We start from the raw sequence: 209,322 nt of genomic DNA on the forward strand, positions 1-209,322 counted from the left end.
GACTACTCAAGACTACCTTTCTGATCATGCATGATTTGTCAAGTGTTGGATTATCGAATATAGATGAAAATGCGCGCTTGAGTCTAGTTATTGACTAGAGAGTCTAAGCCAATCAAGAGATCTAAGTATGATAGTAAATTCCTTTATGAACACAGTTTATGTGTTAATTTTTTTTATTTTTAACTCAACTTTTCATTAGCCAATTAAGTGTTCTCTATAGGCATATCAGCCTCTACAAAATCCTTAAGCCACCTAGGTGTTACAGAATATAACTTAGGAACATGATTCTCAAAAGAAAGAGCCTCCTCTGCTATTCTGTCAGCCACCGAAACCCCTTCTCTATGATAAAACGCCACTTTGAACCCTGAATTTGCCTTCAACACATGGTCTATATCCTATAGAATCGGTTTGAGAATCGGCCAAGTATCCTCCACTCCATTAATCATTCTACTCAGAACTAGGGAGTCTGTCTCCACCACCACATTTCGATACCCAAAACCAGACATAGTTCTCACAGCCCAACGGATTGCTTCAGCTTCAGTTTCAATGGCTGAGCCTCGTCCTGGGCATATAAACCGGAACCGAAGAACCGAACCGGAACCGATCCGAAATCTCCGGTTTGGTTCGGTTTCGGTATCAGCTGAAATACCTATTGGATCATTAATCTAGGGTCCATGGGTAATGGTTCGGTTCTGGTTTTTACCCGAAAACCAAATACCCGACCCGAATACCCGATTCTCCTAAGCTACTCTAATAAATCCCTAACTACTAACTAGACTACTAAAGACTAAAGTACTACGCGTGACTTGTGTCGGGGCGATTCCACTTCTCTACCTCCTTGATTTTTCTTTCGAGACTCGAGGGAGACAGGCTCTTCGATCCTCGATACTTCTTCTTCTATATATTTTCTTCTAGCATAACTGAAATCGCAAACCTGGAATCTCACTCCCACCATAGCCGCCGTCGAGTGTCTTCGCCGGCTCCATCCGCTGCATCAAGGATTCAATCAGAGGTATGTTTATTCTCCATGGATCTTCCAAGATTAATCTATGATTTGATTTTTGGTTTCTTTTTGGTTGTAAAACCTGTAAATGAACGTATGATTCGATTTAATATTTTTTGTTGTGGTAATTTGTGAGCTTGAAATTTATTTAGGGGTTTTCTATTGTTAATTAAGAACACAATAGGGATTTGTAGTTTTGTACTCAGTTTTTCTAGAATGGTTAAGAACATATATGGTTTGCTATCATTTCTGAATCAATCGTATTGCTATACATTTTTCTGCAGATGGCTTCTACTCAGGATCCAGTTAACATACCAGAAGATGGAGAAGACATTGATGCTGAAGATATAATTGAGGAGACAGTTGATGAAGTAGAGAGTTTAGAGACTAGTCCGGCTCCTGATACAACTGCTGCTAAAGGGAAAGGGAAAGGGAAAATGAAAGCTGCAAAGAAGATCACGAAGAAAACAAGATCATTCGTTTGGGAGCACTATACAAGATTGAAGAATAATCATAACAAGTGCTGCTGTAATTATTGTGGGAAGAAGATGTCTTGTGCATCATCATCAGGGACATCAAATCTGAGGAAGCATATCCTGGCTTGCAAAAAGTATTTGGCGTGGAAGGCTACTACGAGTGCTAGCCAACATGTTCTAAACGAAGAAGCTGATGGTCTCCATTTAGGGAAGGTTTCTGAAAGTGTCTTCAGAGAAGCTGCAAATGAAATGCTAGTTATTGGTGAGCTTCCCTTGTCTTTTATAGACAGTTTGGCGTTCAGGCATTTCTGCAACAAATGTAAGCTTCAGAAGCCTCATTCTCGAAGAACAGCAACGAGGGACATCGTGGAGATGTATGTCAGAAGGAAAACACTTATGAAGAAGATTCTTGGTGGGAAGAGGCAGAGGTTATCACTTACGACTGACATTTGGGTAGCTCCCAATACTGGAGCAAGCTACATGGTGATAACTGCACACTTCGTTGACACTAATTGGCAGTTGAAGAAACTGATTATTGGATTCAAGAATGTCAGTGATCACAAAGGTGTGACTATAGCGGCTGTTCTTAAGGAATGCTTGGAGGAGTGGGACATCAAAAGGGTCTTCTGCATCACAGTAGATAATGCAACCGCAAACAGCAATGCCATGGAAATCTTTAAAGCAGATTTCATTGAAGTTAATGGAGAAGAATCAGTGGTGCTTAATGGGGATTATCTACATGTAAGGTGTGCAACTCACATTATAAATCTAATTGTGAGAAATGGATTGCAAGAAGTTGACAAGAGTGTTGCCGCTATTCGGAATGGGATTCAGTTTGTGAGGTCTTCTACGCCAAGGCTAAAGTCATTCCAGCTTCGTGTTGACATAGGGAAGATAACAAGAGGAAGCCTACCCCTGGATTGCAAAACAAGGTGGAATTCAACATTTCTTATGTTGAATAGAGCTATGGACTTCAAGCTGGCGTTTGATAAGATGATGGCTGAGGACAAGCCGTATAATGACTACTTCCAAGAGAGAGTTGATGGAAAGAAAAGGCACGGACCACCTGCCAAAGATGACTGGGAAGTAATAGACAGGTAACAGACTCGTCAGTTTTGTTTATTAACTTCATTGTCACATTCTTAATACTCTCTTGCTAAATTTATTTACTATACTTGTTTCAGGTTTATTAACTTCCTTGTCATATTCTACCAGTCAACTCTTGTTCTATCAGCTACCAATTCAAGTTGCTCATACAAGTGTTACAATGAGATAGTCAGCATTCAGTCAGCCCTCATTGCAATGACGTGCCAAGGACATGATGAAGAGTTGAAGAAGAAAGCCACAGCGATGATGACCAAGTTAGGAAAGTATTGGGATCCTTTTGGTGAAGGAACTGAGATGAATAGGATGGTGATAGTGGCTAGTGTGTTCGATCCGAGGAACAAGATGAAGTTTGCTCAGCTTTGTTTTGATCAGTTATATGGAAAAGATAGTTTCAAGGCTAAGCAGATGCATGATTCAATCATGAGCATTCTGAAGAAGTTGTTTGATCAATACAACACTAGGCTTACAAGTTCTCTAAACAGATCAGCTACTGCATCGTCGAGTACTTCTCAGTCACATGAAGTTGGATCATCCTCTTCCTCTCAGTCTCAGCCACAACCTCGACACTCATGTAGAATGGACTTCTCTGCTCGTTTATGCTTTCAAAAAATGGATGCAGTCTACAAAGAGATGGTACAAGAAACAGGATTTCAAGAATCAGCAACAGAGCTAGAGCTATACTTGGCAGAAAATGTGGAGAGTCCGAAAGTTTTTTCAGGCACAGAGTATGATGTTCTGTCATGGTGGAAGGTTAATGCTCAGAAATATCCTGTTCTTTCACAAGTAGCGAAGGATGTGCTAGCAATGCAAATTTCAAGTGTTGCGTCCGAGTCTGCATTCAGCACAAGTGGTCGCATTTTGGATTCAACTCGGAGTTGTTTAACACATTACACTATTGAAGTGTTAATGTGTACAGAGCAATGGTTGAAGTGTGAGATACGAATGAATAACCGAGGATCAATTACCATTGAACAACTTCTCGAAGACATTGAAGACCAAGATGAACTCGAAAGAGGTAACTCTAACTTCTAACTATCTTTGAGTTTTTGTTTACGTCTGTTAATATGTTTGAGTTCATGTTTATAATTTAAAACTTCTAATCATTTAACTGCAGAATTTGGAGAAATCAATTTGGAAGAAGAATGAGTCTGCAACTCTGCATTATTGGTATTTGGTAACATGTAAGTTGATACTTACCTTGTTTAAGTTCTATTTCAATTTCCCATTTCTGAGCTGTGACTTGTGAAATTGTGATATACGCATGATAAGTTTTTGAATTAGTTTCTATCTTTGTTGCAGTTTTTGAAGTATTTCATCGGATCACAAGTCATCAAGAACTTGTTTTAGTGTCTTTGATTGTGTTATGTAATCGGATTAGACTTTAAGCGTTAAGATTGTGTTGTTTTTTTTATTTCGGGTAACTTTTTTTTGAAACTTTTGCATTTCGGATAATTAATGGTTTTTTAATTATGTATCCAAACCGAACCGGAACCGACAAGAACCGAACCGGAACCAAACCAAAAAAATTAAAAGACCTATTGGATCCTAAATTTTAGAACCGAAATATCCGGAACCGATCGGTTCTTACCCGGAACCGAACCGAATACCCGAATGCCCAGGACGAGCTGAGCCTATGTGTTGAATCGCTTTTGCTCCTGTCCACAATAGCCAACCAGTTTGATCCCTACTCACCTAGTCAACTCCACTCAGATCCCTGTCTTTATACCAGGATCCGTCAGTGTTGCATTTAATCGATGTAGCTAGTGGAGGTTTCCATCTGTGACAATTACTGATATTAGCTTGATTATTGACCTCTTTTTTCTCACCCTCATTCCCCCTCCTCCATTCCTTTGCATCTTCTTTCGCTTTGTTGAGTGTACTTATAGCATCATAGTCTCTTCCTTTGAATTGGAAATTTTCTTCCAGATTCTCCAAATAATCCATGGCACCAGCTCTATTGACACTTCATCTTTCGGGTAGGACTTATGAGCATTCAGTACATGATAGAGATTAGAGAAAAGAGATCTCCAGTAATACCTTCAGGAGGAGCAGGGATTGGAGACATAGCCCATATCAATCTCGCATAGGGGCACTGGAAAAAACATGATTGACTGTTTCAGCCCCAGACGCACAGCACAAACAACTAGCATCCTTAGAGAGATGGTGATGTGTTAGATTATGGGCCACCGGGATGGAGTTGTTGATACATCTCCAAAGAAAGTGCCTGATTTTGGGGCTTGTTTCCAGCTTCCAAATGGTCTGATACAGGGGATCCAAGCTTGGCTGTAAGACTTGATCCCTTGAGCTATCAGCTTTTAACACATTGCTCTGCACCCAATAATCAGATTTGACGGTGTAATGTCCAGATTTTGTGTAGTCTGATATACCATGGATTTGACCCATTTTCACCCATGGTATATAAGTATTTTACTATCTATATACTATATATTCTATCCTATTAGGTATGTTTTCAGGTTCAGAAGTATCTTGGAGTAAAGTGATGATTATGGAGCATTTAGGAGCTTAAATGAGTATTCATCTGAGCTGACCATTAGAGATCGATACGAAGAAGACACAATCGATCGATGCACATCCAGTGTCGTGATCGATACAGAAGAGAAACCTCGACGATTGAAGATTAAGATCGATCGATGTACATCATGTACCATCGCTCGATGTCGAGACACAGAAGCACGACTTGGTTCCAACCGGCTTTAAACCCAAGACTTCACCAAATTACAAGATTACCCCTGACGAGTTTTTAACCTAATAGATATATACTTGCCTAAATGTTAGGAGGCAAGAGAGCTTTAAGCCACCTTTCAGCAGAGAGTTTTAGGAGAGAAGATCATAGAGAGATTTGTGATTGGAACTCCATTGATTCATCTATTCTATTATATGCAGTTTTTATTTACATTTTGTGTCATGAATTGCTTAGCTATGTCTGAGTAGTTTACTTGTTAGATTCATGGTTCAAATAGGTTAGAGGGATTAGCCCCAACTATAGATTGCTAAGTTGTGGTATTCATTGATTGATTGATCTTAATGCTTGTTCTAGATTAGCTACCTAGAATATTGAATCTAGGAATCTGCATGAGTCAAGCATCCTTGACCATCCAGTCCTGAACTTAATCTGTCATACTAGACAAATGGAAAAAGGCTACCGCTGAACTAGAAAGCTAGTGAGCATTATGAACTTACGCCTAAGACTTAACTAGAAGCATCGATCGATATTGTCTTCTGACAATCGATCGATATTTGTGAAAGGTGTATCGATCGATATCCCTATAGGACCATCGATCGACACTTTCTTGTGATCAATATACGATAGTTTAGACCCAAAATCTAGTTAGTTAACCAGTGAAACATTGCCATCGCTGATCATTGTGTCTAAGGGATTGAGCTCTAATATATCATGCATGCAACTGATAGGCATCTATAGGATTGTAATCTCCAACACCTGAATAGAAACCCTGCATCTAATACCTTTCCGATAAGTTACACCCCCAAACCATCTTGTTAGTCGAACAATAGACTTGCTCAATTAGGATTGCTATGTACTTTAAAACCATAAAACAACAAACACTTAGAATTAATAAATTACTAGGTTTAATAGGTTCCCTAACTCCTTGTGGATTCGATCCCTAAGTACTACAATTGAACCTCTTATTTGAAAGAATAATTCACTCCTTAAGGTAATTTAAGTGGTATCATAGTCCCAGATATAAAGGTCTTCACTCTGATCTCCACAGGGCCTTTGATGTTGTATCCATCAGCATACTTCTTCAGGGAACATGTTGCGTAGACTCTGCAGATTCCACTCACGACCATTGTTTTGCAGCAGATCACACACCCTCAGTTCAGAGGATAAGACCAATGGATCAAGAAGAAGCCAACACAAAACGTGAACGTCACCAACCTGATGCCACAAGGAAGCAGGTTTGTGTGTTAATTTAATTGTTCATTAGGAACTTCTAGTGCCAGTAAAATATAGGAAATTAGGATTTCCATGGATTAATAGCTAATTCATGAGAGTAAGTAGATAAAACCTTATATGTGATAGGAACACCTAAGTTCCTTAATAAGTTTATTTACATATAGACAATCAAGGTCTTATCTGTAGATAGATGAAGAACTTTTTCCATAGAATTTGAAAACAGATTTTCCTCTCTGTCCTCATTATGTTTAATGTCATAACTTAGTTTAGGTATATCTTGCGTTCTCAATCTCTAATTAATACTTAAGCTCATTTATACATAGTTGTATTGTAGCTATTGGGTTAGCTTATTTTAACAGATCGGTCGCTAAATACTACTGTGACATAGCCATGCACGCCATATTGAGCCCCCTCCACTTAACCGAGACAAATTTTAGTGCGTAAAGTTTGCTTTGCATAAGAATAATGACAAGGGCGGTTAAACTTTTTTTTTGTTTTCCCATTTTTTAAATAGTCAGCTTTCTTAAAAAAGAACAAAAAGTTAATGGTGAAAATTTTAAAATCTAACAAAGATGACATGAAAGTTCTTTACCTCTAAAGTGAATATAATCCTCCTGATTAGGGAGTAATACATTTCTGTGGAATTCGATTTCACTCTACTAGCATATGGAACTTTTATGAATGAAATAAATAGATGAAAAAAATATTCCATATAGGTCCAAGATTAACCAAATGCAGACAATATTTGTAGGAACAACATCCATGTTCTCGTCGACTTATACTTTCCCGGCAAGCTCTTTGAGAACCGGCTGTTTCACCATTCGTTTCCTTATTTGTAACCGACAAACATCTTTCTAATAAAACGCCTTCGATATTAATCCACTGACGAGTTTCGTCTCTCTCACTTATTTCTGACCAAACTCGGTTCAAACAGCCTACTACTGATCTAAGGACACAAATGACTCTGATACCACTGAATTCACCTCTACGATAATTGATTCACCGTTCATAAAACAATGAAACGTAGCTCAAGTATAAAGAATCTATTACTGAAGAAAGATTCTGAAACAACATTAACAAATCTCCAAGCAATTTCAATGGAAAAAAGCGTACACACAATCTAGAGGAAGAAGATGATCTAACACTGTCAATATTTTTCTTGATGAATGAAGAAGTTATACCCTAACAAACTTCTTCTTCCAATCACACAGACAAATGGCTGTTTTACCAATCATTATCTTCATCCTATCTGCTACTGCCACGTACACAAGACTCTATTTTATCTGTAACATCCACTCGGATTAGTGTTTCTAATCCTCTATAATCATGCAATGGAAAGAGAAAAATTCCATAGTTATAAGTTTGGTGAGATGATGAGTTTCAAAATGCAAAATCTTATATTATATGTTTGAGAAAGTGATGACTATGTTAAGTAATTTTTATTTATCTAAAGTTTAAAATTTTCATAAAAAGACAAACATTGAAATATATTAAGAGATGTAACCAACTTAAATCATCAATATATGTTAATCTCAATAATTTTCAGTTTAAATTTTTAAATTATTATAGCATAAATATTTAACTTAGACTTGATAAAAATGTCTTTTTACATACTGGACAAGTGTATTTTCAAAAACACATTAAATCAATGTAGTTTTCAAATCCGAAAACATAAATAGAGTATTTTTCCAAACATCCCTTTTTAAATCTATTTTTCTAGTAAATAACTTAAAACTGTGGGATATTTTCTGTTAATTTTGTCTATAAGATAAAAAGCACACGGTAAGTAATTTGATAAATAATAATATTATTATTATTAATAATAATACTAAATAATTAAATCAATCAATTTATATTAAAATAAAATCTTAAATAATATAATTAATTAAACTAATAACTTATCCTAAAAACATGGAGAATATAACAATTAAACAAATTTACTTGTTAAATAATAGTATATATCCAGACTACCTCAAGATTGAGTAATAGAATAGTCTTTCGTTGTAAAAAAAAATAGTATATATATATATATATATATATAGCAAACAAGAGAGAGCAAGAACCCTAAATAATCAAACTAGGAAACTCTCTTTCTTTCCAAAGTTTTCTTTCGTCGGAATGACAACGGAGACTGAGAGTTCGCACTTGACACAGTCATCATCACCTTTACCTCCACAACCTCAAAATCCAGTCGATCATCTGAGATGCAACGATTCATCAACAGAAGGTCTTCAAAACGGTAGGATTCCATTCAAAACCTCCACGATCCATAGTTTACCATGCTTGTGATTTTTCCTTTTTTCTTATTTTCTTGCTTTACAAGTTTCCTTAGATTTTCAAGTAAAATAGAAATACAATTTCTATAAACCTAATCTTTTTTTTTGGTTGAATGTTACGTACAGATGGAATGAATAATACAGGATTGCAGATTCTGCCTTCTGATGACTTTTACAGTTGCATTGTTTTCAACATAACTCAACTTAAGGTATGCCTATTTGTTAATACGTATCAGTTTCATCATAATTGATACTTCTCGGTCTCTATTTTTATGTAGACCATTGATTTTTGCAGAATATACTACTTAGCTGCTTCAACCCACACGAGCCCGACAATATAGCAAGAGAAGCCAACGAAGAGCTCAGCAAACCACAAGCTATTGCAGAGTCTAGCCATGTTTACCAATCTATCCCTTCTGGTGAACACATTCAAAAAGACGTTGCCTCCGAGCTGGTGTTTGGTACTCAAAGTTTATCTTCCGCTTTTCCACCTCGACAGGTAATATATATCATCTTTCTCTCTTAATAACATAATGTCACTTTACGTTTAAAAAAAATATCGTAGTTGTTTGTTCTGTATACCTTACGCACCACGCAAAACCAATTTTACTTGTCTTTTTTTTATTAGACTGATGGAGGATTCGAGGCATTGAGTAAGAACTTCAAGCAGTGCGAGATATGGAATGGTCCTCAAGGAAACAACAATCAAGAAGATCAAATTGTTAATACTATTGAAGGATATGCTTACATGATCCCCCGCAAGCCCTTTGATTCTATCGGAAGACCTTTCAATCCGTTTGGCCCTATCGAGCGACCCATCCCACGTTTGCCCTCTAGTTTTGAACTAGCAGATTTGGGATTTGCGTAAAATACAAGTTTCAAGAACATATCACTGACAAGTTCATGTGTTTTCTTTCTCTCATGACCTTATATTTTGTTTCTAGGGTTTTCTACAGAATGCTGTTTCTATTTTTGCCATCTATAGAAAATACTAACAATTATTCAAGAATATTTACAAGCTTTTAAAATTTTCTACTTCCACGTTTTTTTTATTATTCCCTTTTGGAAAGATTGAACACAAAAAAAAAAAAATCAAGCCCTTCAATTTAAATTATACTTTTATGTTTTGTAATACTATCTACTTGCGCTGTAGAAGGCTGGGCGTGATTACTAGGCTGAACAATCTACTGTTAGAGATTAACTTATAGAGAACAAAGTTGCAGTTACTAAAATAATGTGCGTGAGAATATACCCAAAAATTAAATAAATGCCTACAATATTAATTTGTAGGAACAACATCCATGTAATGGCTTAACATTTATCATATTGTTTAAATTTTGTTTATTTTGTATTTTTAGTTTAGATAATAGATTATTTACATTTTATTTAGATAGTAGATTATTTACATTTATCATCATTTATTGTTTTATGGTTTTCCAACGATTGATGTGAGAGTATATTCATATCGTATAAACCAACAACAATGTTGTCATCTTAGGCTATACAGTTAAGGAAAAAAAAGTGTGGTTAGACGAGAATTCCTACAAACGAATAGATATATGGACAAACATCTGTACATATATCTATCTATATATACTATTATTTATGAAATTGTTTTGCTTATTTGTCATATTCTCCATGAATTTAAGTAATTTTGCTTACTTCTCATGTTTCATAATTTTAGGATATTTTGCTGATTTGTCATTTTGTTGAGGATTTTAATTAGCTAATTTGTTTACTTGTCATCTTTTCTATAATTCTAGGATATGTCATTAGTTTAAATAGATATTAACAATATCTAGCAATAATCTGTTACAAAAAAAAAATATCTAGTAATAATATCATCATTACTTTTATCTTATTTTAATGACTAATATTATAGCTAGTTTCTCTGATTTTTATTAAAATTATTGATCAAATACAGAATATTAAAAAAATTATATATAAGTATACTAATATATCTGAATTAATCGGTTTCATTGGTTTATTCTGTTTGATTGCTTAATATATTGAACCATATTCATATACTGCACTTTCTTAAAATATTATCCATTTTGTTTATTCAGTACTACCAAATCAACTATTTTCTTTATTTCGGTTTGGTTTAGTTTTAAATAGTTTGGTTTTTACCAGATTGAATACTTATAAACTATTTTTATTTTGTTAATGTTTTATATTTGTGATTTTTATCATCCTTTCAGTACCACATGATTTATTTTCAGTCAAAATACAATATATTTTAGTTTCAATACAAATTTCGTAATTTAATTATTACTATAGAAAAGATTTTGATCTAAAATCTACATCTTATTAATAAAAATATGAAACAAAAAATCATAATTTAATACATTGATTACCAATATAAATACTAAAATTTTATATTTTTTAATAATTTAATTTTTTTATCTAATTGAATTATTATTATTTTAGAAAAATAAAAGTTAGAATTAAAAAGAGAAAAAGACTAGGATAGCACCAAACCAAGTTTTTGTTCCCAAAGTAGCACTCAAAGTTCAAAGTCACAAAAATAGGTTTCATTAAAGAGGTAAATATACACTTATACCCCTTGGGTTAATTAATCCAAACCTTAGGGTTTAGAGTTAAGGGGTGGGGTTTTGGAATTAGGGTTTCAAATTTTATAAAAAATAAATACTAAAATAAAAAATAAAAATTTAAAAAACAGTTTCAAAAAGTATTTTTAAATTATAAAAAGAAAATTTGAAAAAAAAAATAAAAAAAAATTCAAAAAAAATTCAATAAAAAAGTTATAAAAATTTCGAATCTGAAAACATATAATCTGAAACTATATAAAAAAAAATTTATTTATTTTTATTTTTATTTTATTTATTTTTATTTATTTATTTAATTTTAAACCAAGGGTATTAAGGATATTTTATCCTTTAACGAATGTCATTTTTGTGACTTTCTCCTTCTAGTGCTATTTTTGAGACATAAACTTCAAAATGTGCTATTATTGACAATTGCCCAAGAAATTCTTAAATATATTAATCCGCACAACTAGTAATCATATAAAATATTTTCGATGATGCCTATCCAAGGCCCAACGTCGGGTTGACTGCTTTTTTTTTCCTGAACCAACAAGAACAAGGTTTGATCTATTTTTACTATATAAATACCAGCTTAGAACGAAAACTTTAGCAATATTGACAATATAGCAAACAAGAGAAGTAGATATTGAGCAAAAACCCTAAATAACCAAACTAAGAAACTCTCTTAATTTCTTTCCAAAGTTTTCTCTCGTCCGAATGACAACGGAGACTGAGAGTTCGCACTTGACACAGTCGTCGTCGTCATCATCATCATCATCATCATCATCTTTACCTCCTCCGCAAACTCAAAATCCAGTCGATCATCTGAAATCCAACGATTCATCAACACAAGGTCTTCAAAACGGTATGGATTCTATTCAAAACCTCCATGGTCCCTAGTTTACCTCGTTTGTGAATTTTCCTTTTTTTTTTTTTTTCTTGCTTTACAAGTTTCCTTGAATTTTCAAGTAGAATAGAATTTACAAAGTTCTATAAACCTAATCTTTCTCTTTCGGTTGAATATTACAGAGGGAATGAATGATAAAGGATTTCAGATTTCGCTTTCTGATGACTTTTACAGTTGCGTTGTTTTCAACATAACTAAACTTAAGGTATGTCTGTTTGTTAGTACGTATCAATTTCATCATAATTGATGCTTCGCTCTGTGTTTTTTACGTACAATTGTTTTTTGCAGAAAATACTACTCAGCTGCTTTAACCTATACGAACCCGATAATATAGCAAGAGAAGCCAACGAAGAGCTGAGCAAACCACAAGCCACGATAGAGCCTAACCATGTTTACCAATCTATCCCTTGTGGTGAACAAATTCAAAGTTTATCTTCCACTTTTCCGCCTCAGCACGTAATTAATATATCATCTTTCTCTCTTAATAACATAATGTCACTTTAGGTTTAAAAAAACATTGTAGTTGTTTGTTTTTGTATTGTATACCTTACGCCCCACGCAAAACCAATTTTACTTGTTGTTTTTTTATTAGACTGATGGAGGATTCGAGGCATTGAGTAAGAACTTCAAGCAGTGCGAGATATGGAATGGTCCTCAAGGAAACAACAATCAAGAAGATCAAATTGTTAATACTATTGAAGGATCTGCTTACGTGATCCCCCGCAAGCCCTTTGATCCTATCGGAAGACCTTTCAATCCGTTTGGCCCTATCGAGCGACCCATCCCACGTTTGCCCTCTAGTTCTGAACTAGCAGATTTGGGATTTGCGTAAAATACAAGTTTCAAGAACATATCACTGACAAGTTCATGTGTTTTCTTTCTCTCATGACCTTATATTTTGTTTCTAGGGTTTTCTACAGAATGCTGTTTCTATTTTTGCCATCTATAGAAAATACTAAAAATTATTCAAGAATATTTACAAGCTTTTAAAATTTTCTACTTCCACGTTTTTTTTACTATTCCCTTTTGGAAAGATTGCACACACAAAATATATCTAGCCCTTCAATTTAAATTATACTTTTATGGTTTGTAATAAGTGATCTACTTGCGTTGTAAAAGGTCTTGGCGTGATTAGATGGCTGAACAATCTACTGTTAGAGATTAACTTATAGAAAAGAACGTCGCAATCACCAAAATAATGTGTGTGAGATGAAATCAAAAGAAAGTTTTATATTTGATCGCTAAATTTTGTAGGATATCTCATGCGATTTACTCTATTTTATTATCCTTTTGGGAGAAGAAATCGAAACAAAGTTTACAAAGTTTCCATGATAAAATGACAAAGTTTCCATGATAAAATGACAAAGTTAGATGCTAAAAAATAAAATAAAAATCAGATGTTGTCTGTTCATGAAATCTATCATGGACAATGTGTTATAAATTTACTGTTTTTAATTTAGATAAGAAAAAGCATCTACCGTTCTTTCGGTTTACATGTAATGGAGAAAAGCCTGCTTCTTTAAAACTAACTGAGGTTCGTGTTGGAGACTTGAGCTACAAGTATTTCAGAGTAGATGAGGATCAGTGGTGTAAGCAGATTTTTAGGGGCTTGAATTTTTTTATAGGAATGTGACTTTTCATATAGTCTTAAATATAATTTAGCTTTAAATTATAAATAGTTGAAACAGAAAAACCTATGAAAATATTTATGAACACTGTGTAAGAGTTTGAATAATTTACCTATCATATCTGTAAAATTCTTCTCAAAAAATATATTTTATAGTTTAAGAAACAATATAAACCAGTTTGGAAAAAAAAAACAATATAATAGTTTAACGCAAGGTGGTCTTTCAGTCAGTTCTCCACAACACTTGGCTCCAAAGGAACAACGTGATTCACAAATGCTATTATAAATTTGGAAAACGAATAATTGAATGTAGATGTTGTATTTACAATATAAACTACAAAAACGAACACATTTAAATGTAACGTCCAAATATAGTATTGAAATGTATAGATGTTGTAACCAAATACAAAAATGAACATGGCCTAATTAATTAAGCAAAAAAAAAAGGCTTAATTAAAGAATTTTAAACATATTTCATAGATCATATTAGCCAAGTGAATTAACATACTGAAGTTAAAGCTGCGCAGAGACATGAGTATTTATCTACTTATCTTAAAAATTGGGTATAATGTTTGAATCTAATAGTGTCAAGCATGAATTCGGTTCCAGAACATTATGCAACACTGGCTGATTTAGATTGGCCATGACAGCTGCTTGCTTAACTGCTTAACTTAATGCTTTCTTGTTTTTACTTTTTTTGCCAAGAAATCATTTGTATAGGATGCATAACTTGTAACCTTTTCCACTTTCATTCATGAAATATTAACATTCCTAGCAAAAAAAAAAGTGTCAAGCATGAATACACTTATTTATGGCCCAACGAGGAAGCAATTGCCAACGGCACACAATTTGTCTGTCCTTTTTTGATCAAGGTTTGTCTTTCATCAAAATTTTAAATATTGAAAATTAAAAAATTTTAGAATTTTAAAATTAAAACTTAACTAAATTGAAATTAAATTATTTAAAACTAAAAATACATAAATTCTTGATATAGCTATAATTTTTATTAAATAAAATTTTGTAAACAGAAATAATTCCACCTTCAAAATCACAGATCAAGATCAAGTATTATTTAGATGATAAATGTCAAATGTGGAAGACACAAAAGTAGTCGGCGTCACATGTACAGATAACGCTCACGTGGATAAATTGTTGAACCACGTAAGAGTGGTAATAGCAATCCGTAATTTTCATTATTAAAAAGGCAAAAAATCTAATTCATATCTCCATAGTCAACAGTCAATAGTGTGAAAGTAAAGACATTCTTTTATAAGAAATATATGTGAGTACATGAGTAGTTTATTATCTTTATTCATTACTCTACAAATGAGGCTAAAGTTGTCTTTCTTTGATAGGATCCTAGAACAACAAAGCTCTCTTTGCCTCATTTCGCCGTTACAAACCAGAATTTTTTCTTCTCTCTCTTCGTATTCTTTTTCTTTTCGTTTTCTAACAGTAAGTCTTAGTTTTCTCCTTCAAGATAATATGATAAGGGTCACCGTGTAGCTCGGATTCGCTTGATGCAGGCCGGGAACCAATTGTCTAGCACATCCACGAAGTTTTACTTGCTGGTTTGTGAGAAAGGATTGGATCCCGCCTTGCATCAATTAAATCGGAGCCCTGATGGTGAAATGAACAAAAACCAAGAATTCAATCAGATCTTGGAAGTATATATGCACTCTTTTCTCCTTCTACTTCTCCTCCATATTCATTTTTTTCTTATTATTTTGATATTTAATTTTGTTTTCTTTGAATCTTAAATCTTTTTGTTTTCAAAATTTCCTTTGATTTAACACTAAAAGGGTCTTTGATTTTGTTTGGTTTAAGCTATAAGGTTTCCCCAAATCAAGATGCTGGTATCACCGTTGTACACTAGAGATTGTTGGTTTAATTACCTCTCGATTCAATTATTACATGCCCGATAGAGATAAAGATAAAGAGATTTGTTCTTGAGAATGTCTAGGGTTTATGATTTGGTTTTAGTTTAAATAGGTTGCAATGATAAAGATTCAAGATGACCTGTTTAATTCGTAAAAGAAAAATAGATAAATAGTTAAAGTTAGTTTACTAAATTATGTTTGGTTTTGTTGAGATAAATCTTTTGGCGATTTTGTTTCTTAACACCTGAGAAGTGAAGAAGCACAGTTACAAACACATTTATTTTTGTTATATACACTGTGTATTAATTATTGAGGAAATTAATTTGATAATCCATGTATGTCCGTACATATATGGGAAGCAACGAAGTGAGTTTTTATTGCAGACATGTGTAACGAAGAACAATTTATTTTGAATATATGTATAATTTTGAATTTCGAGTTGTGATTTTTATTATTGCTAGAGTTGTAAATTTCAGCTGAAGTAACAGAATCAATACAATTAGTACCGTTCGTGCGGAATAAAGCAGTTAGTATATTATGATAGTGGAAAACAAACTTAACCGAAACAAAAAATGGATTTAAATATGACTTGTAACTTTTGTTGGTTGCTTTGATCATGCATTTAATAGCTAAACTGGTTAGTTGTTTGACGATGCATTTCATCTGCAGAATCATACTATTTATCTTATATATCTTCTGGTTTCTTTATAAATTTTTTAGTTAGATCTATGTTACAATGTGTACAACCTCGCTAATGGTAACTGGATTTGAGCAATTTGGTCAAAAGTTCTCCTTTTTTTTGTCAATGGACAGGTTTCTTATTTTCAGCTGCCACTCCTTAGTTGTAAAATGTATTTTAAACGTTACTTAATAATAATAAATGTAAATCAATTTTGGAAGATCTTATTATTGACTGATGGCAGAAGATTCTCCTCCTTTTAAAAGTGATATTTATTTATAGTGAGTAGTGTTGGAATTTTAGTTTTTACATTAGTGATCAATTATCATAGAAGTGTTGGGATTTTTGCAAACAAAAGAAAAACAAAGAAAGCATCATGTGATTCAAGCGTTTTCTTGTTAGGCCATCAAGTTTCACTTTCAAGCTCAACCTAAACCTTATATTCTCTTAGAAACATACGGTCTTACATTTTTACAGCCCAATATAGTTTATTTTATTTTATTTGAACTGATCCCAGTATAGTTTATTCCGTTGGAAGTTTTAAGAGACATTCTCAACTTAGAATTGTTCCAGTATGACTTGTAGATGATTAATTAGGTCTATGTTGCATGGAAACTCGGTTGAAGGTACGTTTCACATTTCAGAAACGTTTCGGAATCTCTCGGAAACTCGCGGAAACGCATTGAAAACTCGTTTCTTAATAATTTCAGTTTGGAAACTTAGTGAAAACTTGCGTTTCTATTTTGGAAACTCGTGTTTCTGTTCTGGAAACGTTAGAACTTTCCAATTGGTTATAATTTGCGGTTATGATATTTATTTTAGTTAAACTATTTAATATTTAAGTACTGGCTTTTTATTATTTTGAATTTTTTATATGATTTTGATGTTTAGTGATGACTTATTTTTTTGTATGATTAAATAGAATGGTTATTTGTTTATTTATATTCTAAAATATACTAAACATAAGATGACAAAAAAAAAGATACACTAAACATAATAAAAATGTATGGAAATATTAATCAGTTACATATATATAGACGTTTCTAAAACGTTTCCAAAGCAAAAAAAAAAAAAAAATCACGTTTTCACGTTTCGAAACGTTTCGTTTCCACGTATCCGTTTCTGTTTCCATGCAACCTAGATTTAGGTATTTAGGATTTATATTTCCTTTAATACCAGTATACACTTAAATTAGCCTAATTCTTAATATTTTGTAATTTATTTAAGTTTTCATAAAAAAAAAAGAAAAAAAGACAGAAAGTAAAAAACAAAAGAGAAATCTTGAAAGAGGTAAAACAAAGTGGCGCTTTTTACCATAATTTCGGATTTCACTTTAATCCTTTTCTCCACCAAACCTTCAACCAATATCAATGGCGATTTAGGGTGAGTGGAGAATCCTTGTATATATTAATCAACATTGTATATATTTCAAATTAACTTTTTCGCTTTATTTCCTAATATTAAAACTGAAATATAAATTTATACACATGTAATAAAATTTAAAATGATTTTTTTCTAAATTACTTTCATCAAAATTTTAAATATTTAAAATTTAAAATTTATAGAATATTGAGTACAGATGGTTTTTAAAATTAAACTTAACTAAATTGAAATTAAATTATTTAAAACTAAAAATACATAAATTCTTGATATAGTTATAATTTTTATTAAATAAAATTTTGTAAACAGAAATAATTCCACCTTTGAAATCACAGATCAAGATCAAGTATTATTTAGATGATAAAAGTCAAATGTGGAAGACACATAAGTAGTCGGTGTCACATGTACAGATAACGCTCACATAGATTAATTGTTGAACCACGTAAGAGTGGTGATAGCATTCCGTAATTTTCATTATTAAAAAGGTAAAAATTCTAATTCATATCTCCATAGTCAACAGTCAATGGTGTAAAAGTAAAAATATTCTATTATAAGAAACATGTGTCAGTACATGAGTGGTTTATTATCTTTATTAAATACCCTACAAATGAGGCTAAGGTTGTCTCTCTTTGATAGGGTCTTAAAACAAAAAAGCTCTATTTGACTCATTTCGCCGTTACAAACCAAAACTTTTTCTTCTCTCTCTTTGTATTATTTTTCTTTTCGTTTTCTATAATAGTCAGTCTTAGTTTTCTCCTTCGAGATAATATGATAAGGGTCACCGTCTTGCTCGGATTCGCTTGGTGCAGGTCGGGAACCAATTGTCTGACACATCCACGAAGTTTTACTTGCTGGTTTGTGAGCAGGGATTGGATCCCGCCTTGCATCAAATGAATCGGAGTCCTGATGGTGAAATGAATAAAAACCAAGAATTCAATCAGATCTTGGACATATATATGCACTCTTTTCTCCTTCTCCTTCTTCCTCCATATTCTTTTTTTTCTTATTATTTTGATATTTAATTTTGTTTTCTTTGAATCTTAAATCTTTTTGTTTGCAAAATTTCCTTTGATTTAACACTAAAAGGGTCTTTGATTTTGTTTGGTTTAAGCTATAAGGTTTCCCCAAATCAAGATGCTTTTTTCCGAAATCAAGATGCTGATATCACCGTTGTACACTAGAGATTGTTGGTGTAATTACCTCTCGATTCAATTATTACATGCCCGATAGAGATAAAGATAAAGAGATTTGTTCTTGAGAATGTCTAGGGTTCATAATTTGGTTTTAGTTTGAATAGGGTGCGACGATAAAGATTCAAGATGACATGTTTAATTCGTAAAAGCTAAATAGTAAAAGTTAGTTTACTAAATTATGTTAGGTTTTGTTGAGATAAATCTTTTGGCGACTTTGTTCCTTAACACCTGAGAAGTGAAGAAGCACCGTTACAAACACATTTATTTTTGTTATATACACTGTGTATTGATTATTGAGGAAATTGATTTGATATTCCACGTATATGTGTAAATATATGGGAAGCGACGAAGTGAGTTTTTGTTGCAGACATGTGTAACGAAGAACAATTTATTTTAGATTTATGTATAAATTCAAATTTAGAGTTGTGATTTTTTTTATTGTTTCTAGAGTTGTAAATTTCAGCTGAAGTAACAGAATAAATACAATTATTACCGTTCGTGCATAATAAAAGCAGTTAGTAAATCATGTTAGTGGAAAACAAACTTAACAGAAACAAAAAAAAATGGATTTAAATATGACTTGTAAACTTTGTTGGTTGCTTTGATCATGCATTTAGTAGCTAAACTGGTTAGTTGTTTGACGATGCATTTCATTTGCAGATTCATACTATTTATCTTATATATCTTCTGGTTTATTTATAAACTTTTTAGTTAGATCTATGTTACAATGTGTACAGAATATCTTCTGTTAGAAACATACGGTATTACATTTTTTATGTTACAATGGACATGCTTCTTATTTTATAAAAGAGAACATTTTACAAATTGCTCAAATCAACCTAAACTTCTATATTCTGTTAGAAGCATACGGTATTACATTTTTACAGCCCAATATAGTTTAGTTTATTTTATTTGAACTGATCCCGATATAGTTTATTCCCTTGGATTTTTTTAAGAGACATTCTCAACTTAGATTTGTTCAAGTTGGACTTGTAGATGATTATTTAGGTATCTAGGATTTATATTTCCTTAAATACCATTATAGCCTTAACTTAACCTAATTAATCTTAATATTTTTTAATTTATTTAAGTTTTCATAAAAAAAGAAAAAATAAACAGAAAGTAAAAAACAAAAGAGAAATCATGAAAGAGGTAGAACAATTGCGCCCAAACCAATCTCCTCCAAGCCCTCAAATGCGCCCCATGGATAGTACAATTTATGAAGAATTGAGGAGTGGTTCTTTTGTGGCTTTTGGTTTTTATTATGTTTGTTTTTCAATAAGCTCTGTGAGCGTTTCTTTGAGTTTTTATCTGGTTATTGTTTTGCTCGTAATATGGTTAAGTGGAGGCTGTTTCCTAGTTGTTTTATTTGATTATGAGTATGGTTTATGGAATAATATTGGTCCTTTTGGTGGTTATGTTTTTGTCTGGATTTATTCTTGGGATGGGATTAATGCTGATGTTAATTATAAGATTGGTATGGCTATTAACATAAGGACAATACGTTTTGAGAGGGATTTTCTGGTGCTGTGGCATGTATGTTGGTGTAAGGAGGATCGTGGTTCAGTGGAGATACAGTGGATAATCGGGAGATTAATAAGGCACAATGTATCGCGTGGACGTCAAGTATGCTCTTTGGTCTCATTAAACCAAAGACAGAAGCTACATTATATATACAAGATTGGTGTTAGTAATCAGGAACGTAGTAATTCGATGGCTACGTTATGGATTGCACCTTGGTCTCAGGGAAAGATTTTCGGTATATGGGATAAGTGGATGAAAAGTCCACGGGCTACAAGGTTTTTATTTTTTCCTTATCGAAGGATCAGTCCGAGGATTTGGTGGAGAGTATCAACATACGAGAGGGAGAGTATTAAGGTTTCAAAGGAGCTGGTATCGAATTTTTGTTTGGTTTCTACGGAATGGGGGATGAGATTTCCGGGTATCATTAAACCCAACTTCAATAGCTCTAGAGAGCCTTTCTTTACATTTTTAAAATGAGAGTACTTAGCTGGAATTGTCGAGGAATGGGAAGTAAATGGACTACAGCTTATTTAAGGGAGATATGGCATAAATATAAGCCGGATTTTTTATTTTTATCGGAAACAAAACAGGAGTTTGATTTCGTTCAAAAATATCAATCACATTTTGGATTTGATAATTTAGTCACAGTTGATCCTGTAGGGCGGAGTGGTGGTTTGGCACTTTACTATAATAATAACTATCAGGTTAATGTTTTATACTCAAGCAATCGGATGATAGATGTGGAAGCAGTGATTCTAGGAAAATCGGTTTATTTGACTTTTGTATATGGAGATCCCGTCAAAGAGTTGAGGGAACAAGTATGGGAACGTTTAACTAGATATGGACTTTCAAGATCGGAACCGTGGTTCATTATTGGCGACTTGAATGAAATTACAGGAAATCATGAAAAAGAGGGTGGAGCTCTTAGGAGTGCAGATTCATTTGTTCCTTTTAATAATATGATTAGAAATAGTGGATTGCTGGAATTTCCAGCTAAAGGAAACAAATTATCATGGCAAGGGAGAAGAGGTAAAGGAAAAGGGGCAGTAATGGTGAGATGTCGCTTAGACCGTGCCCTAGCTAATGAGGAATGGCACACGCTATTTCCATGTTCTCATACTGAATATTTAGGAATGGTGGCATCTGACCACCGACCTTTGGTGGCTTTCCTTGATGATAAAGTTCTAAGGAGAAAAGGTCAATTTAGATTTGATAAGAGATGGGTTGGTCAAGAGGGCTTAATGGATTCAATTACAATGGGATGGTCGGAATATAAGGAAGGAAGTGAGAATGGTATAGTGGAAAAGATTAGTAATTGTCGTCGCCAAATTGGAAAATGGCGTAAAAATAATCCCCCTTTTGGAAAGGATAAAATTGCGGAGTTGCAGAAGGCTCTAGAGGAGGTACAAACTGATGATACTAAGTCTCAGGAGGATATATTGGAGGTGTCCAGGAAGCTACAAGAGGCATATAAAGATGAAGAGGAGTATTGGCACCAAAAAAGTAGGAATATATGGTATTCATCTCGGGATCTTAATACAAAATTTTACCACGCTTTGACTAAGCAACGAAGAGTACGTAATAGGATTGTTGGATTACATGATGTAGCTGGAAATTGGATTACAAAGGATAATGGAGTTGAAAAAGTAGCGGTAGACTATTTTGAAGAACTTTTTAGTACCACTTCTCCATCTGAGTTTGATGATTTTCTGTCGGAAATAACACCAGGAATCACTCCTCAGATAAACCGATGGTTATTGAGAATGGCAACTGAAGTCGAGGTTAGAGAGGCTCTATTTATGATGCATCCTGAAAAGACACCAGGACCGGATGGCATGACTGCTCTTTTCTTTCAACATTCATGGCATATTATTAAAAATGATTTGGTAGAGATGGTGAATAATTTTTTGGTTTCGGGGGAAATGGATCCAAGGTTAAACATTACTAATATTTGTATGATTCCAAAGACAGAACGGCCTACAAGGATGACGGAGTTGCGACCAATCAGTTTATGTAATTTGGGGTATAAAATAATATCGAAGGTTTTGTGTCAACGGTTGAAGGTCTATTTACCCTCTCTCGTTTCGGAGACTCAATCGGCGTTTGTGGTAGGGCGTTTGATTTCTGATAATATTCTTATAGCTCAGGAAATGTTCCATGGTTTAAGGACAAATAAGGCGTGTCAAGGGAAGTATATGGCAGTTAAAACGGATATGAGTAAAGCGTACGATAGGATAGAATGGTCTTTTATTAAAGCATTATTGGAGAAGATGGGTTTCCATCAGCACTGGATTAAATTAATGATGGAGTGCATCTCCTCAGTTCAATATAGGATTCTGCTAAATGGACAACCACGGGGACTCATTGTACCACACAGAGGTTTACGACAAGGAGATCCGTTGTCCCCTTATTTATTTATTTTGAGTACTGAGGCATTGATTGCAAATATTAAGAAGGCGGAGAGAGGGAAACAATTAACAGGGATTAAGGTAGCCAGAGCTTGTCCATCGATTTCACATTTGTTTTTTGCGGATGATAGCTTATTTTTCTGCAAGGCTCAAAAGGAAGAATGTCACACTATTCTAAGGATCTTAAAAGAGTATGAGGTGGTTTCTGGACAGTTGATAAATTTTGAAAAGTCGTCGATTCAATTTGGACACAAAATTGAGGAATCGGTCAGGCAGGAGCTAAGAGATATTCTGGGAATTCAGAATTTGGGGGGAATGGGATCTTATCTAGGTTTACCGGAAAATATTGGGGGCTCCAAGATTCAAGTTTTTGGCTTTGTGCAGGATCGTCTAAACAGCAGGGTCAATGGTTGGACTTTTAAGTTTTTCACGAAAGGAGGAAAGGAAGTGATTATTAAATCAGTGATTACGGCATTGCCGAATCATACGATGTCGTGTTACCGTTTACCTAAGGCAACCACAAAAAAACTGACGAGTGCGGTGGCACAATTTTGGTGGAGTCCTGGGGGTAGTTCAAGAGGTATGCATTGGAAATCATGGGATAAAGTTTCCGTCAGTAAGGAAGAAGGGGGTTTAGGTTTTAAGGATATAACAGACTTCAATACCGCAATGCTTGGTAAGCAGTTATGGAGGCTGATAGAAAAGCCAAACACTTTATTCTCTAGAGTTTTCAAGGGGAGGTATTTTCGGCATGTCTCACCTCTTGAACCGATCCGTTCATACTCTCCGTCCTATGGTTGGAGGAGTATTGTATCTGCTAGATCTCTGGTAAGCAAAGGACTAATCAAACGGGTGGGAACAGGATCTTCTATATCAGTATAGAACGATCCTTGGCTCCCAACCACTCGCCCGAGACCAGCCAATAAAAATCAACATCATTTGTATCCCGATCTCACAGTGGCTTCACTTATTGATCCCACTTCGCGACAATGGAATTCGCAGGTCCTACGGGATTTGGTAGATCCTCAGGATGTGAAAATCATAGAAAGTATACCACTGAGCAGACATCAGATGGTCGATAGAGACGGATGGCATTTCACACACAATGGAAAATTCACGGTTAAATCAGGATACCAGGTGGAGCGAATTTATCCGGACAGAGAACGACCACCATTATTGATGGGACCAACAGTTGACGTTCTGAAGGCTTTTTGTTGGAAAATCAGGTGTCCACCAAAAATAAAACATTTTCTTTGGCAATTGGTTTCAGGGTGTGTGGCAGTTAAGAAGAATCTGAAGGCGCGAGGAATGCAAGGTGAGATAGGTTGTGCAAGATGTGGAGCGGAGGAGGAATCGATTAATCATGTATTTTTTGAATGTCCTCCAGCACGTCAGGTTTGGGCTCTTTCCAAGATTCCAACAAATCGAGCCGTCTTCCCAACGAGTTCTCTTTTTACGAACATGGATCATCTTTTTTGGCGGATTGTCCCGCAGATGGAAGATCATCAGTTTGCTTGGATACTATGGTATATTTGGAAAGGAAGAAATAATAAGGTCTTTAGTAATTTGGATATGGATCCTAAGGATACTCTTAAGTTGGCAGAAACGGAATCGACATTCTGGGCAGATGCACAACTTTTGAATGAACAGAGAACGGGAACACAGGTACAGGTTACGTCTCATCCATCAATTCCCGGACGATGGTGTTTTACAGATGGCTCGTGGAAAGAGGGTGATACTTTCTCTGGTCAAGGTTGGTTTAGTTCTTTAGAAGGCTTTGAGGGACTGATGGGCGCAAGGAACGTCCGAGCTACTTTAACCCCCTTGCATGCAGAGATGGAGGCGCTATTATGGGCTATGGAATGTATGCGAAATTTAAGACAATTTCAGGTTACATTTGCAACGGATTGTTCTCAATTGGTGAAGATGGTTTCGGAACCAGAAGAATGGCCAGCTTTTGCAAGTTATTTGGTAGATATTCAGAACCTGAAGGAGAGTTTTATACGATCAGAGATCATTCATGTACCAAGAACGCAAAATACGAAGGCGGATAGTCTAGCACGCAGTGCCAGGATTCAGCCGTCTTTCGTCGTTCACATGGATCAACATCTCCCAATTTGGTTTTCAGGGTCAATATGAGTCTGTAATGTTGTCGACAAAAAAAAAAAAAAAAAAAAGGAAGAGGTAGAACAAAGTGGCGCTTTTTACCCTAATTTCTGGTTTCATTTTAATCCTTTTCTCCACCAAACCTTCAACCAATATCAATGGCGATTTAGGGTGAGTGGAGAATCCTTGTTTCTTCATCCGAAATTATAGATGTTTTCGACTCTACTTGTTTTTTTTTTTTTTTGCCCTGATACCAACTACTTGTTTATGGGAAATTACGTTTATCGTGGTTATTATTGTGTTGATACTGTTACGGTACGAGGATTATATGTGAAGACGTCTACTTCTTTTTTTAATCAACATTGTATATATTTCAAATTAACTTTTTCGCTTTATTTCCTAATATTAAAACTGAAATATAAATTTATACACATGTAATAAAATTAAAAAATGAAAATTTTCTAAATTACTTTCATCAAAATTTTAAATATTTTAAATTAAAAATTTATAGAATATTGAATATGGATTTTTTTTTAAATTAAACTTAACTAAATTGAAATTAAATTATTTAAAACTAAAAATACATAAATTCTTGATATAATTATAATTTTTATTAAATAAAATTTTGTAAACAGAAATAATTCCACCTTTGAAATCACAGATCAAGATCAAGTATTATTTAGATGATAAAAGTCAAATGTGGAAGACACAAAAGTAGTCGGTGTCACATGTACAGATAACGCTCACGTAGATTAATTGTTGAACCACGTAAGAGTGGTGATAGCATTCCGTAATTTTCATTATTAAAAAGGTAAAAAATCTAATTCATATTTCCATAGTCAACAGTCAATGGTGTAAAAGTAAAGATATTCTTTTATAATTAACATGTGTCAGTACATGAGTGGTTTATTATCTTTATTAAATACCCTACAAATGAGGCTAAGGTTATCTCTCTTTGATAGGGTCTTAAAACAAAAAAGCTCTCTTTACCTCATTTCGCCGTTACAAACCAAAACTTTTTCTTCTCTCTCTTTGTATTCTTTTTCTTTTCGTTTTCTATAATAGTCAGTCTTAGTTTTCTCCTTCGAGATAATATGATAAGGGTCACCGTCTTGCTCGGATTCGCTTGGTGCAGGTCGGGAACCAATTGTCTGACACATCCACGAAGTTTTACTTGCTGGTTTGTGAGCAGGGATTGGATCCCGCCTTGCATCAAATGAATCGGAGTCCTGATGGTGAAATGAATAAAAACCAAGAATTCAATCAGATCTTGGACGTATATATGCACTCTTTTCTCCTTCTCCTTCTCCTCCATATTCTTTTTTTTTCTTATTATTTTGATATTTAATTTTGTTTTCTTTGAATCTTAAATCTTTTTGTTTGCAAAATTTCCTTTGATTTAACACTAAAAGGGTCTTTGATTTTGTTTGGTTTAAGCTATAAGGTTTCCCCAAATCAAGATGCTTTTTTCCGAAATCAAGATGCTGATATCACCGTTGTACACTAGAGATTGTTGGTGTAATTACCTCTCGATTCAATTATTACATGCCCGATAGAGATAAAGATAAAGAGATTTGTTCTTGAGAATGTCTAGGGTTCATAATTTGGTTTTAGTGTGAATAGGGTGCGACGATAAAGATTCAAGATGACATGTTTAATTAGTAAAAGCCAAATAGTTAAAGTTAGTTTACTAAATTATGTTAGGTTTTGTTGAGATTAATCTTTTGGCGACTTTGTTCCTTAACACCTGAGAAGTGAAGAAGCACCGTTACAAACACATTTATTTTTGTTATATACACTGTGTATTGATTATTGAGGAAATTGATTTGATATTCCACGTATATCCGTAAATATATGGGAAGCGACGAAGTGAGTTTTTGTTGCAGACATGTGTAATGAAGAACAATTTATTTTGGATTTATGTATAAATTTAAATTTAGAGTTGTGATTTTTTTTATTGTTTCTAGAGTTGTAAATTTCAGCTGAAGTAACAGAATCAATACAATTATTACCGTTCGTGCAGAATAAAAGCAGTTAGTAAATCATGTTAGTGGAAAACAAACTTAACAGAAACAAAAAATGGATTTAAATATGACTTGTAAACTTTGTTGGTTGCTTTGATCATGCATTTAATAGCTAAACTGGTTAGTTGTTTGACGATGCATTTCATTTGCAGATTCATACTATTTATCTTATATATCTTCTGGTTTATTTATAAACTTTTTAGTTAGATCTATGTTACAATGTGTACAGAATATATTCTGTTAGAAACATACGGTATTACATTTTTTATGTTACAATGGACATGGTTCTTATTTAAAAAAAGAGAACATTTTACAAATTGCTCAAATCAACCTAAACTTCTATATTCTGTTAGAAACATACGGTATTACATTTTTACAGCCCAATATAGTTTAGTTTTTTTTATTTGAACTGATCCCGATATAGTTTATTCCCTTGGATTTTTTTAAGAGACATTCTCAACTTAGATTTGTTCAAGTTGGACTTGTAGATGATTATTTAGGTATCTAGGATTTATATTTCCTTAAATACCATTATAGCCTTAACTTAACCTAATTAATCTTAACATTTTTTAATTGATTTAAGTTTTCATAAAAAAAGAAAAAATAAACAGAAAGTAAAAAGCAAAAGAGAAATCATGAAAGAGGTAAAACAAAGTGGCGCTTTTTACCCTAATTTCTGGTTTCACTTTAATCCTTTTCTCCACCAAACCTTCAACCAATATCAATGGCGATTTAGGGTGAGTGGAGAATCCTTGTTTCTTTATCCGAAATTATAGATGTTTTCGACTCTACTTGTTTTCTTTTTTTTTGCCCTGATACCAACTACTTGTTTATGGGAGATTACGTTTATCGTGGTTATTATTGTGTTGGTACTGTTACGGTACAAGGATTATATGTGAAGATTCTTCTTCCCCCCCCCCCCATTTAAGAGAAATATGTTGATACTGTTTCTCTTTTTTGTCCTCTTTTTAGATGTTAGTCGCCTTAAAGATGCATTATCCTCTGCAAATCACCATTCTTAGAGGAAACCATGAAATTTGTCAGGTAAATTGCTTTATCATCTGATTGCTCTGTTTCCACTTCAACATTCACCTTCTGAGGTTAAGTACTATACAACATCGTCTCTCCTTGCCATTTTCCATCGTTTAGATCTTGGCTCATTGGTTGGCACAAGGTTTTTCTTAACAAATTTTGTTCTTTGCTACAACATACATTTTTTGCGCATTTGGTTAATACTTTCTGTCATCTTACTTTTATATCTGACGCATGGTTTCCTTCTTTTTATTTTGTCTGGCAGATCACTCAGGTCTATGGATTTTACGATGAATGTCTGCGAAAGTGAATCTTCTGAAAAAGATCTCTATTTTGTAGATACTGGTAACTTCGTGCAAGTAATTTGTATCATCATTAGAATTACTCTTCTCCTTATTTTTCCGGTTGCTACATGTGTGCCAGTGTGGTAATATGTCAAAATTGTCTTATATTTTCTTTTCCTTCATGTCCTTGCTGTGCCTATTAATCCTTCAAGCTTATGATTACTTGCTTGTAACATTGTTCTTATATTGTATTATCTGACACATCTGAGTTTGAAGCTTATTAACCTCTACATAGATATGCATTTAATTATTCAACTCATCCGTTATCTGTTCCTTACGAGGCTTAAGATTATTTTCTCACTATTATACTTTATATAGGAGCAAAAAGTGGTGACTATTTTCAGTGCACCAAACTATTGTTACTGTTTTGGGAACATGGCTTTGATTCTTGAGGTTGATGACTGCAGGAACCACACCTTCACTCAGATCTTTCCTTAAAGCTTGTATGCCTTCTCTGACAACGAAATTAGTGTAGAGAAAAAAAATTAACTAAAGTAAAAAAACTGTGAGTGCAGTTTGAACTAGTGTTATGCAGTGCCGGTGAGTATGATGTTGTTTTGACCGTTTATTATAATCTGTGAGCTTTCTTTTTTGGCTTCTAAAAGGGCACCACTTTGACACTTGGGTTTGTGTCATGGTCTTTAGTAGTCATGATATGGTACTAGTTCAGTACTTCTTTAGGTGCCATCTCTTTTATTAGGAGTTACTTATGGTCAAGGCTTTTATAATCAATATTGATGACATGACATCCGGTTTCCGTTTTATAATGATACATTAGCGACTTGCTTGAAGATATTTTCATGGATAAACTAATAGATTCTTTAATTTGCATATGTTAAAGTGATAAAAGAGATTGATGTTGGTTTTTCCACAGGTTCTTCTGTCGATATGTTCATTGCTGACAGATCCAAACCCTGGTGATCCTCTGGTTCCAGAAGTAGCTCACACCTACAAGACAGACCGTAGCAAGTACGAGAGCACTGCCCGATCCTGAACCTAGAAGTATGCAATGGGATGATGATGATTGGCAATAATTATCGCACCAGTACATTGCGCATTGTTTAAGAATATGAGAAATAAGATTGAAAAAAACTGAGTGTGGTGTTTGCTTGGTTGCTTTATTGGTTCTATCATCTTAATACATGTGTTGGTTGGTGTACATGAGCTTTATATTGAGACATTTTGAGAGCTTGCAATGCTTTAAAGCCAATAATTGGCTATTATGATTATGTTGAGTCTCTCTCTCTCTCTCTCTCTCTCTCTCTCTCTCTCTCTCTCTCTCTCTCTCCTCTCTCTCTCTCTCTCTCTCTCTCTCTCTCTCTCTCTCTCTCTCTCTCTCGCTCTCTGATATGAATGAAGAATATAAGTGAGCTGCTTATTTGTCCTTTTCCAAACTGAAAGAAGGAAGGATGGAAACAAAAAACATTGACTGAAAGAAGGAAAGATGGAAACAGAAAACATTGAGTTTGGTATTAAGCCACGAGCGAGTTCTAGAACTTCTAACCACAAAAAAATCTTAATAATTTACTTCTACTTGTCGTTCATTGATGATAATAATGGAAGGATTTCCTCTTTGATTCACCATCTCATGACTGAACTCGGCATTAACGAGCATATGGTCGACTCTATAATCCTCACACACCATGATCTTGAGCTGCTCCAACATAGCAGTAGTTTCTAATATTACCATCCGACCACACCTTTCTTTGTCTGCCAAGAAACTCCAGTGATCACTGCAACTTGACATCCATACACCAGATTTAACAGATTAGAACCATGTTGTATTGATATATAGAAGAGATGGTTACGTCAATGAAGAAGAGAGAGATACAAAGAACGAACGAGAGAAAGATTGTGGGAAGAGAAAATCATGGGAGAGAAGATACTATGAGAGATTTAGGATAGATTTAATGTAGATTTAAGAAAAATATATTTACGAAAAATATGAAAGTTTCTATATTTTCGTGATTTGCCTATAATATGTATTCTAAGTATAGCAGAGCACTGAAGAGAGGAAGGGAGGTTTATTCTTCGGTACACGTATGATAAGGTAAAAGGCATAACAAGTTATGACACGTAAAAACGAAAAGATATTTCATAGAGCCGTGGTTATAAGTCGTAATAAAACTACATCTATACTAAAGACATCTTGCTATAATATTACCTGACGAAATCTAGCTAAGATCGAATATAGAAGAAAGTTTTGTTTGTACTCTATATCCAAGATAGATCTATGTATAATATTTAGAATCCGATTTCTAGAGTAAGTAGATGGCTAGAATGAGTATTCTATCCATAGCTAGAACATAAAATAAAATATTTTTCCACTATTTTTAAAAAAAAAATATTTAAACATATAAATAGTTATAGTAATGTATCCAATGGTTTTTATATTTTTATATTTTTAAAACTTATTTTACTATTTTTTCACTAAAGAAGGGTAAAACATGTCTAAAATGTCTAAAAGTATCAAAAATCTTACGTGGACAGATAAAAATTAAAAGTGTCTCTTTTTTCCAATTCTCCCATTTTTCTGATATGAAATAGTTTCTGAGATTTTTACTTTTTGTACATAAAAGAACCTGCGCCATTCTCACTCAGCGACAAGAAGAAGATAGATATCTTGTTACTTGAGCCGATCATATTGCTCTGTTTTTTCTTCATTTTGCTATTTAATGTTCTGTAGCTAGCTTCTCCTGGAAGGTTCATCTATGTTTTGATTTAGGTTCTTAGTGAAATACAACTTGTAACAGGTAGCTTGATCAGTTTCAGAGATTACAAAGCAACAACTCTTATAATTCTTCCAGGCCTGGAACTGAATTAAACGAACACATGCTGAGATGAGTTGTTCACCAAAACGGATAAGTTGTAGACTTTTCACATTAAACTTCATTAATACAGGAAATAATAATCTTAAAATGAATGTAGAAATATACTTTTTTATTCAGTTTTAATGCAGTTGTATTAACCACCTCTTACTCCTCATCAGTGGTAATTTTTCTTATTAAAATAAAAAATGAACACTTTTGCCATATGGTTTGAGAACTATTCGTCAGTCGAGATTGCAGGACAAGTAGGGTTGCAAATCGGCGACGGGCAGTCTATCTTCTGGAATGCACTCCGGCCATAAAACCAGTTTCCCACTGCTTGTGAAATTTTCTGCAGAAAAAGAAAATACTAAAATAAGCCCATTATCAAAAAAAAAATTTAAAATACGAAATTAAAATGATACGTAAGATTAGAACAAAAACGGTTACAAGTACTATTAATTATGTTTTATTACCGAATTGGCGACTTGGGGACCTTTGGCACCGGACCAAGAGGCGGCGCTTCCGCCTTGGCAATGAGCATGACACGAGTCCAAGAACAGTCCTCTTGACGGGGTAGAGTGAACCGGAGACAATGCACGCATCATCTGATCCCTAAACCCTGAGATGCTTAAACCAACCCGGTTTAGTCTTGTTATTAACTACCAAGCCAAATCAACTTGTTTCAAACTGAACCGAAGCTTTTGAACCTAAACCATACCATATCGGTTCAAACTAGATTCGGTTTATAACAATGAACTATTTTTGTAAAGCAACTTAACTGAAACCAAGCTAAAATCTGGATTAAACAAATGTACTTGTTCACCCATTACAAACTCGAAAATGAATAATTCGTTTTGGTTGTGGAAATTACCTTGGACGGTTTTGAGCTGAGCGGCCGTACATTTCTTAAGATCAAGCTTACAGTTCTTCCACTCCTTACGCTTATCAACAGCAGTTGGCGCCAAAACATTCTTGATCTGAAATATTTACCATACTAATTAAGGAATATATGTTTTGATCTTTATATGTGCTTATTATTTAATGTAATGTACCAGACCTGCCAGGAATCGAAGGCGGCATTAATGACAAAGAGTGGTGTTCGCATGGAAGGAACAACGTTTTGCGGGAAGAAACACTGCAAACACGATAAAAAAAAGAACTCATTAACGTATGTTGTTCCATGGATGTATGCAAAAGATAATGCCTGCCCGGTCAATGATGATAATTTAGTATACGTACGAGTTCTGGTTTCATTTTTGATGTGCATGAAACAGGAAGACTCTTTGCAGATCCCTACAAAATGGTTTTAAGCAAGACAGACTTTATGATATCTCCTCATAATTTATTAATTTATGAGGATTTACAAGTGTGAGATACTAAAAGATAAGAGAGAAATTGTACGTGGAGTGCGACGACTTTACTGTAATACGTTTGGATGTATGATCCTCCTGAGATATCCGTACTGTTTCATAAAATCAAATTAGATGATCCATAGTTCCATTAGTTGATGTCGATTAGATTATGATTTTAGGCTCTACGTGTAGAAGATGAGCTATCCGGTTTGCAGTTTGGCTTTGGTTCGGTTTGTTTGTATTTTACGGTTTTTGTGGCGGTCCTTAAACCTTAACCATATAATGTAAGTTCACCTACCCGTGGATAAAGTAACCGGCGTCAGAAACACATTTGACTCTAGCAGTTGGGGGAAGTATGGCTCGGAAAGTGTCACAGTGTAGAATTGCGGCCAATGCTCCGGCTGAACAACCGGAGAGTATCGCCTGAAAAGTTTTATCAAACTCACTAAATTAATAAGATCTTTAATTTGATTTAAAAGAAAAGGATATGTCAAAATATATAATACATTTTGAGCGTTTTTCATTCCTTTAGCCATAAGATCATCAATCACTGCACGCCAAACTCGTGCACCTCGAAAGAATAGCTTATTCGCCTGATCAATATTGAATGTTGAATATGAAATTGATTATGACAATGAAAATTTAAAGTATTAAAAGATAAATTAAACAAACAAAATAATCTTTATAGATATCTTAATTTAGTTGCTAAATTACCGGATTAACGGCTTCTACATTGCCGGTGAAAGATGATCCATCGCAATAACGTACTTTGATTCTATTCCAATTGTAAAAATCTGAAGAAATAAAAATGAAGTACAGTTTTCAACACCATAGATTCATCAACTCTCTGAAAAAAATAATCGTTTCAAAATTGAATTGTTTTAAAAAAAAGAAACTAATTTAGACCTGGATTAGTGTTTTGTTTGCCGCCCAAGATACCGGAGAAGCCAAAGTCTTTGTTCATGAATTTCGATGAACCCTTCATTGTATTCTTACGCGCACTACATGAAGCTACGTCCGTACACCATCCGCCTCCCTATCGCATAACAACATTTACACACACCTAATTTTAATCGATTCAATTTAAATTAATTTATCTATATATTTTGAAAATTCCCACTTGCAGTGAAATAAATTAATAAGCATTGGATCTGATTAGTAACGATCTCGCAGCAATTCAGAACTACGACATAATTCAATCATTTAACTAGCCAGACATTATTAGTACAATACAAATAGTAATGATTCTTACTACTAATCGAAACCTATTCTTGGTTACCTCCATATGAACAATCCAGTTGTTAACCCCCGAACCAAACCCTTTGTCGAAATGATAAGCCGGAGCACTCCCATCCAAACACACTACAAAAACATCGGAAAAACAACAACTATATATTCTCAAAAACATGATTCATCAATTATCCAAGGCAATTCAATGAAATTTATAAGAATGAATACTTAACTCGTTATTAAAAAAACATAGTACCTGCTCCCTTGGCGACGGCGCTTTGAAGATAAGTGATGGGAACGGCTCCGGTTCCAATCACCACCACTGCCAAGACTAACAGACTCGACCAACATTGCTTAAGCTTCTCCATTCTATAATAATATTTTTAAAATATATAGACAACCTTGCAATTCAGTTAGAATTCTTATAACAATTTGTATTTTATTCTTTTATATGAATTTAGCCGAGTTAATAGTGGATTTCTGAAGAATTTCAGAGAGACAGAAGATTTATTAGATTTCTGTAAATGGTCTAAAACAAAATAGAGTACTACTTTATGATAGAAACAAGCTCATCTACTTCCCAAAGCTGTCACAATCGACATAACGTACAATAAATAGGATCCCCAATCATTCCAAGTATTGGTAAATTAAAATATTACCTAAAATATGTATCGATCATATACATTTGGATTGATATAATCAATAAATTTGCATCAACCATAAATATTTCCATCGGAATATTATAGTTATTATCTTCACATTCATACACAAAAAAAAAAAGATTATGGTTATAATATGGTATAAATTTGGATTGATCCACATAAAACATGAACCTCCTCGTCCAAGAACAACTCTGATCAGGATCATCGACAAAGAAGTAAGGCACAAACTCAGTGCAATCAGAAAAAAAAAAAAAGAGATTATAGCTATGATCTTGTGCTCGCTCACAGAATGGTTTGCCACTAGACTGTTAGCTAGCAGCTTAAACCAAAAAGAGAAGTTCAATCGCTGTTTTATATTTATTTGATTCAATTATTAGCTACTAGCTGTACAGAAAAAGATTTTTTTGGGTTTGAATTAATTTTACATTCTATTCAAAAAAACATTTGGATTTATCCCTTATATACTAAAGCGCAAGTCGCACGTCCAATCCTAACATGACAAGTGGAAAACTTAAAAAAAAAAATGAAAAATACAAAAAGCAAAACACGTTATTGTTTGCAAAATTTGGAAGTCCTCTATATACTAAAGCACAAGTCACTCAACCAATCTTATTGTGACACATGGAAAATATTTTTTTTAATTCAATAAAAACTAATTAATCATCAACATAATAATTAAAATTTAAATCCATTACAAAATCAAATAACTGTATAAAATAACTATCTCTGTAAAGAATTCTACGTTCCCTATTTTCATGGCATGATTTCAAACTAATTATTCTCAGAAAAAAATCAAATAAGTAACTTTCTTTCTTTTTCTATCTTCTCCGAATTTCTCTGTTTTCATCCTCTTTTGTTATCTTTCTTAATCTCCAATTGTTTCGTTTTTTTTTTGGTTGAGTGTAGCATCAAGACTCGACATAACTTTATGCTTTCTTTTTTCAGTCAAAGTTATCTTTCTCTACTTCTCAGAGTAATACTGCTATTATTTTTGTATGATTGTGTTTGGTTTAGTCGTTAAAAAAAGGGTTTGGTTTTGTTTGAAGTGTTTCTTATGGATTATTTAAAAGAAGAGGAATGAGCAACAACACTGCACAAATATATCTAAAAATCAGACTACGGAATACTAAAGGTAAATATTTAACACATCTCTTTTTGTTTATGTGGAAAGTTCTAATCTCATTGTTAATTTTTTTAATGTTATTAAGTTGGGTGAACTTTTCAGTTTATCATAGATATATGACAAAGTAAAACTAACTGACCTTGCCATTAATAAACGTGAAGATGGCATATTGTGATGTTGTGTGTGACGAGATTAAAGGTAATATGGTAAATAGAGGTAGTTTAGCTTATTATTGCTGTTAGTTTTTCGTAGATTTACTACCCACAATTTCTAGAACTATTTCCCCGTACGTAGTACGGGGTCAAACACTAGTATAATCAATAAATTTGTATGGATCATATGTATTATGTGGTAATGCGATATGTGTTCAATTATTCTACTATTCTACAATCTAGATGGAAATAAACTACATTGTCATTTACCAGAGAAAATAAAATTCTGTTTGAAAAAACCAATAATATATCCCACTTGTTTTAATATTCCACTAATCCACACTTTTATACATCCAACATTCATGTGCATATTTTATTAAATAGATGTTCTGCTTTTTTCTCAGAAAAACTTTATAGTAGTTATCGGTAATTATTATCTTTGATCAGAGTTTAATCCATTATTTCAAATTTTATTCTAGAGACTATACATAAACCATTGGTGACCATTGTATTGCTTTAGTCCCTTTTGTTAACAACATTTCCGTTGCTAGTATTAGCCTATTACGTGTTGTCATTTTGAGATTTCACACCATATTGTCTCTCACTGCGGAAGATAATTAAACATTAGTGAACCTCGATCACATCAATTACCAAAATAACTTCCGATCACATCAAGTGATAAGAAACTTTGTTTAATTTGCAGGCTTCTTGATGCATAAATGGGTTATGTGATAACTAACAAGACTAGAACCAAATATATCAACTTAATTATATTTATAACACCGTAATTAATTCCATGAAATGATAATGGTCTGTGAACAGATCAAATTGCAGAACTATAAAACCAAAGAAGGATAAAATAAATTCAAATAAAAAAGGAATCCACAAATATGAAGCTTTACCTTATGAAATGGAGTCCTTCAACTTCTTCTTTGATTAGAGAGAGTTTTTTTTCATAAAAAAGCTCTTTGGTTTATGAATGGATACAGAGGAAGATGAAAGAGATAGATTTAAAAGTCCATGGAAGCCAGCCATTGTTGTCGTTTTCATTATATAAGTAGATCCACATGTTACAACTTTTTAATTTGCTTTTGTTTATACTTTTGCTTTAATTTGCTTAAAGGTTTTTCTTTGTATGATACACTTGTGAATGGCATAGCTTGCGTGTCAGTAGATTCGCCAGGTTAGTCCAGCGTCAAGAAACTACCTTGTTTATTAAATTAATAGCTAATCATCTTTTACTATTATTATTTTGATATTATCAGAATTGATACATCAGTGTAATTTCTAAGTAAATTCAGAGAATATGTGAAGATTCACTTACATAACTTGTTAAGTTTTATTGTATCTGGAATAGTTTTTTTATTACAACTATATTTTGTAGAAAATTTGGTTTGTTCTAAATTCGATACAATAACAAACTAACAAGGAAAAGGAGACAGTTCTCGATTTTATTTCTTGTTAGACCTTGAAATACTTATTATGCATACATATTTAGAAGTGTTTCAAAAAAAAAAAAGCATACATATTTAGATATTCAGCTATCTAAGGTATCAATTTTAAATATAAAAATGTATATTATCAATTGTATTGTTGGGTAAAAGTTATGTAAGGTAATTATTGTATGCGTCTTTTTCACCTAAACTTTTCATATTTAGTTACAAATATTTTAACTTTGTAGGTTATATATCGCTGAACACAATTAAATTAGATAGAAAATATGGTTTGGCACGAGTACTATTACTAAAACTGTCGGTGCACCGAGCTAGTAGCTGCGCAACAGCCAAAATACTTTAGAGCTTTTTTGGTAAAGTAACAAAATTTAAAAGTCAGACCTTTCTCTATTATATACGAGTATCATATGTAAAGTAACGAGTGTAGTGAAGATAAGTATAAGAATTAATCTTTTTATAGATTAACTTTGAACTCATGTGTTATTAATCAAATTGTTATTATTTAGAGTATCTCCAATCCAAAACCTTATTTTAAGAGAGAGTAAGACTTCAAAATGATGATATGAAGATTGGTTACTCGAACCATGAATCCTAAAAAAATCCTTAAAAGTTTAATTATTTTGCATTATAATATTTGATATTAACATAAGTTACTAATATTTATAAAGAAAATAACTATAAGGACCAAAAATAAAATTCAAGATGGTTTTAAAATTGTGAACAGTGAAACTTAAAATTTGAGGTTTCACTATTTTAAAGAGAGTAAGACTTTAAAATTTGAGGTTTCACTACTCATACTCTCAAAATACTATTTACTTTTCAATTTAGTCCTTATAAATTTGTAATTCACATATATTTGTATTAGTATTGACTTTTCTTATCACTTTAGTCCTTATAACTATATTTTACTTAAATTTTATGAACATATATTAAGATGTATTAACTAAAATAAGATTAATAAAGTAATATTACATAAAATATATTTATTATTTCATATAACAATTTTATCATATTGAACATTATATTACAAATTAAAGATCAGAATTACAAGATTAAAGATCAAAATTTGCTATCCAGGGGGGGGGGATCATCACGTTATTGGAAAAAAAGAAGTATTTTGCATGATATAATGACAGCATGCTTGCAGTGCATAATACGATAATTGAAGATGAACGTGATATCATCGCACCTGTTAGAGATGCAAGACCAGGACGAGACGCAACTGTTGAAATGGTGATAAATGAAAATGCTAGATTCCAACAATTTTTAACTCGTAATCTTCAGATAAAAAATCAAGAGGCTCATTTCTTATTTCGAAATGCGCTGATTGATGATATATGAGAATACTATGGAAATGACAATAATGAGTAATTTGTATTTTTATATATTTTATGAATTAATGTGTGTTTTATTATTATTTTATGTAACTTTGTATTATAATAAATTGTATTTATAAATATTGTGTTTAATAATTTCAATGTGTATGTACTATCTATCTTTGAAAAATATAATTATGATTGTTAACTTATATTAAAGTTGAAGACTGAAATGAAAATTGCATAAAATTTTAAAGATAAATTTGAAGATCCTTGTTGGAGTAATCCACTCTCAAGCTCTTATTTTGAGAGTCACTGGCCCTTAAAATGAAGTTTTTTATTGGAGATGCTTTTAGGTGGCAACACTAGAATTATTCTCACATCCTTTAATTAAAAATCTTCTTTTCAGTAGACTAATTATACACGTTGTCATTATTCATTACAATAATATGTTAAAATCGTTGATATCAACCTCACATGTATAAGATAATTATAGGGTATAGTTTATTCCCTATATATATATAATAAATACTAGAGTCATGGTTCTGACGTTGTGAGATAATATACCTTTAGTGGATAATATAAACAATTCATAATTATGTTCTTCTATAAAACTTTGATACATGACATTTATTTTGATTAATATTTTTTCTTATATTTTATGAGATAAGCGACATTTATTTTGGGACTGGAAAATATAAATTGTTTTATATTGTAAACTCAAAATGCCCTATATAAAAAAATTATGAGCATTCTTGAAAAATTATAAAATACATTCAAAAAGGAAAACCATATCAAATTTCTTGCAATTCCTTAATTTTTGAAACAAGGATTTTTGATTACGAAATTATCATAAATGGTGACATGCATAAAATTTGAAAATTTATATAACTCTTTCCGATTAAGTTTAAAGATAATATCATTTTTAATGTTTAAAGAAAATTTATATAATTCTTTCCAATTATCTGGAAATCTATGAATATATAGAGATTTGCAACATTGATCTGTGGCAAAATCTAAATATTTCAGGTGATGAAAAGATATATCAAATCCAACAACGGAACCATAGTCTCTTATCTTGTGTTTCTTAGAGACTTTTTAGTAAATACACGCTTTTTAAAATAAAAAATAAATTAAAAGAGTTCTTTATTTATTTTGAGTCATAATAGATATTAAGGTTCCATAATGAGCCTCTTTTATAATTTCAAATTTTAATCAGCCCACTAAATTTGAAAAGTCATATTATTTACTTCATTTTTTTTTTTTTCAAACTAATATTACTTACTTCAATTCATGAATTATATGTACTCCAGAACCATTATAAATTTAATAAAATATAACTATAAACTCTTCGATAATAAGAAATTACTATTTTTTTACCATAATAATATTATCGTTATCCGGATATTCCAGTAAACTGTTTTTTTGATTAAAAACTTCAGTAAATTTCCAATTCCAAACTGGTTTTATTTGCATTAATCTATATATCAAACGTTGCTGATAATCTATAACATTATAATATGTGACTTTTTATTTTTTCAATATCTATAGATTAAAATTTATAATTTCCAGCGCGAGTCATCACCTAATAGTTTTTAATTAACCTACCTAAGATCTCTGTTGAACTCTTCGTTATCGAGTACTTCTCTTCTGTTTTTGGGAAAATGATCGAACGATACCGTGTGCAAAGTGCAAACAAACAGTATATTGGCATTTGGGTTTCGCATGAAGCACAAACAACACAAGACTGAAATTCGTAGCAATAAAAAAAAATTATACATTTACCGATCATTTTGAGATAGGATTGCAAAAAGAAGCAAGAAAATTTGTCAAGAACATAATAAGTTGGAGCATGTGCAAACTGAGAGAAATCTTGGACGATTTTACTTTTTGGTGTTTAGTGTAACATGTCATGGCAACAGTTCAAAAAAAAAATACATGCTTAATAAACAAACATATTATAAAGGGAAAGTTTGTAAAATCACCAAGTTGTCAATAAACACTAAAACCTTTTTACATAATTAAATCTATGACATTTTGGGCAGATTCTTTTGGTGTTACCTTTTGCGCTAACAAATTGCCGGTGAAAGAAGAGATAGAGATGACGTCGATGGTGAAACACATATAGACAGGATATAAGTGGGACTGTTGATAGCCAAATCAGTAACATAATTAATACCAATTTTTGATAAATTTTAGACTTTTTTCTCCTACCGCTTCTTCTACAAACAACGGATATTCAGGTTTTTACCTCGCTGAAATATAAAAATAGATTGTTGGAATAAGTGTAGTAGTTCATTGGCTATATATGTGTTGGTCTAGTAATGTTTATGGAGGCGTCTTTTACGAGGAAGCTGAAATGCAGACACAATTCACAGAAAAGAAAGATGAGGAACAATAAAAACACTATTGATGATGTTGTTTTCCATGTACAAGACAATAGCAGAGACCTTTTATAAATAATAGAAAATAATGGGTCCATTATATTTACATACACAAATTAATAAAGGTGAGCATTAGATGAAAAATAATATGAAACTGATAACGAATTGATAAACAAATAGTATAAAAATTTAATAATTTAGAACATTATTATGATAGAATGATGTTATTTCATTTCATTTCAATAAATAAATATGTAATGAACTTTGTCTAACATACAAAGGGAACGAAGACTATATTACAAGCGAGCACACAAATCTGGTCCGAAAAGTATAAGAATATTAATGTTTAACTTTCTTTCATTTTATAATTTTAAACATGAAAAAATTATTAGTTTATAAGAAAATTACAAACTATAGTATATACTAATGAACACTGCGAAAAAAGAGAAGTATTAAATTTCAAAACACAACATATTGTTCCATTTAAGGGAAATAGTATAGAGAAAGATGATATATATCTTAAATAGTATATATTAATTTTACACAAATAGCTACATTAATTAACATATACTATGCTATAAATTTGTTTTACTGGATATAATATAGTCAGTGAGTTATCGTTCACATCTCTTATTTTGACCTCACATGGCGACACACATTCATTGGCCCACTGTCGTTAATCCTCACCACCATATCTACTGAAAAGCCTCTATTAGATTCTGATCGTCAATTCCGTAGTTGAACAGAACAACACTTCTTACCTCGACGTCGTTGTCAGGTTTCTTCTCCTATATATTGTACCATTGATGTCAATTTGTGTCTCCTTCCTTTGGGAGTCTGAAATTTCATGGTTCGTTTTGCCTTCTTTGTCTTCCTCGTACTTTTTTGATGTTGATTCTTCACTCCCTTGTTCTTTAAACTAAAACATACGCTTTTCTCACTCTCAGCTTCAATCCTCTCTAAGATTTAAGAAGAAATTGATTGCCCTTTACTATGTGATGGGCAATCCACGTTTGATTCGGCCATGTCGGTTTTTCTTAAGGAACAATCGCCATTTTATTTATATACTAGGAGTTAGCCCGCCCTACGGGCGGGTGAGTTATAATAAAATTATTTTATATTAAAATATATTTTAATTTTATAAAACATTTGAAAATTATTTTAAATTTAATTTTAATAAATTAAAAATGAGGTTTTTACTATAGATTAGTTTGTGATGTTTTTTTTCTTGTTGCTATTTTGCTATGATGACTTAATCTATTTTATTTTAATAGTATTGTCCTATGGTTTTTGATTTATTGTTATGTGCATGTGAATTTTTCCGATGGTAGATGCTAAATTGTTTAATATTATGGATTATACTTGCATGTTGATTATTATTGTCATGCAAATCAGTAAGTGGATGTCGGTAATATGTTAAAAGAAATTGAATCCCTTAAAAAAATCATTATTTTAAAATGGAGAGAGTGAAGCTACTATTTACCCAATAAAAACATATAATCTGTAAATTTTAATAGAACACAATTTCTCATTCATCTGTAATAGTAATATAAATAGGGTCGGGTTGGAGCTCATTGTTTTAAAACATTTGAATGAAATCCAACATATAAAGGGCTCCCAATTGTTTTTTAAAAATATTTCTATATATTAATCCATATATAAAATACATAAAAAGGTTTTTTATAAGGTAAACAAATTTTTGATAAAATGAAATAGAGATTTTTTTTTTATTATTCATTTAGATAATTATTTTTGTATAATTTTCATATAGCTTAGAATATTATAATAAACTTTTTTAAAAAAAATTGGAATGCGACATCGTTTACTCAGGTTCGGTTTTGAATTGTCGATTTCACTGTTTTCAGTGTTCCAAAGTAAACACGGACGTTGTTCGACACATATATCATGGAAGGATATTTTGATGTGTTATTCTAGCTATTGTATCGGACCTTGGTATGTTTTAATTATTGTTGCTTTGCAATTGCCGCTATTCTAGTTTGTCTACTTTCATAACATCAAAATGCCATCGACGTAAAAGGCATTTAGATATGAATCTTTAGAAACCAAGTGAAGAGACGAAATCAGTGTTGTTTGATGGAAATATTCTTGTATGTTTTTGACATTGTAAGTTTATGTGTTACCGGCGTTAAGGAATCTAATCACTATTAGATCCATGTATCTGGTTAGTGAGTTGAGAGGATGATCCGAAAAACTGAGAATTTTCATATTTTTTGTAAACCAGATTGTCTTAAGCGGCCTTAGCTAACACAAATCGAATGATATTTTGGATGGTGGCCCCTGATGTTTAACATGCTCGTGAAATGATTTTAGTATGAATATCTTGTAGCTTTTAAGACTTAAGAAGGGATATTTTTCGAGTCATTTTTTGTATTGTTTTTCAAGTGATGTGATTGTGGTTACTGATGGATGGATGGGTTGGATCTTTAAACATTGCAGAGTATAGTAGTATCATTTAGGCGATTGTTGTTCCGATTGTTGTTATCATTGTTCTTTTTTTTCTTGTCCATTCCATTCACTCTTCACCACCAAGTCTAAGAGTAGTAGCGTCTTGTATGGTGTATACAAAAATCAGAGCATTCTTTTTTTTCTCTTAATTTGATTCTTCCTCTGGCTTACTTGCTAATCTCCCACAGCCTTGTAGTATCTTACCATGATAATTCTTTTCTCTATTAAAAAACTATAAACAACACAAAGATCAATTAAAAGATCAACTTCAGAGAGATTAAGAGCTCTAGAAGGAGAAGACTATTGATAGTTGTTCAGCTTCATTAGTAGCAAGTGTGTCCTTCATTTATGTCGCTTATATTGATACGTCCCATGTAATCTGCAGCATCAGGGACCATCATACTGAAGAGGTCGTGGGTTTCTGCACATGAATAACAAAGTGGCGAATGTGCACCTGAAGAGGTCGTGGGTTTCTATGTGTTCTGTCTCAAAGCCTGTTACAAACTATTTAAACATTACTAACAACTGAGAAGGATAAAAAGCAACATTATTAAGCATGCATCTTTTTGATGTTTTTGTAAACAAAACAGAAACTGCTTACTCGGATGAATTGTACGTCTGCCAATTTTAGTAGGTACAGCACCAGATTTCCACTTGTTTACATGACTTTTAGAGTTGGTCATTGTTTCCATGTCACCATTTAAACCTGCAGCGAGGATGTGGAATTAGTGTTGTGGTCAGAGTGGCAGTGACTTACATATGCATAATAACAATTGAATTTCAGTGTGAGAGATCCGCAAGCTTGGTAACCAAGGAAGTGACATATAGCATTGAATTTATTGCCCTTGCACGTGCCTTCTTTCTCTTAAGTTTCAAAGATTTCATTTATTAGGCAAGAGTGTTTGTAGATTATGCAAACAATCTTGAGTATTCGGATATCAGTATTGGAAATGAACATAAATCATTTAGAAAACATGGAGACTTACCAAGCGCTTGTTCATTTCAGTAAGTAATATAGATCAAAAGCTTTCCCGTCTGAATCTGGAGAAGGAAGGAAAAAAACATCTAAGATTCCAAATTTCTTTTTGCAACATATTATCTCCAACATTTATTTGTTTCTTCTTCTTATTCTTTTTCTTACCTGGGATAGCTAAGCAGAATCATCAGAGTCAGGATGGAGAAGCAGCTGGAACCACAAAAATAAGTATCTTGTAAGATTCCATACTTATTTGCTTTGGTGTAAAACTAAGAGAAGTCTCATGTCAAGAATTCAAACCTGTTTGTGAATGGAGGAAGAAATTCAATAAAGCAGATGACCAAAGTGAGAACTGAGTAGAAATCTTAACAACAGCTACACCGTGCCTAAGTAGCCCTTGAATTTCCTGCATAACAAAAAGATAATAGACATGAGATATAATACTAAAACGAACATCTTATTATTCGAGAAAGACGAAAGATAGCTAACAGTTGTAAAACATATGTTTACAATATCAAATCATTACCTTGAAGATAGCGTATAATTCTCCATATTGTTTCTTGTCTGCTGCCAATAAAAAGTATACATGACTACATAACCTTTCATATAAGTTTTCGTTAATAAGAGCTTGTCCTGCGTCACATATCTGGTTACTACCTTCTCCTAGTATCACCTGAGAGAACACATCACATGCAAATCAAGTAAGTTTATTGGCTGCTTCAATCACGCGATGATTCTCCTACATAACTCAGCTAAAGCTCCACTGATTCTGGGCTGTGGATCGATTGATGAATTCAAAATCAGAGACAACCAAAGAACTGGTTATGAGAGAAAAAGAAGATCTTACCGATGACTTCAGGCTTGCCTTCCATACCTAAGCTCAGATTTTCAAAGCTACGTTCTCTTTGACATACTGACTCACGCAACTACACATCAGCCTTCTCAATCCTCAATTTGCTGTTTGCTGCTTAGGCTTCTGAGATTATGAACGAAGCAAAGACCCGATGTATATTTAATCAACGTGAGATTGTAGAAGATAGACGAAGAAGAAAGAGTAACTGATGTTCTGATGCAATCATGACGAGCTGATTTAAAGGTAAAACGTAACCGTGAGCTGAAAGGTGATTTAGTTCCAGAGAACTTACGGCTACCAAACTAATAAGAAGGTAAAAGGCCAGAAGAATAGAAAACCTAATTTGTATGGGGTTAAGATTATTCATAAAGCCCAAACAAAATGTAGCAAACACACAAACGAAATTAAAATACAATTGTAGAGCCCATAACGTAAAAACAACACAAACCGGAGAGAGCAATCTATTTGTTTTTTAGATGCCACGTGGTGTCTAAAGCCCCTACTTCTTTGCTGAGCTGGATAGCCTAAGGAGAGAGAATACTCTACTTTATTATATAAGATATAAACCTGGTGTATCTTAGCTATTTGGATAAATTCGATCAATGTTAAATTATTAATTTTTTGATTGGTATACCGTCCAATTTCCTATTATTTAAAAGTTGAAAAGAATATGTACATATTGAGTGGATATAAAAATACATAAAATGGCGTCAAACTTGAGTTAAGAAAAGAGCTATACTTTATTTTATTAAAATAAAAAAGTAACAATTTCCCATTTTACATAAGAATGGAAGAGAAACAGAGAAACTCAACCAGCACACAAAACAGGTGCTGAACATAGCTTTTTTCTTTTTTGAACATTTGTGCTGAATAAAGCTTATCCTCAACCTTCAAGAATCACTCACATTCTTTTTTTTTCTCTCTCTTCTATAGCTAAACCGTAAGAATATCTTACTATATGTGTGATAAATGAATAATTTATAAGATGTTTCTTTGAAAAAAAATAACAAATCTATAGCAGAATCTCTTAAATCGGAGGAGCATCTTGAGGAGTGAAAACCCTGTGGTGGCAAGTAGGGTTACAAGGGTAAGGACAATCTATCTTCTGAAACAAGTTTCTATCATAAACCCAATCTCCAACAGCTTTTGCTATTGTCTGCTCCCATAAACAAAATTAAGAGGAAAAGTGAGCAGACAACACAAATGTATACTGATCTTTTTAATATGACCTTTTGTTTCACAAAAAATTGGACAAGAGTTTACCGTTCGGTTTAGAATTGGAGAATCTTGCCAGAACCAAGAAGTTTGTGTCTCGGTTTGGCAGTGAGTGTAGCATGAGTCTATAAACATCCCTCTTGATGCAGATCTTCCTAAACCTATCACTGCGCTCAAGAACTCTAACCTGAAATCTAAAGAACATACAACCCGGTTTATGCAAATGATGTTAAGAAAAGACCAACAGCAAATCATATTCTTGAATGGCTTTTGGTTGTGAGGCTAACCTTGCATAACTTTGAGCTGGCTTCGTTGGCAATTCTTGATGTCAAGCTGACAACTCTGCCACTTTCCTTCAGGATCAGCAGCACGAGGAGCCAAAATGTTCTTAATCTGAGAAAGAAATGTGATATTTAAAGATCCATTTTTAAAAGAAATAGTATAAAGAGATAACGTACCTGCCAAGAGTCGTAGGCAGCATTAAGAACGAAAACAGGAGTTCTAATCTGGCGAGCCACGTATTGTGGAAAGAAACACTGCAATTTTTCAAAAATGATTATATGAGTAAAGCTGAAGAAAAACCAAAAGGGATACATGAATGCTAATTCACCATTGCAGGGTTCAATCTTGATGTGCATGACCTCGGTAAATTCTTTGCTGATCCCTGCAAAAGCATTTCACTTATTAACTTCCAATAACAAGAATGAGAAACTCTATCTACTGTCACTAGAGAGGAGGAAGCAAATAAAACAACGCTTACATGTAGTGTAACCACATCGTTGAAGTATGATTTAATGTATTGAGCTCCTGAAACATCTCTTCTGAAAAACATGCGGACGAAAATATCGTTTTTGTTAGACCGTATAGAATATTACTTACAGGTAAAACGTATAATTTAAAATGTTCATAATGGAGCAAATGTCTTACGTGTTGAGAAAGAAACCAGCATCTGAAAGACATTTTACATTGGTACCCATTGGTAATAGAGCTCGGAAACTGTCACAATGCATCAGTGAAGCTAACCCACCAGCAGAACACCCAGACAAAACAGCCTGCCATAGTTTCATCAACGCTTTTAGACCACTTTTAAGGATCTAAATTTGCAAGAGTTTAGTTTAATGGAGGAAAAAAATAAGCTAACATTCTCGGCGTTTCTCATGCCTTTAGCTAGCAGCTCCTGCATAACGGCTAGCCAAACTCGAGCACCTCTGAAGTGAAGATTAGTAGCCTGATCAAATCACCGTTAAAATCATTGATAACACTAAGATAAAACTCATTTTTTCTTTTTAATACTCACAGGGTTCACTGTTTTCACATCTCCTGTGAATGATGAACCATCACAATATCTAACTTTCACTCTGTTCCAATTGTAAAAATCTGCCATTTCCAAGAAAAACCACACAAAAAACCCATAAGGAAACCAAACTTATGTTTGATCAACAGTCAGTAAAAATGGTAATTGCATCCATACCAGGATTACGTTGTTCCTTGTTGCTAAGAATAGCTGAGAAAGCAAGATTCTCCACCATTTTCTTCGATGAACCTAATTTAGTATGCATCCGACTAATGCAGTTTGTTACATTATGACACCATCCTCCTCCCTAGAATCGAGCATTTCCGAAAACAACCAGTTGACTTTCACAAAATTTTCATTTAAAATCACCTCCCAAGTTTTCAATAGATCATATAGTAACCAATAAATGCGGTAAACTATTTGTTGATTTTGAAAGTGCTTAAATCTCGGTGCACTAGTAAAATGATACAGGCTGGAATATTGTTTCTAGGATTAAAAACCCACTTTTAGCAAATAAAGGTAGTTTCCTAAAAGAAAAAATGAATTCGGTTTTAAGGTTGTACAAATACAAGTGCAATTGGTTGTAAATTATTTATTCACACAATCAGTATACAAATACTCTAAAATGGATATTTGCTTCGATTGAGTTTCACTTTCTAGTATTCTTACATTTTTGAGTTTGATTTAGCATTTGTTCACAACATTATTCCATATGAGCAGAACCAGGAATAAACAGAACATAAGAGAGGGAGAAAAGCAAAACAAAACCTCAAGCTGTATCAACCAGCTATTGATTCCAGTTCCCGAACCTCTGTCTATATGATAAGCTGGTGGACTACCATCCAAACATACTGCAGTAAAAATCTCAAATAGAAAAAGCATGAATTTTTTTTTTGAAACATTCATTTAGAAAAGGAAAAGCCAATCTGGCCCATTAGATAGTTGGGAAGAAAAATATTCGCAAAAATCATAACACACATGAAAGAAACAATCTTTGACCAAATGAGAGATTATATAAAATATAAACTCACCGGCTCCTTTTGCGACGGCGTTTCGAACAAATGTAATATTGACGAGCAATCCTTCTGCTTTCAAGATTGCTAATGAGCATACCACAAGAACCAACCATTGCTTGAAGTTGAACATTCTGGCGAAAGAAAACAAGAAATCAAAAAAAAAATATATAAATTCAAGAGTATATAAATAGAAGTAACATGTAAAAAGTGACTAGCTAAGAAAAAGTGGTATTATAGTACCGCTAAAAGAAAAAAAAACAATACGTAAGTAGACAAAACTCATAGTTTAGATCCGAACTATCTATTTACATTATTTCCTATCTAAAGAATGTTTTCCAGTTTGTTAAATAAGAAATTAGGCTGTATAACCTTCAAACAAATTATAATTCATTACATAACTAAAACCCCTAACTTTCATCTACATTTCAAGATAAGCTACGTTCCAAAGACGTAGAATGGGATTGCGGATTCGTTAGCTAGGAATGCACGTTCTTTTCATAGATCCTTATGTTTTATTGGTTGTTCTATTTCGGTATGGCTTTCCAGACCACCTCAAGTTTGAGTAATGGAATAGCCGTTTGCTGTCAAAAAAAAAAAAAAAAAACCTGCTAGAGAATTATTTATTAAAAGAAATATTAAATAAATAATTTAATAAATTGTGGTTATCATTGTTCCACATCTCTTTTTCTTCTTCTTCCTCTTCTCCTCCAATCTCTGTTTTTTTTTTCACACATACGAACACAAACCACAAGACTAGTAAAGAATATGGATTTTGGGCTTGTGAAATTGAGTTTGGAGAAGAAAATAGCACCGTAGAGAACGACGAGGTGACATCACGATTTCTTTTTTTTTGAGTTTTTTTAATATTGTTCATCTTGATTTTTTTCGTTGTTATTTAAATTGTTATAGTATGCTGTATTGATATGGTATGATGAAGAATAATTACTCTGGACTAGTGAATGTGTGTATCACCATGTCTGTAAAAAGAGGAAGATGTAAAGAAGATGAACTCGTCGACTATACTATATGTAGTGAAAAATAATTATAGTATAGTACGATTCTTATATTTTTATACAATTCGCAAGTACCAAACTAAATAGTATGCTACAGTTGTTGTATTATTGTACCATTGACTGTTTGATAAATTCATTATTTATCAATTTCTAGTTTACAACTATATGTACTATACTATATATTTTGTTCTATACTATTTGGGTTTAGAGTTTATACTTGGGTTTAGGTTTAATGATTAAGATTTAGGGTTTAGTATTTAGAAGGTGGGAGTTGATGTTTGGGTTTAGTGACCGTATTATGTATGTTCCATTTGACGATTAAAAAATAGTGTTTTTTTCTGCTCACCAATTTGTACTATACTATGTATTTTGTTCCATTCTATTTGGGTTTATAGTCTATACTTGGGTTTAGGGTTTAGTGATTAAGATTTAGGGTTTAGTATTTGGAAGGTGGGAGTTTAGGTTTGGGTTTAGTGATAGCATTTTTGGGTTTAGTATTCAAAAGTTAGGTCTGAATTTAGTATTGAGGAGTTTTGCTTGGATTTAGTTTAATATTACATAATATTATATATTATTTTCAGATTTTGATAATTGGGTTTAAGGTTTATATTTGGGTTTAGGGTTCAGTAATTAAGGTTTAGGGTTTAGTATTTAGATGGAAGGGTGATGTTTAAATTTTAGGGCTTATTATTTAGGAGTTGAGGTTTGGATTAAAGTTTAGTATTTACTAGGTGTAAGTGGATTTTGAATCCTATTATTTTTAGTGATATGGTATAGAAAAATTAGATGCATATTTATGTGTTAAACAAATGTGTGGTGTTGGTTGTATTACATGTGATAATTAATTGTGGGGTGTCAAATTGTTGATGTCATCAGTTTCTATCTCTATTACTGACAACTTGAACAAAGAAAATGTATTACCAGATAGAAGTTGACATAATTGTTATGTACTTTATTATGTCAAAATCAATGTTCTGCACCTAATTTCCTTTTCAAATTTGGTCATTGGGCAAATTTACCCTTGTTAAATCTAAGGAAAAAAATTCCCCGGAAATTTTTCCGATGATATTTTTCCAGACAAGAAGTGAAGAAGAGAAAAATTCGAAGTCTTTTCCTCTACGTAGAAGAAACCAACGAAGAATTAGTTTTTGCATACCGGGAAAAGAACCAGACTTTCTTGGAAAGAAAGTTTTTGACACAGACATACTTACTTGGAAACGCGGTTTCTTTCACTTCGATTAGTCTAAACCACCAAGTTTCACTTCGTTTTTTTTTTCAAAAAAAAAAAGTTTCACTTCGTTTACTCGGACGTTGACTCAGTTTCAGCACATTGCCCGAAGAAGAGTTTCCAAGCAAATGGCGGGAGGAGGAGGAGTCACGGAGTAGTAAAGCTTTGTAAAACGCGCGTTTTGGATCCAACGTATAACCGAACCGTTTTTGGGTGTGTATTCAGGTCTGTACCTTTTTGGTTTTAGAACCAAGAGCCGACACTGATTCGTTCCTTTTTGGTTTTAGATAAAACAGAGTATAATAAAACAAAGAATTGGTGGTGTGTACGAGAAGATCATGTGCTTATATACATATTATGTTTTCAGATTATACCCTGAATTATTACTTCATTACAAACTTAACCTTTGTTTATTTTCTCTTATTACTCACATATATATATATATAATCTCTACTATGTTGGACATTCTGGATCCTATTCGATTTCAGATCGATTATTTTCAGATGTGCTTCATTAAGTATCATAAGCAAATAATTAATTCAGTTCATATCAAATATATTTAATTTGGTTTTGTATGGATATTAAACAAGAAGAACGGCTAGAATGTGTTCGCTTTTACGGACAGTCTTTGTAAACAGTTCATCATATGTGTGGATCTTCGTACTATTATTGGAAATCAGATATAAAATATATTTATGATATGAGGTTAAGGTGTGGGAGAATTATTGTATCCCGACAACACCAGCTAGACTAACACGGCCTTTGACCCCAGCGCTGCATCCGAACAAGAGAACCAGTGATTTCATTAACCAGGATATGAAAGAATAAGATGTTGGGCAACTGGAGAACTATGTTGACCTAGCTGATATACCCTACATAAGGAGTGAGGCTATAAGCACCACTCATCGCCATGATACATTCTGCTGGAACTATACTAAAAAATGACATTACACAGTCAAATCAGGATATTGGGTAACTCGGAACTTATTACAGGCTGATGAAGAGAAGGAGGTTCTGGAACCTAGTATAACAAAGCTTCAAGTCTTTGCTTAGAAGATAAAAGCTCCACAAAAGATTTGTCATCTTATATGGCAACGATAACTGGTTATGTGGCAGTGATGAAGAATCGGGTATGGCGTAACATGAAATGTGATAACTACTGTCCACGATGTGGAGAGCCAGAAGAATTTGTAACTCATTCAATTTTTGAATGTCCACCAGTTTTACAAGCTTGGTCTCTCTCAGCGACACCAACGAGTCAAGATGTCTTCCCTCTTCCCATCTATGCTAATATGAATTATCTCTTCTGGAAAAAGAACAACATTGTTGAACCAGAATTAGACAGGGATCTATATCCCTAGATAATTTGGTAATTTTGGAAGGCCGTAAATGATAAACTGTTTAGGGGAATATACATGGATCCTTTGGAGCTAATTCGCTATGCGGAGAGTGAGTGTCAAGCCTAGTTTAACGTAGATGAGATAATACCAACAACTCCACAAGATCTTAATATTGAAAAACCTCAAGTCTTAAGCTTGGGGAATATTTACATGATAGATGGGTCATGGACGAACACCTACTGCACAGTTTAGTGGATATGGATGGGTGTGGGTAGATAGCTTGGGGGAAGGTTCAACTTATGGGGATACGTAATCATATTCGAAGAGAGTTTACCTTACATTTAGAGATGGAAGCACTGAGATGAGCGATGGAGAATATGCTCCAGCATTTGACTTGTCAAAGCTTTGGAACAGACTTACAAGGATTTGATTGCAATGATCAACGAGCCGCATGCTTGGCCGAGCTTTGCAACATAATTGGAGAGTATAGAAACTCTGAAGATAAGCTTCCTGGATTTCAAGATTACTTATATTCCATGAGCGCAGAGTCAGATTTCAGATTTCTCAACTAGGACTACGATGTCTTTCCATAGAGTCTTTATTTCATTGGTTGTTCTATTCCAATTTGGTTACTCAGACAACTTCAATTTTGAATAATAAAATAGTCTTTCGATAAAAAAAAACTGTTCAACTGGAACAAAAGTTTTTGTCTCCAGTGACAATGTAAAAAATTGTATATCAAAATAACTTTATGAAAATTTTCATGATTTTTTTTGTTTTCATAGGATTTTCAAACTGTAACACACACGTGGTAACTGTGAAAAATATTTTACATTAAACAATAATAGCAATAATAATTTATGAAGTGCAATTTTTGAATACATTTATAGAATTTAAAATTTTATGTTTCTTATATAGATTTTTTAATTTAGTTTTTTTTTTTTAAAAGTAACTTTTTGTTAGAGACATAATACGCTTTCCAATGAATTTAAAATAATTAATATAAGGTTCCTAAATATATATAAATACATTATTCTTGTATACATATATTATGAATTTAACTTATTACTCAAATTGGCAAATTTACATCCTGACAGATTATGACATCTGGTTTTATTGATACTTGGTCAAAATGGCTTTGATGATTGTGTGGTATTTTTTGTCTTCGAACAATGATGATTGTGGGGTTAACTCAGATAAACTAAGGTTTCTAATGTTTACAACCGTCCCGTCCCGCCCCACAGTTAACAGTAACAAAAATCTCTACATATACCATATATTTATACGTTTTTATAACTGTTAAAACTGCACCGTAGTTGAACCGCTTATCCCGCACCGCTCAAACCGCAGTTACCATTCGGAACCTAAATATAAGGGGTTGTTTATCAGAGCTTGTCACAAAATGGGGTCTTGAGTTGAGCTTTGAAGAAGACTTCACTTTGAAAATGCTATAGCCAATTAGCCAGCCAAGGGCAAAGCTATGTATATGACAATGGATACAAACAAGTGTATCCAATTTTTTTTTTTTTTTTTGAAATGAAGTGTACCCAAAACTTTTCATAAGAAGTTTCGTTTATATATATATATATATAATTTTCAAAGTTTCAGCCAAAACATACGTGCAACCACTGATTTTTTAAACATGCCCCTTAATTTCATAAATTAATATTGTAGTCTGTATTATTTTATATTTGTTAAAATATGTCTCCATATGTTTTACATATGCCCCTATAACTACTGGGTTCATGACACCAAAGAATTATTTTTTGCTAAACCGGTAATGGTGTTGTTGAAATGTAACGAATCTTATTAGCTTCCAAATTATTTGTTCCGAAAAAGTTCCGCAGCCAACCAACGGTTGACTATTTGTTCCGAAAAAGTTTTATACCCTAAAAATAAAATGAATAAAAAACAAATCAAGAAAAGATAATGGGAAAAAGAAAGAAGAAGAATCTCGTTTGGTTCGAAAATGTTATTCGAAAAAATAATTTACAATGAATGATTAGTAAAAGGTGGACTTTAAGAAAACACAGCTGTTTGAAATGATCAATCATGAAATAGAACAATTTAATGTTTGAAATGAACAATCATGAAATAGAATTGTTTGAAATGATCAATAATGAAACATAATTACACTTCTAACTATAGTTACTTTCATAAAGACGCTTAAGGTTAAAGTTAAACTAGAGCTTGACCCACCAGACCGGGCGGGTGTTTTTTTTGTTTACGTAATATAACTAAATATTTTTACACCATTATATAATCTATAAAAATTATAATAAAATGGTGACAAAAATACATCATATAATACATATATTTCTGTTACATAATTGTACTAATAATAAAAGTAAAATGATTTACATAACTGTAAATGTAAATATCACGCGAATATTTATTTTTATTTAACTGATATCATTTTATTTACCCGATATCGAGTTGGCTAGTGGTAAAAAAAATGCTAGTAACCTTTCATTGGTCGGGGTTTGATACGCGTTGGAAATAATTATTTACAACATTTGGGTTCCCAGTAAAAAAGAGAAACCATTTTTTTCATTTTTTAGGAATATACTTTTGTTTTCTATAAATAATATAATATACATTTAATTTTTCACGTATTATGTATTTTTTATTATGACATTACGCATAATAATTAAAATATATATTTTTAGTTTAATTTTAGTTTATGTGTGTATTTTCCATAAACTAACATATATATGCGAAAATAATATTTGAGAAGTTCTGATAGGTTTTTGGTCATAAATGATAACTATATTTAAATTTCCAACCCATTATATAAGTAGTCTTAATTTTTAATTTTTCAACCCGATATATAAATATTCGTCATGCAGTTTTAATAAAATATTTATATTATATTTATTAAAATGAGTAATTTGTTAGAATGAGTAATTGCATTTCTTGTATTTATATTATTATCAAATTAATTTTATTTTAACTTATTGACTTTAACATTTTATTATATGTAGGATTTTTATTTTATTTGAACTTTTTTTATTTTTTTAGAACATTGTTATCTTGTCTAAATGTTTTTCTTTACATACAAAATTTGAAGAATATGCTTTTGAAACTTTCCATATTACAATTTTCTCATAAGAAAAATCTTAGGGGTTTTAAATTTATTTAATACTAATACTTAAATGTACATGTTATTACCAAATCTAATATTTCAAATCCTTGCTAAAGAAAAATAATTTAAGGTAAAATTCAATTGAACATATGTAATATCAGACATAATTTAAAAATAATTTTCTAATAGCATTTTAGTTATATATATCTGAAACAATATCGTCAATTAAATAGATTAGTCAAATTGGTTATTTGAAAATTTTAATTAGGTACAAATTTAGAATTATCAAGTAAAATGAATCTTTTTAAATATGTTCTCATTATTAAGTTTTTATTCCCAAATACTGCATATCTCATAAATTTTTTAAATATTGTTAATTGATTTCATTAACAATAAAATTTTGAAAAATGTGATATTTATATTATTAGCTGAGAATTTCATATTTATTTAGTAATATGTAAAGTCATTCTATAATATATAGATGTATAAAAATATAGTATTTGTATATTAAATTTATATTGGTCTAGTTACTCATTTTGTGGGTATATTGTTACATATATTCTGTCAAATTATAGTATAACTATTTTTAATCTAATTCAATCAAATAGTATTAACTATATTCATTGTATTAGTTTGGTTCTTCATTATAGATGTGTAAATATATTTTTAATTTTTCATTAATTTGGTATATGTTAATTGTCAAAAATATATATAGTTATTTAGAATTTTTAAAATATTTTAATTATTGTAAATATTGATATGTGTACATGAGATTTCAAAAATATATCAGCTACTTAAGCATGTAACTTCATATTGATCATTCTTTATTTTCTAATATTTGTTTTTAAAAAACATCAACATATAGTTTGGTTCTTCATTATAGATGTGCAAATATATTTTTAATTTTGCATTAATTTGGTATATGTTAATTTTCAAAAATAAAATTACAAAAATAAAGTAATGATATGTACAAAGTTGCATAAAAATATAACCGATATATTTAAAAAAAAAAATTATTTCTTTACTTTAATATCAAATCTATTTTTCTAAGCTTTCCTTTTTTATGAAATCACATCATATATATAATATTTTCGTTTTAAAATTTATAAATATTTATATTATTTGAAAAATATAAAAGGAAACTTAAATAAAATAAATAAATTTTATTCATTAAAGATATCTTAGTTTATGTTATTTAAATTATATTGTAATAATTTGAAAATAGATTGATTTAAATAAAATGCTTAATACCTTTAAAATATATATTATGTTGTCTAAGATTATCTTTTAAGAGGGAAGATTATGTCTTTACTTTAAAATCTAGATTATTTTGTTAACTTTCCTTTTTATGAATTACACTATGTATAAAAGATATTTTCGTTTTTAAAATTTCTAATTTTTCTTTATTACACAGGTTATTTGAGAAAAAAGGAAAACTAAATAAAAAGGGAAAAAAATTAATAATGATAATCAGATATATTTAATTCATTAAGAGTATCATCGTAATCAACTACCGTGAAAATTAACATGAGCGCGACACATAGGATATTGACTTCTTAAATAATATTATAGAGATTCTATGAGGATTGTTCCAAGAAACACCGTCAACTAAATTATTATGTAAAGCCAGTTAAGCTAATCAGATGATTATTACATAATTAACCAAACATATACTTTATGATCCAACTGTTACACGAGTTTGATTATTTCCTCGCCACCCCCCCCCCCCCCCCCCCCCCCCGGGGGGGCATTTATTTCAATTATATAGGATTAACGCATAATGATAATTTCGGTGGTTAGAAAAACATATTTTTATTGGTTGCAAAACTGATAAAAAAAAGTTAGAGTTGCATAACGATTATTATGTTCTATTGATCAGCAGTTGAGTTATTCCATAGAGTAAAATCTAATCATAGATAGGTTTGACTTAAAGACAAGTTATACATATTTATATTTTTAATCATGGTGGTGGCACCTATAGGTATTAATCATGTTTAGGGAGGAATATTAGCCATCCGTGTGCAACTTGCAAGTTTATAGGGCTTAGGACTTAAAAGATCAAGCATTATTAGATCATAATATGTAGGGCATTATCCAGTATTAACAATTACTTTGAATTTAAATTACACCTCAAATAATGTACTTTCCTTTTTCCTTTCTCTCTTAAATATGTATGGACATTTCGGGTACTAGCTCAGTTTGGTTTGGGTATCTCGAGTATCAGATAGTTTAGATAAAGAGTTAAAAGATCCATTTACTACATGATTTATTTCTGGTTCGGGTTTGGTTCGGTTCGGATAGTAAAACTAGGAACATAAAAGACCTGGAATTTGTTTTGTTCCCATTTAGGTAATTTGAGTTAAATCGAGTATTTTGGATAATATATCAAATAATTTTGAATACTTTTAATAAAATTTTAAAATTTATATATATATATATATATATTTAGTTATGTTATATGTATATATAATTAATATTTTTATATATTCGGGTATCCATTCGGTTCCGCTAATAACTAATATAGAAATATAAGAACCATTTAGTATGTAAATATATTAGTTTGATTCTAGTTTCAGATATTTCGGTTTTGTTCTGATTGGGATCTTTGGTTCCAGATTTTTTGCAGCCCTACTCTTGAGTTTCCACTCTTTTGATTTATCTGTTAACTTGAACATGGGCTGATGATGAGCCCGGTTTAAAAGTTTGTAAAATACAATTCCAATTGGGTTTCAGGAAAATACTCTTTTCTGTTCTAATAAATTATCTTATTCTTCCCCATTTTCAAGTCCATTAAATGCGTTTACATTAAACAACAACTAGATTTTGACCTGCGCTTAGAAACTGCGGATTTGATTATTTTTTCATTTATTGATCGAAAACTAATTTACAAATTACTATTAAATTTGTTTTGAACCATAACAATTGAGTTTTAAGGTTCTTATCATTTGTTTTTTTTTTCTTTTCAAAATATGATATTTGTTCGAAATATGGTAGTTGTTCTATAATAATGTTTGAGTTATAAGATTGTTTTTCATATCCGACTTAGATTCATGGTTGAACCTATAGACCCGATACATTGTATATAATCCGGTTCAGATTTAATGAAAACTTCATTAATTAAAAATCCCCCTCATTACTTTAATGAAACATGAATATCCGATTTTGCCCTTTTCATTTTCGAAATTATTTTTTATTTAAATTTTAAAAATTTAAAAATTTAAAAATTTCAAAATTTTCAAAATTTCAAATTATACGGTATAGTTTTACTGAGTTATACTTCGTTCTTCTGGGTAATACTGATGTTTAGTTATACTGAATTATACTACTGAGTTATATTGAGTATTACTAAGTAAGTACTACTGAGTGGTACTACTAAGTGTAGTTATACCAAGTTCTACTGAGTTATACTGAGTTCTACTAGTTATACTGTGTTTTACTAAGTATTATTGAGTTTTGCTAAGTACTATTGAGTTTTACTAAGTAATACTGAGTTCTAATAAGTACTACTGAGTTCTACTAAGTATTACTGAGTTAGTTGTACCGAGAGTAATACCAAGTTATACTGAATCCAGATCATAAGATGAAAATAAATTACAAAACACGAAGGAACCCTAAATCATAAAAACCCAGATATATATTTAACAACCCTAAATCGAAAAAAACCAGAACAATAAAAACCCTAAGACAAAGTAGATCTTAAGAATATCCGATCTCTTTCTTTGTTTTTGTCACCTTCTTCGTCGCCACATCAAGCTGAGCCACCGTGGATCTGTTTCCTTTTTCTGGTTTTCAGATCTAATATTAGGTTCAACCACAAGCACTTTATAATCGCTGTACCTTCTCTGCCATCTTTGATTATGTGGTTATTTGATATAAAACGAAGAAAGAAAGAAGAAATCTTCACTATCAGATTTTATATCGAACAAGAAAGGAGAAGAAAAAAAAAAAAAAGAGAAGTTGCAGAGAGGAAGAGAAAAGACGCTGTAGAAGAAGAGAGAAAGAAAAGGAAAAATGAGAGAATTATTAAATAGAAATTGATTCATATATTTAGGGTTAATAATCAGAGACAAAAATGTAATCAACCAGTTTTTCGAATTAAAAATATTTTTTAAAAAATAGTTCTTACCAAAGTCCTTCAGAGATTGTCTTATAAGATAAAGGGGCAATATAGATTGTCTTATCATTGATCCGATAAAACACAAAATATCTAATAATATTTTTCTTTTTAAATGATTAAATTACTCATATTTTCTTAATATTACATAAATTAGTGATTCCTTAGAATTTGATGAAATTTTATTATGTTATCCAAATAAACAATGATAATATAAAAAATCTTATTCATATGACAATATTAGTTTATTTTCGTTATTAATAACCTATTATATGTTTGTGTTTTTTTAAGACTTAAAATTTATTTTAAGATAGTTTTTAAAATATTCTTGAACACTTGTAATTACCATATCAATATTATGTATAAAATGACATTATACATGGAAAAATAATATTCAAATATGTATATGATATATGGTGTAGGATATATGATTTTGGTTTGTATTGAAAAATCTGTATAATATTCAAATGATCTATTTTGAATATTGATACATATAATTAAGAAAATAATATTTTCATGTTTGTTAATTTATTTATAGTTCATAATATATTTATACTTATATTAAATTTAAAGTTAGTATATATTTTAAATATATATATGTAGGCACATTACTTATAGATCCATTTAGGTGTATATGTAGGTCCAAAACTAAAAGATTTAAATGCCGTAAATGAATTTTATTACTTCCTTGTAAAAATAAAGGTATTTTTGAGAAAAATGCAATTTTCAGTAAGGGTATAATTTGAGAATGATCATCTTTTAATGGTATTGATTTTTCAAATCGGTTAATAACTATGTTCGTTTCCTTAAATCTCCACTTTATTGTATTCGGTGGAAGCACCGTATCCTACTGGTTAATGTTTAAAAGTTTCTACACCCAGGTTTGGGATTTGATTCTCAGACCATGCAATTTCTTGTAGATTATATGATGCAAAGCTTATAAAGAGTTCCAGAGTACTGTAGGTAAAGCCGTTCATTGTGGACGTATGTTACGAAGAGAACCTGTCCATCGAGGATTTCATACATGCAGAACCGTCCGTCGATCTAAGTGTTTCATAGAGAGTTTCATCATGGAATCTTTATATGTGGAATTGTTTATCACTATCGCATATGTTGCAAATAATTAATCATCATATGTACTAAAATTAAAAATTATATGATGATGTAATGTTTTACCAAGTATTGAAAAAATATATATATACGTACAAACTTTACTTTAAATGTCAGTTTCTTAATTAAAGTTATAACATAGAAAATTTCAGCATAAATTTGTGAAATCATACATAACTAGCCATAGTATTATTTTTATTTTTAGCCGTAGTAGTTGATTCGGTAATAACAACCAAATATCGTTGTCGTCACGAACAACAACATGACGAAGACTGATCATCATTTTTTAATCGTTATCATCGAATAAAAATTTAACAACATGACCAAGACTCCGACTCATCATCATTTACAGCACCTTATAACAACTATTAGCTAGTAGACTAGTAGCTAAACTCTGGTGAGCAAAAAAAGAGAGATCATATGCTCATTTTCCGACTATCATTATATCAGTTTCTTTGTCACCCATTATCAGTCTATCAACATCATCATTTATCGTTCTAGAAGTATCGAATAAGACCATATATAATTCGCATTGAATGAGACAGGTAAGACTGTAAGAGTCAACATATGTTACCATAAATAACGGTGCAACATCATTTATGACTCGTGCGGAGGACCATATGTAATAATTTGTAATGTGTGGTCCTCATGAAATTTTAAAAATATAGTGACAACGTTCTGCATGTGATGTGATTCTGCATGCATGGACAGTTGTGCTACTATTGATACGTACTATATAAACTAATCCCCTATATATTATTTGAGAAGCATTGCAACATTTTTTGTAGCCACATGTCATCACTAGAATGATTCTTAAAATCATTAGAGAAATATGTTGGTCCATCTAAATATATAATAAGCTTTTTATTAAACCACAATAAATACATTATTAATGTGTTTCATTATTTCCTTAAATAAGATTACGGAATTGCCTAATGTGGCTAAAGTATATATGACAATTAATGATTTTGAATAATAAAGATTTGATAAAAAGAAGTGTGTATTATAATTATATTTGTTTAATTTTAAACTATTAAAATAAATTAAACAATCATAGTAACCATATAATAAAAATTAAAAAAAATTATTTATATATTATATTTTGAATTTTTAAAAACGAGTATAAATTACTAAAACTGTTAAAAGTTTCACATTCAAATTTTGTGATCTATGATTTAAAACTTTTGTTATGACATGATACAAATAATTAAACTATATGCCATATAAAAATACATAAATATCTTAATTTTGAAATTTACTTTGAACATTTTTTTGATAAAAAAATTGAAAAAATATTGACAACTAAATTTTTTGAAATAATATAAATTACTTAAACCACTAATCCCACAGTAAAAATTTTGTTATCAAGACTTTTTGCTATAACAGATACAAACGATAAAAAACAATATGAGCAAAAAGCATCATCTAATAAATATTAATATTAAAATATATCTTATATATGTTACTATCATTTAAATTTAATTATATATCATATCAAATAGAAAAAAAATATTTTTTTTATTTATAAAATTTATTTATATGTTCGCACCAATTTAATTATATAAGTAGTAGATAATAACTTTTTAATTATTCAATATATATTTATTATTTCATAATATGTTATAAACATATAATAATAAAATAATTTATATATATAATGTTCATCCCGTGCAAGGCGCGGGTCTTAACCTAGTACACTATATAAACTAATACACACTCAGTGTACAACATAATTAACTAGCCTCTCTCTTTAGCTTTCAGTATGCAACAGCCAACAGTAATTAACAACTTGCAAGTTGCAACGATAATAGTTACAGAGCTTGGTTTTAAACTCTGATAGTAGAATATACTGGGAAACTTCTATATACAAGGGTCGGTAGTATTTCAGAATTCCATATGTATTTCTCAATGTTTTTGGTCAGTAATCAGATTTAATGTAATGTGGTATGATAAAATACTGTAAATTAGATGATCACAATATATGTTAATATTATAATTCTTTTTTTTTTGCTAATTAGCTCTAGTTTATTCGATATAGTAAAAACTCTATAAATTAATAATTTTGACACTATAAGTTTTTATTAATTTATATAGATATCTATACTATTATTTGAGAAGTAAATTTTTGCAACGGAGTTCTCATGTTAAAAGTTAGAGTGGTTAATATCGTTTATACCCTTAATGAATAAACTATCTAAATTAATCAAAAAATAAAAACAAATTTCAAATCTATCTGAATAAAAAGTGATTAAAATTAATAAATAAATCGTTTATACCCTTAATAAATAAATTATATAAATTAGTCAAAAATAAAAACAAATTATCTGATTAAATAAGACATTAAAATTAATAACAATAAGAATTATCTAAAATATAAATAATTATAAACGAATTTCTATTAATAATATTATATTTACATATTATATTAGATAATTAACTATAAACAAATATAATAAAATTTTTAAAAATAAAAACACGTTTAAAATCATAAGATAATTCTTAGATATATTATGTTGTTATCTGAAAATAATATTAATTTATAGTTAGATATAAACAATTTATAATTAAATGCTAATGATTTTCTAAAATAATTCTAATATGTGAATTTTTTTAAAATATAACACAACAATAACCATTTATATATTTTGATAAAAAGTAATGAATATATATTAATAATATGTTATTTATATGTTATATTAAAAATTGACTATGAGTAAATATAATAAAATTCTCAAAAAAATATATTTTTAAAACATAAGATAATTCCTAAATATGTTTTGTTTTTATCTGAAAATATTTATTTTTATTATAAAATATAAATTTTAGTGTTTGATTTATCTTTTTAAAAACATAATTAATAATTTATTATGTTGGTTTTTATTTAATAGTTATAAATAAATAAATATTTATAAGAACACTATGTCCGCATATGCGGGTAGAACACCTAGTATATATATATATATATATATATATATTTTAAAACGTTTATAGATATCTGTATTTTTATAAAATAAAAAATAGTTGATTTTGTCATATATATATATAAAAATTAAATTTTAGAAACTCGACTCTTATATATTTTTTGTTATACTATTTGGTGTATACAAAATATGTTTCACAGAATTTAATCGTAGTTATAAATATAATTTTACTAAATATTATCAAAATATATTGAAGTGTTCAGAAAAATAGAGATGAACTTCATTGTGAATATAAAAATAATAGTACAATATTTTGTTTGTACTTATATTAACCTTTATATAAATTATTAATCTATCATTTTAATGGGACTATATATACATAGAATTTTCTCAAAAATATATCTTATTATTTTATTGATTTAACGTCTATTCTGAACCGGCACAATTTGGAACCAATATTTTTAATTAATTTAGCGTGTTCATTAATTTATCGAGTATTAATTTATTTAGCTTCTACTGGAAACACAACACTTCGCGGGATTAATCCTCTTTTGGTTAGAAACTATGCGGAATTAATTTAAACTAGATTTTGACCCGCACGTCCGTGCGGGTGTATTTTTTAAAATAATATGATGCTATTTGCTTTTTATGTCACTATTTAGGGTTAGGCAAAAAACTCGAATTCGAAGAATCGAACCAATCCCAATCCGAATAAGTAGTACTAAATCCGAACCCGAATGGATTAAATATCTGAATTATTCAAAAAGTTGGTATTTGAAGAATTGAAACCTAATCCGATCCGAACCGAATTAATTTGGGTATCCAAAATAGATTTATATACTTATATATATATATTAATTATTTTTAGATTTAATATATATAAAAACATCCAAAATATATATGATACTTTTAAGTTCGCATAAATGCTTAAAAAATATATACAAATAATTAAACGTAAATATCTTAAATAGTTAAAAAATACTCAAAACTCCAAAAATACTTAAATAATTATTAATTCTCAATCCAAATATTTAAACCAAACCTATTTAAATTGGTTATCCAAATCAGAACCAAATCCTCAAAGATCTGAACTGAACACGAAATCCCAAAAAGATCCGAAAACGAATTCGAACGCCCATCCCTAATCACTATTATATACTATATGTGTTATCATAGATTACAAAATATGTGTTATCATATAATTAATCGTATTTTATACGTACCATCAAATAAGTTTTCTTATAATTAATAATATTTTATACGTACAATCATATAAATAATCAAATATATTATATTTTAAAATATATTGTGAAATATAAAAACTATAATTTAAGTTGGTGTTTGAAATTGAGCTTTGTATTGTATTTTTATTATATATATTGAAAATATTTTTATAATAGTTATTGGAAAATATGTTAGTAAAAATCAAATTTTAAATATATGTAAATTTTTGAATGAATTTTGATATAAATTAATTTTAAATTATTATTTTGATTTGAATATATATATCAAGTAACATTTAATATGATGTAATGGACTTTCAATTTTTTTAGTAGCATAGACTCATTATTTTTTTAGTAGCATAAGCCCATTATTATTTTTTCTAACTTACTGCTATCCATGTTTCCAAACAATACTATTTTTTTAATTACTATTCATATTGCCAAACAATCCTAATGTGTACTTCAACTTTAATAATATAGATACAACATTAGTTAAATAAATGGACGTTTTTTGAACAATTTTGTTGGAGGATGGGCCTTCGGCCCACTTGGAGTCAGACATGAGAGGAAAAAGCCCAAAACAGATGAACGGCCCAGCCGAATCAATGAACCTTCGGCGCACGTAAGGAGTAGATACCTAAGGACGTAGACTGTACCGACTGCCGATGATAGACGTAAACCTACGCAAGCAATAGTACAATGATGATCGCCGTACCAACTCTCTGACACACAACAACTACGAAACCAGCAAGGCACATCTCCGAGAGTATATATAGAAGAGCATTTAATGAAGAAAAGAGACAAAATCATACCACGAGAGACCAGAGAGAGAAAATATAGAGAGAAATCATTTAGCTAACAAGCTTGTCTGTACGATGACGAGTTCTTTCTTTGCATTTCTGTTCGGTCTTTTACTTACACTTTAATAAATGAAATCTTTGGCCCCTTTAATTTCGTTTAAACACTTGTTTAAGTATTCTAAACCTCCATTTAGGATTCAACAAATTTCTTTTTTTCCAATCACCACTTAAATAAATGGACGTTTCCAAATACACATATGTGGACTTTTAACACATTACAACACAACGAAGCTACTAATCCAACTTAGGGTCTGACTGGTTCAAACGCAGCGGTTGCGGTTGCGGGAGTTTGTGGATACGGACAGTTGCGGTTTCTAGCGGTTTTAAGAAATTTGTACGACTGGTACTGCGGTTAAAAATTGGTGCGTTTGCGGGTGACTTATGACTGGTTAACTATCAAATGCGGTAACAGTCAAATAATAAATTAACAATATTTACATTTAATATAATTATAAAAATATCAAAAATCATAAAATTATAATAAATACAAAGTTTATATTTAAAAAGTTATAATTTTAATTTTTGAAAATTTATTGAAATTATTTTTATTATAAAATTTTATAATATTAATTAAAATATAATAGATGTATTTCAATATTTTCATAATTTCAATTTTAAAATTTTTATTAAATATTTTTACTTTTGTATATAAATTATTTAAAAAAAAAAGAAAAAAAATTTACCCTTCCGCAACCGCAAACGCTAGCTGGAGTCAGTTTTTGAATTTATGAGGTTCAAAGGGGTTTGAAATGGTTTAGAGCGATTTGAGTGATTGTTGCAAACCGCCGACAACTGCTACTAACCGTAAAAGCTCCGTTTGCGGGTGGTAGCGGGAAAACCAGTCGCTCCCTTAATCTCGTAGACTTGGAGATGTTAATTAATTATTGAAAGGTATAACAAGAACCGGAAAATATGGATCGACTACAACCATAGTGTTATTCCCAACATAAGGGCCTGGCTATTCTCTATTTTTCTTATAATACTATATTTGAAAAAATGATTTTAACATTCCATATAACATTGTAAATGTTATAAAAAATTGGCATTACATATATATATATATATATATATATATATATATTTTTTTTTTTTTTTAAATGATACATGCATTTACATGTTACACTCTTTGCTACAGGGTAGCCACAAATTTGTTTGCAGCCATGTCTTTTAAGTGGCCACAAATACCCATAACTAAGTTCGTAACTGTTTTTTATTTTAAGTTTGTAATTAATTTAAATATTTTAAAATTTCATTTCTTCGGATAGCTACGGAAACTGTTGTGGCTAAATTGCCTACACATTATACCGTGGAAAATTGTGGATATTTACTTCCACAATTTATATTGTAGCTAATTGTGGCTATGTGTCTTTAAATAGCTACAAAACATATTTTATAGCTAAATAGTGACAAAAAGCTACATAATAGCCACAAAAATTTGTTGTAGTTATTCTACGGATATTTTGTGGCTATATTTCTCTCGCCATAAAATGTTTGTGGCTGAGTCGTGGCTATAAACAAGTTTTCTTGTAGTAAGAAAGCGGAGATTTTTGCCAAAGGTGGAGGCGTTTGGACAAAACCCAGGGTTCAGGTTTTGGGAGACACGAATGGGCTTGGCGAATAATGGGCCTACGATTGATAAAGCCCATTATAGAGATTGATTCAATAAGATAGAATTGTGTTGTGGCGCACCGTCAAATTTGGGTTGTTTTTCGTTTCAGTCCCTTCCAAACAAAAGCAATAAGAGTGTTCAAACTTCAAAGAAATAATTTGGAGTATAAATATTGGTGTAATATTGATGCACATGAAAAGATGCAAATATTTACACGACAAGTCACAAGAGTAGTTGTCTATCTAAGCTTTGGTTCTTTGCTTAATCCGCTTGCTATGCACTATGGAAGGTCTCTAGTTCGATTTCACTATATCAAAGAGCCGTTTTGGAATTAGAGTCTTTTGTTGTTATGGAGTTTCCATCATCTTCTTCACTTTTGTTGCTAGCTTTTATTTTAGCATTGAATTTAAGCTTCCAAATTATCACGTATTTTGTCTCCAAGTATTATTTTTTATCCGTAGGCTTTGGACTCCGCGGGTTAGTATAACTCGTCGGCTTTGTTGTATGCTCTTATGTAATTTGGTTACAATATGAAATACAATCCTTCAGTGTTATAAAAAAAAGAGAGTGGTTGTCTAATAAAAGAGAGGACATGATGGAGTGTATGATTATACCTTAATTTCTCCTTAATAACATATATAAGACACTGAAATTTAATTTGGAAATGGAATGTATGATGCATTATAACATCTTATTGTGGTTCTCATAATGGATTGTTTCATTCTAATGAATATATTGTTTGTATCAAAAGAGTGGCATGTATTTGTAACACATTAGGAAGTTTCCAAAGATATATAAGAATTCAACACTTTTGATATAAATTTGTTCCATATGCAAATAATTTTTTCCACATGCAAATAATTTGACATGCAGTACTTGAAGTATCCCAACGACATCAAAGATCTATGTTGGTTTATACCAATAGTTTGACTACTTACCCGTTTTAAACCGTTTTAAATTTCATAAGTTTAGTCAATTGTTGTATGAATAATGCTTCTCACAAACCTCACTCACCTATTGCTTCCAATTTTCTATAAAAAAATATCAACAGTTCATAAAAACTACATGTAGAGACCTAATGTGATGGAAACATTATAGAATCACGTACACTTGGCAACAATCCACTCTCATAAAAATAAAATAATAAGAATTGTTCGATGGAAAACTATTTTAAATGTATATGGAAATGTAAAAGGTGCGACATGACATTGTCATCACCGTCTGGAATAATCTTTAGGATATGATTCACGTGAAACCAAAATGATCCAGATATCACGCCAAATTGCGGTACTAACATTCGTACCTGTGTTATGTGTATTTATCATACAATTCCAGTAACATGTTCTTGTCACAATGATATCAGCCTATCACTCTCGATGTACTCTTAGATTTACAAATTCATCGTTCAACCTTTTCTAGTATATATCTTCTCTATTAAAAGAGAAGTACCATTTTTATCTACCATAAAAAGTCATACTAGTTTTATTAGGTTCATTTCATTAATTAGATTTATTTAATTATTTACATTAATCTATTAAATATATAAAGATATTAATAATAAATCAATTTTAACTGTAAATTTAAATTTTATTTTTAGTTATAACAAAATATTGAGAAAAAATCTAACAAGATCTTCCTAAAAATGAAAAATATTTTATTCAAATTAATACTATTGATTAATTTCATAATTAATAATATATACTATTATACATTAATTTAAATAAGATTTTATTATAAAAAAAATTAAATAAAATTGTATGCTATTTTAAAATTTTATAATTATATTATATATCTTCTTTATTAAAAGAAATACCATAAAAAAATCATACTAGGTATATTTCATCAATAACATCTATTTGATTATTTAAGTTAATCTATTTAATATATAACATTTTGAGAAAATATTATAAATTATATAGATAATAATAAATAAATTTTAACTGCAAATTTAAATTTTATTTTTACTTATAACAAAATATGTTGGAAACAGTCTAACAAAATCTTGATAAAATTTTAATTTTTTTTTAAATTAATGCAGCGATTGATTTCATAATTAATAATATAGTATTATTATAATGTATTTACTTATAAAATCCCACAATATACTAAAATAAATAACATAGAAATATAAATTATGCTAAGAAAATATCAGTTCTATAGTATAACTAAATAAAATTTTAAAATATATTGTATTCAATCTGTAAAAATTAGAAAAAAATAAAGGAGATTCTCAATTTATTTATTTCATACTATGAATTCATTTTACCAAACTCCAAAATATATTAATATAAAATGACAATTAATAATAAAGTAAAATGTATAAAACAAATCATTATACATTAATAATATCGAATAAGAAACATAACCAATAACATTATAGATTTACATAATATATAATATTAAAATGTAAATTATATCTTTGAAAGTTTTACGATGGTATATGTTATATATTTATAAAATGAAAATTATCCGTGCGGGTGAAAAATCTAGTTAGTATATATTAATATATTTCCTCACGATTGCATAATAACAAATAAGGAGCATACTCGATGAAAAGCTTACTAAGCTAGATGCAAAGTATCAACGATCAAACAATAAGTAAGCTGCAAATCTCACATGCTGCAAAAAAAAAAAAAAAAAAAAAAAAAAAAAATCTCACATGCTGCACTTTAACTACAGAAAAAAAACTTCACATGTTGCATAGCACCATTATTGTCCAATATTTATTTGTTTTCTTTCTTTTGTCGGCAAACGATTCTATAATGTTATAAAGGAGTACAGTTACAGCAGTTTGATTGCATAGTGGAGATTATACAACATTGATCCAGACACAATAAAATTTTGGGAACTAAAATCTCTTGCGACCTCTGCTAATTAGGTTGGTAGCTTTTCTTTTGATGAACATGAACTTGTGAATATCTGACACCCATGATCCGGCTACCATACTAACACATCAAGATAAGTTTGCTTTGACCAATAATTTCATGGGTTGGTTTTGAAACCGTTTCTTCTCTCTTTCCAAATTTACAATAAGTATTATCATGTGTGATCTTCTCCGGATCTATTAAAAGAAACAGCTTCGGACCAGGCTTAGATATATCACCAGTGCTTTACAGCTAATTTCAATTTGGAATAGACTACCTCTATAATTTCTCTAGTTAATTCCACATGACCTCCATGTCCAATAAAAGGGAACAAATCAATAGGATTTGCCGTAGCTGCTTATATAAAGTAGAAATGCTCAATATTATCAACTGGTGTATTACTGATAAGTTGCTCACTTGGAAGATATTTAGTTGGAAACAACTCCTAAATCTCTCTCGAGAGAGTAAATATTTGGCCTTCTCATTAATTTGTTTATTTGGCCAAAAAAAACACTTTCCCCAAAAATGTAAAACTAAATGGAGGCATTTATTTAAGAGATGAGAGACAATAAATAAACTTTTGTTTTAATCTTTAGTTTTCTCCTTATTTGTTTTATATTCTCTCTATTTTTTAAAGGACGTCAATTTGTCATTTTTTTCTTGTTACAAAAAATATCGTTTTAAAATTGCATTGTTATTTATACTTACTTTCATCTTAAAATTAATTGAAAATATATTAATTTTATAAATAAAATTATTTATCCCAAATTCTATTAGTTGGATAGATGTAATTAATTTCAAATTCAATGCATTCATTTTATAAATAAATTATTTATCTCAAAAATCTCCAAAAACCCATGCCAATTGAATCCAATAAACTTATCAGCAAGAAAGAAAGTAATAAAATTGATATTTTCTACATATATTTTAGTTTATAATAAAGTATTTATATATTGCAATATATTTTGTTTTTAAATTACAAAATGTATGTCAACAATATTGCTATTAAATTACAGTATACCATACGTTCATACTCCATACTCTATATCTTACCGCCATCTCGGGTGATTTTGAGGAGTGTTTTGGTGCGGTGATAAGGCCCCAAGTTTGGCATTTTTTTCTGTTTCAGTGCGATGAAATTTGCTGGAGCATAAAAGAGAACGAGGATTGGCAGGTGTTGGTAGTTAAAAAAAAGGCAAACAGAGGAGCTGTCTTTCATTGCGGATAGTGTTAATTAACTGAGCTTGGTGCAGTCGTATGTCGCCATAGGGCATCCTGCTTGGCTTAGTGATTTGTTCCTTCATGAAAGTAGCTGCCTCTAAACAGCCTTATCTGCTATGTGGAGTGTTGTTTTCTGTATCCTTGTTTTCGAGAAGTTTTTTTTTGTATTTGTGAACGTTGGTGGTTTGAATGAACAAAACAAAAGTTGGAAAAAAAAATATCTTACCGCCATCTCCAGTCTAATCATCTCCGAAAGAAACTGTTTGCCTTTCAAACTTTTAAAAGAATCATAAATCTTATTTTTGAAAAGGTAATATTATTTGCTTTTAAAAGAAGAATAAATAAATGTTGAAAATAATAAAAAAATAAAACGAGTGTCACGTTACATTTTTAAATATTATTTCGTTTTTTTATAATAATCTTTAAACTATAATTATTATTAATATTATTTTATTTTTGTCAACAAAAGAATTGATTTTTTCTATCTGTTATATAGCACACAAAAGCATAAAAGCTCACTCAACACTTAAACGCCTCGAATTCTCTCTACCATATAAAAATCTCGGTGAGGTCGGCGGAGAGACTATGGCGGGACAGTCGCGGAAATGGATGATTCTTGTGGCGACGATATGGATTCAAGCTTTTACGGGGACGAACTTCGATTTCTCAGCTTACTCCTCAGATTTGAAATCGGTTTTGGAGATATCGCAGGTGCAGCTTAACTACCTAGCCGTCGCTTCCGATCTTGGGAAGGTGTTCGGGTGGTCGTCGGGTCTTGCGTTGATGTATTTTCCGCTTTGGACGGTGCTTTTCACGGCGGCGTTCATGGGGTTCGTCGGTTATGGAGTCCAGTGGCTGGTCATAACTAACTTCGTCTCTTTGCCTTATATTATGGTAACTTCACTCATTTTTCTACCTTTTTATTGATGAAATTGCTTCTTATATTTTCTCAAAAAAAAGCTGTTTCTTTAACTCATTTTAAAAATTATTTTATAACAAATAACTTTTTTTAACCTAAGTTGATATATTTGTGTGTTTATCTTCAAAACTAGTTTCAGTCAATGCTTAACGAATACAAACTGGTTCATTCTTTTTAAACGATTGATATAATCTAGCTTTATTTATTTTGCTATCAAGTTTTTTTTTTTTTTTTTTTTTGTAACAGGCTTTCATATTAAAATTCAAAAGTAATACAAGTATGAGATTTTCACTCATAAGTTTGATAAAGTATGCAACAACAAAAAGGGAAACATATCCCTAACAGACGATTCAAAATTTTTTATTTTGCTATCAAGTTATGAACCAATATTTATGTTTCTTTTTTTTCTGGCAAATTTAATCATTTTTTGTCTAATGGTTTTCATGGCAAATTTAATCATATGTGTAGTTAAGAACAAGAATCAAAATTATGATTCAACGCTTTTCTGTTTTCATATTCTAGCTCAAGTAACAACGTATCTTGTAAAATTTTTCGTTTTTCTAATGATATAATAAAATTAATCAGATTGCTAAAAGATAAATTTTCAAATATATGATATAATTTTCTCTAAACTAATTAAAGAAGTATATTTTGGTAGAAAATTTAGTTACGTTTAAGTTTTCTTGTAAATTTGTAATGACTTTTTATGTTAGTGTCAATAATATTTTTTGTCAGACTCAATTAAGATTTTACAAACCGAGTTACTGTCAATATATTAAAGAGTTATTCATATATTTATAAACTAGGATAAGATCCGCGCCTTGCGCGGGATTAAGTTATTATTTTTATTATATTTTGGAGAATAAAACAATAGTTTGGCTTCATTTGGATTAGGGGTGTTCAATCCGGATATCGGGTTGGTTTCGGTTCGGTTCGGTTTTTTTCGGTATTTCGGTTAGTAAAATATAACTACTATTCTAAATCCATATTTACTTTGACTTTAGTCTTTCACATACTTTTGAAAGATTTCAACTGGACGACTAAATTGATCAGCCAATCTTGTTGCTTTAAATCATTATTATTTTTATATATATATATATATATTATTTAGTTTGAATATTTATTAAATAAAAATTCATATGCGTTATATTTTATGATCATTTGTAACTTATTATAACAAAAAAATAATCTATTGATCACAAAATTTTCAGAGTGGGAATATTCAAATTTCTAATAATATATAGACGTTTTGAAAAATTCAAAATATAACATATAAGAAAAAATATAAATGTTTTTATTATATATTTAATGTGATTTTTTAATATCTTTCAATAATATAAAATTAAAAAAAAAAACTAAGATACAAAAATTGTTATCAAATATTTATTATTCATAATAATTAATTTTCATATATACGTTAATCATATTAGGTAATTTCGTATCTTCTAATTAAGGAAAGTGAAAAAAAAATATTTGGTAGATTATTTATCAATTCGATAGTTTAATAAAAAATATAATGTAAGTTAAGATGGACCAACCTATTTTTCTAAGAATAATATATTTTATATAGTCATTTATTAAATGAGAATTTATAATCATACAGTTCTATGAACATTCATATCATTTTATAACTGAATATTTAAATCATCGATAACAAAATTTTCAATGTGAAATCTTTAATAAGTTTATAATTTATAAATGTTTTTGAAAATTCATTGAAAGTTTTAATATTAAAATATTTATGTAATCTTATGGTATATAGTATAATCTATATATATATATATGTTTTATTATTAAATTATATTTTTTACTCATATGGTTTTAAAATCATGTGTATCTTCTTATAATATTAAATAAAAGTTCATATTAATACAATTTTATGATCATTTGTAACTTATTATGACAAAAAAATAATCTATTGATCACAAAATTTTCAGAGTGAGAATCTTCAAATTTCTAATAATTTATAGACGTTTTGAAAAATTCAAAATATAACATATAAGAAAAAATATAAATGTTTTTATTATATATTTAATGTGATTTTAGATATATTTTAATAATATAAAATTAAAAAAAAGAACTAAGATACAAAAATTGTTATCAAATATTTATTATTCATAATAATTACTTTTCACATATACGTTAATCATATTAGGTAATTTCGTAGCTTTTATTTAAGGAAAGTGCAAAACATTTTTTGGTACGTTATTTATCAATTTGATAGTTAGTTTAATAAAAAGTGTAATATAAGTTAAGATGGACCAACCTATTTTTTTTTTAAGAATAGTATATTTTGTATAGTTATTTATTAAATAAGAATTTATAATCATACGGTTCTATGATCATTCATATCGTTTTATAACAAAATATTTAAATCATCGATAACAAAATTTTCAATCTGAAATCTTTAATAAGTTTATAATTTATAAATGTTCTTGAAAATTCATTGAAAGTTTTGATATTAAAATATTTATGTAATCTTATGGTATATAGTGTTTAATCTCTATATATATATTTATTTTATTATTAAATGATATTTTTTACTCATATGGTTTTAAAATCATGTGTATCTTCTTATAATAAAAATTTAAACCATTGATCATTAATTTTTAACATAATAATTTTAATAGTTTTAGTAATTTATTGTCGTTTTTAAAAATTCAAAATATAACATATACGAAAAAATCTAAATTTTATTTTTATAGCTAATTTGATTGTTTAATTTATTTTAATAATATAAAATTAAACAAAAAATGAAGGAGGAGATATAAATTGTTATCAAATCTTTATTATTAAAATCATTAATTGTCATATATATATTAGTCATTTTTGGTAATTCCGTAGGTTTTATTTAAGGAAAGAAAATATCATATCATATCATTATATCATATAGTTTGACCAACTTATGTATCTAACAACATATAAAAATCGAATGTGGACCTACTTATTTTTCAATTGAATGTAATTGACTACCTAATTGAGTGCCACCTATGCATTGGGGCCTCTTTTAATTAATACAAAATTGAGGTTACATCTTTTCAAATGTTCCTCAATTAATATATAAGGGATATAATTTTGTCACAGTTCACAAATGAGACGAAACTGAGATTTTGATACACACATTAGGTGACGACTGATTGGTAGGTCGGTATTTCACTTTTTTTTTATCTGTCGATTTGTCCTTATTTTCCTTGGTATAAGCATTTTTATTAGAATGTCCAAACCTTTTGACTAAAAAGAAATTCCACATTAGTTGCAAAAAAAAAAATTCCACAAAATTGGTTGGTCCAACACGTCTGCTTCTTGGCATGTTCGGTCTCTTGTATGATTACTGTTTCGAAATCTGCAACTATTTACAATATAAAATATGACGTCAGAAAAAATAATATTCAAATATTTCATCTTTTTGGATAATTCATGTAATTATTATTGTCTAAATCATGTAAATAGACTAAAACAGTGACCACCAATTTTTGTTTATCTAGACGTCTTTTTCTGATGAGTTGGATTTTTGTGATTGAGAAAAATTTATGAAGTAGATAAACTAATATTGAATGTGATTTTAAAATGTTTAATGTTGGATTGTTGTCTTCCACCTAATCAAGTCAATTTTATGAACATTTTTAATGAATATTCGATCAAACCACACAAAAAAACTAATTTTTTTTTTGAATTTTATATATATATATATATTTAGAAGATTGTTATCTTTTTTACCTAATCAAGTCCACTTTATAAACGCTTTTTATTAATATGTTATCAAAACACTCAAAATCTACATTTTTCTAATTTGTTATATATATTTTTTCAAGTTTATTATATATATCAAAATCTACATTTTACTAATTTGTTATATATACTTTTCTAATTTATTTTATATATATATATATATATTTTTTTTTTTTTAAACAAACATTTTGTTGTCTATGAAGAAACTTTGTTCAAATGTTGGCTAGCTTCTGTGCAGGTGTTTCTCTGTTGCTTACTTGCTGGTTTAAGCATATGTTGGTTCAACACAGTCTGCTTTGTGCTCTGCATTAGTAACTTCCCTGCAAACAGATCACTTGCTCTTTCCCTCACAGTAAGCTTCAACGGTGTAAGCGCAGCTTTATACACTCTCGCTTACAACGCAATCAACCCAGCCTCTCCAGAGCTATACCTTCTCTTAAACGCTCTTATACCTCTCGTTATCTCTTTCACTGCCATCATTCCTATTCTTCGCCAACCACCTTTTGAGCCACTCCCACCAGATGGAGTTCGCCGTGACTCCCTCATGTTTCTCCTGCTCAACATTCTTGCCGCTTTGAACGGCGTTTACCTCCTCCTCTTTGAGTCAAACTCCTCTGACGTAACCTCTGCTCGTCTCCTCTTTGGTGGAGCTATCATTCTCTTGATCCTCCCTTTATGTATCCCCGGTTTGGTCATCGCCCGTAACTGGTATCTTCCCACGATCCACGCTAGCTTCCGTCTCGAAGGTTCTGGTTTCATTCTTGTTGATCCTGATGAGCTTGAGTTGCATAAAGGGATGCTTGCACATGAAGCTAACCGAGAAAGCTACGAAGATGTTGTGCAAAACCATGTTAAGACTATAGCTTCGGAGGAAGGTGATGCTGATGAGTTGCTTATCACAAGAGGCCAGCTTGAGGTTTTGGGAACTGAACATTCTTTGAAGCAGCTCTTATGCAGAGCTGACTTCTGGTTATACTATATAGCGTACTTCTGCGGTGGAACCATCGGTCTTGTGTACAGCAACAACTTCGGACAGATTGCTCAGTCTTTAGGACAAAGCTCAAACACCACAACTCTTGTCACACTTTACTCCTCCTTCTCGTTCTTTGGAAGGTTGCTGTCTGCAACACCAGACTATATCCGAGCGTAAGTACATCCATCTTCATTACTTAAAGCTTCTATAGTTTGGTTTCGGGTTGTGACTGTTGTAACTTGTGCAGCAAGTTTTATTTTGCAAGAACCGGGTGGTTAGCCATCGCGCTATTACCAACACCAATAGCTCTATTCTTGCTCGCATCATCAGGAACCGCGTCAGCATTACAAGTAGGAACTGCGCTGATTGGTCTAAGCTCAGGATTCATATTCGCAGCAGCTGTTTCCATCACATCAGAGCTTTTTGGACCAAACGGTGTTGGAGTTAACCACAATATCTTGATCACAAACATACCTATAGGATCTTTGATATATGGATTGTTGGCTGCATTGGTCTATGACTCACATGGTTCGACCGGGATCAAATCGATGACTGACTCGGTTGTGTGTATGGGCAGAGGCTGCTATTATTTGACGTTTGTGTGGTGGGGAGGCTTGTCGGTACTTGGGTTAGGTTCTAGTCTTGTGCTATTTATTAGAACTAGAAGAGCTTACCAAAGGTTTGAGCAAGCTCGGATAAGTTCAAATATTGATTCATAGAAGTTTGCATCAATCCCCAGTGACTTGTGTATATCAATCAGGTATATGTAGCCATGTAGGAATGATCTATATTATAAGATAAGTTAATGGTTTTGTATTTATATGAGAAATTATTTGTGTAACTTATTAATTATGTACGTGATTACATGACTAAGGGCCTGACTGGTTCAAACGCAGCGGTTGCGGTTGCGGTTGCGGGAGTTTGTGGATGCGGGCGGTTGCGGTTTCTAGCGGTTTTAAGAGATTTGTACGACTGGTACTGCGGTTAAAAATTGGTGCGTTTGCGGGTGACTTATGACTGGTTAACTACCAAATGCGGTAACAGTCAAATAATAAATTAACAATATTTACATTTAATATAATTATAAAAATATCAAAAATCATAAAATTATAATAAATATAAAATTTATATTTAGAAAGTTATAATTTTAATTTTTGAAAATTTATTGAAATTGTTTTTATTATAAAATTTTATAATATTAATTAAAATAAAATAGATATATTTTAATATTTTCATAATTTCAATTTTAAATTTTTTATTAAATATTTTTTCTTTGTATATATATTGTTTTAAAAAAAAGAAAAAAATTTTACCCTCCCGCAACCGCCCGCAACCGCAAACGCTAGCTGGAGCCAGCTTTTGAATTTATGAGATTCGGAGCGGTTTGAAGCGGTTTAAGGCGATTTGAGTGATTGTTGCAAACCGCCGACAACCGCTACCGACCGCAAAAGCTGCGTTTGCGGGTGGTAGCGGGAAAACCAATCGCCACCTAAAGAGTAAAGACTCACTTTCACATGACTGAGAAATAAATTGAAGTGTTGATAAACTAAAGATAATTGAGTAATTAAAAACACCAAATAAGCTGTAAATTGAAGTGTTGATAAACTAAAGATCATAAAAGTAAATCTTAACTAAACTATAAATATATAAATTCATTTTAAATCGAAGACTATCTATCTATCTGTACTATTAAAATAAGGTTTAGTCTTTCCATAGGGCATTTGTTGCCGCATGGACATCTTTTGACCATTTAAAGTTGTTCTCAAGCTTGAATATATTGAATAAACTTTTATTATTAAATGACAAATTAATTGAGCTTTTAAACTTTTTTATTTTGGCTCATGAGTTGTTAGGTTTTCTCTTTTGTCATGGTTTCTGGTGATCTCATTTAAATTACCAATAGTAAACCAAGGATCATCCCGAGAGATACTAATTCTTGTCATTCTTTCCCAGATGTGGTCGCGTAAATTTTGACATGGTTCCCCGTATATAAAGGATAAAAATATTCGCTTCTCTTTATACTCCGTCTCTACATCAATCATTCGATTACTGGATGAGATAATAGTTACCTTGTAACTGGAATCATAAAAAAGAGCTAATCTTCCACTTCTACCGATAGGGTCCACCGTGTGGAGATGACTATAACCGAAATGAAACTGAAAAGATTGTACAAAGTCGAATTTTTGCTTTGTCTCAGAAAGAAAAATAAAATTTTCATTCGAAGATAACTAATAGTCCCATGACTGCCAAGACCTTGGCAATTCCAACTCAAAATTTTCATTTATACACCAGTTTAAAGAACGCTGAAAACAAATGAAATTGATGATGTAGTGTCATCAGTTCGGCCATACATATCCGTTGAGCAACACCACCTGTTTGACAAACCACAACCATAACCCGAGGCATCACCTACCATCCATACATACAGATGCTACTTATAAGATATAAGTTAAAAGAAAGCCGTACAACGTGAAGTTCATAGACTTTATACAAGTATAGACCATCCAATGAAATAACTGAAAAAAGGACCTTTCTATGAAACAAAACAACGGTGGTACTTTTATCTTCAAAAAAATTTAGCAACCTAAGCCACCATAAAACACGCTTCTCTGAGTTCCTCACACAGATTCTAAACGCACAGGCATACCAACCCTTACTCCTGAGTTGTGTACCAAACCAAACCGTATAGGATGAACCATACATACACTTTTGTCTCCACAAATACCAAAACTCCAGCCAATTCATCAGAAAAAATCTCATTGTATAAATGATTACCATAACCTTAACGCCTTGATTCTTGTACGTGCACCATATAATCTCAGGAAGGTACAAGCCTTGCATATTCCGACAGTAGTGGAACCCAAAGTAATGTTTCAATCAACAATTTTGAATGAGTTATATTAAACGATTCGTAACAAACACAAAGTGGTTTAGATTTCCAAACCAAAATAGAGTATTGCAACAAAGTCACGCTTTACAATTAATACTGAAAATTAGGATTCATTAGTTTTCAGTGACATTCACTTGTAATTATAAAAGTGAATCAGAGGTTAATTTTAAATTGTACTTCAGTTGTAATAGTTTAGATTTAGTTTGGCACAAAAAAACATTATGTACATTCATCTGATGTATTTCCCATTGTATAGTTGCGATAATACTAAGGAGCACGCGAACCGTATTAGGTTTTGCAAGTGGTGCAAAGGTGTCGTTGTAATCTACTCCCTATTTAACTTTGGGTGGGATTCAGTTAGGTCTGATAATTGACTTGAGTTTAGAAACTGTAGTTCATGGTTTTAGTATATTGGTTATCTCGACTACATCGTTAACATTTTTTTATGTCTTTGTTTACTTAGAGTAATTCTATTTCTTTACCCATTTTAAGAACAAGATGGCAGCTTATAGAAGTCGTATTAGTATAATTATGCAATCGTAAATAACTGTGAAATCAGAGAAGGAATTCGTCATTTCCTTTTTTGGACATTATAAAATTTGATAAGGTGGTTGCAGGATACAAAGGTTGACAAATATGAAATTAAACTTTAATGATCCAAATTAAAGTAAACAATAGCACAACTAAAAGACAAGAAATAAAGATAGTTTCGCGACTCGCGTATATGATAATTCCTTAACCGCACACGGTACACAATTAGTGACTAAACAGCATAGTTGGGAGTGCAAGGTTGAGCTCCAGCATTGTAACCTTGATTGGGTTGTGGTGTCGTCGGATAAGCAGTTGGCATTGCGGGTCCACCGACTTTAGTTATCCCTTGATGTCGACCCATGTAGAAGCATCCTGCACAACCACTAATGGCTAGAAACACCATGAATATGAACAATGGTAGCGAGAAATACACAACGACCATCGCTTACAGGACTTTAATTGAAATAGGTAAGCAAAAGAGTAATAGGTGAAGAAGAGGATAGTGCAGAAACAAAGGAAGAGAGTTCTATGTATTTATAAGGGAATGCAAGAGTTAAATTAAATTAAATCCTAAAATTATGTATTCCAAATTTGTGAAGAAATACTCAAGTGTGTCATATAATAACAAGTCAAGTCAAGTCAAGTCAAGTAAAGTCATACTTTAAAAGTTTGTTGAGTTTGGTACCGTTGTATTTCTTTTTGGATTATATTGTATGATTGATTCATATGTTTTGGCTGGCAAAACAGAAATAATTAATTGATTTTAGGATTATTTAGTGTTCAACTATGCCTAGTTGACTTGTTCATGTAAGCTTCGTAGTTTCCACTTTTTGTAAATGTAAATTACATGCATATTTAACCAAGAAAGTAAAGATTTGCGGATGGCCTGGTTACACGTTGGAACAGACGTGAAATCAAACTAGCTTTAGACAAGAAGGCATCAGAACATGTCATTATTTGGTATGAGTGTGAGAGATGAGAGAGTTACAGTCGGGTGTTCAAGTTCAACTTAGCATTGGTAATACCAAGTAGATAAAGAAACTAACAAAGACGAACAACAAGTAGTGTTGGAGATGATGCATATACTAGTCTCCATTTCGTATTTATTTATGTATCAGGTTAAAGCACGATTTAGATGGCAACAAGAGGACTCAAAAGTTGTTTGAACTGAAGGAGATATCATCCACTCTTAGGAGTTGTCAGGACAGGAACTGGTCGAGTTACAGACGAGACTCTGCGAAGCTTGTGAAATTTACTATTTTACCCTTGTCGATTCCTGTATTTTACACAAAAAAAACACCTCCTTTTTTTCAAACCGTTCTAATAGATCCACGCCAGTTGCCTTTCTGTAAGATAACAAAGTAAGTCCTACATTAGAGAATTAGACAAAGAGTGTCTAATATATAAAAAGATGTCCAACTCTAATAATACGAGGTCTTTTGGGATAGAAACCAAAAATAAATCCATGCGGGTCAGCCTGTTAGATCCAAAGTGGACAATATCGTACTAATCGAAGAATATAGAGTTGGACACGGATTTCACAATTCCAACAATTAGTATCAGAGCGATCGATGATAAATCTGCAAAAAGACAGAAATACTCTTCGAGAGATGAATGATATCCTATGAATTAGGAATGAGATATGTGTGGCAGAAATCAAGTCAGGAGATTCTGGAAGTCAGTTATAGGACACGAGATGAATGTGATCCTTAGTTTGAGTGGGAAAATGTGACATAATAAACTAAGTTTCACATTGGAGAATTAGACAAAGAGTATCTAATTTATAAAAAGATGTCTAACTGTAATAGTACGAAACTTTTTAAGATGAAAATCAAAAATAAATCTATACGGACTCGCCTATTAGGCCCAAAGTGGCCAATGACACGGCATTTCACAATTCCAACACTTTGGCCGTCTGACGACACTCTCTCTCTTCTCCATGGCCTCGGTCGCGCTTCTTCGGTCTCTCCGCCGCCGCGAAATCCACGCAGCTTCCATCACCGCGTACAAATTCGTATAAACTTCTCGTTCACTCCGTGGTTATCTTGATTTTTGACGGTGTTTGGGGATTTTGGATTACCAAAAGTCTCACCTTTTCGTGTTTTTGGCAGAGCTCTGCAAGCGCCGGCGGGAGGAAGCCGGAGCTCCGGTTAGACGGAGTCAAAGATATAATCGCCGTTGCGTCTGGTAAAGGCGGAGTTGGAAAGTCTTCCACTGCTGGTAACATCCATCACAGAGTCTTCCTTAAAAAAATTTTGTGTGAGAGGTTTGAACTGTAACTTTACGGTTAATAAATGTAGTTAACTTAGCTGTTGCGTTAGCCAACAAATTTAAACTCAAGATTGGGTTGCTTGATGCTGATGTGTACGGACCATCTGTTCCGATCATGATGAGTATCAATCAAAAGCCTCAAGTTAACCAAGGTAAGATATTAAAAGATGTACATCTAGCATTTCACATCAGTTTGTAATCTCTGTTTTTCTTTTTTTTTGAAGATATGAGGATGATTCCGGTAGAGAACTATGGAGTTAAATGCATGTCAATGGGACTCCTTGTTGAAAAAGATGCACCTATTGTGTGGAGAGGTCCTATGGTCTGTCTTTCCTTTCTAAGATCACTGAGGAAGCCTTAAAACGAACTTTTCATTCAGTAATCAAAGCTTGTGGTTGTTGCTACAGGTAATGAGTGCTCTTGCTAAGATGACGAGAGGAGTTGATTGGGGAGATCTTGATGTTCTTGTTGTTGATATGCCTCCTGGAACCGGTGATGCACAAATTACCATATCTCAAAACCTTAAACTCTCAGGTGTGTGTGTGTATATAATACATATCTGAGTTGTTGTTAAGATTAGACAAGTTGTGTAGTTTAGTTTACTCAGAGTGTGTTTATGTTCACAGGTGCTGTGATTGTGTCCACTCCACAAGATGTAGCGCTTGCTGATGCTAATAGAGGAATCTCCATGTTCGACAAAGTTAGAGTACCTGTACGGTAGCCATCTATATCGTCCCTTACTACTAGTTTTGTCTTCGCTTCTTCTTAACGTTTCTGCACTTTTGTACTTAGATCTTGGGACTTGTGGAGAACATGAGTTGCTTCGTTTGTCCCCACTGTAACGAGGCTTCTTTCATTTTTGGGAAAGAAGGAGCACGCAAGATGGCTGCGAAGAAGGGCTTGAAACTCATCGGTGAGGTAAATGAATCTAAAACATTGGTGTTATAGTGTTGTAGATTCACTTAGTGGCCTTACTAGATATAGTTTGTGTAGATTCCACTGGAAATGAAGATTAGAGAAGGGTCTGATGAAGGTGTTCCTGTGGTTGTTTCTTCCCCTGGTTCTGTAGTATCAAAAGCTTATGAAGGTCTAGCTCAAAACGTGGTGAATGGGCTCAAGGAGCTACGTGATAATCCTGAGAATGAGATTCAGATGAAACTTAACGTTCCACATTCTAGCCACTCATCATAGAACAAGCCTTGAGAAACCAAGTTTTGTCTTGCTGCTTCACCTGCTCGGATTACAGTACCAAATAGAGTGTGAATTAGCAGATCAATGTGAAGGCTTTCATTTATTAGATAGGAAAATAATAAATCTGAATAAGACATGTAGAGATTTTGACAAAAAAAAAACATTCATGTTGTTGAATAAGCCATGTTGAGATAACTTCACAATGTATGATGAGATCACCAAATTATATCTTCATTATCTTCATCTTGATCTTCATATTCAAGATCAGCATCTCCATATCCTCCATTAGCATCTTCATTACTGTAATTCTCGTTCAAAACTGGTTCATCTTCTTCAGAACCCTCAGGTTCCAAAAGGCATTCTTCACTGCTTTCCTGAAAATTTTCCATTTTGTCACCAACAACGACTGGTTCCTCCAACTTAGTCCTCTTTGGAGAGTTCTCCTACACAGATGTGAATACACGTAAAAGACTATACAAAGAAACAAGAGGCTTAATCAGTAAAGAAACATGGGTAAAACTTACATCATCTTCAAATAGCTTATCCAAGACATCCAAATTGATATATGGACTCAGTCTCTGTAGACAAGAAAGACACAATAAATTTAGCTACAGATGAAAAACTAAAGAAGATCCAAAGATATCTCAAACTATAACAGGAAACGAGCTGGAGGAATAGTAGCACTGACCTTTTTCTTTTCACTTTCTGCATTGCTTTGGGTTGTGGTTGCAGAAGTTTTCTTACTAGGAGCAGCAGTAGTCTTACTAATAGGATCTTTCTTTTTCACTGTAGTAGTAGGTTTCCTCTGCGTTCCCTGATAATCAATAGAAAATGTTAAGTATCATTAACAAGAACGTCAACTTAACAGTTAGCAGAAATCAAGAAGATGGGAAGACAGGATGAAAGCAAAAATACATTTTTGTACTCAGGGTTCATCAGCTCCCATGCTATCTTCATCAGGAGTGATTCTTTTGTAGTATTTAGATAACTAGCAACCTGATGAGCAGCAATAAACCATAAAAAGTCAGAACAAAAAGTACATAAAACTAGCTTTCACATACATAAAACCGAACAATAGACACAGCAGAAAGCAGAAGACAAAACACAAGAGAATCAGTTTTGTCTACGTTTATATGGTTGGAACCAACGACGTGATGGGACTTACATGTGTAAAAATAGGCGTGGTTTGCCACATTCCAGGAACCAATTGTTGTGTTTACTTTACAGAGACTAAGAAAACCAATAGATATGATTCAAATTCAGATAAAACTTGCACATAAAACAAACTATACACCCTGCTTAAAAAAGGGTTGAGAGAATGTAACGATTAAACTTATACTATTTATTTACCTCAGCATCATTAAAACGAGATAAGTCATCTGCAAGATCACCAACACCTCTTAGGTTTCTAGCCGCCATTGGTCTAGAAGATGCCAATGTGTCTTCTTTTGAGGATGGTTTTACTGAATTCTCCACCTGAAAACGATTAGAGAAGAATATTCAAATATGTATAGACAATGCTCCACAAAGAAACATATGTTCGAGTTTTGTTTTGTTTTTTTGAATCGTCTGGTGTGTCAAAGTCATCCAGATTCGGATCTAAGCCGTGAAATTGACTCTAGAATCGGATCAGGAAACGAAAAAGGAGGAGAGTGACTTACCATTCTTCACGGGACAAATGTGGCGAGATTGAATCGGCGGAGAGAATTAGGGTTTACAAAATCAGAAATTCTCGTTGAGAAGAAGTGTTTATGATTAACGAGACCGACATCGGAGAGAAGGTGATTTTAAATAATTTTCCTTTTTCTATGTTTTTATTTTGAATGTTTGAAGTCACATGTGTCTTAATATGAGTGGTTGATTATAATGTTTGTCAAGTATCATGTACATACAATTAATTTTTTTGTAATATTGTTTAATAAATCAGTTTTTATGGGTTAATATTACGCTAACATTGATAATTATCAATAAATTAAATTAATTATCTAATGTCATTATTAATATTTTAAAAAATTTATTATTAATTTTTTTTGTTTTATTTTTCTAAAATAACAAAAATTATCTACAAATCTGAAAATCTTTAAGTTGATTTTTCTCAAAAGTAAGATTAGTATACTTGTTTAACTAGTTGATGTCCCACAACTTGTGCAGATTAATATATATACCAAATACATTTTTAGTTCTAATGTTTATTTTTACGAAAAATAATAATTAATTTTGATAGAAATTTTATATTATTATAGATCATAAAACTTCAATACTAATTTTGATAATCAATGCATTAAATTATGTTCTTTTGTTTCATAGTTTTATTTATGTGATGTAGATTTCGGATCAAAATATTTTCTATAGTAATAACTAAATTACAAAATTTGTATTTGAAATTAAACACATATATATTATATTTGGACTGAAAGGAAATCACTGGCACTGAAAGGATTTTATAAATTCACAACTATAAAACATCAACAAAATAATGATAGTGTAGAAGTGTTCAATCCGGTAAAATTGAACCATTTAAAACCAAACCAAATTGAAATAGAGAAAATCATCTGGATTTGGTAGTATCGAATAAATTGAATGGATGTTATTTAAAAAAAATTGCAGTATATAGATATGGTTCAGCATATTAAGCGATCAAATCGAATGAACCAAAAAAATCCGATTAATTCAGATATATTAGTATACTTATATATAAACTTTTTGATAATATGTATTTGATCAATATTTTAAATAAAATCAGAGAAACTGATGACAAGTAAACAAATAACTAAAATCATGGAAAATATGACAAGTAATCAAATTTATTTCCCAAGTAATAGTATAGATAGATAAGAATTAGTTTTAAAATAGTTACTTTATAAATATTGTGCATTTTAAAAATATATAACTATGAATATAATCAATTATACATATATAAATAACAAATTAAACTATTTGTAATATTTAGGGTTTTTACTTACAATTATTTAGAAATAAAATATTTCTTATTTTTAGAATAATTAAAATTCAAAGCTTATGTGGAAGCATGGGGTTCATGATCCTATGGAAGTCCAGTGTTTGACTGACACATGGTGCATGGGACTTGTTCGAGATAGAAGCTGGACAAGTAATGTTAGGAGGCCACCTGGACATTTCAAAGATCACAAGAATAATTGTTGAAAAAATAAATTAGCCAGTTATAATTTGGTTATTTTATAAATATTTATAATATGTATATAAACACGGAATAGTCATCTGATAATAAAAATATTTCTTTATTTGACCGGAAAAATGTATTTATTTTTTTTTCTCTAATGAATATTGAAGATTCGGATGACAACATGCGGGATACCTGCGAAAATTGCGGTGCGATCCTAATAATAACAAAAACATATGTAGATATTTTTGTTTTTAATTAACTGCGGTGCGGGTAAGATGTGTATATAAACATTTGATGCCCGTAAATATGGTAAAATACATAATGTAGTTGGAATAGATTTAACCAATCTTAATCCAAGAGACAACACAATATCCTTGGAGAAGATGGCTTTGATCGGTGACATGAGTTACATTTGATTAATTTTGAGTTAGGCTTGTAACTCAAAAAGTTACCAATCATGCATTAAATTTTATTTTTTAATTTTAGGTTTTATTTAAGATGTGTTGTAATTAAGTTACAACTTTAACTTGGACCTCTTATAAAATTGTTAACTCAAAATTTAAAGCTACATCAACAAAAATCCCATATTTTAGAAATTGAGTTACAAATTTGATTAATTTTCTGTCTACAAAAATGAAAATAGTGCGTTCTACCAATAATATCATAATTTTTATTTAATATCTATATTTATTGTAATATTTGGGATAATTAATTAATAAATTGACATTAACAATAGATATTAACTAATTCTACCAATAATGTCATAATTAAGTTTATCTTATAGTTTATGATTTTAATCGGTTATATTATATCCACGTTCTCTGATTTTTATTTATTTTAGGATAAATAATTAGTTTAAGTAATATTAGTGTTTAAAATTTTATTAAACCTATATATATATCAATATATTATCATCATATTTAGGATAAATAATTAATAAACTGATGTTAACAATAGACATAACCAATATCTATTAGTAATATCATAATTAGGTTTATCTTATATTTAGGTTATGATTTAATCAGTTATATTACAGCCACATTCTCTATTGTTTATTTCAAATATTGATCCAAATCAACATTATTAAAAATTAAAGCTAAGATTAAATTTTATTGAAAATATATGTAATAAAATGTAAGCTAAATATTTTTTATATATTAAATATTAAACAATCATATTTCTAACTGAAATAAATTAATTTGTATTTATACACTATGAAAATCAAATTATTTAATCTTTAAAATCACAAATATTATCAAAATAATAAATTTAAAACCAAAATAATAAATAACATATTAAAGACTAAATATAAATTAACTAAAATATTAAAAATATATGTAAGCATGAAAGATAAAAACATTAAATAACATAAAATAATTTGATAACAATTATACAGATAATAAGTTTTTTGTATAACTTATGTATTAAAGTAGAGCTATTTTTGGTATTGTAAATTTATTATTAAAATGTGTAGTTTTCTTCTTTTTTTTAAGTTTTCCTCTGTCTCTGGCTTTTCCTCTCTAAGTCGCCATCTTTATGTTAAGTTTTCTTCCTTTTTTTTTTGCTTAAATTTTCTATGTTAAGTTGCAAAGGTATGAGTCTGTTTAAGTTGGACATCCAAGCAGGGGCGAAGGTAGGAATTTTTTCTTGTGGGTGCACTAATTATCATAAAAGAAAAGAAGACATATAAAAGATTCGAACCTGAGTTAAGAGGGGGTGCACAATCTTAATTTTACCATCTGCTCTACCAAATTTTTATTGTTTTACCTTACAAAATCGAAAACATAGATATAATTGCGGGTGCATGTGCACCCATAGTGTACAAGGTGGCTTCGCCCCTGCATCCAAGTCGATAGATAATTTTCGTTGACCGACTTCATTGCTGCCTATTTCGTTCTCTCCTCTGTTTTTGTTATAGGTGCGGAAACTTTGAGCGAACAAGATACTAAGAACTGAGCAAAACGACATGGAGTGTGTAATAAGGTTGAAGCGAAAAGGGCAATGGATATTGCCGAGAAGAAAATTTCAGAGAGTGATTACGTAGGAGCCAAGAAATTCGTCAACAAGGCTCAGAATTTGTATCCGAATCTTGATGGACTGAAACAAGTGTCGGTGATGATCACTGGAGGAAGAGAAGCTGATTGCTACAGAGTTCTTGGTGTTGATCCTTTGGCTGATGATGAAACTCTGAAGAAGCAGTACAGTAAGTTAGCTCTTTTGGTTCATCCTGACAGGAACAAGTATAAAGGCGCGGAAGGTGCGTTTAATTTGGTTTTAGAAGCTAGGCGTCTGTTATCTGACAAAGGTTAGTAGAACCGCTTATGATCAAACGCTGGGATGCAGAAACCACCACCATACCAGAAATCTCGGTGAAAAGTGTTTATGATTTACGAGACCGACATCGGAGAAGGTGGTTTTAATTCCTTTTCTATATATTTTTTTTATTTTGAATTTGATTTGTCACGTTTTCTAGTTTGTGTGGTTATAAACACATTGGCTTTTTAATAATACGGTATTTCTGTTGTACCTTTATTGGTGGAAAGCTATGCCTTGATATTTCCTTTTTACTTTTTTTTCTTCTTGATATTTCCTCTTATCAAGTCGGCAAAAGAGTGTACGAAGACTGACGGGATTAGGAGAATAAAATCACAAACCTTATAATATCAGGAGCACGTAGCTTTTTTATTATATAAAGGAGAAGCAATTCATCTATTGATTGAATCATCCGAACAAGAGATAGAGATCAAGCACATAAGAATAGATCTTTAGTTCTTATTTTTGTTATCTAGCTATTCTTTGTTACAAGGTAAAGCTTTGGTGTTTTAAATTCATTCTTAGATATCACAAAACAAAACCCTAATCAAATTCGTCCGTTGAAAATCTGTTTAATTTGCTAGTGATTTTGTTTAATATATGTAAACATTCCCTGATGCTATTTTTTGGTTCGGAAACGTTTCCAGGGAACTAAGTATAAACTCTCAACAACATGGATAAGGATGAAGCGAAAAGGGCATTGGATATTGCTGAGAAGAAACTTTCAGAGAATGATTACGTTGGAGCCAAGAAATTTGTTAACAAGGCTCAGAGTTTATACGCGGATCTTGATGGCTTGAACCAAGTGTTGATGATGATCAATGTTTATACCTCTGCAGAAATCAAGATTAGTGGAGGAATAGAAACTGATTGGTACGGAGTTCTTGGTGTTGATTCTAAGGCTGATGATGAAACAGTGAAGAGGCAGTACAAGAACTTAGCCCTTTTGCTTCATCCGGACAAGAACAGATTTAATGGAGCGGAAGGCGCGTTTAAGCTGGTTTTACATGCTTGGTCTCTGTTATCTGACAGGGATGAGAGATACCTCTATGATGAAAGGAGGGTGAAGAAGAAACCACCACCAAGTGCAAAGGCTAAGGATGCGCCTTCAAATCTGTTTTGGACAATGTGCAGTGAGTGTAAGACACGATGCGAATATTGGAGGGATTCTTATCTTAACAGGACCGTACTATGTCCAACGTGTGGTAAGACTTTCATTGCAACCGAGCAAATTCCACGGGCAGTTAAGAAAACCAGCAAGACCTACAATGTATTGTTTGGATATTGTAGATGAATCTTAACTGTTTGACTTTTTTTAAGAAGTCTAAGATGTCAAATTTTTAACCTAATTTGATTTTTTTTTCTCGTTATATAAATTAAAATTTGCATATTTTCTTTTTAAAACAAGTTAACAGAATTTAAAGTTTTTTTTTTTTTTTGTTAAAGTCTCCAGACTCAACTTGAAGATATCAAACTTAAGATCAATTCTTCAATTTGTTCTCATGTATTTATGATTATTTATATTGTTTATGTTTTTCATATTTTTAGTCTTCTCCCAAAAAGGTAAAATGTGTATTTAGATGTGCTTTTGTGTTTAATATAATTCAAACTGAAAGGTGAATTTTGTTTTTGTTATTATGTTGTTATCTATAAAATTCTAGCTACAAACACAATTTTCATATCTTCAAAATTTTCATATATGAATCTAATGCAACAAATTTCATAAGCAGACTTCCTTCGCAAACTTCTTTTGTAGTTTGGAATGGTGATTTCTAACGAAATGTGCACTCACAAATGCAACAATATTCTTTGTTTCATATCTGAACCGAACTAGAAAGATTTAGTCCTTGACCTAATATATGTTTTCGATAGTATTTTAGCAGAAAATGTTTAGTATCGATTTTTTTTTTTCAGGTTTGAAATTGAAACTATTTGTAATGTTTTGGATATGCATGGTGTTCCTATTTTCAAAATTTTCAGATCAAAACCCGATATAGCATACCTTTTTTTTGATATAGCATACTTCATTCGCATACTTCGTGTTCTTTGTAAAATTGTACGATTGGCAATGGATCGGAATGCTCAAAATAAAAGAAGAAACGTAACACAAACAAAGCTTCTTCTTCGGGGAGAATAATTTGCCATCTGTTGGTGTAAAGGGGAAACTTCATCGGACAGACCCATATTGCATAAACCTAATTTTTTACTGGAAATAGTAAAAAAAAATTACAAATTCAGGAGCCAATATATTATCTCCAAAATTATCAGAAGAACAAAAATGTTTTTTAACTGGAAATATAATATAGTTAAAACAGTGTTCTCACAAGTATTTCTTATTATAAAATGGATGGAATATATATCATTTACTATTTTATTATATTAGTGGGACCATATATTTATAGTTAATTTCCAAAAAATAATTATGATTTTGTTGCTATGTTAAATTGTACTGATTAATCACTTTATTAGTTTATAAAATATAAAATAATTTCTACTGTATATGTGTATTTAAATGTTTTAACAAAATGGAAAACATTATTTTCATAAAAATAATTGTTATTTACTGATTTTTTGGGAAAGTCTTACAAAATGTTCATTATTTTCTTTTTACTATAACTAAGATAGTGTTCATGATTGTTTATATAGTTTTCAGATTTTGGTTTTTGGCTTTTCAATTTTAGATTTTCATTTTTAATTTTTTTTGCATTAGATTTTAGATTTTTGAAAAACACAAATGATAATTTAGATTTGAGGTTTTTATTTTTGATTTGAATTTTCAATTTTTTTTTTTAGATTTTAGCTTTATAAAATTTAATTCATAACTTATTTATATTTAGTATGTCTACTATTTTTTTTAAATGACTTACAAGTTATTATTTAAAAAATTAAATTACTAAAAATATACAAATTTTTTTAATAAAATAAAATTATATTATTAACAAAATATGAAAAGTTTACAATAAATTAAATTTAAACAATTAAGTTAATTTTATTAATAATTTAATTTAAAATTTTATTAGTATAAATTTAAACTAAATTAATTTGATTGGAAAGTATAATTATATGAAAATTAATCGTTGATTTTGTTCTTTTTCACTGAACACAAATAATTGGTGAATTATATGCAAATTAATTTCTATTATATTTTGAATAAATATATAGATATTAATACACAGGTTGGTGAATGTATACACAGTGATACAAAAAAGGTTGTCTGTCAAATATTTCTTACGACTATTAACTCACATGTTTCTACTCTACTAAATTTTACAAAAACCGTAAAAATAATTCTAAAAAATTGATTGATGATTTCCTTTTTACTATCGCCACTACTAATTAATAATTTCCTTTTTTTCCGTAAAATCACATTCTATAAATATTAGACTCTTGCTTCTTCTATTTATAACTCGTATTACAGTGTTCTCGATCTTATCTTCTTCTTCTTCATCTCCCGTTTACTTATTCTGATTAGCAGAGATTCTCTGCAAAGTTTAGACACATAGTAACGCTTTGATTCTGTATACAAGAAACAGAACATCGAGACCTGATTAAAACCCTATTATCTCTCTCGACGAAGACGACATGGAATGTAATAAGGAAGAAGCTACAAAAGCAATTAAAATTGCAGAGAAAAAACTCTCAGAGAACGACTACAACGGAGCGAAGAGATTCGCTGAAAAAGCTAAGACTTTGTATCCAACCCTCGATGGTTTGGAACAGATCTCAACGATGGTCGATGTTTACATCTCTGCGTCGAACAAGACAAACGGAAGTGAATCAGACTGGTATGGGATTCTCGGTGTTGATCCTTTGGCCGATGAAGAAGCCGTCAAAAAACAGTACAAGAAGCTAGCACTTTTGCTTCATCCAGACAAGAACAGGTTTAATGGAGCGGAAGGCGCGTTTAAGCTGGTTTTAGATGCTTGGTCTCTTTTATCTGACAAGGCTAAGAGAGTTGCCTATGATCAGAAGAGGAAAAGGAAAGAAGCTAAAGAGAAAAAGAGTGAACCAAAAAAAACGGAAAAGAGGGCACGGCAGGAGCCAGGTTCTTGTAACGTGGGTGGCAAGGCAAAAGAAGCTTCATCGAAAAAGAAGAAAGTTAGCAGTACGTTTTGGACAATGTGCACTCATTGCTTGACGTACTCCGAACATGTGAGGGCTCATAGTCTAGACAAGACCTCGCATTGTCCATTCTGCCATGGGATTTTCGTGGCGACGGAGAAGTTTCCAGAGATGGTCAATGGGAAGCCATTCATCAGATTCGCTCCTCCTCGCCAACAAGTTACCTTTTGGACAATGTGCACTCATTGCTCGACATACTCTGAGCATGTGAGAGCTGGTCATCTTGACAAGACCTTGCCTTGTCCATTCTGCCGTGGACTTTTCGTGGCTACAGAGAGCTTTCCTGAGATGGTCAACGGGAAGCCATTCATAAGATTTGCTCCTCCTCGCCCCAAGCCTCAAGCAACAAGCGGAAGCACAAGTGATGCTCCAAACTCTACTCATGAGGCAGACATGCATTTCAAGAAGCCGATGGCAACAGGACATCCACACTCTAGATTTGAAGATCTAAACTCTACTCATGAAGCACAGAGGCTTTTTTCAAGAAGCGGACGGACTGGTGTGAGATAAGAAGTAAGAGATCAGAAGTTAAAGAATCCTGATTTTTTTATGTTTTGGCTGAACTAATTTTTGTAATATTTTTGTATTAGATGAAGTTGATTAATCAAAGTTGCTACATTTATCACTAGTTGTCTCACGTGTTCAAGTTGAAACAAGAATGAATAATCTTACTAATACAAACCAATACATCTCTTTCTCCATTCTCTCAATTCTTGATAGCTTTTATTTAATCTTGAAAAGTTGTTTAGAATCTGTATATATGGTTCTGCTAAGAAAGTGGTAGATTTTAGCTAGAGATTAGCAGAGATAATCAATCATTAGTTGTATGTATCTGATAAACCCATATCCTACAGGAATGGATTAAAGTACATTAAAGGGATGATATATGATGTCTCACATGAATTGCCGTTTGTGATCACAGAATGTACTTATTAGAGAACAGCCAGTGGGTAAAGCTTCTCGTGTAATCTCACAGAAGAGGTTACGAGATGGATCCAATAAGAGTAAAGAAAATCTCCAACTTGTAACGTGCAGAGCAGGGATTACATGAGGGGTTTAGGATTAGTTACTACTTACTATGGTGGTTGGTCCACAATTTAATCTGGTATAATAGTACTATAGACATAGCAATACGACTTCTTTACTCTGTTTAACCAAAACAAAGGGTTTATGAAACTGAACCTCCTTGGCTAAACAAAGGCAGGAGCAGCATATCTATTTTCGTGACTGTTGATGGTTGGCTCATCACCTCCCAGTGTGTGTAGTAGTTGTTAACCACATGAAAGGGCCTGCAAAAATTCGTCATTACACAACCAACTTTCCACAGTCTGAAACTCTGAACGAATCACAGTTTAAACAACTCAAAGAAAATGAAAAACAAATAATAACTAGAGCACTTATACATACTTACCTTGGCATTCTCTGAACCAGTCCTTCTCGAAAGTAGTTGTAAACAATGGCCACTTGAATAAGCTTGTCTTTTGTGTACGAATTACTGTGGCTTAGCAACATTAACATAAATGGTAATAGCAATCCTGACAGCATCATCAACAAGGCCAACAACACAATGAGAGAGGGGGAGCTAATAAACACACACAAAATACAGACTTATGATCAGTTTATACCATAACTAAATTATTCATCTTCTAATGTTAATAAGTTTTTTTTTTAAAAGGTTAGAAAAATAGATTTCACTAAATTATAATTATCCTTTTTGTAGAAGGAAAACAAAAGGAAAAACAGAAAATCAATTATATAAAGAGAGAAATAATTCTCGTGTCCCTATTACTCCCCCTCTCTTCTTCACCCTCTCGCAGCTCGTCTCTAGGGTTTTAAGGCTAGTTACTTGGGGATCAACCAAAACGAGATTTAGGGCTAACGATTGCACAGTTCCGTGATCTGTAAGAAACATTGGTAGTATTTGGGATCATCAAGTTACATGGAAAGTAACAAGGACAAAGCTATAAAATCAATAGGTATTGCCGAGAAGAAAATCTCAGAGAACGATTACGTAGGCGCCAAGAAATTCGTCAACAAGGCTGAGAATTTGTATCCAAAGCTCGATGGATTGAAACAAGTGTCGATGATGATCGATGTCTACATCTCTGCATCAGACAAGATCAACAGAAAAGGAGAAGCTGATTGGTATGGAGTTCTTGGTGTTGATCCTTCGGTTACTGATGAAGATTTGAAAAGACAGTACAAGAAGTTAGCTCTTTTGCTTCATCCTGACAAGAACAAGTTTACTGGCGCAACCGAGGCGTTTAAGCTGATCTCAGAAGGTTGGTGTCTGTTGTCTGATAAGGCTCAGAGATTTTCTTATGATCTGAAGAGGAAACCAACAGATATGGAGAGTGGAATGTACCAGAAAGAACCAAAGCGACACAAGACAGACTTTTCATGGAATAAGCCGAAACATGAGTATGATTATGAGTCTGAGTCTGACCCTGAGACTGAGCCTGAGCCTGAGCCTGGTTTTACATGGAATAAGGCCCAATATAAGCGTGAGCCAGATTTTTCATGGAATTATGTGAAAGCCGGTACCTTTTGGACAAAGTGCGATAGATGCAACACATATTGTCAATTTGAAAGTGACAGTGCTTATCTTAATGAGACGGTATCTTGCCCAAATTGCAGACAGGATTTTGTTGTAACCGAGATAGAACTAGAGGAGATCGGAGGGAGGCGAGTCATCAGGTTCAATAAAAGCAGAACTGATACTTCTTCTTCTTCTTCTTCTTCAAGTACTTCAGCATTTGATAGCACAACCCTGCAGAAGAAAGAATGAAAAAAGATGGTTTGAGCCTATGCATGAGCCTGATTCTTCATCTGGACATGATGATTTACAAGTTAATTATCTATCGTTCTTTTGGTTGTTTTCATGCATCTGGACACTTTCTTTAGAGGTATGATTAGCTAATACTCTTTCTCTTTCCTTTAGTATAATAACAGATTAGTCCAATAATAGCTTTTTAATCTTCAATATGTTGTTGTCTTCTCTCTGATCTGTCTTTTGGCATGATTCTTGGTGTTCCAAAGGTTGATGAGAGAATGTGGGATCAAAACACAGAACATTAAGTCGACATAAGATCTGAAAATCTTCAAAAAGTCCAGCTTTCCTATGTTGCAAACCACCAATGATATACTGCAACTGGTATCCAATACCAACTTTATTCTTTCTGCTTTTAGATCTTTGACTAAACTTTATTTTTTATGTTTCTTGAAATGCAGAAGAAAATTGTGATGGTGAAGCTTTCTGATGATAGGAAGTTACTTCCACTTACCATGCGCAGTTGCTAAGGTTCGATAAGATCATATTTGTTTACGTCTTTTTTGTTATGTTCACACAACATTAGGTATTGGCCAGACAAAGACCTAATGAACTAGACTAAAACAACTGAAATTTCCGTAGCACATCAAGTGCTTGACAAATTTGACTATCCGAGTGTTGTGAAATCTACGCATGAAACAAAACCAAGTCAAACAATGCAGCAAGGTTAGAAGACCAATGGGACTGATTAGGAACGCTGTTATGAACCGTTGATTGTTGGAAGAGTTGCTAATCGTTGGGTTGAGTATTGAACCCAAAACGATGTTAACCTGCTTGTACATAAGTTGACTAACCCGTAACCTTGCCGTTGGTTTGATTATAAATGGCACAGCTCGGACTGCCAGAGGAATTGCATACTCTGATTTCAAACTAGAAGAAGGTTTTTAAGAAGCTAAGGACAAATGATTGTACAAAGGTAAATAGTGGAATCAAGGTGTGAAATAAGAAATATGACATTTATGGACTCCTGAATTATATCTTTTATGATTGTTATATACTGTATGAATTATATCTTTTATGATTGTTATATACTGTATACTAGGATAAGACCCGCGCCTTGCGCAGGATTAAGTTATTATTTTTATTATATTTTGGAGAATGAAACAATAGTTTGGCTTCATTTGGATTACGGGTGTTCAATCCGGATATCGGGTTGGTTTCGGTTCGGTTCGGTTTTTTCGGTATTTGGTTAGTAAAATATAACTACTATTCTAAATTCATATTTACTTTGACTTTAGTCTTTCACATACTTTTGAAAGATTTCAACTGGACGACTAAATTGATCAGCCAATCTTGTTGCTTTAAATCATTAGTGTTTATATATATATATTATTTAGTTTGAATATTTATTAAATAAAAATTCATAAATCATTTGTAACTTATTATAACAAAAAAATAATCTATTGATCACAAAATTTTCAGAGTGGGAATATTCAAATTTCTAATAATATATAGACGTTTTGAAAAATTCAAATATAACATATAAGAAAAAATATAAATGTTTTTATTATATATTTAATGTGATTTTTAATATCTTTCAATAATATAAAATTAAAAAAAAAAGAACTAAGATACCAAAATTGTTATCAAATATTTATTATTCATAATAATTAATTTTCATATATACGTTAATCATATTATGTAATTTCGTAGCTTCTAATTAAGGAAAGTGCAAAAAAAAATTTGGTAGATTATTTATCAATTCGATAGTTAGTTTAATAAAAAATATAATGTAAGTCAAGATGGACCAACCTATTTTTCTAAGAATAGTATGTTTTATATAGTCATTTATTAAATGAGAATTTATAATCATACAATTCTATGATTATTCATATCATTTTATAACTGAATATTTAAATCATCGATAACAAAATTTTCAATGTGAAATCTTTAATAAGTTTATAATTTATAAATGTTTTTGAAAATTCATTGAAAGTTTTAATATTAAAATATTTATGTAATCTTATGGTATATAGTATAATCTATATATATATATATGTTTTATTATTAAATGATATTTTTTACTCATATGGTTTTAAAATAATGTGTATCTTCTTATAATATTAAATAAAAGTTCATATTAATACAATTTTATGATCATTTGTAACTTATTATGACAAAAAAAATAATCTATTGATCACAAAATTTTCAGAGTGGGGATCTTCAAATTTCTAATAATTTATAGACGTTTTGAAAAATTCAAAATATAACATATAAGAAAAATTAAAAATGTTTTTATTATATATTTAATGTGCTTTTTAAATATATTTTAATAATATAAAATTAAAAAAAGAACTAAGATACAAAAATTGTTATCAAATATTTATTATTCATTATAATTAATTTTCACATATACGTTAATCATATTAGGTAATTTCGTAGCTTTTATTTAAGGAAAGTGCAAAACATTTTTTGGTACGTTATTTATCAATTCGATAGTTAGTTTAATAAAAAGTGTAATATAAGTTAAGATGGACCAACCTATTTTTCTAGAAATAGTATATTTTGTATAGTTATTTATTAAATAAGAATTTATAATCATACGGTTCTATGATCGTTCATATCGTTTTATAACAAAATATTTAAATCATCGATAACAAAATTTTTAATCTGAAATCTTTAATAAGTTTATAATTTATAAATGTTCTTGAAAATTCATTGAAAGTTTTAATATTAAAATATTTATGTAATCTTATGGTATATAGTGTTTAATATATATATATATATATTTATTATTAAATGATATTTTTTACTCACATGGTTTTAAAATCATGTGTATCTTCTTATAATAAAAATGTTAAACCATTGATCATTAATTTTTAACATAATAATTTTAATAGTTTTAGTCATTTATTGTCGTTTTTAAAAATTTAAAATATAACATATACGAAAAAATCTAAATTTTATTTTTATAGCTAATTTGATTGTTTAATTTATTTTAATAATATAAAATTAAACAAAAAATGATGAAGGAGATATACATTGTTATCAAATCTTTATTATTAAACTCATTAATTGTCATATATATATTAGTCATTTATGGTAATTCCGTAGGTTTTATTTAAGGAAAGAAAATATCATATCATATCATTATATCATATAGTTTGACCAACTTATGTATCTAACAACATATACAAATCGAATGTGGACCTACTTATTTTTCAATTGAATGTAATTGACTACCTAATTGAGTGCCACCTATGCATTGGGGCCTCTTTTAATTAATACAAAATTGAGGTTACATCTTTTCAAATGTTCCTCAATTAATATATAAGGGATAGGAATTTTATGATTGTTATATATATATATAGGAATGTTATGCAGTTAGACTAGGGAAACGTAGAATGTATCAAGGGAAGTTTTTCTCCTCGCGTCCTTCAATGCGAAATGTCCAAACTTTATCTGATTTCATTTGTTAGAAAAATGTGTGTTCAGATTGGAACATTCAAAGGGAAAACTTGGGTTTGTTTAGTCCACGTTTTAGGTTTGTTGTGTGGTTATTTTGATTCTAGTCAGATTATAGTTTATCCGAATTGAGTATTTATCAACCTGAGCCAATTAATCAAAGTGGTCCACGTAAATCACGTTTTCAGTTCCAAAAGAACACAAACATAAAAACTATCTCAGGATAATTTACGATAACAAAATAAGAAAATAATAAATGAAAAAAATCTTACAAAATATCTCATAACAGAAAGAAACGAACTGTAGTGGTCCTAGAGTGGATCTATCTTGCCGGGTTATAAAGTCTGGTTTCGTTAGTTGGAAAGGTGTGCTCTCGGTGTTGTAGAGTTTGATGTTATTGTTCGGTCGTTCGAAGGCGACAACGATAAATCTCGTTCAGAAGCTATTGCAAGCTTAGTGTACTACTATCATGGGGGGTTCGGAATTTTCTTTCGAAGTAATGTATGTGTGTGTTCTTGCTCCTTGATCATATAAACTGTTCTAGTTGCCTGTTCTGTGGGCTTTAGTTTGTAACAATGGTTGTACTCTTCAAGATGAATGAATATTTTCAGATGGAAAAAAAAAAGAAACGAACTGTAGTCTCAAATTGTTTTTCTTTTTAACTGGAAATATATTACTAGCATGAAACCAAGTTTACAAGAAAATGGCCTAAGAAACCGAGCCAAACTAAAACAACAAGACAAAAAGAGGCATAAAGGCCCAAAATCAAAAGAGTCGATGACTCGATCTACAACACGCAACACATGTTAAACACACAACACATGTTGAACACGGAGCGAACGAGAGACACGTGTTGATCGAACCATCGACACCACGACTGGAGAGTCATCGCCGGAACAACTCGCCACTGATCCACCGGACACACCGGAAACATGACGTCGAAGAGAAGACAACGTTGAGATGACTCTGGCAGTAACCAAGCCACAACACCGAGTCTTTTGTCGCAGTAATACCATAAGTCGGTGAGCATCAATCGACGCTAGCCGAGAGCAAACCGTAGCAGTCGAAACACTACAAATGCCAAAAGATCGAGTCAAGAGTTCTCCGTTTCAAAATTAATTTTTAAATCAAAATCAACCGCTTCCAACCAATCGATTTTCCTACATGTAGCTACAGACACCTTTAATGATTGAAGAAAGTCTGAAGATGCAACAACCTTAACCAAAGGAGGAAGAAGCAATCGATTGTGGACATGGAAGTTGATTGGAACAAGAGAACCAAGGAAGCGAAGAAGAAACTGAAGCCGGGAAAGCCCCGAAGAAACGCCGACGTCCTCATCGGAGGAGAAGGTGAGACTCGGAGCCAGAAGTCAACGATTACACCAGAGCTGCTGGTGCGTCGTCGGAGCCAAAAGCTGATCAATCGACTCTGAAGAAGACGCCGTTGTCGGAACTGGTACCCGATCCACGGGAGACCTAAGCCGGTGAACAGAACCGGCGAACAAGTTTCATCTCACCAAATTTCATAAGAATTTGAAAAAATCTCGAGTATTTCAAAAAATAAAGAAAAATTAACTAAGTTATACTTAATAACTACTAACTAGAGATTGACCCGCACGCCCGTGCGGGTGTTAATTTTTACGGTTTTATAAATTATTTGTTATTTTATCATTAGTGTTATATATTTAAGATGTGTCGTCGTATAACTAATTGTATTCAAAATATTTGGATTGAATCGGGTAACAAGATTATTTTTGGTACAAATATACACTCTTTTCAGATACATTGGTTAATTAAATATTTTTATATTTCTACACATCAAAATCAAAATCATTCAGACCCGAGAGGATCCAACTCAAGCATCATACATAAATTTATAATATCCAAGTGGCGCCTAATTTAAAAATCCAAAAAAATTAATCCCGAAAGAAACAACTTGTACCTCAATGAGTATCCGAATGTCCATACTTAACTGATTTTGCAAATAGATTAAAAAGGAAACTCTTTCTATATATTTGGCAAAAATAAGAAAAATAGAAAGAATTTTTTATTTAATAAAATAGTTATATGAAGTGAAATATTAAGTGATAATAAATGTAATACTTTTTAATTATTTTGATTTAAATTATTATCTTGTTCATATAAACTATGCCTTTGAATTATGTGTTTTGCTATGTAATTTTTCACCAATTGGAACTAAGACAAAAGAAAGTTTTAGTAAAACATATTAAACCAAACTATTAACCATATGCAAAACTCGGTTATCTTACATTTTTATTTTTTTTATAATTGCACAAAGTTAATATTGATTAACTAATAAATAAAAATCTACATTATTACTTTTACGGTAAATATAATTAATGATGTGATATATTGTTAAAGTAATATAATTAATGAAATTACTAAAATAAAACTATACTTATATTTTTATACATTAATATTTGTTTTTCATAATTAGTGTTTTATATTTTAGATATGTCGTAATATAACTAATTGTATTCAAAAGGTCCGGATCGAATCAGATAATATGGTTATTTTTGGTACAAATATCCAAACCCGTTTCAAATACATTGGTTATTTAGATATTTTAGGGTCATATACATCAGAACCAAACTCATCCAGACTCAAAAGGATTCAACTCAAAACCTACACATAAATTTATAATATTCAAGGAGTGAGTAATTTTAAAACAAAATAAAACGATACCCGAAAGGAACAACTCGTACCTAAGTGGATATTTAGTGTTCATGCCTAACTGATTTTATAAACTAATATAAATGATATTTTTTTATGTGTTTTGCTAAATTAAGTGAAACTGAAAGAGTTTTTTTATTTAGTAAGCAATTATATTGAGTGAAAAATTAAGTGACAATGAATGTAATTCATTTTTATTATATTGATTTAAGTTATGATTTTATTCACTAAACATGTTTTTGAATTATGTTTTTGGCTACGTAATTTTTCACTAATTGAAAAAAAAATATTATAGTAAAACAAATTAAAACAAACGCTTAACCTTATGCAAAACTCAGTTATTTTACTTTTTTTGATTTTATAATTGACACAAAACTAATATTGATTAACTACTAAATAAAATCTACACTATTATTATTATGGTAATATAATTAATGATGTGAAATATTGTTAAGACAATATAATTAATATGAGTGAAATATGGAAATACAATTAATGTAGTACTGCTATCTTCGTTTCCAAACAATTTTCAGTTATAGTACTATTCATGTTTCCAAACATTACTAAAGTGTACTTCAGTTTTAATAATATAGCTATTTTTGCTGTTTAAGATAAAACTAACTTCCACAAACTAAATATTTTATTTCTTCTGTCATCCCTTAATTCTCAAAAGTTCTCACTGTTTCCCCAAAATGTTTTCCTTAATTCTCAAAACTATATATCATTATCACCCCCCTTCAATATCGGGATATTCGTTAAAAAAAAATCCTTTATTCCTTATTATTTCGACTCTCTAGGGTTACGGCTTGACGAACGCAGCTGCTCATCTTCCCTCTTCAATTCGCGAACCGAAGAGCCGATCAAAACTGGTACGTAAGTATTAACTTCAATTTCTCTTCTTTTGATTACTGTTTTTCTTTTCCATCGGTATTCACGAACGATTGCATCTTTCAGATCCACCGTTCGTTTTTTCTCGATCTAGTTTCGTAATTTAGGGTTTAGGTCGAATTTGAAACTTTACATGGTGAATTGCTCTTCTTCCGATTCCTTAAAGATGTTACCTTTCTTATTCAATTACAAATCTTTCACGCAGAGGTTAAGACCCTCTAAGCTAGTATCACACTTCAATTGCTCAGAAGTTAACTTTGAGAAGGTAAAAATCTCAGCTCATGGATAAGCAATCTCCCTTTTGAGGTCAGATTATGAAAGTGACACGCTTTTTTTTTTGGAATTGGTTTTGATTATGGTAGATTGGGGTTTGAGAAGGATAAGCAATGGCTGGAGTGTTGGGTGGGGAATGTTCATACAATGAGAGTGGCGTTTCCTCCTACTCCAGGAACTCCAATGAAAATCAAGAAGAGGGTTCTCGCTGGTATTTTGGAAGGAAAGAAATAGAAGAAAACTCACCTTCCAGGTTGGATGGTATCGACTTGAAGAAGGAAACGTACCTCCGCAAGTCTTACTGTACCTTTTTGCAGGACTTGGGTATGAGATTGAAAGTGTAAGTATATTGTAGTGATTCCTTTACATGTAGTTTGTGTAGGATCTATGCTCTGAAATTTATAGATTTTTTATTTGGTAGATTTCATTTTAGGACATGATTATTATATAGTCGGAGTTATTGGCAAACAAAAGGTGCATTCGTTGCTTTGCTTTGCAAAATTAGCTTATACTGGTGAAAAATATACTCAAGTGTGGATCGTTTCTTCATGTAGACGTGGTTTCATCTGCACTGTTAGTTTTGACTTTTGGCTCTCTCAGTGAATCCGACTGATATAGTTTTTTTTCTTATAGTCCTCAGATTACAATAGCTACATCAATAATCTTCTGCCATCGGTTCTTCATTCGCCAGTCACATGCTAGGAATGACAGAAGGGTGAGTCTATTTTTACTTTTTGCCCATGCTTAGTGTCTACTCTTGTTGTTTGAGTAGTCTGCTGGAGTTTTGTTGCATGAATTTGGAGCACAGAAATGGTTCCTGGGTCACTGTCTCCATGTCTCTGTCAGTTACCTTTGTGTATATAGAGAGCAAACTAGCTGATGCTATAGGTGAATTTACACTGGTTTTCTTGCAAATATTTCTGTTATGATGCATACTATTAAGCGTTCTCTCTTAGTATACTTGGTAATAATGCATACAGTTATTTCTACTGATGATCCATCTAGAGCAGAACAGTATTATATATTACGATTTAAGATTTTTACTGAGCCCTTTTGTCCATGTTCCACACCCAGACGATTGCTACAGTCTGCATGTTCCTTGCTGGAAAAGTTGAAGAAACTCCAAGGCCGTTAAAAGATGTTATTGTGGTCTCGTATGAGATAATACACAAGAAGGATCCTGCTACTGCACAGAAAATCAAGCAAAAGGTACTACGAAAACCTTCTCATCTCCGTTGCTTCATGCTTAGTCAGTTATAACTTATAAGTGAATGGGCCTTTGTCCTGTATATTCTATTTCCGACGGCATTGATGTTGTAGTAACCTTAAGATTCTACTTTTCGTCGTTTGTGAACAATCCTCTTCTGTCGCTGCCCTTTCGTCAGATCTAGTTGGTCACCTTATCTGTTAAGTCTATTCTGGTGCACTGAACTTCTATTGCACTTTTGCAGGAAGTATATGAGCAACAAAAAGAGCTTATACTAAGCGGAGAAAAGATTGTACTTTCTACATTAGGATTTGACTTCAATGTTTATCATCCTTATAAACCTCTTGTTGAAGCAATAAAGAAATTTAAGGTCGCACAGAATGCTCTGGCCCAAGTTGCATGGAATTTTGTTAATGATGGGTACGTTAATAAGTCTGTTTCCTTCAAAAGCTATCTGCCCTTGTATTTTCGTCTTCATACAATGAAAAGATGCTTGCAGTCTGCGGACGTCACTCTGCCTGCAATTTAAGCCTCACCACATTGCGGCGGGTGCAATTTTTCTTGCTGCCAAGTTCCTTAAAGTGAAATTGCCATCGGATGGAGAGAAGGTTTGGTGGCAAGAATTTGATGTCACACCTCGACAACTGGAGGGTAAGAGTAGTACCACCTCTTTTATTATGATTTCTTTATGGGACTGTTTTCATTTTCTGGATATGATGCTAATTGCTAAGAGCTACTGCCTTTTTGTATGCCTCAGATGTTAGCAACCAAATGCTTGAGCTATATGAGCAAAACCGTGTTCCTGCATCTCAAGGAAGCGAAGTCGAAAGTAGTGTAGGTGGAGGATCAGGTCATCACGTTGGTTCTAAACCAATATCAGCACAACGCCCAAGTCATGAACATTCAAAATCTGATAGTCATGGAGGCTCTTCAAAAGCTACAGAAAACCAGAGGAATGAAAATGGGAGTGGTGAGGCAGGTAGTGTCATTACGGAGCATACAGAAAATCAGCCAGCCGATAAGTCTAGACCGGGAGTTGAGGAACCGGCGAAGGACAAAACAGAGAGAACAGGTGCACATCTTCCAGATGATAGCGCCGCTCACGATAAATCTACAAGTGATGTTCCGGTCAGCCAGTCGCCGAAAGACTTAAAACTGCTTAGAGATAAGGTGAAGGCTAAACTAGAGGCTAAGAAGTTGCAAGGTGAAAGGACGAGGAAAAAGGATCTGATAGATGAGGATGATTTGATCGAGAGAGAACTTGAAGATGTGGAATTAGCTGTTGACGATGACAAAGATAGCCAGAAGAAGAACTCCAAAACCAATCATATGGGTTCAGAACAGGGCGAGCTTCCTGACGGAAACAAGTTGGTAGGCAATGCCGAGGAAGGTGAAATGTTAGATGATGTTTCTTTAACAGTGCCTAGTCGGAAGAGGAAAATGGAAAGCCCTTGTGAAAAGCAGTTAGGAGAAGGAAAGAGGCAACACAACGACAGCAGTGAGAAGCTTGAAGAAGGTGACAAGACAAGCCGAGGAGGAAGCAGTAGTCATAATAGTCATGGTGACTGAGAGCTAAAAAGACACTCCCAAGAGAGGTAAATGATCTTCTTTGTTTTCACCACCTCATGAGTCTCTAAGAGACATTTGGCAAACTTTGATTTCCAGCCATGATGCGAACGTAACTCGGTGTATTTATCAAACTTTTATTTTTGGCACTTGTACTACACAATCCGAAGGTTGAGAAATTAATCCAGGGTTCTATTGATCAGAAACCTCGTGAAGGTTAGGGACTATAGTTTTGACCTCTGTTTTGCATACCATTTTGTATTTTATAGGTAAGAGAAGACGTCTTAATGAATTTTTTTCTGTAGAGCCATTGTCAGTTTTTGTCTTGAGAATGTTTTGATAAAATAGGAAACAGAATGGTCAATTGACTTGTCAATGTAGTGTTTTTTTAGTTAGGTACGAGTCTATATGTGACGTGAAAAGAGAATCGTTTCTGGAAGAAGAACGACTATGCTGGGTCCGAGCAGAAAGCAATAAATATTTGTAACATCAATTATAACGGACAATACATTAAAAATAAAACATTTTTGGTAAATTAAAGAGTGATCGACCTATCTATCAGTCATTAGAAGCCAAGAACACAGGCCACACGCTTAGACATTCAAAAGTTGTTAAAGACGAATTTGATCGACAAACAAAGAAGTCATGTACTCCTTCATTTTTCCTTCGGGGCGAGTGTATCCTTCATATCCATTGTAACAGACGGTGATCGATTGTGCAAGACCCATTACTGTCTTGAGAACCAAACATGACACACCAGTTGTCGTCAAGAGCTCCTCATTTATTATGTTATCGGTATCTGCAACCATTTTATGAAGCTCTCTTAAAGCATCTTGTTTGGTAACTCCATATTGCTTCATATAACAGTTGACTGCATTCGTGATCTGTCCTCTACTCATGTCATCCTAATCAAAGTTTTAGAAATATTGTAAGATAACAAAGCGTGAAGAGACAAATTGTCCAGATTCTTACCTCTAAACCGGTTATATCATTCATAAGACGACCTCTAACAGATAAAGATTTGACCAGTCTTGGTCTAGATTTAAGCCACTCGTAAGCTTCCTTGGTAGCCATCTTTCCCAGACAGATGAAATAACCAGCCAAAACTACATACACTCCGATAACCACCTCAGCTACCTCCATGTACTCTTCAAAGCTAGGTAGGTGAGCGGCGTGTGCCCATTTTGCATGTTCAAAGTTGGCTTTCACATTTGCTTTGAACTGCAAGCTCAAAAGTATAATAAAACCTAGGTCACAGCTACAAAATTCTCGTTATTTTTTTTTTCTTTTGAATATCAATCTTACGAGTCCACTGAATTAAATTTCTAAGGCTGTATGGGAAAATAAATAGTATATATTATCCTTGATTGATTGGTTACCTCTTCTATATTGGCTTCCAAACTGTCAGGTTTTCCTCCCGGGCTAAGTTTTTTTTCAAAATCATCAAAAGTATCGAATACAAAGTATAGTACGGCTTTCAAATATTCAGGTTGTTTATCCATGGCAGGATCGGGTGACCACCTGTACATCATCACCACCACCATCATAATGATTGTTTTTTTCTCGTTTAAGTAATGTTCATTGCTTATATGAAATTTTGATACCTTTCCAAGCTATTGGCGAGGATTTCAGCCTCAGGAAGAGACGCATATCTGTCGAATGTGTCATCTATAATCGTTAAAATAGTGTAATACTGAGTCAACATGATCCTTGCACGTGAGAGTTGTGGAACGGAGAACACCGCTTGTATCAAGAAATGACTTTGGACAATTATGTGTCTGAAGTAAGGTGGCAACTTTGATCCATTGTCAACCTCCTTGTACCAGCTTGAATCCAAACATGTATATATGTTAGAATATTTTCTTTAAGCGATTATAAGCTGGTGGGACGGATACAAATATCTGAAAAATTCATTTTGAAACTATTTTTAGAATAGTTATTTTAAATTTTAAATATTATCTTTTTTTTTTAAATCTAAAACTCCACCTCTCAAATTTAAACTCTATATATGTTTTGATTAGTCTTATGATTACAAATGTATTTATATCTCTTTAATGAAAGATTTTGATCATTTTAAACAATGTGTGCTATATTTATGATAAAAACTTTTAGTGCTATTCTATCAAAAATTTTTTAATGTAAAAATATTAATATATTAAAATAATTGTTAATGAAGTTTAAAATTAATATGTCCGTATTATGATATTCTCACTTTAAAATTAAAATATCCAGATTAAGTTTTTGATTGGTCCTAGATTTTAATATTTGGATCTGGATCCGGCTTCCGCTGGAAATCCGGGTTCTTGGAGCGTCAGATCATATCTAGATCTGGGACAATTCCACCGCTAAAGCCAAGCCATATAAATTTTAGTAATGAGGAGATATGTTACATACTTTGTAAGGATTTTAAGATCTTGAATGTACTGGAGCTGCAGTAACTTGAAACTGATCTTAGCAAACCTGAGTAGCATCTCGTCATGATCTTCTTCTTGTTCGTAGAATGAGATATATTTCACAGCGACTAACATCTCCATGTTCCAACGCTGAGACAGATAGAGAGCATTTTGTATCTGCATTGAAAGATGAGGCTTGCATGTCCCACATGCAACTAATGACTCCAAATGGCTCGATGTGAAGCCCAATGCTTCGTTCAGTATATAATCTTTCGTCGTCCGCAAGTGCGCAGCTTCATATAAGCTCAATATACCCCTGGGATCCTCTTTAAGAGTTTCTTTGAAGTCTCCGTTGCTCTCTTTGAATCTTGTAAAGACATCTAGTTACAAAAACAGATCAACGTATTATATATACATATGAATTAGACACATCAGTATGAACTTCGGTTTCGATGACAAGCCGTGCTAGTGATTCACTTACCAGAAGATAGGCAGTGACCGTATGTCCTGAAAACCCAAAAAATGATGGAAACTGTGTACAAATCTTCCTCGCTATCCATCATCTCCTCTATCTTTGTGAAGCTCACTTTTAAAGTATCATAGATGTCGTCCTCGAAGTGGTATGCAAGACCAAGGCTCACCAGCAAATATATTATAAGGATTCTCTCAGTGCCTTGGGAAGACATGAACATGTTCTTCACTTTAGGCTTTAGTGTCTCAATCTCTCTCTTAAGCGCATCCATTTCCTTAAGAAGTAGAAAAGCACATATGCATTAATTAACCTTATTCACATCTACCTACATAAAACTAAATATGTATATAGACATGTGTGCTAGGAACTCACGGAGACATCGAGGGGAACCGAGTGAAAGTGATCAGTCCATTCAGAGGGTGGCAACTTCTTAAACTTGCGATTAATTAATTGATCATCATCACACGTCGAACTGGTACTAGTAGTGGCCTTCAAACAAACATGCTGTCTAGGCTTATCCGGAAATGATGTCAGGGGAAAGCCGTTGAATTTGATTGTCGGAGGAAGAAATAAATTGTTCCGAGAAGGAAGGGAAAGATTAAATCCAAGTTTTGAACCAAAAACTGCTATAGTTTCCATTTTAGAGTGGGGCATATTAGAGTGCTTTGACTGCTTTCCCACGAATTAATCCCTCCTTTCTTAAATCGTAACAGTTACTTGGCATTGTCATCTCAAACTGACTGACATTTGTCTTACGTATTAGACATCTGTTTCATCTCTGGGCATCTGTTTCATTTTTTTTTTTTTTTTTGACAAAACATCTGTTTCATTTGTTGCTCACGTATTTATAGGAAATGGTAGTTTTCAACTAATATTTTAATTTTTGAGAAACTAATTTCATAATGAAAAAAAAAACTAGGATAACACCAAACTAAGTTTTTGTTCTCAAACTAGCATTCAATGTTCAAAGTCACAAAAATAAGTTTCATTAAAAAGATAAATATACATTTATACCCCTTTAGTTTAATTAATCAAAACCTTAGTGTTTAGAATTAAGGGGTGAAATTTTGGAATTATAGTTTAAAATTTTATAAAATAAAAAGTAAATACTAAAAAATTAAAAATAAAAAGTAAATACTAAAAAATTAAAAATAAAAATTTTAAAAACAGTTTCAAAAAGTATTTTTGAATTCTAAAAATAAAATTTTTAAAAAAAATATTTTTGAAAAAAAAACATTTCAAAAAACAATTATAAAAAATTTCGAATCTGAAAAGATATAATCTGAAACTACAAAAAAAAAATTTCATTTTATTTTAGGGTTTTTGCCAAAACTAACCCAAAACTTGATTTTAACTCCAAACCTATACCCAAACTTGAATCAAATGCAAAGTTAACCTAAAAGTCTTGTGAAATTACAGTTACGCCCCTTGTGACCAAACAAAAAAACAGAAGCTATTTTTACGAATATAACCCTAATAAGTCGTTTGAATCGTCTGAGATGTTGGAAGTCGTTTGGACAACTTCAAAATAAGTCTTCTAGTGTAGTTGATCTTAAAAATAATTTATAAATTTTTTTAAACATATTTTGATAAGCGAAAAATTAAAATCACGTAATTATAAACAGTTTTGACTGCTTTCCCACGAATTAATCCCTTCTTTCTTAAAATCGTATCAATTACTTGGCATTGTCGTCTCAAACTGACTGACATTTGTCTTACGTATTAGACATCTGTTTCATCTCTGGGCATCTGTTTCATTTGTTTTTTTTTCTTAGACAATACATCTGTTTCATTTGTTGCTCACGTATTTATAGGATATGGTAGTTTTCAACTAATATTTTAATTTTTGAGAAACTAATTTTATAATGAGAAAAAAAACTAGGATAACACCAAAAAACTTTTTTGTTCTCAAACTAGCACTCAAAGTTCAAAGTCACAAAAATAAGTTTCATTAAAGAGATAAATATACATTTATACCCTATTAGTTTAATTAATCCAAACTTTTGTGTTTAGAGTTAAGGGGTGGAATTTTGGAATTAGAGTTTAAAATTTTATAAAATAAAAACTAAATACTAAAAAATTAAAAATAAAAATTTTAAAAGCAGTTTCAAAAAGTATTTTTGAATTCTAAAAAGAAAATTTGAAAAAAAAAATTTTTGAAAAAAAACATTTCAAAAAATAATTATAAAAAATTTTGAATCTGAAAAGATATAATCTGAAACTACAAAAAAAAAATCATTTTATTTTAGGGGTTTTTGCCAAAACTAACCCACAACTTGATTTTAACCCCAAACCTATATCCAAACTTGAATCAAATGCAAAGTTAACCTAAAAGCCTTGTGAAATTACAGCTCAGCTCCTTGTGACCAAACAAAAAAACAAAAGCTATTTTTACGAATATAGCCCTAGTAAGTCGTCTGAGATGTTGGAAGTCGTCTGGACAACTTCAAAGTAAGTCTTCTGGTGTAGCTGATCTTAAAAATAATTTATAAATTTTTAAAAAAATATTTTGATAAGCGAAAAATTAAAATCATGTAATTATAAACAGTTTTAAGTGATATAAATTAAAATATAACAAAATTGAATTGTTTTCAACATAGATGAGTGTAGGTAGTGAATCATGGTATTCTTTGGTCTAAGGTTTGGGAACATATGTTATAGTATTGTATGTATTCTTAGGGTTAGATTTTGGTTTTTTTTTTTTAAATTAATTTTTTACCTATACGTGTTTATTTTTGTGTATAGTAAACACTTTTGAAATTAATTTGATTTTATGAAGTGTTTAGTTAGTTAATTAAGTTTAGAGGTTATGTTTAGGGTCTAGACGACTTACATTTCAGTCGTCTAGTGAAGAAATTTACATGTAAGTCGTCCAAATTATACTTTTAACTTAAATGGTTTTCTAATTTTTAAAAGATTAAATGGTTTTCTAATTTTTAAAAGATTAAACTATTAATAGGTTGGAGATAAAACTTTAAAAATAGAAATAACTAATTTAGTTGTTGTTTTGAAATTTTAGATGAACTTTTGTTAATGCAAGAAACAAGAGCTTAATATGTATTTTAAGTGAGTAGCAAATGATTTTGTTCATAATTATACGTATATTAACTAATTTTGAGCAATGTGCATCATTAATATAAATATTTTGATTAAAATGAGAGAACTAAACTAGAGATATAAGGTTAAGTATATGTATGTTTGGTTATCTTCGGATATCCGTTCTCTCTGAATTCAATAACTGTTCGGGTATTTTGCTACTTGGATCTGGATTTTCAGACCGGATTCAGATACGAGTTCGAGTATCAGATAAAATGCCTAGCTCTAATAAATCATATGAATATGAAGTTTCATTAATAAATATTCATATTATATATATATATATATAAATCATTTGAAATAAGTTATATACTATATAAAAATATATAAATATGTTAATTTCAAAATTTGCAGTGAAAAATTATTAAGATCTTAATATTTTAATTTTAAAATTTGTATTAAAAAAACCACATTAAAATTTTTGTGATTAACGATTTAAATTTTTGTTACAGCAAATATACAAATGTTAAAAATCATATGAGTGGGAACTGTCAATAATAAATATTTATATTAAGTATACTATTATATCTATGTCAATATCACTAAATTTTAATTTATACAATATAAAATAAATAAGACGATTTTTTTGATTTATTTACCAAAAATGTGATTGTAAATTAACAAAAGGTATTAGTTTTTATATTTATTCACTGCTTACTCTAATGTATATACTTTTATGTATACAAATTAATTTTTAAATAGGTGGTTTCTAATATCTTATTTTTTGATCTTGAAAATTCTAGATATACACTTCTTCAAATCGAAGTGATTTTTAATATCGGAAGCACTATATATATTATTTCATTCAAATTAAATAATTTAGTCTTGATTTTTATTCCTAAAAAGCTCTTAATGAAATATCATGACAAGATTCCAATCACCTCCTTTTGGGTTTGTTCGAAGAATGAGAGATTTGATCATTCATCTAATATTTGTTTCTCTCTAATACCCTATCTAACTATTATAATTGTAAAAAAGAAGAAAAACTTTGAACTCATTTGTTTACATTCCAAAGAAGAACCATGGCACAAATCTTTTAACGAAAATGCTTTTTTTTTTCTCCATGTACTTTGCTTAGTAGTATTGTGCAAACTCATTGTATGTTCTCAAATATTAAGTTAGGTCTGTGTCTTTAATAGATCCGGATTTAACTTTTTTTTAACAAAAAAAAATATTAAGTTAATGAATGGGAGTATGTTTTAGTTAAATACGTCAAAACAAAGAGTTGTTTTGAGAAAACTGAAACGGTAACCGCACCGACAATTGTAGCGTGGTCTATTGATTATAACCTGTAAGATTCTTCATAAGAACTTTATATTTACATTCGGGAAAAAACTCATTCCTTATTGTCTTTTCTCAAGAGTTTTCATCAGTCCCTTAACTATCTTACCAAACCACATCAAGTTCATGACACTCAATGCAACCGGTACGACAAAAACCAGTAGATAACCGAATGGATGCATCATTGCCACCTGCCAAAAAAATCAAAAATCATCTTTATAATCTATATATATATCTTATTAAAACTCAAGTACAAAATTGGAGTGTTTGGAGACTTGAATAGGACTTTTAAAAATTTGGAGTGTTTGGAAACATGGATTGCAGTCTTTTAAAAAAAAATATTTTTGTTTGAAAACAAGGATAGTAGTATTAAGAAAAAAAAGTAATGGGCTTATGTTTTTTTAAAAAATTGAAAGTTATCTAGGCCACTTTTAAAATATACCAAAATGGGTCAATCTAATTCCCTAAATTTTTTTTTTCTAAACTAACCATAAAACAAAATTTAAACTTTATATACATATTTCAAATCAAAATAATAATTCAAATTTGATTTATATCAAAAATTGATTCAAAAATATACATATATTCAAAAATGGATTTTTACTAAACTATTTTTCAATAACCATTATAAAAAAATATTGTCAATATATATAAGAAAAATATAATACAAAGCCCAATTTGAAATACCAACTCAAATTATGGTTTTCATATTTCATATTAAGTTTTAAAAATATAATATATGTAATTATTTATATGATGGTATGTATAAAATACTATTAATTATATGATTACTTATATGATGGTACATATAAAATACGATTAATTATATGATGATAAAATACGATATATAATAATGACTAGGGATAGGCTTTTGGATACCCATACGGGTTTAGTTCTGATCGGTTTGTATTTTGAGTTTTCGGGGTCAAAGATTTCAGCCTTATTAGAATGTTTCTAAATTTTGGTTTGAGTTCGATTTGGATCTTTGCGGGTTTGGTTTGAGTTTGGATAACTAATTTAAATTATTTTTAAAGTCTTAAATCATTATATATTTTAAATTTCTCAAAATGTATAAATAAAATAATATATTACGTATAAATTTGAATAACATATGTCATAATACTTAAGCTTAACATATCAATTGGCTTGATTTAAAATTTTGGATACGAAATCAATAATTATTTTAAGTATTTTTGGTGATTTGAGTATACTTTAACTATTTCAGATATTTACTTTTGACTATCTATATATATTTTCAAGTATTTAAACCAATTTAAAAGTATCATTTTTGATGTTTTATATACGTTAAATCTAAAAATAATTAATATATATAAGTATATAAATCTATTTTTAGATAAATTCGGATACCCAAATACTTCGGTTCGGATCAGATTCGGTTCTCTAAATAACAAAATTTTGAATAATTAGAATATTTAATCAATTTATGTTTGGGTTTGGTACTATATCTTTGGATCGGTATCGGTTATGTTCCTCGGATTCATTTTTCCAAATCCTAATAATTACATGAAAAACAAATATCAACATATTTTTCAAAATATACACCCGCGCGCCTGCGCGGGTCAAAATCTAGTTAACAATTACAACAACAGTAACAGAGTAATTTCTTCAATTTTTTCATAGAGGCTAGACCGTTTGGTCTATAAACCAGGTTTGGTTACCTGATCATAGTGTACATACACATGGTAAAACATGTAGACGAAGAGAAGGATTCTTGCTGTCTGCAAACAAAAACATGAATTTTCATAAAAAGAGAATTTGAATCCAATTAAGTTCTAAAACATTTTGCATATTCAAAATGAAAGAAAAATGTTTTAATACTCAACAGAAACTCACCAACCAAGCCAAGAAAATAGCAACTCCATTAATAAGATAAGCCTTAGATCGCTTCAAACCAGAAATGTCAAGGTACCACCTAAGATTGATCTCTGGTGTAGTCACCTCAGAGAGTAAAACCATATATGTGTAAAGCGGAGCTTCTCCGGAGAACAGAGAATAAGCTACTGCTACTCCAGATAAGCAGTGATGGAAAATCTAGAAAAGAATACGGTAATTATTAGCCAAATCAAGATTTTGAGGAATTAATTCTTGTACCTACTACTTACATATTATGATCCTCCTAAAGAAGGGTATAAACAAATGATCATTCCAAGATCAGCAAGAAAGTAACCAACTGATACCTATTCAAACACATCAATGATCATAAGGACAGTTTTTATGAAGAAAGATGAGACATGAATAAGATGAAAACTTACCCCTAAACCAAAGCTAGATAGAGGCGAGCTGCGAAACACTATAAGGCCTTGAAGACTTCTTTGGTCAGAAAACAAATCAGAGAATAATACAAAGTAGAGTGCCATCAATGAGATAAAGATCGCATGGAGTGTAGAAATTCCCCTGTCAAAGTTGTATTATAAGCCAAAGTGATAAGAAACAAACCACAACATATGTGTGTGGATACTCACCTGTTGTTCCATTCAGTTCTCTCCACTTTTGTGAGAGCTGAGTATGATTTGATATGAATTGAGCTGAATGACTGGGTAATATCATAGACCTATTATCGGAATAGCATAAGCCACACTGTTTAAAACAGAATGAAAATAGTGGATTTTGCAGTTGCATGTGAACAGAAGCATGATTACCATCTTGCAGAGAAAGATTCCAGCAAGAACAGAAGTGTATGGAAGAAAATGATCTGCTAATAGAAAGTGTTTAACAAAACCCTCTGCATGACTCTTGTAAGACTTGATGTCCATGACTGTCTCTAGGTCTTGATCTTTTGTGGTGAATGGAATTTAGTTCTTCCTCTCAAATTTAACGTCTTTAAAGATTCATATCAATACTAAAATACATAAACAAGAACAGAGAAAGAGAATCAATCAAAGTCATTCTCCCTAACATATTAAATAAAAAATTACAAGAAAATCTAACCTTATAGCAATATAGCTTATAGGAATGGTTTTGTGAGAAATACATCAGAACCAAAAAAAAGATAGAACCAAAAGCAAATAACACGTGAACCGCAAAAAGCTGCAGAAGAAACGCCAAGAAGATGAAGTAGAATTGGCGTTACATAGACGATGCGAAAAAGATGGTCTTTCTTCTGAAACTTCAAGAACTCATCCAAGTAACTGAAACTCACAAGTAGTTCTCTTAAGAATAATCGAGAGAGAAAATAATAATAATAATAAATAGATTTTTTTTTGTCAACATAAATAGATTAATAATCAGAGAGAGAAGATTCGCTTCTCAATTATTTACTCCAATAATTAATTAACAAAGAAAACCAAATGGGTTTTGCTTAAAGAATGGTAGACATGTAATTAGGTAATCATGCTGAAACAAGCAGAAAAGGTTGTATGTATGAACTATAAAACTCAACCTTTTTAGACATTTATATCGAGTTTGCAAGATACTCCATTGGAGAAATAAGTTAATTAAGGAAATAATCTATCTTTTAATATAGAAAAACAAGAAATGATTTCTTTTAGTTTGGTTTTGTCTTTAAAAGGAAAATTAGCTGGATTTTAGGAGGAATGTTTCTCTCTGCAAAAAACTTGGTATTTGGCGAGTAAGTTTTTTCAAGTTTTGTACAGAAAGTAAAGTCACGAGACGCAAAGCATGTATTTAGTGAGTACGATTGAACCAAAATTTATAATCTATATGTGTATATATATAATTATATATATATATGTATATTTGAGTAATGTATATATGATTAAAATATTTAACTAAAATAAGAAAAGTCTAGGATATTTGAAATTCAATATTTATCATTAATTTTAACTAAATAAAAGGTAATCCATGTTAATATATCTATATTAAATTTTAAAAATATAAATATGTTATTTGTTTTCAAGGGATTTTTATTAAGTATATCATATATTCACACAGAGAAAAAAATCTGAAACAATGCAAAATGAAAACTTAAAAAATCAAAAATCAAAAATATATATAAAGCAGGTTTTACAAAGAAAAGCACTACCATTCAACCCTAACAGATGCAAGATAAAAACAAGACTGAAGTGATCTATTTTCTAACATATTGAACTAAAACCACTTGTTGTTCAGTGTTTGGTAGGCTTTTTAGCGTGAAGATGCTAACCTAACATACGAGTTGAAACTAGTATGGACCACTTGAAATTGACCCAAGAAACAAGTTAACTTCAGAAAGACGAACAAAATATTCATGTTGGTGAAGAAACTCACCGTTTCTTGTTGATTTTATCATGTACAGAAATCAAAACAAAAGTTTGAAGTTGTTTTATATTAGTGCAGTTGACTCATAGACTTGAGAATTTGTAACGTTCATTTTAACAACATGATTTTCTGCGATATGCTTTTCATTTTTGTCACGTTAAATCTGACAAGTATACTAAGTTTAGGAGAAATACTTAGGTTCACCCCCTATGGTGAACCTCTAGGTTCACCAACCAATAGTGATTGAGTATTTGAAATTTGATATCTTTTAAAAAAGGAAATAAAATTGAATATCCAAATTAGATTATATCTTTAAAATAAAATAATAAAAATACATAAAAATAGTTACAAAAAATAAATAAATAAATATTGTTAAATCTTCAGCAAAATATTAAACCCTATACCCTAAATCCTAAACCCTAAACATTAAACCTTAAACTTTGGATAAACTCTAAACGTTGGAAAATCTTAAACCCTAAATCATACACTAAAAACTAAATTTTAATAACACTAAACCCTAAATCCTAATCACTAAACCCTAAACCCTTGGGTAAACTATGAACCCTTGGGTAAACTCTGAACCCTTGAATAAATCATAAACTCTAGGGTTTAATTTTAAATATTTTTGATTTAGAGTTTATGATTTATCCAAGGATTCAGGCTTTATCCAAGGGTTTAGGGTTTAGTGATTAGGGTTTAGGGTTTAGTGTTATTAAGATTTAGTTTTGATGTATGATTTAGGGTTTAAAATTTTCCAATGGTTTACGGTTTATCCAAGATTTAAGGTTTATAATTTAGGGTTTGGAGTTTAGAATTTAGGGTATAGGATTTAGTATTTTGCTAACATTTTAACAATATTTATTTATTTATTTTTTGTAACTATATTTATGTATTTTTATTATTTTATTTTAAAAATTTATATCATATTTGGAAATTCAATTTTATTTCTTTTTTTAAAAGATATCAAATATCAAATACTCAACCACTATTGGTTGGTGAACCTCTAGGTTCACCTAGGGGGTGAACCCAAGAATTTCTCTAAGTTTAGTATTCAAAGGGGAAATATCTCATGATTAATGTTTCAAGGCTAGAGTGTTGACTATGCACATATTAGGCAAATTCTAGAAAATCAGTGTATTAAGGTTCTACATTCACAACTTCACAAACCTTACGGTCGCTTCTAGTAAATTACAAAAGCTAGGGGCTTTACTAATATTTTCACCTGAATTCAAAAACATTAGGCATATTCTAGAGTCTAGAGAACTAGGAATCAGGCAGGGAGCTTTGTTTGATTACTTGCATCATACTATAAGCTTTACTTTTACTATGCAGAGCATATAAGCAAGAGTTTTTTTTTTTTTTTTTTTTTTTTTTGACAGCAAGAAAATTTACAGACTCATATAGACTCTGTAAACCTAGCATATAAGCAAGAGTTCTCCGCATTTTATGTCGAATTTGTAGTCCAAGATCGATGATAACCAGAAAGATATCCATAAACAAATTTGAACCATTTTCGAGGTTTTGGGTTTGTGCCAATCTGATTTGGAGCAGTTTTTTCCACAGAGGCTGATGTATTTGAGTGGTGATGGTGTCATGTTTGAATACTTTCATGCTCTTTGCAACTATGTGATCCCTTCGTGCAAGATTGGCCATGTGTAAAGAGACGCAAGAAAGGTTTTCATATACGAATATGGGATGTTGGCAGGGCTTATCAGGATATTCAAAAATAACCAACCGTGATTAGTGATAGACTGATTTATGAAACTTATCCCTCACTTATTAAAATAGGAGCATTATCGGAAACTAACTTTGAGCTCATGTGGTATTAACAAAAATGTCATTTTCTAGGTGGCAACACCATATTCATTCTCACCATTTCTAATTAAATATCTTCTCTTTGCTAAACTTATTACATTATTTACCATTATTCATTAATTGTATTATTCATTAATTGTAGCTTAGCATATGTTTTATTTACATTTACATAACATGTTTGTTGGCGTGTATGCAATGTGATCTATAACTTAGTTTATATTCGGATTGTTTGATTGGTTCAACCAAAACCAATGTATCATGGTTTAGTTGCATGACAAACCACGACTGTCCAATAATAGTCATGACTTTATTTATATTCTTTAAAATGATATTCTATAAGCACAAAATTTATTTGACAGCTTTAATAAAAAAAACATATCTGCTGAAGAACAATTTATAAAAGTTAGCAAATGGAACAAAAATGGTTTTCTTCAGAAACGAAAAATATGTTTTTTATGATATTAGGATCATAAATTCTGTTTTTTACTTTAATATTGAAAAACCATATATGTTAAGAAAAATTTATTTAAATTTATTATATAATGTTTAGAAAAAAAACATTGTGTTTTCTATGATATTTGAATCACATATATGATTTTTTTACTTCAATATTGAAATAACCATATCTGTTAAGAAGATTTTATTCAAATTATGTTTTGCTCAGATGATTTTATTTTAACCATATCTTTCGAAACGAAAATGTGTGTTCGATTTTATTTGAATCACAAATACTATTTTTTACTTTAATATTGAAAAAAACATATATGTTAAGAAGATTTTATTAAAATTTATATGTTTTGCTCAAAAGATTTTATTTAAACTTAATATATAATATTTAGAAACGAAAATGTGTTTTCTATGATATTTGAATCACACACATAGTTTTTAACTTTAATATTGAAATAGCCATATCTGTTAAGAAGATTTTATTCAAATTAATATGTTTTGCACATATGATTTTATTTAAACCATATATTTATAAACGAAAATCTGGTTATATTTATTTAAATCACAAATATTATTTTTTTACTTTAATATTAAAAAACCATATCTGTCAAGAATGTTTATTCAAATTAATATGTTTTGCTCAGAAGTTTTAAACTTAATATATAATATTTACACAGTTAAATATGAAATACTAAATCACACATCTTCAAAAGTTAGAAAGAAAAGGACCCCATATATAATGTGTATGAATCGGAGCAAATTTACATTTTCTTATAGTTCTCATGTTCTAAAATTTGTTATATGCATGTACTTCGAAGTTGTCTACCATACGTCAGGTATTTAAATTACACTAGATATAGTTTCCGGTTATTATATGAATTACAATGTCATGATTTGGACGAACATCGACTACCGTGCTAATCTTGAACTCAACCAACACTGCATTATGATTTTGTTTACATTAAAAGAATATTACCACACTACCAAAAAATACAGTAAAACTAAAGATATATAGAACTTGTGCATAACGCGTATGTATATAGAGTGTGTTTATAAACTTGAATATAGCGCATTACCAAACATGAATATTACTGTATTTTTTGGTAGTGAACATAAAACTTGTGCATAACGCGTATGTATATAGAGTGTGTTTGTAATTAACGTGCCCGGTTATGCACAAGTTTTTCAAATCGGGAACTCGTAAGATTTCTTACCAAAATATATAAGTAAACATGAATATTACTGTATTTGACTATATGTTTTTATTGTCATCCAAATATATTTATATGCCAATATAGAGGATTTGAGAAATTGTAAAATTACTATGTCGACGTTACTTTTCAAGTTATCCACACTCGTTTCCAGTTATACTATTTTAATTTGTTAGAATGTGATATTTTATATTTTAAAAGAAGTGTAGGGTAATTTGTATATGTTTAGTTTTTATTTAAAGGTGATAAATTTTACTATAATAAGCAAGTTAACAAATATAATTGCACCAAAAATTAGTTAACAATTGTATTATTAATCTGATAATTTGTTGTTGTTGTTGCCATGCGTTTAAACTTCTGGTTTAAGAGTTACTAGTATTTTATAGCAGGAGCATTTGTCTTATAACTGCATACATTTGTTTTATAATTTACAATGGAAAATGTTATTTGGAGGGTTATGTAATTTACACTGGAAACAAATGTTATTTATAGTGTTATATTTAATGGAACCATTTACTTAGTGCATAAAGATTAAGAAATTTATATTTTAAAAAATATTTTTAAAGATAAATTTTTTAAATCATTTAACTAATTATAAAAACTGTAAAATTTAATTGATTGAACAGTTTCCAATAAAATTCAAATTAATTTTAAATCTTAGAAATTTCATATAAATTGAAAAAAAAATATTCCTTTTAAAACATCATTTATATTGAAACGAATGGAGTATGACTTACTGAATGACCAGAAGAAAAATCAAAGTTATAAAGAATTACCAACAAGTTTAAACTAGACTGCAGTATATAACCTTTTTGTTATTTAAAAATTAAACTATAGTTCTGATTGTATGGTATATATAGCGTTTTTTACTAAAGTTATTGAGTACGTTCCATATCAAAAAATGTGGGTTTTCTTTATTTATTCGTGTACCATTAAACAAAAGTTGAGTAGTGTATAGAAGAAATGGACAAAATTGATTAGACCTCATACGATGGTCTTCTGTTTATTTTGGCTTTTGAATGTTTATGTTGCTTTGTGACAAAAAAAAAGAATGTTTATGTTGCTTTTGTGGACCAATTCATGTTTTCAAGTAAACTAATAAAAAGTTCAAAAAAGTAAACTAACATTTATTGACCTATCTCGACTTGTTTCCTCGTTCTGTAGCCTTATGCCCAAGCATGCCCCCAGAGAAAATGTTACCCTTCGATTCTTAAGTGTTAACTCTCTTAAACATAACGCATATTCCACAGAACCTATTTATTTTTTAACAATGCTCATAAATGTTCAACTATAGGCATCTTTCCCCATATAAATCATGTGAATCTAGGACTTATTTTTGGAGAACCGAATTTCCTAATTCTAAACTGAAACACAGACTAATCTATGGTTGCCATTAGTGTGAGAATTGCTTATAAATGGTCATGAGAAGAGAGCAGCATATCATAAATTTTTATATATAAATCTCTTACATATTAATTGAGAACCGAGTATCCTAATCCTAAACCAAAACACAAATTAATCTATGGTTGCGATTAGTGTGAACCGAGATTTTTATATATAAATATTATACATAATAAGAGATTTTTATACATAAATCTCTTACATATTTTTTGAGAACCGAGTTTCCTAATCCTAAACCGAAACACAGACTAATCTATGGTTGTCATTAGTGTGAGACTTGCTTATAAATGGTCATGAGAAGAGAGTATATCATACTTTGTATATATTAATTGATTTTTTTTTAAAAGTTATAACATTGAGTACAATTCTTAGGTGTCTCATATCTCATATTAAAAAGACTTAAGTTAATAGAAATATTACAGAACTGTTATCGTATATTATATAGTGGATCATCCATCAATCAAATTTTCAGAAATAAATCTTTTTCATTCTTTCCATAAATAAAAGCTATTGAATTATCTATTGTAATTTATAATAAATATGAAAATTAATGATATCAAATAATAAAGTATTTCAATTTGTATATCCTCTGTCATTTTTGTTTTTTTTTTATTAAAATAGAAATTTATGTTTTTCTATATGTTGTATTTTGAATTTTTAAAAATTATTATAAATTATTAAAAATGTTAAAAGTCTCATATTCTGTTTGTAGTCAATGATTTAAAAATTTTGTTATAAAAAGATACAAATGGTTATAAAATAATTAAATAATAAATAAAAGGCCTCATTTAATAGATATACGGACTAAAATATATTATATAATTAGTTTAGTGTCATTTAAAATTAATTATATATCATATACTGATAAATATTTTAATTTCAATATTTCAGAAATATATATCATACTGGAATGTAAAAAAATAAATATTTTATGATATATCTCATTCTGTGGTACGGCTTGGATTATTACCTAGTTAATTTTATTTTAGAAGCATTATGAAACTAATTAACAAACTTATGTTTCTTGCCTTTTATCTTTCCCTCCCTAGACATGATATGAAGATATAAAGCAGATAACGTTAATCTTTTGTTTGTTACAAAAACAAACATCTTCACTAGCCGTTGTCGGAACAGCTGAAACTTTAAAACTTCCTTCGGATAACCGTGGTAGCATCCCATGCCCGTGACGCTGTAAAATCCAAAAACAAGATTACTCGTAAATATATTACCTTTCGCTTCATATAAAAAGGAAACGAATATTTAAAAGTTGGAATAAAATCGAACCTGAACGAGATAGACCAGAGTTATCGTCAGCTCCAACATGCCACGAGAAGTAACCACGCAGACCTTTCTGCTTAGCGTATCTCACTTTCGTCACGATACTCTGATTATCATCATACCCTATCCAAGTCGTCCCAGCATAACAGTAATCTCCGACCACTGTGGAATTATAAACCGTTGTCGCTCCGTTATCCACTATAAACTTTCTTATCTGACCGTATCCTATCGAACCGTCCGGTGAAATTGCCGATCCAGTGGTGGCTGCGTAATAGCTAGGACTGTTGGCGTTTGAGAGACGCCATGCGTAGCCGTAGTAAGGAAATCCCAAGACTAATTGCGTTGCTGGAAGTCCGGCTTGAATCCATGCCCTCACTCCAGCGTCGCCACTCGGACCTATCATAAACCGGATTTAATAACCAAATCAAACCGAGCTGGTGATTCCAGCTATGAGCGTTTTCTAGTTCTTATTGGACATAAATTTTGTGTTTTTGATCAAATTATATATTAAAATCTAAAACACACTAAATAGATTTAATGTTAAGTTAACCTGATTTTCATTTTTTAAGTTTTTATCCAGAACCGAAGGTAGTGAAACTAAATCAAACCGAGATTTCGCAAAGCCTAGCAAAAACGAAATACTCATCCCTGAGTCTGCGTTTTGTTTCTTTATGATTTTACTAAAACATAAGTGTTATATATCTACTCTATACAAAAAAAGATATTTAAAGTATTTGTACATGAATTACTATCTTTTATTAATCTATCTCGCTTTGCATAAAACAACAAATACGTATATTTTAATTCAACTAATGAAAAACCATAATGCAGAATAAAAATTATCATAAATACCAAGTAATATTTAACTTTTGCCTAGAAACATGAAAATACCACTTAAATAAAAAAAAAAGTATTCAAAAAACATCAGTTGAAGTGAAAGAGAAGGAGTATTAATTATATTTGGTTGTGTCCAGTTATTGTAGTACCTGCGTTTGAAGGACTATTGAGGGCGGCGGGTGGACCGGTTACGGTGGACCAACCTGGTCCATAAAAATCATAGGCCATAAGATTAACCCAATCTAAGCTACTGGCAACAGCTTGAACCGGGTACAGTACAGAATAGTAATCAGAAGAGTAGAAAACCGCAGCCGCCAAAAGCAAACGCGGTCTACTAGTGCTACTTGCTTCTGCTGCAACCGCAGATCGCCATTCTCGAAGTAGCGTCCCGAAGTTGTTCATCTCCGTTGCACTACTCGGATACTCCCAGTCCAGATCAAGACCATGAAATCCATTGGACCTAGCAAGTCTAATAGACGAATCGATGAATGATTTTCGAGATGTTGGGTTACTTGCCATGGAAGCAAACGCGGATTTATTAGCGATTCCACCGCCGATAGACATAAGGGTTTTCACTGAAGGGTTTCTCCTTTGCACGGTTTGTGTAAAGGTTGAAAATTTTGGTTGGTTGGTGGAGGAGATAGTGACTTGATTGTTTTGAGAGTTGAGATCAGCGAAAGCACAGAAGAGGTGAGTGAAGTGAGATGAGTTAATGTCGGTAACTGGGAATTCACTCTCTGGAAACCAGTACGACCCTTTAACGACGGTTTGGGCCGATGAGGGTTGGACGAGAAGACAGAAGAAGAAGAAGAAGGTGATGGAGACGATGAGTGATGTGGGTTTTGTTGAAGACATTGTCGAGTTGCTGTGAAAGACAGTATGGGTTTTGCTGTCTATTTATTGAGAACTAGAGTTTTATTTTGAGATATATATTAACTTTCTTGATTCAACTTTGTATAATCTATAACAAATCTTGTGAAAAGTAAAAAATCTTTGGACAACCTTTTTGTTTCTTGAATACACAGTGTACTACTTACTACGCATGCGAAAGCTGGGACCAAGAGACTTTAATATCCAAGATGGAATTTCTACTCACCATATCCAAATGCTTACAAAATATCTATTTTAGGTCTTTTAAAAATTTGACGATGTTATACTAAAGTTAACAAAAATCATATTAACAAAATAGTCTAACAAAATTTCAAACTAAGGAATTAATGTATCGTTTTTAATTTACAAAATTAATAACACAACCATAAACAGATATTTCTTTCAAATAATTTTCTCTTCTTTTTGTAACTTTCTTCTTATTAAACCTAATTCTCAAAACCTTTTCATAAAAAAAATTATGCACCCAATCTTGTGATCACGTAACATATGTATTTTCTGAAGAAATCTATCTTCAAGTTTTGGTTATATGATTGGTTCAAAAAAGATTGGTTCTCTGAAACTTTCCTTCTCAAGCGAATTCCAGTCTCATTGGCCATTGCAAATAACATACACAAACCTTTGGGAAGTTATGTTTTATGATATTAATGATATTTTGGTTCAAACTTCCTAATTGTATAAAATAACAATTGCAGAGACACTTGTAGATATAAAGGATTAAGCTTTGAAATCTAAAAGTTCTTTTCCCCAAAAGCTAGTTAAGAGAGAAATACTTGGGTCTTACAAGATATTAGTTAAACACTTAAACCCCATAGCTAACATGTGTCTCTTATAAGGTTCAAAGTAGTTAAACTGCTTTTATTCACTCTAAATGAAATACAACACAGAGAACCAAAAGAGGAAGCAAACAAAAGAACTTATATAGAGCCTTATGGCAGCAAGGCTAGGGTGAAGGCTAAAGCATGGCAAACTATCGCATACCCAAACCAATCCCTTAATCACTTGACAACTAATATGCTGATCCCAATCACTAATCACTATAAAACATGCTGATGTGGTAGGTCCACTCGCTGGATTCTTATGATTCTCCATTTATGAGTCTTTAGGTGGATATAATACTTTTGAGTATAATGTGTTATCTAAAATAAACGGGGACAACAAGTTGCTGCAATAGTGGTATGAGTGTTGTCTTTAGGAACAAGTAGTATGTTGTTTATTGGAATTGGGGTTGTGAGTGGTGTTTTGGTTGGCTCTCAAGAATGAGATCCCTTCCAACTTGTGTGTTTTTGAGTTTCTACTTCACTGGATATACTGTTTATTTTGTTACTCTTCATTTCACAAGAGGAATAGAAAAGGAGGAAAGACAAAACAGGAAAGAAAAGAAAAAATTATATATTCTGAAAATGTGGAGAACTTTTTCAACATTGTTCTTCATGACTGGCTAAATCTGAGTGGGTTAAATAATGATTTTACTCTACTTATTATTTACTACTCAAACTACATTTAACATTCAAACACTAATGTTCAAGTGGATAATACTATAATCATAGATTGGGACCGAGGTGCACATCGAGATACAACTAACTATATCCAAATGCTTACTAAAGATTTTGTTTAATTTTAATTTTATGTTTTATGATATCTTGTCCAGCAAGAAACAACCGAAGAGAATGAATGGCTGGCTGTATGAATCATCGGTTAGGGCGTCTGGTACTGACGAGTTCGATATCGAAAACGAGGGTTCCAAGAGTAGAGCCTTCACCATTGGCAAGGCGTGTTGGGTTAAAGATAGTCGTGAAGAGTCTTTGTCTGTCAAAGAACTGCGAAACAAACACACACAACAAGAGAAAAACAAAGAATACTGATGAAACTAATCTTGAATTATAATTATATGTTTATGCACACAATATTTGTGATCTCTTAACAATATATAGTTTCTGAAGAAACCAATTCTACGATCAAAGGTTGTATGATTGGTTTTCTGAAAGTTTCAATCTTAAAACGGATTAATACTAATCCTAGTTCCATCAATACGTGACATATCACAGTGATATGTTGATAAAGAGCCAAGTGTAGAACCCTAGAGCATGCCAAACTCTCCCATACTAGCTTAAAGGCACTAGCTAGCCCAAAGGTAATCAGTGTGGGACTCTTAGCAATAACATTTGACTATGAAGTAGGGACTTGAATCATTACATAAAAAAAGAATAAGGAGAGGGAGAGAGAAGGACATACATTTGGTGGGAGAGGTTCTTGTGATGTGTTCTGGTAGCCTTGAGACGGAGGTATAACCACCCGACGAATCCCTCCTACTTTCATCGACCTCACAGCTGTTTCGATCCCCGGAATAACCTGCACATCAGTTATCATCAGCGTAGAACCAGCTTTGGTCGAAAGAGATAAAAAAACAACATCATATAATCAAAGCAGAATAATATGAATCCTCACAAAACACAAACTAAAATCTCTTTGTTGAAGACCGAACAAGCAAATGTTTTTATAACATGGGTTTTCAAATTGAGACAAAACGTTCAAGACCCATGTTATCAAAAACCGAACTTTATAGGAACACAAGGTTGGATTAAATACTTAGAAGCAAGCAAATATTTCAAAGGTCACACCTTTGAGTAAAAAAATCTGAACTTTATGGGGAACACACGATTGGATTATACTAAACGGAAGCAGATAAGTTTCATTACATTGGTAGAACCAAGGATGAATGTAAAAGGAACAGAGTCTCCACTACTGTCTTTATGATCATACGTTGAGTCAAATCTCCATCCTTGCTTCGCAGCTAATCTCCCATAGTAATGTATTGCAACCTAACACTTCCCAATTAAAAAAATCATTTTCTTTTTGATAAATCTATAATTTACAAAACGCAGACCTGATCTCCTTCGATGGGGACTTCACCGTCGCCGATTCGGAGGTCGAGACTCTTAACTCCGCCGGAGTTAGGGATTTCAGAGAACTCAGCTCGTGCCGGAGAAGAGAAGTAACCGGAGGTGACGGCGATAATGGATAGAGATATTTCTCTTCTAGATGCTGATACTGACGAGGCGGGAGAATGAGATGCGGAGATGGTGATGGATGGTGGAGATGCGAAATGGACGGTGGCGATGAAAGGGGCACGCGCGAAGCACCGAATCATTTTCTTTTTATCCTCTTATTATTAAATACGAAATGAGAATGAAGGGCACGGCACATATGCTCTCTCTCTCTCTCTCTAGCTGTGTGGCGTTGTGTAGACGTCACAGTCCAAAGTGGATGGAATGTGATAGGATTAGGATTAACGAAGGTTGCAGCCAAAACTAGTGGACACAAGAATTTTATAAAAAATGAAATTCTTTCATTATTTTGTTAAATGTACATATATATTACTTTTATATAGTAATGTCGTCGAAAAAATCATTTACTTCTTCTGCATCAATTTAAATGGCATTTAATAAATTTTTATTTTTTTCACGATGTTCTCACTATTCTAAATAAAATTAATATCATTTGAAATATATAACCAATTTAAAAATACTGTATTTTTTACTGATTGAACTAATTTATTTAATACTATTTTTATGTAATTAAGATAAATTACATAAAATTTAGTATTTTCTTATTTTTTGTGTAAAACCTTAAAAACCACAGAAAAAAATATATAGCAATCTTTCTTTTTCTTGTGCAATTTTATAACAAAATTGAATGGACTATAGAGTAATGGAGTAACAAAATTGAATAGTAAAGTATCATACTCCAAAGGTATTTCATAACACATGCACAGTTTGATTTAGGCTAGCTAATGGACATGTAAATTTATCTTTTTGTAACAAAATTTATCTCTCTTTTCAGATTTAGGGTTATCAAAGATAGCTGTTTTTGCTGTAAAATGGATAAAAATTAGTAGAAAATGTGTTTGGACTAATTTCCCTATGGCTAAATTGTAAGTTTTGTAACACTTTGTAACATAAAATTTATTTAATGAAGTTCTCCCAGACATGAGACAAGAATAAGAAACAGCAATAGAAAATACATTTCTGAACTCTTTTTCAGATTAAAGAAACGTTTGTTAAAATGAATTTAAAACAAAGTTAAAATTGTATCAGACTGAAAAAAATAGTTTTCTCTTTCTTTTTGTTCTTTCGTAATCTTCTGTTATATAAACACTATCCCAAAAACTTTATAAAAAATCTAATGTTAACCAAATCAAAAGAAAGACTGCAAACTTGTTGAACAGCTAGAAGCCTAGAAGTCTCTTATGTACCTAGCTCTAGAGTTCATAAATAAATTTTGATTTACAGTATTAGTGCTCTCCAATATACCACTTACTTTAAGCACTAGTGTTGAGCTAAGTAGTATATATTCCTAAACAAAGAACTAGATAATATTCTTTATATTGACATGTTAGAATATATTCATTCGATCTAGAGAAAACTCCATCAGTTATATTTTTAAAATTAAGGGCATCTGCATTAAGAGAAAACTCCACTGATGCAGATGTCCTAAAAGGCTAACAATTTTAAATGATTATTAATTTTCAAAAACTCGACCCTTTTTAGTTCAGTGTATATTAATATTGACTATACTACCGTAATTTTAAATTAAAATATTTTAATCATTTGATAATCGGTGTTGCTAGTTCAATTGGCATAGCAAACCACCTCGCCATCTAAAAAGAAATAAAAAATAGTTCGAACACCAACACCTTCGTTTCTTACTGAACAAACAAAATCCAACTTTCTGCGCGGTATGAGAACAGTTTAATTGATTTCCGGTTCGATATGCCCGGTTACTAATAAGAATCATTAAAAAAAAGAGAAATAAAGCATGACAAAATAGAATAAGTTCTTAAACCCCCTTTCCCTAGGGCTATATATTTAGAACAATTTATTTGTCAATTTGTAAACCGAGATACCACATCTAGAAAAACAAGTAAATTGCAAAGCTTTTTCAGCAAAGATAATTTGCTCAAAGACAGTTTACAAAGAAGATGTCTACCATTCAGGCAAGGTGGGTACCGATTCAATCTCCGGTGGAAGATAAGGCGATGAAACCACTCAACTATGAGACGAAGAAACCACATAACTATGAGACCATTCTCAGAGACGCAGATCTTCCAATCCCCCCTTCCACCGAACAACTACGTTCTGGTGTTCTCTTGAAAAAACTGGTTAGTGCTTCTTTCTTTTTTTTGCGCTACAATTTTCTTGAACGTACATCCATATAATTTTTTAAAAATTAAAGATAATATAGCATATAAGATTAGGACTGAATGACGAGATTAACAGTATCCAAATGTTATTTTTTTAAGGAAATAAAAATGGGATAAATCAATTAATTAAATCGTTTTTATTTTGTTAAAGCTCATTAAATTCACATGTTGTGAATCTTGTGATATTCTTATAAAATATTGAACAGATCAAATATTGGGTGGACGACAGAAACATCAATTGCTTCATGATATTTCCAAGGAAACTCTCTATCACTTGGTCTGATGACCCTAACTATTGGACATGGCTTCCCAACGACTCACCAAAGTAAGATATGTGTAGTTTAAAAACCCAGAACTATGAATAGTTTAACCACATGACATGTACGTATTTATATTAGAACTATTGAAAATATTTTTTTGGTCTTAGATTATTCGATCAAACTCGGAGAATTTATCGTACCGGTTAATCTATGTTACATATGCACCCTTCAACGGGTATTTATATTACTTTGTATTATTACTAACATATATTAACCGCCTGTGATTTGTTTTCTCTGGTGAATCTTAAAAGCGAGAAAGGTGTAGAAGCTGCGGAATTGAATAACGTGTGTTGGCTCGACATCACGGGCAAATTCGACACAAGTAATCTCACTCCTGGGATTACGTACGAGGTGGTCTTTAAGATGAAGCTAGAGGATCCTGCCTACGGATGGGACACGCCGGTGAACGTAAAGCTAGTGTTTCCTAACGGTAAGGACAAACCACAGGAGAAAAAAGTGAGTTTAAGAGAACAACCGAGGTATCAATGGGTCGATATTAAAGTCGGAGATTTCAAGCATGAGAGAGATTCCGTCAGAGAGATCATCTTCTCAATGTATGAGCATGCAGCTGGTGTTTGGAAGAAAGGGCTCTTCCTCAAAGGTGTTGCAATTCGTCCCAAGTACAATAATTAATATGGGATATAAAAACATTTGAAGATCCATATACACCAGTGGATATTTTTTTATATTTATATTTCACATCATATATACCATATATATATGAGGAACGTGTGTGTGTATATATAATAAGGTTGATCTATCGTTTTATTACTTTAAATAACAACTTTGATGTTGGTGTTGAATAAAACCAAAACCGAAATTTGGTGTTGTAATGTTCTAAGTTTTAAATTCAAGTTTGAGTGCATGTATGCATCTCATCAATTTAAAAACTCATTTACGAGTAATAATACTTATAGGGGGAAGCAACTTATCTAGAACTTTTTTACGTGTTGACAAGAATTTATTTTCCAAATTAAAAAGTATAAAAAGTCATGTACCTTAATTAAACTAGTTAAAGCATATCAACAAAAAGTTACAGATGATGGGATAATGAAGATAGTGTTTTTTTTTCTCTAGTGATGGCTCACTTTTTCTGAATTATTCGAAGTTCCATTTTCGTAGCGATAATAGAAGAATAAAGTTAACATGTCAAATGAAAAATACCAAACTTATTTTTTTCTCAAAAAGAAAATACCAACCTGCGTGCGAACATATTTAACAAGACATAAAAGAAACGGAATATATACCAAGCCAAAAAATCTTGAACAACGCGCCTCACGGACCTTACCCGCCACCATGGCAAAGAAAAAACCCCCCAAAAAGCCGGCCCCTACCCGGAATTCTCCATCCTCCTCTCCATTGAAGGTCTCTGTTCCCCCAATTGAAGATCCGGTGCCTGAGTTCATCCCAGCCACTGTGCTTGATTTACCAAGCCCTTCTCTTGGAAACACAGACTGTGAAGTCACTCTATCCCCGTCCCTGCCCACTGAGCTTGATGTTCATCTCGATCTGGTCTCTGACGCGGAACCCCCATCCTCTGAAACCCTAGCTACAGTGTCCTGTGATGTCCCTGTAGTTAAAGAAGGTACTGCCGTCCTCGCGGTTCAAGCTAGTGCGGAAAAGGTTACAATTGTCTCCTCATCCGTCCCCGAGCAGTCTATCACTCCGGTCACTTCCTCTGTTCCCGACCAGACGAAAGCTCCGTCTGCCTCTGTTGAGCAAGCTAAGTCACCAGCTGAAATATGGAAGGGCTTTGTCAAACCCACGCAAATCAAACTTCAACCGAAAGAAACACCATTTATATTGGAATCTGGTGAAGCGTGTGTTACTATCCCGAACTCGGTGGTGGAGAAGAACAAGAAAGCTTGGGAATACTTCATTATTGGTAAATTCTACGAAGAAGCCCCAGCTCGAGGTGCTGTACATGCCATTGCTAATGGTATTTGGAGCAATCAGAGAAGGGACATTTCAGTATCCAAAATGGAAGGGAAATCTTTCCTATTTCGTGTGCCTTGTCCTAACGCTCGACGCAGGATACTCAGACAAAACTTCTGGCAGATAGATGGCCAAACAATGTTTGTTGCCAAATGGGCTCCGGGCTTGCAGCAAGAAAAGCCGGAACTTGAAATGGTGCCTGTGTGGCTAGAGTTCACGGGAGTTCCGCTCCAGTTTTTCAACAGTGATGCTCTCCAAGAGATTGCAGGCATAGTGGGTCACCCAGTCTGCTTGCATCCTTCGACAGAGAACCTCACAAACATTGAAGTAGCGAAGGTCTACACAGTCATTGACCCGAGGAAGCCTCTCCCGGCCTTTGTTAATGCGAGATTCCAAAATGGTGATACTAGGAGAATCTCTGTAACGAGCCCATGGCTGCCCTCTCAATGCACTTTCTGTAAGAAGCTAGGTCACACCATCTCACGCTGCAAAGCTGCTCCGAGAACCTGTGCTGCTTGCAACTCAGTTAGGCATACCACTGAAAATTGTCCGAGAGGTCTTAACTTGCCCCCGAAGGATAAAGGGAAGGCGCCTATAAAGAGTCTGCTGCCTATTGTTTCCCTGAACAAGAGAGAGTCTACTCCCAAGCAGGTGTATAGGGAAATTCAGAAGAAAGCAAATGTTCCTTCTCATTCTGTATTAGCTCGGGATTCCGTCGCTAATGCAGCAGCCGTGATTAAGGAAGCCGAAACAAATAAAGATCCCTCTTCGGTTTCGAAAGACGGGCTCACGGTTACCACAGTTCACGACCTCAATATAGGCCAACTCTATGTTGATCTCTCAGGATCTCCGGGCTTCTCTCTCATCGCCTCATCATCCTCCGGTGAATCATCCTCGGAACGGGACTCTACTTCTGGTGATGAGGACAACACAGGGGATTCCCAGGATGAATTCATAGAAGTCATCTCTAAGCGCTCTAAGAAGCAACTAAAGGATAAGGAGAAGTCAAGAGCTAGGGTTAGAGGCCCTCAAATCCTCTAAATTTTGCCTATTTTTATGGATATTTTTTGTTGGAACATAAGAGGTTTCAATGATTCTGTAAAGCGGAGAGGTTTTAGAAAATGGTTCAAAAAACACAAACCTATATTCGGTGGTCTCATTGAGACGCATGTACAGCCGGCTAAAGCATCGACTATAGTATCGCGTACGCTTCCGGGTTGGTCTTTTGCTAATAACTATGAGTTCTCTGATCTCGGGAAGATATGGCTTCTATGGCACCCATCGGTTCATGTCGCAGTCATCTCGAAATCTCTACAAGTTGTTACCTCTCGGGTTAAGCTGCCATCGCTCAACTCCGAATTTATTGTCTCGATGGTCTACGGCTCTAACTGTGCTATTGAAAGGCGTCAGTTATGGTTGGAACTTGAAGCTACTGCTAATAATCCTGCTATTGCGTGTTCTCCTTGGCTCATTCTTGGTGATTTCAATGAAATCATTGCTACTTCTGAGCATTCGAATGAAGCAAACATTGCCATAACTAGAGGAATGCGTGAATTTAGGGAATGTCTCATCCGCTGTGATCTTTCAGATCTTCCCTACCGTGGAAATTCTTTTACTTGGACGAACAAGCATGTTTCTAAGAAGCTGGACAGGATTCTGGTCAATGATATTTGGCTGCAAACATTCCCCGACTCCCTCGCGGTCTTTGGAAAACTAGGAATCTCTGACCACACTCCCTCGTGCCTATTAATGGATCAGTTTAGGCCCAAGCAGAAGCGTCCGTTCAAATTTTTTGCTCACCTAAACCAGCACCCGGAGTTCTCAGATATCATAAGGGTTGTTGGCATGGTTTTGCTTTTTCTGGTTCTCGTCAGTTAGCTATCTCAAAGAAGCTTAAAGAGCTAAAGCCGGTCATCAGATTTTTTGCTAAAGAAAATTATTCAAATCTGGAAAAACGAGTGGTGGAGGCTTTTGAAAATCTCTCTCTTTGTCAGCAACTCACTCTTGCTTCCCCCTCTCCCTCAGCAGCTACAGCAGAAGAGGAAGCTCACCGTAAATGGCTGGAGTTAGCTAAAGCAGAAGACTCTTTTCTCAGACAGCGTTCAAGAATTCAGTGGACGTCTTTTGGAGATGCAAGCACAGCTTTTTACCATAGGTCTATAAGGACGAGAAGGGACCAGAACCAGATCGATTTCTTCATTGATAACAATGATAATATCATTGACTCCCTGGAGGGCGTTAAGGCACATGCTGTGTCGTACTTCAGTTCGCTTTTGGGTAGCTCTGATCATCACACATCCTCATCACCCCAAATCATCTCAGACCTCGTCCCCTTCAGATGTTCACAAGAATCTGCAAATGCGCTAAACGCTCCCTTCACCGCTTCAGATATTCAGCAGGCCTTCCTATCCCTCCCAAAGAGTAAGGCTCCGGGTCCGGATGGTTACCCAGGAGAATTTTTTCAAGCAAATTGGGCTGCAGTGGGAAAGGATATGATCGATGGGGTCAATGAATTTTTCGCCTCAGGATGTCTCCTTAAGCAATGGAACGCAACCATCATCTCCCTAGTGCCTAAGAAGACGAACGCCTCACGTATCTCTGATTTCAGGCCTATATCTTGCTGCAACTCCGTTTATAAGGTCATCTCTAAACTTTTGGCAAATAGGCTAAAAACGGTTTTGCCGCAGATTATATCAAACGTGCAATCAGCTTTCCTTCCGGGCAGATTATTGGTGGAAAATATTCTCCTGGCTACTGAATTGGTTCAAGGATACAACTGGAAATCCATATCGAAGCGGTGTATGCTTAAAGTTGATCTCAAGAAGGCCTTCGATACTGTGAATTGGGAGTTCATATTGAACACTCTTGAAGCCTTGGGTTTTCCTCCTTATTTTCGTCACCTGATCCGACAATGCATTACAACTACTAGATTCTCTGTGGCCATTAATGGTGAATTGTGTGGATACTTCAAGGGATCTAAAGGGCTGAGGCAGGGAGACCCCCTTTCTCCTTATCTTTTTGTACTGTGCATTGAGGTATTTTCACAGCTACTGAACTCTAAATATGCTGATGGTTCGATTGGCCACCATCCTAACGCGGTTAACCCATGTGTCTCTCACCTCGCCTTTGCTGATGACATAATGGTATTCTTTGATGGTGAGCGGTCTTCCCTGCAAAACATCTCTAACACGTTTGATACTTTCTCGGGATGGTCTGGCCTTGAATTGAACAGGATGAAAACAGAGCTTTATACTGCAGGCTTGACTCAGAATGAAACCTACGAACTCTCAGGTCTTGGCTTCACTCTAGGGTCTCTACCTGTTCGTTATCTCGGGCTTCCTCTTATGCATCGTAAGCTACGGCTTCCAGACTACAGACCACTCATTGACAAGATTACCGGATGCTTCTCTTCATGGTCTAACAGAGCGCTTTCTTACGCTGGGCGAAGAGAATTGATATCTTCAGTTATCTATGGTATCATAAATTTCTGGACATCTGCGTTTATCCTACCGAAAGGATGTCTGAAGCGCATCCAGAGTTTGTGTTCTATGTTCCTATGGAGTGGAAAGATCTCTGGCCCGGTCCAATACAAAGTCGCCTGGACCACTGTCTGCCTCCCAAAGGCGGAGGGTGGATTAGGACTACGGGACTTTGGTCTCTGGAACAAAACGTTATGTTTAAAACTGCTGTGGTTGCTATTTTCAAATGGCGCCTCTCTTTGGGCGACCTGGATGAAATCAAATAGGATCAAGGATGAAAATGTCTGGAGCTGCGATGTAGATAAAGCAAAATCTTGGACTTGGCGTGCTCTCCTCCACCTGCGGTACTTGGCCTCTCGATTCTTAAGGGCTCAGGTTGGCAATGGTCGACTGATCAGCTTCTGGTGGGATATTTGGACACCTTTCGGTAAACTGATTGAATACTTCGGACCTGATGGTCCTCGAGAGCTGTCTATCCCTATTCAGGCCTCCATCTCCGCCGCTTGCAACTCTGAGGGGTGGCTCGTACGCGGGGCAAGGTCGCCTGCTGCTGAGACGCTTCAGATTTTCCTTACCACGATTCCACTTCCCTCCCTTGTGAGTGAAAATGACTCCTTCGTTTGGCATGTTAACGACACTGCTCTAGAAAGGTTCTCGGTCAAACGAACTTGGGAAGTCCTGCGTCACAGAGCTCCAACACAACCTTGGTCCTCTTATATCTGGTTCAAAGGTGCGATACCCCGCCATTCCTTCAATATGTGGCTAGCTCAGCTTGACAGGCTACCCACAAGAGCTCGTCTATCCCAATGGAGCACCAACATCCCATCATCTTGCTGCCTCTGTAATATCCATACAGAAGACAGAGACCATCTCTTCTTTCGCTGTGAATGGAGTGCTGATCTCTGGAACATCGGTCTGTGCAGAATGGGATACTCCTTTGCGGGGTTCCACACGTGGTTAGCTTTCTCCGAATGGCTTAGCCTGCGTGACATAATTGTTCCTAGGTTACTCAAGCGTCTAGTGGCCTCTGCAACTATCTACTCAATTTGGTCTGAAAGGAACAAGCGCTATCATGATAACATATCATCGTCTCCAACAACCATCTTCAAACTACTAGACCGTTTCATTAGAGATGCAATTCTGTCCAAGAGGAATCAAAAACAGAGCTGCGGACTAATGCAACACTGGCTTTCTAGGGAGTGAAATTCTTGCTCTTTCTCTCATATGCTTTACCTTGTTTTTATTATTTTTGCCAAGGTAAACCATAGTATGAAACAACCGATTGTAATAACTTACAAACTCTACCCATTTTAATGGAATTCACATTTTGGCAAAAAAAAAAAATATAAACCAAGCCAAATTTGATTTAACGAATTTATGAAGAAGTCAACTATATAGCGATGCTTTGATCAGGTTGAGTACAAGTGTACACAAATAATATAATTTATAATAACTCGGATGTATCATCAAATAAAATTGACAAAATCCAATGATAATCATATAAGAAATAACTTAACATGAGTAGTAGGGAATTCAGGTCAGCTAAATGAGTCTATAAAGACCTTAATGTTGTAGTTATTAAGAACAATTAACTAAATAAGAAGAAGAAAACATATTGGAAGACAAGCAATAATCGAAAAAGAGTGAGATATATAAATATTGTTAATATTCTCATCAGTTCTTTTTTTTATCATTGAATAAGTTCATAATAGGATGGCTTCAATAGTCATTAGATGTCTACAACGTAAAATATCCCGACTTTTAAAAATCTAGTAATTGTTATATTTCCAAAAATATGAAATGGTGAATTCCTAAAGACGACAAAATGTTCTCTTAATATTCTATGTCTTTTTCTTCTGTTTCAGTGAAAGAAGGAGCTCAAATCTAGATCTACTCAAATCAAATACATCGGCGAACCTTATAAGCCTGAGACAATCTGATATGTGTTTCAGCCATTAACATAATGTGGAGTCACCAGTATGATTACTACAATATTGATCAGTTTGAGAAAATGAAAAAATTATATGTTCATAAACGTCACTTTAACGCCTAATTCTTCTCTTAACTCTTGTCGCTCATCGTTTGCTTCTGCTTCCTTCTCCTTTCTCCAACTGATCAACAATACATTCATAATTATAAGGGACGATATACTTTATAATCTTTAACTTTGGCAAATGGTATCAAAGAAGCATACACTTTTTTCCAACAAAATGTACTCATCTTTCCATTGAGTTTAGCCAAAATGGATCCATGTATAAGGGCACAAACCAAACAATGGGTCCATTTTGTTAAAGTTATGACTAAAAAGCAAATATTGTCACTACTCTTTATACAACTTCATTTAGTTAGATCATACCTCTCTGATACAAGTCAATCAAACGGAGACAACAAGACAATTTAAGAGCTCACACTGTGTGGGAACGCTTTTCACAACATCAATCCACTCAGCATTCCCCCAGACCTCACCTTCATCATCAGTTTCCAACGTGATTTCCGCGCACCAAATTTTCTTCCTATTATTGGGATTATGTTTCATATAACCTTCCCACAAAAGTAAGAGCTTCCCACAACAACTAACTAACTTAGTTTTATTACAACTAGAGCCACCATTCCTATTGTACATCTTTATTAATGAGTCTAACCCTTTCACAGCTTTCCATGTTTCTCCCTCCATTGTCCACCGAAAGTCGTATGAACGTCCATAACTCATATGATACCATACGCCATCAATCTCACATGCTGACTTCGGAATACAATGGTACCATACACCACCATCAATCATACTCTCCCAGTTATCTTGGCTTGTGTCATAAGCATACGCTCTGTATGAATTCCAAAAGTGAATCTTTCCTTTCATCCCTATGATTGTGTAAAAATCACATCTCCATATGTTACGTATCTGATTACCCGGATCAGAGAGACGTTCCCATGTTTGCGTCTTTATGTCGAACACCTCGGCCCATGGTTCATCATCATCTCCGCATCCTCCCATGACATATATTTTTCCATCGTAGAAACATGTGAGAGAATCGTTCCGGGCTACGATCATGCTAGGTGCGTCACGCCATGTGTGAGTACGACAATCAAGGATTCGTATGGCGGATGAGGGACATGACGGTTCGGTCTTGGTTGGTCCACCGATAAGGTAAATGTCTGAACCAACAACTACGGTGGATTTTGATATCAAAGGAGAATCAGACGACAGAATTGGAGCCAACGATTTTTCGAGTGTCTTCTTCTTCTTCTTCTTTTTCTTCTCGAGGGCTAGATTAGGGTTAATCCAGCGGGTAAACCATTGGGGAGATTGGTATCTTTCATCGGAGAGACAGACGTAGAGACACTGCTCGGTGCTTCCTATGTGAGATCGAGCTGTGTAGAGCTGCTTGGAAGAGAGGAGTGACCGGAAGCTTTTGGAAATGATTGAGAGTCTCGGGTAGTATGCTCTCGATATCAGGGCTAAGCAACTCACGATGATTTCGTCAGGAAGTAAAGAAAACGATGGAGATGTCGAAGGTGGTGGTGACGTCTTTTTCTTCCTTTTACTCTTCTTCTCCGGTGGTTCTACCCTAACTTGGAGGTTCATGGCGGCAATGACTTCCTGTATTGCTGAAAACTAGGTTAAATGAGAAAATACTGTTTGGTATATATAAGATTATCACATAAATCATTTGCTATTTACTAATAGCAACCCTACCCTTCTTTTGTTTTGCCAATTTGTTCTTTAGTTTTGATTTCGATCACAGAAGCCCCTAAGTTTTCAGACGTTGGAGCTAAAAAGAAGTTATGTTTGAAGCTTATACAAACATGGTTTCAATCACAGAGACTTTAAACTGTAGCATATTGAACAGAAAACTTTTGTGTTTTTTTTTTCTTTCAAAACATAGAGTTCAGTATCACTTACAATGTTAAGTAAGACACAGCGTATTCTTTATTTGGTAAAGATGGTTATAAGAATTCTCAAGACAGAACTCAACGTGTGGAAGATTTGATCTTTCAACAACCATTTACACAACTTATGCTTTATTTGGTAAAGAAGGTTCTAACCCTTTCTCAAGACAAATAGAACTCAACTTGCGAAAGATTTGATGCTTCAAACACTTGCTTAATAACTCCCTACAAAGAGAACAAACATTTTTTAGTCTGACATCAGACATGGATTGGATCAAGAATAGCTATGATTCTTGTTTCTTTGCTATGATCAAATTTTTTTTCACACTTACCTCCTCGAAAGATTCTTGTTTCTTTGCAGATCAACATCTATAGACACCGTTATTCATCCCATTGTAAACCCATTTGTTAGTTTCATTATAAGGATCTTAAAGGTCAACAGGACTACACACTCAGTGTTGAACATCCAGATTATTTTTTTGCTCTCGTTGTTCATAACAGTCCTAAGCTTCTTATCCTATAGAATATATCATTAAAAACTCACACTATCTAGTTGCGACTTGACTCGAAACACACAAACATTTAGAACGCAAAAAGACTTGCAGGAACAGTTTACTTCCCGGTGTAGTTTGGGCTAGCAACCTCATAGAGATCTCCTTAAGCACCATTGGGATGGTCAGGATCCGCTCCGTGAACATCGGAATCTGCATCCTGGGTAACACATCCCATATGCTCATCGGTACTTTTGTTCTTCTCCAAATGGGTTTAACAGACTGATGGAAATCAAAACAAATGAAGAATTCAGTCAATACAGTCAGGAAACGGTATGATTCTACATGAGCGTAAGCAGAGATGTAAAGGGTTGAATCAACGAACCAAGAAGCTCATCGTCAAGTCCTTTGGTCTTTAAGTATGAGAGACATCTGGAAGCCAATCAGAGCCGTGCTTAGGCTTTTTGGTGCCATGCATAGGCCAAAAAACATAATATATAAAATTTAATCTAAAAATAAAATATATAATTAAAATATTTTTAACCTTTAAAATTTTTATTTCATAGTTAAATATACTTTAATTTATATAATTAATTATTTTCAATAAGAAAAATATAAACATAATATATATATGTATATATATATATATATATATTAGTAACAAATAGTTTTTATACTATATACTAATTTTTAATGCTGTTTTTATATATGAATCTTTTACTACTTTATCAATCACTTTATTAAATATATCAATAATTCTATAGCATATCAAAATCTAATTGTTGATTGGAATAATAAGAAGCATAATGTTTCTGCAAATGTTTTGTCAAGGACTTAGTACATGTTGAGATTGATTAATAACACTTGGAATTTGGTTCTAATTTATAATACATGCTAAAACATATTTTCTAGCCATATATCATTCAGATGTAGATTATTTAAGTTCATCTTCAAAATTTTTTTAATATCATATTAAAATAAATATAAATTAGAAAATTTAGATATTTATTTAAGTTTAAATATTTATTTTAGATATTATATCAAAATAAATATAAAATTGAGTATTTATTTATGTTTTAAATATACTGAACATTAATTCGAATAGGGATCGGTTTTTCAGATTTTTTCGTTTCTTTGGTCATCTATTCGAATTCGATTAATAACACTTCAGCATTCGGATATATTTCATTATACCCTACATGATATTTTCATATATTTCTTAAATATTTGAAATCTATGGATTATATTTTAAAATATTATACATCACCAATCAAATATATTTCTGGTTCATTCGGAACTCAGGTTCATCACCCCTTACAATATGCTTACTAGGTGAAGATTTGCGCCTTGTGGGGATAAAGACGCGGTATGAACATTATGTATACAAATTAATTTTACATATTATTATTATTATTTTTTTTTTAATGTATTATGAAAGGCTTAGATAAATATATCCAAAATAAAACAAAGTTGCCGAGCTAGTTTGACAAAATGATAAAAGGTATGTGCATAAGCGTCACTTTTAACCCCTAATTCTTCTCCTTAACTCCTGTTGCTCTCCATTTGCTTCTTCTTCTTCTCTTTTCTCCAACTGATCAACAATACATTCAATTCGCAAAAAAAAAAAAAAAAAAGAGAAGAAATCAACAATACATTCGCATTTATAAGGGGACAATATACTTTCTAATCTTCAACTTTGGCAAATGGTATAAAAGAAGCATAAACCCTTTTTCAAACAAAATGTACTCATCTTTCCATTGAGTCAAACCTTACCTCGGGTCTCGGGGGGACTGACTTATACTTGGTTTAATTAGATCATACCTCTGATACAAGTCCATCAAACGGTAACAACGAGACAATGCAAGAGCTCACACTGTGTCGGAACGCTGTGCACAATATCAATCCACTCAACATTACCCCAAACCTCACCTTCATCATCAGTTTTCAACGTGATTCCCGCGCACCAAATCTTCTTTCTATTATTGGGGTTATGTTTCATATACCCTTCCCACAAAAGTAAGAGCTTCCCACCACAGCTAACTAACTTAGTTGTATTTCTACTAGAGCCACCATTCCTTTTGTACAGCTGTCTTAATGAGTATAACCCTTTGATAATTTCCCAATCTGCATCATCCTTTGCCCACAAATAGAAGTGGAAGGGACCATGATCTATAAAATACCATACACCATCAATCTCACATGCTGACTTGGGAATATAGTAGTACTCTACACCACCATCGATCAAACATGTTGTTGACTCCCACGACCCCGCATAACTCTCCCAGTTATCTTGGCTTGTATCATAAGCATATGTTCGGTTTGGATTCCAAAAGAAAATCTTTCCTTTTATTTCTTTGATTGTGTAAAAGGTACAGCTACCTATATTACGTATCTCAGTACCTGGGTCCGAGAGAGGTTCCCAAGTTTGTGTATTTGTTTCGAACACCTCAGCCCATGGCTCTTCCAGTTCTCCGCATCCTCCCATCACATATATTTTTCCATCGTAGAAACATGTGAGAGCATGGTTCCTGGGTACGATCATGCTAGGGGCATCACGCCATGTGTGAGTACGACAATCAAGGATTCTTACGGCTGATGACGGACGTGTACATTTGGGCATGGATAGTTCTGTCTTGATTGGTCCGCCTATGACATAAATATCTGAACCAACAACTAAGTTGGATTCTGATACTGAAGGAAAATCAGACGACGAAGGAATTGGAGCCAACGATTTTCCGACGGTTTTCTTATTTTTTTCTTTTTGATCGTGGAGACGGTTAGGGTTCGATTAGGGTTAATGCAGAGGGTAAACCATTGGGAAGATTGGTAACTTTCATCGGAGAGACAGACGTAGAGACACTGCTCGGTGCTTCCGATGTGAGATCGAGCTGCATAGAGCTCCGTGGAAGAGAGGAGTGACCGGAAGCTTTTTGAAATGATCGAAAGTGTTGGGTAGTACATTCTCGAGATCCTGGCTAAACAGTTCACGAAGATTTCGTCTGGAAATAAAGAAAATGATGGACATGAAGGCGGTGGTGGTGGTGGTGGTGGTGGTGAAGTCATATTCTTCCTCTTCTTTTCCGGTGGTTCTATTTGGAGGTTCATAGGGGCCATAACTTTCTGGTGTGGGTGAAAACTAGGTTAAATGAGGAAAAACTTATTTGCTAAAAAATATCTTATTATATAAAGTTTGGTTCTTTCAAATTTTTAATTAATATGATCGCCACATGTGTCAACTAAAATTTTTAGATTAAGACATGTGTTATTTATCTCATAATTAAAAATATATATAATAAGATATTAACAAAAACAAATTTTATTAAAAAGTAATTATAAATATTAGTTATCAATAATTTTTCCTTTTTAAAATTCTAATCAAAAGATAATTTCAAAATATTATTTGATAATAAATTTTCTTCTAATATTGTGACATGTGTTTAAATATATAATGATTAAACATATATATAATAAGATAATAAAAAAAATTTAAAAAAAAATACTTTTTAAAATTATTAAATAGTAAAAACAATTTTAAGAGAATATTTAGTAGTAATATTTTTAGAAATTTTCCTTTTTAAAAATCCTATAAAAACAGATTTAAAAACAATTTATTTAATACAATTTTCCTTTTCGAAAATTTTAATGAAAATATAATTATAAAAGATTATATTTGGTTTGGTTTTTCAAAATTGCTAATTAACATGATTGTGACACAAGTCACTTATATATTTAAAATGTGATATGTGTTAAACTATCTCATAATAAAAAATATAAATACTAAAATAATGATAATGATTTTTCTTACAAATTAATTATAAATATTATTTAATAGTCTTATTATTAAGATTTTTTTTCCTTTAAAAAAAATCTTGACCAGAGAGAATTGTAATATTTTATTTAATAGTAATTTGTACTTAAGAAAATTAGTGATAAACATGATAGTAAAAATTATTTAATTAACAAGAAAATTTGTCAAAATTTAGTGAAATTGAAAAAAATGAATTTTGAAAATGGAAACTTTTAAAAATAGCTAATATTAACTGGAAATAATTATTTGATAGAAATTTTATTTTTCTAAATTCTAGACAAAATATAATTGTAAGAGATTATGTAATATTAATTTTCTTTTCTAAAATCCTAAAAGCTGTAAAAGAATATTTGATACATTTTCTATAAAAACAATTCTAAACAAAAGAAATTTGTATCATTTTTTAAAGTACTGCACAAAAAGAAGCTCAGCACACTACCCACATAAGATCAAGCGACCCCCAATTAGCACTGGTTTATGTGCTACCAAGCGAGACACCCCAATGACCAAGAACTTAAAATCTTATATATTAAAACAGAAGTCACAACCTTGATTCATGTGTGATTTTTTTTATAAATGGACCCTCACTAGAAATCAGTTATCATTCATTTTATACTAATAATATGGATTAATAATATATCATTCCTAATATAACAACGACTCCTAAAACCCCGGATTGGTTAACAAATTCACCTTGATTTATGTGTGATATTTTTATTTGGATCATCATTTAATTTTTTTATTAAATGTATTTCCTTAATGCTAATATATAATCTTTTAACTACTTAAATCATAATATAATTTGATATCTTTTAATTTAAAATATAAATATATATTTAATTTTCTTAACAAATGTGTTGAAAACATTATAACAATATCTTAATAATGAAAAATTGTACATAAATATTTTCACTAATTTTGTAATTAGTAATGAAATTAATGTTATTATAAATTAATATATATATATATATATATATATACTCAGTTATCTTTTATAAAATGAAAAAAAAATTATATCAAATTTTACTATTTTATAGCTATATCTACCATTTTAAAATAAAACATTGTATTTAACTAAATATGATAAAATTATTTTAAACTGATAAATTAATATATTTTATTTTCACAAACATTAAAAATTAATGCTAGAAATATAATATGTTGGTAGAACGGGTTAACATTAGTAAATTAGATAATTCATGTATTAAATTAACTTATCTTAAACTTTTTTTAATATATATAGTTATTATCTTAAATGAATAAACATAAAAAAATATTGATAAAGGAAACCTAGCGCTTTGAATTACGATCAGGATCATAATAATTGAATAAAAAATAATTTTTAAAATATATATAATAAAAAATACCCAATATATGTAATGAATTGAAATAATCAATTAACTTACATCATGAAAACTATCAAATTTTTATATTTAAAATAATTATATATAAATATTTAAATATATAAGTAACTTTAAAAATATATTCTAATTATGTAAAATATATATAAACATGAAAATTAATACCCACACGGTTGTGCGGGTCCAAATCTAGTGTTAATTAAAACAAAACTTATGATTTACTTGATAAAGACAGTTCTAAATCTTTCTCAAAACAGAACTCAACTCGTGAAAGATATGATGCTTCAAATTAAATATTAAAATAATTTTAAATATGTCAAACAACATTTTACAATTTGGTATTCAAATATTCAAACAGTTTTTTTATATTTTGAACCAATTTAGTTTAAACATTTTGGATAAAAAATATTTAGGTAATTTAGTTTTTTAAGTAATTAAATTTTAACTACTACTAGATTTTGACCCGTGCAACCGCACAGGTGTTTGTTTTCACTTTTCTATACATAAATTATTGTTTTAGAACATAAGTGGTATATATTTTTAATGTTAATCATATACTTAAATATTTATATAACTATTTCAAATACAATAATTTTATAATTTACATGTTATAATTAATTAATTGTTTAAACCTTATGTATTTGCCACTTCTTATTATATATATTTATCTTATTGTATTTGCATTTAGTTATTAAGCAAATTAATATATTCATGAGAAAATATATTTAAAAAATATTTTGTATTTAATTTATGCTAAATTCTGACCCGTATTTCAAAACTGGATTTCTTTTTACCAATATTTTTATGCTTATTCATTTTAGATAATTTATTATTGTATATATAAAAGTGTAAGATATGTTAATTTTTAGACATGTATTATATAGTTTGTTAATTTTAAGTCGTTCTATCATCATATTATATTTTAAATAAATAATTTATATTTATGAAAATAAAATTTATAAATTTATCAATTGAATATAATTTTATCATATTTAGATTTTCGTTTATAAACCAAAACTATATTCAATTTTAATTTCTAATTATATTTTATGATAATTTAAATTAAAACTAACTAATTTTTGAAAGTAAATTTAAAAAGATTCTAAGAAGATTTTAAAAAGATTTTGTTAGAATATTTTAAATATATTCATTTGTATTTCAAATAAAATGATAAAGATATTAAAATATATAATAATGAACTTATGTAAAATATGATATTTTCTAGGAATGGTCCAAACTAAAAAATCACACATGAAAAGAAGTCATGACTTCTGTTTTAATATATAAGATTTTAAAAACATTTGGTTATTTTAAAATTCATTATAGTTAAAAAATTATGTTTGTAAATTATATTATAAATGTCTATATATTTATTCGGTTCTCAGCTTTTTAGTTCTAAAAATATAAAAACTGTTCAGATATTTATTAATATCAATTCGGTTTTAGTTTCAAATATTTTGGTTTTAGGACTAGAATCTATACTGTAGAGAGACTTAAACATGTCTTATGTTTGGACAAAAAAACATATCACTATAAAAATAACATGGCTTTACCAAATAAAAAAAAACGTTTATAATACATCGGAGCATCGGAGACAGCTATGGTCAAGCAACCTAGCAACAAGACTCTCAGGTTCAGGAATCAAAGAGGAAGTAACACTGTTCCAGAAATGGAACGTTAAAGACTCATTGATAATCTTCTTGAACAGTTCATCTTGCTTCGATTTCTCCTCCTCTGTTGCAGGATATGCAAAATAGCTGATCCACCAAAGCCAACACAAGTTTAAAGTTAAAAAGCTTTGCTCAATTCAATCATGGTACCAAAACTAGTAAAGAAAGCATTACTTTGTTATCTGTTGTGAGCTGATTGGGAAGAAAACAGAGAACGGCCGAACGTTCAGCTCCTGTTGAGTCATACGCCGTTTCTTCCCGTTAAGAAACCGTTTAGCCACCCGAGTCAAGAGATCAGCTCCATTGCATCGGAGACACTTGTCATCGTATGTCAAGTAGTACTCGTTCAAACATTCAAGTAAGAACGGGCTGCACACAGAGAGGTTAGTTAATATTGTTAAGACGAGAATCTATGTTCTAATGTAGCAAAGCAAAGATTAGTGTTTATGAACCTTTTCTTTTCAAAAGACATAACAGCACCGTTGAGTGATTCACCAGCTGCCTGATCCTCCATACCAAGAGTATTTCTCAGTGATGATAACGAACCCAAAACTATCACATCAGAATCCAGATAAACCCCTCCGTATCTACATGAATAAGCTCTTTATGAAATGAAAGAGAGTGACTAATTGATTGGTATAAGACTAGAGAGTGAATACATACTTGTAAAGGATAGCTAGCCGGACAAGTTCACTGTAGTGAGTAGGATAAAACTTTGTCTTTCTCCACTCGAACCATATAGAAGCAAAAACATGAGTAGGAGTGTCTTGCAGCAACTCATCGAGGTTAGGCATTGCGACAGCAACTTTATAACTGCACAAGAAACATGAATCAACCAAATGATTATTACTAAGTAGAAAGTCAGAAGCCTTTGCGTACCCGTCTTTCACAAAGCTGCTTCGGAAGAAATCAAGTTCAACGGTCTCTGAGAAAACAACAACACAAGCATCTTTATGCTGAGAGAGCAAGCTCTCAAGCCCTCTTTGGTGCCTAACGCTAAACATCCAACCAGGCGAGTTCCACACCATAAACACTCTCACACCACATCTCCCCTTCCTAAAAAACGAATCCATAAACTCCGAAAACGACAAACCCGGTTCCAAACCAGGGTAATAGCCCCATCTAGTCCCATCTGCATACAAATGTTCCCTAACCTCATCCTCAACTCCCACCTTCTTATCATCGTCCAACGTCTTACGCTCACCACTCTTGATCCCATTTGGTTCTTTCTTCTCCACAACACTCAACGGCTTCTTCGCGGTCAAAGTGCCTCTCTTAACCTCACTCAACCTCCACATCTGCACAACCTTATCCCCAGCCGTCAACCCAGTAACCCCAACACCATCAGGATCCTGCAGCATTGGATTATTCAAAGGATTCAACGTCTCGAAATTCGATCTAAACATCCTGTCCTTCCTCAAGAAAGCTCCTTTCTTATCAAACCAATCTCCCCACCCTTCCCTCAACGGCGACACTCTCTTCCCGCTCTTCAACAGCAACGCGTCTTCAACACTCGCAACCTCCACCATCTTCTTCCTGATAGCTTCGTCCAACGGAACATCGTCGGATCCGAACAAAGCTTGAGACTTTACACTCGAATCATCGTCGTTGATGAAGCCCGTGTAGTCGTAATCCCACTCGTCGATCGATCTCTTGTTGAACGCTCTTCTAACGACTCCGTCGACGTGGTCGAAGTAAAAACCGGAAGAGGAAGCTTTGCTCCGGTTAGGATCCGCCGTCACCTCTCGCTCCTGCTCCGCGTCTTGGTTCTCGTCGTCCTCGTTCGACGCGCCGTCGTTTCGGTCCTCCTCGATCGCGTCGTCGTGCTCGTCGATTCTGTCCTCCGTCGAGGCGGTGGATCCTCTCCCTCCGGTGGTTTCCACGACGTCGGAGTCTGAGACGAGGAGGGAGTCCGGGAACAGGACGGCGTCTTCTCCCGGGCTGGAGCGGAGGTGGGTTGGGGAGTGGGAGGAGAAGAGTGAGAGGCGCGTGTAGAGGAGAGAGACGGATACGAGGAGGAGAACGGCGGACATCACGGCGCATGCTTGTGCGCCGTGACGGGAGCGCGAACGCCGTGATCTCAGCATCGTTAGATCTTGGACCGTCGGCCGTTGGGATCTAACGGTGATGATCCTTTTCTAGAGAAGGAGCGTGTGCATTTTCCGACATAGGATAATTATAGAGAAATTATCATTTTTCTTTTTCAGTTTTTGTTACAAAAAATAACCTTCAATAAAATATTAACAAAATTTTTTTTTATTAAAACATAAAAATATATTTATACCCCATGATTAAATAATCTAAATTTAGAGTTAAGAATTAAAGAGTGAAATTTTGAGAATAGAATTTTAAATTTTTTAAAAAATGAAAAATAAAGATTAAAATTTTTAAACTAAAAAAAAATATTTTGATCATTTTTTAATTAAAATCTAACTTTATGACAAAAACTTAAAATGACTATTTCAAAAAATTACCCATAATTATATCTCAATTTCTATTCATAAATCGTAATTTCAAATTATTAAATATTTATTTTTATTATTCTCTAAAATTACCTATGATTGGTTTCCAAATTCATTCCTTTGTATACAAATCGTAATGCTTTGGTGATGTGTTTAGGCTTAAATTTTTCAAATTATGTAATGTTAAATTTTGTGTGGACAACTGTTTTATTTAGGATATATAACATCTTCTTTGTGTAAGTAAAATCCAACCGTAAAGTAACTAGGTTTGTGACTTGTTGCAATCCTACTATATAAAAGGGACTAAATTCAAGGTTTTTGGGACTATCCACCTCAGCCAAAATATTCTCATCAATAAAGAATTAGAAATAGATGTCATTTAGAAGATAATTAACTAACATATGACTTTTAATATTTCTAGAAATTTCATATTTGTAACTGTTAATTTATTAATAGAATCATATATCTATATTGAATTATGTTCTATTTTTAATCATTAGATTTCAAGGGTAAATAAAATATTAATTTATAATATATATATAGTTTATAACTTTATATTGTAGTTATAAATAAAGAGAAATAACCAGGGAGGATGAAAAATCTCATGTAAAATTATATAATTAAAATGGTAAAATGGTGAGTATGATGAGGTGAATCTAAGAAAATTTGTTGTACAAATTATGATGTTTTCTTCGTCCACTAAAATTATTTAAAATAAAATATATATTCACATAAATAAGTCAATATTTGTTTTTTTTTTTGGTAAGATGTTAAGATTATCATTTTCTGAAAGGTTACACTGTTGTTTTTAAACAACCTATTACAACAAGGAAACAAAAACAACCACCAACAACTCAAGGTAAAAAAAGCCTTAAAGAGGTTTTATACAAGAAATATAAAAAAGAAGTAGAGAAGAGGAGAAAGAAGAACTTGCCGAGTAAGAGAGGAGACGGTCACGCATTATACGGTCGAGAGAGGCAAGGATGACTGATGAAGGTGAAGAGACAGCTGTGAACACACGAGCATTACGCTCTTTCCACAGCAGGTAGATAGATGACTGAAAGTAGAGCTTGATAACTGAAGTAGCATGCGCATCTGCGTTGACGCGAGGTTGATTGATCCAGGCTGCAACATACTGTAGATCAGCCGGAGGAGAAATCCAAACTTCAGCAGCAAAAGGCTCCCATATCAAACGAGATAAAGAGCACTCAAAGAAGAGATGATGGTGAGTCTTTATTTCCAGATTACAAAGGACGCACGTTCCTGAGACATTTAACCCCCAACGCCTCAAGCGATCCTTGGTTGGCAGTCTTCTCCGCAAAGCCAGCCATGATATAAACACATTACGTGGAATATGTTCCTTGAACCAAATAGTTTTATGCCAATATTTGTTGTTGATAGTGTTTATATTCTTTTCTGACATTAGTATCCATATTTTTTAGTAAACTGATCTAAAGAGATTAGTTTGTGGAGCTAACCAAACGAGGATTATAGTGTTTACTTTGGAAAAAGTAATAGGTTGAATGATAAATGGCGTGCATGCTTTTTCACATGGAAATCTGCACATATATTAAAATTGTAAGATTTGAATCATAGAGAAAATATAGTGCATATGACTGAAGTTGGTCCATTCCGAAACTAAAGATGGCTAAAATTCTTCTTTGTCAAAATGCATAGATGTGAATCTTATATGAATAGAGTTCTCCATTGCTTATAGCAGTGTAATAAACTCCGTGTGTAAAAGATAAAAAATGTTATATAAGTGAAAACAAAAATTATGATTTTTTTTCTTGTGCCTATAGGCTCTTCGTAATTTGAAGAAGAAAGAACATATTGTGTCAAAATCTTTGGCTCAGTCAAATTTTATCCAGTTGTTTATAAAACTGTTGTTATCTGATTCATGTAATTTTTCAGTGTTGATTTAAAAGCCCAAAAGACCCATCTATACTGACTTTTTGATATATTTTTTTCTGTAATTTGAATTTAAAAATAGATAAAACTTTCGATAAGTTATGTAAACTCAGAACAAGTATTTAGCTTTAGAAAGCATTTACATGTTTCAAACTTATAATATATACATATATAATGTTTAAAATTATGCATATAAAATCAGTGTAAAATGTGCTTGAATATGTTTCTTTTCTTTAATGTGTTAATTGTACTATATATAACATTATTTTAAAATTTCAAAAAGTTTATGTCACATACAAAAAACCATCAATAAAAATATAATTACAACAAAAAAATGAAAAATTATAAACATATAAATTTAAATTAAGAAAAACTAACATTGGAAAAACAAGAAGTTAATGTAAAAGAAAAAAACCGACAAATAATATTATAAATAATATAAATTTATAAGACACAATCCGCGCGCTTCGCGCGGAAAAAATCTCTAGTTAATGATAAAAGCTTAAACAAAAAAGTAGGTATATGAGTATAAGTGAATGCTATGGGGATGTCAGATCTGTTTTTAAGTCATAAATCCGTGGATGTAGACATAGGTTTATGGACAGATAAATGTTAAAAGAATAAGGAAACAAAAAAATATTTAATTTGATTTTTTTTTTTAAGTATTTTGGTTTCTCTCAATAGTTTTTATTTGTTTTAAATAATGTCAAAAATTATAACACTTGAAGATAATTAATTAATTATTTTAATATGTTCAGTTATACAAATTATAAGTTTATATAATCATAAACTGATGTTGACCATGTAAAATAAATTGGTGTTGACCCCCGTAAATATTGTGGCTGGCTCAGCCACTGCTTCTATCCATGATCTAATGGTACTTAATTCTATATCGCAAGTTTCACGGATTGTTTAGTTGAATTTGCTTTCACTACAAGAGCTGTAATAGCTTCTGTTTTGGTGCTAAGATATGTAATTTGGTCTCAATGTTTAATATGACTTTTCTTGTATGATCTTGATTTTCTTAAAATGCTTAACCTTCTATCAAATGACCTCAATTCATCCTTAAAAACGAGTTCATTAGGCTTCTCACAAGCAGAGACATGTATGACATAGCGTTCTCTGCTTCAAGCATGAAAGGTAGAGATCCGTTGTGACCAAGGATTTTTGTGTAATCGACTGTTTCTTACTGTGATAATCTTGAATATGACATAATGTGAAAGGGAGAGTCCTTATGCAAAGACAATGACAAGAACGAGAGAAATGTAATGGAATACATGATTCAATAATTTAGCAATCATAATTTTACTTTTGAATCATTAAGTTACACACATAATCCATTAAAAACACTACTTTATTTTTGTTTAATATGGATTATAACTCGAAGAAATTCTTGGTTGGTAAATATGGATACAAGAAAGCAAATATATCTCAGAGTCTTACTAGAGAGAACATTTGCAACTAGCGAAGAGGTATTCTGGAGGCTGAAACCAATAAAACATTTTTTTTTTGAGGTTGTACTATAAAAACATGCAACATATTTTAATAATTTTTTTCTGTGACTGTTTTACTCTTTTCAGGGAATATGCAAAAACAATTGAAAGAAGGTGATGATATTGAATGGCAACAAGAAAAAAATTGTCTTAAAAGTAAAAACGTATTGGTATGAAGAAGAAAATGTGCCAAAACAGAGAAACAGATGACAATATTAAAGGACAAACAAAGTAAGAGAATGCAGCAAGATCAGTGTTTTGAATTGAAACCGATTGAGATACTCGAATCTTTATTCATCAAAACGAAAATAAGAGAATGCAGAAAGATCAGTGTTGTGGCTGGTTGGATTGTGCGTGACCATCATGGGTGTTTTAGATATTGGGTTCTGTTGTTCTAGGGGAGGCAATTTCTGTAACGGAAGATGAAGGCAAAGATATGTTGATGGCTGTGCAGAATACGCATTTAATGGGTTACAAGAATGTGGTCTTTGAAAGTGACTGTAAATCATTGGTACAAAATCTGAATGGAGATGATGTTTGTTTCCACATTAACAATGTTTAGTTAGATTTTCGGCATTGGTTATCTTTCCTCAAGTGGTGTCAACTTACGTTTGTGAAACGAAAAAGACATAAAGCTTCTCTTTCATTAGTCCGACATGGTCCTCTAAATAACATTTTCTATTCAAGTTGTTTATTTCCGCATGTTTGGCTCACTCCTATTCTATATAAGGACTAGGTTAAGACCCGCGCCTTGCACGGGATAAACATTATATATATAAATTATTTTATATATTATATGTTTATAACATATTATAAAATAATAAATATATATTGAATAATTAAAAAGTCATTATCTACTACTTATATAAATAAATTGGTGCGAACATATAAATAAATTTTATAAATCAAAAAAATATTTTTTCTATTTGATATGATATATAATTAAACTTAAATGATAGTAACATATATATGTTATATTTTAATATTAATATTTATTAGATGATGTTTTTTGCTTATATATTTTTTTATCATTTGTATATGTTATAGCAAAAAGTCTAAATTAGTGATAACACAATTTTCACTGTGGGATTAATGGTTTAAGTAATTTATAATATTTTAAAAAATTAAGTTGTCAATATTTTTTCAAATTTTTTATCAAAACAATGTTCAAAGTAAATTTCAAAATTAAGATATTTATGTATTTTTATATGGAATATAGTTTAATTTAAAATGATACATATATTTATATATCTTTTATTTTTGATACTTATTAAATGAGACTTTCAACTTATATTATTTTTTAATTATTTGTATCATGTCATAACAAAAGTTTTAAATCATAGATCACAAAATTTGAATGTGAAACTTTTAACAGTTTTAGTAATTTATACTCGTTTTTAAAAATTCAAAATATAATATATAAATAATTTTTTAAATTTTATTATATGATTACTATGATTGTTTAATTTATTTTAATATCTTAATATCTTAAAATTAAACAAATATAATTATAATACACACTTATTTTTATCAAATTTTTATTATTCAAAATTATTAATTGTCATATATACTTTAGCCACATTAGGCAATTCCGTAATCTTATTTAAGGAAATAATGAAGCACATTAATAATGTATTTATTGGGGTTTAATAAAAAGCTTATTATATATTTAGATGGACCAACCTATTTCTCTAAAGATTTTAAGAATCATTCTAGTGATGACACGTGGCTACAAAAAAATGTTGCAATGCTTCTCAAATAATATATAGGGGATATTTGTTTGTTGGAAAAAAAATCATACAGCACAGGCGCATGATTATCATCTTGTACAACTATAAAAAACCACACAAGGGACCGAATTGGAACTGCAGATCATTTAGTTAGTACAGCAACATTCTTTCATAAGAACATTTTTTTGTTAGTTATTCAATTCCGTTCCAATTATCCAGACCACGATAAGTATGAGTAATATAATGGTCTTTGTCCTCAAAAAACATTACCTAGTACTAATAAAAGAAAAATGTTCAACCAAATATAAAAATTTACAGTACAGAAATAAAAAGTTTGTAGAGATATTTGGTAAGAGGAAAAAAGGATATGCAATTTGTTAAAATATCAAAAAGGAAAAATATATGAAAACTTATTTATTTATTTATCATGTGATTAAGTAGAGATTATTGGTTGTTGTATTTTAATGGATTTGAAAATCCGAATTAAATCTAGTGTTATTGGTTCTGTGATTTTTAAATCTGTATTAAAATCATATATTATTGGTTTAATGATTCATAAATTTAATATCAAATCAAGTGTTATTCAATCGTACAGATTTACTAATATATTTGATTTTATAATGGATTTGAATGAATTTGTTTAGATTTTTTAGTTAAAAAATACAAAGATCCAAATCCGAGTAAAAACTTCCGGATTTGTATATTTTACTTGGATTTATAAATACTATATGAATTTCTAAATCAATCAAAATATATAAACCAATAACACCTCCAAAGAATCGGATTATAGGGTTAGATTTGTGCCCCAACGTTTTTGGCATCATCACTAAATCAATCTTTGTGTTAGGATTCAGAGGCTTAAAGACATCACTTTGTCTCAGCATAAACCCACAACAAACCAAGATAGAAGTTGCTGGAAGTCCAAAATAGAGACTGCATAAAACAGAGTTGTAGAGAGTATGAAGAAGAGAATAGAGAGAAGGAGAAGATGGGAGCACACACACAATTTAAGGAGTTCGCGCCCGTTAACGAGGGTCACTACATCTCCCCGAGACTACAGCTCGGAATCCACTAGAAGGTATAACATAGTTACAAAGATACAAGTGATTCACTCATCATATCACTCATGAACTCACTCTAATGTATCTTACTATGCTCTAATGAGAAAACCCAAAGCTAGGCTTAAGCTCACATGTTTCTCTCACCCTTCTAAGCTCTTTGTGTGGCTCAATCTCTCTCTCACGTTCTCAGCCTCCCTTTATAGTGGAGACACCTTCAAACCTAATGCACAAGAGGACAAAATGGAGAGGCTCCTCCTTGTGGTCCCAAAAGTAACTTAACCCATCTTCAACTCACCATACTAACTTGAGTTAAGCCTTGGATTACTTTTGATCTTCATTTGCTTGATCAACAAGTGTTCTTATCTTCACAAATCTCCACCTAAGAACATGTTGATCAACCCAAACAACTTGCACATACTTGAGAGAGAGAGTTTCTTCTTCTAGCTTCTTGGATTCCAGTCTCGGCTTCTGAGTATCACTACTCATCCTTGATCCTTAGCAGCTTTAAAGACCATAAACCTGCTTGATCCTTGCAGCATTCAACATCTTGTTCAATGCACATCAGCTGTGAAAATTCACCTTGCCGAACCTGAGCCATCAGAACATCTTCATGTCACTTGAGTTGTGAAAACCAGCTCTAACACAAATCTGTATTAAGCTCAACTCATCAGTGACTTTTCCTAGCACCTGCAGCACCTGAATATCTGATATAAAGCTCAATAAACTCCAGTACCAAGCTTAGAAAACGTCCAGCTTGTTACTCCAACAGAAAACTCCATAAGCTTTATCACTTATGACTTCTCAAATCACACAATAACTTCCATGGCTTCTGTCCAAACCATAAGTATACTTCAGTGACTGAGAAAATACCAACACCACCTCTGCAAAGCTTTGATTCATTTGCTAGCTTCTAGGATTTTCTCATGCGCATTGAGATCAAAACCCTTTGAATTCATTTAAATCAAATGCAGAAAACCAGAATCATCTTAGCTTCTAGCTTGAAGCTTCTTGACTCAACTTGTAGTCAATCTCACTGATAGCTTATACTATCTGAGATTCACATCTTTAACCTGTTTAACCAAGCAATTCCAGAACAGAACCCCTGCTCCACCATCTTGTTAAAACAGACCACACTAGCAGCTTGATAACCCACTACTAGCAACCTTGAATATGTCTCTTATCAACAACTTCTTGTGACATCCCTGAGACACGTCCATACCACAGCTTATACATCAATTCTAGAACCTTGATGTCTCTTTCAAGCTGTAAGAACAACCTGCAATACTTCTTGTATGCAGCTTCCACCAAAAAACAAATTTGGCCCTTGCATCATCCAGTTCACAGCCTTGAACCAGCATTCTTCTTCCTGAATATCCGTCACTTTACTGGCCTGCAACTGACTTCCCATGAGTAGACACTTATGTAGACTCCTCAGGATGCAACTAAGACAACTTCACGCTCCTGAGTTGTTGTCTTTCTAATGCAGCTTGATCTCTGCATTCTTCATCCTTTTAGGACTTCTTTTTCAGGTTCTGACACTCCATTTGAGATGAGTTGTCCATCAGACTTGATACACATCACCTTCACATCCTTGAAGTGAGCATCCTTGACACATAACCATGCATCTCCTGCACTTGTTTACTTCAGTTTCTTCTTTATAGAACTCACTGAAAAAACCACTTCAATTGCTTCATCTCAAAACCCACAGCTTTGTGTCTTCTCTCTGAAAAGACTTTCAGAAACCTACAACCCACTTGTAGAAACCTGCAACTCTGTTTCTCTAAGCCTGCAACTCGTTTCTGATTATCCTGATCAACACCCAGCTTCATAACAAATCTGAAAACAACCTGTTACCATCAGATTATAACCTTTCTTGAGTTGAATACTTGTTGATACACCATCTGTTCTTCATTTGCTTTCTTCTTTGCATACAGAACTTCAATAAATCTGATACAACAGTGAGTTACACATCCCTCTAACTCTTTTCTCTTCAGCTAAACACTTGAGAAAACCTCCAAATATAGCTCCACCAGGAATAAAAAAAAATCATTTCAGATATGCATTGCTTTTCTTGTAGCAATAATACTCCACCTGAAACTATAACCACTTGGACATACTCTGTCTCTATAAGCTCAGCTTCACAATCAGAGTTAGAACCACTCTTCCATGTATCTTTGATCCACCTCCACGTTCTTATGTATCAGATTGAGTCATCATGACTTCTTGCTTGAGAAAGTGTGCCAAAACCTGTGACACATTTTCTTTCTTCTTGCAGCCATCCCAACTGATCCATTTGCAACCAGAAAACCATAAAGAACTTCTCTTTACCAGCAGCACTGTCTCTTAAAGCATTCTTCATGTTGTGATGATGTTACAACTTAGGCTGATACATCAACAGACCATGCTCCTATCTCACAAATCAGAAATCTTGTACTCTCTTGTCGCCAAAAAATACAACCATACTTGCTTGTCTTGTACCGCTGTTGATAAACAGGACACGCCACCTAACTCCTCTAGCTAGGAAGACTTTCGATACCAGATTTTAGTATACAATGTTGCATAAAAAATGCATTCAAAGACAATCCTCATGAATCATGATGTCTCCAATGCCTTCAGCTTCTAGACCACCGGAATCTTCTTCAATCTCTGAAGAACTTATTCAAATACAAGATAACCTTCTGAGAAAACAATGCTCCACCAGAGACAAGTACTCCTTATTTCACCAAGATTCAATCCAGCAGAAAACTCCATGTGTTACACCAAACACAAATCTTCTAAAGAAACATGAATCTTCGCTATTTCCATCTTGTCAAGAGCTTACACTACTTGAAACAAGAACTCGAACAATCCTCTGTATACACTCAAGCTCACAAGAGCTTAACCTTCATTGCATCCCTCTGAAAATAGCAATGAAACTGAGTGTTACACCTTCTGTCTAACAGAACATTTCCAGACCGCAACAAGAGCATAACCATCATTGCATTCCCTCTGAAAATAGCAATCATGTAGCTTCATGTTCTGTAATGACACACCAACTGAAGACTGTCATATTACCAGGAACTGATAGCTAACACCCTGAGATAAAACCTGCAGCAAGAAACCCCATCCAAAACTCAAAAGCCACTGAAATTTCCATAAATGATTCTGTTTTGATCAAACCGAAAACATTGCTCCATAACCTTCTGCAACTCCTTGTAGACAACCGAGAATACCATTACTGATACTCAGAACATCCATAAAACACTCATCAAGTCCAGGTTTTAGACGTCCTTGAACTTCTGAGTTTCCAGGCTGGAAAAAACTCAAACACCAATTGTAGCTGACTTCCACAAACTGATTTAACCAAAGATTACCCAGAAAACCATCACTGTATCTTGGCCAATCCCATGCAAAACCAGTACAAAATCATTGTGTTCGAACAAGCTTCCAATCCCAGTAGCTATGCAGAACTTGAGCAAACTTGAAACTTCAACACAGAGCATCACAAATGCCTTGTGACTGCAGCGGAACCAGACTTTATAAGTCTCAGAAAACTAGAGTCTTGAAGTTGATGTTCGGTTTTGATATAAACCATTGAGTAACAGAACGTGTACTCATCCTTTCATAACCCCAAAACCAGCTGATATCTCTGAAATACCTTCAGCTTATACCAATCTTCCATTAGTTTCTTCAGCATTGACCAAGAACTCTCTTCTTGTATCATGTGCTTCTTGCTTCTATCTCTGATAATTTTCTTCTGCTTGCAACACTCCAGCTTGTGAGTATTCTGTCATCCTTCTCTCAATGTTGCAGCTTCATGTATCTTAGAGGCCTCTTGATTTCATAGCCCCTGAAATCACCTCAACTGATTCACACTTTCACCATGAATTACTCCTTAAGATACAACTTCTTCACATCTCATCTTCACACCATAACCTGAGCTAAACCGGTTTTATAACCACTTGAGCTTCTCAAGAACCTTATGTTACTCCACCTAAGATCTAACTGGATCCTTGATTGAGTAGAGATAACCTCTTACCAAAACTGTCTCTGTTTCTGAAACAGAAAACTGCATTTTCAACAAAAAAATCTGCAACTTCTTTGGTTCTTCTTGTTCTTCAAGATGTGTGAATGAGATGCTTTCATGTACACCAGAATGAGCCTTATAACTCCTTCCTCTCACGTGCTGTTCACCAATAGACAGCTTGTCTTTCAGCCTGAGACATTCAAGTCTCCATACCTTCCTCAAAACCTGAGAAATACCATGATGCTTCACCAAGAAAGAGTCTTATGGCTTATTCCTCTCTTTAGCATCATTTACCAAGAGCTACTGCTTTGTTGTTCCTCCTGAGACATCACTTGTCTCTACAAAACCAGCTCTCCAAGAAAAGGACGTGGCTTCTTAACAGGAAAAGGAGCCTTGCTGCTCCAACTTTCCAAAGATCCAACCTTTCTCACTTTTCTTCACTCTCCTCCTTTCTCTAGATCTTCTCTCCTTTAGATCTGAATCTTCTTTCTCTCTTTCTTCTGGATCTGAGACTTTCTCTCTTGAAATCTCAGTGATCTCCAAAGCTTCACTCATGCTTAGAATCTCCTCATAACCCATGAGTTTCTCCTTCCATAAAACACAGCTTCCATAACCGTCAAAGCTTCCACTTCTCTTCTTGACAAAAAACATGATTCTTGACTTGAGAACCATAAAACACAGAACCAAGGCTCTGATACCACTTTGTTAGGATTCAGAGGCTTAAAGACATCACTTTGTCTCAGCATAAACCCACAACAAACCAAGATAGAAGTTGCTGGAAGTCCAAAATAGAGACTGCATAAAACAGAGTTGTAGAGAGTATGAAGAAGAGAATAGAGAGAAGGAGAAGATGGGAGCACACACACAATTTAAGGAGTTCGCGCCCGTTAACGAGGGTCACTACATCTCCCCGAGACTACAGCTCGGAATCCACTAGAAGGTATAACATAGTTACAAAGATACAAGTGATTCACTCATCATATCACTCATGAACTCACTCTAATGTATCTTACTATGCTCTAATGAGAAAACCCAAAGCTAGGCTTAAGCTCACATGTTTCTCTCACCCTTCTAAGCTCTTTGTGTGGCTCAATCTCTCTCTCACGTTCTCAGCCTCCCTTTATAGTGGAGACACCTTCAAACCTAATGCACAAGAGGACAAAATGGAGAGGCTCCTCCTTGTGGTCCCAAAAGTAACTTAACCCATCTTCAACTCACCATACTAACTTGAGTTAAGCCTTGGATTACTTTTGATCTTCATTTGCTTGATCAACAAGTGTTCTTATCTTCACACTTTGACCTAGCGGTCCTCATCTTCCGCCGGTAGAGAAGAAGAATGGAGAGTATATCGAAGGGACTAAGAGGAAGCAACGTGTGCAAGAGCCATGAAGCTTCGCCGGTGATACCTTTTGATCTAGTGATTGAGATTCTCACGAGACTTCCTCCCAAATCTCTTATGAGGTTCAAATCGGTATCGAACGTCTGGTCATCTCTAATTTGTTCCCAATATTTCACCAACCGTTACCAAACGGTTTCATCACCCGCACCTCGTCTATATATCGGTTTGAGCTTTCTTGACAACAGCCACCTCAAGTGTATGTTAATATCAGTATCTCCTAGTTCTGACTCGGATATTACTATATCTTCCTTTGACGCCCACCAAGATTTAACCAAGCGAGCAATGAGAGGCTACATCACTCACGTTTTTCGCGGCTTGATGTGCATTGTAGATGAAGCAAGTGCCCAAATATATAACACTACGACTAGGCAACTTGTCGTGCTACCCAAGATAGAAGAATCTAGCATCATTGCTGGAGATCACGTGAATAAGAATATCAAGTACCATATCGGGTACGATCCTGTTCAGGACAGATACAAAGTGGTTTGCACAGTTGCAACAACCAGTAACAAAGTTGGAGAGTCCATAACGTATTTGTCCGAGCAATGGGTATTTCTACTCGGAGGAGATATATCAAGTCGGTGGAGAAAGATTCCATGTCAATCTTCACATTTTCCTTTAACACAAGAATTGACTATCAAAGGCCATATGTATTACCTAGCTTGGATTCGTGATCTTGATCATTTGCTTGTGAGTCTGGATACTAGTTCTGAAGAAATCAGTATGCTACAAGCACCTGAAGATAACTTTTGTCCTATTACAGTGACTCTTATAGAATGTTGTGAAAAGGTAGCTATTTTACACTATATTGATCTTGAAACCGAAGGTATGATGAAACTATGGGTTATGGAAGATGCAGAGAAGCATCGGTGGTTGTGTAAGACTTTGGTGTTTCAATCTTCTCAAGTTGATTTATTCAACAAGATTAAACTAGGGGTAGTAGGTACAACTAGAAACGGTGAAGTTATCTTTGCACCTTTGGATACAGCTTGTTTCTACATTATTCTTTATGATCTACAAAAGAATCATATGAGAAAAGTTGAGATCAAAGAAACACCAAACCGCCATCTTACAAAGTTTTGTGAAGCTGCGGGGTTTGATGATGTTGAGAACTTGATATATCTCTAAAACACCCAACGGCTACTACTCTCCAGACTTTTGTATGTTTTTCTCTACAGTCTTATGAGAGATGCTAGGACGATATTTGGTTTGGCTAATATAAATATTGAGGACTTAATGATGTCTTTTTGTTGTTATTTTGTTTGGAAACATTTTATTTAATTTTGTATGATGCTTTTCTTATCTTTTACGGATAAATCAAGTGGCAAGAATTCACAAAGAGTATCAGACATGTTGGATCATTTCATATTTTTCCCATTAGCCATCATACTTGTTTATATATAAAATAAAAAACCTGAAAACTAAGTCTTTTTTTTGTCTGTCTCTCGTCACTGAACTATGAACATAACTAAGGAACCACATACACAATTGCAAAATATGAGTCTTTTGCAATTGGGTTTTGTTTCAAGACGTGTTGCCTCTAACTGCTTCAAATGGCCAGATTGTGGGGTTTGGTCGTGCATATTCTGAAAACTGCTTGACTGCTTTCAATCCATGATCATCTAATGGTACTTAATCAATATCACAAGTTTCACAGATTGTTTAGTTAAATTTGCTTTCACTATAAGAGTTGTAATAGCTTCTGTTTTGGTGCCAAGATATGTATGACATAGCAGATTGCCTCAATTCATCCTTAAAAGCTATTTCATTAGGCTTCTCACAAGCAGAGACATGAATGACATAGCAGTTCTCTGCTTCAAGCATGAAAAGTAGAGAGATCCGTTGTGACCAAGGATTTTTGTGTGATGGTTTCTTACTTACTGATAATAATCTTGAATATGACATGATGTGAAATTATGATAACAGAGAAATGTAATGGAATACATGTTTCAATAATTTAGCAATCATAAATTGTTTTTTTCAGAAGCATGATCGCTCTAATTGAAACCAATGCAACTTCATTTTTGGAGGTAAAAGTTTAACAACATACTAGATCTTGACCCGCGCTTCAAAAGCGCGGGTTTTTTTACAATAAAAAGTTTTATAATGTTAATGATTGTTGTATGTTATTATGTTACAATATTGAATTATATCAAAGCATAGAATTTTTAAAAGTTATATGATTTATGAATTAATTTATTTAATATTTTGCATGTATATTGTTATGTAACTCTCTCTTAGGTCCAAACATTTTGTCTGGTTCGAATAAAAACCGATCCGAATAGACATGTTCGGTTCAGATCCAAGTCTACGGCAAAGTATCTATTGGATATATTTCAGACCCGCAGTGTCGGTTTAGGTTTGGATTCTACAGAGATCTGAACCGGTATCTTGCGTATCTAAAATGTTTTGTGTATATTAAATATATTTTTCTGTTTCGAATATGTCTTTGGTATCACGGTTATTCTTTTGTGTTTCAGGTTCGGGTTCTGGTTAATGTTTTAGATTTCAAATAAAATGTTAGATTTTTAGAAACATATTTTGGGTATACGCAAAAATTTGAATATAATTAAAAAATTTTAAAGTATTGTCATGTTTCTATACATTATGTTTTACATAAAAGTTTTACATTCTGTGTATAAAAAAATTTGGTTCATATAATATATCAATAAATGTTGTAAATCATCCTTTATGTGGGTCAGATAAATGATCATCATAGCTGACAATAAAAACTATATCTAAATAGTAAATACTATTTTTTTGGTATTTGAAAATAAATGCTATCATAATTATTTTCTGTTAATAAGCACAAAATCTGGTCACAGAATCTTTTAGTTTGACACAAATATTAAATGTATTATGTGGAGTTGATTAATTAAAGTGATATAAAATATAACATTCTAATGAAAGAGTGCAATAACCTTTTATAAGTAGATTTTTAAAGACTGATTCCCTTTTAATAGTATAGATTCTAGTAATTTTTCACTGTGACTCTTCTTTTCTCTTTAGAGGGAATATGCAAAAAAAAAACAATTGAGAGAAGAGATATTGAATGGAAATTAAAAAAAAACATAGTTTGTCTTAAAAGTAAAAATGAAGAAAGAAATGTACCAAAACAAGATCAGTTTTTTTTTTTATTGAAAACGATTGAGATAATCGTTTCTTCACTCATCAAAACGAGTGTAGCGGCCTTGGGGATTCTGAGTGGAGTAAGTTTGGATAAAGTCGAGTTCACACTGCCTGAGGTAGCGGTGGTCCAATGTTCATACACTTGGATTGCTTTCTATAAACTAAAATCGATTTTATTGAAAATCGATTGGAGTTTAGAGGTAAAATCAAATTTAAATATTTACTTTTTTTTGTGCTGACTCTCCTTTCGCTTGCCACATCTGCTGACGTACTCATCAATAATTACGTTTACTGTCTATCTTAGGAATTTTTATTTACTATCTATCTTAGGAATGTTGCATATATGCACACCACAAACATTTAGAAGCAAGAGGATGTTTACAATCAATAATGTTGCGTGTATGCACACCACAAATATTTAGGAATAATCTAGCTGTCTATTAACACTCAATAAAAAAAAGAGGATGTTTACAATCAAGCTACTATCATCTTTAGCTAAGTAAACATGTGATTGATTTCTTCAAACATCTATAAATAAAGAAGACAACGCAGAAAGAGAGATTGAAAAAGAGTTCTTATAGCCCTGTGAAACTTTTGAAGACCAATCTTTTGAGCATAAGATAGTCAATATGAAATCCAAGAATTCCAATCAAATGAACAAAAAATTGTTAAGTAACTAAAATGGCAGCATGCGAAGCGAAAAAGTGTAGAGTTATGCTGATGATCAACCACACTGTGACAGATAGGATTACCAGTTTCTTGCCATTTAGGAACAGCTTCTGATTATACAATATATGAATGTCAACTAGCTGCTAGCCAAGAGTTTATGCATCGTACCACAACTTTTGCATTAAAACCTGGAACAACACAATTCAGGAATGTTGGGGGTGGATTTACATCCTACCTCAAGGCCCATTAGACAATAAATTAGACCCATTTTACTATGAAGCCCTAGCTTATTCTTTGTATAAATAGAGAAATACCTCTCTTTATCAAAGATCTCTTCTTCTCCATTTTAGACTTAGAACACTTCTTACAAAGGGTTTATGGATTATTAGATTTATTTACACTTGTAATCCTACATGTAATACAATCTTAAATCAATAAACTCTTTTGATGTTCATTTCTCATTTGATTTTTTTTAAGATTTCTCCTAAACCTCAAGAATCTAAGCTTTTATCTTTAGATTCTTTATTTGATTGATTTCAACAAACATCACAAAGATAAACACCATTTTTGGATCAAACAATTGGCGCTAGAAGGAGGGGGCTAAGGAAAACTATCATCAAATCAAATCGAACTTGGGAGAAAACCCTTTATCTGGTCGGTTTCTACATTCGATCTTCACCAAAAACAACCCAGGCTGTTTGGGCCTCAAAAAAAAATGTTGTTTTGAAAGCCCAAGTGAAACCCAAGAGATGACGTAATCACCTCGTCCTCGTCATTCACTCTGGCGAGATCCCGACGACGGAGCCGTACATGAACAATGGCCATCGGCTCCAAATCATCACTCTCGTGGAGAAATCAGCCCTAGCTTGCAAGCCGGAGACTTTCTCGCATTTGATTGCTGCGATGGAGGTCCGGTTGCTTCCTTAGCTCGTGCTAGCTTCAACCTCCATCCGTTCCTCGCTGGGGAGCTAAACAACATCGAATCACCTGGATACAGACCTTGAGCGACTCTCAGCCCAACGGTGACGGAGGCCTGGTGAAACGGCGATCGACAGCTTATTGACGACTTGAGCTATGTTTTTCTAAGATTTACTCTTTACTGAATTGAGCTCCAAAGTCGACAGCTTCTTCTCTCCATCAAGGCGAGCTCAGTGGTGGCAAGGCCCTGCTTCTCCGCTGAAGATCTCGAGACGAGCTTGCCTAATTGGCAAAACCTTCTCGTCGTAAACTCATTGAAGATTGCGGCTTGAGCTTTGTTGTGATACGATGCTCTGTCTCTTCCTTGCGACAAGATCACCGTAACAAGTTCTGTCTCTTTTAATCTCGACAACGAAGCTACGCATTTGGATTCAACGCCGAGCTGTTTTGGGCCTCCATCTCTAATCTCTTTCGCTAAACGTGCTGAGGAAGATAAATATGATAGAATCAGCCATGACGTACTTGTGTATTCTCTCAGCCACTGCTCCAAGATGAACAAGTCTCTTCTGTTACTGTCCTTATCCAGCAACAGCTTTACGGATTTTTCAGAAGCCATGAAAGCGTTGCGACATTGCAGAAACCTCTGATGAGGACTGGAGATCAACTCTTCTCGATCCATAGCTTTCCATCTCGCATCTGGTCATAAATAAAAATCAAAGAGATCGCAGAGAACTCATCTATCCAGAGACTTCACTTCTCTGCTTGAGCTTTACGTTCAGACTGCTTCGTCGTAATCTCAAGACTGCTCTTGGTGTAACCTCGGCAAAAGCGGGGAGCAGTTGGCGTGATCTCCTCAAAACGCCCATCTTGAGATCATGTTCATCGCCCTCGTAGCTGTTGCCATGACAGACAAATAAATCTGATGAGATAAGTTTTCTCATCTACTTAGTTAATTGTTTACGTCATATATCACCGCTTTATACTTTGTGATAGAACAAAATCTTCACTTAATATTTTGTTAGTAAGGTTGATACTAAACCTGATCTCCCATATTAATAATTTATATGCTTGCTTGTGTCTTAAGACACACAATTTTCAATACGAGATCAAATTAATTAAGTTTAATTTTCTTTGTATAGTAGAATGAAGTGCTTTTGTACGTGGAGCAAATACAGGAGGTCACAACTTTTCTTGTATCCTGTCTCAGCATGAACAAATTCATATTGTCATCGCACAGACGAGATACGAGCACTCTTCTCTTACACAAGCGAAGTGGAGAAGATGAAGAATATGAGACCTTCTTTGCAACTGGCGCCAACTAGATCACAGTTCTCACAACTCTTGGCGACTTGCCAATCACGAGCTCGCACTCATCACACCAGTGAGACCACGGCAGTCTAGTTTCGATCTCAGCAAACATCTTCTATGCCGACTACACCAGTCATGGTGGCAACGCGCGGATCAACAAAACAACTTGTTCCGCACACACGATCTCAACACGAGACTTCGGGTTCGGTAAACTGGTACCTTAGGCACGAATTTAAATTGAACTTGCTTGTTATTAGGCACAAATTTGCAATCGACTCGCTTATCGTTAGACACGAGTTTACAAAAACTCGTCTTTGGCTAGGCATGAGTTTATAGAGACTCTCCTTCTACTAGGCACGAGCTCTCAATAAACTTGCCTCCGTCTCAGCATGAGTTTAGTAAGCTCGTCTTTCGCTAAGCACGAGTTTAAAGCAAATTTGCTTTTTATTAAGCACAAGTTCAAAGTAAACTCGCCTAAATCATCATAGGCAGGAATGTGTCTAATTAATTGTCTAATAAACCCTATTCGTAAAATTCATAGAGATCGACGTCATCTCTCTCTACGAACTTGGGGGGCTTACTGTTGGGGGTGGATTTACATCCTCCCTCAAGGCCCATTAGACACTTAATTAGGTCCACTTCCTTATGAAACCATAGCCATCTTTATTCTATAAATAAGGAACTATCTCCTTATTAAAGGGGGTTCCTCTCCATTTTACACTAAGAACACATCTTGTAAAGAGTTTATGGATTATTAGATTTACTTTACACTAGTAATCATACTTGTAATACAATCTTTGATCAATAAACTCTTTTATGTTCATTTCCCATTTAATTTCATCTAAAGATTTCTCCTAAACCTCAAGAATCTAATTCTCATTCTTAGATTCTTTTATTGTATTGATTCAACCAAAACCACCAGCATAAACACCATTTTTGGATCAAACAAGGAAGAAAGAAACATATGTGAGATTAGATGGCGAATGAATGCATATCTGTTTCGAGCTTTGCCGACATGAGTTTCTATGGAGAATGGGTAGGATTTAGGATGATGGTTTTCAGAAACCCAAAAACAAAGATGAAGAGACAGAAGTAGCTTCATAACCATAACCGGCAATAGCTGAGTAATGAACATGACTAGTTCAGACGCTTAGGTTTGTCAATGGTGTGTTTTAAGGACAAACCCAAAAGCTAACTTTGTGGCACTGCGTTCAGTATTATTTTAAATTCATCGAACTGGCTATGAATTATATAGTAATCTGCACCAGGCTGGTTCTTATTGTACCGTTTATAACTTGGCTACAAAAGAAGAGATAATCATATGATGTGGTTTTGAAAGAGTGCCGTATCTATAAGTGGGTATAACATTGATTTAATGGCCTTAGCAAGTAGAAGTCTACCAACATTTGAGAATTGTAATCCTAGCTTCTTTGCAACTAGTAAATTACTGGTTTTAATACAGCATATATATCAAGCAATTAACTCTTGTATAACATAATCCTTTTGACAAGAGAAACTATTAACTTGATACGTTAAAATGACATATTTAGCCGATCTTGTGCCATAATAATAATGAGAAAAATAATTTTAGAGCAGTAGAGAAGTGGCCAACTTGTTAGGTACTCATATTAGCCAAATCGGTTTTTGTTTGGTTCTTGTTAGTCTTTGATTTTGTTTGGAAGCGAACATATGAACGAATTTTAGAGATAATAAGATTTGTTAACAATCTAAAGGAAGAATAAAGAAAACTGTATGATTGAGACAAAAGTCTGTACACTCGATACATACCATCCATATGTATTTTGACCTTATTATTGGTAGTACAAAACTGAACAGCTAGATTATTCTCTTTATTTTCAAACTGTCTCAATCATTTAAATTGATACATATGGATGTTATGTAATGACTTTATAGAAATGGATCTTATGTGGAATATGCGTCGCCTGTCATAATCGTGGGCTGAATGACAAAGTTTGTAGGTTAGTTACTACTCTATTCTGCCAACTATTTTCAGTAGGATAAACGTTTTTATCAACTTTTGACCAAAAAAAAAAAAAAAAAAAAAAAAAACGTTTTTATCAACTATAATTTTCAACTGTCGAAATATTCGAACTTATTAAACTTGAAAATTGGCATGACAGAACCATGTCTTCAGTCAATCAATAATAATGCATTATTCATTGTTGTTTTCGGTCGATAATGCAGCATTGATTTTAAAGTGATTAAAAATACCAAAAGACTCAAGTTTAGTATTTTTAAAAATTATTTGTTTTTGGGGTCAACTTCTTCATAGTATCAGAAATTCACTACAAGATTAGTATATTTTCGTATTAATAAAACTATTAATAATAATGTAGAATTTGGAAATGTTTTTAACATTTTGACCCCTAAAAAGAACTTATTCACAGTATCAAACGTACGTGCGTGCGTCTACAGAAGTCATATAAATTAAAAAATACTTAAAGATATATATACAGTATAACTTCTTTAAACTAATACTCTATAAATTAATATACACTAAAAATCTCTATAAAATAATATAATTTTATAGTTTTAAATTGAATTTTTTTGGTATAATTAGTATATTGATAAATTAATATTTTTATAAATTAATAAAAAATTATAGTTTTGGTGTAGTCTCAAAATTATTAATTTATAAAGGTTTCACTGTATAGTATATATGTGTATGTGTGTTCTTTTCAGCATACATATTTTGTATGATGTTCCATAAATAAAACATTTATAGTGACGCCTCACAATTGGTTATAGTCAATGGAGTTATTCATTTCATATTCTATTTAACCACTTAGTACCCTAACATCTTACAAATTTCTATTGATCTTCGAAAAGCTACCTTTTAATATCATAACCTTAAAATCAACTAGCAATCTTAAACATAATTCTTAAACATTTTGACCGCAGTACAATTTTGATCAAAATCTTATTGGGTATTGATTAGAGTATCTAATCCGGAGGTTGAATGGAGTAAAGGGCTTTGGCTCAAGTTTGCTACTCCATAATTTTCTTTTATCGCTTAAACATTTTGACGCAGTACAATTTTTCGTCAAATCTTATTCAACTTCCAGGTATTATTACAAGCCATCACTTTCGTACCAATAAATAAATGAATAATAAAAAAAGATATCCTGGTACATGATTCTAAAAGTTGTGCGGTATACGTCAGGAAAATGAATGCAAAGACAATGAAAAAAAACAAACATATCTAAAAATTTATGATTGCTTTGGCAATAAAAATGGGTAAAATAAAACTTATGTGTAGTTTCCTTCAATATTTTCTTCCTCGTTTGTTTTTATGCAATGTTGGATATGTCATACGTCACAATCTGCTACTGAAGTATATATTTCAACAATCGGAAAAAAAGAAGAAGTATATCCCTTATTATATATACCGAAACAAAAAGAATATTAAAACATAAATTTAAAGAGAAAAAAGAGAGAGAAAGAAAGAGAGTTAAACTGCTTGTCTGTCTCTCTGCCTATAGTCCCTACCGTCCACGACTAATAGGTCATCCATGTCCGTTCTCTCGGTTTCATCCCGTTCCAACAGTCGGTACATAAGATTTTTTAAGATTCGAAATCATTTTCATGTACTTTGGCATCACTCATACGATGGCTAACATGGCTTTGATACTACTTATAACGCTCCGACTGTCCACGACCAATGGACCGCCCAACCCTGCTCACTCGGTATGTGGTCCCATCTTGTCCAACGGTCAGTGCACAAATTTTTCAAAGTTCAAATTCATTGTTTACTGGCCTGCAATCACCATATTACCTTTCTCCGTACTTTGGTCTCACTCACACAATAGCTAACCCGACTCTGATGTCACTTATAACGTTCTGACCGTCCACACCTAATGGACCACCCACACCCACTCACTCCGCCCGTGGGCCTTATCCTGTTCCAACGGTCGGTGCATAAATTTTTCAAAGCTCGGAATCATTGTTTACTGATCTTGTAATCATCACATGACCTTTCTCCGCACTTTGGTCTAACTCACACAATATCACGGATCACTTTACGATAGGTCATTCATCCTTCCACTACTCCAGTTCAATCACACTTAACTCTAGAGTTCCAAATGGATGTGTAACAAAAAAAAGTAAGTCAACTTTTGTGACATAGCAAAATCAATCTTCTTAAGCCTTTATATCATAAATCGGGATGTTACACTGCCATTCATCTTCAGTTTTGTCAGCGTCGTCATAACCTCTACGGTGCTGTTCGTTTGCTCATCTAAGTGATCTATCTGGGTGAAGATGCAAATCGATGTTTGTTTTGTGCATTAAAATGTTACATCCATATGGATCACCCAACTACATTTGTGAAAACTCACATCAAATTCTCATTCAATTGAGGGTGATTCTTCACCGAGCATTTGGATGAGTGAGTCCTCACCAAAAAATAAATTTCTCGTCAAAATCATAAACACAGTTTTCTACCAAAACCGGATAAAATACACTTTCATGTCAAAACAGAAAAAACACAATTTCCCACTAAAATCGTAAAAAAGAACTTTCCCGCCAAAACCGCAAAAACACTCTTTTCTGCCAAAACCATAAAAATTCATTTTTTGCCAAAACCGTAAAACAAGCTTTTCTACAAAAAATGTAATAAGGAAGTTTCCCACCAAAACAGAAAAATACAATTTTCTTCCAAAACCAGAAAAACGTAATTTCCCATCAAAACTGTAAAACGCGCATTTTTCTTAAAAACATAATTTTGCGTCAAAATCGAAAAACAATTTTTTCCTTCAAAACCGAGAAAACGTAATTTCCTATCAAAACAGAAAACCACAATTTCTCGCAAAAACTGGAAAAATGCAATTTCTCCCATAACCGTAAAAATGCATTTCCCCGTCAAACCCGTAAAAATGTACTTTTTTGCCAAAATCTCAAAGACACATTTTTCGCCAAAACCGGAAAAACATTATTTCCCGTCAAAACCGGAATGCAGACTTTCCCGTCAAATATGGAAAAACGCAATTTCCCGCTAAAACGAGGAAAACACAATTTTCCGCTAAAACCAGACAACACAATTTCTCGCTAAAACGAGAAAATCACAATTTCCCGCTAAAACTAGAAAAACACAATTTTTCGCCAAAACCAAAAAAACGCACCTTCCTTCCAAAGTCGGAAAAAAACATAATTTTTCACGAAAACCGTAAAAATGCATTTTCCCGCTAAAACCATAAAAACGCATGTTTCCGCCAAAACGAGAAAAAAAACAAACAAATTTTCTGTCAAAATTGAAAAATATAATTTCTCGCCAAAACTGAAAAACACAATTTCCCGTCAAATCGAAAAAGACGTAATTTCTTGCAAAAACTAGAAAAAATGCAATCTTTCGCCAAAACAAGAAACACACACAATTTTCCGCCAAAACCGGGAAAATGCAAATATTTGTTAAGGCTGCAGAAATGCACTTTCCCGCCAAAACCGGAAAATCTTAATTTTCGGTCAAATCCGGAAAAACGTAATTTCCCGCCAAAAGTGCAAAAACGTAATTTTCCGTCAAAATCGTATAACTAATTTTCCGCCAAAAACATATTGTTTCATCAACTTATTGAGATTCATACTGACTCTGTGAACCAAACCGAAAAATATGATCCATGTGAACGACGAAAAACTGTTGCTTTCTAACACTGCATGCTAGCTTATCCGCCAAAAACATAAAACCCTGATTTTCCGTCAAAACCATAAAAATACACTTTTCCCTCTAAATTGTAAAATTTCAATTTTTCGTCAAAACCGTAAAACCATAATATAATTAAACATAAGCTTATAATATTTAATTTAAAACAAAGATATATAAATTATTTATTTATTAAACTCATCTAAATTGAAATAGAGATGCGTAAACAAACATAAGTTCATCCATTCATCTATATGTTCTATCTTGATAGAGAAACAAGCATAGTCAAACTACATCAGATGGATCATTTGTATAAATCATCTTAGATGAATCATTTGAAAGGAGTTGACAGATGTATCTCTCTTCGTTTTTTCACTGTCTGTTGTTAAATATCTGAACAAATTAATTAAAGAAGCAAAAAAAAAAAAAAACATATTTCTTTTGAACCGTGTTCTCTTCGCGTAATCTTCATAGTTTTTTAAAGATTCTCTTTTGGATCAGCTTATTATTTGGCTGGCTGATTCTATTTTTATTTTCTAAATAATGATAAAAGGGAGGGTCCCTTTCTTCGCAAAATGTGAGGCTCTTTTGGTGTAGCCTTTATCCAAAGAACCAAACCTGATAAGACATCACTTATTACTCTGTAATAACTCAAACCCCTTTTCCTTACTCAGAAAAGTCACCAAACGGTTTCAAGTTTGGTCTCATCTCAGGCGAAACTGCTCCAAATGGTTATCGATTTCTAGGTGCAGGAATTAATCTTAGGGGCAAGAAAACTCGAGTTCTGTTCTTACAAAAAGATGCCAGAGAGGGTAGAAGGATCTGTAGCAGAAGGAGAAAACACGATCGAAGAAAGACACGTAGGAGCTATGTGGGAGCTAGAGCAGAAACTTGATCAACCCATGGACGAAGAAGCTAATAAGCTCAAGAACATGTACAGAGAAAAGGTCTTCACTTTCTCTATACAAGAGTTTAATTCTAATGGTTACTCTGTTTCAGTGGTTACTCTGTTTTAATGGTTACTCTGTTTCAGTGGCTACTCTGTTCTGAGAAAGTGAGAAAGTTTAAATGTTTTTGATCAGGGTTTGTCGATGTTGATGCTACTGAGACTATCATTCCAAAGCTTAGGCATAGTGTACGGAGATTTAGGGACTTCTCCGTTGTATGTGTTCTACAATACATTCCCTGATGGAATCAGTGATAGTGAAGATGTAATCGGAGCTCTGTCTTTGATCATTTACTCTCTGTTACTTATACCTCTCATCAAGTACGTCATCATCGTTTGCAAAGCCAATGACAACGGTCAAGGTAAAGCTAGGCTTAGACTCAATGTTGCTTTTAACCAAACCGGTTTAGTTTATAACTCAAATGTTTAATGTGTAGGTGGGACTTTAGCTATATACTCGTTGCTTTGTAGACATGCTAAAGTGAAGCTAATACCGAATCAGCAACGCAGCGATGAGGATCTCACAACTTATAGTCGAACGTTGCTCCCTGAAGGGTCTTTTGCTGCTAAAACAAAGAAGTGGTTAGAGAGTAAAGAATCAAGAAAGAGAGCTCTTCTGTTCATTGTTCTTCTTGGAACTTGTATGATGATTGGTGATGGTATCTTAACCCCAGCTATCTCAGGTAACTAGCTTCTTCCCTTTCCTTTTTTTGAATGACTAAGAGGTTCTGGACCCGTAGGTCTGTACATCCTCCTATAGTGAGGTCCAAACCATTTTAAATTCATTCTCCTTTGGAGTGGAGACCTCTCCCAACGGAATTTGAACTTCTGACCCCTTACACACCTATTAGATAATCTAAGGATCCGAATGGTAACATGCGGTGCGGTTGGTCACCAGTCGAAGCCTAAGAGTTATATCGATTAGGGCAACTCCTCGTTAGTCTTTCTTTTTAAGTTCACTAAAAACTCTTTAGCTTACATAACCTTCTTTGAACAGTTCTTTCAGCTACTGGTGGGATCAAAGTCATCAGTCCAAAGATGAGCAGCGGTAACGTTTTACCTTATCCCGGTTCGATTTAGTTTTTTCTCACGTTGCTATGTTCCTTTTGTTTTTCTTTCAGATGTTGTTGTGCTTGTTTCTATCATCATCTTAATAGTACTGTTCAGCATGCAACACTATGGTACAGACAAAGTAGGATGGCTATTTGCTCCAATAGTCTTTATCTGGTTCCTCTTCATTGGAGCCACTGGAATGTACAACATCTGCAAACACGACACAAGCGTTTTGAAAGCGTTTTCGCCGACATATATCTACTTATACTTCAAAAGACGAGGACTAGACGGTTGGATCTCGCTAGGTGGCATTCTTCTCAGCATAACAGGCACTGAGGCACTATACGCAGACATTGCTTACTTCCCCTTACTAGCGATACAGCTCGCTTTCACGTTCTTTGTGTTCCCTTGTCTTCTTCTTGCATACTGTGGACAAGCTGCGTATCTTGTGAACAACAAAGATCATTACAAAGACGCCTTCTATGCATCTATGCCTGGTTAGTCCCCTCTAAGTAAAACATACATAGTGCTTGTTTTACAGAACACTCACAACTCTCTTGTGGTTTAAAAATTCTACAGATAGTGTGTACTGGCCAATGTTTGTAGTCGCCACAGGAGCTGCAATAGTTGGGAGCCAAGCTACAATCTCAGGGACTTACTCTATAATCAAGCAGGCAGTGTCTCATGGATGTTTCCCTCGTGTTAAGATTGTTCATACTTCCAAGAAGTTCCTTGGACAGATCTATTGTCCTGACATTAACTGGATACTTATGGTCGGCTGCATTGCTGTCACTGCTAGTTTCAAGAACCAGAGCCAAATAGGAAATGCATATGGTAAGATGTAGAGGTCTCAGATAATGTTATTTGTCTTTGCGTCTGAATGTTTTTTTGTATATCTTAGGGACTGCTGTTGTGCTCGTGATGCTTGCTACCACGTTACTAATGATCCTGATCATGCTTCTCGTGTGGAGGTGTCACTGGATCCTTGTCCTTATATTCGCAGTCCTCACACTAGTGCCAGAGTTGTCTTACTTCTCGGCCGTGATATGGAAGATAAATCAAGGAGGATGGGTTCCACTCATCATCGCAGCTATCTCTCTTCTTGTAATGTCGGTTTGGCATTACGCAACGGTCAAGAAGTATGAGTTTGAAGTGCACAGTAAAGTCTCCATGAGTTGGATACTTGGTCTTGGTCCTAGTCTTGGTCTTGTTCGTGTCCCTGGGATAGGGTTGGTCTACACGGAGTTAGCTAGTGGTGTCCCTCACATCTTCTCTCATTTCATCACTAACTTGCCTGCGATTCACTCAGTTGTTGTCTTTGTTTGCGTCAAGTACCTTCCCGTTTACACCGTCCCTGAAGAAGAGAGGTTTCTTGTCAAGAGAATTGGACCAAAGACATTCAGAATGTTCCGTTGTGTAGCCAGGTAATGTCCTAGCTTCTTCTATGTTCTTTTGTAGCATTATTGTTGGAAACTTGTTAGTGTAACAAAAGAGTTTAAATTCTCTTTTAAAACAGGTATGGTTACAAAGATCTACATAGGAAAGATGATGATTTCGAAAACAAACTGTTGAACAACCTCTTCTCATTCATCCGAATCGAAACTATGATGGAGCCAGGTTCAAACTCAAGCACATACAGCAGCGCTTATTCACTCAACCATACACAAGAGTCTAAAGATGAATTGATCCATAACAATAACAACCACCACAACAGCAACAACAACAACATTGATGAGTTCTCATCGATGGTGGACTACACGGTATCGACATTAGACACGATAGTTCCTGCTGATAATAGGATGAGTTTCAGTCAGAACAACACGGTGGAGGAAGAGGAAGATGAGGAGGAGGATGAGTTGCAGTATCTAAAGACATGTAAAGAGTCGGGGGTTGTTCACATCATGGGAAACACTGTGGTGAAAGCGAGAAATGGATCATGGCTTCCGAAAAAGATAGCTATTGATTATGTTTATGCTTTTCTTGCTAAGATTTGTAGGGAGAATAGTGTTATCTTGCATGTTCCTCATGAAACCCTTTTGAACGTTGGTCAAGTCTTTTATGTTTAGTTCTTTTTTGTGTATATGTAAAACAAGTACAGATAAAAGGGGAATAAAGAAAAAAAAAAGATACCACTAGACAAATATAAATATTATGACGTTGGTGTGATTTGTGTTTCATGACTTGGAAGTCCTTGCACACAATCCCAAGAACCAAGATCAAACATGTGATCATACTTGGGTTGACATTCCATTAATGAGGCCATCCATGATTATGATTCAAATTTAGATCTCTTCGACTAAACTTTAATCCGAATGGTAACAGCGGATTGAGCGGTGCGGGACAAGCGGTTTGACTGCGGTGCGGTTCTGACAGTTATAAAAACGTATAGATATATGGTATATGTAGAAATTTTTGTTACTGTTGACTGCGGTACGGTGCGGGACGGATGTTACCATTCGAAGTCTAAGTTGGTCTTGTCTAGTGTCTTTTGTTTAAAAAGTAGTGATTAGTCCCATAAAGCAGCAGAGGCTGCAAAGCTGAGAATTTATATAACAAAATATTTTTTTTTACTCTTCAACTATGTATTTTTTGGAGCCTTGACATTGAGCTCGACTAGGCAGATATATTATGTGACAGAATAATATACTCAACGCTAGACATTACTAATTACCTCAATACGGTTTTCTATTTTGCTTGAGCGCTTAAACCGGATGGTTCACACCGGTAATTAATGGTTACCAGATTTAATGCTTACAGCTACTAAACAGGTAGCACATTATTCAAACCAATTTGGTGGCACATTCTAGTAGTCGTGGTTGATGGCTCTCAACCTACCATTTCTTGTCACACTTCCAAATTCATCCATGTGCTCGGTAATATGGAAATCACTCTCCATACCACCAATCTCTTGGTTGGACTTAGTTGAAAAAAAGGTCATGGTTGAATGATCATTTCTTGAGTGTGTAATACCCTCATTGATGATAATATCTGATGGAACATCGTCCATAATCAGAAGCAAAATATGTTGAACACTGAAGCACTAAGTTAAGAACCGTTTTGTTTCTCTTGGAAGAAATTTGGTTAGAATCAGTTTCAAATATTTTTTTAAGAGCTTTAGTAATAAACAGTTTCATAACTTTAGAAGTTAGAGACATTACCTTTGTAAAAATATTCCAAAATTTTGGAAACCAAGACTAATGCTCCATTTTGCTATACCCAGATCTAGCCCAGCTTAGAATTATGCCTAGACATGTATGCTTAATATATTTTTTATATTAGGCCAATATGACTTATGGTGACTTGATAATTCAATAGTATGCTCGTTATACGATCAATATGATAGTATTGTTTTTACCAAAAAAAAAAAAAAATTGATAGTATTGCTTTTCAGTCATTGGGTGACAACGTGATTGTCAAAAATAAAAATCATTATAACGAACGGTTGGAAATTTGTTTTTCATTTTCAACTAGTATATGGTTAGTACGGGTCTGAATTGAATACCACGAGTTTATCATAAATTTAGAATGTACAAGAAAGAAACTAAAATGACAATGATTTGTGTTTTTAAGAGAAAAACAATGATTTACTTTAGTCTTCAAGCTTCTCTCCTGTCTACAAGACCGATCCTGAGCACTGTTATGTGAAACATTTGCAACAGATCCATAAATTTTTTGACAAAAATTATATAGATATAAACCCTCAAAAAATAATTTTTAAGTCCCAGATAAAAATAAGACATTGTCACAGTTACTAAAAATAATGGCCGTTTGACGTAAAAAAAAAAATTCAAGTAGCAAAGAGAAGAAGGCCTATAAGTAGGAGACTGTTAAAGATACGGTTCAGCGAATTTGTCTCGAGACTAACAAAGATGCATCGCCTTTCAAAATGGATTACATCCCATTTTATGTAGTATTTTCTATCAAAAAAATATATTTAAAGTATCTAATCTATTAAAACAGAGTCCTATTTGAATTTTATCATGGCATGTTTTAAATTTGGACTTATTAAACATGTTGTGACCATGTTAAAAACAGATTTCTTATACAATCTTAAAATAATATATTTTTGTATCAACCTAATAATATCCTTAAATAAAAAGTGACGCAAACTCATATCGTCATTCGATTCTTTTTTTATTATTATTTGTAATTGAATTTTAAAATCAGGAAACCTAATTTCAATTTCTGGGTTGTGTCTCCAAAGGAAGGAATATGATATCTCAATTCTTGAATCAGACTGGGTTGTGGATATCAGTTTGTTCTGTCGGAAGCTCCCGAAGATACATGACCCTTGGTAAAATCATGGCTGGGAACAAAGCCAAGAAAAATCAAAACTTTTCACAGATTCTTGAGAAGATTGAAGCAGAAGGACACTTCTTTCAGTGGCAACAAAAGTTTATATCGGGCATGTAAAACAAACAAATCATTTTTTCTTTTCGAAATGTTCTGCGTGTAAATACATGTTTGATCATCAAATAATCAACCAGTCAACTCGGATTGACTCTGTTTAGTTTATGTGACTTGGACGTGGACTGTCCTATAGTATGATTTTTCATTACGAACCAAAGACTTGGCTGTGGTTTAATATGTTTCTCGAACGATCTGTTGAATATTTTTCAGTATTTGTGGGTTTTAAATTTAAGCTGCGTTTAGACTCCTTGGGCCTCTTGTGACGGGTTTGGATTTAAACTGGAGATCCACTTATTGATTATGACAATTGTGTGGTGGAGTGTAACAGGTACTACTCAATGTACAAACATGTGGAGAAACTAGCACAAGAGATTAGGAAAGGTGCTGCTCCTGGTGATGGTGTCAATGCCAAACTTTGGCAGGTCAGTCAGTGCTCTCTTTACTCGGTTTTCTATGAAACATTTCTGACAATTCTAGGCTACAATGAGACACAGAAACTGACCATGAAATCTTTGAAACAGAATAGGAGTTGAAGTTAAAAACAAGTTCTTATGTCTGAATGAAACAGGGAATACATTTCTACTATATTTTTATTTACGGTGAATGTCTCTGGTACCTGTCAAGAAAAAACACTTAGCTCAATGCTTCAGTATGAAAGTGTCAAAATAACTCAAAAAACAAAAATCTCACTGATGCATGTTTTCAGCTGCCTTAAATTTAACTTGCATCCTCTCAAATAAATAAGAAGACATTCATACTGAAGCATCGAGCTAAGTGTTTTTTCTTGACAGGTACCAGAGACGCTCCAAGAAGATGTGCTCTCTAAAATGAGTTCACCTCTAAAGAGTGATGCTCATCTTATCACCCCCAACGACCTAGCCGAGGCTGATGAGTTTGTATTTTGCTTCTCAAAAAGGTTCGGTATGATGGCTGCTCAGTTCAAGGCATTCTTAGATGAAACTGGTGGCCTCTGGAGGACTCAACAACTTGCTGGTAAGCCAGCCAGAATCTTCTACAGCACCGAGTCTCAAGGTGGTGGTCAAGAAACCATGGTGTAAGTTTCTTTGCTCAATCCAAAACAACACTTCATCAAAGACACTTGCGTCAGTTTTTACGTTTTAGAGTTTTACTTGGTGTTGTCATTGATTTCTAACACAATTTTGTTTTTGGAATCTTTGTAAGCAGGAGGCAAAAACTATATTCAGACCAACTCTATATTTATAAATCTTGATCTCATGCCAGTTAAGCAAACATAAGAATTTTTTATCTCATTTTTTTATTTATTTCTAAACATAAGAATCAAGATACATGTTTACAACTACATATTTGGTTGCTAATGACATTTATAGCATATGGTGAGTTGGTTTTTCGTCGCTTTTAACTCATTTTTTAGTTAAATGATGAATTTTAACTTTTCTTTTTATCAAAGTTAACTTGGAGCGCCTGAGTAAGATAATAACACTATCATACAAATTCTACTAATCCCTTTGATGAACCCGACAAAACATCAAGAAAATACAAAACCAAATATTGCCCATATAAGTGCGTAAAATTTTTTTTCGAACCACTAAAAATGTAGTTACCTAGATCAGAATCAAAATCGAAAATTTCATATCCTATTCTTGAATAGATCCAAAAATTATATCGGTTTCTAACACTGTTATTTGAACCAAACCAAACCAAGATAACTAATTTGATACCAAATCATAATTCATAAATAACTAAATGGCTCTTATATTTTTTGAACCCAAAACCACAACTAAATCAGAATCAAACTGAAAACAAAAAATAATCCGAAAGTAAACAAAAAAACAAACGTCTATGCCTAAACAATTTAGTGAACAAAACATACATGTTACTAAATTTGTCTAACACATAATAATTTCGCGCTTTCAAAGCGCGGATACTATCCTAGTTTACTTTAAAAAAAAGAAAGTTTACTCAAACATTACATATTTTTAGAAAACAATTGACTAAAACCATACAAAATTTTTTTTATTACTGTTATTTTTTTATACCAAACGTGCTCTTTTTTATGTTATGAGAAAAAACGTATTTACAAGAATACCATTACTATTTAGTGCCACATAAGCAAAAATCCGGCGCCATCCATGTTTTCATTAAGTTAGCCGTAAAGCGCTATATACGTCGTTACGGCTGAGTTATTGCTATGTTGCGGCTGAATTAAACAACGCGGCTGACTTAAGAAAAAACAGCTGACTTAAGAACATAAGTCAGCTGTTAGTTACGACTGATTTACAGAAATCTGGCTGATTTATGGGATAACGACTGACTTACGTACACGCGTTACGGCTGACTTATACATCGGCGATTTGATTTCTGGAAAATTTGGTTGAGTTATAGTTAAGACATGGCTGAGTTATTTTCCACGGCTGAGTTAATGAACATCGACTGGCTGAGTTATTGAATTTACGACCGACTTATGGGATGTTGTTACGGCTGAGTTATATTAGTCAGCTATAATTGGATGGATTAACAGTAAACTCAGCTTATTTACGACTGACTTATTAGAGAAAGATTAATTACTAGAATAACATTCGTTTGATGGCTGATTTATTTGACGATACGGCTGACTTATGATTTTGCATCCTAATTACGGCTGATTTATTAGTAAAAAATTAATTACTGAAATTGTATCCACGTTTCGGCTGACTTACATTGTACATGAGGGCTGATTTATTTAGGATGAGTTATATATTCGTTTGACGGCTGACTAACTAATTTTCCATGTCTTCAACTCGGATTTGCCATGTCATCACTAGTCTAATGTTACAACAGTAAAATAAGGGTCTATGTTATCTTTATTCTTCATCTTTTTTATCTATCTTCTTCATCTATCTTCTTCATTTTATTCTTCATCTTTCTCTGAGATCTTATGGATCTGGTAATTATTGTTTCCGCAACTAGATCTATAAATATAGATTTAAAAAAATTGAATCTGAGACAGATCTACTGCAGTCGTCGTCGTTTTCGATGATGATCGGTTAAAGAGAAGTTTCCTCTCTTCCGGTGTCATGTATTTACTTTTTAATGAGCTTGTAACGTTGCCGTATTTACTTTTTAATCTTCTTGTCTACATACTCTGATTGATATAAGTTCACTCTTTATCTTTGAAAACAGTTAAGCTTATCAAAGATAAGACAATGAAGAGATCAAAAAAGTTTATGACTTTATCAATTCATGTCTCAAGACGATGATGGTTTGTTCAACGCAAAATCTTCCAAGCAAGCTTTCTCATTAGGACAACGATCAGCATGAATGTTTTACTGATGAACAATTACTGAAATAGTTCCAGCTACAGCTCTATCAGTTTCTACAACTACCACATTATTAGAAACCTCTGTCACTGCACTCGCAACAATCTGTCCCGACCGAACCAAAAACGAATGCTGGTAATGGTTTATCCGGTTAGGGAATACCAAGACATGTGAAAAGTCAACGACCCATCTTGTCCCATTACCATAAACCTTTGACTTCCCTATCGTTGACTTCAACATCATCCCTGATATGTTGTTCTGATCAATCACAACTTGATCAATCTCATGAAAATTTCCTTTCACTTTCACGATGGGGAAATTTTTTCTTGATTTACTCCTAAACATGTTGTTGACGATGTTTAACCCGGAGATCTTCCCGTGTACCGATCTCAACACGATGTTCGCATCTCCTATGAAGAGAGCGTTTGTGACATGAACGTGAACAGGATCTTCAATGACTATACCTGTGTAATCAAGATAACAATTGTCTATCCTCGTTAAATGTGACTTCACTGGTATGCCGATTCCACCGAACCATGTGGCCTTATTGTAGCAATGCACTCCCGTGACCATATTGGCCTCGCCACTCAAAGAGATACCGATCCCAGCGGAGAAGATTACTACATCAGTAATGGCGTTATCGGTGCTAGAGAGATCGATTCCCGTCCCGGAGAATGATGGTTCTTTTTTGTCTCCCCCTACTGTTGAATGTTGTCCGAAGAAGGAGTTTGAAATGTATGTCTCGTGGCCTCCCTTGACGTTAACCCCCTGTGTTGTGAAATGGAGGAAGTAGCAATTGGTTATACGGATACGAGCTGAGTTGATTACCAAAATTCCCCCTCCTCTGAAGCTTGAGTCGAATAGAATGTCTCGAAAAGTCACGTCCTCGAAGAAGATCCCGTAGTTTGGTGGGACGAGTTCGATAAGATGCCGGTTACCAGGAAACACGTTCGATGCTCGGAAAGTCCCACCTTTTACCTTATTTACACCAATAAATAGATAAAGATTCAAACATGTTTTTTGTAAAATGTGAAAATTTTATACTAATTTTATATTTTTGACCAAAATTACAAGATGACTAGTAACTGAAAAAAACGCAACTAGGAAACAATCAGAAACAAAACTACCACTAAACAAGGACTAATATAAGATTGGGGATGATGTTAGGGATGGACAAATTACTTGTTACCCGTTATGTATTCACTACTTAGTCTCTACTTGACTCGTGAAATTGGGCACTTGTTTTGACCAAGTCGAATATTAAGTAATTTGTTTACATTGCTTACAAGTAGTATTAGATAGTATCATTTAGTACCAAAATAAAAATAATTATTTGACGTTGTTGGTTTGTTAATTATTTTTACTAAAGACAAAAATATATTTTCCTGAATTATAGTAAACAATTTGTTTATATTTCCATTTCCTGAATATATTTCCCAACAAATCGAGTACTAAATATATCAAAAATACCAAATAATTGGTTTGTACCCACCTCTAGAAGATGTTATGAATCAACGACTAATATTTATAATATTAGGAATTTATTTTCTTGACCAAATAATATTACGAATTTAGGGATGATGTTATGGGTAAAACAATGGGAAAATTGGAAAAATGGGACACTTTGAACTTTTATTTGTCACAATAGGATTTCTGATATTTTGGACAATTCTGGACATATTTTACCCTTTTTTAATAGAAAAAATAGTAAACTGAATTTTAAAAATGTTAAAAAATATCAAAACTATTGGAAACATAAGTATGACAATATATATGTTTAAATTGTTTTTTTTTTTAAAATGAATCATATTTTATTTCATCTTCTAGCTACAGTTATAATACTCATTCTGGTCATCTACTTAGTCTAGAATTCGGCTACTAATGTTTATACATAGATATATCTTTGGTATACAACGTAACCTATCTTTTCTTATATATTCTAACCAAAGCTAGGTTACGTTACGTTATAATCAAGAAAGATGTCTTTCTTATACCTTTAGCTTGGTTACGACATGTAGCCACAATGCGTTGATATACCCTATCTATATTTGGAGCCATGATGTGGTCTGCCTTTTACCTTATGTGGCGCCTAGGGAAGAATATGTTTCACATCTACTCTACTGTGTTCTGACTTACATAGGTTATACATTCTACAGGAAATCCGAAAAATATGGAAACTTCCATAATCGGTTAAAGATGTTTCCTAAATCTAAACTAAATCTTCCCTAAATATCTCCAAGAATATTTTCTCCCACGTTTTTCTCCTTCTCCCACGATCTTTTGTCGTCGTTCTTTGTGTTTCTCTCTTCTTCATCGACATAATCATCTCTCTTTTCTCTATCAATACAACATGGTTCTAATCTATGTCAAATCGGGTGAATGGATGTGTAGTCGCGGTGATGACTGGAGTTTCGTGGTAGACAAAGAAAGGCGTGGTCGAATGGTAACATTAGCAACTACTACTACGTTGAAGCAGCTCAAGATAATGGTGTGTGAGGATTATGGGGTGGACCATAATGCCATTAATGCCGAGTTCAGTTATTCGTTGTTGAATCAAAAAGGGAATCCTCCTATTATTATCACCAATGATCGGCAAGCATCTAATTTTGTGGGCTATGCAAAGAGGGAATCGTCTACTACCTTGTGTGTGATGTTCTCTGTTTCCGGTGTAAATCAAAAGGAACGAGTCAATATCGATTTGAATAAGGAGCCTTGCGATTCAAGTAATGTTGAGGATGAAGAAGTTCCTGAGATAAATCGAGCAGAGTTTGTCAAGCCGTCAAAGGAGTCTTTTGTTAAAAGAACGAATCATGTCGCTGCAGATGGTTGCGGTCCTTTAAGGAGTGAAAACATTGAACTTTTTCAAAACAATGGAGACAGTGATAAGGATGGTCGAGCTTGGAGAGGAGACTTCGTGAAGAAGGATCAAATTTTCACAAGTAAAGGGGTTCTGAAGGCAACAATGGAAATTTTAGCGATGAAGAATAATTTCGATTACACTGTTATCAAATCCACGAGAAAATGGTGGTATATTCGATGTAAAGATGCATTGTGCAACTGGACTGTGCGTGCAGAAGGAATAGATGGGTCTACATATTTCATGATCAACCAATGTGATGGAAGACATTCATGTGCTCCTTCAAAGAAAAGGAAATTCGGAAAAACAGCATCAGCAAGAACAATTGGGACTCTGATACAACATCGATTTGATGATGCAAACGATGGCCCAAAACCGAATGACATCATTCAATTTATGAGAATGGAGCATAGTTGTGAGATTACTTATTGGCACGCTTGGGAAGCTCGTGAGTTTGCTATTGCAGCTGCTAGAGGTATACCAGATCGCAGTTACTCTAAAATACCAGCATATCTGCATATGATTAAAGAAGCAAATCCTGGTACGCATACTCACTATGAAACTAATGAGAAGGGAAGATTCATGTATCTATTTATGTCATTTGGGCAATCAGTTAGAGGATTCTACAATGCAATGCGAAGGGTGATTGTTGTTGACGGAACTTTTCTGAAAAATAAATACAAAGGGACACTTCTTGTTGCTACTGCTGTAGATGGTAACTCTAATTTGTATCCGATTGCATTTGGGGTTGTTGATTCAGAGAATGACGATTCTTGGGGGTGGTTCTTCAGACAGTTGAAAGTGGTTATTGCTGATTGTCAAGACCTAGCTTTTGTCTCAGATAGAAATGCGTCTATTTCTAAAGCTATTGGGACTGTCTACCCTCGATCAGCACATGGAATTTGCATTCATCACTTATTGACCAATGTGGTCTCATTTTTCAAGACAAAAGGATTGACTGCGTTGGTAGAAAAGGCTTCACGGGCATATAGATACACTGAATTTCAAGAACGTATCACCGAAATTTTTGATATGAGTCCTGAGCTTGGAAGATATCTACGGGAGGCTGATGTGCGCAAATGGGCTCGTTCTCTCTTCCCTGGTTCCAGGTATGACATTAGGACCACGAACCCTGCAGAGTCTATAAATTCAGTTCTTAGAATACCTAGAGAATATCCGGTTATTCCTTTGCTTGATAGTATAAGAGAACTGTTGACTCGATGGTTCTATGAGCGTCGCTTGTTAAGCTCAAAGCATCTAGATCCTTTAACCGCTAAGGTGGAGAGAAAGATTGATAGGAGAATTGTGAAGGCAAAAGGATTCCAGGTTTACAAGGTTGACAACTTCAGATCGGTTGTAAAAGGAGACATATATGATTGTCATGTTGATTTGGAAAGAAGAACATGCACATGTGGTAAGTATGATATAGGAAAAATTCCTTGCCGACACGCCATTCCTGCAATTTATTCACGAGGTATGGAAGTATAAACACATGAATACTTGAGAATTATTTATTTTCGGGATTTTCATCATATAGACTTCATATTGATCAAGTTTTTTTTGAGATTGACAGGTATGGAAGTGCACAGATTCACTGACGCCTTATACAGCACTGCAGCGTGGAGAACCGCCTATGCAGATTCCATTAATCCAATAGCAGTTGTAGAGTCAGAATGGAATGTCCCTGCTGAGGTTAAACTTGCAAAGGTTTTACCACCAAAGACAAGAAAGAGTGCTGGTCGACCAGTAAAGAGAAGGTATGAATCAGTAGAAGACAAGATCGCATCTTCTCAAGGATCAAAGAAGAATAAAAAGCATAAGTGTAGCCGTTGTGGAACTGAAGGACACAAGAGAGGAACATGCGATTTACCCATCTAGTTTGTTATGTGTCTGCATCTGTCTCTGTTTTTTTCTTTATTGCTTTTGAAACAATTTGATCTTCTGTTTAAGAACCTATTTGACAATTTGGTATTTGCTAAACTATAGAGACAAATCGATTTATTCTAGTAACAATCAAAGTAATTGCAAAATAATTCGTTTCAGTAGATGATGATCACCTCGAAATAACAAGAAACATGGTCTTAACTTCTTTGAAAATAAGAAACAACAAGTTGAGGAAGCACATAAAAGTAGTTGAACATCATGCATAGATATGGTACAAGAAGACCATCACCAAACAACACACAAACAAAGCTTTTATGCCCCTAAGTTCCCTAATGCATTCCAAGGTCTTCTCTTCGCAATGGCACATTGCATCTTCCATCTCTTGAATTCTACTCTCATGGCGTGTCATCATGGCCTCACCAGCTCTCACTGATTTCTGAAACTCGGAATTGTCAACGAGTAACACGTCAAACAGGTCTTGGAAGTCTTCAATCTCCTCAACAACTGACTTGTCAGTCCATTTGAACAAGTGGGTTTTGTCCTTCATCAGTAACATCCAATACACAATTAGATTGACTAATTCTACTCTCATCGGACAACAACGAGACAGTTATATGATAACATGACTAACCTTTTGAGATCCCAAAGGACAACAATGAAATAATCTTCCCGGATTTTGAATTGTTTTTGAAGTGAAACGATTCACTGCCTCACCGCAATTGCATCTTGTGGGAATTCCCCGTTGTTTCGCGAGGCGATCTCTTGTAGTGGATGAAGAATTTACTGAAGACATGAGGGAGTCGATCTCCAAATTTTCGCCGCTGCAATCTCTCTGTCGAGGAAGAATGAGGAAGAAAAGAGATTAGGTCAAAAAAATAACCAAAACTACGTCGTTTCATACTCCCAGAACGCGTATTCTAGCTAAGGCAGAGCAGAAAAAAATCATTTTGAATTTATCGATAACACCACAAGAACTTTGTCTTTGAACCCTCTAAATTAGTGTTTAAACATCTATCAAACATAGTGGACGGACGTACTTAGATAGTGACCAATGTACAAAAATAATCAATAAATAGGTGTGTGTTTGAGGCGTTGGATTAATTTGTTTAGGGTTAAGGGTTTGACTATGAATTACAGATTTAGGGTTTGTTTAGGGTATGATTAAGAATCATGATTGTATTATGGTTTTAGGGTTTGGTTAGGGTATGTCTATGGTTATGGTTTAAGTTAAGGGTTTGGTTAGGGTATGTCTATGGTTATGGTTTTAGTTAAGGGTTTGTTTAGGGTTTGGGTCCTCAGTTTTTATGATTTTGTTCTTTATAGGGTTGTTTCATAATTTATACAAAATCAAAGCTAGAGTTGTTTCTTAATTCAAATCAAATACCAAAGCCAAAGTTGTTTTCTAATTCTAACAAACCAAACTACTAAAATCACAGTTAATCAATCATCCTCCAGGTCAAAGACCTCAGACCTCTCCCATGGTGAAGGCACATATCGTGTCATAACCTCAGCAAAGATGGGGTCGTGTGCAGCCTCCCATAAGTCCACTCCAATCTTCTGTCTACAACCCATAATGATTTCATCATCCACTAAACTGACGTCAAGACCAAGCAGCGAGCATTCCAAGTGCTTCAAAGCGTATGCACCGCAATCACAACAACTTTTATTCAATCTCAACTTCATAGGCACATCCACGATAGAATATGATGAGAGGAGTAGCTGCTTCTGTCTTTCTTGTGGTGCAACGGACTTCACAATCCTAGGAATGATAGCAGCAAACTTCTCAACGTACTGTCTGTTCTTTCCCCGACCGCAATCAAAGACTTCTACTTTTCTTTCAATGATGTTTACACAGACACCAACCCAGTGATTACCTGCGTTCGTGTCCACAAAAATTTGTAAACGAAGAAATGTATACTAGGATGTAAAAAGAACTGAATGGTTACCATTTACAAACAGAGGAAAGTAGAGTCGATCAACATCAACACCCCAAACTAGATCAGTCCGCCCATGAGATGGAAGCTCTCCTCTGCCGTACCCAAGAAGGAAATCAGGCAATTGATAGGCTTTTTTGTTTGGTAAAAACTTCTTGTATGCAGCGTCTACTTGGAGGCAAAACATAGCACTCATGAAAGCAACACGCCGAGGGGCCCAACGATTCAATGTAGTGTTCACACGCCATATAAACATAACCGCATCCATCTCCTAAAAATTTACAATGAAAGTTAAGTAATATAGCATATAAGAAGTGTTAGGAAGATAAATTCACTAAAGGTTAGTACAAGATTCATTACCTCGTTTCCAAGCCATTTTCCAGCACTTACTACTCTTGTAGCTACAGACAAATTAAAGCATGTAGGACCAATTGTTAAAGGTATAGGCTTTAATGCCCATTCCGTGAATCCTTTCCATGACTCTTCGGAGATATAATAAAGTGACGCCTGCGGAGAAGCATCTTCTGGCAATGGTGAATCGCTAAGCTGAAGTCCATGACCTTTTCTTTTGCACCATTTCTCCCACTGTGACGGCGGTGGAGCTGTATTCATCTCTGTCTTTTCTTTCTTTACTGGATTATCCACTGAACCTCGGACCGAAGTCATTGGAGTCCACCAGTCTTCTTCTTTTTTGTCCTGAGATGGATCAAAGCCTGGCACATACGACGTCTGAGAAAGCCCTTCAACCCCTTGTGTACCTATCCCGCGACCCAAATCATCTGCTTCACTATAATTCACATCGAATGTAGTCTCGGAACCATCCTGTTATTTCATGACAAATAAGCAATAATTGAGATACCAAAATACATTATCATTAATAATTATTTTACATAAAAGTTCCAGACCATTACATAAGTTCAAACAAGACACTTACAAACCAAGAACACTTACACACCAAGCACACATACAAACCGAGACCTTATAAAGTACAACAAAATTCAGGCCGATAACTTAGATGCCAATAAAACAAACAGACACGCAAACCACGAACTTAAACAAGACAAAATAACATTGAAGAGGATGGTGAAGACTAGTGTTTGTTTACCCCGCGTGTGGACCTCCTCAACGGTGCCTGGCTCGTCGATGGCTTTGTCGGTGAAGGCTCTCCAAGCTCAACTTCAACGCTGGCTTCCTTACGTGATTGTTTAAGCTCTGTCCGCATCTGCTCAAATGTCTCGGCCATCTGTTTCTGTATCCTTTGTTCCATTCCAGAGAAGTTGTGCTCAAACAACTGTGTCATAAAAGCCTTCATGTCTTCATTAAAAGGAGCTTGCTTTGCGCCACTTGCGAGAACCTTATGCTTTCTCTTCTCCATACCACGATCGGGAAGCCTCTTTTTACCCCTCTTTGATCTAGAACCAACGTTTTTTGATCCTTTCGGAGTCTGAAAGTCGTCATCACTCTCGGCTGCTTCAACATTCACGCTTGCTTCATCATTCACAGCTGATTCGTCATCGAGAGATAAAGAAATCACTTCATTTTCTTCAGTTTCCCAAACATGCTCACTAAAATCATGCCCCTTCTTTATCATCTCCATCAGAACCTTGATTCTGTCATCCTCCACATCATCATCTCTGCGAAACGCCTGAGCTTTGACAACATCATAATTTCCTGTCCATGAGATGTATGGGTAGATGTCATCCTACACAAGACAGGGAAATACAGTTAGATACTAACTACTCATTTCAAACCGGAAAGAGTCGTCATAAATAGATAAAATTACCTTGGGTGTAATAATCTCCTCCAAGCGAATGATCTCCTCATATGACACCTTCGCAGCTCCCATCCAGTTTATGCATCTAGGACCGTCCTTGAAACCCTTATCCAGCTTTTTTCCACAAAGCTTCCCGATTTTTGGCACCGCTTCCATTGCCCAAATCTGCAAGGCGTATGAGAAGCCATCCAAGACATAGCTAGTGGTCTTTTCCTTCAGTTGGGAACGATTTTTGGCTATGGATTTGCAGAGAAGGTCATAAGCAGCAACTCCCCAAGGATACCTTCGAACTCTGTCAAGATCCATGACCACCGCGATGTACTTCAGGGGGATATTAGCCTTCTCATCTCTCGCCAATACCACACAAAGAATGATCGCCAAGTAGATAAGACGTATGCGATCTGCATTCTTCCATTTCTTTACAGCTTCCTTGTCCTTAGTCCACAGGTTGAAGAGTGTAATTGTTCCATCTTTTCTCCTCAAAACCTTGCTCCAGAAACCACCATCATATTTCCACTCTTCAAACTCCTCAATCGAAATGTGAGTATCGCATTCAAACCCGGTTACGGCGTGGAACTCTTGCAATGAGAATCGAAGCGGTCTCCTCGCAAAGACAAACCATAGCTCGTGCTGTAAGAAAGTCACCAGCTCCCTACACAAGAAGCTGTGTATCACCCTCGCAGAGTATCCAAGACCATTCTCATGGAGCTTAAAAATCTGATGAAAAACCGGGTCTTTCTTCACGACATCCAACTCCTTTGGCAGCCACGCTTGGAACTTTCGGATTATGTAGTCGATCCTGCAGTTGTTGTTGATCTGAGTAACTCGGGGCTCCTCGCCCTCCTTAAAAAGCCTCTTCGGTAGCTCCTCAGACATAGCTACAAACCGTGACAAAATTATTAGTTCAACATGTAAAGGTTTCAATATCATCACACATGTAAAGGTTTCAATAATATCAACCAATCCGTGAAACAAAATTATTTTAAGAAACACGGCAAATCATTTTAAAAAAAAATCAAGCTTTAATGGAAGAACACTTCGATTTCGTTTAATATGAGAATCTATAGATGAAATCCAATACCTTCTGTGAAGAATTGTGAGATTGAGAGGCGAAATTGATGGAAGAACACTTCGAAAATCGATTTGACCCGACGAAGAGGAAGAACGATTCGCAGCCGTTGTGTCTTCAGTGAGATCGAAAAGGATGGTGACGGAGACGAGAGTAGAGACCACGGGCTGATGAAACACCGACGAAGAACAGAGCTTCTCACCGTTGAACCCTAAATCGCCGTGGGAGAGCGACGAGTCTACGACGGAGAAGACAAAGAGAAAGGGGAATTAGGTTTGCGGCATCCCGCGTCTCCTTTTTTCCCATTTAGTGTTTTTTTTATTTTTTAATTTTTATAGATTTTAATTTTAACATTAAAATCTATTACGAAAATTATTATAATTTATAATTTAAATTCAACATAATTGGTAAATTAAGGGTACTTTGGTATTTTACAAGATCTAAAATCCTATTTTCCTAAAATATCTTCTAGAAATCCTAATGTGACAAATCCAAGTTCAAAGTGTCCTATTTATCCAATTTTCCCTAAAACAATCCTACTGGAAAAAACCCTAAACTGAAAATTCCAGAAAAGCCTTACACCAGTTAAGGTAACTAGAAAATAACCTGTAGCATAGTCTTATGACTAAACTAAAGATCGAAGACCAAAAACACGATATTGCTACTGTCACATATATTATTTTTTTGTAAAATGCTTAAGCAAAGACTCTGGATTTTATTTCAGGGACTAACCACTAGATTTCCACCGCCGGAGGAAGGGAACCTGAGAGGTTTCCCAATCTTGTAATTGCCACCTTGGAGATCAATAACTATACCTCCTAAATCAGCTACATGTGGCATCATGTGAAGCCCGGTTTGCAACTTAAAAGCGTCGGTTAAAGCTTCAAGTATTGCGTCACTACTGTCTTGTCTACCTGTCGGATCAGCTCCGTAACCAATCGGGTATATCACCTTCCCCACCTTTACAAACCAATCTCATAAACTCACAATTTATAAGAACGTATATATATATACCACTTTGTAGAAGCTTACTATTTTGGGAATGTGAGAAGAAGATGACAATGGTGGGAGAGTAGGAGTGATCGCGAGTCTTTCTTGGATCTTGTCTTGGTATTCTGAAAGCTTTGTCATATCTCTTCTTCTGAAGGATAATGTCTCTTTAAACTTCATTGAAACTGTGAGGAGAAATAGTAACAAGCAAACAAAGCAATGTAGTCTCATTTTGTTTTTTTCTTTTGTTTTTTATTTGTCTTTTCTTGAGAGAGAGAGATTGGTTGTGAAGAAGATGCATGCAGAGAGAATGATATATATTGTTAAAACTTTTGTTAAGAGGAGCGCACGTTGTTCTCCACCTCTGTTTGTGCTTCTCTGGCGTAAAAGGTTTATTATCTTGCCTAGGATTAGATTAAGGGGTTTTTTTTGGTTATAAAGTACGAAATTTTTCCAAAATCATGCATCATTTAATATATTATACTTCCAGTTCGATCTGGACTATCCTTTGGTTCGATCTGCGTTTGTTTCTCGTTGAGATTATGATCAGGACCGGATATGGGCATATGCTATGAAACATTGGTTTTGAATCCCAAATTTTTTGAAGGTTATATAAAAAGGTATATATTCCTATAATTATAAAGATGTCTTTTATTTATTTATTTATTAAAATTCTTAAGAAATGTTTATAGCATACAAAATCCCAGATCCTACCTAGATTATGATATGGTTCTGTTGAAAAAAATCTCAGATTCTGGCCAATGAAATAGGCAAAAGAAAGTTTGTTTTTAAGGGTCGTTGAGGGGGAATAAGCTAATGTCCGTTGCACGATAAATAGAGAGCTGAATAAACTAACGAAAAACATGTTAAATGAAGAGTTGAAAAATAAACAATCATTTTTGTAGTAACCATAATTTAACAACATATATGGAATATGCTTTTGAGTCAAGGATTGTGGCCGTAACATGTGATAGTTTCTTGAGTTTTTTAGACATCATTTCTTGTTGTCGAAGTTAACAAATAACGTCAGTGAAATAAGTTATCTAATTTTCGGATGTTTCTTTGCTTTGAATATGTAGACCTAACCATGCTCTACAATTAGCTAATTTTCTCCGGATGGAGTTCCTCAGTTCATGGCGAGAATAGTTTAAAAGGTTGATATGTTTGCATCTATATCTCATCTTTCTTACCGTGTGCTAATTCAGCATTTGCTTTAAGAGTTAGCTTCGTTAACTGATATATTCACTCTTATCTGGTTTATATTTTTGCAGCTCTTACATTTATTGGATTTGTATAACCAATTATATTATGAAATTTGTTTAGAAACTATTGAATTATATTAAATTTATGTATCTTCTAATAATTCGTAGAAAAATAGTTTTATTAGTATATTCAGATGAATTTTGCTTTATTTCACTCAATGAAATTAATTTCAAGGCATATATCATTTTGACTACTGAATTTATTTCCTCTCAATTGGCTTTCATTGATGCCAAAAACTTGATACGATCAGAATTTACATTTTAAGTATAATGCAAATGCACTAAGAACCGCAATAGTATTTCAGGGACTGAATTCACAAAGACCAACGTTACACAACGACTATTCTTGAAGCTAAGACAAAAAGGGTGTTTGTTTTGATTTCTAATCGCAAGAAAATAAAGACAGAATGTAAATGCAATGTACACTGGCATCGGGTGATGCTCAACATGTTCCATGGTCTTCCTGGAAATTATGAGATTTTCATTTTCCAAGAAAAGGATCAAATTTTCTTCAGACCCATTTAAACAGACTAATATTTCCCTTTATTTTTTACAGATGCAGCTAATTACACTGTGGTCATGTTAGGTTAGTTAAATTTAGCTATTCCCCGGATCTCATGAATTAATCAAACAAAATTTTTACTTATTTATCTAGATCATGGATCAGTCTACAATCTGAGTTACATAACATAACCAACCACAAAAATTTGGTTCGAACACCCTAAGAAAACTAATGTAACGTTAAAATCAAGCAACTATAAATGAAAGTCCCTAAGTTTTTTTGGTAAAAAAAGTGGGTTGCCCCTTTCCCCGGAGAGAGAATGTGAATGCCCCGGTGGCCAGCGCGAATTGAACCCAAGTGGCTTCCCGTATTGGAGCCCAAGCTCCCTAAGCTCTTGATAATAAAACAACTCAGAGTGTCTATGGTGTCTTTACAGATCTTTTTTATGTGCAGCTTATGAAGTATTCTCAAAACCAAAAGCATTAACTATATTGTCCATTGTTCCTAAATCCTTGGCATAAAGATTGACCAGACCCCAAATCGATTCCAATTGGTTACTCAATCACAGCTGCAAATCTTGAGATTGGTCTTAAACTCCCCAACCAAGCCATTCTCTATCTCTTTTCATGCTTGCCCCGAAACTAGATCCTCCTTGGATCTTTCACCATGTCAAAACTAGGATCGGTGACACACTTGGTTTTACATTCTAGTCATGAACCTTTCTTAACGGTACACACAGGTTCGCCATTGAGAGGTAGAAGATTCCAGTAAGAACCATGTTGATCAACGCAACAGCTAAGCCATTTTATATTGATATGAACCAACAGGGAAACGCGTCACATCTAGCAAACAGCTCGAATACCCTTGTCCTCTCTCACTTGGATCGAACTGCACAACCGCAGAAACACCGTTGTTGTTGTTCCAATCAAATCGGCCTGAAGTTTGCTGCTTCTTACTAGACTTTGTAATAGCATGATGAAATAGCTTGTTACTCATTTCTACCAGATGTTCATCTCTCCAAGGGGAATAAGACTTTTGGTTTCTCTTGGTTTCACCGTGTTGTTGAGTTGGAGTGTGGTAAGCTAGTTTAGTATAGAGGAGGCAATACAGTTTGGTTAGTCGAAGAGGGACTCGCGGTTGTTGTATGTTTTTCAACTGAAGACAAATATCCAGTGAAAGCTGAAACCCTTGTTCCACTGATATTGTATCAGGAGTACTCTTGCTTCTGTTTGAACTAAGAGCAAATAGCTCCGCACCAACACAAGGCCTAAAGTTCAAATCAATTGAAAACATATTTAGCCAAGAAGATACAGCAACAGTAAAGAATCAATCATCATTTGAATATATTCATAACACTTTTATACCTTATCTTGAAGAAATATTTTGGAATGCCATCTCAACAAGAGCTATGAGCTGATGTAATTCAGATTCATCAGCCATGCATAGTTTGTAGACAAGTATCTGCATTAACATCAAAGACAAGTAAGTTGCACATTCGCAAGTGGTTATACACCTTAACCTTTGACAAAAACAAAGTTGCACGTTCGCTTTGAAAAAAGAAAATGAGGACCTGAGTTTTTAGAACGAAGGGCTTTCTCGAGCTTCATGCTCCATTCCATTCCGTGGCCCAAGCTGCTGAAACCTTCTCCTTGGTTGACACTTTATTCGAAGAAGCTGGAAACGAGACAGAGACCGATAGATGGAATCTATGAAAACTAAAGATGTGATTTTTCTTCTTTTAAAAAAAAAAAACATATTGAGGATACGATTACCAAAAACATTGCTTATAACCTGATTGATCCTAAAATATAATCTGAAAAGATTCTGAATGCTACAAGCTCAAATCGCAGAATCAAGTTTAAAATCCAAGATCGACAAGATTCATCGGAGGGAATACCAGTGGATCGAGATCAACTTATAAAATAAAATGAAAAATAAAATATTAATATTATTTTAATTTTTTTTTAATTCTTTTGAAATTGTTTTCTAATCTGCTACTGTTTTATGGGTTGCATATGTATTGATTTATTTGGGATAGATCAAACATTTGCATTTTTTCAAAGTGTGAAATTTGTTCTAAATATGTTTAAAGATGAAATGTGTATTTTAATAATATAAATCCTACTTTCTCTTTGCTGATGATAGCATTTTTTTCTGTAAGGCGGAACTTCGTAAATGTGAAGAATAGATAGATTACTGAAACAACATAATGTTTGTAATATTAACCATATTTTATTATTTAAGTAGTTATCTTATTGCATTTGTTTTAATCGAAGAATAGATATATATGTTGTTATTTTTTTTACTTTTTGTCAACGAGTAGAGATATGTTATATTTCACAATCATAATAAATCTAAATTTTGTAATAGGTATTGTAAATAATTAAAAATTTATAAAACTAAGATATTTTCAAAGAAATATTAAAAATATTCTCGGAACTTCTACTCTCTGGCGCCGCTTTTTGAGAACCTAAAACCAACAGAAACCTAGAATCGCGATACCTCCTTCTTCTTCTTCTTCGTCTTCCCCTTCTTTGGGTCTCAATATCAGGATTGCAATCGACGTTTCTTCAGGGTTGGTTTCTACGTCACCGCACTTCTAATTTCTCGAAAGTATCATGTCAAGGAACGCTATTACCTATGAAGAAGGTACACAAATTAAATCTCTTCCCAAAAACCCTAGTTTGCCTCTCCCCGCAGATGATCATGATGGAGAGCCAGTTCATGGAGATCCTGTCGAGAACCCTGACAACGTTAATGAATACGAAAAAGAGGAGGAGGGTAAGCGCTTTTCTCCTTTTGATTGTGGGTTCTAAATTGGTGTTCTTTTGTTTCTTCTACTCTTTTGTGTTTTGCATAGTACTTTTTGGAAAATTCCATAGTGGGTGATGATGTTGATGGTATATTAGCCTTGTGATACTCTTGTTTTGACTGTTGACGCAAATTTTTGATTTTGTGCTCTTTGGGTCTAGTAGATATGCCTGATGATGTAGGCTATGAGGAAGAATTGGCTGTGGAGGAAGATGTAGTTGAGAGCGAGGATGAACTGGCAGATTTCATCGTAGATGAAGATGAGATTGGTCATCTTAGGAAGTACATTTTCTCTGTTCTTTATCTCTCTTGTGATCTTATGGTTGTCTTATGTCACGTTTAATTTTTTTTTTCTGATTCTAATCAACTTTTTATTTTCAGGAGAGACTATAAGAAAAAGAAATATATGGAAGACGCTAACGAAATATTTGGCGGCGATGTCCAAAGGCTTAGAAGAGTGAAGGTACGTTCTCTCCTACAGTGTTCTATATGTGTGCTTATGCTAAGCTTATTTGGTGTTCATGGTTGGATGTAAAGATATCTTGTCAATTTTGACAGATATCTGAAGAAAGCACTGGAAGCCCTCCGGTAGATGAACGTAGCATTGACGAAGAGAGCAGTTGGAAGTAGAGGTATTTGGTTTCATTCTCTCGTTAGATTTTCCTAGAATTTCTCGTTGGTTATTACGCTAACCTAAACTGTAGACCAAGAGACATTTATATATGCAACACGGGTTTTAATTTTCTTAATTCAAATGAGACAAACAACTTATCTCTTTAGTCTTAATCACTATCTTTAGATCATTTATATTCTTAATTTCTTTAATAAAGTTGCGTAATATTCCACTAAATCAAGTCATTTTGTTCAGAATGTAGTGATGATCATGGTTTGACTTGAGAAATTCAATTCCTCTTTCTTTCTTTTCAAATCCAATCCATCTTTATTCTTTACGCTATTAATTACCGCAATATACAAATCAGTCGAATGCATGTTCTAATCCAATTCTTTTTAACATAACCGAAAGGGGAAACGATTTAAACCATAACATCCGGTTAGCATGTCGACCGTCCAAAATCCAAATACATAGCCGTATCTTGAACTTGAAATCTAATGTCTTCTCTTTGTCCTCTATAACACATTGCATGTTTATACTTCAAATTTTGAAAGATGTTAAAAAAATTCTCAAGAATGTCACATTTCATGTTTTGTACACAATTTTGAAAGATGTTAAAACTTAAAATACACAAAACTCTCAAATTTAAGCTCTCTATTTGAATTCACACCCCCAATCGGCGTTCATAAATAACCTAACAGCTGATGTAAAATTTACAGGGTTATAAATGTTCATAAGTTGTAGAATTTTTGGAACTAATACCTTTATGTTATGTTTGAGGTTTTTTATCGATATTATATTTTGATGTTTTGGAAGGATTAAGAGCAAGTAAAAATTAAGCGGACAAACCAGGTGCTTTAATCGTAACCAGCAATTGTGGCCACCTTCTTCAAAGCATGTCTCCATTTTTCAGTATCCTCCTTACTTTTACCAACACAAGTTTTTTCAAAAACCTTGCCAACATATCCAGTCAGCTTCTTTACATCAGAAGGATCTATTTTATAGAAAACGGGGATTACGGTTTGGCCTAACTCTTCTTTGCACTTCATAATCTCCACCAACTCGTCAACACACCACTTTGAAGATGCATAGCTCCTCGAGATCAAGATGATTGCGATCTTAGATTCTCTAATGGCCCTTATGAGTTCGGGACCGATGGATTCTCCTCTCCTGATCTCATTGTCAATGAATGGTGTGGTTCCTTTTCTTTTAAACTCCTTCTTAAGGTGGCTGAGAAATTTTATGCGGACATCTTCCCCGCGAAAGCTTGGAAAGACATCGTGTGTCCAGTTGTGAGATGAAGAAGATGGAACTGATAAAAGAGACAAAGAAGACGGATGTGATGATGGCACTTGAATTTGGCTTTGGTTCTCCACTATGATATTCTTTCTCACTGGATTCCAGAGCTCGTCCGCGTTCCTCTTCATTTTAAAAAGTTTTTTTTACGGTAAGTTTATGAGGTAGATAAAAGAGAAAAAGACTGGGATAGCACCAAACCAAGTTTTTGTTCCCAAAGTAGCACTCAAGGCTCAAAGTCACAAAAATAGGTTTCATTAAAGAGGTAAATATACACTTATACCCCTTGGATTAATTAATCCAAATCTTAGGGTTTAGAGTTAAGGGGGTGGGGTTTTGGAATTAGGGTTTAAAATTTTATAAAAAATAAATACTAAAATAAAAAATGAAAATTTTAAAAACAGTTTCAAAAAGTATTTTTAAATTATAAAAAGAAAAATTTCAAAAAAAAATAAAAAAAATTTCGAAAAAAAAAATTTCAAAAAAAAAATTATAAAATTTCGAATTTGAAAACTCATAATCTGAAACTATAAAATTTTTTTTTTTTAATTTTTATTTTATTTTTTTTATTTTTTTTTGTTTGTTTATTTAATTTTAAACCAAGAGTATTAGGGATATTTTACCCTTTAATGAATGTCATTTTTGTGACTTTCTCCTTCTAGTGCTATTTTTGAGACATAAACTTCAAAAGGTGCTATTATTGACAATTTCCCTAGATAAAAAGAAAAATCGATTTATTGGTTTTCTTGATGGAATCTGAACTTCTTAAAAAACATGAAGAAGCATACAACAAGAATGGTAAAAGGAGATGATTTTTTTTGTAAAGGAAATGATAAGAAGGACGAAGCAATTTGTGTTGTGGAGAGAGGGACCAAGATGATTTCTAGATGAGATATGTAGAGCAATAATGAACCAAAGAGAGACTCGTGGAAAATTTGTATGTTTAATTGCATAAGTATCACTAAAAGTTGACTTTGTCGACTCACAAAGACTTTTATGGAAAAATATGTCACCGAGGAAACATAATGTGCATAAGTTGAAGTTTATTGTAAAGCCCCACCATTCTATCTGTGAACAGTCCGTTTTGGCTTATATCCTATCCTAAGAAGGAAAAGGCAAGGAAGACTGGAAGAGCATAAGCAATCTCGAGGAAGCAGTGACAAAGAAAAAAAAGGAAGCAGTGATCATAATCAATTTCACACTTGAAATTTCACAGCAAAGAAATCAATCTTCTTTTGATCAAAAAAAAAAAGAAAAAAAAAAGAAATCAATCTTCTCTGCAAGCTTTATAAATTTTTTATCCTCCTAGTCTTGCCGATCTCTCTTTCAAAACATTGGGATTTGTATTTAGCAAACAAAAAAACATTTGGGATTTGTTTGGTTTTCATATGATCCAAGCTTAAGTACATTCTTCGTAAAAGCCTTTTAGTGCTTGAAGGCGGAACATAACGTTAATTTGATAACGAACATTAAAAAGAGTTGCATACCAATCTATATGTTTCAGATCCTAAGTATGATTTTGTGATAAGTTTTAACTCTTTCACTAATCTACAACATGACTGTATGATCATGCATGAGTATAAATTCCCACCTTGACCAAAATTAATACAAGTTGCATAAACCTTTTTGATCGACCTCGTCGGTAATTGTTATTTCATGAATTACGTAGTAGATGGGGAATATTTTACCATACATACATTACAAATATAATCTAATACTACGCAAAGATAATCACACAAACACAACATAAAATGGATATGAACAGTGGCGTGCCTAGGGTAAGTGGGGCTCAAGTCAAATTTTAAAACAATATAGTATTTTTAACATATTTTTTATTTATAAGAAGCATAATTCTAAAAGAAAAACAATTCTTGAACTGGGAAGAGTCGAAGTTGCCTTTCATGTGCACATAGATACCTCAAGCAACCACTACACTACAACATACTCCTTCTGTTTTTAAAAGATGCATATTCTAGACTTTTCACATATATTAAAAAAACTCATTAAATATACATTATTTTTTGTAAATAATAATTTTTCATAATTTTTGGCCAATAGAAGTTCAATAAACAGCATTAATCTTTTTGAAACTTACAATTTTTCATAAACTCATACATTGAAAAGGTAAAAAAGGTATCTTTTTTAAACAAAATTTTTTTCCAGAACATACATCTTTTAGAAACAGAGTGAGTATTTTACAAATTAGGGGCCCCAAAATCTTTATATTTTGAAGGGGGCCTGAGGCAAAAGCCTTTTCTGATACATACTAGGCACGGCTCTGGATATGAAATGAGATTGTCATCATCTAAACAAAGTGAAGTTATGATACTTTAGTTCTTAATGCAAACAACATCTATAGAGATATAGATTATATACTAGATCTCGACCCGCGCAACCGCGCGGATGTTTGTTTCTATTTTTTATATATAAATATTTTGTTTACAATTCTAAATTGAAATATATTATAATATATATAAAGTGTGTTTATCACTTTATAAAACATAATAATTTTACCATATATGTTTTTTATTGAATAAATTGTTTCAAACTGTCACATACGTCACTTTTTTTTTTGGATTGATATTTCATTATTTAACTCGTAATTATATATAAAGATTGGTAAATATTTTTTTATTGTTACCTCGAAAATATCGTAATATTTCGAAGTATGATTCTTAGCATCGTTATTTATAGATGGTTAAATAGTTAGGGTATTGTAGAGAGTATATTCTTTGAAATCTATAATTAATAGACATTAAATAGTACGATATTATGTATTAGTTGTTATGGAAAATATAGTAGATTTGTTGAGTAGTTAACGGCAATTAGTGAAATCTAGCACATATGTTTGATATATATCGTTAGAATATTAGAAGTTGCAAGCCTCAAGCAAGAAATCTAGAAAAATCGTATCTATTGAGATATTTTGCTCCTATATACTTGATTTTCAAGTTAAAAGATATTACAACTAATTTGATTTTATGATTATACTTGCTTTTCGAGAAAAATATATTTTTGACTTTGATCACAAATTTTGTAGCTGTTTCAAAACTACCGATTGGTATAGGTTTATTTAGAAGAAAAAAATGAATTTTATCACAAAACTTATAAATGGTTTTAAATCTAGTATGGGTAAGGATTAAGATATGTATAATGTTGGTTTAACTGGTTAACCGACAGTATAGTCACATCAAAACCAAAAGAAAAAAAAAATTTGAATCAAACCTACGATTGATATGGATTTATAATGAAGAAAATATTAATTTTGAATTAGATCACACAACTTGTAAGTGGTTTGAAAATTAGAATGGGTAAGGATTAAGATATGTTTAATGTTGGTATAATTGGTTAACCGGTAGTATAGACACACCAAAGCCAAAATATGAAAATAATTCTAATCAAACCATATTGCAAACATCACGTACTTAACCAAAATATAAAAGATAATTTAATTTAAAGATAAATTATGGTGGTTTTGTAAACCGTAATTAAAAGGGTACGGTTTTAGTATTGCGTGGATTAGTTAGCCATATAGTAAACCAGTTTTATATACTAAATCTAAAAATAATTAATATATTTAAATAGAAAAATCTATTTCGGATATCTAAAATATTTTGGATCGTGTTTAATTTCGATTTATAAATACCTCAAATCTAAACCAGTTTGGATGTTTAATAAAAAAAATCGGGTTCAATATTACTTTTTTTTTATCGGATTCTGTTTGTTTCTTTGGATTTGGGTTTTTGTGTCAAATATAAAAACTAATACCATAAGCTTGAATGCTTTAAAAAGAAAAGGAAAAGAAAATGAGGATTTTATGGTAACAACATAATAATTTAGTTGCCGTAGGTTTGATTTATTAAAAGTAAATAAGCATAGATTGATTATGTGAATTTGAGGATAACTGATTTGTGAATTTAAAATAAAATAGAACACGTTTATGGATATGTTTTAATAGGTAAGATTTACTTGATTTAGTTATGCTCATCATTTACTGTTAAAATATATATTTAAGATACATTATGAGGATTTTATGGCTGATTTATAAACAAATATAAAATGTTTATGGCATATAAATCGTTTTGTTTAGGTATATTCTTATACTGTAACAGATTTTTGTTTTTCAAAATTGGTGGCTTAGGTTGTATATATATATATATATATATATTTAGAATCGGTTGTATAGTCAACATTATTATGAACCGGTTAGGTACGATTGGGTTTTTTTTAAATGAACTAATATGAATTTATGATCAATATGAATCATGTATTAGGAAATCCAACACTTCAATGTTATGATAGACTAATTTAAAAAAAAAAAACAAAATTTCATATTACATTGATTTGAGGTACTTGAGTAACTGGACTGGAAAGTATTGAAAAACAAAATTGAATCCTCATTCGTTTGTGATGAACGATAGATCCAAATTAGAGATCACAACTTCTTATTTGTTAGAAGTCATGACACCATAAGGAGTTCATTTTAAGATAACAGAGATTTTTAAAAAATTAAAGTGATTCATTTTAATAATGGTTCTGTATATATTTATTAGGTGATTTAATATTTCTGTTATAATATTTTCTTAAGGTGATGAACTATGGTCATTAGAGAGCACGACAAGTTCATATGTGCTACATAGTTTTGACATAGTTAGGAGTTCACTCATGATTTGATGACATATTTTAATTTATTTTATGTGATACTTGTATCATTTCATAAATTGAGCTGATATATATGATAGAGTTGTTATGATATTCGATTGATATTATATTAAATGATCCATTAATGATTAAAAAATGTTATTAAGAAATAAATGAAACATCTAAAGGGTCCATTTTTTAAAATATCACACATGAATCAAGGTTGTGACTTCTGTTTTAATATCTAACAATACTAAAAGCACAATATACTTAATGGTAAGGGTGTCCACATCAGCCAAATATTCAGCACCAATCAAATTGACACATCAGAAAAACAATTGATTTTTACAACTTTATTGAATTAAATTTTTCTTATCCCACGAATCTCTTCGGTTCCTACCTGCAATTTTACAACGGTTTCTTCCTCATTTAGTTGCATTAATAAATTCAATGCTATGACCTTACGACTCCATTTTTCAACTCATTCCCTATTTGATATAAATATAGAGTGATGGCGGTGAAGTTCAATCCCTAATCATATTTGTTGGGTATCACCTATTTAGATTTTAAATATTTTTGTTTTCTTTTGATCTTTTGAAGAAATTTGTAGTTTTTGACACGAAATTCCACTGTCTTTTTCACTCAGGTACTAGCTCCGTACGAAGTTGGTGGGTTCAACGAAAGCTTCACCCTTTCTGAATAAATGGCGACTCCTTTAGGCTCACTGCAGGAAATTGGTTTGAAGGGCGTATGAATCAGAAACCGTGAAATAATAAATGGGCTATCAATCAAAATCTTTACATCACCTTGGTGAGACTTTTTCTTTTATTTGCTTCAAGGATTTAAAATTGTGAAAGCATGTTTCGTGAAGCGGTGGACTCTCCTTTACATGATGTCTATTCCATTTGCTCATAACTCTACATCTATTGTATTCTTGGAAACAACGAAGGTCAAAATATTGGTGAATGTGGAAGTTTGATAAAAGAAAAATTAGTTACATCGTATAGTTTGTGATCTTCTTTTTGATCTGACATTTGTTGGTCAAACTCTTTCATGGAAGCTCTTATGTCTTTGGGGAAGATAATGGCACTGGAGGAGTCTTTCGCTGGATGTTTAGCGGAAAGATCCGTGAAAAGTCGTATCTTCAACATTCTTTGCAATCAATTATGTATTTTTAAATCCTTAGCAGATTTGACATGCTTGTGTTTTGGGTTACTCTTACCTTTTTTGAGAGCCATTGATAAGCTTCTTACTCTGTTTTGTATCTGCTTGGGTTCAGAGCATAGTTGGATTTAATATTTATCTGGCAGTGACGGTGTGTTCTTGGCTGCGATAAATTTCTGGTTGTTTCTGTTGTACACTGAATTTTACACCTGTGACTGTGAGTGTTTTGATCTTGACAGGAAAATTGAGAAAGTGTAGAAATTCAGTTTGTGGATTACATCCGGTTAGTGTTTCCTTCTCTTCAGTTTATCAGTTGACGTGATCTACATCTAAGTCATGTATCAAATTCATGTTTTCCTGTTCTCATGTATTGAGTGTTGAGGTTAGGATGATGAGCTACACCAACCAAATCAGAAGGAGAGCTGAGGAGGCAGGTCATCTGTTCTGAAACAATTTAGCATCACTTTAGGATTGTAGAATAGTCACTGCTTTGTTTTTAGTATCTCAAAACTGACCTAAATTCTATGATTTTTCTTTTAAAGTTATTCTATGACATATATATCTATCATATTTTTTTTAACTGTTTACTAAGCTCTCAAAAGTTTCCTACCACAAAATTTAAAATTGCCCCTTAATTTACAAAATCTTAACTTCCTTTGAATTCTATGTATGTTTAATGTTCGACGGATATTTTTTTTGCAGTTGAGGGCTCTCTACTGCAGCTTAACAAGACAAAGGAAGAGGTCATCCTACTCAAATTCTTCCTCCACCTTTGCCCCAAATGTTTTGAAGGTCTGTAGAACTCTTCCGAGCCCCTGACACTTTGATTCTTGTGCCTTTGTTTTATTGATGTGTTTTGTAAGAATGTTATCAGGATTCGTGATGGTTTGACACAGTTATATGCGAACGACACTGCTCTTACTGATAAACAAGAACTCGAATTTTCTTTAATAGTATAGTTCCCGAACCAAATTAAGTTTGAAATATTGTAAATAATAGATACAAGTCTGTTTCGAAAAGTCAGAAATAATTTGTCGTAGTTATTGTGTAATGTTTTTTCTACTAATTCACGAACCTTGGAAAAGCATTTTAAGGATGACGGTTGCACGTACAATCAAATAATTCACTATGCATAGTAAACACTATAAGTTAAGATTATTGAAAAAGTAAAGGAAATGTTACTCACATCACAGAAAATAACAATCTGCAAATGGTTCCAGATGTAGCAAATCATAGAGGATTCCGAAAATATAAAGGAGTTAGAGCACAATGTCTAAGACACACGTTGCTTCTAACATCGTTGCTTCTTTTTTTCCTTAAGACAAATCGCTTTCTAAAAATGCAGTTTGTGATACATACTTAATAGCAAAGTGTCATCTAGAAAAGAGACAATGCTACTTCAAATACACTGCTTCTAAGTGAACTAATTTTTTGAACAAGTTTCAGGAAATTTGAAAAACTACTCCAAATACAAGACACATTTATAAAAAAATACGAGAATTTATTGACTCTATAAGTAGCAAACAGACAATGTGATTTGCAACAGGATCCCAAGAGAATGCTTTTTTTCCAACAGAGAGAAAAAATATTTTACTTATCTCTGACTCAAAATTTGATAAATCCACATATATTATTAAAAATCAGAAAATATGAAATCAGAAGTTAAAAAAATACTAAACGATCCTACATGATAACTAAATAGACATCAACATTATAAGAATATACTAAAATATAAATCGAACCTAGAGATAGCTTTCTCTCATTCATTATGCTTTTTTTTTTGGAAAAACATTCATTATGTTTGTTGCACTATTCTTCTTTTATAGCCAAATATAATACACTTAAAAAAATATGTCTACATGTAGTAACATTACACTCTCAATATTAATAAACTAACTAGATTTTGACCCGCACTTGGAAAGCGCGGGGTTGTTGGATTATATTATAATACAAAGTTTTATTATATCAAAAAACATAATTTTTAATAGCTATATAATCTACAAATTAGTTTATTTGAGATTTTATATGTAAGTTTCTTTTCGACATGAGAATTACATCCGGATCAAAAAAAACAAACCGAACCAACCCAAAATTATAGGTTTAGTTCAGGTCCAGAGAAGATAACCTATTGGGTTTTTTTTATCCGCAGGTCTTTGTTTGAGTCCGGATCTTACCCTAGACCTGATCATAAATATGTGTTTATTAGGTATATTTGGATATTCCGAATATTTTCCGGTATTATGGATATTATTTTTAAGTTTTTGGTTTACGATTAAAGTTTTGATTTCAGGTAAATTTCTCAAATTAAAAAAAAAATTGGGTATTTGGATAAAATTTTGGATATTTTTCAGTTCATCGTGTCAGATTTTGAATAAGATTTTAAATTTTTAGGTATTTGAATTTTTTTGGTATTTGTTTGGAGTTTCAAATACTTTTCGTGTTTCAGATTTTTCATATATTTCAAATTCTTTTAGGATCTTAAATACCCGAACAGATGTGGACTCATTACGTCCATATCAGGTCCAACAACCTTTTGATACAGATTTATTTTTAACGTTATTGTACAAAAACATGGTTGATGAAATATTTTTCTGAGTAAAGGTATCATAAGAAATAATATTAAGATCTGTTAAAAATATTTAAAATATTGTATGTTTAGAATGATTAATGTATTATCAGAAAAATAATAAATAGTTATACATAACTCCAACAACTTTTTTATATTAGATTTTTTAAAACTCTTTCCTTTTTAATAGTATTGATTCGTTTTAAGTGAAAAGTATATAAAAGTATAATATCTAAAGAAATAATTTTCAAAATCTTGAATAATCAATACTGATATCGTGAAGTCAAGTTAGCTTTAATAGAACCAATGAATTTCTTCATTTTTGTGAAGGTAACATGAATATTCAGAAAAATCATTTTTAAATATGAAAATATTATCAAACTATAGATGGTTGAAAGTTTAGCATATGATATGAGATTTTAGTGGGAAAGTTTAAATATGATATGATTACTTTATTATAAACGAAAGAGGAAGTTAGAATGTACACATATGTCTTGTAATTTATCTTGATTTAAATCATATATTATATGATAAAAGTGATAATATAAAACATTAGTTTCAATGCTTTTACGATTAAAAATTAAAATGATAAATATAGTAATAGTAATGATTAGGATTTAGGAGTGAGATTTAAATAAATAAAAGAATTGACTAAATTATTGTTAGAGAAATATATGGTAACATATTGTTAGTATAAATTTAAGGTAAGACCAAAAAATAATGAGTTAAATGAAATGGTCCAAACAACTTTT

General features: G+C 32.6%; 27 protein-coding genes and 3 long non-coding RNA genes across 46 annotated transcripts; 15 read left to right on the forward strand and 15 right to left on the reverse strand.

The window, feature by feature from the left end:
- The first annotated feature begins 8,641 nt into the window (after positions 1 to 8,641).
- On the forward strand, positions 8,642 to 9,667 carry LOC103834117. Its single transcript, XM_018653692.2, has 4 exons — positions 8,642 to 8,762; positions 8,926 to 9,008; positions 9,095 to 9,298; positions 9,428 to 9,667. The coding sequence occupies exons 1-4, from the start codon at positions 8,642 to 8,644 to the stop codon at positions 9,665 to 9,667; spliced, it is 648 nt and encodes a 215-aa protein (XP_018509208.2).
- Positions 9,668 to 31,297: 21,630 nt separating this feature from the next.
- LOC103834119 (pectin acetylesterase 7) lies at positions 31,298 to 36,900 on the reverse strand. 2 transcript variants are annotated; one of them, XM_009110178.3, is made up of 13 exons: positions 36,684 to 36,900; positions 34,101 to 34,213; positions 33,894 to 33,976; positions 33,521 to 33,650; positions 33,329 to 33,408; positions 33,121 to 33,207; positions 32,913 to 33,037; positions 32,664 to 32,724; positions 32,502 to 32,555; positions 32,320 to 32,397; positions 32,134 to 32,239; positions 31,736 to 31,881; positions 31,298 to 31,611 (listed from the first exon to the last, which is right to left on the reverse strand). In XM_009110178.3, exons 2-13 carry the CDS (start codon positions 34,210 to 34,212, stop codon positions 31,498 to 31,500), a joined length of 1,176 nt encoding a protein of 391 aa, XP_009108426.1. In that variant the 5' UTR covers position 34,213; positions 36,684 to 36,900; the 3' UTR covers positions 31,298 to 31,497. The 2 variants fall into 2 exon arrangements, with proteins under 2 accessions (XP_009108426.1, XP_033132804.1); XM_033276913.1 differs by having other exon boundaries at positions 34,101 to 34,224; positions 36,684 to 36,796.
- A 3,036-nt stretch (positions 36,901 to 39,936) lies between these two features.
- LOC103834120 (pectin acetylesterase 8-like) lies at positions 39,937 to 59,785 on the reverse strand. Its single transcript, XM_033276911.1, has 12 exons — positions 48,771 to 59,785; positions 48,508 to 48,590; positions 47,917 to 48,046; positions 47,743 to 47,822; positions 47,587 to 47,673; positions 47,373 to 47,497; positions 47,206 to 47,266; positions 47,056 to 47,109; positions 46,904 to 46,981; positions 46,733 to 46,838; positions 46,494 to 46,639; positions 39,937 to 46,386 (listed from the first exon to the last, which is right to left on the reverse strand). The coding sequence occupies exons 1-12, from the start codon at positions 48,883 to 48,885 to the stop codon at positions 46,258 to 46,260; spliced, it is 1,194 nt and encodes a 397-aa protein (XP_033132802.1). The 5' UTR covers positions 48,886 to 59,785; the 3' UTR covers positions 39,937 to 46,257.
- Positions 59,786 to 60,850: 1,065 nt separating this feature from the next.
- Positions 60,851 to 62,886, reverse strand: LOC117127408. Its single transcript, XR_004450427.1, has 2 exons — positions 62,335 to 62,886; positions 60,851 to 61,386 (listed from the first exon to the last, which is right to left on the reverse strand). It is a non-coding gene; the product is annotated as an uncharacterized LOC117127408 (long non-coding RNA).
- A 3,980-nt stretch (positions 62,887 to 66,866) lies between these two features.
- Positions 66,867 to 69,314, reverse strand: LOC117127548. Its single transcript, XR_004450568.1, has 2 exons — positions 68,562 to 69,314; positions 66,867 to 67,767 (listed from the first exon to the last, which is right to left on the reverse strand). It is a non-coding gene; the product is annotated as an uncharacterized LOC117127548 (long non-coding RNA).
- A 306-nt stretch (positions 69,315 to 69,620) lies between these two features.
- LOC103834121 (protein NUCLEAR FUSION DEFECTIVE 4) lies at positions 69,621 to 79,647 on the forward strand. The gene is made up of 4 exons (XM_009110180.3): positions 69,621 to 72,237; positions 76,230 to 77,137; positions 77,212 to 77,958; positions 78,918 to 79,647. The coding sequence occupies exons 1-3, from the start codon at positions 71,929 to 71,931 to the stop codon at positions 77,681 to 77,683; spliced, it is 1,689 nt and encodes a 562-aa protein (XP_009108428.2). The 5' UTR covers positions 69,621 to 71,928; the 3' UTR covers positions 77,684 to 77,958; positions 78,918 to 79,647.
- A 2,551-nt stretch (positions 79,648 to 82,198) lies between these two features.
- Positions 82,199 to 83,888, forward strand: LOC103834128 (iron-sulfur protein NUBPL). Its single transcript, XM_009110188.3, has 8 exons — positions 82,199 to 82,399; positions 82,497 to 82,605; positions 82,686 to 82,808; positions 82,881 to 82,978; positions 83,064 to 83,190; positions 83,283 to 83,368; positions 83,449 to 83,574; positions 83,650 to 83,888. Exons 1-8 carry the CDS (start codon positions 82,325 to 82,327, stop codon positions 83,845 to 83,847), a joined length of 942 nt encoding a protein of 313 aa, XP_009108436.1. The 5' UTR covers positions 82,199 to 82,324; the 3' UTR covers positions 83,848 to 83,888.
- A 40-nt stretch (positions 83,889 to 83,928) lies between these two features.
- On the reverse strand, positions 83,929 to 86,591 carry LOC103834127 (uncharacterized protein DDB_G0290587). Of its 3 annotated transcripts, none has more exons than XM_033277364.1 (7): positions 85,509 to 86,591; positions 85,198 to 85,323; positions 84,763 to 84,843; positions 84,536 to 84,661; positions 84,372 to 84,425; positions 84,214 to 84,290; positions 83,929 to 84,180 (listed from the first exon to the last, which is right to left on the reverse strand). In XM_033277364.1, exons 1-7 carry the CDS (start codon positions 85,509 to 85,511, stop codon positions 84,063 to 84,065), a joined length of 585 nt encoding a protein of 194 aa, XP_033133255.1. In that variant the 5' UTR covers positions 85,512 to 86,591; the 3' UTR covers positions 83,929 to 84,062. The 3 variants fall into 3 exon arrangements, with proteins under 3 accessions (XP_033133255.1, XP_009108435.1, XP_009108434.1); XM_009110187.3 differs by adding an exon at positions 85,013 to 85,077 and having other exon boundaries at positions 83,929 to 84,290; XM_009110186.3 differs by having other exon boundaries at positions 83,929 to 84,290; positions 85,509 to 86,586.
- A 2,343-nt stretch (positions 86,592 to 88,934) lies between these two features.
- Positions 88,935 to 89,356, forward strand: LOC117127322 (dnaJ protein homolog 1-like). Its single transcript, XM_033277365.1, has one exon. It carries the CDS (start codon positions 88,991 to 88,993, stop codon positions 89,297 to 89,299), a length of 309 nt encoding a protein of 102 aa, XP_033133256.1. The 5' UTR covers positions 88,935 to 88,990; the 3' UTR covers positions 89,300 to 89,356.
- On the forward strand, positions 89,106 to 90,644 carry LOC103834126 (dnaJ homolog subfamily B member 12-like). Of its 2 annotated transcripts, XM_033277363.1 has the most exons (3): positions 89,106 to 89,246; positions 89,333 to 89,399; positions 89,950 to 90,644. In XM_033277363.1, exon 3 carries the CDS (start codon positions 89,976 to 89,978, stop codon positions 90,594 to 90,596), a length of 621 nt encoding a protein of 206 aa, XP_033133254.1. In that variant the 5' UTR covers positions 89,106 to 89,246; positions 89,333 to 89,399; positions 89,950 to 89,975; the 3' UTR covers positions 90,597 to 90,644. The 2 variants fall into 2 exon arrangements, with proteins under 2 accessions (XP_033133254.1, XP_009108433.1); XM_009110185.3 differs by lacking the exons at positions 89,106 to 89,246; positions 89,333 to 89,399 and adding an exon at positions 89,683 to 89,795.
- A 59-nt stretch (positions 90,645 to 90,703) lies between these two features.
- On the forward strand, positions 90,704 to 96,813 carry LOC103834328 (dnaJ homolog subfamily C member 14-like). Its single transcript, XM_033277362.1, has 2 exons — positions 90,704 to 90,927; positions 92,256 to 96,813. The coding sequence occupies exon 2, from the start codon at positions 92,885 to 92,887 to the stop codon at positions 93,932 to 93,934; it is 1,050 nt and encodes a 349-aa protein (XP_033133253.1). The 5' UTR covers positions 90,704 to 90,927; positions 92,256 to 92,884; the 3' UTR covers positions 93,935 to 96,813.
- Positions 95,364 to 96,212, forward strand: LOC103834125 (chaperone protein DnaJ). The gene has a single exon (XM_033278065.1). The coding sequence runs from the start codon at positions 95,364 to 95,366 to the stop codon at positions 96,210 to 96,212; it is 849 nt and encodes a 282-aa protein (XP_033133956.1).
- A 6,230-nt stretch (positions 96,814 to 103,043) lies between the features above and the next one.
- On the forward strand, positions 103,044 to 106,492 carry LOC103834124 (cyclin-T1-4). Of its 4 annotated transcripts, none has more exons than XM_033277359.1 (8): positions 103,044 to 103,221; positions 103,446 to 103,505; positions 103,603 to 103,853; positions 104,147 to 104,228; positions 104,588 to 104,722; positions 104,965 to 105,140; positions 105,220 to 105,371; positions 105,478 to 106,492. In XM_033277359.1, the coding sequence occupies exons 3-8, from the start codon at positions 103,627 to 103,629 to the stop codon at positions 106,287 to 106,289; spliced, it is 1,584 nt and encodes a 527-aa protein (XP_033133250.1). In that variant the 5' UTR covers positions 103,044 to 103,221; positions 103,446 to 103,505; positions 103,603 to 103,626; the 3' UTR covers positions 106,290 to 106,492. The 4 variants fall into 4 exon arrangements, with proteins under 4 accessions (XP_033133250.1, XP_009108431.1, XP_033133251.1 ...); XM_009110183.3 differs by having other exon boundaries at positions 103,079 to 103,225; XM_033277360.1 differs by having other exon boundaries at positions 103,090 to 103,225; positions 103,619 to 103,853.
- A 261-nt stretch (positions 106,493 to 106,753) lies between these two features.
- On the reverse strand, positions 106,754 to 109,995 carry LOC103834122 (putative terpenoid synthase 7). Of its 2 annotated transcripts, none has more exons than XM_009110181.3 (7): positions 109,524 to 109,995; positions 109,161 to 109,425; positions 108,681 to 109,059; positions 107,891 to 108,112; positions 107,666 to 107,807; positions 107,259 to 107,507; positions 106,754 to 107,191 (listed from the first exon to the last, which is right to left on the reverse strand). In XM_009110181.3, the coding sequence occupies exons 1-7, from the start codon at positions 109,803 to 109,805 to the stop codon at positions 106,898 to 106,900; spliced, it is 1,833 nt and encodes a 610-aa protein (XP_009108429.1). In that variant the 5' UTR covers positions 109,806 to 109,995; the 3' UTR covers positions 106,754 to 106,897. The 2 variants fall into 2 exon arrangements, with proteins under 2 accessions (XP_009108429.1, XP_009108430.1); XM_009110182.3 differs by having other exon boundaries at positions 106,756 to 107,085; positions 109,524 to 109,991.
- A 3,460-nt stretch (positions 109,996 to 113,455) lies between these two features.
- On the reverse strand, positions 113,456 to 118,152 carry LOC103834130 (TLC domain-containing protein 4-like). 2 transcript variants are annotated; one of them, XM_033277940.1, is made up of 6 exons: positions 116,189 to 118,152; positions 116,012 to 116,100; positions 115,802 to 115,943; positions 115,383 to 115,580; positions 115,208 to 115,267; positions 113,456 to 113,719 (listed from the first exon to the last, which is right to left on the reverse strand). In XM_033277940.1, exons 1-6 carry the CDS (start codon positions 116,300 to 116,302, stop codon positions 113,591 to 113,593), a joined length of 732 nt encoding a protein of 243 aa, XP_033133831.1. In that variant the 5' UTR covers positions 116,303 to 118,152; the 3' UTR covers positions 113,456 to 113,590. The 2 variants fall into 2 exon arrangements, 1 of the variants encoding a protein (XP_033133831.1); XR_004450496.1 differs by lacking the exons at positions 113,456 to 113,719; positions 116,189 to 118,152 and adding an exon at positions 115,652 to 115,726 and having other exon boundaries at positions 114,954 to 115,267; positions 116,012 to 116,181.
- Positions 118,153 to 119,647: 1,495 nt separating this feature from the next.
- On the reverse strand, positions 119,648 to 126,752 carry LOC103834131 (class V chitinase). Of its 2 annotated transcripts, XR_004450082.1 has the most exons (4): positions 124,885 to 126,752; positions 123,905 to 124,294; positions 123,638 to 123,809; positions 119,648 to 122,912 (listed from the first exon to the last, which is right to left on the reverse strand). XR_004450082.1 is itself a non-coding variant. In XM_009110189.3 (3 exons), the coding sequence occupies exons 1-3, from the start codon at positions 125,588 to 125,590 to the stop codon at positions 123,763 to 123,765; spliced, it is 1,143 nt and encodes a 380-aa protein (XP_009108437.1). In that variant the 5' UTR covers positions 125,591 to 126,752; the 3' UTR covers positions 123,534 to 123,762. The 2 variants fall into 2 exon arrangements, 1 of the variants encoding a protein (XP_009108437.1); XM_009110189.3 differs by lacking the exon at positions 119,648 to 122,912 and having other exon boundaries at positions 123,534 to 123,809.
- A 335-nt stretch (positions 126,753 to 127,087) lies between these two features.
- On the reverse strand, positions 127,088 to 128,878 carry LOC103834132 (peptidyl-prolyl cis-trans isomerase FKBP17-1, chloroplastic). Its single transcript, XM_009110190.1, has 4 exons — positions 128,511 to 128,878; positions 128,323 to 128,445; positions 127,859 to 127,975; positions 127,088 to 127,443 (listed from the first exon to the last, which is right to left on the reverse strand). Exons 1-4 carry the CDS (start codon positions 128,772 to 128,774, stop codon positions 127,315 to 127,317), a joined length of 633 nt encoding a protein of 210 aa, XP_009108438.1. The 5' UTR covers positions 128,775 to 128,878; the 3' UTR covers positions 127,088 to 127,314.
- A 1,622-nt stretch (positions 128,879 to 130,500) lies between these two features.
- LOC103834133 (protein PHLOEM PROTEIN 2-LIKE A1) lies at positions 130,501 to 132,038 on the forward strand. Its single transcript, XM_009110192.3, has 3 exons — positions 130,501 to 130,784; positions 131,033 to 131,151; positions 131,398 to 132,038. Exons 1-3 carry the CDS (start codon positions 130,605 to 130,607, stop codon positions 131,777 to 131,779), a joined length of 681 nt encoding a protein of 226 aa, XP_009108440.1. The 5' UTR covers positions 130,501 to 130,604; the 3' UTR covers positions 131,780 to 132,038.
- Positions 132,039 to 132,442: 404 nt separating this feature from the next.
- Positions 132,443 to 137,763, forward strand: LOC117127511. Its single transcript, XM_033278066.1, has 3 exons — positions 132,443 to 134,098; positions 134,186 to 134,782; positions 134,956 to 137,763. Exons 1-3 carry the CDS (start codon positions 132,443 to 132,445, stop codon positions 137,761 to 137,763), a joined length of 5,061 nt encoding a protein of 1,686 aa, XP_033133957.1.
- Positions 137,407 to 140,189, reverse strand: LOC103834134 (F-box/kelch-repeat protein At4g19870-like). Its single transcript, XM_009110194.3, has 2 exons — positions 138,917 to 140,189; positions 137,407 to 138,671 (listed from the first exon to the last, which is right to left on the reverse strand). The coding sequence occupies exon 1, from the start codon at positions 140,141 to 140,143 to the stop codon at positions 138,935 to 138,937; it is 1,209 nt and encodes a 402-aa protein (XP_009108442.1). The 5' UTR covers positions 140,144 to 140,189; the 3' UTR covers positions 137,407 to 138,671; positions 138,917 to 138,934.
- Positions 140,190 to 140,400: 211 nt separating this feature from the next.
- LOC103834135 (F-box/kelch-repeat protein At4g19870-like) lies at positions 140,401 to 145,654 on the reverse strand. Its single transcript, XM_033276839.1, is given in 2 exon segments — positions 140,401 to 143,718; positions 143,721 to 145,654. Coding segments are annotated over 2 exon segments (1,275 nt in total). The 5' UTR covers positions 144,054 to 145,654; the 3' UTR covers positions 140,401 to 142,776.
- A 1,909-nt stretch (positions 145,655 to 147,563) lies between these two features.
- Positions 147,564 to 149,965, reverse strand: LOC103834136 (uncharacterized protein At4g19900). The gene is made up of 5 exons (XM_009110196.3): positions 148,658 to 149,965; positions 148,442 to 148,591; positions 148,231 to 148,365; positions 147,953 to 148,147; positions 147,564 to 147,865 (listed from the first exon to the last, which is right to left on the reverse strand). Exons 1-5 carry the CDS (start codon positions 149,863 to 149,865, stop codon positions 147,679 to 147,681), a joined length of 1,875 nt encoding a protein of 624 aa, XP_009108444.1. The 5' UTR covers positions 149,866 to 149,965; the 3' UTR covers positions 147,564 to 147,678.
- A 5,281-nt stretch (positions 149,966 to 155,246) lies between these two features.
- On the forward strand, positions 155,247 to 166,092 carry LOC103834138 (F-box/kelch-repeat protein At4g19930). Its single transcript, XM_009110198.3, has 2 exons — positions 155,247 to 156,211; positions 161,736 to 166,092. The coding sequence occupies exon 2, from the start codon at positions 161,778 to 161,780 to the stop codon at positions 162,966 to 162,968; it is 1,191 nt and encodes a 396-aa protein (XP_009108446.1). The 5' UTR covers positions 155,247 to 156,211; positions 161,736 to 161,777; the 3' UTR covers positions 162,969 to 166,092.
- A 2,616-nt stretch (positions 166,093 to 168,708) lies between these two features.
- Positions 168,709 to 173,845, reverse strand: LOC117127473. Its single transcript, XR_004450536.1, has 2 exons — positions 169,948 to 173,845; positions 168,709 to 169,899 (listed from the first exon to the last, which is right to left on the reverse strand). It is a non-coding gene; the product is annotated as an uncharacterized LOC117127473 (long non-coding RNA).
- Positions 173,846 to 174,092: 247 nt separating this feature from the next.
- Positions 174,093 to 177,685, forward strand: LOC103834140 (potassium transporter 9). Its single transcript, XM_009110199.3, has 8 exons — positions 174,093 to 174,467; positions 174,603 to 174,828; positions 174,904 to 175,149; positions 175,464 to 175,514; positions 175,588 to 176,016; positions 176,099 to 176,353; positions 176,421 to 176,943; positions 177,036 to 177,685. Exons 1-8 carry the CDS (start codon positions 174,321 to 174,323, stop codon positions 177,583 to 177,585), a joined length of 2,427 nt encoding a protein of 808 aa, XP_009108447.1. The 5' UTR covers positions 174,093 to 174,320; the 3' UTR covers positions 177,586 to 177,685.
- Positions 177,686 to 177,918: 233 nt separating this feature from the next.
- Positions 177,919 to 188,111, forward strand: LOC103834144. The gene is made up of 2 exons (XM_009110206.3): positions 177,919 to 187,538; positions 187,638 to 188,111. Exons 1-2 carry the CDS (start codon positions 185,558 to 185,560, stop codon positions 187,940 to 187,942), a joined length of 2,286 nt encoding a protein of 761 aa, XP_009108454.1. The 5' UTR covers positions 177,919 to 185,557; the 3' UTR covers positions 187,943 to 188,111.
- On the forward strand, positions 179,822 to 180,987 carry LOC103834330 (probable NAD(P)H dehydrogenase (quinone) FQR1-like 1). Its single transcript, XM_033278067.1, has 3 exons — positions 179,822 to 179,928; positions 180,258 to 180,351; positions 180,721 to 180,987. Exons 1-3 carry the CDS (start codon positions 179,822 to 179,824, stop codon positions 180,985 to 180,987), a joined length of 468 nt encoding a protein of 155 aa, XP_033133958.1.
- LOC103834145 (polygalacturonase QRT3-like) lies at positions 183,214 to 185,265 on the reverse strand. The gene is made up of 2 exons (XM_033278068.1): positions 185,245 to 185,265; positions 183,214 to 184,185 (listed from the first exon to the last, which is right to left on the reverse strand). The coding sequence occupies exons 1-2, from the start codon at positions 185,263 to 185,265 to the stop codon at positions 183,214 to 183,216; spliced, it is 993 nt and encodes a 330-aa protein (XP_033133959.1).
- Positions 188,112 to 189,307: 1,196 nt separating the features above from the next.
- On the reverse strand, positions 189,308 to 197,188 carry LOC103834141. 5 transcript variants are annotated; one of them, XM_033277979.1, is made up of 4 exons: positions 197,050 to 197,188; positions 196,844 to 196,940; positions 191,666 to 196,746; positions 189,308 to 191,584 (listed from the first exon to the last, which is right to left on the reverse strand). In XM_033277979.1, the coding sequence occupies exons 3-4, from the start codon at positions 192,584 to 192,586 to the stop codon at positions 190,973 to 190,975; spliced, it is 1,533 nt and encodes a 510-aa protein (XP_033133870.1). In that variant the 5' UTR covers positions 192,587 to 196,746; positions 196,844 to 196,940; positions 197,050 to 197,188; the 3' UTR covers positions 189,308 to 190,972. The 5 variants fall into 5 exon arrangements, 3 of the variants coding, with proteins under 3 accessions (XP_033133870.1, XP_033133869.1, XP_009108449.1); XR_004450534.1 differs by lacking the exons at positions 196,844 to 196,940; positions 197,050 to 197,188 and having other exon boundaries at positions 189,308 to 190,153; positions 190,243 to 191,584; positions 191,666 to 193,251; XR_004450533.1 differs by lacking the exons at positions 196,844 to 196,940; positions 197,050 to 197,188 and having other exon boundaries at positions 189,308 to 189,822; positions 189,895 to 191,584; positions 191,666 to 193,251.
- Positions 197,189 to 197,853: 665 nt separating this feature from the next.
- Positions 197,854 to 205,580, forward strand: LOC103834150 (transcription elongation factor SPT6 homolog). Of its 3 annotated transcripts, XR_004450535.1 has the most exons (6): positions 198,020 to 198,260; positions 198,455 to 198,572; positions 198,672 to 198,753; positions 198,849 to 198,922; positions 201,026 to 205,388; positions 205,487 to 205,580. XR_004450535.1 is itself a non-coding variant. In XM_033277981.1 (5 exons), the coding sequence occupies exons 1-4, from the start codon at positions 198,098 to 198,100 to the stop codon at positions 198,918 to 198,920; spliced, it is 438 nt and encodes a 145-aa protein (XP_033133872.1). In that variant the 5' UTR covers positions 197,854 to 198,097; the 3' UTR covers positions 198,921 to 198,922; positions 199,720 to 199,800. The 3 variants fall into 3 exon arrangements, 2 of the variants coding, with proteins under 2 accessions (XP_033133872.1, XP_009108457.1); XM_033277981.1 differs by lacking the exons at positions 201,026 to 205,388; positions 205,487 to 205,580 and adding an exon at positions 199,720 to 199,800 and having other exon boundaries at positions 197,854 to 198,260; positions 198,452 to 198,572; XM_009110209.3 differs by lacking the exons at positions 201,026 to 205,388; positions 205,487 to 205,580 and having other exon boundaries at positions 197,854 to 198,260; positions 198,452 to 198,572; positions 198,849 to 199,069.
- The last annotated feature ends 3,742 nt before the right edge of the window (positions 205,581 to 209,322 follow it).

Source organism: Brassica rapa, chromosome A08, assembly GCF_000309985.2.
Source record: "Brassica rapa cultivar Chiifu-401-42 chromosome A08, CAAS_Brap_v3.01, whole genome shotgun sequence".
In the NCBI taxonomy this organism is placed as follows: Eukaryota; Viridiplantae; Streptophyta; class Magnoliopsida; order Brassicales; family Brassicaceae; genus Brassica; species Brassica rapa.

Bases quoted from the DNA above. Each gene is read 5' to 3' on its own strand.
- LOC103834117 (XM_018653692.2), top strand. From the start codon at position 8,642: ATGACAACGGAGACTGAGAGTTCGCACTTGACACAGTCATCATCACCT. The intron at 8,763-8,925 runs GTAGGATTCCAT...TGTTACGTACAG, and splicing joins AACAGAAGGTCTTCAAAACG to ATGGAATGAATAATACAGGA. The intron at 9,299-9,427 runs GTAATATATATC...TTTTTTTATTAG, and splicing joins CCGCTTTTCCACCTCGACAG to ACTGATGGAGGATTCGAGGC.
- LOC103834119 (XM_009110178.3), bottom strand. From the start codon at position 34,212: ATGGAGAAGCTTAAGCAATGTTGGTCGAGTCTGTTAGTCTTGGCAGTG. The intron at 33,977-34,100 runs GTACTATGTTTT...ATGTTTTTGTAG, and splicing joins CGCCGTCGCCAAGGGAGCAG to TGTGTTTGGATGGGAGTGCT. The intron at 31,612-31,735 runs GTAATAAAACAT...CTTTTTCTGCAG, and splicing joins GTCCCCAAGTCGCCAATTCG to AAAATTTCACAAGCAGTGGG.
- LOC103834120 (XM_033276911.1), bottom strand. From the start codon at position 48,885: ATGTTCAACTTCAAGCAATGGTTGGTTCTTGTGGTATGCTCATTAGCA. The intron at 47,498-47,586 runs GTTAGCTTATTT...AAACTATGGCAG, and splicing joins GCATGAGAAACGCCGAGAAT to GCTGTTTTGTCTGGGTGTTC. The intron at 46,839-46,903 runs GTACGTTATCTC...TTTCTTTCTCAG, and splicing joins CTGCCTACGACTCTTGGCAG to ATTAAGAACATTTTGGCTCC.
- LOC103834121 (XM_009110180.3), top strand. From the start codon at position 71,929: ATGGCGGGACAGTCGCGGAAATGGATGATTCTTGTGGCGACGATATGG. The intron at 72,238-76,229 runs GTAACTTCACTC...GCTTCTGTGCAG, and splicing joins TCTCTTTGCCTTATATTATG to GTGTTTCTCTGTTGCTTACT. The intron at 77,138-77,211 runs GTAAGTACATCC...TAACTTGTGCAG, and splicing joins ACACCAGACTATATCCGAGC to CAAGTTTTATTTTGCAAGAA.
- LOC103834128 (XM_009110188.3), top strand. From the start codon at position 82,325: ATGGCCTCGGTCGCGCTTCTTCGGTCTCTCCGCCGCCGCGAAATCCAC. The intron at 83,191-83,282 runs GTGTGTGTGTGT...TTATGTTCACAG, and splicing joins TCAAAACCTTAAACTCTCAG to GTGCTGTGATTGTGTCCACT. The intron at 83,575-83,649 runs GTAAATGAATCT...TAGTTTGTGTAG, and splicing joins GCTTGAAACTCATCGGTGAG to ATTCCACTGGAAATGAAGAT.
- LOC103834127 (XM_009110186.3), bottom strand. The intron at 84,662-84,762 runs GTATTTTTGCTT...ATTGATTATCAG, and splicing joins TGAACCCTGAGTACAAAAAT to GGAACGCAGAGGAAACCTAC. The intron at 84,426-84,535 runs GTCAGTGCTACT...TCTTGTCTACAG, and splicing joins CAGAAAGTGAAAAGAAAAAG to AGACTGAGTCCATATATCAA.
- LOC117127322 (XM_033277365.1), top strand. From the start codon at position 88,991: ATGGATATTGCCGAGAAGAAAATTTCAGAGAGTGATTACGTAGGAGCC.
- LOC103834126 (XM_033277363.1), top strand. From the start codon at position 89,976: ATGGATAAGGATGAAGCGAAAAGGGCATTGGATATTGCTGAGAAGAAA.
- LOC103834328 (XM_033277362.1), top strand. From the start codon at position 92,885: ATGGAATGTAATAAGGAAGAAGCTACAAAAGCAATTAAAATTGCAGAG.
- LOC103834125 (XM_033278065.1), top strand. From the start codon at position 95,364: ATGGAAAGTAACAAGGACAAAGCTATAAAATCAATAGGTATTGCCGAG.
- LOC103834124 (XM_033277359.1), top strand. From the start codon at position 103,627: ATGGCTGGAGTGTTGGGTGGGGAATGTTCATACAATGAGAGTGGCGTT. The intron at 103,854-104,146 runs GTAAGTATATTG...TTTTTCTTATAG, and splicing joins TTGGGTATGAGATTGAAAGT to TCCTCAGATTACAATAGCTA. The intron at 105,141-105,219 runs GTACGTTAATAA...AGATGCTTGCAG, and splicing joins TGGAATTTTGTTAATGATGG to TCTGCGGACGTCACTCTGCC.
- LOC103834122 (XM_009110181.3), bottom strand. From the start codon at position 109,805: ATGCCCCACTCTAAAATGGAAACTATAGCAGTTTTTGGTTCAAAACTT. The intron at 108,113-108,680 runs GTATGTAACATA...TTTGGATTCAAG, and splicing joins GATCTTAAAATCCTTACAAA to CTGGTACAAGGAGGTTGACA. The intron at 107,808-107,890 runs GTATCAAAATTT...GATGATGTACAG, and splicing joins CTCGCCAATAGCTTGGAAAG to GTGGTCACCCGATCCTGCCA.
- LOC103834130 (XM_033277940.1), bottom strand. From the start codon at position 116,302: ATGGACATCAAGTCTTACAAGAGTCATGCAGAGGGTTTTGTTAAACAC. The intron at 115,944-116,011 runs GTGAGTATCCAC...CAACTTTGACAG, and splicing joins AGAACTGAATGGAACAACAG to GGGAATTTCTACACTCCATG. The intron at 115,581-115,801 runs GTAAGTTTTCAT...ATTCTTTTCTAG, and splicing joins TATCTAGCTTTGGTTTAGGG to ATTTTCCATCACTGCTTATC.
- LOC103834131 (XM_009110189.3), bottom strand. From the start codon at position 125,590: ATGTCTTCAACAAAACCCACATCACTCATCGTCTCCATCACCTTCTTC. The intron at 124,295-124,884 runs GTACTACAATAA...GGTTTATGATAG, and splicing joins CAATAGTCCTTCAAACGCAG to GTCCGAGTGGCGACGCTGGA. The intron at 123,810-123,904 runs GTTCGATTTTAT...TGGATTTTACAG, and splicing joins CTCTGGTCTATCTCGTTCAG to CGTCACGGGCATGGGATGCT.
- LOC103834132 (XM_009110190.1), bottom strand. From the start codon at position 128,774: ATGATTCGGTGCTTCGCGCGTGCCCCTTTCATCGCCACCGTCCATTTC. The intron at 128,446-128,510 runs GTCTGCGTTTTG...GGGAAGTGTTAG, and splicing joins TCCCCATCGAAGGAGATCAG to GTTGCAATACATTACTATGG. The intron at 127,976-128,322 runs GTAATGAAACTT...ACTGATGTGCAG, and splicing joins TCATCCTTGGTTCTACCAAT to GTTATTCCGGGGATCGAAAC.
- LOC103834133 (XM_009110192.3), top strand. From the start codon at position 130,605: ATGTCTACCATTCAGGCAAGGTGGGTACCGATTCAATCTCCGGTGGAA. The intron at 130,785-131,032 runs GTTAGTGCTTCT...AATATTGAACAG, and splicing joins GTGTTCTCTTGAAAAAACTG to ATCAAATATTGGGTGGACGA. The intron at 131,152-131,397 runs GTAAGATATGTG...GAATCTTAAAAG, and splicing joins CTTCCCAACGACTCACCAAA to CGAGAAAGGTGTAGAAGCTG.
- LOC117127511 (XM_033278066.1), top strand. From the start codon at position 132,443: ATGGCAAAGAAAAAACCCCCCAAAAAGCCGGCCCCTACCCGGAATTCT. The intron at 134,099-134,185 runs GTTAGAGGCCCT...GATTCTGTAAAG, and splicing joins AGGAGAAGTCAAGAGCTAGG to CGGAGAGGTTTTAGAAAATG. The intron at 134,783-134,955 runs GTCTTTGGAAAA...GGTTCTCGTCAG, and splicing joins CATTCCCCGACTCCCTCGCG to TTAGCTATCTCAAAGAAGCT.
- LOC103834134 (XM_009110194.3), bottom strand. From the start codon at position 140,143: ATGAACCTCCAAGTTAGGGTAGAACCACCGGAGAAGAAGAGTAAAAGG.
- LOC103834136 (XM_009110196.3), bottom strand. From the start codon at position 149,865: ATGCTGAGATCACGGCGTTCGCGCTCCCGTCACGGCGCACAAGCATGC. The intron at 148,366-148,441 runs GTATGTATTCAC...TTATTCATGTAG, and splicing joins CGGCTAGCTATCCTTTACAA to ATACGGAGGGGTTTATCTGG. The intron at 147,866-147,952 runs GTAATGCTTTCT...TTGGTGGATCAG, and splicing joins AGCTCACAACAGATAACAAA to CTATTTTGCATATCCTGCAA.
- LOC103834138 (XM_009110198.3), top strand. From the start codon at position 161,778: ATGGAGAGTATATCGAAGGGACTAAGAGGAAGCAACGTGTGCAAGAGC.
- LOC103834140 (XM_009110199.3), top strand. From the start codon at position 174,321: ATGCCAGAGAGGGTAGAAGGATCTGTAGCAGAAGGAGAAAACACGATC. The intron at 174,468-174,602 runs GTCTTCACTTTC...GTTTTTGATCAG, and splicing joins AGAACATGTACAGAGAAAAG to GGTTTGTCGATGTTGATGCT. The intron at 175,150-175,463 runs GTAACTAGCTTC...TTCTTTGAACAG, and splicing joins CTTAACCCCAGCTATCTCAG to TTCTTTCAGCTACTGGTGGG.
- LOC103834330 (XM_033278067.1), top strand. From the start codon at position 179,822: ATGGCTGGGAACAAAGCCAAGAAAAATCAAAACTTTTCACAGATTCTT. The intron at 179,929-180,257 runs GTAAAACAAACA...GGAGTGTAACAG, and splicing joins CAAAAGTTTATATCGGGCAT to GTACTACTCAATGTACAAAC. The intron at 180,352-180,720 runs GTCAGTCAGTGC...TTTTCTTGACAG, and splicing joins TCAATGCCAAACTTTGGCAG to GTACCAGAGACGCTCCAAGA.
- LOC103834145 (XM_033278068.1), bottom strand. From the start codon at position 185,265: ATGGCTCCAAATATAGATAGG. The intron at 184,186-185,244 runs GTATATCAACGC...GGTGTAAATAAG, and splicing joins TGGCTCCAAATATAGATAGG to GTAAAAGGTGGGACTTTCCG.
- LOC103834144 (XM_009110206.3), top strand. From the start codon at position 185,558: ATGGTTCTAATCTATGTCAAATCGGGTGAATGGATGTGTAGTCGCGGT. The intron at 187,539-187,637 runs GTATGGAAGTAT...TGAGATTGACAG, and splicing joins TCCTGCAATTTATTCACGAG to GTATGGAAGTGCACAGATTC.
- LOC103834141 (XM_033277979.1), bottom strand. From the start codon at position 192,586: ATGATATTGAAACCTTTACATGTTGAACTAATAATTTTGTCACGGTTT. The intron at 191,585-191,665 runs GTAATTTTATCT...TGTCTTGTGTAG, and splicing joins AGGAGATTATTACACCCAAG to GATGACATCTACCCATACAT.
- LOC103834150 (XM_033277981.1), top strand. From the start codon at position 198,098: ATGTCAAGGAACGCTATTACCTATGAAGAAGGTACACAAATTAAATCT. The intron at 198,261-198,451 runs GTAAGCGCTTTT...CTTTGGGTCTAG, and splicing joins ATACGAAAAAGAGGAGGAGG to TAGATATGCCTGATGATGTA. The intron at 198,573-198,671 runs GTACATTTTCTC...TTTTATTTTCAG, and splicing joins GAGATTGGTCATCTTAGGAA to GAGAGACTATAAGAAAAAGA.